This window comes from Ahaetulla prasina, chromosome 2 (genome assembly GCF_028640845.1).
Source record: "Ahaetulla prasina isolate Xishuangbanna chromosome 2, ASM2864084v1, whole genome shotgun sequence".
Classification (NCBI taxonomy): domain Eukaryota; kingdom Metazoa; phylum Chordata; class Lepidosauria; order Squamata; family Colubridae; genus Ahaetulla; species Ahaetulla prasina.
Genome location: NC_080540.1, coordinates 209,914,653 through 210,148,762, shown reverse-complemented (window position 1 = coordinate 210,148,762; position 234,110 = coordinate 209,914,653). Strand labels below are relative to the sequence as shown.

Genomic DNA, 234,110 nt, shown 5'->3' with positions numbered 1-234,110 from the left:
TGGCCAGAATTAATCAGCTGAAAAAATAAGTCTGAAGCTCCCCAAAAGAAAGTTGCAAATACTATTAGTTATTATGTGCATTCTTCCCGAGTCCCCCTAAGTGTTTAAACAACAAAATACCGTATCTTGATCTTTCAGTTCTGGACTATTTTTCCGATAGGGTCATTCTACCCAAGTGGCGGTCCTGATAAGAGTATCAGTTGACTTTACAAGGGAGTAGTTACTTTCAACTAGCAGCCAGAAAGAATATAGTATACTGGTTTCTTGTATGATTTCATACATTTCATTGTGGTATGATTTTTTTTTCTAGCGGGTACTGTAAACCCTTTTCTTGTTCAGATAGAGAATCACACTTCAAAAAAATATGTTAATATAGTCAGGGGCTTTTAAAGGTTTGGGGAGTATTTCTAGCCTCCTTATCCCTTTCTCCAGAAGGTGCAACTGATAATAGTATGATTTAGAGCAGAAAACAGCACACGCTGCCTGTGTGTTAAAAAACCACCTTTAATATAGTGTAGTTCTAATCCAATGAAAGGGAGCGAGGATTCTGATGTAACACAAACAATTTTGAAGCCTCTAATGTAATTTCCTGATGGGTCTCTTGTATTGCCTTTGGCAACATTTTCTCCCTTTACAAGCTGGAAACAGTTTTTGCATTTACTTTTTAAAATTAGTTCCTAAATATAGCTCATGTTGACAAGGAATACCCTTTACGTGTAAGAGATAGAGGCAACATTAGCCACACTAGGAAAATGAGAGCAGAAAATCAACTCCACAGTTAAGAGTAGAATTACAATTTATTGAGATAGGCTATAAAGTCAGACTTTTCCAGTTAACTGTGCTGTACTTCTCCTTCAGGAATTGGGGAGGGGGAGAAGTCGGAAGCATTTGCCTAAACCACTTCTGAATATTATTTTGTTTCCTATCTTTTTAAAAAAACACTTCAGCACCTGTGACTAGGTAACAGTTTGTATATATTTCTGTCAAGGTTACCTCCCTTATTCTTTACAGGTAGGTACCAGAGAAGTAGCTGCCAAAGAAGGATCTGCCTACAATCAATCTTTGCAGAGGCATGCTGTCACTTCCTGAATGGTGCAGTTAGGAGTTTGCTGAGTGTCAAAACCCAAAAATTCCCCAAATAACTCAACAAAGTGTGAGAATAGGGAGTTACAAATGGATTCCCCAATCTGGCATCACATATTAATATGTTTTAGTTAGGTGTCTATGGAGATTCTCAGTCATCCAGATTACGATTGGCCCAAAGGTGTTTTTTCAAGAAGCAACTAGACTTTCTTGTTTTTCTTTGAAGATGTTTTGCTTCTCACCCAAAAAGCTTCTTCAGCTCTGAATGGATGGTGAGGAAAGTTTTAGTCAGGTGGTCATCTGGAACAATGTTCCAGATAAATCTATACATTAAAGCTTGCTTTCTTGCTTAGATGCCGTCAAGTCAGTGCCAACTCTTAGTGAGTACATAGATTTTTCTCCCCAGCAGGATCTGTCCCCAACTTGATCCTTCAGGGGTTCCAATGGTGCACCTATTTCCATTGTAGCTGAGTCCATATGCTTTGCTTTTGGTAGCCCTCTCCTCTTTTCTTTCACCTTTCAGCTTATAGATTTTTCCAGAGAGTAAGGTCTTTTTATAGTGCGTTGGAGGAATGAGGTCTCTGAAGTATGATAGCTCTGGATTGATTTGTTCAACGATCTGTTTTCTTAGCTATCCATGGTATTTTCAGGCATGATCTCCTGAGCACCAAAGTCCATAAAGCACCAACCCACTTTCTATTCTCTCAAATGTCCAACTTTTGCTTTCACAGACTGTCACAGGGAACAGTATGGATTTCAGATTCTCATTTCACTTTGAGCTATTTTTTCTACACCCAAGTGCTATTCCACTGTGAGTTTTGGAGAGCATAACCAGATTCCCTTTTACTCCTGTAGTTCTGGTCATTGTTTTTTATTTGTTCTACATCATAAATACAGAAGTGGTTGTAACATACAGGATAGAGGAAGAAAAACTTTAGAAATGTGCTTAAAAATAAAAGCAATAAAATAATAGTGTGAAGAGGCTCTTAACAAAACCACTAGGTCCAAGGTCTAAAATTCTAAATGGAAGGGTTGTTTTCCATATTTGAGGAGGACCAGTTCACTGGGGGGGGGGGGGCTTAATCTTACTCAATTACAACTCAGCAGCTCCGCCAACCTGGCTATCATTAAGAGATGTTGAGTGTGACAGTTTAGGAAAATTAAGAGGTTCATGTAATGACAGGAAATGGCCATAAAACTGGTATTTGATGGTCGGAATCAGTTGTTATAAATTGGACACTATCCCCTCAAAAGTTTTTTTTGTTTTGCCTTTGGAAAAAACCTATTAATTCCAAATGCCGAAAACTAGCTAATGGCTTTTGCAGCCCCATCCTTGTGAAAAGTTCTAGAAGGGTTCCTTTCCACAGTACAGGTGGCAAAGAAGTGATATTTTGTCACTGGCAGGGAGTGGGTAGGAATGTTTTGCTTGACAGTGTTGTTTTTTTAAAAAAAGGGCTTTGGGATAATTGATCTAAGGCAACAGCAGTGCTTTCCAGTGAGCAATGGAAGTAAGGGTAGGGTTTGCTGTGGTGTTAGATGGCGAGAGAAAGATCTTTGCTTGAGAAGATGGCAGTGAGGAAAGTTAGGAGTCCCACTTTCCTTGCTCCTTGAGGCCTTGACATTTCTGACAGCAGGAAACCACCTTCCCACCAGGCTTGATGGCGTTATTTTGGAGATACAGGAAAAGGAGCAGTTTCCCCCATTTTCTTTTAGCATCTTTGCATATTCTATTTTCTTTTTATTTTTCTATCAACTAACATACACACACCCCGTTTCAGTAGAACATTCCATAAAGCCCTCATATCCTTCACCTATACTGTTAGAAATGAAACACAACCCTCTTGTATTGTGTCATGACATATTGCACTGGAGCAGAATTATTTTACTTTGCTAATGCTAACTCGGGCGTACCTGTATGTGTCAACAGAAATGCCTGGCTAGTGAAAGATTCAATCTAACCTTCCAGAGATACATGTTGAAATGTCCCTGTTGTGACCCAGGCCCAAGTAGGTAGTAGGAAACTCAGTCAGTGAAAAAACAAACTTTATTTGAACAGCTGAGAATTACTTCATTCTCAGCGTAGTACAACTAAATTAAATCAAATTCCTCCCAACACAAAATTCCTCAATCCTATTACAAACCTTGGTCTAATTAGGCAAACTCCAAAGGCCTTTCTTGGCAAATGTTCAGAAGACACTAATACAAAAATAAATGCAAGAAGACAGGGAATTGTCAACGCGTCTCTGATGGAGGGTGTCTTCCCCACCGCCTTAAAAGAGGCGGTGATGAGGCCCCTCCTCAAGAAGCCCTCCCTAGATCCAGCTGCTTTAAAGAATTATCGTCCAGCTGCTTTAGAGAATTATAATCCCGTCTCCAACCTTCGTTTTGTGGCGAAGGTTGTTGAGAGTGTGGTGGCGCAACAGCTCCCCCGGTACCTGGATGAAACTGTCTATCTTGACCCGTTCCAGTCCGGCTTTCGGCCTGGGTACAGCACGGAGACGGCTTTGGTCGCATTGGTAGATGATCTCTGGAGGGCCCGGGACAGGGGTTGTTCCTCTGCCCTGATCCCATTAGATCTTTCAGCGGCTTTTGATACCATCGACCATGGTATCTTGCTGCGACGGCTGGAGGGGTTGGGAGTGGGGGGGGCACCGTTTTTCGGTGGTTCTCCTCCTACCTTTCTGACCAGGGTCAGACGGTGTTGGCAGGGGGGCAGAGTTCGACTGCGAGGGGCCTCATGTGTGGGGTGCCACGGGTCGGTTATCTCGCCTCTCCTGTTCAACATCTACATGAAGCCGCTAGATGAGATCATCCGTGGTTTTGGGGTGCGATGTCATCTGTACGCTGATGATACACAGCTGCACATTTCCACCCCTAACCACCCCAACGAAGCCGTTGAAGTGATGTCCCGGTGTCTGGAGGCCGTGCGGGTCTGGATGGGGAAAAACAGGCTTCGACTCAACCCTTCCAAGACTGAGTGGCTGTGGATGCCGGCATCCCGGTACAGTCAGCTGACTCCATTGCTGACTGTTGGGGGCGAGTCATTGGCCCCCATGGAGAGGGTTCGCAATCTAGGCATCCTCCTGGATGTACGGCTGTCTTTAGAAGAGCATATGATGGCCGTCGCCAGGGGAGCTTTCTATCAGGTTCGCCTGATACGCCAGTTGCGCCCCTTCCTAGACCGGGATTCCTTATGCACGGTCACTCATGCCCTCGTCACTTCCCGCCTGGACAACTGCAATGCTCTCTACATGGGGCTCCCCTTGAAAAGCACCCGGAGGCTCCAACTGGTCCAGAATGCGGCTGCGCGGGTAGTAGAGGGAGCAACTCGAGGCTCCCATGTAACACCTCTCCTGCGCAAGCTACACTGGTCTTCTGGGTGCAATTCAACGTATTGGTTACCACCTTTAAAGCACTCCATGGCATAGGATCGGGTTATTTACAGGACCGCCTGCTGCTACCAATGGCCTCCCATTGACCAGTGCGCTCCCATAGGGAGGGTCTCCTCAGGGTGCCGTCGGTCAGACAATGTCGACTGGCGACCCCCAGGGGGAGGGCCTTCTCTGTGGGGGCTCCTGCCCTCTGGAACGAGCTGCCTCCAGGGTTACGGCAAATCCCTGACCTCCGGACCTTTCGCCGCGAGCTGAAGACACTTTTGTTTCATCGCGCAGGGCTGGCCTAATAGTTTTAATGGGGTTTTTTTATTAGAGTTTTAGTCTCTCTTAGCCAGATTGAATTTAGTTTTTTAAAATGTTTTTAATGTTTGTATTTTTGTTCTTACCTGGCTGTAAACCGCCCTAAGTCCTTCAGGAAAAGGGTGGTATATAAATCAAAGTAATAAATTAATAAATAAAAAGACGAAGCTACCAACGTTGTTTTCCGGCAAAGTCCAAATGCCGTTGCTGGTCTGTTTTAAACCTTATGGGAGGGCCCAATCATCTCTTGGCCCTACTCTCGAGTAGTCCTCTTTGTTTGAGCTACTCTTGCCTTCTGGCAGCTCTTCTCATGCGTGCATTAGTAACAGGCTCCTCCTGTTCCTCTGCCTCACTACTATCAGTCTCTGGAGGCTCTGGAGTCTCCACCTCATCCCCCGATGGCCCTGGCCCCACCTCAGTCTCTAACACAGAGCCCTCATCTGGGCCTTCCCCAGCCTCATTGCTTTCCGACTCCATTGCCAACTCCGCAGGCTGCTGGCGGACCATAACAGTCCCTGAGGGATCTTTGGTGCTCTCTGAACTTGGTTGTTTTCTTGCAGACCTTTCATTACCTAAACTAAGTAACATCATCAGAGTAGTAAGGAGTGGGGTTTGTTCTGAGTTTGCTCAGAGGTCCCTGTAATAAGTAAACACTGGTCATCTTTAAATCAGTCTTGGGCCGAAATATGCAGAAAACTTTTTATTCAAACATTATCACAGTCTCGACTTTAAAAGAATAATACAGTTTAACAATATCTCTTGTGCCCTTCTACATTTTATTTTCTTCCAAGTAAAAACAAACTTAACAAAACTAAAGGAAAAAGGCATAAATCTCTACACTGCAAGAAACCAAATAAATATTAAAGATGTGAACGGCTTGGGTAGCAGTTGCCTTTTTTAAAATATATATATATATTGTAATGCAATAAAAATTATTCTTCTCCAACTCAGATAAATGGAAGTGAGCCCAGAGCCTCAATGAATACAGATTACCTATTCACAATGGAACTTACATTTATTTTTATACGCTTTGCTGTCACTTGCTTCCTGCTGAAGGGCTGAGATGAGAACAACAGAGCATGATGGAGGACTGCCATTGTGCACATGAAATAGAGAGCAAATACTGTCCTTCTGGCTTGGTTGTAATCAGATTAATTAACAATTGCCTCCTGGTTTGCTGATTAGACAACCAGGCAAGCACAAGCAATAAAGTGTGCTGGAGCAGATAGAAATGAAAAAGTGTATGTGTGTGAGAGAGGGGGGGTTGGGGAGAGGAGGGGACGGAACTGCCTGGAGTCTTGGTTCCCATCAAAATGCTTCAGTGGTTATTGTGGTGCTTGAGCATTTTCCCTGTAATAACATTGACCGCAAAGGGAATACGGCACCCCTTATAATATGAAGCAACATCTCTCTTCCATGGACAAAGTTTATTGCTTAGCAGGCAGCTGTTGTTGAAATGGCCGTCAACTGAAACCAGCACACTACAGGAAAAAGGAGGCTATTGATGCTGCAGTATAGGAATATTATGCAAAGCCAGACACAACAGCAAAGCTATTAAGAACCTTATCTTGTAGCCTAAGATGGGGATATATGGCCAAAGTTAGCATCTAAACACTGGGATAGCTGGACATAGCATTCTATAAGCACATTTCAAATTTCCTCCTCTCTGTTTTCACCAGAGTTTTTCCTCTCTCTCCCAGAATCATTTTTTAAAATGATTGCAGGAACTGTAACTATAGAAACCTCTAATAGTCATTAGAAACGGTCATTTCCCTCAGTACTGTTATACATATCTACTATCTGTGGGACCCCAATGTCTGTTCTGAAGATTACTTACCTAAGCCTCAGAGTCTTTTAACTATCATTTTTTAAAAGATGTATTACATTTTAATATAGCTATATGCATCTGTACCGCAACTTACAACCATTTGTTTAGCAACCATTCAAAGTTACAACAACAGCAAAAAAAGTTACTTAAAACTGGTCCTTGCACTTCCCAGCCAGCTTCCAATAAGCAAAGTCAATGGAGGAAACCGAAAGTTCTTGCTCTTGCCCCCTAGGTCGCACATGCATCACATGGTCCAATCAGGTCGCAGTCCCAACTCCGGCTGGCTTTTGTCCATGCCCCTCCAACACTGGTAGAGCGTCCTTGGCTCCCACAGGAAAGAATGCTATTTTGGCTACACATCACCCAGCTCTCTATTGCCTCCCTCACGTTCCCACAGCTCTACCCAGCCTTGCTGTGGCAGCCCTGAAGATGTTCCAAAAATGGCTTCAGGCTGACACAGGACTTGAACTCATGGCCTCCTGCTTTCTAGCCTGGTGCCTTAACCACTGGACCAGTGATGGCTAACCTTTTTTTCCTTGAGTGCCAAAAGTGTGCGTGCATGCACGATAGTGCGCCCGTGCGTGCCCACACCCATAATGCATTGTCTTCCGCACGCCCCGCGCATGTGCACGCAACTCCCCCACGCTCCCCACCCCCTGTGCATGCGCGTGCAACCCCACCCCGTTTTGGCCCTAGCAGGCCACCCTGAAGCCTCTGGAGGCCGGAAACAGCCTTTTTCCAGACTTCTGGTAGGCCCGTTTTTCACCCTCCCAGAGCCTCTGCACGAGCCCTATACTTGCCTGGCATCTAAAACGGGCCCTGTGAAGACTCCTGGAAGGGGAGGGGTGGCATGGGCATGCACACGCATCTCCCACATGCGCGGCAGACTTGAAAATCAGCTGGCTGACGGGAGGCGCACGCGCATGCGCGGTGTTGACCTAGGGTGATGGCTCGCATGCCCGCAGAAATGGCTCCATGTGCCACCTGTGGCACGCGTGTCATAGGTTCGCCATCACGGCACTAGACCAAACTAGCTCTCAAGAGACCACTGCTACTCCAAGAGGCAATCGATCATACTAAATACAGAAATATCTCTTTTTAACATTCTCACAGATGATGCCTTGTCTCTCTAGAGGTTTTTCAAAATGATGTTGGGACAAAAGGCACATGTGTGCAAAAAGAAGAGAATTCATCAGTTTTATCTCCTGATATGCACTTTGTATATGTGTTGAAAGTGCCAAACTTGTATAATACCATATTTTTCAGACTATAAGACACACCGGTTTAGAGGCGCACCAAGATTTTGAAGAGGTACATAAGAAAAAAAAAAGGTTTTTGCCCTCTCCGGCCTCCAGGAGCACTCTGCAGGCCTCCCAAACCCTCTGTGTGCCCTGTTATTGTGAAAAACGGACCCATTTTTCCCAAAAATGGGACAAGCGGGGCAGGGCTTCAGGAGGCCAAAAATGGCTGTATTCAGTGTATAAGTTGCACCAACAATTCCACCCTCTTTTGGGGGGGGGATGTCTGAAAAATATGATAATTTATGAAGGCTTGATAAAGCTGAACTCAAACAGAAACCATGGTTTTGTCCTCTTCTCAAAAAAGTGTGCTATTGCAGAAGTCCCCAGTTCATTGTCTCCTCCCATTTTCTGCCACCCCAGCCAAGCTCGCTCAGAAAAGAGCCCCATTATTTAGAAAACACTGATGCATCTGAAATCCTCCAATTGACTACTAGACAACCTGTGACCTTTTGAGACATCATTTCAGAGGTATTTCCTTACCTAAACAGGAAAAAAAATGGAAAATGGATTTATTTTCTAATCATTATAAATATGTAATATATACCCATATGTGCCATTCCCATTCTGTCTGACACACACACACACACTTTGTTTTAAATCGTATCTATATTCAGCCGTTGAGTTTGGCTTGGTATGGTGTGTAGATAGCTCTCCTCTGGGGATGCCGTTGGGGGAGGGAGAATGGGAGAGAGGCAATGCTCAAATTGGTGGAGTGGGTGTTGTGGTGCGTGCTGGGAAAGAAAGTACATGGTGCTTGTGACCACAGGAAGATGGTGAAACCCTGCCAGCTTCCCCAGTGATTTTCCTTATGGAAATGTGACTGCAGCCAACAGGGTTTATGGATCCCAGATGTTTAGTTGTATTGTCTAAATTAGCCCATTTTAGGAACCTTTGATTCAAAAACTGTTGCCCTGTGACAAGGGTGTCAAAACTTAATTTCATTGAGGGCCGCATCAGGGTTATGTTTGACCTTGGGAGGCCAGGGTGGGCATAGCCAGGATGGGCATAGCCAGCTTGATGCCACTTGTGTCAGGGGCACCTGTAGTGGGGCAAGCGCTCTCTCAGCAAAAATGGGCTCTCGAGCTCCATTTTTGGCTGCGATGGCCTCCTGCAACCTTCCGCCAGCAAAAATGGAGCTTGGGAGTGCCGCCTGCGGTCCTCGCGAGCTCCATTTTTGCTTGCAATGGCCTCCTGCAACCCTCTGCCAGTGAAAATTGAGCTCAGGAGGGCCCTCTCAAGCTCCGTTTTCACTCCCAGTGGCCCCGGGGGCCAGTCCTTCACTGTTTCTAGGGTGGCCCCATGGGCCAGTTCTAATCACCCCATGGGCCAGATCCAGCCCCCAGGCCTTGAGTTTGACATCCCTGCCCTATGATAAACTGTTTTGCTCAATTTAAGGTTACAGGCAGAAGTTTTAGACCGTAGAAAGCCCAGGCTAAGCACCTCTTCCCTTAACTGTCCCTATAGGCATGTGGGTGGCTAAAGCTAGCATTATTACTCCAGAATTAGAGGGAGAATAGTGGATGCACTCAAACTGGATGATCCAATGTTGCAATTTAATCCCTACCCTCATTTTCATATAATATGCAGTATACCGTTGGAAGTTATTTAGGGACTTAATCAGAATGTTGACAAAAGGGAAACAGGTCTATTTTTTTCTCCTTTACATTTTGCAAAACTTCCACAGCTTTCCCACAAGTTAAAGGAGCCAGAACATACTGCAACTGCTTATGAAAGCAGGATGCAATCGTTACATCACTGCAGCTCTCACCAGGAACTCCTGTGCAGGATAATTACCGTATTGCCCCATCATGCTTCAGCTGTTGTTTCCCCCTCCATAACTTTTCTTAATGCATAGTTAACATCTGGAGTTCAAGAGCTGGGAATGAACATGCTTTGGCACAGCTCTGAATTTCCAGTCCTTGATATTTATATCACACCTTTCATCCTCTTCCAAAGAGCTCAGGATTATTTTATCACATTTTTGAACTCCCATCTCCTTCACAGGGATGCTGTAAAAAGCCCTTTCTGATGTCAGCCTCAGTCAACCTCTGAGGTAGAATGAGCAAAGACTCTCAACTGGATCACCTGGTAATTTCAGGATAGGATAGAATTTCAAGGATCAAGTTACAACTAGTGAATTAGGAAAGAAATAAAAGCACGGAAGCATTTGCAGCCAACGCTACTTTTAAATGGTGGTCAGGGTATGTGTGCAAGAGCTTGGAGGTAAAATAAAAATGTTGAGAAGAGAGATAATGGGATTGCTGGGGGACAAAAGAGAAACGGGACAGATGTGTCGCTGAATTTGCACGAGGATGTCACTCCATCTATGCCATCATTGCAGTCTCTTGTGACCACTGCTGGATAATGCAATGCCATTTGATAAATTCCTAGCTTGCTCATCACTGCTATCTGTTAACTGTTTTGCAAATGCTTTCATGACCTTTGGAATATTGATATAATAAATTAATCAGCTATTCTTGTGTGCTTTGCTGCTGTGGTCTAGCAGCAAATACAACACTATGACTTTGGTCTAGTGCAGGAGTGTCAAACTCACGGAGTCACGTGACGTATCGGGACTTTCCCCCCCCCCCTTCACTAACCAGGTGTGGGTGTGGCAGCGTGTGGCGCATCCGGCCTGCGAGTTTGACAGCCCTGATCTGGTGAAATGGCAAACCAATTTGGTGTCCAGAGAGAGACGCAAGATTATAAAATCATCTCTGTTGGGACTTAATCTAATGACAATGCAAAGAAAAGATTTGCTCTATTTTCCTTCAGCCACTCCCCCAAATGAAGCAGATTAGAATTAAAGAGTTGGCGATGGTATTCTGACTTGATGAAAGGAACAAGGACAAAACAGTTCAGAACATTTTCTACTGGTGGCAAAATGTTTCTCATGTTTGCTGGCTTGGGGTAGCAAGTGATAACTTGTAACTAATGAACTATGTGCTGTTATACTTTCTCTGCTAAGTCTATTAAGTAGGCTCCGATGGCCAGGCATGTGTGAACTAAACTGGATAACTATTTCTTCTAAGATTATTTGTCCCAGAACAAATTAAAACAAAACAGTACCTTATTTGTCTTACATTATATATTACTTTTTATAAGGTGGTTTCATGAAAACATGATTATCAAAGACTTGAGACAAAATCCAAAGAGAGCAAGTATAGAAGAAAGAAACACAAATAAAAGAGACAGACATTAGCTTAACAATTAAAAAGGGAAACCTAAAGTAATAGACAAGAACGCAGGAAAATTTGAGAGTACAGATGTCATGACATTTATTAAGAGGCATGCTACAACTAGAGTTTTAGAAAAAGAGTTAGGTAGATACTCAAGTAATAATCAGCAAGTACACAAAACTTAAAAGAAATGGAATAAAACGGCAGTGTACAGAAATTCAAATTAACCATGCACTACACAGTTAGAAAATAGGTTTCTTTAATATTTCAACTTCTTTGCATTTATAACATCAGGTCATCTCAACAACACGGAATCCTTTCTCCCTTCCAATGCCACAAGCTGCTTAACAAACAAAAGCTGGTACTGTTGCTTATCAAAATATACAAGACAATTGATGTTCTTTTTATTAATAATATAAAAACCATTTTATACTTGTTCCCAAAAACCTTTTTTTTTTGCCAGGTAAAAAAATGTTGTTACAAATATTTACAGCATTTTCTTGTGTTAGATGAATATTTTTACAAACTTAAAAAGGGATTTGTGAACACATGAAAAATTAGGGAATGTCTGGCTCCCGTAACTGTGTGCCTTTATTTGTCTGAATACAGTATTAAATATCCACTCACTCCCTTCCCTTAGACCATTTTATTTGGTTCACATTTTTAGAAAATCTTGTCTCTTGTTTCATTAATTAGTCTGTTCACTACCAACAATAGCATAAAAGGCCACTTTACATGGAGTCTCAAGAAAAATACCTCAAGGACAGAACTGGCAAGATGTTTCAGTAAAACCAGAGCAAGCAATCTTTGGTCATTGCAAATGAGGTGACAATCTAATAATGCAACATTTTGTTTGGTCAGCAACCATATCTTCAGAAAGTGGGAGGCTTGTTTGTCCAGAAACTGGAGAACGAATTGGGGAAGAAAAAATAACACATTTAAAGAGATGAATTAAAAGTATAACTGATTGGGTGTTTTCCTCCTATCTTCACTAATGATGCACATTATCCAAGAATGGGAATTTCTACAAGAGCTCACTATAAAAGAGGAAATATATATCCTTCTCAGTAATTTATTTTTTCCCCGGTTAAAACTTACTGTGAGAACCTTAAAGCCAGATGTCTTGAACTCCTGTATGGTACACCGTGAGTCATGTTACAATGGTAGACAGCAAAAGAGCTATAAACTGACTGAAACAGTAAGCAATCAACTGCACATAAGGACATTATGTGTTGATGGGTCATTTGGTATTTTAGTCTATATAAATACACATTTCCTTGAACATAAGAGTACTGATTTTATAGACTGAAAGATTTAGCAAAAATAATAATAATAATACAGAAATCTACTGAAGGCACATAAACTTTGGTCCCATTTTGTTTTCTTCTTTGTAAAACCCTGAAATTAAGATTTACGAAGCTTTCGTTTTTTAAAAAATAATTCCTAATTTTTAAGATTTGCTTTAAAAATTAAGAACAGTTTCATATACTACATACAGATTTTTGCAAAGACAATTAGGAGTTTGTTTGCTTCAAAATCATGTGTGCAAACTTCAACAGTTTTCAGCACAATTCAAATCTGGCAGTTGTAATTAAAGTTACCAGTCCACAAAAGTGTCAAGGCAAACAAAATGACTTTAATACAGTTATCTACTCAGGTCTGCTCCTTTGAAAATAGCTCTCTCTCTCTCTCTCTCTCTCTCTCTGTGTGTGTGTGTGACAGGATAAGACTGGAACAGCACAGCTCAGATTTGCTATTCCCAGAAGTACCACCATAGTCTCCCTCGGACATACTTAAATAGGCAGCAATGGATTAGGCTCACAAAATGCTAAACTTTAGAGTAAGTATCCATTGCAAGTGGAGCCTTTCAGTCTGGAAGAAGAGGTGATACACAGACAACTGAAGGCTACTTTTGAAAATATAGGCACACACAGCCTACAAGAACAGTTAAGAGTACAAACAAAAGGTGAGAAACGGGAAAGGCAACCAAGTTAGGGCAAGGCTTCAAATTAATGTTGCTTTGACATTCAGAAACCTGCAAATATGTTGGATAGAAACTAAAATTGTGGTGTAATACTTAAATTAAACCATATTAAAATTTGGGCATGTATATATACCAATTATTATTAAAGACAGAATGCATGGTATGAAGAGACTGTAAGAGATTGCAGCTCTGCCAGCATACATACTTCAGTTATCCTTCCCAAGCCAATTTTGGAAAAAAAAACAGTCTGTTTTTTTCCTAGTTTATAGTCAAATATAGCCAGTTTGCATTTTATTGTTAAACTATTATGGCTTTACCTCTAGTAATAAAAATCCTAAGGACTGTGAATAATTACTTGACTGAAAACTTGAGCCAACAATATTTCAAATTAGCCCCTTCACTGACCTGATGTTTGAACCTCGTCGTTTCTGAAGGCATTTTAGCTCTGATGCATTGCTATCAGATGAGGAATGTGCCACAATTCCTAACTTGGAAAAAGCATTTTATCACAAATGTTTATCTATGGAACTGCAAATCCCTCTTCATAAAAGGCGCTAATCAGTTTACTAAAAGAGCACCTTTGCTACTGCTGCTACGTATACTGTATTTTTTGGAGTATAAGACGCACCTTTCCCCCCCCAAAAAGAGGATGAAAACCTGGGTGCGTCATATACTCCGAATGTAGCCCACACAGCTTCTCAAACGGAGGTTTCAGAAAAAAAGCCCCCAAATAGAGCTTCAGAAAGGAAGTTCCCAAATGGAGCTTCAGAGGCTTTTTTTCTGAAGTTCTGTTTTGGAGGCTTTCAAAGGCATTTTTTTTTTTCTGAAACAGTTTCAGAGGCAGAAAAAAAAGCAAAAAAAAGCAAGGCACAAAGCTCACAACCAAGGAACCTGTTGCTAAAATTCACTTCTGGCAACAGCTGATTGGGGGTATTCCGGAAGGCCAATCTACCTGCCAATCAGCTTTTTTCTTATTTTCCTCCCCCAAAACTAAGGCGTGTCTTATACTCCGGTGCGTCTTATACCCTGAAAAATATGGTAAATATACCCTATACGTTGATTAAAAACCAATTACCTTCAATTCCTCAACCCAAATACTAGAGATCACAAAAATGCCTGACAAGGAAGATTGTTGCTTCAACTGCACTTCCAAAGGAACTGCAAGATCCACAGAACTTTACAGCTGAACAGAAAATAAAGAATACAAATAAAGGAACAAAAAGTGGTGAGAATGATCAAATAATTTCCTATACTAGGGTGCTTGATAAGGCAACAACTGCAAAAAATTATGTTACCCAATAACCATATCCTTAATTAAGCCACTTGCTATTCTACAGTAACATTATTTGTTGCTAATGTTCTGCAGCAAAGGAATAAAAGGACAAGAAAATGGTAGTATCTGTTTTTATCTTAATCCAAATTCAAGAGGTTGCCTTCTAAAACATTCCACGGAAGGAGAAAATTAAGCTAACTATTGCTATAAATGGAATTCCTGTTTTAAACGCAAAGTTTGTACTGCCATTTTTTATATTTGCAACTCATGGAAAAAACAAGCTTGCCAAGTAAAATCAAACTCAAAATGTTAAAAACACATACACTACAACCTTGATTTATACAGAATATAATGTAATTATGATGAGACCTTACTAAAAGAATATATCCAAAATAAAATCCAAAACATTTGCCAGCATGTAACTATAATTGTAGGTCTAAAAATTCAAGACTGGAAGTAGGAAATTTTATAGGAACTATGGTATTTTTTAAAATCTTAAATTGACCATTTCTCTTAACTCTACAAAATTGGTTTTTAAGATTAGTAAAATCAATAAATTAAATGCTTGCAATGTTTATCAGCATAAAACATAAGGTATTTCACATAATACACATGCGCGCACGCACACTCACACATAACACTCTTGATATTATACATGTTAATGCTCAGTCTCATTTTTTCCTGCTTCAGTTACATTCATCAAGTCCAACTACATCCCCCTCTGTAGCAGCATTAAACACATGGTGACCAAGCCTAAAAGTAATTTAGCAAGTTACAATACAAGGCAAATTTATTGGTTCTCTAATCCAAGAAGCTATTTAATGGCCTAAGGGGCTGTCATCCTGAATATACTTATTTTGAGCCATGGTCCACTAAAATTGATAGAATGAAAGGGAAACACTAAGGCTCATGTGCCATAATAGAATCAGGCACTCGTTTTAATCACTTTGCTAAACTAAGAAAATATGTTGCTACTCTAGAGTTGGCTTGTTTTAATAGACTTATTATTTTCAAACAGCTGCAAGTCATAGCTAAAATGGGATCAGATCTTACTGGACACTAATGTAGCTTTACATGAAGAAACATACATGTTGACAAAACAAAACAAACACATGCTAATCAAGTGTCCAGACTCTGATTATCAACAAACTACCGTATCTTCCACGCACAACTATATAAATTTAAGGCAGCCAGTGTCTCACTGCGTATCCTTTCATGCTACAGCAATGTTAGTAAGAAACTTGCATTTCAAAGGTAACTTATAATTTTGTCATTTTAAAGGAGTTTAGAAATTGATCTAAAGCTGTGAAATTCTTTTTGCCAAGCAAAAGCTGGTATTCACAGAACGACCTGATCTACTAAACATTCCAAAAACAATGAGCACACGTTATATTATCACGTTCCATTTTTTTTCTAAATCTTTGTCTCCATTTTCAAATTGATGTAAAGGATTTACTATCCTTACTGACGAGAGGAATATTTTATAAAACAATGCATTTTTTTTTCAGTAGACGTAACATCTTGAGACCCCTCTAAAAACATTGTATTACAATCATAGAAATAACTTGAGTATACCTATATTTCACAAAAAAATAGTTAAGATTGCATCTTTCTCTCCAAAAAGGAGTGAACATTCAGTCCTGAAGTTTTGACATTTGTGAATGCAAGCCCATCTGCACCGAGCACAAGCCCATTACTGTTGGGTGAAAAGAATCCTGAGGCAAAATATTCTCAGTCAATAACTCAACTGTTAGATATCAACCAGAAACTGAGAACATTCTCTAAAGCCCAACAAGGGCATCACTCAACTGCAACCCCTAAAATATTGTGAAGAGGCCTAGAAGCAGGAGCACTGAGTTATTATCTTCATTCCCAACCTACCCATCCCTATACCAAAGCACCAAAATCTGATTTAACTATTACTTATTAAAAACATATTTAAAATCACCAAATGTTTAAAAACTAAGACAAAGGGAAAAAATTTCACAAAGCCACAATACAGTTAAAGATACTTCAGATAAAACTCTAAACTATTGTATCATTATAAGCACATAATAAGGCACATAAGAAATTAAGTAAATACACAGTAATTTTGATTTAAGTATTAGAGATTATAGTGGTACAAAAAACCCTTGAGGTTTAATTTTATATGTTTAAACAAGACCTTACCAAAAAATAACCTTTCTAAAAATTTGTCAAACCATATGACAGACCTGATTTTGTTTTCCTTAGGAGTGTAAACAATTATTTTTCTGAAAGAAATGTACAAAACTTGAAATCAGGACATATTTCTTCTTTCATTTTCTCCAATATCTTATTATACTTCATCCATAGTAACAACAGTTATCTCTCACACTCTGATGTAATGCCTAGTTAGAACTGTCAACTTAGGACAATTTACCTGTGTGGGTTACAGAATTAATTGGATATCATTATATTACTCCAAGGAGAAATAAGGCACGGCCTTTCCTCCAATATTTTCAATAGAGAATGATTAAAACATTAATTGGTAAAAAAAAAAAAAAACACCTATTCCCACCAAAACTATTTTAAATGTAACTGATGTATAATTTGCCAAAATTATTTTTAAAACATTGCATCACTCACATTGTTTGACAAGGAACACAAATATTGTCTGGGAATAAAAGCTTGACCATGTTCCTGAAATCACCAAAAAGAAAAAGAAAAGATGGGTTCTACTAAAGAAGGTAGATTATTAACAGAAAATTTTTGTGGAGGACTATTTGCCATTACAGCAAAAGATAAACCCATGATTTGTTACAATGTCTAGAATTTACACATGAACCACACAAGTTTCATTGTTCAAGGATGCAACGTTGGTTTGGCCTATTACAATCTCTGCCTGAAAATTTTACTGGAACTATGGGCACACGCGTTGAACTCCAAAAGGTCCTCAATGCATCAGATTCAGATTGTAGATTTAGAAAAGGAAACTCTGAGGTGATGATTTTCTCCAAGATCATGATTATGAAGCTCAGTAAGGGCTTGGATTGCTTCTTCCACAGTGCCCAATTGGATAAGAGCCATTTTGCGGTCTTTTCTAGAAGCAAGAAGGTAACAGTTAAGTTCATGTATTCATAATGCACCATCCTCACTACCACAACTATTAAATTCTGCCTGTATGGTACTGATTTCGGAAAATCTTCAGAGGCTCTTCATTCTGCTTACATTGCAAAAAAAAAAGAAAGAAAGAAAGAATGCTAAAAATCTTGGTTGTTATTTAGGCCCTTTTCTGATTTTTTTTTCTTTTCTAGGTCAGTGTGCTAAAATCTGATACTGTGTTAAAGCAAACACTTTTCAGCTACAGCACCGGCGTCAGACTCGCCGCATCACGTTGCAGTCACATGACGTTTTGCAATGTTTTCCCCATTCATGGAATTGGAGTGGGTGTGGCCTGCACATAATGCATCTGGCCCGCAGGCTGCCAGTTTGACACCCCTTTTATGTACACTGAGAGCATATGCACCAAGACAAATTCCTTGTGTGTCCAATCACACTTGGCCAATAAAATTCTATTCTATTCTATTCTATTCTATTCTATTCTATTCTATTCTATTCTATTCTATTCTATTCTATTCTATTCTATTCTATTCTATTCTGAGCTACAGCTTCCAAGTTCTATGCTTTTAATTTCAGAAAAGGAAATTCAAAGATATAGTCAAGCTTTTAATTTTATGTAACCATTTCTTTTCCCCCCCAACAGATTATTATCTTTTCATATCCTTATGGATGACAAGAATGCATTCTTTAAACAAAGTGCAGAAACTTACGGAAAGAATTTGAAGGCTTTCACCATACACCCAGTACCAGCAAAAAGATTCTTCAGGTCGTCAACTGTGATAGAAGGCCTGTAACATGGAATTAATTAACCCAACATTAGCAAATATTTATGGAATCTAAAAAGAAAAATATTCTTCCCATTTATCTCAAAGGTGCTTTTTCAAGAGGCAACTGGACTTTCTAAAGAAGCTTCTTGGGTGAGAAGTGAAACGTCTTCAAAGAAAAACCAAAAAGTCCAGTTGCCTCTTGAAAAAAGCACCTTCGAAACAACCATGACCTGGATGACGGACAATCTCCACAGACATTCTTCCCATTTGCACTTAGCAATCACATAATCGTGTGCTGATGACACCCATCTCCCACTTTTCCTCAGGATATTCTTATTTCATTACATACATAGTCTCCCAGAAGCTGTGAATCCTGTGAAACCCAGCAAGACTGCTGCCAATCTTGCTGTTGCAGATTGGTGGATATTTTCCCTAATGGTTTGTGCAGTACTGAAAGGAGAATCATCTTGCCTGTAAGAATTGGCCTGCTCAAAGTTCAAAACACCCTCCAGCAATAACTCAGAAAAGTTCAGTATAGTGATAGGGATTGTCTAGGGCAGTGTCTAGCACACAAACCTTGGCAACTTCCAGACTTCAACTCTCAGAATTCTCATAAGTGTTGTGGAGTTGGAAGTCCATACATCTGGAAAATTCCATGTTTGGGCATTTTCTAATGCTGGTTTGGAGGACAGCATATGTTATATCAGTATTGTTTTGGGCCAGCTCAAAGATGAGTAGATAGCACTTTAATTCAGAGGTCCATTACAGAATCGGGTGCACCAAGTGATGCCAATCCATGACTGTTTATGACACAATAGATAGAGGGTTAGCATTAAAGTTGCCAAGAGGACTTTTTTGTTACTGCATCAAATGAATACATTTCCCTCTGAAAATAAAGCAATAATCTTTAGAGTATGAAGGCCAAGAATGGAAACAACTTAATTCCTGAAGAAATCAAATTATCTTGAACTAAGGCACTAAGTAATGTATCAGAATGATGTCTAATGTTCCCCATCCCATGCCAAATGTGCTTCTTTGGCCAGAACTGGGCTATATCTCTTGGTAGACCAGCATGAAAATGCAATGTAGACTAAAACTGATTTTCTGCTGTAGGTTCTCTGTTCAGTTAATCCTTGTAGGTACATTTGCCTCCCTGTGGCTTTACAGCCTCTCTTTACAGCCCTCTCTAAGCGGGTTACAGAGTCAGCATATTGCCAACATCTGGGTCCTCATTTTATCAACCTCGGACGGATGGAAAACTGAGTCAACCTTGAGCTGGTGAGACTTGAACTGCCAAACTGCTGGCAGCCAGCAGAAGTAGCCTGCAGTACTGCATTTTAATTTACAATAACAAGGCTTACCCTTTTGCCATTGCATGTATTGAGTAAGAGTAAGAGTATAAAAGGTATCACACACTCAGAACACAACTGGCCATATTGGAATGAGATCATTTAGACAATTTTCAATGTCTCATTGTGCTTCTCTTTATACCATAGGAGCACTTGACACTCCCAAGTTGATTTTTCCCTACTTACTAAATGTACAGGTTAGCCAGATATTGAAGTTGCACCTTTTCCTCATGGATCAATCTAGTGACATATCTCTATTCTCAAAACAAGTGCAATTGCTGTTAAAAGATGCTGGATTTGAATTATGCTCAAGCTTGGATGTTCTGGCTAAACATGTCTTGCACAGAAGACTGTCAACATTTATTATTGTCACTACATCTAATATGCTAATTTCTCATCTAGTTTTATTATCTAATACTATTTTACTGCTTTCCTTTTGGTCCTTGACTGTAAATTAATAAACAAATTCCTCTGAAGTTTTATTTATTGTCCCACAGATAATTAAGGCTTTTTATAGGCTTGTGGCATTATAAATACATTTTATGGTACAATACTGCAATGAGACAGTGCTGAGTTGTATTTAGAGCAAAAATAAAGAAAGGTTCTTGGGCTTAATGATGTCACTACTTTGATGTTTCTAATCTACTCTACACATTATTTAATTTATGCACACAAAACTACAACTTATAAACAGGCACAAGAATTCTGAAATTCAAATACCTGTAGTTTTCAAAAACAGCTTTCCTCTCATATAATGCAAACTGCTACTGGCAAAAAGAAAGTTCAAAAGACTCCATGTGGAAATTTATAAAGTCAGGGTTTTTTGCAATATTATCATGTTCTACCAATCAAATTCATATCCTGGTAATAAAATTGCAGGACAACAATACAATGGTCTCTGGATGCTCCAAATATAATGGTCTCTGGATGCTCCAAATACAGTAAGAAACACCTTTTTTTTAAAACCCTCTGTCGTGTCCCACTCCTCCGCTGACGGCCGGGTCAGGGAAAATCCGAATCAGGCTTGCCTCTGCAGCTCTGCCCAAAGTCCTAGCAAAGTCCTCAGAGCAGGCAGGAGACCAGAAAGTGACTTCATCAAGATAAGTTCGACTTTGCCTGACTCAGAGACTGCCAGAAAGCAGATCCTTTATATAGGCCATGGGGTGTGGCTCCATGACTCAGCACTCATTAAGGCCTGCCCCTCCCTTCCTTCTGTTGCCTCCGCCTATCCAGTCTTCTGATGCGAGGGTCACTCCAATCAGCAGCTGTTGGAAATAAACTTTCCTCAGGCTCACATGCTGTGGAGGAGGGGGAGGGGTCTAGCTGCTCCGTTTGCCTGGGCATGGAGCCAGGGCTGGGGCCGGGGGGTGCTCCCTCCTCTGCAGCCTGCTTGGGCATGGAGCCAGGGATGGGACCGGGAGGTGCCCCCTCCTCTTCAGCTTGTCTGGGCATGGAGCCAGGACTGGGGCCGGGAGGCATACATTCCTCCGTGTTCGGGAGCAGATAAGAAGGCCCCGGCTGTTGTGAGAGCGGGCAAGACACAACACCCTCTCTTAAAACTCAGAAGCATAAGTTTTTGTCACTATCGCAAACTCAGAAGCGTGTACCATTACCAACCTCTCAAATCAACTACTCATATCCTGAACTGGCCTACAATGCAGCAGATTCTCTCAACCATCTGATGAAGAAGGCAACAAATCACATGTTTAGGTTGAATGGAAAGGAGGGAGACACAACAGCTCTCTTGAGCAAGCCTTCTCTATATCTGGATGTACTTACGGAATGTTGGAGAGGTGAAGAGTGGCAGATGGAGGGAAGATATTTTGGAAGTTTTTGGAGCCAGGTTTCTTAAAGCGATGCAAAGGGCTATTGCCATAGTCCTTGGTTAGACCCTGGTCCTCTTGACCCTCACGAGGGAGCTGTACTGTTTGATGCTTTGAGAGTGTAATACGGAGCGCTTTCCCATATAGTTTTTGTCCATTTAAATGATTCATGGCTGAAGTATTTAAAACAATGAAGTTAAGATGGGGGGAAAATAAATAAAAAATATACTGTCCCAAGCAGTATTTTAAAAGATCTGTTCCAATAATCACTCAGTATGTTAGAGTCACCTTTTGCTAATTTTCAACTATGTTGCTTTCCATTATGCTATTTATAGCAGAAATAACAATAGCACTTAGACTTGTATACTGCTTTACAGCTCTAAGTGGTTTACAGAGTCAGCATATTGCCCCAACAATCTGGCTCCTCATTTTACTGACTTTGGAAGGGTGGAAGACTGAGTCAACCTGAGCCGGTCAGGACTGAATTCCTGGCAATGGGCAGAGACAGCCTGCAATACTGCTTTCTAGCCACTGCACCACCATGTCTGTTTCATTTTATGTTTTTGAATTAGGATCAGATATACTTTAATTATTATTTATGAGAGAAGCAGATCACTATGCACAATTAATAAAACACAGAAAATGAAACATGCATTAACTTCACATTAAAGAAACTTCAGTTGAAAACAGAAAATCAATATCCTGTTGCAGAGGAAAAAGCAGTAACATTTAGGTTCCATTCTTAGAGTTTTGCTGGTTTTTTAAAAAAAAGAAAAATTACAATAGATGTTTACTATAAAGTAAATGAAACGAGCAGTTTATACAATACAATCACACCATATTTGATTAGCACTTTTCATACCTAGTTGGGCTTGAGTTGCATCTGCCATTTGAACTAAGGCATTTTCCTTCTTATTAAACATGATTTTTACACGGTGGACATCACCATAAACACCTGCAGAAATAAAATGCATTTTGAATTCATTTTCTGCAGCAAGATCATTCCAGTTATATATACATGTGTTCTAATGCCAGGGAAAGCTTTATAAATAACATATATTAAGCACATCTGAGAACTGTGTAAGAACCAGGAGAACAGATATTAAAATCTACAAGTCGGATATATTTTAATTATTATTTACAAAAGAATCCAGTTCCTATACATACAACCAACAAATAAACAGATATCATCCAGTATTTTTAAAAACACAAACCAATTACAATTTGTATTTCAATGTGAAACATAAGCTTCTCAGACAATGTTATGTATTTTCTGTATATAGAAACTAAACTTACCAAACAAGATAAAAAGCCCATCTGGTGTGATTGCCTGCACAGAATATAACAACAATTTTGTAATGTATAATTTGTAAATCTGGAATTATCATAACCCACATCATTTAGCCATGTTTTTCATTGATAAGGCCATATGATTGTTTAGATTTTAACAAATAGTATAAATCTAATTAGAATAGTTGGTAATTCAATTAAGTTTGAAATGAGATATTGGGGGCTGCAAATATTGTTAAAATCAGCTTTGTTATGTATCTATCGCTGAATTTAAAGGCGTTGTTATTAGGAAAAGAGAATTGTTTGGGCACTAGAAAGTGTAACAGCTTCTTTTTATGTAACCTGCCATAACTATATCAGATAGTCAAGAGCATAAGGAAGTACAGAACAAGGAACTGGAATGCCTAGTATACCAATGTAATACTGTAAAGGCAATTCTGGCCACATGTCATATTATTGCACATTTACAATTAATTTAAAAATATTTTTGCGTGTCTTCCAAATTAGGTACACATCTTTTTAGGAAAAAAACTGACAAGTTCAGTTAATAAGTAGAGATGTGATGGTCAAAATGTGATGGGGGTTATTAACAATGAGGGCAGGTACTATAATATTCCCTTTTGAAAGTACGATTTTGTTCTGAGAGAAATCAGTGGTTTTTGAGGATGCTTACAGTTTTCTATCTGCCATTCAGAAAATAACAGGAAAACAATGGAAAATGTCACTGCATGCTTTTATACATACACACACACATCCCTCTACAGGATTGGAATGACTCATGTTTAGTGAATTATCCAATGGTATGAAGAGCTTACCTCTTTTTTTTGAGTGAACATTTCAGGAGTCAGACTCAGGAGGATTACTTACTATTTGGACTGTATATATCCGCTTCTATGTTTTATTACCCCCTTTCCTTGTTTTCAAATGCTCTGACAGATGTTAATTAAGGACATGAATGTCATATTAGCATATACATATAGGCATTGGTTTTTTTTTGTTTTTTTTTGTTTACAAATGTAAGATATACATTCTTTTTGGGGATTATGACTTTTTTTCTTTTGCAAAACAATACAAACAGTTAAAACAAAAGCTATGTTTGAGTTGTGGCATATGCACACATGTTAGCCTTACATCAGGATTGAGATTGCTAACAAGTAACACAGAATTTCCAGGTAATCCTGTAACTCCTGAGAAAGCCATCCGCCCAGTCATTGCAGAGGTGGAAATTGCAAGAGGACCAAGTGCACTAGGAACAGCCGAGATCGATAAACCTAGAACAACCAAAAGTTCCAAAAAGCATTTCAGTAAAAATAAAGATACTTTATTTTTATTTATCAAATTAAAAGTAAATCTAATCTGAAAATACACGTCAATCTATTTCTCCTCACTGGATTAAATATCATAACTCATGTCTCCATTCCATTTTGAAACAGTGACCTGAATCAAATCAAACTCTCATCCCAATCTTTGAAACTTCTCTCCATGTTTTATGGAGAAGGATTCCTTCAAAATGTCGTATTACCTAAGGCCTTGATTCTGGTGTTTCCTACTAACCCCACTAGTTAAATATGGATAAAACACTCTCTTATAATCTCCTGCCCAATTGTAGTCTAACGAGTAAGTAGCTTTGATTTTCTAACTGGAATTCAAAAAATCCAGAACGGAAAAATAGTCAAGCAATATTAAAAGCTTTGTTTATAGTGCTTTGTTAATGTGCTGTCAAATAAAACAATAACACATGACTCACACCATTAAAAAGCTGCCAACATATTTGTCAGCTTTTGGTTCCAGCACACATATAAATATTTAACAAACCTAAACAAAATATTAAAGGTAGAAAATTAGATCTTTACTAAACTAAAAAAGTCCTTACCTGCAGCTTGGGGGAAGCCAATGGCAGGAGCAAAGCCAGCTGCCCCTGCATATGGTGAGGAGATGATACTTGGAGTGCCTGAAGAAGGAAAACAAATTAGACCAGATTGCAGGTGGTTAATTTCCAGAGAGAATAAAAGGTTATTCAACCCCTAAAGGAAAGATTCTTGTCTTAGAGTTATTGCATGGGATGAATATATGTCCTGTTCCGTTTATGTGATTCTCTGCTCTGCTTCTTTTTGAATACTGTACTGGCAATTAAGTTATGAATAATAGCTGTACAATCTTTTCCCTCAGTATTGGTATAATTCCAATAGGCATTTTAGGATCTGTTTGTCTGACGGGACACTAAAGAACCAAAACCCAAGGGCAAATAGCATATACACATGTAACACTTTCTCTGTGGTTATTAACAAGGGCCCAGTGCTTCTTTTTATGTTAAATTATAATGCTATTTAATTTTTCTCCACCTTCAATGAGATAGCAGGAAAAATACAGAAGCTGATTCATGCTATCAATTGCTTAGTCTCTGAAGATTACTTAACAGATTGAAAGTACCCTTTTCAACTTTTGGGTAAAACTATGGCATTAAAAACAATTGCAGCAACTTGTACAAAATGTAGAATATGATGTGCAGAAATAAGCACTGTGCAAAGAAATCAAGTAGGCTCTATTTCATTAGGCCAATTCACATGCTACAGCTATGATGCTTGGAAACAGCAGGAAATTGCCATATTCAGGACTACAACCTTTACAACTCAATAGCTTCCTAAACCTCTTATCTTTAGTCACAATATGGCAGTTACACAAATACTGCAAAACACTATATATTTTATAGTTATAATGCAGCATGCATTGGTATTGTGACTTGTATTTGGCAATATAGGCATTCATCATTTAATTCACACTTCTGCTCTCCATTATAATTCATTATGCAAACAGCTAGCAACAAAGAGCTTATTCAGCCAGATAGGGCCTGCGTGAATACTGATATCAAATACATACAATACCCTGTATTTCTACCCAAGAATACTAAAGAGTTTTTGCATACAGCATGTAAACTCTTTGCAGTATTGTACAAATGGATACCATAACAAACTAATTAATTCACTTGATACTGGATCAACATATGGCTGCTTGAAAGAGAAAGTGAATATGTTTTCTCCTCTTAATACTGCCACTCACCTGTTCTTCTAATTTTTAAAGCTTAGACTCAGAATTTACTGAAGCTGTGTATTGTGTATTTAGATAATTACTCATAAAAAAAACTGAACAGGAAGAGAGGAATTTAACAAAATCCTGCATTCATCTATTGTGAACAAAAATGTCTGGGATCAGAGTGCACCTTGTTCACAAAAATACAAATGCAAGTTTTGGGAAATTCTTTCCAGGATAAATTTCTGCTTGAACACTGCTCATTTGGAGTAAATCTGTAGCAATAAGTTACCTGTCTGGTGAATGAATGAGAAAACTACAAAGCCTAGGTTAAATTTGAGATCAATATAATTCTCAATAGTCTGGTTCTGTTTTAGTTCTGAAAGCTAAATTCCTGAGCTCAATTTCTAATGGGCTGCCCCAAAGAATACCATGGCTAACCAGAAGAGAAAGTTTTCATATAAAAGAACTAAGAATACCTTTCTACAAGGGGAAATGGTTTCCATTGCACTTGTAGAAGAAAGCTTTTTCTATGCCTACTTTAGAAATACTCAGAATTTTTTAAAAAACGTTTTATTTTGAGCTATCTTGAGATCAATATGTTAAACTCCAATATATTGAATATAATAAAAAATACAGTATATTGATTATTTTCAAAAGTATCCTTTTGGGGCATGGCTGAGAGTGATTATTGCTTAACACTGAAAATGTATGGATAAGGATAAGTTTGACACAGTTCCAAAAGCTCATGAGTTCAATGCTGGACTCAAGACATTATTCCAACTGAAAATGGACAGGGACAGCAAGAACCAATCAGTACTTCTGTTTCAGATTCTACAATAATTTGCCTCTAGAATACAGTAACATCATTGTAAGATGATAGCCTTATCAGAGCCTTGCAAAGGGTCAGTGTTCCTTCATGTTTTATAAATAAAATTTCCCCTGAAATAAGAGGAAGCAAAATTTATCTTCGTTATTCTTCTGGGTTTGCTAAGGAAGAAAAGTTTGGTAGTGATTTCCAACAGATGCTGGCAAAAGGTTGTGCAAAAATGAACACAGCAAAATTATATTGCCAATTACTTCCAATACACAGGGAGGAATGTCCTTTTTAAATTTGACAAATTCTCTTTCATATCATCAGTGATGCATAGGACACAAAAGATAAAAAAAGAGAATCTCAACTTTGGATCTTAATAATTTCATAAGAGAGATGGCTTTCATAAGCAGTAGTGTTGCAATTAAAAAATAATAATTATTAATCTAACATTATAACATATATTAATAATAATATTTTTCAAAGCCACTTCTTCCAAATGATGGGCTATGCATTTTACTGCTATATAATGTCTCGTTGTGGAAAGAATATTCTCAGTAGCCCATGGTAAAAGGCAGGGGCAGTTTGTTCTATCTCCAACTACAAAGGAAGAGTTCTTACCAAAAGCAGCAGCCATAGTAGGGTCAAGTGAAGGCTGCCCATCCCCTGAAGGAAGGTCCAGACGCGTGAAGTCTCTGCTCTTATCATTGTTATATTTTACATTAAGGCTTGTTAGCTTGGAGAAATCAATACGAAGAGTGCAGCAAGCATTATAGATATTCTGACCATCCAGAGCCTATGGAGATGTAAAGAAGTTGAAGTTAATGAAATGCTTCCAGGATATTTTGTAATCTAGATCACATAAATACATGCAAAGCTGTAGTGTGGGCATATACTCTGGTTAAAGCAAAGGGGCAAATGAGTTCACATTTTCAATGTTGCCTGGGCCCATCGTTTTATCTGCTTTGTAAACAATGAAGAAATCATATTGCCACAATTTTGTAACTCTTGTTATACTTTACACCAAACATCATTTTGAAATTGCATTTCTTTGAGACTACACACCATTCTTATGCTGCATCACTCATGCTATCAAGTTAGTAAAACATAGCTACCAAATGGTTGTATTAGATGATTTGAAAGATTTGAATAATTAACCAAATAGCCTTGGTGGAGCACCTGTTAGAACTTGCAGAGCAGTTCTGAAAAGTTTTTACTATCACTTTTAAAGGCTTGCCAGGATAATCTTTCAAAACTGGAACAATCACATTAGCATCTGGCTTTTATTTACAGCAGTAGCAGAGTAAAGGGGGAAAAAAAATGGGAGAAAATTGTAGGCACCTCTGATAGATATGCCTTTTTGGAAAGCTGCATTCTGCACATTGCCCTACCAACATTTAAATGAAGCATGTTTATAATGTACAATTATGTCCCTTCATCACGCACACATTCTTATACAGTCTCTGAATTTCAAAGAAATATATGATACTGTAAAGTGAAGAAATAACTGTATAAAATGATTAATGCTCTGGTGTGGGCTGCAAACATTATCTCTGTACTGTAAAATTGCAGCATAATAATACTTGTTTAATATAGCACCAGAAAAATAAGGCATTTCATACGCAGTAAACTGTTATAATACAAGCATATCAGAAATCTATTCACAAAGTTACCATTTTGGCATACTGTGCATTCAAAGGGTCAGCATATTGAAGCAAGGCCTGAAATTGATTATTCTTTGTAAAAGTTATGATCTTCAGAACTGTTCCAAACTTGGAGAAGATCTAAATAAAAAGTTCAAACAGTCAATTCATGCATTTATACTTTATTGGGAGTTTGAGATATAATGATTTATTTCCAATGGTCTAAATGTACAGGCATGGGAATTTTTATTATAATTTGGAAGCGTAGCATTCTGAACATGGTATTAATGTTAAGAATGTTATACACTGGGGGTTATAACAAAATTCATAGGTGAAACAGTTCTCTCAATAAAAACAAAAATAATAAAGACTGATTTTTCTTCAATAAGTACAAATTATAATTAAACATAATTTAGTTAAACTGGCCAGTTGCATTACTGTTTTTGCTGCAAGGAAAGTATCACCTAAGCTTGAAAGGCTTTTTTCCCAATATTTAATGTAAATAAGGTAAATAATCACATTAAAGAAACAAAGACTAAAGAGTACCACAGTTCTGACATTATGTACAAATGACAAAACAAGGCTGCATAAAGCCTCTGAAAGGGATGCTTTGCAACACAAAACATAGCATCTCTCTTTGAATTGCTAAGGCAGCTGTGTCCTTTGCAAGGCTTATGCAGGTGTTTTGGATATTATTCCTAGCTGTTTCCATATGTATGTGTATGGATATCTGTTAGGCTTGGGGGTGGGGGAGTAGCTTTCCTTTTTGAAAAACAAACAAAACAAAACAGCTGCGTGTACACACACAGGCAGAGATAGCCAGAAATGACTTTCAAGGCAGCCATGCAACCCTTGCAAAAGACACAGCTGCTTTAATAATCCGAAGAGAGGTGTTATATTTGCAACCTTGGCCATTCAAAAGTTTTCCACCATCATAATAATCCACATTAATACAATATTGGGATTAAATGTAGCATAAAGCTATGATCTAACGAAATTTATTAATTCGTTTCTTCTTTCAATTCTACAGAATCAATTTATTATATGTTCATTGCGCTTCCTGATTTGAATTCATATTCATAAGCAAATAATTAAGATGGAGTATACAAGAAACAGAGAAGAAAATAGATACGCATGATCCTGTTGGCCGGATCATTATGCTGTTTGTGGTCCTGTTACAGCACGCAAGTTATCCTCTAATAAATAATTGGTTTTTATTACTTTTTCATTTGAATTAAGAGGAAGGACAATCATTCCAGGCTTAAGATATTTGGCAAAGGGAAAACAGAACTGATAGCCATATTTTAATGCTAAATATATCCAAATAAATAATTATAACAAGAACATTTGTTTATACCTGATATAGCACTTCTAGAGTAACAGGATAGAAGAGATTTTCCACAATAATTCGAAGAACCGAACTCTGTCCAGGAGGCAGCCCACTCTCAGTAATTGGAGCACCTGTGAGGGCCATGCCTCCAGACTGCACAGCATTCACTGCTTGCAATGCAGCTTGAGTTCTCTGAGAGGGAGATGAAATTTTGATGTATCTATCACATATGCTAAAAATATTACATACAGATTATGCTCAGAACAAAATCCTACAGGAATCAGTAAAACTCCAGGGGATAGTCTCATGCTTCTTTTTTTCTTTTTGCATCTACCTCAGCAATAGTGCAGATTACTAATTTTTCATTCTGCTGCATCTCAGGTTTTATAGAAACATCTCAAACATGTTCTAAGCTTTCGGAATAATTGAATAGCTACATAAGGTAAAGTAAATCTATTTCCAGATTGTTGTTTCTTTTGAAAATACTAACCAAACAAGATATGATTCATTCAAAGGTTTATTCAAGTGTGCCCCAACAGCACCATTCTCCTACATCAACCTCATCAGCAAAACACAAGGAAGTCATAAGAAAAATGGATAGAGATGATAGAGTTGCTGCTGTAGCCAAGAAATAAACTTGTCAGAGGCCTGCTAGACACACTGTTTCATTTCCATGTTGAATTCCAAGTGTCATCTTGAAGTTGCTATATTGGATGAATCTTTATGATCCATCATCTTCAAGTGGTTTCTTGCTAAAAACACTTCCTGCTATAAGACAATTACTCCAGCAGAACATGAATTTCAAGGCTATCTCAAACTAATCTCCACATTCCATTTTCTCTTGAATTGATGGGATACAAGTACAAGTAACAAAATTCCCTTCAGCAGAATAACTAACTATGCTTCATCATAGTTCCTGAAAATATGGAACTTCATTGTTCATTTTTTTCACCATAACCAAGGTACAAATTTTATCTAAAGTTTAAGAATAAATTGTTCCTGAACAGAAACATATGCAAAACTCCCTGCTGAAATTGGAAGTATGATGCCACATTTATTCTGTCATGGTTCCTCTTGGCAGTTCCCAATACCAATTATGCAATATTGTTGTTTCTCAGTCTAACATAACAGAGGGTTAATGGGTGTAATACACAGCTAGTCCTCAAAATAACCACCGTTGAGCCCAAGGCTTCTGTTGCTAAGTAAGGCAATTATGTGAGTTTTACCCCATTTTACAACTTTCTTCGCTGCAATTGTTAAGCGAATCACTGCAGTTGTTAAGTGAATCATATGGTCATTAAGTGAATCTGGTCTCCCCCACATTGACTTTGCTTGTCTGAAGCTGCCTGGGAAAGTTACAAATGGTGATCCCATGACTTTGGAACAATGGAACTCTCATAAATACATGCCAATTCCAAGTCCCCAAATTTTGATCACATGCCCATGGGGATGTTACAATGGTTGCAAGTGTAAGGCACATTTTTCAGTGCTGTTGTGACTTTGGTCACTAAACAAATGATTGTAAATCAAGGAGTACCTGTAGTTAAGGTGTTGGGGTGACTGTCAATGAGACCCACATCAAGTCTACACAGTTATAAAAGCTCACTGATTGGCCAGTCTAGCTCTCTCAGCCCAACCTAGTACCTCCTAGTAAAGTTGTTGTGGGAAATTAATAGGGGGGAGCACTTTACATGCCACCTTAAGCTCCAGAATGAAAAGTAGGATAGTATTCTAACAAACGAACAAAATATATACATAAAAGGTCTACAGAACAAAGAGGACAGAATTCTTACGAATACTATTAGGACCTTCACCCTTGAATTGAAAGAAAATTGTCTTCACTGCTTACTACTTTAAGTCTTTACAGTTTTGTCTGTTTGCTGTGTTGAATAGATATGTCCATGCAGCTTGCTTTTAATATGTATGTGGCTGAGGTAATTGGAGTACAGCTGTTTTGAGAGCAAAGATGATCATCATGTTGGATAACCATCTGACTGAGGTGGTGTAGGGTTTCCTGCCTGGGCAGGGGGTTGGACTAGAAGGCCTCGAAGGTCCCTTCCAACTCTGTTGTTATGTTATGTTATCTACATATAGGAACTGGATACTATGGTAGGTTCTGGATCACGTACATAAATTTCTTATAGGCATCTGATTAACATTTTATTCTCAGACCAGCTACAATGGAATAACATTTCTCCTGATGCAGGTATATTCCCAGATGCATTCTTCCTCAAAGATCTTCAGTTCCAGTATCAAATAGCTAAGTCTTTTCTCTTCAACTGTCATCTATCTGAGAGTGCAAAATATATTTCTCTTTTCAAATTATCTGCCATAATTTGGATTAAACAAAACTATATATATATTATATTAAACTATGTGGAATGGGAAACAAACATAATTGCAACACTGTTAGTGAACCATCAAGCAGTAAAATGATTTCCCAACTCCACAAGTAGTTGAAGCAATAGAATTACCACTTCTTGATAATAATTCATAACCTTTTTGGTAAGCTGAGATCCTACACATACACATCCCAAAAAGAAAAAAAGATGAAATGGCCATAATAATAATGTACCGTATATACTCGAGTATAAGCCGAGTTTTTCAGCACATTTTTTGTGCTGAAAAACGTCCCCTCGGCTTATACTCGGGTCTATACGGCTTATACTCGAGTTTTTTTTTTTTTAAGCCCCTCGGCTTATACTCGAGTATATACGGCTTATACTCGAGGTTTTTTTTTTTTCTTTTTTTCACATTTTACCGGACTGAAGCCCTGCCGGTGCAGTGAGAGGGCGGGGCGGGGGAGCCGCCAGCCTTCTTAGCTGAGGGAGGGAGGGTTTCCCCAACCGGTAGGTGCCTCATTTCCCACCCTCGGCTTATACTCGAGTCCCCAGTTTACCCCAGTTTTTGGGGTAAAATTGGGGACCTCGGCTTATACTCGGATCGGCTTATATTCGAGTATATACGGTAATAATAATAAAAAGTGAGTCATCATTAGTAATATAGAATTACAGGCATCGAGTAGAAATGATGTAACATGCATGACTTTATTATCACCCTAATGCCATGAATTATTACTTGCATCAGAAATTAGAATGCATGTATTCAATGGCAACGTTTGTATATTATATTTATATAATATATATTTTTGTCATTCCAACAGCACTGCAGTTTGCTGAGACATCACTGCATTTGAAGGTCGTATACTTTATTCAGAGGTCGCATACTTACAGCATGGTTGGGTAGATTGTCAGTCTTAAGTTCTCTATGATTGGAATACTGAATATAAACAGGCTGACTGCGAAGGTGAGGAGTAACAGGAGTGTAGTAGTTCACCATAGTAACAGCAGCTTCTTCTGAAGCCATTTCTAGAAAAGCCTGAAATTAATACAGAGAAATGTCTTGATTGGAAAACCACTACCCTAACTTGGCAAATATGTAATACATCTAGGTGCCATCTGCAGTACTGTCATATGTGATACTGTTTTGCTGTAAGGTACCAGAAATCAATACAAATTATAGCAGTTCATAAAACTTATAAAGTAGCAAAAACTGCACTAGTATTACTACCCTCTAAAAAAGTTATTTTTTCCTCATTTAAAATATAGTTGCCTAAAAGAAAGTTTTTTGGGGGGGAGGCTGGGAGCTGGGAGCCTGACTTTGAGTTAGTTTTGATTTCTAACAACTACCTGAACTAGTTCCTGCAGTTTTCAGAGGCAGTTTGCCATTGCCTCCTTTCTAGGGCTGGCAAATAGGGGCTGGCCCAAAGTCACACAGTTGGTTCATGCCTGAGGCAGAACCGGAATGTACAGTTTCCATGTTTCTAGCCTGATGCTTAATCACTACACCAACTGGCTCTCAGTTCTTTATTAGTCAGGTAAATGATAAAGCTGTAAAACCTGACCAAGCCAATATCTGATTATGCCAAGTACACATGTAGCAAACTGATGTGGCTACATAGCCTGCTTTTATGGAAATACACATTTATAAATATATAACTACCAGTAAATCCAGTCTGCGTTCACTCCTCAATCCTAAATCCATAATATTATGCTTCAAAAGGGCATTGCCAAAAACTAATGGAAGTTTTTTTTAATCAATTCTAAATGATAAAACAACAGCAGGAATGATTTTGCAAAACTTTTTAAATTTGCTTTTAAATTTTAAATACAACAAGAAACCTAGATTTCTTATAAGAAATAGTGAATTGATGGTGTCCATACTTTTCATCTACTGTAGACAGAAAGAAAAACAGATTAAAGAGTAAACCAATCAAATTTCATGTGACATCTAAATCAGGGGATCTGATATTTGTTCAACGCTAAGCTTTGGAGGGCATGAACTGTATGAAGCCACATTTTCTCATTTTGTATGAAATCTACCCAGTGCTTTGTACATTCTAATTAACATCTTTCGTAACCAGAAAACAAAATACATTTTGTAATTATTCCAGTAGAATGCTTCAAATCATGAATCATGGTATTTTTATTTTAGTTGAAACACTGAATATTTTAAATACAATTAAATAGTTCATGAAGTTGGTAGCTGCTAACTTTTAGTAACAAAAATTAGACTTAAAAAGCAGGTAATAGTTTTAATGGAACTATATTTCAGAAAAATAAACTTTGTAGGATTATTTGCAGCAGCTGCTAAATTCTGATCCCTTCTTAGGTTAGATTTTGGCCTAATTTGGAATTAGATTTAAAGTTCTCGTCATTTATTTGATTGGCTACAGCAGTGTTTCTCAACCTTGGCAACTTTAAAACATGTGAACTTCAGAATTTCCCCAACATGCCAGGGGGGAATTCTGAAAGTTGAAATCCATGCCTTACAAAGTTGAGAAACACTGGGCTAGAGTATATAACACTATTTTTAAATTAAATAATTATGCCAAAACTGACACCTTTTCACAAAATCGAAATGAATGTTTGGGTAAATCAGGATCCAGTCTCCTCCAAATAAATAAGGCAGTGTGAAGTATATGAAAGATTTGGTTCTCAAGGCATTGGTGAAGTTGCCCTTTTCAAACATTAAAGGAGCTAAATCTTCTAGCAGAATTGCACGGTTGTTTTATTGAGTTGCCTGAGACTACCATCAAATTGAAGCAGCTATGCACTCTACACAAACTGCATGTACTAAGAGCCAATGAGAAACTTTAAGGTACCACAGAGCTTTTCAAATAATGCAACTGCTTCAATGCTTTGAAAAAGGATCATTAATATGATCTGCAATGCATTTTTCATTGGCGAAGCACCTCCACCAACCCGGCACTATGTGCTCCACATAATGGCCTTACAGTTGCTTAATGTCTACAATGAGGAGAACCAAGATTGCAGTGATTCAGCAAAGCCGTCGCCTGGGTGCCTTGCTTAATTACCAAAACAAGTTGCAACCAAAATTCTGGCCTCAAGTATGGCTGTAAGTCAAGGACTACTTGAAGACAGGAACCAGAATACCTGAGGAATGGCTTCTCTCTGTTATTTCACCCTACCCAATCCAGTCTGGCAAAATGGGCATGCTCCAAATCCCATCAGCCAAAGAATGTAAGCTGGCAGGAACCAGGATGCATGCCTCTCTGCTGTGGTGCCTGCCCTCTGAAACATCCTCCATCTGGATATTAGGATGGCCCTGGCCCTTTTGGCCTTTCTGTAATGCCTTAAAAGCTGCTAATGTGTCCAGGTGGGGGTCCCAGGTATGTAAAGGGCCCTATTTCCTGGTTATGTTAACGTCTGAAGATTGTAATACTTTTCTTGGCTGCTGTGTGTAATTTAATTTTTAGTACTGTAGTTAAAATTTAGATTTTTATTTTATGATTGTTCATTGCCCGGAGTCATTTTTTTGAGATGAGTGTCTATACAAATTGAATAAAATAAAATAAAGTAAAAATAACTAAAATTTTAAAAAATTAAGTTTCATTTAGAAATAGAAATTATTTCCCCATTTCAGGTACGAATGTTTAACTTATACCTGAGCCAAAACCTATGTACCACTGCTGATATGATAGTGAAATCTAGTAATTCCAAAGGTGTCAGACAAATTCATCATATATTAAACACATTATTTTCTGTGGTTGATTATATGATGTAAAGCATGCACGTACCTGGCTTTTTCCTTTCAACATCAAGAGATTAGTTACTTTGCCAAAAGGTACACCTAGAGAAATTACTTCTGCTTCAGTGACATCATTTGGAATTTTACGAAGGTGAAGAACTCGAGAAGGGGAGCAGGGAGATCTGTCTCCTTTAAATTTCTTGTTGTCATTCCCATTAGCTAAAACATATACAAAGTGCTTCAGCATATAAAGTATACCTAGTACAAAGTGTGATTGCTGTGTGAACTCTAAATTTTAAAATTACTTCAAATTAACTAGAATCAGTAATAGTAACTTGTACTTTGTTTGTTTATTAATCTTCTGTTCACCTTTTTTTTTTTTTTGCTTTAGTAGAGGAAAAAAGTTAACACAAGAAATTTACAAATGTACAATTCTAGTTATGATCAGTTAAGCTGCACAGTATATTTCCCTGAACTTTTTTGTTTTGGCATGTTTGCAGAGACTGAACCAACAGTCAGAAGATGTATGAAAGTAGAATCAGCTACTAGTAGTCTTCTACAGAAATATTTACAAGTACAGGACATAGTGATTTGATTGTCTTCTGGGGACTTATACAAAGGCATAGGGAATGACAGTACTGGAAAAGATCAAAGATTTAGAGATTAAGAATGAGAAAACCAAAAATAATTAACTGTGATTAAACAATGTTATTTATGGCTATTTGCTAATATATATACAGTAGTATGACTATGCCAACAGACCAGGATGAGGTTTAGTGCATCTTGAAAAAGAATACAATAGCAAGCATTGTCCAGCTTTTGCCAGAAATGCATAATCCAGATCCCTTAGCAGGCACATGCACAGCAATCACAGGTTGCCTTTGCAGGAAATAGTTTGCCATTTCTAAGGTCTCCAATTTAAATGAAAATGTCTCCATTTGCTACTCAAACTGTCCAGGAAACTGTCTAGCAAATTATAGAGGAGAATATACAATAATTGGAAGTGGTTTATACGTGTGTCTGACAGTATCAGACTAATCTGTCCTGGGATCAAACTGGGATCTTTAGAAACCATTTTGTGTCAAATTTTAACATTCCAAATGGTTAACAGAGAGGATTCAAAATGTAATATTTGCTATATGTGAAGATACTTTTTGATGCTTAATTTTTTATTACATCAAGATTCAAGTGGATCAGACACTTTCCTTCCCTCTTCTTATTTAATTTGCATGGTTAAACATAGGTATTTTTCCCCAAACCAAGTGCCTTCAAAATTCTGACAACTTCACTTCAAAAAACTCTCAAAGCAACATTCCATCTATTGGTAATTTCAATTTAGGAAAAGAAGAAAACGAATCCTCATGTTGTGATTGTAGCCTGCACAAGCTGTGAGCACACAAACTCAAATGCATTTCCCTAGGCTCATATGTACAATAGACACTCCCTTGTGGGAGAGAGGCACACTCTGGGTCATGTATAGAGTCTGGCTACCTCTGCTTAAATTAGACTGGTCCTTTTACTAAACCAGCAGCAGAACTGAAGGAAAACACTTTGTCAGGAACCTGTGGACTGAGGTTGAATTTGAGGCGGGGTGTATCATCTCTTTCGCAGCTTCTGCTTAAACTGCTGCTTAAAAGCTGCAGTACATTCAAATAATGAAGCAAGATGAACCTTTTGCTTCAGCAAATTGCTATTTTGGCAATTTCAATTTGCCAAATTTCAATTAGATTCTTTTCTTTGTGATGTTAAGTCATGTTTGATGTTCATATATATCTATTTATATCTTCACCTCTTCCCATTTTCAGGGTGAGCATGAAGATCATTATTTTATTTATAATCTTTCTGTACTCTGTAAGATTAAACTGCAGTATCTTCTCTCTCAAGGGAAAACATGCCATTTGTATGCACCTATTGCTATCTGGGGGTCTGCTGAGAGCACTGTATTCACTGTTATAATTTTTCTTTCAAGCTGACAATTGAATCATTGGGATATATACAGCTATGTCATTTATATCTACCAATATTAGTTATTTGCATTTTCATATTTAAAGTTAAAATGGGGAGGTTACATTTTACTTTTTTTTAAAAAAAATCTCTATAGCTCTGTCTTCCTAGGAAAGAAATGTGAACTAAAGTTTCTAGGCAAATAGTATCTATGCGACAGATTACCCTATTGAAATAATATTGCTTTGTTTACCTTCTAATAGCCAGAAAGATACTAAAGGCTGTGGTAGCCCTCTGACTCATATACACTAAGGTTAGGGAGAGGATGCCAGATAAGTGTTTCCTGGAAAGCAGATGGGGAAAGTAGGAACTACTAAGCTGCTATCACAAACAGGAGACAGAAACAGGATGTGAACACTCAAGAGGGCTTCTGGGAGAGGATGCTTGAGACTTCAACTTCCACTATGGGATCAGCTGTCTGCTACTACTAGCCCAGCCAGTTCAATCCATGGTTAACATCTCATAAATTAACAAGCTCCAGTTACATATTTTGACTTACTTCAAGAAAACATGCCAGAGTTTTCGGTTCATATGATGGAATAAACAAACAATGGATACATGCAAACACAGGGAGCTGGGATCCCCTGTGAGCAGGCAGAGCCGAAACCAGCCGCTGAGAGAGGGTATGATCCAACAAAGATGTGGATTTAGCCCTGGCACTGAAAATGCTAAAGATCAGAAAGTCCAGAAATATAAATCCAGTAGAAGTCAGCAACCAGAAATATGGAGAGAGGAATAATCCGACACATGCATCCAGTCTGAAGGACTGAGTCAAAAGCTGGAAGCCCCTAGCAACAAGGGCGGGACTTAACAACTCTGACAGACTCAGTCCTTCAACTGAACAGATGAGTACAACCCATTCCTGGCTGCTGTCTCCACCACTATGGAGAACATTTATAGGAGCATATACAAAATGCATTCTTAATCATACCAGTAGCAGGAGTAGGATTGCTCATCGTAAGAGTCCCGTATGTGATACCAGAAGGAAGAAGCTCATCAGATCCACGCTGAAAAGAAAATTGCAAATATATTTGATCCTCATTTAGGCATGGACATTTTGTTGAAAATAGAATTTAAAAAGACATTAAAAGCAGTTTAACGTAAATGAAACATCTATTTTTATTCCGTTGTGTGTTGCATTATAAGACAATTAGGACACTGAGCTGAAAAAAATATAATACATTATATCAACAGTATATAAAACCAAATATTTCACGGTACTTGCTAAATAGGTTCCACATTAATATATTTTTCCTATTTATTGGTTCACAATAACTAACTGATCATAGCTTATATTTTCAAACAAGCTGGCTGCCCCATCTACACTTCTGATACCCTTTTCTCTTTTCATTGTTCAATTTGTTCAAACTTCTATACATGATTAAGTCAGTCAAAACATTCTAGAACCATTCTTCTAGCAGCATGTTATATTTCAAAACTATTTTCTAAATTACTGAGATCCTACTCTTTTTACCAATACATCTGATCAGGGATCTCAGACACCATTACAGACAAACTAATGGACAATACTTCCATTTTTTTAAAAAAACAAGATGTACAGAGGTATGGTACAATTCTGATTCAGTTGGTTTACTATTTCTGCAAGCAACTTTATCCAGTACAGTATATGCACTGCTAGCAGTAGATAACTTACAGGAACTGCATACCCTATATAACTGGATATTCCTTAGAAATAGGCATATCCACTTGATATAGCGAGACAAAACATTACTATGATGTACAAAATGTTGATCAATATCAAGTAGAGTCAGACATAACTATCATTTTATGACACAATTACATTTTCTGTAAGAAAACGTTCCTTCAATATCTCGATGCATCAAAATTCAAAGCAAAACTTCAGAATTTTTTAAAAAATATTTTATTTGCAACTCTTTAGGGAAACAGAAACACTATATCATGTAGCATGCCAAGTGGTGAATTATTATACAATAATAAAATCTAACTTCACATACTAAGAGAGAAAGGAAAATCAGCACAAGGGAATTACTTTTGTTTGTCAGTTCAGCTAGTGCTACAGCAATAGCAATAGCACTTAGACTTATATACCACTTTACAGTGCTTTACAGCCCTCTCTAACCAGTTTACAGAGTCAGCCTATTGCCCTCAACAATCTGGGTCCTCATTTTACTGACCTCAGAAAGATGGAAAGCTGAGTCAACCTTGAGCCTGGTGAGATTCGGTCTGCCAAACTGCTGGCAACTGGTGATCAGCAGAAGTAACCTGTAGTAAAGTACTCTAACCACTGCACCACTACAACTCATTATACCCACTTATGTCATTAGTCATTTTTAATTCTTACAGCTGTAAAATATTAATGAAATAGAAGACTAGTATTTCATTATTTTAAAGACCTTATAGGGCAGGGGTGTCAAACTCAAGGCTCAGGGACCAAATCTGGCCTGCAGTGTGCTTAGATCTGGAAACAGTGAAGGACCAGCCCCAGTGCCTTTGCCAGTGAAAACGGCCCTCCCGAGCTCCGTTTTCACTGGCAGAGGGTTGCAGGAGGTCGTCGCAGCCGAAAACTGAGCTCAGAAGCCCGTTTTCGCTGGCAGAGTGCTCGGGCTGCCACAGGTGCCGACATGAGTGAGTTGGCAGGCATGAGTCCATTAAATAATGATGCAACTGCTACACATCCATTTGGCTGGGAAACACAACAATTAAGAACAGTGGAAGGTCAAATGGTTGCCCACTGAAGTTAACTATTGCCTTACACAATGTAAGCCGCTCTGAGTCTTCGGAGAAGGGCGGGATATAAATTCAAATAATAAAAAAAACCAAAAAAGTTGAAGTTTTAAGAGAATTATTTTTTCCCACAGCAAAATAGAGTGGATTTAAATCTGCCTGAAAAAGTTGCTTTAAATGAGATTAACCCTAACTTTTCCATTGATACATTAAATATTTCCTTAATCTTCAGTCATCATGCACAAGTCAGCATTTTATTTTTTAAAAAAAAAATTCGAATTTTAATAATTTTAATTGGGGTATTTTATTTATGGGTCAAATTTGACGGTTTTAATTTTCGGCCATTTATAGAATAGGTTATTTTAACTGTGGTTTTAATTTGTATATTGTACTGTTTTAATCTGGCTGTACACCGCCCTGAGTCCTTCGGGAGAAGGGCGGTATAAAAATCTAAATAATAAATAAATAAATAAATAAATTTCAAAGAATTATAGTTTAGCATTATTTCCATACATAGCTATAGATACTTTCTTGGCCTAACAGAAATAATACAGCATTCTGCAAACATACTAGTTTTCTTTTGTTTTCCAATATTTGCCCCCCTTTGTTTAGTTCTATCTTGGTCCATCCTTCTTCTAACAAATATAGGCAAAACAAACAGAAGTGAATGAGCATCACTGCTGGTCTAAGTAAGGTATGAATTATTTAATGAATTATTTAAACTCATTAGTGTAGTTTTTTAAAAAAGTTTTTAAAAAAAGAGGCGGTGGTTTTTAAAAAAAGAGGCGGTGGTGAGACCTCTCCTTAAGAAGCCTTCCCTGGACCCAGCTATTTTGGGGAATTACCGTCCAATCTCCAACCTTCGCTTTGTGGCGAAGGTTGTAGAGAGTGTGGTTGCATGGCAGCTTCCCCGGCACCTGGAGGAAGCTGTCTATCTAGACCCGTTCCAGTCCGCCTTCCGACCCGGTTATAGCACGGAGACGGCTTTGGTCGCGTTGGTGGATGACCTCTGGAGGGCCAGGGATAGGGGTTGTTCCTCTGCCCTGGTCCTATTAGATCTCTCAGCGGCTTTTGATACCATCGACCATGGTATCCTGCTGCGCCGGTTGGAGGGATTGGGAGTGGGAGGCACCGTTTATCTGTGGTTCTCCTCCTATCTCTCTGACCAGTCGCAGACGGTGTTGACAGGGGGGCAGAGGTCGTCCGCGAGGCGCCTCACTTGTGGGGTGCCTCAGGGGTCGATTCTCTCTCCTACCCTGTTCAACATCTATATGAAGCCGCTGGGCGAGGTCATCAGTGGTTTCGGGGTGAGTTATCATCTGTACGCTGATGATACTCAGCTGTACTTTTATTTATTTATTTATTCAATTTTTATACCGCCCTTCTCCCGAAGGACTCAGGGCGGTGTACAGTTTTCCACCCTGGACCACCCCAACGAAGCGGTCGAAGTGCTGTTCCGGTGCCTGGAAGCCGTACGGGTCTGGATGGGGAGAAACAGACTCAGGCTCAATCCCTCCAAGACGGAGTGGCTGTGGATGCCGGCACCCCGGTACAGTCAGCTGCAGCTGCAGCTGACTGTTGGAGGCGAGTTAGTGGCCCCAAAGGAGGTGGTTCGCAACTTGGGTGTCCTCCTGGATGGACGACTGTCCTTTGATGAACATCTGGCGGCCGTCTCCAGGAGGGCTTTCTACCAAGTTCGCTTGGTTCGCCAGTTGCGTCCCTTCCTTGACCGGGATGCCTTATGCACAGTCACTCATGCTCTGGTCACGTCTTGGTTGGATTACTGCAATGCTCTCTACATGAGGCTGCCCTTGAGGTGCACCCGGAGGCTACAGTTAGTCCAGAATGCGGCTGCGCGAGTAGTAACGGGAGCCGCTCGCGGCTCCCATGTAACATCACTGCTGCGTAGTCTGCATTGGCTTCCTGTGATCTTTCGGGTGCGCTTCAAGATTTTGGTTACCACCTTCAAAGCGCTCCATGGCTTAGGACCCGGGTACTTACGAGACTGCCTGCTGTTACCCTATGCCTCCCACCGACCCGTACGCTCTCACAGAGAAGGTCTCCTCAGGGTGCCGTCCGCCAAACAGTGTCGGCTGGCGGCCCCCAGGAGTAGGGCCTTCTCTGTTGGAGCATCGACGCTCTGGAATGAACTTCCCCCTGGCTTACGTCAAGTGCCTGATCTTCGGACCTTCCGTCGTGAGCTAAAAACATATTTATTTATTCAAGCGGGACTGGCATAATGGTTTTAATAGTTTTAATCTTAAATTGGGGTTTTTTATTGGGTTTTTAAAATTTTTTATAATTTTAAATTTAAACTTTTAATTATCAGCCTTTTGTAATTTGCTAGGTTTTAATTGTTGGTTTTAATTGTATATGTATTGTGTTTTATCTTTGGCTGTACACCGCCCTGAGTCGTTCGGGAGAAGGGCAGTATAAAAATTTAATAAATAATAATAAATAATAATAAAAAAATGAGAGTTTGGAAGCCAATTAAGGATAGAGAAATTTCTGATCTACCATAAAAGCAGTCACTGACAATATGACTAATGGTAAAGAACACCAGGATTTATTATGTAATCGCAAGCCCATAGACTTAAAAACCCTCATAAAAATACTGCTATTTGAAGAACAATTGAGCTGGTCATAGAAAACCCTCCTATGATTAAATGTATTTAGTAAAAGCATTAATTTTACAGAGCATTAATTGTGAGGATAGTATACTAACATTTTCAGATTTAATAAAATACATATTGTTTGCCAAATGTTATTTTTAATTGAAAGAAATCCAATTTAAAATGAACTATTATTATTTGTTCCCAAAGAAAACAGTCTGTTACAAAGTTGCTAATAAATGATGGCTCCTATTTATATTTGAAGAAGCAGTTGACTTTAATACTCAAGCCCAAGTCCTTCTTAAGCAGCACCATAAAATCTACATGAGCTGAAATCTGTCACACACACATACATGATACTAGCTTGATATTAGCTTTACCAAACAATAATTTGTTTGATATTGAACAAACATAATGCTAGTGCGCATTGTTATTGCCTATTCTTCTTAAGATAAGCAAAAACAACCAAGGATTTGGCTTTAACATTCCTCTCCAGCTTGCCCTGGCAGATACAAATTAGAGTTCTGTGTACTATGTACACAGCAACCTCTAAGTAGCAATTCTATTAAGGAGCCAGATATTGAGGAGGATAAATACTAAGCAAAGTTGCAGCTTAACTTGCCATCCACACATAATCAATGACAAGGATTATGTTTTGCTAGTGTGGGCGGGGGATACGACCTACACCTAACCTTTTAGTATGGTATAGGCTATATGTCAAAATAGGACAAAGAATTAAGGCCTACAGTACCACCCAACTTCCCCATGTACATCAGAAACAGACTGAGAAAAAGACAAGATTCATAAGCAGATAAACCACATGGGTTATCAAACACTTTCCACCTTTGAGGATGCAGAATTATGCCAGACAACTACAACTACACAGTTCTGCACTGACTGTCTCTCCCCCCACATACACATACCCCAACTCCAAAGATAGAAAAGAAGGGTAGAGATTGTCTGGCTCCCCAATAAAAGCATCTGAAAAATATTAAATGTACAGAGTAAAACAGACAATTTCCTATCTGCTACGAAGAATTAGATATAAACTGCTACAAATATATTTGGTCTGCAGCTTGTACCATGCCATTTTGCTTGAGAAAATCTGGGGGAAGATCTAATCACTACAGTCTTTAGTTTTGTTGATCAATCCATTAAAAAGTTATCAATTCTTGTCATTGGCACTGATAAATGATAAAATGCAACGCCATCTCTTGAAGCTTACAAAGCATTATTTCTAAATAGTTATACTTAAAATCTTTAATCTGATGTGTTGTCACAAAGAAAATTCTTACAATCTCTTGGCAAGGGGTCAAATTCTTTCTAATTTTAGGAATTTTATATTCCAGAAAAATATATAAAAATGTAAGTCATTAGCTGAAGTTGTTTTTTTCCTTTTTTGCTCTAAATAATCTACATCCCATTAGCAGAGGTTACCTTAAGGTTTGCAATTGCTATTATTGTAGATTTGGTTAATGTGGTCAAATGCATAACTATTTCTTAATATTTAAACCAAACATAACTTATTGCTAATTAGGCCTCCAAAAATTACCACAGAATACTGCTATATCCTGATCTACAATAAGAGTCACCTGGACCACCACAAGGCATACATGCTTCTATATAACATATTTAATATTGTTAGCCAACAGAGTTCTAGGAGCAAACATACTTTGATTAAAAGAAAAAAAACATATGTAACCACAAAGAAATTGACCCAGTTTTATGGAATTATTTAAAGTAATATAGGCTAAAACAATCAGAATGTTCCAAGAATTACTCCGATAAAAAAATTTTGGAGAAGAATTTTGGAGAACAATTTAGTGAAAAATAATTTAGTTCCACATTATGTCCTTTAAAAAAAAAAAGTCTCTCTCAAAAATGTTATAGTCAAGAAATAAAATGCAGAAGAGATATGCAAAAACATTCCAAGTTTATTTACAGGGAATCCTTAAGTTATACCAATTCATTCAGGGACTGTTCGGTTATGAGAGCACTGAAAACATAGAATTAAGACTGGTTTTTGAAGTCCCAGCTGTTGCAGTAACACCCCCCCCACGTGATAAAATATTCAGAACCACCTGCACTTAGAACCATATCCCTGCCCAGCAATCCCCAGTTGACCATCATCTTATTCACTTGAGAAAAAGGGGATTTCAAGCAAGTGGGTGAGAGTTACAAGCAAGGTAGTAGCTGCTGCAGATGAATGCTACAGACCTCGGTATGGTGGGGGGAGGGGGGATCTGCTGCAGTGCTGGGACTTGTGGCTGGTCAGTGCTGCTGGGGCATGAAGCCTGCAAAAGGGGCTTAACTGCAGCACAGGGCTTGAGGTGACTTCTAGTCAGCACTGCCTTGAGGCAGCAGTCCAGGGCAGGAGTGGCAGGGTGAGATTGTTGAAGGCGGCCACCACTGAGGAATGCTGCCTCAATGCTGAGACAAGCCCTGTGCTCCTTTGTGCCTGCAACACTGTGCCCACCCCATTATTCTCTCCCACTGACCCGCTTTTCTGAGAATCCTGCCTCTTCCTAAACGATCATGTGAGGTCTTCATTTAATGACCTGCAAGGTCCTGGGTTGGTATTGCCAGGATTTCTGTTGTTAAGCTAATGTGGTTGTGTGACACTGCATTTTACATCTGTATCACTTAGTGGGGAAATCATGGTTCCAGCTGCCGACATAACCCATATGTCAGTTACATATAGTATGTAACTATATATATATACACCTGTATATATAGGCAGGAAGTAATTTTTTTATCTATGTAGAACTTTAAAAAATTATGAACATTTCAGTATTTCTCCTGGCACTACTTTTTCAATTTAAGAAAACTACCAGTATCATTTTTCATGATTCCTTAAAAAATCTGCCTCTGGAAAAGAAGAATCAGAACAATTCTAAAAGAACATTATAGTTCTCCTACAACTTGCAGTTTTGTTCCTCAGGAAATATGCTTAATGTTTATCATCTAAAAGTTTACAATTTATAAAACAATCATTATACTGCAGGAATATAGTGCCAAACAATGGATTATACAAAGTATCAAACGAGCTCCGTTCTCACTGTGTTCATTTATAGACGTCATCTGTCTGTCTTCCAATGTCAAGAAATATCCATTTTAGCAAGATTTGTTGTGTAATTGCTGGAACACTTGTACAGAATGCAAACAGCCAAATCTCCTTTTCAAAACTTCTGGAAGATGTTCCCAAGTTCCCTTTAAACACACACACACACACACACACACACACACACGTAATTAGAAAAGATTATAGGTAGCACCATATCCCACAAATCTATTTTTAATTACTTTATTTAAGGCAGAAAGGAGTGCTATGTATGCCATCTTGAGTTCCTGAAGAAAAGGCAGGGTACAAATCTAATAAATAAATATAGTTGGATTGAAAAATCCATCTTTACTAACCTTTGTACCATTTGAAGGACAACTGGAAACCCTTTCTAATGAAGTAATTTGACACATGTAAACAACTTCTAGTGTTACTTCCACAGATATGAACGTTTTATATAAACAAAATTTGGTTCAGCCACAAACTTCGCAAATCCATCGTAAAACCTATGTATGAGAATGCCTAACTGATTTTGTATTTATTGTTTTACTATTTTGTAAACTGCAGTGTCACTTTATCAGTGAGGAGGGATGGGGGGAGGGAGGGAGGGAGGAAGGAAGAAAGGAAGGAATAAAGAAAAATTAAGAAAGAAATGTTCTGAAGAAACAAAATTAAACTAACGTCAGTTTACAAGAAGGGCCAAATGGAAGCATAATCAAGTATTTATATAGATTCAATGAAAAGGAAAATAGTTTAGGATTACATCTGGCCTTGGTAACTGTATACAGAAAATGTTTAGAAACAAAATATTGTGGAAGAGCTAAACTTATGCAAAGAATGCAATTTCATTGCACCAAATCACTTAAATGAAATAGCAACAAGCCTCACAAACAACCCACAACCCATTTTACTATGGGTTCATTGAGTTGATCACTAATCACCCTAGAAACAAGGTTCTTAGTTTAAGACAGGGAGCGAGCAGCTGTTTCAATCTTGCTTTCTCACTGACACCATTTGCATGCGGCTAGTTCCATTGTCTAATGTATCAATTACTCAAGCTTCCTGCTTGATCAGTATCAGGATCTGGTATGTCTTAAACAGACACACACAGAAAATACGACAATCATCAAGGGAATGAATTCAGTATCCATATAATAAACTAGGAGGATGAACAAAATCAAGTACTTTATCCTCAAGAAATTCTTACCAGATGGTCAATCAAAATAGCTTAAAACATTCTTAATATTTCTTTTTATACCAAATTGTTATGATAAAGATAAGGTAGCCTAAATAAATATAGTTGTCTGTTGTACAGATTTGCATAGATTTTAAACACAATAGATGTTTGCAAGGCATCAAATAATCAATGCAAGGAGCTCAAATAATGATTTTTATATGTGTACAACTAGCATATTCCAAGGAATATTAAAGAGTATGTTATACAGTATTAGGAGTAAAACCTCTTTATTCAATATTCTATCAATTTGGTGTGGCAAAATCTATATTGTCTGTATATTAATAGATTTCTGCCAATTCATTTGAACTTTTAGTCCCAAATTATGGAATAAGGTGATAGTTACACTTCCAAATTTTCCACCAGTCACAGGAACTGAAAAGTAAAAGACATCCTGTAATTACTGTAATAAATCTAAATTACTTTTAATTTTCCATCTGAGGCACTAAGGTTATTCAACTTAAGGCTAGGATTTTATATTTATTTACCGCCTCCTTAAGAAAGTACTTTTAATAAGGTAAGTGAAAAAAAATATTCTACCTGCACTTTTTTCCCTACATTTTCTTTTACCTCTTCCCTTTTTAATTTCATGTTTATCTTTTATTTACGTGAAAATCCTTAATAAAAAAATTACACTAAAAGGTTAATGAAAATATACTCTCTTCAAATAATTATAGCTGTAAATAAATACTGAATAAAAAAATGTTTTAATCTCCAAACAAAAACAGAAAGTTCCATATCCAATGGAAACACCTTTTTTTTGCAAGAATAAGAAACGCTATGACAGGAACTGAACCTTTCCCAAATGGCTGCTCATGAACATACTATCAGCAACTTTCATTTAAAATTTGTTTTATTAACTATAAGAAAATTTATAAACATCCAGCACTATCACTTTCTAATTCTCTCTTAAGCCTGTCACATTATGGGACAAGTACAGTCAGAAGCAGTCATATGACATAAAAGCCTATTGCTAAGAATAAAACAATTAATAGAAGCCTTCTTATAATAGAGGGGGTATTATGGTTATTTTGAACAAACTTAGAACACTATGTGTGGGATAATATTTAAATTAATCTTATGTAAACTGCAGAAACACATGCTGCTATCTAAATGAAGTAACCAACTAGAAAGCCTGTTATATACTATGATGAATTCCTTCTGGTCATATTTTTGATTAACTTAAAATGAAAGCAAGTAGAACAATATTTACAATTCTTCTTGAACAAATAGCCCTAAGATCCCTGATTTCAAACTATTCCAGTATATATTAGAAATGTTTGGGTATGTTTTATCTCTGCTAAATGCATCTCCACATATCCCCAAATCGTAATGTGCCCTTTCAATCTCAATCACTACTTTGAACTACAATTTGCTGGAACCTCATTAAGGATGTCTTACAAAATGGGTTTTCAAACCATTTCAGGTTGTAGAACCTGTCAGTTAAAAAGATTCCTGGAAGCCCTGATCAAGAGATGCAGTTTGAGTGATTTTCTCCTCTTGGTCTCTCATGGAATACCATCACGTTCTTCCAGAAGTCTAGGTCTGCGAAACTCTGGAAAAATCCTGTTTTAGAGATTATAATGGTGACTTTTCCCCCCCCAAAATGTTGAAGATTTATCCATCAATGCATACTCATAATAGATTCATTGGGTACATTTGCACTTCTAACTATACATACAGTACTAAAGTCACACTGAGAGCTTTCAGCTAATTTACTCTGCCACCAGAAGAACCATGTGTTTTCCAAATGACTTTATATTACAAAAATAATAATCCCTTGCTACTGGTCATGCTATTTTGGCATGACAGAAGTTGAATTTTAAGAGCTCTCTGGAGTATCAGTTTACTTATTCCTCTTTTAGCAAGAGTTCCAAAATAATCCATGCCATCAAAGAATTATTTTGCAGATTAGGACACCATAATGCTAACAATACTGAACAGATCAATATTAAACAAGGTAATAACTTTGCCAACAGAATATAATGACTGCTTATGAAAATGCTAGTGCTAGAAAAGAACAAAGAGACTCTTTTAACATGTTCACTGTTTATATTAGTTAAGATTTGCACATTATAATAAATCTCTTCTACAAACAGGTAGAAATGATAAAGCAGATTACAAATGGATTGAAGAACAGCAGCAAATCTAGAATGAAAATGTATCTTTCATCAAATGAACAAAGTTCATGGTATCAAGAAAAAGAGAACCTTTAAAAAGATTTTAGACTAGATAAAATAAGCTTTTAGGATTGGGCATCTGACATTAGATCTAAAGATATTCAAATAAAATCTGTTTAACAAGAGAATAGTCTTTTTTTAAAAAAGCTATTGCATGTAATCTGTATAGCATTCCAATTGTTTATTTTTCTGAATTATTATATCCAAAAGTTGACTTTCGCCTAGTATGCCTAAATGAAAGGTCAAGTTACTTATTGGTGATAAATTATCATCATTTGAAAGGCAGTGCAGTCTACTTACAGAGACAAATAGTCATAATCATACAGTATTCTTTTTCTGCTGTGTATCCCTGACAATTCAGTATTCTCCATTCAGGCACAAAAATCCTCAAGCAAGGAGCACAGCAAAGAGACAGAAGGATCTTTTTTATCATGTTAAATAAAAAATTTTCGCGGACCTTATGGGCATTACGGAGACCTGGTTGGGCACGGAAGGGTGAGTTCCCCTCGTCGAAATGTGCCCACCGGGTTTCTGAGAATTCCATCAGCCGAGGGCCCAAGGTAGGGGTGGGGGGGTGGCGGTCGTTATTAAGGAGAGTCTAGAACCAAGGGAGACCACTGTCCCTCAGATAGCCGGTTGTGAATCCCTCTTTGTGAAGTGGGGTCATAGGGTTCAGGTGGGCATGTTGATCACGTACCTGGCTCCTTGCTGCATGACAACAGCCCTGCCCGAGCTGTTGGAGGTGCTTGCCGGGGTGGCGGTTGAGACCCCCAGACTCATAGTCATGGGGGATTTCAACTTGCCATCGACCGGCGTGTCATCAACGACGGCTCGGGAGTTCATGGCCTCCATGACGGCCTTGGACCTGACTCAAGTAGTTAATGGCCCTACTCACATCGGGGGAGGCACACTGGACCTGATTTTTATCTCGGGACAGTGGTTGAATGATCTGGATTTAGGAGATCTAGTCATTGAGCCTTTGTCATGGTCAGATCATTCTCTCCTTTGTCTGGACTTTCGGACCGCCACTCAACACCGCAGGGAGACGGGACCAATGCGTTGGTTCCGTCCCAGGTGCCTGATGGACCCGGAGAGGTTCCTAACGGAGCTTGGGCCATTCCCTGAGGATCTGGCCCACGGCACAGCCGAAGAACTAGTCGCAGCCTGTGAACAGGCTGCGGCTGGGGCTTTGGACCGTGTCGTGCCTTTGCGGCCTCTGACCCGGCGTAGGTCTCAACCAGCTCCTTGGTTCTCCGAGGAGCTGAGGGAGATGAAATGCCGGAAAAGACGCCTAGAGAGTGTCTGGAGATCCACCCGTTCGGAAGCTGACCGAACACTAGTTAGGTCATATATTCAGACCTACCTAGTGGCATTGAGGGAAGCTAAGCGTTCCTACGTATCCTCCCTCATTGCATCGGCAGATAACCGCCCAGCCGCCCTGTTTCGGGTGACCCGCTCTCTTTTTCAGCAGGAGGTGCGGGATGACCCCCTACAGGGGCGGGCCGAGGATTTCAGTATGTATCTGCATGATAAAATCGCTCAGCTTCGGGACGGCTTGGATCAAAATTGGGTAGATCCAGGTGAGACGTCAGAGACTCGTCTTGTTGAGACTATTTGGGACGGGTTTGATCCTGTGGCTCCTGAGGACATGGACAGGTTGCTGGGGAGACTGAATGCCACCACATGTTTATTGGACCCGTGCCCCTCCTGGCTGGTGCTGGCCACGCAGGAGGTGACACGAGGCTGGCTCCGGGGGATTATTAATGCTTCTTTGTTGGAGCATCTTTCCTGCCGCCTTGAAAGAGGTGGTAGTGAGACCCCTCCTTAAGAAGCCTTCCCTGGATCCAGCTGTTTTAGGAAATTATCATCCGGTCTCCAACCTTCATTTTGTGGCGAAGGTTGTAGAGAGTGTGGTGGCATGTCAGTTACCCCAGTACCTGGATGAAACTGTCTATCTAGACCCGTTCCAGTCTGGCTTTCGGCCTGGGTACAGCACGGAGACAGCTTTGGTCGCATTGGTCGATGGTCTCTGGAGGGCTCGGGACAGGGATTATTCCTCTGCCCTGGTCCTGTTAGACCTCTCAGCGGCTTTTGATACCATTGACCATGGTATCCTGCTGCGCCAGTTAGGGAGTTTGGGAGTGGGAGGCACCATTTATCGGTGGTTCTCCTCCTATCTCTCCGACCGGTCGCAGACAGTGTTGGCAGGAGGGCAGAGATCGACCGCGAGGCGCCTCACGTGTGGGGTGCCGCAGGAGTTGATCCTCTCGCCTCTCCTGTTCAACATCTATATGAAGCCGCTGGGTGAGATCATCAGTGGTTTTGGGGTGAGTTACCAACTGTACGCTGATGATACGCAGCTGTACTTTTCCACCCCAGGCCACCCCAACGAAGCTGTCGAAGTGCTGTCCCGGTGTCTGGAAGCTGTACGGGTCTGGATGGGGAGGAACAGGCTCAAGTTTAATCCCTCCAAGACGGAGTGGCTGTGGATGCCGGCACCCCGGTACAGTCAGCTGCATCCACGGCTGATTGTTGGGGGCGAGTCATTGGCCCTGATGGAGAGGGTGCGCAACTTAGGCGTTCTCCTGGATGGACGGTTGTCTTTTGAAGAACATTTGACGACCGTCTCCAGGAGAGCTTTTCATCAGGTACGCCTGATCCGCCAGTTGCGCCCCTTTCTTGACCAGGATGCCTTATGTACAGTCACTCATGCTCTTGTTACTTCTCGCTTGGACTACTGCAATGCTCTCTACATGGGGCTCCCCTTGAAGAGCACCCGAAGGCTCCAGTTGGTTCAGAATGCAACTGCGCGGGTGATAGAGGGAGCCACTCGTGGCTCCCATGTAACACCACTCCTGCGCAAGCTGCACTGGCTGCCTGTGGTCTTTCGGGTGCACTTCAAGGTGTTGGTTACCACCTTTAAAGCGCTCCATGGCTTAGGACCGGGTTACTTACGGGACCGCCTACTGCTACCGTTTGCCACCCGCTCTCACAGGTAGGGACTCCTCAGGGTGCTGTCAGCCAAGCAATGTCGGCTGGCGGCCCCCAGGGGAAGGGCCTTCTCTGTGGGGGCTCCTACCCTTTGGAACGAACTTCCCCCAGGACTCCGTCAACTTCCTGACCTGCGGACCTTTCGCCGCGAGCTGAAGACATATTTATTTATTCGCGCAGGATTGGCATACAATTTTAGTCGTTTTTATTTGGTTTTAAATTTTATTAGTGGGTTTTACTGTTTTAAATATATTTTAATTAAGGGCCATATTTAATAAGTTTTTTAATTACTGTTTTATCTTGTATTTATTCATTGTTATTTTATCTGGCTGTGAACTGCCCTGAGTCCTTCGGGAGAAGGGCGGTATAAAAATTTAATTAATTAATTAATTAATTAAATAAATAAATAAATAAATAAATAAGTTCAGAATGCATAATTTCTGAAAGTTCAAGTTCTCTAAGCCAATTTTTTTTGCAAAGAATCCCTTAACTTGTGAATCTCAGTTTAAAGTAGGGGTAAGCATTTATCCATTTCAATAACTTTCCATCAAACTCGGTAAACTTTCTTATAGAGTGGGTCCTTTTGTTTCCTAATGCTAAAATGTTTGCCACCAGACAATGTTTTCTGTCCCTGAAGTCTCTGCCACCTATATTGCTCAGTAAAATACTAAGAAACCACATATATTTATTTATTTATTTATTTATTTATTTATTTATTAATCACATTTATATACCGCCCTATCTCCCAAGGGACTCAGGGCGGTTCACAGGCAAGTAAAAAGCACATATAAATACAGACTAAAATAACAGTTAAAAAACTTATTCTACAAGGCCGAATTATTAAAAACCAATATAAATAATAAAACCCATTTAAAACCAATATAAATTTAAAATCTAATCCAGTCCTGCGCAGATGAATAAATGTGTTTTAAGCTCGCGATGGAAGGTTCGGAGGTCCGGAAGTTGACGAAGTCCTAGGGGGAGTTCGTTCCAGAGGGTGGGAGCCCCCACAGAGAAGGCCCTTCCCCTGGGTGTCACCAGACGACACTGCCTAGCTGATGGCACCCTGAGGAGTCCCTCTCTGTGAGAGCGCACGGGTCGGTGAGAGGTATTCGGTAGCAGTAGGCGGTCCCGTAAGTAATATATATATATATATATATGAAAACAGAAAGGAATCGTATGTATAAATTAATTGTGTAAATAATAACAACAACAATAAGAACAATCTTTATGTACATCATATATACAACAAAATTGGTTTAGCCTCTATTGGTGCAATTTATAACAGAAAATACAAGACAACATGAACAGTATAGAGAATAATGCTTATACAAGTAATTGGGGGGAAAAACGAATCATGTTTCCATATGTACACACAGTGATTGCGATTGTGTTTAGGAGAATATGTGTGTCAATATTGGCAGAGAGAGGCATTCTTGATTTCTGATATATCCTTTTCCAGGTGCTGATTGCTTTTGCTTGAGGAAATGAGACTTTGTGGGGAAAAAGAACTCTTACTCTTGATAGAAGGACCTTGAATTTTTTTGGGGGTGCGGGTGGGGAAGAGATGAAACCTAACTATGTGTTCCCTCCTAGCCTTTTTGCCTCTTGACCCAATGAAAGCTCTGATATTATACACATTATGTAACTTCATAGTGGTAGAATTTGGATGAGTAAAACCATGTACATGAAAGGCAGACTTTGACAGATTTCCTTGTTTGTTTTAATTACAGGCAGTCTTCAACTTACAACGGCAATTGGGACAGGAGACAGGAATTTTCCTCCCTATAGGATGTGGTTGTAAAGCATGACCACATTGCTTAGCAGCAACAATTCCTGCAGTCTGTGTTGCCATCATTAACTGAATCCCACAGTCATTAAGTGAGGCAACTTCCTGCCAAGTACTCACAATTGAGAAGTCAACTGGGGAAATTGCACATTCAAGGCCCACAGGCAGGTAAACAGCTGCTGGCAGTTGGGGGAATAAGGGAGGGTGCAAGGGGATGGTATGAAAGAGGTGTGGAGAGTATGCGCCAGGGAAGATTGGAGGGGTGTGTGTGAGGGTGCGGTGGGGAGGGGATGCATTCATACAGAGGCACTGCATGAATCAGGGAGGGCTAGGGAAAGTACCCAAGACTGCAAGGCAGGTACAGGAAGCAACAGGCAGGGTAATGAGCGTGTGTGAGAAGCACTGTGTGGATGAGGAAGAGTTGGGGAGGGTGTGTGAGAGGCATGATACATGCATGGGTGTGTGTGTAAGAGGCACTGTGCAGGTCAGGGAGGGACTGTGGGGGCTAAGTATGATGCAAGCATCTGGGGACGATGTGCAGGTGGGGGAGACTTACCTCAGAGAAGACGTCAGCAGGGAAGATGACAAATGGCAATCACATGATTACTGGGTGCTTGGCAACCAATTTCTAAGTGTGAATGCCAAACACTTAGATCACAAGCACATGACCATAGAAGAGCTGGGATAGCTGGAACTCTGAGGGCTGTTCGAAACTACCATTCAGCCTGTTGTAACTTTGAATGGTTGCTGATGCATAGTTGTAGGTCAATGGCTACCTGTCCATTGCCAGAAGTCCTTGCTTAATGACTGCCCTATCAGGAAACCATAGTAGTATCACAAATTTTCATGTATTTCCTCTGCTACCAATTTTTAGCAATAATATGAGAAGATCTACAGAACTTGCAGTTACATATCCCTGTGGTTAGCTGTAAAGCAGCGGTTCTCAACCTGTGGGTCGGGACCCCGTTGGGGGTCAAATGACGATTTGCCAGAGGTCGCCTAAGACCATCGGAAATATGGGAAGTATACTTGTGAGTTGAAGAATCGCGCTCCAATGGTTGACTCCACAAGCCAGCTGCAGGCTCTTCAAATCGCTAGCCGAATTCGGCTTCAGGCGCGATGAATTAAAAAAGAGAGAAATCTTTGCTCTGATGTCTCCCTCTCAAGCCAGCTGCAATCACTCCCAATCGCTAGCCTAATCTGGCTTCAGGCGCGATAAAATTAATAGGGGAGGAGTCTCCGCTTTAATGCCTGCGTCCTCAAGGCAATCGCAAGCAGTTCAGATCACTGGCCAATACGGCTTCAGGCGCGATAAATTCAAAATGAAAATAATTTTATGGTTGGGGTCGCCACATCGTGGGGAATTGTATTAAAAGGGTCACAGCACTATAAAGGTTGAGAACCACTGCTGTAAAGAATGGATGGCATCTGGATCATAATCAACACACATAGTAAAAAGATACATTTATAAGACACAAGAGGAATTGAAATGGTACTACAGTACTTGTCACGCTCCCTTTTATTTTAATATTTTACTAATATATTGATACCAAAAATAAAGAAACAGATGGACTTCTCTTCACATGAAGTTGCTTACTTGAAACCACTGCACACTTTTTTTAAAATTAAAGTCAAGCATATTTAGAAGAAAATTGTGTCTAAATATATGCTTCCTATTTATGTTATTCCACTTTTCAGCAACAATTCAAGTCGTTTTCAATTCTGGACACAGAAGGTTCTCATAAGGCTTCAGAACTATGCTCTCAGCATGATCTACAGCTTTTTTGTCAGGCACAAGCAATCAGAACTATTCGTGGATTGGTCCAAACAGATACTTCATTGTTGATCATCTATATTACGAGATTCTAACCAGACTTTCTCCTTCACCCGAGATATAACAAATATAGATCTATAGCTGTGATGGCGAACCTGTGGCATACGTAGCCATATTGATGGGCACGCAAGCTCAGCTCTGGTGTAGCTGATTTTCAGGCCTTCTGGGCCCACCAGAAGTAGGGAAACAAGCTGTTTTTCTGCCTCCGGAGGGCCTTAGGCGGTGGTGGGGAAGGCCCATTTTTTGCTCTCTCCAGCTGACAGAGCCTTTCTAGAAGCCTGGGGAAGGCCCACCTGCCTCTGGAGTCTCTCCGGAGGCTGGAAACGGCCCATTTGCCAACTTCCGGTCCCATCAGAAGTTGGCAAACAGGCCGTTTTCAGCTCCCCAGACTTCTAGAAATGCTCTGGAGGCTGGGGAGAACAAAAATAGGGCCTACCATGCCAGGAGCAGGGGGAGCTTGGGGGGGTAGCATGCGCGGGGGCAGGGCGCATAGAATTATGGGTATGGGCACACACGCACGCAACACACACACACACACCGCTCCTGGCACGCGATGGCAAAAACGTTACCCATCACTGACCTATAGGTTTGGTGCCAAATGTTTTCCCCCCCGTTTGGATTCTAAAGAAATTCTTTCTTTTCTTTTTTTTCTTCTTATATATATATGTGCTTATACTTCCTTATATTACCTCATATATATGTTTATATACTATATAATCTTTTTATGTGATGCTTATATATAATGTTGTGACAAAATAAATAAATAAATAAATAAATAAATAAATAAATAAATAAATAAACTGGTATGTTTCTTTACTCTCCCTTTTCTTCACCACATTTTTCCTCTCACTGATTATGCTAGAAAACTCAATGCTTGCTGTTTGCAATATTATTCCTTCCCCTCCACCCCAAAAAAATCAAATTAGAGATAGTAGTTGGTTAATAATGTTAACTGGAACTGGAATTTCCATCGTTAAAGTGATGCAGCTATAAAGCGTGATATCATGTGATTGCATTGTTTAATGATGGCAATTCCAGCAGTCCCCAGTTATCATCGCTAAGTGAGTACTGGGTTATTAAACAAGGGCTTCAAGTGTTTATGACTTGAAACTTCCTGCCAGCTTCCCCGTTGACTTTACTTATATGGGAAGCCAGCAGGGAAGTTTGTAAATCACGAACATGTGATCGCAAGGGCATTGCACCAGCCAGAACTTTGATGACCAGTCATATCCACCATTTGTTCAGCACCTTATAACTTAAAGCATTCAATGTAAAGATCCATTCAACCAAAAGAACCTAAATACTTCAGCTCTGCTTTTACACACTGTTAATCTCCTGGTGTGAATACACAACAAGGGAAAAATAAAAGGAAATAAGAGGGCTTTATCTCTATGTCTGTCAACGACATTGTCCTGTGTCTGTAGTCCAGACGCATACACATTCACCAAACCCTTTCTTGATAGCATGTACTGTCAGTATAAACTCCTGGAATTAAGGTAATTTTAGCATTACAAGGGTGTCATAATGATACATACATCCTAGAGAAGACCTATTTGTATGGCTGCTAATATCAATTGTGCATGCAGCTTTACTTTGACTATCTGCTAATATTTTAAAACATATATCCCTACACCACCTGAACATTTGTGCTTTCATTGGTGTGCAAATATATGCCATTTCCTCTAAATCTATCGTTGCAACACATAAAATATATGAATGATGCAATGTCTTTTTGACTTCAAACTGTAGTACATTACCACAATTTAGTTTTGTTTTTAAATCCAATGCTGTTAAATTAAATCAATGATATAACAAATTATATTTGTTTATGTACTAAATATTATCTTCCAAAAAAATGTTATAAACTTCTAATAAAAACATTTCTTTAGAATGCATACTTTCTTTTCATTCATCTCTTAAAAATGCTTTTGACAGTATTGTATTTCATTTTCCAAAGTTTAAGTTTAAAAATTGCTTCACTTTCTTAAATAGCTGAAACAAGATTCAGCATACATTTGGTCTAGGCCTTTATATTAATAGTAACATACATCTTATTTTTGTTTTTAAGGCCACAAATCTCTTTTATTCTCTTATCTGAGAATAGGCTTCAATTTTGTACTTATATTACCACTCATCTCCCTCACTAAATTCAACAAAATGTCTGAGTATGTGTACATTCATATGTTAGTGTTATTTAACTGAAATGCTCCAGTAAATTATATATAGAAATTTTCCTTGAAACATTTATCATTAGGATAGATAACAGGATGCAGCCATACCTTCAAGGTTACATACCCGCCATCCATTTGCATTGGCCATACTAATTTAAATAATGGTATTTTATCGTTCATTGGATTAATGAAACTCTTAATGATGCTTTTAATTTGTAGAAATTAATTAATAAAAACAGAATTAATTGAAAGGCAAGGTAATCCATTGAAAAAATATGTAAATAATAAAATAAATAATAAAATAAAATAAAATAAAAATATAAACAACTAAATATCTGGAGGGCACCAGTTGCCTATCCCTGCTTCATAACATTTAGCAGAGATTAGGATGAAAATAATCTTTGGGTAATTCAACACTAAAGCTCACAATATAATTTTCACAGTATATGGTGCTTAAATATTTCAATGCTATTGCAGCACTTCTAATGAGTGTAGTTGGAAAAATATTCATCAGTGTGGATCTGAAAAACATTTGAAAATGATACTTCACAAAAAGTGTTGGTAAAAGAAACCAACCATGTTTGAAATGTTAAAGCATCCTTAATTTTATTTTATTTTTTAATTTGTTTTCTATTGTGTGACTTCAATTATATTGCTTTAGAAATATTTATCTTTTAATGTTTTAATGCTGTAAGCCACCCAGAGTTGTTTCAATAAGAGATGGGTGGCAAATAAATTTAACCAATAAAGCTTTGCAAAGCTCAATCTCAGAATTTGAACCCTGTCTTCCCCTATTACCTTTGTATGCCAAAAACACTTCAGCTGGGACTACCACTAAAGTGAAGGGGCTGTGCACATGAACACATGTGAAGACAGCTAGAGACAATTTTCCAACAACCACATAAACATTGTAAAGGTCTTGGCTGCTTTAGTACTTTGAAAAGTAAGATTCTGGCTAATGTGCTCCACATGCATCTTTTTAATGCTTTGGACTACTCTATTCAGGAGTGAAATGGGTCACAGCTTTTTATGACTTACCTTTGAACTGCATTCCAAGCATAGGAATGAGGTGAAATGCACATATTTTACAGTTCGACTGAGACACAGCCTTCTAAGTTATTAATATCCTTAGCTGAGTTGGAAGAAACATAAATTATGAACTCTAAGAATTAAAGAGTTAAGATCCACTTCATGAAGAAAGAAATTGGATGGAAATAAAGCAATGCCACAAGAAAAAAGTAATAATGATGCACAAGTTTCAATGTGTTATCCAGAAATAATAAAAATGTGGATAACAAGTTTATATGAAAGGACAGAAAAAGATTCCTACCTTTAAACCGACTGCTATAAGATCTGTAACAACACTGTGTGAAAACAAATGGGAGAAAATGGAAAAGTTAGAAAAGCAGTTATTGTACAGGCAATGATAAATAAAGCTAAAGGAAGAAAAAATATCATAAGAATGAAATGAGTTATGGAGTGTTTTTGCAAAAGAAATGGAACAGTTTAGTAACACACAATATGAAAAAGAGAGGCTTAGATAAGAGTAATCAGATAAAACTTTGTACAACTATTGTTAAAGAGATTCCTTTTTTCAGACATACACAACACAAAAAGTCTTTCTAATTTACCTGCCAAGCATACCCACAGATAAAATATGCCATACTTTTTTTGGAAAAAGTCTCTACATTCACATATAAAGAATCAGAAGAACTAAACACTAGTAACCTAATGAACTATGAAAATAAGGCTTCACATTACAGCTTCAAGGATGGTCCCATTTACTAGATAGAAAAGTTATAACTGCTTTGTGTTATTTATATGTTGAACTATTATCAGAATATGTATCTTAAAAGCTATAGTAGATATAAACAATGGGAAAGAGGTAATAATACAGTAATACTCTTTTAGGGTGAATGTTTTCATAAAAATAACAGATTAAAATCAATGTCATACAATCTACTTCTACAAGGAGCAAGGCAGCCCCTAATATATCCACGCTCAATCTGAGAAATATATTTCAACAGAAATCAAAAACTATGTCAATGTGGCTGGGGTTGTTATTCCATTCCTCTTTTGGGAGTTGAGAAAAGATTGGATTATATTAAGATAAAGTATGTTAACTAACATTACAAGTGCAATTATTTCTGAAATAATTATGTCTAGTTTTCTTACATCCAGATATAACTAGCTTAAAAGAGAGGCAACAGGTTTAACAATATGCTTCTATAAATAAAATTAATTATAGTCAATATTAGTACTTTCAGACATACTTTATTTAGAATATCATTATCTGAAGCTGAAAGCCTAACACTTGAGTTGCTGTAATATGATCCAATATCAATCAACTAAATTCCTTCTATTAGTCATAGATAAAATATAAATCACCATAACAATGCAGTGCTACTACTGAGACTGCTAAGCAAGACATTTAAGAGGATTATTTGTTCCCAGTATGCATTACCTGGACAAATAATTTCAGTTAGGATTCCACAAATTTTTATGCAATCTCTTTCTTAATCACTGACAAAATAACTATGCTTTATTGGATAAAAATGAACTTTCCTGAACACGTATCATCAAACTGTGGTGGTCTCATGCTTCAATTATTTCTTTCATAATCCCTAGCTATTAGCCATTCTGTCGGAAACTCATGAGACCTTGTCAACAAAGGAATCAATTAAAAAAATATCCCATGGTCGACATAAATTGAAGCAAATTTAATACAGTATCTCAACAATACACTTATTAACTCAGGAGAGTCTGTACATAGCTTCCTAACAAGCTTAGATAAACCGTAACAAATGAATACCAAAAACTCTAGTTTATACAATATAGTAACAAAATTCAGGCTTGAATGGAAAGGAGGAATTAAAACATAAAAGTTGCTGTGCAAGAAGTATATTACATGTCGTTTCAACCTAATAATCAGAATTGAGCCAAATATTTCTGTTGCTAAGCAAGACGGTTATTAAGTGAAATTTGCCCCATTTTATGACCTTTCTTGCCACAGTTGTTAAGTAAATCATAGCAGTTCTTAGTGAATCTGGTTCCCCATTCATTTTGATTGTCAGAAGGTCTCAAAAATGATCATATGACCCCAGCACTGCAATGTCATAAATACATGCCGGTTGCTAAGCATCCAAATTTTGATCAATTGATCTTGGGGATGCTGCAATAGTTGTGTGTGTGAAAAATGGTCATAAGTCACTTTTTTCAGTGCCACTGTAGCTTCAAATGGTCATTAAATGAATGATTGTTAAGTCAAGGACATGAATTTCAATTTGCTCTTCCTACCCAAAATTAAAGGACTTAATAGACATACATCTATAAAGCAAGAAGTTAATATGAAAAGTACAAGCATTTCTATCATCAAAATTGGAGAAAAGATCATAGTTATACAAGCACTCAGAATGTTCTTTTTTATGTTATATAAAAAATCAAAATATAAGCAAGATCTTAATAATATAACACTGTATTTTAACTGAATCAGGAAATACAGATATTTAAACATGATAATGAAACTAAAATAATAGAAAATAAGAAATTAGAAAAGAATCCATGTAATATTAAATAAATATTTACTGTGTGACTATACTATCAGAAACATCTAAACATGCTGCAATAATTGTCATCAATAATTTGATCATTTCTCCAAGTCAGAACCAGAAATTAATGAATGTAAAGTATAACTGTATAAAAAGTATAAAGTATAACTACATGACTAACTATCAAATAAAATTTGGTTCTTCTGATATTGCTATTTAAGACTTGTACAAGGATAGAAGCAGCTAAATTTTCAAAGTTAAAGTATTCAATTGTCAGAAATTAAAGTATAACAAAAGCCAGATATTTAATTCTGAATCTCCATCACTTATATTTGAAAAGTTTTAAGTGTGGACTTTGGAGGAAGAATAGACGTTGTAGGAAGACAGCTGTTCAGTATACAATGGCAAAAAGGTTTCAAACCAGAACATGCCACTAAATTTCTCATCCATAGCCAGGCTCTATACTACAACAAAATTTGTTCTGACCCCCTTGACACAGATGTTTGACTGAATCAAAAGAGGCGTTCATAAGAGTGAGCCCATTCAATGAGATAAGTAGACAAATCAATAGAGCTATATCAATTTCAGGGACGACCTATTAAAAGACAGAGCACAGAAAAGTGAATCAAACGCCACTGCTTGTCACCTGCAGCTTCCAGCTGAAGCCACTCAAACATTATTAATAAGCTAAATCTCACACTATACAAATGACATTGCGCTTTCTCAGGTGGCACTAGGTGGCAGACTCATATTGAATACAGACAACTACTGAACTCCCAAGCAACAAAAAATACCAGGTCAATGGTGCTAATGAGGAAACCAGACCCTGCAATAAACCCAAATGCCTGCTTTGCTCCCACACTGATAAGTACCTTTGCATGCTCTTCCTCCAATATATACCATTATTTGCCAGTCATGCCGCTCTGAATTCTACATTGGACAAATCAGGAATTTTTGTGCAAAATAATTAATGGACATAAGTTGATATTGGGATTTAAAACAAGAACAAATATCAGAGTATTTCAACCTTTCAAAATACTGTATGGCAAACTTTGAAGAATCAGCTTTGGATATATGGAACTTTTAACATCAGCATGACGGGAAAATCGATGAACTTGTGTACCTAAACATATTTTAGGCAAACTCAGAAGGTCTTAAGAAAACTTTGGTTTTTTAAACACAATTTAACAACAGTTAATTGATAACGTATTTATAAACTGTCTCATGTGCATTTGCATAACCAACTTGTCTTTCTTTCTTTCCTCACCTCAATTCAAATCTGAAATCAGTCTAGCTATTCCATGCATCTGATGAAATGACTAACCATTCATGAAAACTCATACCTTTTAGTAAAGCCAGAAAAGACGCTGTAATTTTAAATTGTTGCTGGGTTAACAAAGTCATACAGTAAGCAGAACAAATAGAGAAATATATTCACCACTTTTGGTTATGCAAACTAAAGTGTTAAATTTTCCTAGGTTTTATTAATGTCAACGATTGTGGATTTCCAAAAGCATTCACTGAGTATAATTATATTTCTCAACAAATATTTACTATTTCACAGAAACCATATGGCATGTTTTGGCCATCAAGGTTTAAAGAAATAATTTTAAACATTTTCAGGAAACTTATAATTTTATAATTATAAATTATAAACTTATAATATATACTTATAAATACTTAGGAACTATTTGTAGTACAGAGTCATTTTAATGGCATATGCATTCATATTCATGCTATTATATTATTTATACATTATACATTTCCTAACCTGGCAACCATCTTGACATACACATGATGAACAGTTTCATCATGCCTAACTAATGGTCATATTAGTTGGAGGATTCCACATTATATTGGAGAAATGTAAATTTAAAGTACGACTATAGTGCAGACTTGTCAGAACTTGCTTACTTAGCGCCTCATTTTCACAAATTTTAAAAGCAGGTTACTCCTGTTCAGTAGACTTTCTTTAAAGATGGCTATAGCCATGGAATTAATTACCCATCATTGCCAAAAGGCTATTTTCATAATTTTTTAAAAAAAAATCATATTAGCCTTTTGAAACTCAGCTGGATTCATGCAGTTACATGCATGCAATAGGAATAGAAACTGCTACAAATTCTGCAGTATTAACTGCATCCTATACAAATTAGTAGCAGGAAAACAATCATATAAATTAATAGTTTATCCAATTATTCTGTCATGAAAGTTGTTACCAGTATGGTAGTGTGGACTTGCAGCTGCTAAGATGTATTTTGAAGCAAGTGTGCTATGTTATTTACAAAAATTGGGAATATTCTTTTCAACCATTCAAGCAATTACAAATAAGTAGAACTGCTAAACCAACAAAGGGAAATCTAAACATCATGTTTTTTAGACACTTCATTACATTGTCAATTCCAAGCTCACTCACACCGTAGCAGTTATAGTACAGTGTTGCTAAAGTCTTTATTAAAAGTTACCATAGATCAGAGGTGTCAAACTCACGGCGTCCTTGCGTGACATATCAGTACTTTTTTCCCCTTTGCTAAACCGGGCGTGGGCGTGTCCAGCACGTAATGCATCTAGCCTACAGGCCAGGAATTTGACAACCCTGCCTTAGATTATTGAAAAAATCGAACTGAGCACAAAAAATCAAGGTAAAATGTTTAGAAACAAATTGGATTTTTTTCCTGATGAATTATCTACAATCTCATTCGATTTTAATATCTGACTGCTTCAGTTACCATAAATCAGGGGGCTGAAGGCACCTATAATTACTGAACAAACCTTTACATGAAAGTTCAATCTTCCCCCACATTGACAACTTTCTGGATGCAAATGAAGACAGAGCTCTCCCAGATGGTTTGATTGTATTTATTGTTAAGATGGAACCATCTTGTGACTGTTTTCTTTTATGAGGAATCCAATTTTAAATTGTATGCTGTCTTTAACATGCCATTATATTTCATTGATTGTTTTATAGTTTTTTGTACACTACCGAGTCTCATAATTATAGCTCTCTAAAATTAAAGATATCTGAATATTACACATTAATGTGATCATATAAAAGCAAAATATAGTTGTGAAAAATGAAATACTTAAAGTATGTTGTCATATTTAACATGCCAATATATTCAGTGGAATTTACTTTCAACCTAGCTAGCAAAATTGAACTGATAACACATTAAATATTTTGCAACATGGTTAGATTTACAATCTTATAAGCAGCAGCTGCATCCTCAAGCGCTCATCTTTTCCACCTAGCTGCATCGGAGCAAGGCAAACTGCAAAACCTGTTTTTCCAGATCAGTTAGAATCAACTGACATTTTGGTTTTTCTTTTGCCAGAATGACCTTCACAGGAATAATGCACTGGACCACTATAAAACCAGTTTAAGAATTTTAAGAACTCGTACCTGGATTTGTTTGCTTTAGTATTTTTACTATTAAATTATAGGCTCAAAGCAAGGATTGTCTTATAAAAAAACACTGCATAATATTTGAAAATACACATAGTCCTCGACTTACAACAGTTCACTTAGTGACCATTGACAGTTAGAACAGCACTGAAAAAAGAGATTTATGACTGTTTTTCACACTTACGACCATTGCAGTATCCACATAGTCATGTGATGAAAAATCGGATGCTTAGCAACTCATATTTAGGACAGTTGCAGTGTCCTAATGTCATGAGTTCACTTTTTGTGACCATCTGACAAGCAAAATCAATGGGGAAGCCAGATTCACTTAACAACCATGTTACTAACTTAACAACTGCAGTGATTCACTTAACAACTATGGCACAAAAGTTTGTAAAATGTGGTAAAATTCACTTAACAAATGTTTCACTTAGCAACAAAAATTGTGGGATGAATTGTGATTGTAAGTTGAGGACTACCTGTACTGTACATTTTTACATGTTCTATGCATGAACTGGTCCATGCTCAGAATAGATGTTTTGGGGTGATCTGTGTCCAGACTAATGGCCACTTATGTCCATTAGTATTTGGAAGAACAGGGTCAAAGAAGAACCAGGGGAAAAACACACTGGCGACAGCATTGTCATTGTCCTTGAGGTAGAGAAAAGGAGGCATTAAAATGATTGGTGTGGGGGCAGTCTGGTTGTTCTTGAAATCAAGGACATTGGTATCAGCTAAGGAACAGTGGTGAAAGGAAACTGCTTGAAGATCAATTAGTAGAACAGTATACAGGCCAGGCAGAAAACCCAGAATGGTATAAAATTGGTACAAATCATTGGCATAAGTTTCAAATAGAAATACACTTTGGATTTATGAAAGGGATAAAGAGAAGAATAGAAAATGAAATATAAAGTATACATTTGCCTGTAGTGCAAAAGAAATGTGTAGCCTTGAAGTTAGCTTTCTATTGATTAAAACCAAATCGAGAAAAGAGATCACTTTTAGGAAATTTTAATAAATATGTTGCTTGTGTGGTAACACAGGGAACTGCACAAAAAAAGCAAATAATGGAGCAATGAAATAGTAGGACTGGATGCTTGAATGAAATACCTTAATCCAAAAATGTTGAACAGTATCAAGGATTCAGCTTACTAAACATCTTACATCATCTTATTTTTAAGGAGTATCTTTTCTGGCTGTAATTTCTGTATTGGTTTCTCAAGGTACTAAGTGGAATTCTCATCTGGAAAAAAAACCCCATTATTTTGTTTAAATCAAACAAACAGAAACAAGAATTTTACTATTTCATTTTGATCCATATATGTACTTTTTAATACTGAAAAAGCAGATCCCTAGTTACATTGCTTTCTTTTGTTTGGATGAGTCTCTATATGAAATTATCTTGATTATCCCCACACTACTTTCAATATTAATCTATTTTTATTAGGGCTGCATTCCCCTCTAAACTTGCCGCTAAAGGTCTTTGGAGGTTCAGCATGGCTTCTCTGAAACCACATTCACCTTGTGAGCATACATGTGCATGAAAATCTTTCTACTGGAACTGCTGCTTCAGTGAAGTGGAGCTTGTCTTCTATTTCAAAGTCATCTGATAGCAGTGTTCCAGCTACATCACCTATGTCGGATGATGCAGTTTATCCTTCCATCTGCAAACAAAGTCCATCCTACAGAAGCAAGTATGAATAACTTTGTAATAAAATTGCAGCATGAACTGTAATTTATAAAAACTGCTTAGTGTGATTATATACCAATTCTCCAGATAGGAGATTGCAGATTTCATTGATTTCATCATTGCAGATGAATTTGCAGATTTCATCGATAGAGTTTGGTCATTTATCATCAGGATTCAGTTCACCCAACAGAGTATATATTGCAGAATAATCATTGGATAAATGTAAGGAAGAAATTAAAGAAGTCAAATATCTAGTGGATAATAGCTAACCTGTATCTGGATTGCTAGAGCAATATCCATTGCGACGTATCTTTGTCTATCGAAGAATCAGTTTCTTCCTTACTGAAACCATCAGGAAATGCACGTTGCTGAATATTTACAGACAAGATTATCACAAACTCTCAAAATAATTTTAAAAACCTAATACAAAGTTTGCTATGGAGTATACTGCCAATGTACAAAAGATCAAAAGAAATTTAGCATTAGGAAACTAATATTCAGGCTAATACATGAGGTTATAGGTCATTTAAAAGGGAAAATTACATTCCAGAAGTACTGCCCATCCAGTATTATTCAGCCATGGCAAAGAAATGAAATCCAAATGTTTCGATTGTTCCAGGTTTTGGGCAAAATCCAGATGGCTCCGAGTGTTTTTATGGAATGGGTAAAACAAGGCTATACACTGCACACACACCTTCCTCTTCTGTCCAACGATTTCCAAGCCTCTTCCTTTCCTGCCTCTCCTCAAACACCACTGATGTCCCATGCATTACCTATCAAATCTACCCAGTGCCTTCCCTTCCTTCTCTGCTACTAATCTATTGTTGCTACCAATCTCCACACATATGATTACCAAAGAAACCCCTCAAGCCTTGCCTTTTTCCTGCTCCCCCCATCCAAAACAAACTCTTCTGCCTGCATCAATTGCATTTTGATCTGCTTCCAGGAAAAAAAAATACAACACTATTTTATTCCTCATAATTGAAGCACACTTAAAATGGTTGGGCCACAAAGCACCCAAAAGCAGTTGTTCTGTCTACAGAAAAATTCATGCACATAATGTTTTGTGCATCCTAGTTGCTTATATAAGACACCTCCTATACCTCAAGTGATATACCTCCTACACCTCAATGCTCTAGAAATAAAAGACAATGTGGCATACATTGAAAAAAACTTTCACAATAATCATTTTGCAGCAGCTGTTCAGAAGAAAGCACAGAGAATTTATTTTCCCAGAAGATGCCCAATAGGACACATTAGTGGATTGCTTGAAATGCTATTATCAAAAACTAGCCTAATGTAATGAAAATTTGTAAATGAATGTGTTGAATAACTGAAAATAAGAGGAGCAAAATTCTTAATACAATTCAAATCAATTGAATATTTGATAACAATACCAAAACCTATTTCTATAGCGTTGAATAGTACAAAGAAAAATATGCTTTATTTCAGAAGGTGTCAAAGATATGTAACTTTGAAAATAAAAAAAGGAAAACAACAGTTTGTAACTTGCATTACCATCATTAAAACAATCCATGAAGTATTCCATGTGCGGACTAATCTATTCTGGCGAAAGTATTTTGGAGGAAGTGAAAACGCTAACAATGACAACTAAGTGGTGAAAAGCTAATGGCCAAGCCACCACATAGGATGTGCAAAAGAGAAAGTGTCAAGTTACCAATAGTTAAAAGAAGGTAGGGAAAGGAAGGCACTGAGAATATCAGCAAAAGGGCACAGGCCATGGCAGGGAGGAGGGGCAAGGTACACTAATCTTATTCTATTCACTCTATAAGATGCAAGATTTTGTATGGCCTAAAACAAAAAGCATCAAAACATTCTAGGTTTCACTTTCACAAAACCCAAGCTTCCTCAAGAACTTCTAAAACACAGTGTGTTTACCTGAGATTTGAAATAAAACATATTTTTAAGTGAAAAAATTGAATTCAAGTTACATCAAGCACAAAGATTTTATAATTAATTGATTTAATTTGAATGTAATGTGAATTACATCATGGACTAGCTTGAACGTAGTTTTAAATTGGGGTTTTTAAATCAGGGGTTTAAATGGGTTTTAAATTTGTATTTAAAAGTTTTAAGGCATCAACTGAATTTAATTGTCTATTCTTTTTGCTGTTTTATATGTATTATATGTTTTCTGTTGTTTTATTGGCTGTGAACCGCCCTGAGTCCTTCGGGAGATGGGCGGTATACAAATATAATAAATAATAATAATAATAATAATAATTCCTTGACAAGGAATTGCAAAGTCCATGAGTAGCCACTAAAAATCTTGTGTCTTGTACATCCACCAAAGTGTCCCAAATTATAGAAATAAAAGAACCTCCTCATAAAATCTTAAAACACATTCATCAAAGGAAAAGATTTAAAATCTATCTGTTCCGTCATATAGTTGATGCTTTTGTACTTATTTAGGATTTTCAGGAAATATTGGGACACAGTCTCAAATAGACTGTCAAGGTACTACCATTACTAAAATAAATATATATATTCTTAACAAATCATGTGTAATCATCATTATCAAAAAGTTCTATGTAGTCACATTGTTATTCCCCATTTTAGAATGAGCCATCTAAGCAAAACTAGTACCATTTTAGGCATTTCCTGCTTCTGGCCAATTCCTCTTTGCATGGACCACAGTGTATCTATATATAAAGGCAGAAGCAACATATTCTAACCCATTTGACAACCCCTCCCCAAGATAAAGCACTATACACGCAGTTCCTGAGTATCCCAGCTTCCTTTGCTTTAAATATATTATTTATTAGATTTAATATAATTTCCCTGTCAAGTAGCCTCTGGGTGGCTCACAGAGCATAATAATTAAAACATGCATGGTATTATTTTTTGCCATATTACATTTATGGCCCAAAAAAATGCAAGAAAGATAGAGGAAAAAAGCAAGGAAAGAAGTGTGGGCTAATCATATTGGTGTTTTCTATTTTCTAAAGGAAATGTTTGCATTAATACCAAACCCAGCTGACAAAGGGAAATGCCACATTGCAAAAAAATGTTTGGAATCCTTTTAGAAATGAAATTCCACATGATCTAATCATATAATTGATATATCATCTTAAAATTTCCAAGAGGGTATGTTATATGTTCAGCTTCTCATAACAGAATAGGAAATACTATGTTTTTACAATACAATGTTCAATTTGCTCAATTAAAAGAAATTAACATGCAACAAACGTAACCCAGGAATTTCAAGCTGCCGCTGAATTTCTATATAAGAATTATAGATCAAGAACCTGAATTTCATTAGTTATACTATTTAATGTATAATAAAATTATATACCTATCTCCTCAGAAATCTCATATTACATAATTATTTCCTCAAGTAAATTGTTATAGCAATGCAGTCTTAAACAAAAAAGTAGTAATACCATTTGCAATATTCCTATATTCTGTAAAACTTGAAAATAAATTTTCACATTTGTTTTGCTAATGGTCACTACCAATAAATTAAATTCACAATTCATTATACTTAAGATACTTCCTTGCTTAGATAAAATGTGAAGAGAAATTGTAGTATTATTATATCAGAACAGAACATGGGCACAAATGTTTCTAATCCTATTTTCTTACCAAAACTGTGACACCTGAGGCGAACAACGTTCAACTCAAATATTAGCGTGAAATATTAGGTTCAGAATAATAGAAATCCTATCTCGGAAAAAAGTACCTAATTATATCGCTTCGCAAAAACCACAGAATTTAAAATACATACTTCAATGAATGTTAAAAACAGTCAACAGAGCAGAAGCTATTTTTTGGATGTTTTTATTGTTGTATAGTCTTAGCTATTTTATAGTTTTAGAACTGTCAGCCACCTGAGTCGCTTGGCTGAGACGAGGAGCTTTAGAAATGGAATTACTAAAGCACTGGAGTGTCAAGACCAAGATATGAGCATCTATCTTTCAGCCATTGCGGTATTTAAACATTTTATCAGCCCAAACTAAGGGGGGGAAAAAGGTCTAACTTTCATAGCGGTGAAAGAGGAGAGTTCCAATCAATTAGTTAACAGACTTCATCGGCTCAAAATCAAGCTCCCACTTGCAAGCTTTGTCAGCCGTCATTGCCGGCATTTCCATATACTATGGAAAGCGGCTGCTCGACAAACCAAAAAAAACAATACCACACACAAAAAAAGGGGGGGACAACCACACACAATTGAGAAGATTGGAGTTTTTGCAGTCTTTTCTCGGGCCTGTCTGCCACCTTTTAACTTTAAGGCGGCGCTCTCGATTTCCTGGTTGTGTTCCTCTCCGGTGGTTGGAAAGGCGTGACGCGCTTCGACAACAACTCTCCTCACTCTCGGTGGGGAACCTCCCATCCTCGAGACCACGTTCGTCTGCTTCGCAAACTCTTCTTTTACACAAACACACACACACACACCCCTCATTTGTTTGCACCTCTGGGGCCAAGCGCACAACTCCGAAAACGATCCAAGCGGCGGCAACTCCTATAGCAGAACTCTTATAAAAGTCGTAAAAGCCACACCTGACAAACGCGGGTGAGGGGTGGGGAAGGAAAGAAGGAAAAAGCCAGAGGACTCCTTCGCCCTTTTATTGTCGCAGACGAAGAGGAAAAGAAAACGGGGCGGGAAGGAAAAGAGAGAAAGAGAGAGAGAGAGAGAGAGAGAGAGAGAGAGAGAGAGATCGATCGCCTGCTTTTCATTTCATTTCATTTCATTTTTATTATTATTATTTCTTCTTCCCCCACTGGTTTTTCTTCTACGGAGACAAAAGGCCACCGAGGGACCCAATTCCAAATTGCGCGAGAAGTTTAAGGGCTGGGTTATGGGCGCCGGCCAGCCACACCTGAGGAAAGTTAAGATCGCGTCTTGATTTTCGCCTCACCCTCATCAAAGGAGGGGAGAACCCACCACAGTTTAAACCCGGTTCCTTTCTTCCTCGTCTTCCCACGCCTACCGGGAAGCGAGGTTAAAAAAAAAACAAAAAACTCAGGGGATCGCTCGCTACCCGGGTTCCGAGGAAGGAAGGCGGAAGAAAACAAGGAAGGGCGGTGGGACTCGCTTCTCAACGACTCCTCTAAGAGTCCTATTCCGGGTGAGGACTTCCAAGACCACAGCTTCCGTCACCCGCGCCTTTGCGGGAGTGGACGATGAGCATGGTAGTCCAAGGGCAAGGGGAACGACACCCCCGCCCCACTCCCACTGGTTTCACTTCCTCGCCTAATAGTCGGACCGAGGTCTCATTTGCTCCCTCGGCGCCTTACTCCGCCTGCCCCGCCGCCTCGTAGCCCGCTCAAACTGTGCATCTCCGGAGCCTCGATAGCCGCCACCGAATGCGGGACGGCCACGCGAAACTGAAGGGGGAGGAGGGGGAGTCCTTTCGCTTCCTCTTCTTCTTCCTCCTCCTCCTCCTCAGCGAGCGGCGGGGAGAATCCGCAAGGGCCGGGGCGAGGCAGGTACTCACCCATCCATGGCAAGACAGGAGGAAGGAAGCGGCGAGGGACGGGACAGGGTGAGGGGGAAGGGAAGGGAAAGGGAGCCGAACAACCGCTCTCTCAGGAAGAAAACGAGAAAAAGGAGGGGCGGACGGGGGGGCGGGGTTGCCGGCCAAGCGCATGCGTGACAAGATGTTCAACGCCCTGCTTCGCCTCCGCCTCTTCTTTCCCCGCCCCTCTGCCGGGACTTTCGGGATCTGCGCGAGAGCGTCGGGCACAGGGGAGGGGAGGGGGAAGAGGGGGAAATGGGGAAGCACGCAAGAGAGGTGCGCGCAGCTGGCTTTGCCCCGGACGTTGGAGACTTGGTCGAACAGCGTTTGTGCCCTGCGAGCGTGCCCTGGGCGCGTGACTGAACGTGCCTGAGAATGTGGGGTGGGGGTGGGGGAAATGCAAGAAGATGCGCGCGGCTGCCTGGGAGGTCGCTTCGCCTGAACGCTTCGGAGGCAGCAACAACAGGCGGCAACCGAGTGCGATCTAAGGGCATTGCTCTTTTTTTCTCTGGGAGATGGATAGATAGATAGATAAACGGCAAAAAAAAAAAATCCTCACTAAGGAGGACAGAATTGTACACTACGGGGTAGCACATTCTTCGGAGTACACGGTTTAAGTTGTATCGCAACATTTATCTTGAAAGTTTTTCCACTGTTTTGTTGCACTTATTTCCTGACTAATTTTTTAAAAAAACACTTAAAATACGTGTAAGCAATTTTCTCATTTTTGTATGCTGCCAAATCTTCACCTCACAATAAAACTACACATTGGAATATGTTAGAAATACAGTGTATAGTTTGAATTGTTGTTTTGGGTTGTGAAGTCGTGTCCGACCCATCACAACCTTATGGACAACGTTCCTCCAGGCCTTCCTCTCCTCTACCATCCCCTGGAGTCCATTTAAGCTCACACCCACTGCTTTAGTGACTCCATCCAGTCACCTCATTTTTTTTTGTCCCATTCTTCTTTGGGCCTCAGTTGTTCCCAGCATTGGGCTCTTCTCCAGTGAGTCCTTCCTTCTCATTAGGTGGCCAAAGTATTTGAGTTTCATCTTCAGGATCTGTTCTTCTAAAGAGCAGTCAGGGTGGATCTCCTCTAGGACTGACTGGTTTGATCGTCTTGCAGTCCAAGGGACTTGCAGTCCAAGGGACTTGAAGGAGTCTTCTCCAGCATCATAGTTCAAAGTTCCATACTTTGGCGCTCAGCCTTTCTTATGGTCCAACTTTCACAGCCATATATTGCAACTGGGAAAACCATAGTCTTGACTATACACACTTTTGTTGGCAGAGTGATGTCTCTGCTATAGTTTGAATAGTAAAATGCAACAGAATATTTTGTACAGCATGGAATGCAACAGAACCTTAAAATAAAAATTCAGTACAGTACTTTCTCATAATTATAGTACATAATGACCACTATTTAAAAGACATCCAATTCTAATTCTTGTAAAGCTGTCTGCAAAAGCTGGATCTTTAGAGATTTCTGGTGGGCTATTGGAGAGGGATCCCATTATTCCTGGAAAGCAGCTGCAATATCTTTTGCAAGTAACATAATATACTTACACTAGTCAACAAGAAGCAGTTTGAACCAATTGCAATTTCCAAATGGTCTACAGAGGCAACCCATCCAAAGCACACAACACAAGTTTAATCAAGTAATGACACAGACATGAGTCACTAGCCAGATCCTGCTGCTCCAGGATTGGCTGCTGCTGGCACATCAAAGCTAGGCAAAATCACTTCTGATCATGGACTTAATCTGCCCATCTAGCAGTAGATGTGCGTCTAGGAGAATTTACTAATCTAGGAGTTGCTATGTTATGATCACTGAAATATTATGATCTTCTAAAAGCTATCAGAATTTTAATTTTTACATTTCAGATAAAATATATTAAATACATACAAATAAATGATAACACAATAAAGATGTGATAAAATGACAAGATACTAAAATGAGAGCCCAGTTAAGTGTAATAGTTAAGGATCTGGCCTAGTCTCCTGTCTAGGAACTTTAACCAGATCCTGCCTTGAGATGAAAAGCAGCTTGGTGACTGGTTGAGCCAGTTTTTCTCCCTCAGCCCAGCTCACCCTGTAGAATTGTTCTTGTTGGGGAAAATAGAAGTAGTAGTCTTAGTATGTTCATTACCATGAGTTCTATATGAAAAAAGGCAGGATAAAAATCTGGGGGGAAAAACAGTCATTCTCAAATTACGGTCAAGAGTTTAAATTTATGTATTGTATTTCAATGGGCAAGAGATGACATTATGTATACAGTATGACTATACAGTTTGATAGTGTAGTCTAATATTTAGCAGGGAAATAGCTATACTGAAAAGAAGGATTAGGGGTGACATGATAGCAGTGTTCCAATATTTATGGGGCTGCCACAAAGAAGAGGGAGTCAACCTATTTTCCAAAGCACCAGAAGACAAGTCAAGCAACAATGGATAGAAACTAATCAAGGAGAGAAACAACCTAGAGCTAAGGAGAAATTTCCTAACAGAACAATTAACTAGTGAAATGACTTGTCTTCAGAAGTTGTGGGTGCTCCATCACTGAAGCTTTTAAGAAGAGATTGGACAACCCCTTGTCTGAAATGATATAAAGCCATGATGGTGAACCTATGGCACATGTGCCAGAGGTAGCATGCAGAGCCCTGTCTGTGGGGACCTGCGCCATCGCCCCAGCTTGGCCAGCTGGTTATCAGGTGTCTGAGGCATGCCATCTAGCTGGTCGTCGGTTTGCCGATGCTCTGGCGGTTTGAGCACTCTGTGCCTAAATGGTTCGCCATCACTGATATAGAGTCTCCTGCTTGAGAAGAAGGCTGAAGACCTCCAAGGTCCCTTCCAACTCTGTTATTCTATTAAAACATTTGCGTCTGTATGGCTACATTGACTGGAAATTCTAGAAGAATAATAGCAAGACATTTCAGCTGTGTTCCTTCGATGCTTTGATAAGATATAATATCAATGGTTTGCAAACCATCCTTGTCTGGTTTATACAACATAGGTTTTTTTATTAGCTTATGATTTTTTTGTACCACCTTAATCTCATTGGACACTTATATGTAAACAAGTGCATATCTTAGTCTTTGAGTTATGAACAGCCACTTAATAACTCTTCAAAGTTATGATGGACTCCCCCCCAAAAGATACTTATGACCTGATTGGAAGTTCTAATGGCTGCCATCCACCCCAAATTCGAACCTTTGATGGCTGCCAGTTCCCTCCTCTCCAAATGTGATTGAAGTTATGGCCATTTGAGCATCCTGTAGTCACATGACCAAGGTTTATGAGACCTTTTTTTTGGTCTTTACTTCCTGTTTCTGTCAAAAACAGCCCATTGCAGACAATGGGTTCATGTTTGCTTAACAGCTATGTTTAATGACTACCACAAAAATGTTGTAAAATTGAAGTTTTTATGATGACCCACTTAATGATTGGCATTTTTTATCATAATTCTGGTTGTAAGTTGAAGATTATTTGTAAACTATAATTTCCTATATTGTGAGAACCTAACCAATGAAGGCATTATGTTTGAAAGCCTGCTAAAAATTCTTCAAGATTTGTACAAGTATGCTGTTTAATAAAAAAGATTCAAAATGGACTAGACACTGAGATTAATTGAGAAGTTTCCAAATTGTCATACAATACTGTCTATTTTTGCTTGCCTGATCTCCATGAGATCACTCTGCTTGCTTTTCACATGCATGGGAAGAGAATGCATAAAAATTTGTGTAACCACATGTGAAAGAGTTGTGCTAGGCTGAAAGAAATGAACACAAAGACAAAAGGGAGCATCAGGGGTTTTAAATATTTTTTTAAAAATATTCTTCTAAGGATTTAGTTGCAGTTCTATACTTGCCTTGGCTATGGGCCAAACAGTAAATTTTGATTGGTTGATTAGTTGATTGATCATGTTTGCATTTTTCATGTTTGAATACTACTCCAATAAAAAATTAAAGTGATATGATGGTCATCTCATGAGTTACATACTTGTGACTGATATAGGGATGTAAATATTAAAAGCAATTTTACATTGTGATGTCGCTGTGTGTGCATTGTCACTTTTGTACAATTGTGGCTAGATGCTAAGTCTATGCTCTTGGCATTTACACAGACTTTTAGAATGGATTCACACACTGAACTCAATTGTGACACTGTTTATGAGAATCCAGGCATTGCCAGTTATAATGCATACTGTAGTTTATGTTTTAGGAATCCATTCTTGGAGTATGCAAAAAAAAAATCACAATTAAACCTAGAAAACAGAAGGAAATAGGAGCTTCAGCCTAAAACTGTTTTAGTTGTTGAAGCTACCGTTTGTTTGTTTTGATAAGAGATGCCTAAGCTTTTATGTAAGAGAGGAAGAATGGGGCCTTGAATTTCTTCCATCCCAAAATATATTAGTATAGAATGTTTCCCACCAGATTGTTTAGTTCTCAGTATTGCCAGCCTTTTTAGGGTTTTAAAAGCTGAATCACATTTTTTACTTTTCTGTTTTAATTGCAGTCATGCTTTACTACTCAGAATATTTGCTGGCATAGTTCTTTTTTATACCAATGAGTGATAAATGTCCAACAAAGCAATCATTACTGTGGTTCATTCATCTTGCTTAACCAGGATTTATTTTAAATAGTGATTTGTTAAACAATCAATACATGAGCCAAAGTAGGCTTGATTATAAAGTATATACATAGTTATAACAATAGCTATAAATATATGGCAATCATTTTAAAATTGTTTTTTACTTACACTTGTGGAGTAGGAAGAATGCAAAGCAAGGCATAAATTCATGTGCACAAACAAACAAACCAGATATTCTTTAAATCTAATCAGACTGAAGGTTTTAGCATTGTCAGATGAGCAATATTCATAATCTTTTCAAACTATGGCACATAAAGACATTCTGAACAACAATCAGACTCAAGCTACTGTAAGGTAGGGTATGCTGGTATCTACCTTCTTTTTCTCATATTTAAAACCATAAACAAACCTGGAATAAATTCATGTGCACAAACAAACAAACCAGATATTCTTTAAATCTAATCAGACTGAAGGTTTTAGCATTGTCAGATGAGCAATATTCATAATCTTTTCAAACTATGGCACATAAAGACATTCTGAACAACAATCAGACTCAAGCTACTGTAAGCTGGGTATGCCGGTATCTACCTTCTTTTTCTCATATTTAAAACCATAAACAAACCTGGAATAAAACATGGAAGCAGAGTTGCTTACTGGTAATATTTCTTGACAAAAAATTATTTATGCTTTTTCAAATAGGACTAGTTCAATAGTAACAGTCATGTAGAGAAAAACATAACACATTTTAGAAATTAAAAACACTAATCCTTAAACCATTAATCAAGGAACACAATTTTAATTGGACCACACCAATTACAATTGGGGTGGGCACCGAAGGGGGGGTCCCCCTAGTGGAGATGTGCCCACCAGGTTTCCGAGCATTCCATCAGCCGAGGGCCCAGGGTAGGGGTGGCGGGGTGGCGGTTATTATTAAGGAGAGTCTCGAGCCGAGGGAAACCACTGTGCCTCAGATAGCTGGGTGTGAATCCCTCTACGTGAAGTGGGGTCGTAGGACTCAGGTGGGCTTGTTGATCATGTACCTGGCTCCTTGCTGCATGACAACAGCCCTGCCTGAGCTGTTGGAGTTGCTGGCCGGGTTGGCAGTTGAAACCCCTAGACTGTTGGTCATGGGGGATTTCAATTTGCCATCAGCCGGCGTAGCGTCCTCGGCAGCTCAGGAGTTCATGGCTTCCATGACGGCCATGGACCTGATTCAATTAATTGACGGCCCTACCCACGTCGGGGGAGGCACCCTAGACTTGATCTTTATCTCTGGCCAGCGGTCTAATGATCTGGTTTTAAATGATTTAGTTGTCGAACCTTTGTCATGGTCAGATCATTTTCTCCTTTGTCTAGACTTTCTGACCGCTACCCACCACCGCAGGGAGACGGAACCAATGCGTTGGTTCCATCCCAGGCGCCTGATGGACCCGGAGAGGTTCCTGACGGAGCTTGGGCCGTTTCCCGAGCACCTGGCCCACGACTCGACTGAAGAACTAGTTGCGGCCAAAGCTGGAGCTTTGGACCGTGTCGTGCCTTTGCGGCCTCTGACCCGGCGTCGGTCTCAACCAGCTCCTTGGTTTTCCGAGGAGCTGAGGGAGATGAAGCGCCGGAGAAGACGCCTAGAGAGTGTCTGGAGATCCAGCCATTCTGAGGCTGACCGGACACTAGTTAGGTCCTATAGTAGGACCTACCTAGTGGCAATGAGGGTTGCGAAGCGTTCCTACGTTTCCTCCCTCATTGCGTCGGCAGATAACTGCCCGGCCGCCCTGTTTCGGGTGACCCGCTCGCTCCTTCAACAGGAGGGGCGGGAGGACCCCCTACAAGGGCGTGCCGAGGAGTTTAACGGTTATCTATACGACAAAATCGTTCAGCTTCGGGAAGGATTGGATCAAAATTGGGTAGATCCAGGCGAGGGTTCCAAGACCCGTCTTGTTGAGGTGGTTTGGGATGACTTTGATCCTGTGACTCCCGAGGACATGGACAGGTTGCTGGGTAGGCTGAACGCCACCACATGTTTACTGGATCCGTGCCCCTCCTGGTTAGTACTGGCTACTCAGGAGGTGACACGAGGCTGGCTCCAGGGGATTACAAATGCTTCTTTGCGGGAGGGGGTCTTTCCTGCGGCCTTGAAAGAGGCGGTGGTGAGACCCCTCCTCAAGAAGCCTTCCCTGGACCCAGCTGTTTTAGGGAACTACCGGCGAGTCTCCAATCTTCGCTTCACGGCGAAGGTTGTAGAGAGTGTGGTGGCATGTCAGCTACCCCAGTACCTGGATGAAGCTGTCTATCTAGACCCGTTCCAGTCCGGCTTCTGGCCCGGATACAGTACAGAGACAGCTTTGGTCGCACTGGTGGATGATCTCTGGAGGGCCAGGGATAGGGGTTACTCCTCTGCCCTGGTCCTATTAGACCTCTCAGCGGCTTTTGATACCATCGACCATGGTATCCTGCTGCGCCGGTTGGAGGGGTTGGGAGTGGGAGGCACCGTTTATCAGTGGTTCTCCTCCTACCTCTCTGACCGGACGCAGACGGTGTTGACAGGGGGGCAGAGATCGACTCCAAGGTGCCTCATGTGTGGGGCGCCGCAGGGGTCGATTCTCTCACCCCTCCTGTTCAACATCTATATGAAGCCGCTGGGTGAGATCATCAGTGGCTTTGGAGTGAGATACCAACTGTACACTGATGATACTCATCTGTACTTTTCCACCCCGGGCCACCCCAGTGAAGCTGTTGAAGTGCTGTCCCGGTGTTTGGAAGCCATACGGGTCTGGATGGGGAGGAACAGCCTCAAACTTAATCCCTCCAAGACGGAGTGGCTGTGGATGCCGGCACCTCGGTACAGTCAGCTGCAGATGCGGCTGTCTGTCGAGGGTGAGTCATTGGCCCCGATGGAGAAGGTACGCAACTTGGGCGTGCTCCTGGATGGTCGGTTGTCCTTTGAAGATCATTTGGCGACCGTCTCCAGGAGAGCTTTTTATCAGGTTCGCCTGATCCGCCAGTTGTGTCCCTTCCTGGACGGGGATGCCTTATGCACAGTCACTCATGCTCTCGTTACCTCTCGCCTGGACTACTGCAATGCTCTCTACATGGGGCTCCCCTTGAAGAGCACCCGGAGACTTCAGCTAGTTCAGAACGCGGCTGCACGGGTTATTGAGGGAGCAGTTCGGATCTCCCACATAACACCTATCCTGCGCAGACTGCACTGGCTACCTGTTGTTTTCCGGGTGCGCTTCAAGGTATTGGTTACCACCTTTAAAGCGCTCCATGGCTTAGGACCGGGCTATCTACGGGACTGTCTACTGCCGGCCTCTATCTCCCATCGTCCGGTGCGCTCCCACAGAGAGAGACTCCTCAGGGTGCCGTCAGCCAAACAGTGTTGACTGGCGGCCCCCAGGGGGAGGGCCTTCTCTGTGGGGGCTCCGACCCTGTGGAACGAACTTCCCCTCGGACTTCGACAATTACCTGACCTTAGGACCTTTCGCCGTGAACTTAAAACTTATTTATTTCGTATGGCTGGACTAGCTTGATTTTTACCTTTGAATTTTAATTGAATTTGATGGGTTTTTAAAGTTTTGTAATTTTATGGGGGAGTGTGTTATTTTAACATTTGGGCAAATTTAAATTAGTTTTTTAAGGGATGTTTTTAACTATTGTGTGTATCTGTATTTTATCTGTCTGTTCACCGCCCTGAGTCCTTCGGGAGAAGGGCGGTATACAAATTAAAATATTCATTCATTCATATTCATTCACACCAGTCTTTAAATGGAGTATCAGGCATTGCACTGCAAAAGGAAGCATATTTTTAAAATGGGGAAAATAAGATAATTTTTTTGGTCAAACTCAACTGCAGTGAATATATGAATATATTTGGCTTTTGTCTTCTCTAAATATTTTTAATTTGGTTATTATTATTATTATTATTATTATTATTATTATTATTATTATTATTTACTTTATTCATTAAACATGAAACTCAGTCAACTGAACATTTAAAAATGTATCACAAATATTATTAACTGGCACTGATGGTTGATATGGGTTGCTGCCAGCATCCTAGGTATCGACCAAGTATTTTCTTGAAATATACAATGTTCCGAGTAGTGCAGTATTTTGCAGTTCTACTGGTGTTATTGCAGGAACTGCAATTTCATGATGTACTGTGTAAAATTCTTGGACATGGTGCCAAGGGTCCCGATGACAATGGGTATCACTGTCTGTCACATATTTCATCCATAATTGGGGAGTTTCGATGGCCAGGTCGCGATATTTCATTATTTTTTCTAGTTCTTTTTCTTCGACTCTGGCGTCTCCTGGTACAGCGAGATAAATAAATTATATGCATTGGTTTTTGATGACTGTGATATCTGGTGTGTTGTGTTCTAAATAACCATTCGTCTGTATTCAAAGGTCCCACAAGATCTTCATGTTCTCGACAACTTTTTGCACTTTGTGTTCCCATGACTTTTTGGATATAGGTAAGTCGTATTTTTTACATAATGCCCAGTGGATTAGTTTAGCAACTCAGTCATGTCTAGCTATTATTATTATTATTATTATTATTATTATTATTATTATTATTATTATTATTATTATTATTATTATTATTATTATTATTATCATTATCTTAATTTGAAGCCCTGAGATTCTTTGGCTGTTTCCCATCCAACCACTAATCATGTTCAACACTTCCTTAGCTTTTTCAGATCAATAAAAAATGAGTGGGGAGTACAAAATTAATAACTACTGTATTATAAATTAATTAGACTATTAAATATTAACATACTGATTTTTTTATCATATTCACACTCGGCATTTTTATCACAGTTTTCCAAAAGCAGATAAATAAAAACTGGGAATGAAAACATACTCAATATCAGAACAAAATGAGGGTTGTATAGAAATAGAAACAAAATTAAGCACCCTATGGTAGGCGAATTTGATTTATTTCATTTTATAATTAATGAATATTTGTAAATACATGGCTGCCACTTTGCATCTTCTGTTACAATACTTATGTGAGTATTCTGCAGTCTTCTGTGTTGCACATATGCCCGTACAACCCAACTTTATACATATTAAAAGAGGTTTATTTCTTTTCTTTTTTAAAAACACATAAGATTAAAGATAAGATTAACAGGGTATTAGCAAACAAACATTTTCTTTCTTTTCCTGGAAAGGGATGGTCTAGAAAAGCAAAAAAAGTAACTAAGCTGGTAGAACTATCTAACTAATTATCTGGGTCAATTATCAGGCTATAAGTTCCAAATCAGAGCTTCAGAATTATTAGTACATAGAATTAAACTGCTATGATGGACTGTAGCATAATTTCCCTTTAGACATTTTCTCAAGAATGTATAAATCTGCATTTATATTTCCCAATCTAAAGGCTTTGATGTCACTATGAGCATTCCAAGAAAACTCATGGTAGAGAGAGGTGAGGTAATAATTGATATTGTTTTGTTTTTGCCCTTCAGGAGGCCCCTTCTTATAAAAAAAATAAGCTTTTGACACTAGCACACAAGAAAAAGCAATGTAAAAGCAATCTCTGTATCTTTAAAAATATCTCCCTTAGAAGTTTAGCAAATAGACCACAGATAATTTTTTTAAACCAGGGCACATATGTTTTTTATTAAGGCTAAATTTAAAATCTGACTTAAAATAATATGGAGAATATTTCTATATTTGGTATACAAAAAGAAGTTGTCAATGCTCTCCAGCAAAGAAGCCAGATTAACTGTTATTTCCTTTTGGTACTTACTGTATAGCTATAGCTATAAGAAAGTACTTACTACGAACTATAGCTATGGCTATTGAGAAATATGCCCCATGAATTCAGTGGAGTTTTCTGTCAGATAACTAAGCTGACAGATTTGTTGAAATCATTTGGAAATAGGCAAAGAGAGAAAAGCTAGGAAATAATTGACCAAGGATGAAGTAGATGGGCAGGAAGCTCAAATTTGCATAAAGTTCTGATATTTCAGAATGCAAATAGGATAATGCTATCATTATTCAGAGAGAAGCAGGGGATTTATTTATTTTCCTTTATTATAATTTGCAATTTGGCAGTTTCACACTGCAGTTTGCCCCTTTAAGTATCTGTGCTTAAAAGCAGGGGAAAATGGATAAATGAATACAGGTAGTCCCCGTTTTACAAAAATTTATTTAGTGATCATTCAAAGTTACAATGGCACTGAAAAATGTGACTTATGATCATTTTTCATGGTTACAAACTTTGCAACATCCTCATAATCATGTGATCAAAATTCAGATGCTTGGCAATTAGTTCATATTTATGACCGTTGCTGTTTCCCAAGGTCATATAATCACCTTTCGTGACCTTCTCAGAAGCAGAGTCAATGCGGAAGCCAGATTCACTTAACAACCAGGTTACTAACTAATCAACTGCAGTGATTCACTTAACAACTATGGCAAAAAAGGTGGTAAAATGGGACAAATTTCACTTAACAATTGTCTCACTTACCAACAGAAATTTTGGGCTCAATTTTGGGGCGTAAGTTGAGAATGACCTGTACATTATCCACATTTTTGTGTAGCCCACTCAGAGCCAAAATAATTCAAGAGTTTTAAAATGCAAATTATGAATATTTTTGATGATTAGTAATTATGCATATGTACAATTATACATATTTTATACTGGCTTCAGTCCTATCAAAAATGCTAACTGCAGTCCAAGCTTTTGGAAGATTCGTCGAACTATCATTTGGGAAAAATTAGATGGAAAAAGCCAGGCATTTTTCTCTCTGGAACAAAGCAATATGGATGGGAGCATTTCAAGAACAAATCTGATATTGGAAGTTGAAGCAAATTATTATAGTTTGTCACACAGTCAGCCAGATGCCCAGGCTTGATTTGACATTTTTATCCATCAATTCTTTTAAATGAACCTGGGATGGGCAGCTACTGCCTTTTGCAGTTGACTGATAGCGATTTTATCAATGCCAAGTGATTCTCCAACTGTTCTGATCGCATCAGTGGTGGGTTGCTCCCAGTTTGCCCCGAATCAGGTGAACCAGTAGCGGCGGTGGTGGGAGGCTTCGCCCACCCACCCGACATCTCTGTGCATACGCAGAAGCTTTTGTACATGTGCAGAAGTGTTGCACATGTACAGAAGCGTTGCACACATGCATGCTCACAAGCAAACCTGTAGCGGCCGAAATTGAAATCCACTACTGGATTGCATCCAAGGTGCCTATTACTATTGGTACTAACCTTATTTTCTACTACAAAAGTAGTACCAATAGGCACCTTGGATGCAATCCCAAAACAGCTGGGGCATCACTTGATCTAGTTCTAGTTCTATTTGCAGTCCAAGTCACTGGACAGTCACTTGTCTGCAACTGTAGGTTCTCCTGCTTGAGCAGAGGGTTAGATTAGAACAGAGTTCTCCAATCTTTTCAACTTTGTGGACAAGCAGGGGGAGGAGAGGGGATGGTTCCATATGTACGACAGGTAAGCACGCACATATGTGCAGCTCCATTTGTGTGAGCAACAGGCACGCATGCCACTACTTGCGCAAATAGAGCATGCATGCATGCACTCAGCCGCTGCTCATATGAGTGGGGATGCTCTTGCCTACCACTTCCACGGCCCAGTTCCGAAAGGCTCAAGGCCTGGTATTGGGCTGCAGCCTGGGGATTGGGTACCCCTGGACTAGGATAGACTTCTGCTGTCTCCAGGTTACTGCCACATCCACTATCTAGACTATTTTGTCTTCCTTACTGACAGTTGTTCCAACATATTATTTATCAGAAAACACTATTATATTTTCCTCAGTGGGTGTAAACAATTTAGCATGGTGCTTAATTTCTGCAGTGCAAGAGAATGAACATAGAGCCAATACAATATTGTTTAGCTTTATAGCCCTGTACATGAGAATATTTGATTGTCCTTGTCAGATGCTTCTGATTTACATTATGTATGTTAATCTGCTAAAATATGGCAAGTATATGCAATATGTGTGCTTACAACGAAGGAGGATACGTTAAACTGTAATTCGCAATGCTAATTTAAGAGTTATCTTCATTAAGCTGACATAGAGCAGCTGGTCTAGAATATTTAAATGAAGCATAGAAAGAAAGAAATCCTGAGTTCCTGCTGTACAGAATTATAGTATTTAACAGCAAAAAAACCCAAAAAAGCATCCCTAACCCAAAATTATCTGTACAAATGGTTAATTTCCAACTGTTTTAGTCATTTACAATTAACTGTAAGAGGGTAGGCTAATGTGAAATGTTGCATTAAATAAATAATTTATGCAAGGTTTTGCCACTTAGATACGAGTACTTGACACTTTTAAAAATGCATGTTGCCAGCCTCACATTTGGTATGGAAGAATTGGTATGAAAAAATTAGCATGCAAACTAGTAAGTGAGCAAGCAATAGAGGTTGCTTAGCCTACCGTCTATTTTCCCACCCATTTTTCTTGTTAGCCTTCTATGTTTATTTTACAACTTACTCAATTTATCTCATAGAAAGTATAGGAGTTGCAAAACTCTTGAGTTATTTTTCTGATCATGGAAGGGTTTGTAAGATAAAGTGAAAGTAATATAATAATTTGATTTTAAAGCTGACCTAACTGAAGGTGTTTTTTAGTAAGCCACTAAATGCCTTGAGCTGCAGAAGAAAATTATATGCAAGCATTCAAAACAGGATCTATCAGTGGAAGGAGAGATTTTTTTTACACTCACTATTCTCCAACTATTAAATAAAACCATGTGTCCTTTAAACATTTATTCACTATTTAAAACAATTTCAAATTTTATTAAGATGAAAACTATCTAGTTTTACTGTCATGTTTTCCAGTTCCTATAGAGCCATGATGGCAAACCTATGGCACGTGTGTCAGAAGTGGCACGCACAGCCATCTCTCTGGCCACACCAGTTGTCGCCCATTGCTCTTCTGGGCCAGCTGGTCTTCGCATGCGCGGGAGCATCGGAAACTGGAAGAGCAGTTTCCTGGTGTGCATGTGCACGTGGGGAAGCTGAGCTTCCAGTTTCTGGTATGTGCACTGGCCAGCTGGTCTTTGTGTGCACATGCGTGCCAGAAACCGGAAACTCAGCTTCCCTGCACACACATAGTGCTGAAAAGGTTTGCCAATACTGCCATAGAGTCTACAGGTCTAAATTAGCAATCAGATTACATATTGTAAAACAAAGCCTGTGCCATTATTTGTTTCTTAATTCATGAAGCTTCTCTGTAAGCCAAAAATATTTCAGCACCTAATTCATTAAAGCCTGTCTGTAATCTACATGAGTTCCATCCTTCAACTTCATACAAATGAAACTTTAATAATTTGAAAGCCACTTTTTTTACCTCTCTCCATGCTTGATTTATAATTCTGAGACCAGGAAAACTCAAAAGCTCACTCTATATTTTATGAACTTTAGTTAGCCAAATAAAGAGATTTGTCTATATGGATTCCTAATATTTAAATCCATGTGCAGAACATTTTCCAATTTTCCCATCAATTTGTCCATTGCATCCACAGAAAAATAGTTAAAACGCTATATATACAGTAGCTTGATTCTATTCTCTTTTAATATGGATCATTTGCTTTATTCATAAAATTTCCTGAAAGAACAATATACCAAAAGTTCAATACAGGTAGTCCTCAATTTACAACCAAAACTGAGCCCAAAAGTTCTGTTGCTCAAGTTCTGTTGTTAAGTGAGTTTTGCCCCATTTTACAACTTGTCTTGCCACAGTTGTTAAGTGAACCACTGCAGTTGTTAAGTTAGTAATGCAATTGTTGAGTCTGGCTTCCCTATTAATTTTGCTTGTCAGAAAGTGACCACATGACCCCTGGACACTTCAACTGTCATGAATATGAATCAACTGCCAAACATTCAAATTTCAATCATTGACCATGGGGATGCTGCAACCATCATAAATGTGAAAAACAGTCATAAGTCACTTGTTTTAGTGCTGTTGTAACTTTGAACAGTCACTTAATAAACTGTTGTAAGTCAAGGGATACCTGTACACAGCTATCTAAACATATCCTAGGTAATCTAATTAATAAAGGGAAGCAGTGAATCTATGTCCCTCCATATATTATTGGACTATAACTTTCATCTTTCTCAACTATTGCCCATGCTTGCTTGGGAACAATAGCATGTGGAGTAATATACAGCAGCATTAGGATGCTCCCCAGGTGTTCCATAAATATAGCATAAGGACTAATCTGTAAACCTGCGTGTGGCATAGTAAACCCTAGCAGAGGATGTTTTCTTAGATTGTACAGGCACACTCTTCAAATTCTTCTTCATAGAACTGAATGTTTATCAGGATTCTGCCATATATCTAATTAGCTAGGAACCCATTATTATTATATATTTCAGAGTAGTGAAAGTAATGGTCCCCTGTTGACATTTATCAATGATTAAGAAGTCCATGTCTTTTAGCATATTTTTTACACATTTTACATTCATTCATTTCAAAAATCTTCATTAGATGAGCAGCAATTTCCTTCAATTCTTATTACCTGAACTGAATTTAAAAGTTCCCTACATCCCTAATGCCTTCAAGTAACATTAATTATTAGTTCACCAAAGGCCTGCAGTAAGATAAATGTAGATTAGGAACTGATGGAAAACTCAGCTTATTTCTACTAGACTGGTTCAGGCCCCACGCCCTTTTGCAAATTGGCTTGAGGTGCCACGATTTCTTCAGCTGCATTTCTTCTTCATTCTTCTGTATAATCCTGTCAACAGGCCGTAACCTTCCTGAGAGGAAAAAAATAACCTGCAGTTGATCATTTTAATATTATGGAACTCTATATGTATATTTTTATCTTCTGAGATAATTATGGTTTACATTAATACTTTCGGAACATGCCCATTTTACTAAATATTTTGAAAAATATTTACTTTCTGTTATGAATATGGTATCTGCACTTTTTCCCCCAAAAGGTCAATGTGATTGACTAAAACTTAGATTTGATAGTTCATTTTTTTTCTTTAAAAAACAAACAAATCGAAACAATGCCCAAGAAGTCGAATAGACTCTAAACGGAATTAAATAAAATGTAAAGAAAGATGTTATAAGATGAGGTATCGCTGGTATCTAACATCAGATAAGTTATCTAAAATGTATAAATGTGTAAAATGTATAAATGAATGCTGAAAGTGTGAAAGTAAAGAAGGGACTTTTTATCATTTATTGTGGACATGTAATAAAACAAAGAAATTTCGGATAAGATTCATATTTTAATAAAGAAAATAAAGAAAAATCTTAAAATGAAGATAAAGATGAAACCAGAAATTTTTCTTTTGGGTTTAATGGAAAAAGACTTGGATAAAAAATTTGGAACTTTGATCTTATATATGTTGACAGCAACAAGACTACTGTATACACAAAAATGGAAGGACACTTCGATTCCCACGATTGACGAATGGCTGCAGAAGCTGATGGAGTTGGCAGAAATGGCTAAATTGACCATTTTGATTAAATTAAATAAAAGAATATAAGTACCTTTGTTTCCATATGGAGACCACTTTTGAACTTTGTGCTTGAGGTAGAAAAAAATGAAACTTTGAATTTGGATTTTACCAATTAGATTGATAGATGCTTATAGAAATGGCTAGTTTATATTACTATGACAAAAACAAAAAGTTGTGGTTTGATGTTAATGCTTTATTTTACTGCAACATAGGGAGTCAGAAGTCAACGCTTTTTTTCCTTTTCCCAGCCCTTCCTCACTTCTCTTCCCCCTTTCCCCCTGCCTTCCTGTTTACTTTTGTATTTTGTATCTTATCTTATAACCTAAAATGTTTTTTTTAAGAAAATAAACTGAATTAAATAAAAGAAAAGAAGCTAATAACAAATCATAAGATTCCTGAAGCTACAAGAGTTTAAAATCAAAGCAAAAGGTTGTTTAGCATTGGTTTAAGTTATTTGCTTTTTATTTACAAAGTTTCAATTTTCCATTGAGGGAATACTAATCCCTAACCAAACTAACCTTATCTAAAATTTATGGTGTGAAGGTTGCATGCTCAACATTTTTTTGCTATTTTTACTTGCAACAGAAAGTATGAATCAGCACATTTTATTCTCTGTGCATACAGTCTACTCCCCTATCCTACCAATAGGATGGTGAGATCGTCTTCTTCACAGACCCTAAAAAATGAAACATCCCTATCATTGCGTTACTATCCTCTCAGTGAATCAGAGCCTTAGAATTTCTCATTTCACAGTTCAAAATTCCTATGAAAAACCTTACTAAAATCTATTAAGCCCAGTTCCTCTTTTCTGTAAACTAGAATCCAATGATCATTGCTTCAGTAATGTGATCTTCCTCCTCTGAATTGCACTCCATTTTTGCGCAAACTGCTATGCAAACAGTGGTTTTGTCCATTTGTTTATTTAAACTGAGAGACAAACAAGATCTTAGAAAGTGAGCAACATTTCAGTTTCACACAACTGTTCCTTCTTTTTCTTAAAAGAAGCTCCCATTCTCAGAGCCCAAGATACGTGATGTGGAATATGTGAATAAATAAAGATCTCGGAGGTCCCTTCCAACACTATTATTCTATATTCTACAGGATTAGATATCAAACCAAATAAAATGAGATTACAGTACAAATGCAATAGACTACAAAATAAACAAAAGCAGTATCACAATATTGCAGATCTGAACTTTAGCTGTTTACGCTCTAAAACTTTCCAGAACAGTTTGGCCTTAACCATTATCTATAAACTCATAAAGAGGGGAGGTAATTGTTGCCTTGAATCATAATTAGTTTCAAAAGATGGGACCAGCCAAGAATATCTGACTCCATGCCCCTCTCATTTATCTTCCAGAGATACTTCTTAATAGGAGGGGACATTCAGCTGCTCTCGAGTCACCCAGGATGGAGAGGCAGAATATCCTTGGGACAGGCAAAGATATATTATCTATCTAGAGATAAAAGGATAACTAAGATATCCAGGAATTGGGTCATATAAGGCTTTCAAGATGTTGCCAATTACGTTTGTTTGCTTTTGTCCTATTCTGATAACTCTAGCAGCTATTTCTAAGGTTATTGATGGTGATGCAACCAGCGTTCTACTGGAGCATTTTCTTCTTGCAGTTGGCACAAACAGCCACAGCAATAGCCCTTAGACCAGTGGTTCTCAACCTTTATAGTGCTGCGACCCCTTTAATAAAATTCCCCATGATGTGGCGACCCCAACCGCAGAAGGGGGAAAAAAGTGGCAAACTATTTTTTTGAATTTATCATGCCTGAAGCCATATTGGCTAGCGATCTGAATTGCTTGCGATTGTCTTGAGGACGGAGGCATTAAAGCGGAGACTCTTCCCCTATTAAGTTTATCGCGCCTGAAGCCAGATTAGGCTAGTGATTGGGAGTGATTGCAGTTGGCTTGAGAGGGAGACATCAGAGCAAAGATTTCTCTCTTTTTTAATTCATCGTGCCTGAAGCCGAATTCGGCTAGTGATTTGAAGAGCCTGCAGCTGGCTTGTGGAGTCAACCATTGGAGCGCGATTCTTCGACTCACAAGTATACTTCCCATATTTCCGATGGTCTTAGGCGACCCCTGGCAAATCGTCATTCGACCCCCAATGGGGTCGCGACCCACAGGTTGAGAACCGCTGCCTTAGACTTATATACCAGTCCATAGTGCTTTACAGCCCTTTCTGAGCTGTTTACAATGTCAGCACATTGCCCCCAATAGTCTCTCATTTTATGGACCTCAGAAGGATGAAAGGCTGAGTCAACCTCGAGCCCGTCAGGGTCGAACTTCAGACTGTGGACAGAGTTACCCTGAAATACTGCATTCTGGCCACTGTGTCACCAGGGTTCTAATGACTATTGCTGAATATTCCAGTTCCAGCTCTGAGGGTGACTGACTGACCTGGGGCTGCTAATTATTCATTAGAATTTACTTACATTCAGAATAGTTTGAGATGCCCTAAAAATCTAACATGGCTACAAATTTTAAAAGAGCCTTTGCTGACAAACAATAAGGCATCTCTGAGTTGCAGTTAGGGGGACATGCAGTGAAATAAAGACAGAGTTCCCAAATTGCATAATCATGCAACAACACCAGAACTACCCAATCAGACTGCTGTGCCCCAGTTAATATTTTTCTACTGTATGGTGAAGGGGTAAAGCAAAGCTAGAAGGAAAGATCAATAATCTCATCTCTGTGATCAGAACACCCACAAATCAGGACAATATGATCCATAAGGGAGACAAGAAAGCAGTTGATCATGCAGACAAGGGAGGCGTGCGGTGCTTAACTCAATACTGGAGAACAGGTTTTAATTTTCTTCCTTTATTTATAGCAGTAGCAATAGCAATAGCACTTAGACTTACATACCGCTTTACAGTGGCTTACAGCCGTCTCTAAGCAGTTTAGTCAGCATATTGCCCCCAACAATTTGGGTTCTCATTTTACCCATCTCGGAAGGATGGAAGGCTGAGTCAACAATTTATCTCCTCTTTCTCCTTGTGGCTTAATTTGCAAGCCTGATAGCTGGGTCTTCTCTCTTTGTTAATGATATAAAAGCTTCAGAATATGTCTTAGAAGTTGAATAAAATTATAATCATTAAGTTGATGAAAATATTATTTGTAAGTGTAAATGATATGCAAACTAAAAATGTTTTATATAATGTTATGTATAAAAGAAGGGATGCGGTGGCTCAGAGGCTAGGATGTTGAGCTTGTTGATTGAAAGGTTGGCAGCTCAGCGGTTCGAATCCCTAGTGCTGCCGTGTAACGGGGTGAGCTCCCATTACTTGTCCCAGCTTCTGCCAACCTAGCAATTTCGAAAGCATGTAAAAATGCAAGTAGAAAAAATAGGGACCACCTTTCATGGGAAGGTAACAGCGTTCCGTGTGCCTTTGGCGTTGAGTCATGCTGGCCACATGACCACGGAGACGTCTTCGGACAGCACTGGCTCTTCAGCTTTGAAACGGAGATGAGCACCGCCCCCTAGAGTCGGCAACAACTAGCACATATGTGCGAGGGGAGCCTTTACCTTTACCTTTATGTATAAAAGAACCAACTCAAGAAATAAAGGATTGTTTATTTATGAAGAACGGTTGCAGAATTTGGGTTTGGCTAGTGACTAGTCTAAAGAAAAGAAGGACTGGAGGATATGATAGCAGTATTCCAGTATTTGAATAGGGTGGGGGGGGATGTGTGTCAAATTATTCTACAAAGCACTAGAGGGCAGTACAAGAAACAATGAGTGGAAACTAACCAAGGAAAGAAGCAACCTGGAATTGTGGAGAAACTTCCTAACAGTGAGGACAATTAAACAGTGGAACAGCTTGCCTTCAGATGTTGGAGGTGTTTCATCACTGGAGGTTTTTAAGAAGAGACTGGATAGCCACTTGTCTGAAATGGTATAGGATCTCCTGCTTGAGCAGGGGGCTGGACTAGAAGACCTCTAAGGTCCCTTCCAGCTGTATTCTGATTCTAGTTCTTATTGTATTGTGAACATGCTCTGGTTTCTTCCTAGTACCTTTGAAAGTCAAGTAGCTCCGTCATCCTAATCTTCAGCAAACCATTTCTTGCCAAGTAGAATGTTGTGGTTAAGATATTGGACTAGAATGTGGATCTTCTTCAGCCATGGGAGCTTGGTGGAAGGGTGACTTTTGTCTATCGATGTTGTGAGAAGAACAAAACAAAGCAATCATTTACTAAATAAGCCACACCTGGTTGTGTTTTCATACTATGAAGAAACCCATAAGTCATGAATTACAAAGTCCAATAGCTAAGATTACAAGTTTAAGGCAAAACTTGAGAAGGTGATTTTCCCCCTCCCCCAGTTTAGCTATTAAGTTTTTCACCTGTCATTGTGAAAGGTGTTTTTTTTTTACTAGTAACTAGTTAAGTGTTTGACGTTTTGGTCTTTTTCTTTCAAACGAGAGGCCAAATTCATACTCTTGGCAAATCCAATCATAAGGAGTTTAGGTCGGTATTTATTTATAGCAGAGGTCTCCAACCTTGGCAACTTTAAGACTTGTGGACTTCAACTCCCAGAGTTCCTCAGCCAGCAAAGCTAGCTGAGGAATTCTGGAAGTTGAAGTCCACAAGTCTTAAAAGTTGCCAAGTTTGGAGACCCCTGATTTAGAGGACTGCCACCCGCGATAAGACGCATTGCCTTTAAGAATAAAGTTACTAAACGACCCGTGGCTTCAAATTCTTGGTTCCACAAGCGTTTTACACAATGTCTTGATGAGATTCGGTCTTGGTGAAAAAACAGCAATAGATCTAAAAAAATCCAGCCGCGTACGAAGAAAAATCTTCCCGGCCGTTCTTTGGACGACCGTCTCAACCCAACCATTAAAGACGAAAAGAAAACACCCTCGCATTTCCCCCCAATCGCTTCACTGAATCACGTGACTCGGGCAGGCGGCGTTCCGGAGCGTTGGTGTGAGTTGAGTGAGTGGTTGCTAAGGACGCGCAGAATGAGGGGCTGAGCCAATGACGCAAGAGCGGGTTCCGGTGGGCGGGGTCAGACTTAGTGAAGCCTGGCGAGGGGCGGAGCTGAAGACGAGGCTTCTCTTTCCCGCGTGGCAAGCGAGAGGGGCGGGGTTTGAGGGATCGATTTCGATTGTTGCGCCCTTTTGCTCTGGTTGAAGGTTCTAAATCTAAGCAAGTGTAGGAATCTGAGCGGCCTTGCGAGGCACCAAGGCGCTGTCCCGTCCCACCCGGGCCTGAAATCTGCCCGGCGGTCCCCGCTTTAACTTTCGTCGGACCTGGCCATGCTGCCCAATACGGGGTAAGTTAGAGATCACGGATCGGGGGTGGGGGTCTTTCTTCTTCCTTGGGAACTTGCTTTGCCCGAGAGGTGATCCTCGGGGTTTCCGATGATCTGGCTAAAAGTGGTTTCACGGGGCTTGGATTGTAAAGGATGACAATTGGCCAACCTGATCTACTTTTTTGTTACTGACAACAGCTTGATTTTGCGGAAATTCTCTAGGGACATTTCTCGCAACAGTATCGCTGGAACCAACAAAATATGTGTGACACTTCACATTCTCCCGCACAGGTGGATCCGTGAAAGCTGATGTGATTTGGTTGAAAAGAAATCCAAGAGTTTTGGTTTTGATGCAATAGCCTAGTGTGTTACTCTTTATCTGGAAACCCTTAACGAGGGTAGGAAACAAACCCCATCCTCCCAAATGCAAAAAGTTCCAAATCGTGAAACTTGTATATTGTACTGAGCTACTCAGAATCAAGCAAGATATGGAGAGATATGAATTCTGTGGCTGGAAAAGCTTAAGGCACAGCTGAGTTGGGTCAAGGCTGTTTAGACCTTTAGGATAACAACTTCTGTTCATTCAAAAACAGTATATCTTGGACTATTGGCCGGCTAGTTATGTTGGAAACCTGTTACCATTGTAGAGGAACTTTTAATCTGAGCTAGAACTACTGTCATATTCTAATGCACACAAAGGTTTTTTGATTCCAAAAAAACCCAATAACTTAAAGCAAACAGTTAAAATTGTTTGCATAGAGGAATACAGTGAGACCTTACGGTTAGTAAGAAAGCCCCCTGACATGGCTGATTTGCATGGATTAGTCAGGAACATTTTAATTGGGATTGTTATGATATTAGTCAGAATGTAGAATGGAGATCTGTAATTGTGTTTGCCCAAATAAGTTTTCTGGGCTTCACAAGGCATTTTAAAGGGTGGCTTTGTGAAATGGATTTATTGAAGCAAAGCAATCTTTGATATGTTAAAGCCTTTCTAATTTCGGGAAAGCTCAGAAGGGGGATAGTTCGAAGTCTTTCTTCAGTTGTTTCCACATATGTGGATATTCCACATCCCAACTGCTTTGTTTCACTAGTGATCCCAGTGAATAGGTGGCTTTCAAAGCAGCCATGTCATCCCTTCTGAAATGCCTTCCTCAAATATTTTGTACAACATTAATGATCTTTCTTCAGATCTTTCTGTTCAGTGTTTAAAAGATGAGGATGGATTTGAGCAGGGTGCACAGTTCTTGAGTCTTTCAGAAGCTGAATGCCTGCATAAGAGTTCTATTAGTATGAAAATATAGCTTTATTGTTGGCTCTTTACTCCTTGCCAAAAGTCTTTAGTAACTTGGGGGAGGACTCTAAGATAAAGTAGGCCAACCTTTATGAGCTAAGTGCTTATGAATTGTGAGGACATGTTGTGGGCATTCCACATTATATGGAGACCAAAGATTTCACAAATGGCCACTTTACCAGAAAGCAGACAGATGAGGTTTCTGTCCTCATGAGCTCTAGTCTTTCAAATATGTTCTTTATTACTTCAGTTTACTTTCCTTTTGGGGAGCTGATAGTATTAAACTTCAGCCAGCCACCTAAGAATCCTTCAGAGGCATTCTTGGGAGTAGAGAGAGGTAGGAGGGCATTTTGCATAGCAGCATGCTAGCTTCTGTTCAATTTTTAAAAATTAATCTTTAAGGAATTAAAATGTGATGTGGAATGAAGTTTCTTGAACAACAAGGAAGATGTATGTAAATACTTTGACCTAGGACACCTCTAAAACCGAAATACTGTAGGAGAACAGGTTTTTTTAAAAAATTCTTATATGGCAGACATCATGCTGGCACTTGCAAATTTCCTGGAACACTTCTGGAATATCCATTTAAAGGAAGCTTCAGATATTATCCTTCTGTTGTGAATGAAATATGTGAAAGGTAAAAGCAATAACTGCTTTCCGACTGTTTCTGTCATTTTATCTCTCTCTTGTAGCCTATCTAAGCTATAATCTCTTAGATGTACATTGGAAAAGTACCAAACAGAGTTGGTTCTTTTTAATTAAGAGCATAACCATCTTCTCTTGGGAAATAGCTTCCTTGAAACATGTTGCAGGAGCAGCTGCCCTTGATATATTTTCTCCTCCCACTCCTTGCTGTAATTGAACTCTACTCTAATTGTGAGTTTTCAGTATTTCTAAACATTGTACAAAGTTCATTGTAGCCGGGTTGAACACAAAATAAATTGGATCCAACTGTTTCAGCTCTTACAGTAATTATCTCACGGTTTTATTACAATGCAGAGACGTGTGTCAAAGGGCTGCCACTGATCTGACTGCATGCCTTATAGCCATCTTGTCAATTTCATCTGCCACTTTAGACCTGGATAGATCAGCATTGAAATATTCCTGCCCTTGCTATTTGTGGAGCTGGCAGTAAGAAGTTAGAATAGAATAGAATAGAATAGAATAGAATAGAATAGAATTTTTTATTGGCCAAGTGTGATTGGACACACAAGGAATTTGTCTTGGTGCATATGTTCTCAGTGTACATAAAAGAAACGATATATTCATCAAGAATTCTAAGGTAGAACACTTAATGATAGTAATAGGGTGCAAATAAGCAATCAGGAAACAATATCAATATAAATTGTAAGGATACAAGCAACAAAGTTACAGACATACAGTCATAAGTGGAAGGAGACGAGTGATGGGAACGATGAAAAGATTAATAGTGCAGATTTAGTAAATGGTTTGACAGTATTGAGGGAATTATTTGTTTAGGAGAATGATGGCATTCAGGAAGAAGCTGTTTTTGTGTCTAGTTGTTCTGGTGTGCAGTGCTCTGTAGTGTCGTTTTGAGGGTAGGAGTTGAAACAGTTTTTGTCCAGGATGTGAGGGGTCTGTAAATATTTTCACAGCCCTCTTTTTGACTTGTGCAGTATACAGGTCCTCAGTGGAAGGCAGGTTGGTAGCAATTGTTTTTTCTGCAGTTCTAATTATCCTCTGAAGTCTGTGTCTGCCTTGTTGGATTGCAGAACCCAACCAGACAGTTATAGAGGTGCAGATGACGGACTCAATAATTCCTCTGTAGAACTGAATCAGCAGCTCCTTGGACAGTTTGAGCTTTCTCAGTTGGCGCGGAAAGAACATTCTTTGTTGTGCTTTTTTGATGATGTTTTTGATGTTAGGGTAAATCAATCATGTAAACTAGGAATGTGTTAAATAAATATTCTATATTTAGCAAAAACATTTTTAGCTTTGCACTTAGCTTTACATTTATTTATTTTATTTATTTATTATTCATATTTATATACCGCCCTATCTCCCAAAGGACTCAGGGCGGTTTACAGGCATTTAAAAAACAGATAAATACAGTCTAAAAACAATTAAAAAACTTATTCTAAAAGCCTAATAATTAAAAATATAAGAATAAAACCCAATTTAAAACCCGTAAATTAAAATCTAGCTCAGTCCTGCGCAATTAAATAAGTATGTTTTAAGCTCACGGCGGAAGGTCCGAAGGTCCGGAAGCTGACGAAGTCCTGGGGGCAGTTCGTTCCAGAGGGTGGGAGCCCCCACAGAGAAGGCCCTTCCCCTGGGCGCCGCCAGACGACATTGCCTCGCTGACGGCACCCTGAGGAGTCCCTCTCTATGAGAGCGCACGGGTCGGTGAGAGGTATTCGGTAGCAGTAGGCGGTCCCGTAGATAACCCGGCCCTATGCCATGGAGCGCTTTAAAGGTGGTCACCAAAACCTTGAAGCGCACCCGGAAGGCCACAGGTAGCCAGTGCAGTCTGCGCAGGATGGGTGTTATCACGGGAGCCACGAGGGCTCCTCTATCACCCGCAGCCGCATTCTGGACTAACTGTAGCCTCCGGATGCCCTTCAAGGGGAGCCCCATGTAGAGAGCATTGCAGTAATCCAGGCGAGACGTCACGAGTGCGTGAGTGACCGTGCATAGGGCATCCCGGTCCAGAAAGGGGCGCAACTGGCGCACCAGGCGAACCTGGTAGAACGCTCTCCTGGAGACGGCCGTCAAATGATCTTCTAGAGACAGCCGTCCACCCAGGAGGACGCCTAAGTTGCCCCCCCCCTCCATCGGGGCCAATGACTCGCCACCGATGGTCAGCCGCGGATTTAGCTGACTGTACCGGGATGCCGGCATCCACAGCCACTCTGTCTTGGAGGGATTGAGCTTGAGCCTGTTTCTCCCCATCCAGACCCGTACGGCCTCCAGACACCGGGGCAGCACTTCGATAGCTTCGTTGGGGGGGGCCGGTGTGGGAAAGTACAGCTGGGTGTCATCCGCATACAGCTGGTACCTCACGCCGAAACCACTGATGATCTCACCCAGCGGCTTCATGTAGATGTTGAACAGAAGGGGCGAGAGGATCGACCCCTGCGGCACCCCACAAGTGAGGCGCCTCGGGGCCGACCTCTGCCCCCCTGTCAACACCGACTGCGACCGGTCGGAGAGATAGGAGGAGAACCACCGATAAACGGTGCCTCCCACTCCCAATCCCTCCAGCCGGCGCAGCAGGATACCATGGTCGATGGTATCGAAAGCCGCTGAGAGGTCTAATAGGACCAGGGCAGAGGAACAACCCCTATCCCTGGCCCTCCAGAGATCATCCACCAACGCGACCAAAGCCGTCTCCGTGCTGTAGCCGGGCCGAAAACCGGACTGGAACGGGTCTAGATAGACGGTTTCATCCAGGTGTAGGGGAAACTGATATGCCACCATACTCTCTACAACCTTCGCCGCGAAGTGAAGGTTGGAGACTGGACGATAATTACCTAAAACAGCCGGGTCCAGGGAAGGCTTCTTAAGGAGGGGCCTCACCACCGCCTCTTTCAAGGCGGCCGGAAAGACACCCTCCACCAAAGAAGCGATCGTAATCGCCTGGAGCCAGCCTCGTGTCACCTCCTGAGTGGCCAGCACCAGCCAGGAGGGGCACGGGTCCAGTAAACACATGGTGGCATTCAGCCTACCCAACAACCTGTCCATGTCCTCGGGAGCCACAGGGTCAAACTCATCCCAGACAATGTCACCAAGACCACCCTCGGGCGCCTCACCTGAGTCACCGCAATTTTGGTCCAACCTGTCCTGAAGCTGAACGATTTTATCGTATAGATAACCGTTAAACTCCTCAGCACGTCCCTGCAGCGGGTCATCCCGCTCCCCCTGGTGAAGGAGGGAACGAGTCACCCGAAACAGGGCGGCTGGGCGGTTATCTGCCGACGCAATGAGGGAGGAGGCGTAGCAACGCCTCGCTTCCCTCAATGCCACTAGGTAAGTCCTAGTATAGGACTTCACTAGTGTCCGATCAGCCTCTGAACGGCTAGACCTCCAAGAGCTCTCTAGGCGTCTTCTCCGGCGCTTCATCCCCCTCAGCTCCTCGGAGAACCAAGGAGCCGGTTGGGACCTGCGCCGGGTCAGAGGCCGCAAAGGCACGACACGATCTAAGGCCCCCGCCGCGGCCCGTTCCCAGGCCGCAACAAGTTCCTCAGACGTGCCGTGAGCCAGACCCTCAGGAAATGGCCCAAGCTCCGTCCGGAACCTCTCTGGGTCCATCAGGCCAGAACCAACGCATCGGCTCCGTCTCCCTGCGGTGTTGGATGGCGGTCAGAAAGTCCAGGCGAAGGAGAGAGTGATCTGACCATGACAAAGGTTCGATGACTATTTCCTTTAAGTCCAGATCTCTCGACCACTGACCAGAGACAAAAATCAGATCGAGTGTACCACCCCCAGTGTGGGTAGGGCCATCAACTACTTGAGTCAGGTCCAAGGCCATCATGGAAGCCATGAACTCCCGAGCTGCTGTCGATGACGAGCCGGAAGATGGCAAGTTAAAGTCCCCCATGACTAGAAGTCTGGGGGTCTCAACTGCCACCCCAGCAAGCACCTCCAGGAGCTCGGGCAGGGCAGCTGTCACGTAGCAAGGAGCCTGGTACGCGACCAGCAAGCCCATCTGACATCTATGGCCCCACTTCACAAGGAGGGATTCACACCCGGCAATCTGAGGTACAGTGGTCTCCCTCGGCTCCAGACTCTCTCTAATCACAACATTTACATCCTTATGCCTTAAAAACAACAACAACTGAGGATTCATTCTTCCTAGAGATAATCTGATGCATTTTATACTTTTACCAATACCCTGGATAAGTGTTGTGACCCAGACCCAAGTAGATAGTAATAAATTTAGTCCGTGGAAAAACAAACTTTATTTGAACAGCTGGGAATTACTTCATTCCCAGCATCGTTCAACTCAAAGTAAAACAAATGCCTCCCAACACAAATTCCTCAGTTATCTCACAAACCTTAGTCCAATTAGGCAAAGGGCCAAAGGCCCTTCCTGGCAAATGTCCAGTAGCCACAAAAACAAAGACGTATACGAAGCAGAAGATGAAACAGAAGACGCAGCTACAACGTTGTTTCTGGCAAAGCTGAAACGCCGGTGCTGGTCTGTTTTAAGCCTTATGGGAGGGGCCAATCATCTCTTGGTCCTACTCCCAAGTTATCCTCTCTGCTTGAGCTGCTCTTGCCTTCTGGCAGCTCTTCCCATGCATGCATTAGGAACAGGCTCCTCCTGTTCCTCTGCCTCACTACTATCAATCCCTGGAGGCTCTGGAGTCCACACCTCACTTCCCAATGGCCCTGGCCTCACCTCAGCCTCATTGCTGTCCGACTCCGTTGCCAGCTCCGTAGGCTGCTGACGGACCACAACACCCTGGGCTGGCAATATATCCATTGTTATCCAATATATCCAAGAACCTGGTAGCTTCTAGGGGTGCTGCTCAGCAGGTAGCTTGGTAGTGAAGACCCTATTGTGAAGTTTTGGCTGCAGGGCTTAGAAAGGACTGTTGCTCATGTACCAGCCTTCCTGCTATATGGTAACCTCCCTACCTGAGCTGCTAAGGTTTGTAGAGGAGTTTCCCCTGTTTATGGTTTTGGGGGACTTTAATCTGCTGTTCCTGGGTGCAGACTTGGAGGCTGCTCAGGAGGTGATGGCAAACATGGACAGGAGTCAGGCTGTCTTTAGCCAGATTCTGGCTAGGGAAAGCAGGAGGGGTATGTGTGTTGCCACACACATAATGGGTCAACTCGCCACGGCCAACTTGCTGCAGGGCAATTCAACAATTCAATTCAATTTAAAATAATTAAAATTATAATTTTTAATTTTGGTCATTCACATTTCATTTTGTTCCTCCTTTGGCATTCTTTCTTTATTGATTCCATATGACCACGTCTTCGATATTAGTGTAACTCTTGTTCCGCAGCAAATTATCCTGTGGAGAGGTGGCCACGGTGAGTTGTCCTAGACCTGCCACACATTGGACTTGAATTTTATCTTGGAATAGTGGCTGGATTTGGAGGATATTATTTATCCCTTGTGAAAATATTGCTTCCCATTGGGCTTGGAGTTTTCTGGGATTGTATGCCTCTGCAGAGAAGCGTCCCTATTTGATTTGTCCATGCCAGACATGCTACAGGGTTCCAGAAGAAGCTTAGGGTTATTCCTGGGACGATTGAGGCCTTATTCACCACTTGGGTTGTATTGCACTTTAAGGATTCTGTGCACATTCATGCTCACCGGGGGAAAACAAACAGCAAAGATAAGAGTCTTTCTTAGGCAACAAGGGTACCTGTAGATAACTAGTCTGTGATTCTGGTCAAAGTGATCCAGTCACTCCTGGGAAGTGAAAGCTTTGGGGAGAATTTAGGGGCCATCATAAGGATTATTCTAGACGTTCTCGGATAAAATCACTTGGATTTGTACAGAGTTTGACTGAAGTGCCTGAAATGAGGTCTTGCCAGGTATCTGGGAGGAGTTTGAATAAGTTGGTCCCAGGGATGAATTGCTACCAGTTTGCACCGGTTCGGACAAACCAGTAATAATAAAAGCTACCTGTTTGGGTGAACTGATAGTAAAAAAAAAAAGCTACCGGTTCATCTGAACCGGTATTTCCAACGATCAGTTATGCTGCGCGATTTATATTTGCTAGAAAGCAGGAAATCCTGCAAATATAAATCACACGGCCCAGCTGTTCCGTTCCCCCTCGCTGTTCTACTAATCTTCAAAAGGCTCCTTTTTCTAGGCGCATGCACAGGCAGCGAACCAGTGGCAACCCGTGGAGTATTTCACCACTGGTTGGTCCTGATGAAATGGACACCAGGGTAGTCGTGAGTTTGGCTACTAGTGTTTTAGATCCTTGTCTTTCTTCTTATTTAAAGCCTGATGTAATGGATTGTGAAACTAGCCTTAAGGGACAGGAGGAAGAGTTGCAATAGTAGGGCAATGGTCAGATAAGCGCTCCATGGCATAGGGCCGGGCTACTTACGGGACCACCTACTGCTACCGAATACCTCTCACCGACCCGTGCGCTCTCACAGAGAAGGACTCCTCAGGGTGCCGTCAGCTAGGCAGTGCCGTCTGGAGACACCCAGGGGAAGGGCCTTCTCTGTGGGGGCTCCCACCCTCTGGAACGAACTCCCCCCAGGACTTCGTCAACTTCCGGACCTCCGAACCTTCCGTCGCGAGCTTAAAACGCATTTATTCATCTGCGCAGGACTGGATTAGATTTTAAATTTATACTGGTTTTTAATGGGTTTTATTATTTATATTGCTTTTTAATAATTCGGCCATGTAGAATAAGTTTTTTAACTGTTATTTTAGTCTGTATTTATATGTGCTTTTTTACCTGCCTGTGAACCGCCCTGAGTCCCTTGGGAGATAGGGCGGTATATAAATGTGATAAAATAAATAAATAAATAAATAATAAAAGAAATGTAAGCCCGAAGCAGAAGTGTAATTTGGAAAAAACCTTCAGATTTGACCTATCCTAGTTCAATAGAAAGAGGAGACAGATTCAGACTTGGCTTGTTGGATAAAACATTATAAACAAAGGGGGGGGGAGAATCTTTTTTAAGTTTTAAAGAAGAAGATATTGCTTCTGATATGACTTCAGTAACAGAGTGGTCAATGCCTGGAATGCACTACCTGACTCTATGGTTTCTTCCCCAAACCCCCAAAACTTTAAGCTTAAACTGTCTACTGTTAATGTCACCCCATTCCTAAGAGGTCTGTAAGGGGCGTGCATTAGTACACCTGCGTACCTACTGTCCCTGTCCTAATATTCTTTTTTACTTACTCTTTTCATATATCCAAATTATGTTTATACTTTTACCTGTTATCTCATATATGATTGACAAATAAATAAAATAAATCAATAAATTCATATCATGCTTTCATCAGGTTGCTGGTATGACTTTCAGGTAGTGAAAGTATCGGCAAGAAAATGAGTTGGTGATAGTGGTTTTTTTGGTTGTGTTTGAAATTTGTCATTTTTTCTTTTTCTTTTCAAGGTATGACTATATTTCTTATGAACTTTGTAGTAGCAATAATAAAAGAGCTGTTTCCCTTTATTTTGCTCTGGAGCACTGAAAATGAAGTTCCAGAAGCCACTATGGTTTTATATATTTTGGCTGTTTTTGCCTATATTTTGCTTTTTCTGTTGATGTTTTTATTGTTGGAACCTGCACAGAGTCATAGATGTGAGACATATAACTGCACAATTGACACAATAAATAAACATACGTACACTCTGGCAGTGACAACTTCATATATTCCCTCAAATAAACACATCTACTATATTATTGGTTTTAAAATGCTATATGTGCATGTGTGTACATGTGCATACCTTCAGGTCAGTCTTGATTTTGCCAACCGCCTGGATTATCTCCTTATCTAGTTCTAAAATTCTTCTCATCTTAGATACAGAGGATAGAGTCACATAGACTAGTCAGCATTTAGAATTAATTAACGTTTTTACAGCTTTTAAAACTGCTACGTTTTTAATAATGCATCACTTTTATCGGTTGTTTCAGTAAGGGAAATCCTTCCTTCTGTGGGATCATTAGGGATATTTTTCCAACCATAAAACTCAGGCAAACAACTTCTTTGGACATTTTGCACGACAGTGTTTAAATTACTTTCTTATCTGTTTTATCATTGGCCCCTAATAGATGTTTTTGTAGATGGATTGTGTTCTGCTGAAATAAGTAATCCGTTTCAATGAAGAAAGGAGGGTTGGTTGCAGAAGCAAATTCTACATTATTTTCATTGATAATCTGTTGCTCTAATCTGCTATTTTTAATGAAAACCTATTTATGCCTGTTCATTGGTAATACAGAGAGTAAAGGTTTGATGAGGCGAGGGAGAGTGTCTTATAGTATCTTTTTTTGGCAGCTTTGATGTTTTTCAAACAGCAAAGATGACATTGTACATAGACAGTCATCAAAATCCTACATGCCTTCTCCTTCATAAAAGAAGTAGGGTAATTAATCTCTACTGCTCTTTATTATCACTTGTGGTTGAATGCCTTGAGCAAAAATGAAACTATAAAAGAAACATTTTAAAAAAATCTTATTTATCTTGTTTTATTTTATTGCAATTTTACTGCAAAAGCACTAAAATAAAATTACTTGTTAAGTGTTGTTAAAAAGTCTCTAACAAGTCTTATTAAATAAAGAAACTGTTCAAATAGTTGAGAGAAACCCTTCTGAAATCTAGGGACAGACAAAATAGACCCTTTGAAAAACAAAGTGTTATATGGTAAAAATAGTTACTGTTCTGGAAAAATCCTGTGTAATGCACACATGGTCTCTCCAGTATTTTCAAAGATGTGTAGTTCGTACATGCTGTTTCAGGGAGTCAGTCAAGCTTTGCATTTCTTTGCGTTTGTTGGAAGAAATGTCCATCTGGGTTCAATTCCAAGTGGGGAGAAAGACACTGGAAACATGGAAACTGCTTGAAAAGATGGTTTAATGGTGGACAGGACCACATGGGTTTGAGGTCCTGGGCAAAAAGGCACATGGGAGAGAGAAAGAAAGAGAGCGAGAGAGAGGGAGAGACCCTCTGTTGGGCTTTGAATTTGAGCTTGTATTCTGATTGGTTGTCAGACTTCCATGGGGCCATGCAGGGGTAACTTTGTAGGTTGTCCCAAGCTTGGTTGAATCTTGCTGGGTGATGAGCAAGATCACCCAGCAAGTGATCTTGGTGAGTTCTATTGCTGAGTTCTGGTGGATTTTGTTGCTAGATGAGTAGAGGGCTAATCCTATCATAGGTGAAGGCATTTGTTTTTGAATAGACCTAGCTATCTCTTAAGTGCTGACATCTGCTGTGGGCTATTGAGCGTGTGGGGGCTATTAAGACTGAGTTTGCTTCTTGCCTAAAAAAACATTTCTCTATTTCTCATCCATGGAAGTATAAATCCTGGGATTAGAAAATTTAGAACTCCGCCGACTTCAACATGACCTGTGTTTAACACGCAAAATCATCTATTGCAATATCCTTCCTGTAAAAAACTACTTCAGCTTCAATCGCAATAATACAAGAGCAAACAATAGATTCAAACTTAATGTCAACCGCTTCAAACTTGATTGCAGAAAATATGACTTCAGAAACAGAGTTATTAATGCTTGGAACACACTACCAGACTCTGTGGTATCTACTCAAAATCCCCAAAGCTTTAACCAAAAACTGTCTACTGTTGACCTCACCCCACTCCTAAGAGGTCTTTAAGGGGCGTGCATAAGAGCACAAAAGTGCCTACCGTTCCTGTCCTATTGTTCCCTTCATTATATCAAATTAACATAGCTGTTGCATACTCTTACTTATATATATATATATATTTCTTTTATGATGTGTTGTGTTTTTTTATGTCGATGTTTGTGTATACTGTTGTGACAAAATGAAATAAATAAAAAATAATAATATTCTTCCTTTGTAATATTTCCTGTAATATTCCATTCTTCTATGAGAGGGGTGGGTGCTAACTTCCTATACATTCATAACTGCAGGTTCAGGAGCTTTAACAAATTGATCCCAAGCTACAGCTTATTCTCATAGCCCTCCAATAATTTTATCCTTTGTTTATGAGATTTAATGGAGAACACTGAGATAACATTCCTTTTGAACACCATGAATGTCTTCTGCGCACGTTCTGTTTCAGTTTATGCTCATCTCTTTCTTCCATTGATAGGGACTACTTAGGACTGGGCTATTTACGAGACCGCCTTCTGCCACTGATAGCCTCCCAACAACCTGTGCGCTCCCACAGAGCGGGCCTGCTCCGGGTGCCATCAGCCAAACAGTGCCGGCTGGTGACCCCCAGGGGGAGAGCCTTCTCTGTGGCAGCACCGACCCTATGGAATGAGTTACCTCCAGGGTTACGCCAACTTCCCGACCTCCGTACCTTCAAGCGGGGACTGAAGACTCTGCCATTCAATCTGGCGGGACTAGCCTAAATATTATTTTAATTTAATATTTTAGTCTAACTTAATTTTAATTGAATTTTAATTGTATTAATCTATTTATAATTTTATATTTTAGGGTTTTATATCGGTCATTGACCGTTTTAGTTTTAAATTGGCCGGTTAAATATTTCATTTTAAATGTATTTTAAATTTGGGATTTGTATTGTGTATCTATGTATTTTAATTAAGGCTGTACAGCGCCCTGAGTCCTTCGGGAGAAGGGCGGTCTAGAAATCTAATAAATAAATAAATAAATACTTAGTTTCAGTTAAAGTTACAGAGTTAGGTTATTTTTAAGAACTTATTCTTAAGAGTTAGGGTTGCTCTTAATGATGGTTACTTTGAGCTTTACTCTTCAACGCATTGCAATAGCAGCAACACTTAGACTTATATATCACTTCCCAGTGTTTTACAGCCTTCTCTAAGTGGCTTACAGAGTCAGCATATTACCCCCAACCGTCTGGATCCTCATTTTACAGACTTCGGAAGGATGGAAGGCTGAGCCAACCTTGAGCCAGTCAGGATTGAACTCCTAGCTGTGGGAATGCAGAGTTAGCCTGCAATACTGCATTCTAACCACTGCGCCACCATGGTTTGTGGTGTCAAGTCGGTGTCAACTTTTAATGACCGCTCAGATAGTTTTTCTCCATGCTTTTATAGAAAACTATATTTTAATTTGCAGTATCTTAAATGGATCCTGTAGTGCTGGGATAGTCTTTATTTTTTAAGGAATAAAACGGTTATTATCATCCATACTATCCATACCATCCATCTGGCTAACCCTGGGCGAAAATTAACTCGGGACTTAAAGGCAGAACCTATCTTCGAATAAACAAAGTGTAAGGTTTGAAGAGAGCACAGCCGTAATATCTACCTGATATCTGCCTGTCCAGAAGGTTTCAAGCATCCTATTTACCTTAATCAGTAGAAAGTTAGAAGATTCCCCCCCCCAAAAAACAACAACAGATAACTGTGAGCTACTGGTGCTTTTGAGTGGGAGGAGCAGAGATGAAAACTAGGCCTACATTTGGTGAAAATAGAAGATACTGGGTGGAGGTGCAAATGAGAAGCAGATTCAGTGGTGGGATTCAGCCAGTTCGCACCACTTCGGGAGAACCAGTTGTTAACTTTCTGAGCAGTTTGGCAAACTGATTGTTGGAAGAAATCATTAGGGCAGAGAACTGGTTGTTAAATTACTTGAATACCACCATTGAGCAGATTCATATGAAGATTAATTTTCAATCCTAGAGCTTGTGGCTATTTGGCTTCTTGCAGTGCATATGTGCACTCATGCCCATTATTCTTGGTACTATTTCTAAGACCTCAAACAGTTTCTATGTTTCTTGGGTTTAGGATTGAACAAAAGGTCTCCTTAAGTCCAGTGGTGGGTTTCAAATTTTTTTACTATCGGTTCTGTGGGTGTGGCTTGATGGGTGTGGCACGGCTTGGTGGGCATGGCAGGGGAAAGATACTGTAAAATCTCCATTCCCTCCCCAATCCAGGGGAAAGTTACTGCAAAATCCTTATTTCCTCATCAGCTGGGACTCGGGAGGCAGAAAATAGATTGGGGCGGAACCAGTCAGAATTTTTACTACCAGTTCTCTGAACTACTCAAAATTTTCACTACTGGTTCTCCAGAACCTGCTGAAACCCACCTCTGCTTAAGTCTAAGAAGCTGACCATATATTCTGCATGCAAAAGGTCCCAGATTTTGAATATTGCTAAGTAGGATTGGGAAAAGCCCTATGGAAAAACTAGGAGAGCGGATATCAGTCAGAGTACACAGAACTGAATTAGATGGTCCAGTGACAAAACTATAAGGCAGCTCTAGTTGCTTAAGTATTGCATTGATAATAACTTTTTAAAATCTATTCGGATGAGTTTGAATGAGCAGGATAAGCAATCATTGGTGATCTTCCTGTGTTGAAATTAGTGTATTGTCCTGGAAATGTTACTGGAAATTACACTGTTAGTTTTCTTTGCTATGCGGTTAATGATAAAATCTAAGAAAATATGCATATTTACCCAGTACATGCCATACATGCGTTTATTGGCTGGATGCCCTTCCTGACACCTATGCGGAATTCGTAGACATACAATACAACATTATTTTTCTAAAATATTCCCAGTTATTGGATTTGAATCTAGTTGCAAAATTTAAATTTACAGATATGTATCAACTTGAAATGATTGTGATTTAAGATTCTTTATTTTTCTAGTGCATCCTTCTTTCATTCCTGATTTTCTAATTTTCTTTCTTTCATTTTTTTAGGAAGTTGGCTGGATGCACTCTCTTTATAACAGGTGCAAGCCGTGGCATTGGAAAAGCAATTGCCTTGAAAGCAGCAAAGGATGGGGCAAATGTTGTTATAGCTGCTAAGACGGGAGTACCACAACGCACACTCCCAGGAACAATCTATACTGCTGCAGAAGAAAGTAGGTCTTGAGAATTAGACATGGGTGATCTGAGTTCTGCTACTTGCTATAACCTCTAAATCATTTGGGAACTTCATCCTTCAACTGAATTGACTGTTAGACAGATGTGGCCAGTTTATTTCAATTCTGTTGCTGGGGTCATTTTCACTTTTACTCTTCTGCTTAAATCAACCCAGAGCTGAATGCTTTGATATAACTCAAAGCCATTCTTCCCTCCACTCTATTCTCCTCCATCCTTCCTGCCTAAAATATTCTTAAATTTTAATCGTGCACTAAGTTTTATTGATGTACAACAAAGAACAAAGGGTAGATTTATGCTTATAGTGTTGTACTGGGAGTTCTCAGGTGACCAAAGGATGATCTTGAGATTATCTCTATTGGAATTTAATTTTTTTCCTGCTAACTACCATAACTCCCAGTTTAGGAAATAGATGAAAATGCTAAATACATTTGATGAACATCGATACATTTAACAAGATAAGCATACAAACAATACAGGTCACTTTATTAAAACTATTAACAGTATAGAAAAGTATACAGTAAGAATTTATGCTAGGTATAGAATACTGAAATCTCTTTATCACAAGTTATAGACAAAAGGCATACAGTACAATGCACATTGCAACAACTCATTCAGGCAGGACTAGGGATAATAAACCCCGAATAAGTTACAAAGAGATGCTTACACAATATCTAGAAAGCATCCCCTACACATAAACGTAAAGGTTCACCTCGCACATATGTGCTAGTCATTCCCGACTCTAGGGGGCGGTGCTTATCTCCGTTTCAAAGCCAAAAAGCCAGCACTCTCCGAAGACGTTTCCTTGGTCATGTGGCTGGCATGACTAAATGCCAAAGGCACATGGAACTCTGTTACCTTCCCACCAGAAGTGGTCCCTATTTTTCTACTTGCATTTTTTACATGCTTTTGAACTGCTAGGTTGGCAGAGGCTGGGACAAGTAACGGGAGCTCACTCCGTTACGCAGCACTAGGAATTTGAACTGCTGAACTGCCGACTTTTCGATAGACAAGCTCAGCGTCTTAGTCACTGAGACACCCCTACACATAACTGCAGCCTATAACTTCCCACAGTTTGGCCATATGATGATTTATAAGTAAGTTTGTGATTAATTTTAAAGTAATCAACATTATTAATGTTGAATACATACAGGAAAAGTGATTCCTTTTCTGCTGAATACAATTTCTGTGGGAAAATTCGGATGAAATGTGTTTATATACGTGAGAGGCACACAGGAAGGCAGGAAAGGAAGGAAGGAAAGGAAGGAAGGAAGGAAGGAAGGAAGGAAGGAAGGAAGGAAGGAAGGAAGGAAGGAAAAGAAAAAATAAATAACAAGAACCAGAATACCCTGGGGGTGATAGAAGTACCATTGCTAAATTACAATGGCATTAGGAAGGGGTACGAGAAGCTGGAGAACTAACAGAGCCTGAAGAAGAAACTCAAGAGGATGTGTAAAGTCAAGGATAAAGTGATCCCAGTGAGGCTAGGAGCACCCAGGGCTATGACCTCTACGCTGGGAGAGTGGCTCCCACAAATGCCATCAGAGCTCCCTGTCTAGAGAAGTGCAGTACTATGAATAGCTAAGATACTAACACAGCATCCTCAAACTCCTAGGCTTCTGGTAGAGGAGTTTGGGGAAGAGACATAACACCCATAGCAGTGAGAAGCATTTTTTCTTCTAATAAAGAATGAACCGAGATACTGAATATATCGGACATTAATACAATTGAGCGAGTCCAGAGATATTTCACGAGAAGAGTCCCTTCACTCCTCTGCTCGCAGCAAAATACTTTATGCCACCAGGCTTGAAATTCTGGGTTTAGAAAATTTAGAACTACGCCGCCTTCGGTATGACCTGAGCATAGCTCATAAAATCATCTGCTACAATGTCCTACCTGTCAATGACTACTTCAGCTTCAACCACAACAATACACGAGCACACAATAGATACAAACTTAAAGTGAACCGCTCCAAACTTGATTGCAGGAAATATGACTTCAGTAATAGAGTTGTTAATGCCTGGAATTCACTACCAGATTCTGTGGTCTCATCCCCAAACCCCCAAGACTTTAACCTAAGACTGTCTATTGTTGACCTCACCCCATTCCTAAGAGGTCTTTAAGGGGCGTGCATAAGAGCACCAGCATGCCTACCATCCCCGTCCTAATGTTGCCTTTAATTGTATTCACTTTATGTATTCAATTCATATATTATCTAATATATATATTATCTAATATGTACTCGACAAAATAAATAAAATAAAAAATAAAATAAAATAAATGCTAATTAAAGAACTCTTTTGCTGAGTATAAGATAACCTAGCATGCATATCTGATAAAATCCAAACAAAATTGGAAGCCTATGTTTAACCTACAGAGTCTGTAAAGAATGATATCCTAGTCAAGCAAAATGAGAAGTTGCTTCACGGAGGAGCTTTTAACACCAGGTCACAAAACTTATGTACCTTCTCTGTTAGGCTTAAGAGCTGAAAAGTACAAGGAATAAGGGAAACCAATGGGCATCCACAGATCCCCAAATCCGAATCAAAATGAACTAAAGGGATCAGAGAAAGCAAACATAAGCCAAGCCACAAGAAACAAGAGATCACTAATACTTATGAGGAAAATTTATGGTGTAGGGTTTCCTGCCTGGGCAGGGGGTTGGACTAGAAGACCTCCAAGGTCCCTTCCAACTCTATTATTATTATTATTATTATTATTATTATTATTATTATTATTATTATTATTATTATTATTATTATTATTATTATTATAAAAATGATAAAGAGCTCATGCTTTACAAATAAAGGAAGCAGTTAGCAAAGATAGAAGCTTTTAAGATAAGGTAAGAAACTAAACACAAAGCAAGGTCACTGAGCAGCAATAAGACCAACTTGAGATTATGGTGTTGTCGGGAAGAAGGCAAACGGTGATGTTCATCAATAAGTGGATCATCGCTCAGATTTCAAAAATCAGGAATTCCCAATTTCAGTACTGTAATTTCAGCTGACCTCAGAGGAGTGTTTTGTGAGGAAACTGTCCATGTGAGTTCCCAGAGGAAAAATCAACTAAATATATAATATCGTCATATTCCTGCATACAAATCCTTTAGTCTAAAAATAAAAATAAAGCATTAGTCCTGTAGGCCAGGGATCCCCAACCTGTGGGCCATGTGGAGACTGTAACTGGGCTGGGGAAACGGCCGGCGAGGGTGCACACCTGCTGCTCACTTTCATGAGCAGCAGGCAAGCATGTACACTCCAACTGTGCGAGCGGCAGGCACGGGTGCACATCACTTGTGCAAATGGAGGTCCGTGTGCTTTTGCTGGCTGTGTGTGCATGCGAAACCATCCCTCTACCCCACCCCCACCCCTGCCGGTACACAAAGCCAGAAACGTTGGGGAACTCTGTTATAGGCCAAATATAAAACGAAATGTGTTTTCAGGAAATATTGTGTTTAGCTACATCTAAGGTGACTGAAATCTCTAAACTTGGGCCATTTCCTGAGGGTCTGGCTCACGGCTCGACTGAGGAACTTGTTGCGGCCTGGGAACAGGCCGCGACGGGGGCCTTGGACCGTGTCGTGCCTTTGCGGCCTCTGACCCGGCGCAGGTCCCAACCGGCTCCTTGGTTCTCCGAGGAGCTGAGAGGGATGAAGCGCCGGAGAAGACGCCTGGAGAGTCTTTGGAGGTCTAGCCGTTCGGAAGCTGATCGGACACTAGTGAAGTCCTATACTAGGACTTACCTAGTGGCATTGAGGGAAGCGAGGCGTAGCTACGCCTCCTCCCTCATTGCATCGGCAGATAACCGCCCAGCCGCCCTGTTTCGGGTGACCCGCTCCCTCTTACACCAGGGGGAGCGGGATGACCCGTTGCAGGGACGTGCTGAGGAGTTTAACGGTTATCTATACGATAAAATCGTTCAGCTTCGGGATGGTCTGGACCAAGATTGCAGTGATACGGGCGAGATGCGTGAGGCGGTCTTGGTGACATTGTGGGATGAGTTTGACCCTGTGGCTCCGAGGACATGGACAGGTTGTTGGGTAGGTTGAATGCCACCACGTGTTTCCTGGACCCTTCCCCCTCTTGGCTGGTGCCGGCCCCCGGAGAGGTGACACGAGGCTGGCTCCAGGCGATTACGACCGCTTCTTTGGTGGAGGGTGTCTTCCCGGCCGCCTTGAAAGAGGCGGTGGTGAGGCCCCTCCTTAAGAAGCCGTCCTTGGACCCGGCTGTTTTAGGTAATTATCGTCCGGTCTCCAACCTTCGCTTCACGGCGAAGGTTGTAGAGAGTATGGTGGCATATCAATTTCCCTTGCACCTGGATGAAACTGTCTATCTAGACCCGTTCCAGTCCGGTTTTCGGCCCGGTTACAGCACGGAGACGGCTTTGGTCGCGTTGGTGGATGATCTCTGGAGGGCCAGGGACAGGGGTTGCTCCTCTGCCCTGGTCCTATTAGACCTCTCAGCGGCTTTCGATACCATCGACCATGGTATCCTGCTGCGCCGGTTGGAGGGATTGGGAGTGGGAGGCACCGCTTATCGGTGGTTCTCCTCCTATCTCTCCGACCGGTCGCAGTCGGTGTTGACGGGGGCAGAGGTCGGCCCCGAGGCGCCTCACTTGTGGGTGCCGCAGGGGTCGATCCTCTCGCCTTCTGTTTAACATCTACATGAAGCCGCTGGGTGAGATCATCAGTGGTTTCGTGTGAAGTACCAGCTGTATGCGGATGACACCCAGCTGTACTTTTCTACACCGGACCACCCCAACGGTTATCAAGTGCTGTCCCGGTGCCTGGAGGCCGACGGGTCTGGATGGGGAGAAATAGGCTCAAGCTCAATCCTCCAAGACAGAGTGGCTGTGGATGCCGGCATCCCGATACAGTCAGCTAAATCCGCGGCTGACCATCGGTGGCGAGTCATTGGCCCCGATGGAAAGGGTCCGCAACTTAGGCGCCTCCTGGATGAACGGCTGTCTCTAGAAGACCATTTGACGGCCGTCTCCAGGAGAGCGTTCTACCAGGTTCGCCTGGTACGCCAGTTGCGCCTTTCTGGACCGGGATGCCCTATGCACGGTCACCACGCACTCGTGACGCCTCGCCTGGATTACTGCAATGCTCTCTACATGGGGCTCCCTTGAAGGGCATCCGGAGGCTACAGTTAGTCCAGAATGCGGCTGCGCTGGTGATAGATGGAGCCCTCGTGGCTCCCGTATAACACCCATCCCGCGAGGCTGCACTGGCTACCTGTGGCTTTCGGGTGCGCTTCAAGGTTTTGGTAACCACCTTTAAAGCGCCCATGGCATTGGGCCGGGCTACTACGGGACCGCCTACTGCTACCGAATATCTCTCACCGACCCGTGCGCTCTCACAGAGAGGGTCTCTCAGGGTGCCGTCGGTAGCGGCAATGTCGTCTGGCGGCGCCCAGGAAGGGCCTTCTGTGGGCCCCCACCCTCTGGAATGAACTACCCCCCGGACTTCGTCAGCTTTCCGACCTCCGGACCTTCCGCCGCGGGCTTAAAACGTATTTATTTAATTGTGCAGGGCTGAGCTAGATTTTAAATTATTGGTTTTAAATTGGGTTTTATTTGATATTTTAATTCTAAATTTACGGGCTTGTTAGAATCAGTTTTTTAATTGTTTTATATTGTATTTATATGTCTTTTAAATGCCTGTACACCGCCCTGAGTCCTTCGGGAGATAGGGCGGTATATAAATTTGAATAAATAAATAAATAAATAAATAAACTATTAGCAGTACAGATTAGAGTAAGAAGTAAGAAGTTTTGATGTTTAAACTCTTGCCTATGTTTTTAACTATTTAGTCCCAGGAAAGTTTAAGTATTTTCATTTTTAAGCTTAAATTTGTATTGAGACTGTCATCTGCACCTCTATAACTGTCTGGTTGGGTTCTGCAACCCAACGAGACAGACACAGACTTCAGAGGATAATAGAACTGCAGAAAAAACAATTACTACCAACCTGCCTTCCATTGAGGACCTGTATACTGCACGAGTCAAAAAGAGGGCTGTGAAAATATTTACAGACCCCTCACATCCTGGGCTTAAACTGTTTCAATTCCTACCCTCAAAACGACACTACAGAGCACTGCACGCCAGAACAACTAGACCCAAGAACAGTTTCTTCCCGAACGCCATCACTCTGCTAAACAATTAATTTCCTCAACACTGTCAAACTATTTACTAAATCTGCACTATTATCTTCTCATCGTTCCCATCACCAATCTCCTTCCACTTACAACTGTATGACTGTAACTTTGCTGCTTGTATCCTTATGATTTATATTATATTATATTATATTGTATCCTTACGATTTATATTGATTGTTTCCTGATTGCTTATTTGTACCCTACAACTATCATTAAGTGTTGTACCTTAGAATTCTTGATGAATTCTATCTTTTCTTTTATGTACACTGAGAGCATATGCTCCAAGACAAATTTCTTGTGTGTCCAATCACACTTGGCCAATAAAAAATTCTATTCTATTCTATTCTATTCTATTCTATTCTATTCTATTCTATTCTATTCTATTCTATTCTATTCTATTCTTTATTGTGAAGCAGAGACCCTATTCTCTATTCAGATTGATGCCAATTCTGAGAAACCTATATGCTTTCATTAGTGACAAAAATAGGTATTAATTTGACAATTTGACAATTGTATACCATCACTGGGCTTTAACACATCAAGGCCCACAAGCAGAGCTTTGGGTTTGAAAATTCCCACTTCATCCAGTGAATCTGTAAATAGATTGGAGGTTACTCCCTTCTTCTATTGCCTCCCACCTTTTGTCTTGGATTTATTTTATTCATTATATTTTTAATTTTCCAAAGAAACGGAGTTCTCTGGATAGATTAACAAATAATTTTAAACAGGCAAATATCAGTACATCAATCAATTTCACAAGAGAAAAGCATAATGATACATATAAGTCTAGATAAGTTGCAGTTCCTGGACTTGTTTCCTGTCGTTGTATATAAAGTTAACTACTGTTTAATATTTGGAACTTGCATTAAACTCTGGATAACCTAAAAAGGAGGAAGTAAAGGGGAAAACACTGAAATCATGATTTAAGACTGTGACAGTTGAATCTTTTAAGGATTCTGTATTCCCAAAGTTGTATTTTGAATGGTTTCAAATTTGGGGTGTAACATTAAACTCTGGAGAGCTTGAAGACTTTCTTTCAAAATGCAATTAAATTAGCATTTTTTTACAGCGGACTTTTTAAAAAGAAAGTTGACTGACTATATATATATATATATATTGATTTTCTTATCAGTTGAAGCAGCTGGAGGAAAGGCTTTACCGTGTATTGTTAATGTAAGGGAAGAAGATCAAATTGCAGATGCTGTGGTCCTGGCTGTTCAGAAATTTGGAGGTAATGGCTTGTGTTCAATCCTGAAGTATATACTAAATCAGTGGTAGTCAACCTGGTCCCTACCACCCACTAGTGGGCGTTCCAGCTTTCATGGTGGGCGGTAGGGGTTTTGTCCGATACTGAAGCACTTTCCTTTTTTTTTAATTTAATTGACTTTTTAACATTATTTAAAAAACATTTTCATTAGGTTTTCATAAAATTCCCCGTGACAATTTAAATTTCTGAAAAGATACTATTTGTATCGCCCATGCATAAGTTTAGTTCACGTTACGTAAGTGAAACTAAATGGCGCTATAGTGCAACCGCAAACAAGAGCCTTGTCCCAGAATAGCTCGCGCATCTCCCCCCACACCACCCAGCTGTAACAGACAAGCAGAGCTGGTAGCCAGCGCGCCCCCCCCCCAAAAACCCAATCCACGATGCGTGAGAGGCATGCACAGATGACGATACATGGCACATTATTGTGGAACCAGTGAGCGGTTAGAAAATTTTACTACTAACAGAGATACAAAAGTGGGCGGTGGGTATAAAAAGGTTGACTACCCCTGTACTAAATGTACACGTTTATTAAAAGCTATTTAAACAATAACACCCTCCCCCCCCAGACAAATTGCTAGATTGGAAAATGAATTTTCAGAAATTAACAAGACTTGTTTTTAAAACTAGGAATTGATGTCCTTGTGAACAACGCAAGTGCTATTTCTTTAACGGGCACGCTGGAGACACCTACGAAAAAAGTGGACCTTATGATGAGTGCTAACACAAGGGGAACTTACCTTACGTAAGTGATTGCGGACGATGCATCTTTTGAAATATTGAGATTGATGTACCCATCTTTTTTTTAAAAAAAAATCCCCTGCATTTAAATGAGAGACATTACAGATGAAACATGTTTCTGGTTGACTCAGTTGCTCCCTAGAGTCTATTTCACTTTTTGGTTAGAAAGAATCTAAATTTAATAAATGGATTGAGAAACTAGAAAGGGCTAGGAAGACAAGACAGGTAGTCCTCGACTTCAACAGTTCATTTAGTGACCGTTCAAAGTTACAGCGGCACTGAAAAAAGTGACTTATGACCATTTTTCACACTTACAACCATTGAAGCATCTCTATAGTCACCTACTCAAAATTCAGATGGCTGGCAACTGGTTCATATTTATGACCGTTGCATTGTCCTGGAGTCATGCAATCACCTTTTGTGACTTCCTGACTAGCAAAGTCAATGGAGAAGCCAGATTCACTTAAATATGTTACTTAACAACCACAGTGATTCACTTAACGACAATCGCAAGAAAAGGGGCAAAATTCACTTAACACTGTCTTACTTAGTAACAGAAATTTTGGGCTCAATTGTGGTCGTAAGTCGAGGACTTCCTGTCACAAAATAGCCTTCAAACCATCTTCCAACAGGCAAAGTCAATGGGGAAGTTAGCTGGAATTTGCAAGTCATGTGACATTAGTCATAATGACCTGTGGTGATTCACTTATTGACCAGAGTGGAACTCGCACATCAGACATGCTTCACTTAATGACCGCATTGCTTTGAGACAGAATTGCCAGTCCCAATTGCTATTATTAAGTGAAGCTTTGGAATTGGAAGAAATGTCTCTTCTTCCATGTATTTCTATCCGAGCTTTAGAATCTTTAGAGTCCTTATTCCAAATCTCACTGAGGAGCACCAAGTGACTATATAGAGGTAGGGATTTTTCAGTGATTTCTCTCCAACTTTACAGTAATCTTTCCCAGAGACATTGATTTAATATTGCCTTTATTTTGCCTTTTAGAGGCCAGGCGGAGATCTTTTCTTGCTGGGAGCCTTTTATTTTTAATTTTCTGCAATATGGCCTGTTAATCAACTCTCTTATTTCTGGTTAACAGCTGTCAAATTATTGCTTTAATTCATTGTTGGTGTTTCTGTATGTATTTTTAGCTAATTTTTGTTCATCACTCTTTGCACTGCGGCTGTGAGATGACTAATATATTTTGGCAGCAAATAAATGAAAACACATTTTGGAGAAACTCTTTCCAAACTTCCTTGCTCTACCCCCAGACATGAAATTTAGGCAATTTACAAGTGAAATGGAGGGTTAGAAGAATTGTAGAATTGTAGAATTGTATTGGACCCATCCATGTAGTTTTCTTGGCAATAGTCCAAAAGTTGTTGTCATTTTTTTAGGATGTTTTTCAGTTTCCAGTTTGGTTTAAAGCCGTGCTATTTCCTGGTAATTTCCCATTTAAATGCTAAGTAGGACCCACCCTTAGCTTTCTTCCTCTTCGGAATGGGACAATTTGCCGCAGCCAACTTGCTGCGGCCACCTCACCACGGCCAATTCTCCACGGGCAACTTGCGGTGGGACACTTTGCCACAGGACAATTTAACAATTCAATTTAATTATTTAAAACATTATTTTAATTTTTGTCATTCACCTTTCATTTCCCCCGTCCTTTTGCATCCTTTCTTTAATGATTCTACTCCACGATTTCTTTGTAACTTGCCTGCAGCGAGTTGGCCATGATGAGTTGGCCATGGGCAAGTTGGTTGCAGCAAATTGTCAGAGCGCCCTTCTCTTTCTCCTTCCTAGTTCTGTCCAGATTTCTAGAAAAGTTATCTCTGCTGATTTTCCCCTTCTGTTGCTGCCCATCACCACACCACCACTGTCCAAAGTGTTTAGTGCATCTCTTAACTCTTTGGAGTAGATTTTCAGAGAGGAATAAGGGAAGAAAGTATTACAAAACTCGCCAATGTAACTGCTGTTGGAAGCATTTCACAAGCAAGAATAGGAATCTCTTGTTCATATAAGGAAGACCTTGGTTTCTGAATGGTATCTTAAGATATCATTGTTACCTACGTTTCTAAAAATACTTTCCCTTTAATGTATTGATGTTTGTGCTCTTTTGTAGCTTAATACATTCAAAATGTACAAGGCATATTTTCACAATTCTTAAAGGAAGTAGTTTCTTTAGAAAAAAGTGTTGCACATCTGATAATAATGTTGTACAAAAGAAATATAAATCATTGTTAATTGGCCTATCAGTGAGGAAAATAGTGGCTTTACCATGTTGACTACATGTTTCTCAGAATAAATTATTTTGGAAATAAAATAACTTTCCTGTATGAAAAGATTTCAGTTGATACTTTGTTCACACTTCTTGGTATTTCTGTGTGGGAGGCATTTGTGTGTGTGTGCTAGTGATACATTCTCCTTGTGGTTGTGTTCAACCACAAAAAACGCGTCACTAGTAAAAAAAAAAAATCAGCATGGATAATTTTATTGCGGAATCTTGGATATTAATTTTATGTTAGTTTTGCAATATATTAAGTGGGGAAGGGACCTTTTTCCTGTTATTGCAGTATGAAAACAGCAAAGAGGAGGGAGACTGTGTCAATATAACTATACAATCCACTAAAATATTCTCAAGCATCTTTAGCACTTTTGCACAATTTTACTCAGATTCCTTTCAGCAATGCAGTTCAGGTAACATGGATGTTCAGGTGCATCTCTTTATTTGGACGGTTTTTTTTGAAAAAAATCTGAAATTGTGTTGGGCTGTTATTTCTGTTCCCTTGATAAAAGTTTGCAGTATGCTTGCTTGCTTTTCATAGATTTATGGTTTATGCATTGCACTGTTAGTGCAATGTTAGGTCATGTTAGGCCATGCTTTTATATAACAGTTAGGCCAGTTAGGCCATGCTTTTATTTAACAGTTAGGCCATGCTTTTATTTAATGCTATTATTTCTGCCCCAATGATAGTTCTTGTTTTGTTTTGTTTTGTTTTGTTTAATTTATTTTAATTTAATTTGTTTGTCATGGCCTCCAAAAATATATGGTTGAAACCAGAGGTGAAATGCTCCTGGTTCGGACCAGATCCCCCAATCCGGTAGCGATGGTGAGGAGTGATTCGGAGAACCAGTAGCAAAAATTCCTCCCCCACCCCCTCATGCCCAGCTGAGCCACATGATCATCAGAGGAGTTTTTTTTCTTTTAAAAGCATTTTTTCTTTGGCCTAAAAAATGCTTTTAAAAGTAAAAAAAAAAGCCCCTGATGATTGTGCGGCTCAGCTGGGATCGTCAGCCTTTTAAAAGCATTTGTTCTACAACCTCTTCGGCTGAAGAGGCTGTAAAAAAATGCTTTTAAAAGGCTCTGACAATCCCAGCTGAGTTGCCTGCTCGTCAGAGGCTTGGCTTTTCTTTTAAAGGCAATTATGGGCAGAGATATTGGGGCAAGTCAAACATTAGGCCCATGCCAAATACGTTTCCACATTTTTATTGTGAAAGAATAGAAAGAAGTTTACTTAAAATAACACCCCACATCCATATAATATTGAAATTCCCTCCTTATCTAGAAGAGAGATCTCTTACTTAAGATGTTACTGGTGTTCTTTCTGCTTACACCTGGAGCCTAGAGGACATTTTGGAAAGAAGGAAACGAGAAACTCTACTGCTATTAAGATATCACAAAAGGATAAGGATACTCTCTTTTTTTTCATTCTGCTCTCAAATATTTGTTGTCTGTGGTATTTATTTATTTTCGTGCCTAGAAAGAACTCTTAAAATAATGTTTTTTTATGATTATTTCCTAATTATTAAACTAGAACAGTTATCATGAATCTGCTTGTTTTATTTTTTAAAAAAAAATAAATTTAAACTCATCCTTCTCCAACCTGGAACAAGAGTAGTAGCAGTACTAGAAAGGTAAATCTGGTAAAATCTGACTAGAGTTCCAAATCTTTCTTGTGTTTGTTCATATCCTCAGATCTAAACTGTGCCTTCCTTATTTGAGAAAGAGTAAGATCGGTCATATCCTTAATATCAGCCCACCCATCAATTTAAATCCTATCTGGTTCAAAAATCATTGTGGTAAGTAAATTTTTATTGCTCACTGATAGTATTTTTTTTCCTATAAGAAGGAAGCAGCTGTATACATGGGTATGAGGTGACAAAGACTTCAAGAAGGCAGCTGTGATTGCATAATTGAAGCTCTTTGTACATATGTTCCCAGAGTTCCCTAGCGAACAAAATCATTGCTGAGAATCTAGAAATTGCTGTAAGAAAAGTAATGGTAGAACCAGGGAGAGAAGTAAAAAAGGGATCAGTTTAGAGTCATTATATAACCACAAATGTACTAAGTCCAATCCCCCTTGAGTGCTGTTGACCCTTATCTAACCAAGTACTGACTGTTAGTTGGGAAGATTCCTCTGCATAGATTTTTAGCAGAGCCCTGGTGGTGCAGTGGTTAGAACACAGTATTGCAGGTTGACTCTACTCACTGTCAGAAGTTCGATCCTGACCAGTTCAAGGTTGACTCAGCTTTCTATCCTTCTGAGGTAGGTAAAATGAGGACCCAGATTGTTGGGGGCAATAGGCTGACTCTTTAAACCACTTAGAGAGTGCTGTAAACCAGGGGTCTCCAACCTTGGTCCCTTTAAGACTTGTGGACTTCAATTCCCAGGGTCTGGGGGTTGAAGTCCACAAGTCTTAAAGGAACCAAGGTTGGAGACTCCTGCTGTAAACCACTATGAAATGCTATACAAGTCTAAGTGCTATTGCTATTGCTATCAGTAAATCAGTTCAATTGAACCTTCCGGTATGGCTTTGGTTTTTCACACCCAATAATTGCTAAGGTTGAAAGGCAATTGGTACAAATCCTTCTTGGTTGCTGTACTTTGTGTTCACATAACAGCTCCTCCATTTAATCTCAGTTTCAGAACATAAAGTAGAAGGTAGATGGATTTTTCCCTTTTACTTTTTCTTCGCTGTTGAAGCTCTTATTTTACTATTTTGCATTATATTCATAGTTGGCTTATAGGGGAGAGATGGCATGCAAACCCCTTTTTAGGTTCACCCATTTCATACGCAGTTCTTCTGCAGGTTTTTCTTGACAGTGAATGTGTTACATCTTCAGAAGCCTCATCCACGAAGGCTCTCAGGGGCAAACTTTTTTCAATTTCAGAACTTGAACGACATCAGAAACAGCTGCTATTAGTTCATGACATTCATCTGCCTCTTGGGACTCCATTTCATGTTGGAACTTGACCTGTTTCAGAAAGGAATTTCATTTTGTTGGCCTTAACTGAGGAAGTTGTTCTAGCTGCTGTAATTCCAGGTTTTGCCTGAACTTTCGTAACTAGGTTTTTCCCTCCTGTATCTCAAGTGACAAGGCTGGGTAAGGAGGCAGTCACACCACTGTTGTATTATGACAGTTTCTTGTTACCTGTTCAGGTGAACTACCCTCTCTGCAAGAATTTATAGCCAGTGCAGTTTGTTTATTTGTTTATTATAGTTAAAATATACTGTATTCGAGATTTTTGCTAAATGAACTTTTCAAAGCAGCTTGTAACATTTCAAATATATCATAATATTGCAATATAAAATATATAACTTGAATCTCTCTGTCTCTTATTTACAATCCTTTGTTATCTAACCACACATATATACAATAATACTTTTCTGGACTCTTACATTATCTCTTATATGTGGGATATTGTTTGCAGAGACTATAAAGTCGCCAGTGAGATTTAATTTCCTAATCAAAAAGGTTTTTTTCCCCCTGGATGGAATGGCTTGACCATGTACCGTGGCATTGCAATTTAGTTCTTATGCTTTTGAGAGAAATACCCAAAGCAATCCAATTAATGATCTAGGAGGGAGCTCCAGCTGCCTTCCTTTCACTGATAGGATTGGTTAAGCTGTCATGTTAATGTCATTTTCAAAGATAAATGGCAAACCACTTTTAAAGCTGGATTACTTGCTGATGTAATTGCATCAGCAGCAGGCAGCATTATGATACGTGTTTACTGAGTTTTCAGAAAGATTACACTAACTAGAATGATATCTAGGCAAGATATGTATCTAGGAGATGTGGATATGTTTCAGCTTGTACTGATTCCTGGCTACTGCCTGGACAAGTCCCTGAAGTTTTCTTGGCAAGGGTTTTTGGCAATTGTTTGCCACTGTGTTGTTCCTAGGGCTGAGAGAGAGCGATTGGCTCAAGGTCACCCAGAAGGGATTTGTGCCTCCTGATCTCATGTTTTCTAGCGCAAATGGAGCACGCAGAAGGGATGTGGTTTTGTGTGCCACCTGCATCCCACGGATGGGGCCTCGCTTGTTTGCGTGGCCCAGTTTCTGACATGCTGCAGACCGATGCGGGTCTATTTGGCTTAGTGACTGTAATTCTGGTCCTAGTTTCCATATTAACCAAAGACGACCTGCAGACAAAGGAAGGGTAAATGGGTGGAAAGAAAGAGGAAGTCAGTGAAATTCACCAAGCAAGAGACGATCAAAAGGAAATGCACGAAGTAGTGTATAGACACGTTGAAAGCAGAATGTTTTGCAATGAGAGAAAAGAATAGAATGTGGTAGCAAATGGTGTGGTGTAAATTAGGTTTAGGTTTTTTCCTTTTTTTTTTTCCTTATCCAATATGTTCATTTTGGTGGCTTATTGTTTCTTACTTGTTTATTGTACTTTTCATAATGCTGCTTATCCCAAAAAGGAATTGTGAGTATGTGTGTTTGTGCTGAGTGATACATTTGCTCCCTAATCCCCTTGGGTTTAGTCCCTTTTATTTCCCTATGTGACATGCAGTCAACTAGCCACCATTTTTAGCTTCTAGCTAGTACAGGCAGTCCTCAATTTGTGACCATAATTGAGCCCAAAATTATGAAAATAAGCCTTAAGCAAGTCATTGCACGTGTCCAATTTTGCCATCTTTTTTGTGGCAGTTAAGCAAAAAGAGTGGTTATTAAGTGAACCCATTGTTCAATGTGGGGGGTTTATTAGAAACCAGAAGTAAGGGCCAGTTTCTGGCCAAAATGTTGTAAACCACATTTATGTGATGGGGATGCTGCTGCAAACCGCCATAAATGTGGTCCAGTTGTCAAATGCCCCAAAATGCAATCGTGTGTGTGGGGGCCCCCAGCTGTTGGGACTTTGAATTCTGATCGTAAGTAGCTTTCCAGTATCCACTGTAACTTAGAATGGTTGCTAAGCGACCGGTCATAAGTTGAGGACTACCTGAAACTGCAGTTACAAAATTGGGTTCCGGTGTCAAGAGTTAAGTTCTCTTCATAGGCTAGTCGGTAATTTTTTTAAGACTTGCATATCAAGGAACATCCATTGAGGATCCAGATTGTTGAGGGCCATGTGCTGTCACCGTAAATTGCTTAGAGAGGGCTGTACAGTACTGTAAAGCGGTATGTAAGTCTAAGAGCTATTGGTATTGCTATTTATGGCAGGGGTCCCCAACCTCTGGACTGCAGGCCACTAGTGGGCCGTGAACTGTTTGCAATCGGGCCATGGAAACAGCGGGCTTGTGCATGCACACACGCATCCCCACTTATGCGAGTACTATTGTGACCAAGGCCCAAGTAGTGATTACTAAACACAATTCAGTCCTCAACAAACTTATTTTATTAAAACAGCTGAGAATTAATTCATTCTCAGCTTAGTCCAAAACAAAATTCTTAATAACCAGTCCGTAGGCCTTATCTCCAACCTTTGATGTCTTTGGCAACCTGCCAAAGGCTTTTCTTGGCAAAACCACCACAAAGTTCAAGAGACGCTGACAAGAAGCACGGAAATCAACATTGCTTTTCTATAAAGAACCCAATGGCTTGTTGCTGCTCTTTTAAGCCTTACGGCCAATCATCTGCTGGCCTTACTCCCGAGTTGTCCTTTTTCCTTCAGCTGCTCTTGCCTTCTGGCAGCTCTTTGCATGTGTGTACTAGGAACAGGCTCCTCCTGTTCCTCTGCCTCTCTGCTGTCTGTTTCTGGAGGCTCCGGAGTCCGCTCATCGCTCTCAAATGGCCCTGGCCCCATCTCTGCCTCCGATGCAGAGCCCTCGTCCAGGTCTTCCCCTGACTCCAGGACTGGCCCATTGTCCTCCTCAGCCTCCTCACTGTCTGACTCCATTGCTAGGTCCACGGGCTGCTGGTGGACTACAACAAGTACGTGCATGCACACTCCATTTGTGTGAGCGGTGGGCACGTATGCATTCTGCTTGCAGAAATGGAGCTGCTCATGCGTGTGCCAGCCACTCACGCAGAACCATCCCCTCCCCCTCGCAGGTCGCCAAGCCGGAAAGGTTGGGGAACTTGTGATTTATGGGATAACATTCTGTTTACAGTATTCTAATAAAGTGAAAAAGAAAGCAGTGCAGATAGGATGATCCTTGGTGGATCATATCAGAAGCGTGTCTGAGCCAGCTTTTTATTTCCCATAACAGTATAGCAGATGTCTCTGCTTCACTTTCTACCTTTCCCTCCCCTCAGGATTTTTTAAAAAAATAAAACGCAGCACGCTAAGCCTGTGTATAAAGGAAATTAAACTTTCAACTGTTCTAAAGGACTGAATCTTTGTGTTCTGTTTTAGCCTATACTATTTCTAAATACGGGATGTCCATGTGTGTGCTGGGAATGGCAGAAGAATTTAGAGGAGAAGTTGCTGTTAATGCTTTATGGCCTCAAACAGGTATGAGCCTTTTTAAAATTATTATTATTATGGAAAGATTAACTAATCTGTTTCTGATTTTTAATGTGCTAAGTTTGGATTAGAATCTCATTCCTTCAGTCATTCAGTTGCATTTGACTGATAATGACCCAATGGATGAAGACCCATGATGGTTAGAATGCAGTATTCCAAGATAACTCTGCCCACAGTCTGGGGTTTGATCCTGACCGGCTCAAGGTTGACTCAGCCTTCCATCCTTCCGAGGTTGGTAAAATGAGGATCCAGATTGTTAGGGGCAATATGCTGACTCTGGAAACCGCGTAGAGCTGTAAAGTGGTACTACGAAGTGTAAGATACTAAGTGATACTATAAGTCTAAATGCTATTCCTATTGCTATTGGATATTATTTCTCCAGTCAGTAACTTCGTCTTTGAGTCCTTGTAAGCTCCTATTTGTGTCATCTATGATTGTATCCGGCCAGTTTATCTTCCATCTGTCTCTTTTTTGATTGCCCTCCATTTTTGCAAATATCAGGAGTTACACTCCAAGTTTGGTCCAGTTGTTTTTGTTTTCAGAGTGTTATCCTGCCAGTGGATGGATAGCATCCTGAACGTCTTTACTACATAGTTTCTTTCCAATTGCTGATGGAGTGGAAAGAATAATCATGATAAAATGGAGGTGCCCAAAATAAGCTGTTCTTCTAGTGCAACCCCCTGCTCTGGCAGGAAACCCTATACCATTTCAGATAAATGGTTGTCCAATCTCTTCTTAAAAATCTCCAGTGTTGGAGCATTCACAATTTCTGGAGGCAAGTCGTTCCACTGATTAATTGGTCTGTCAGGAAATTTCTCCTTAGTTCTAGGTTGCTTCTCTCCTTGATTGGTTTCCATACATTGCTTCTTGTCCTGCCTTCAGGTGCTTTGGAGAATAGCTTGACCTCCTCTTCTTTGTGGCAGCCCCTTAGATATTGGAACACTGCTATCATGTCACCCCTACTCCCTCTTTTCATCAAACTAGACATACCCAGTTCCAGCAACCATTCTTGATATGTTTTAGCCTCCAGTCCCCTAATCATCTTTGTTGGTCTTCTCTGCACTTTTTTAAAAATCTCAACATCTTTTTTACATTGTGGTATCCAAAACTTGATGCAGTAGTCCAAGTGTGGTCTTACAAGGCATTATAAAGTGATATTAACACTTAATGTGAACTTGATTCTAACCCTCTGTTAATACAGCCTCACTGTATTGGCTTTTTTGGCAGCTGCAAAACCTTGCTGGCTCATATTTAAGTGGTTGTCCACTAGAACTTCAAGATCCCTCTCACAGTTACTACTATTGAGCCAGGTACCACCTATACTATCAAAAAATCATTATTAATCAATCCCTTCATTCTTCTGTGTTTTAGCTATATACACCTCTGCAATGGATATGCTGGGAGGAGCTGGTGTGGAAAAACAATGCAGGAAAACAGACATTTTAGCAGATGCTGCCTATTGTATTTTATCAAAGCCAAAAAGTTTCACCGGGAACTTCATTATTGATGAGGTTTTATTGAGAGAAGAAGGAATTAAGAACTTTGATGTATATGCGGTCGCTCCAGGTAATGTGGATGTAATTTTTGACACATTGAATTGTGTACTACACCAAAATTACTACAAATTATATGTCAGACCCCCTAATTGACACATAATTGCTAACATAAATCACACTGATTTCAGTTGTTCTACTTTTATGTGTTACTAAGTCTGTACCCAGCCCAATATATTTCTAGTTGTGTTACCTTGATTAAATCAATATTTTCAATTTACCAAAAAAAAAAAAAAAAAGACTTTTAATTATAGGTGGTCCTTGACTTACACCCATTTGCTTAGTAACCGTTCAAAGTTACAACAATATTGAAAAAAGTGACTTATGACCAATTTTCACACTGCATGGTTCTGCATGGTCACATGATCAAAATTCAGACGCTTGCAACCAGCTCATATTTATGACGGTCACAGTGTCCCAGGTTCATGTGATCACGTTTTGTGATCTTCTGTCATGCAGAGTCAATGGGGAAACCAGATTCACTTTACAACCGTGTTACTAATTTAACAACCACAGTGATTCACTTAACAGCTGTGGCAGGAAAGGTCGTAAAATGGGGCAAAACTCACTTAACTGTCTCATTCAGCAACAGAAATTTTGGGCTCAGTAGTGGGTCGTACATTGAGGACTACCTGTATTTCAGCAATTCCTATGACATCTAGTCATTTTACTTTGGGAAAAATGGGAAAACACTTTGGGAAAAGTGTTTTATGTATGGGTGTGTCTGTATATAAAATCACAAACAAGGCCATATCTTCCTCTACAGATAGCTTGTAACCCCGGGTTACAAGCATTCCGTTAGCAAATGTTTGAAATTATGTGATAAGCGCCCCCTAGAGTTTACGAACAAGCCCCAAAGCTACGAATCTTGCAGCACCACAGCAGTTGTTCGCCCTGACAAACAACCGAGAGGCTCTACAACATTTGTCCTGCATGTTGCAGGTCAAAATGGAGCTTCTGAGGGGTAGATCCGCCCTTCCGATGCTCCTGGCTTCCGTGGGCCTCCCTTGGCATGTTGCAGGCCAAAATGGAGCTTCCGAGGTACGAAATTCACTCCCATGAATCCTCAGGGCAGGCTCCATCCTGGGCAGGCTCCATTACATTTGTAACTCCTGGACTACTAACTGAACATTCTTCATTCCAAAGGCCTTGAAAGAAAAGACAGTTTATGCCCCTTGTTAAATGCCAGAAAGGGTGGAGATCAGGGGTGAAATGCTCCCGGTTCGGATTGATCGCCCTATCCGGTAGCGATGGTTGCGGGTGGTTCAGAGAACCGGTAGCAAAAATCCCTGCCCCACCCCCCATGCCCAGCTGAGCCACGCGATCATCAGAGGTTTGGTTTTTTTTTCTTTTAAAAGCATTTTTTCTTTGGCTGAAAAAATGCTTTTAAAAGTAAAAAAAAAATCCTCTGATGATTGCGCGGCCGAAGAGGTTGTAGAAAAAATGCTTTTAAAAGGCTCTGGCGATCCCAGTTGAGTTGCCTGATCATCAGAGTCTTTTTTTTTCTTTTAAAGGCAAAAAAAAAAATGATTTTAAAAGAAAAGAAAAGCCTCTGATAATCAGACAACTCAGCTGGGATTGTCAGAGCCTTTTAAAAGCATTTCTTTACAACCTCTTCGGCCGAAGAGGTTGTAGGAAAAATGCTTTTAGTAAAAAAAAAAAAAAGTTGGCCACGCCTACCCAGTTACATTACTCCCCCACCAAGCCACGCCCACAGAACCGGTAGTAACAAATTTTACATTTCACCACGGGTAGGGATCATCCTAACCCAGGGGGAAGACTACTCAATAGTTGAGGATACTGTGACTAAGAAGGTAAATTTATATAATCCTGCTGCCTTGATCTACTTGCATTGCTCCATCCTGGCTACATCACGTTGGCTGGCAAGATTCTGCCTTGTGAGATGGTTGGAAAAGTAATTAGACCCCAAGCCATTTGGAATTTATTGGGGATCATTAATATCTTGAATTGTGTCTGGAAGACTACTAACCACCAATGAAGTAAGATAAGTGTCATTCTGCTATACTAGTTAGTACCAATTACTGAACCACCATGTTCTATATCAGCTGTGGCTTTTAGAACAGGGGTCTCCAACCTTGGTCCCTTTAAGACTTGTGGACTTCAACTCCCAGAGTTCCTCAGCTAGCTTTGCTGGCTGAAGGACTCTGGGACTTGAAGTCCACAAGTCTTAAAGGGACCAAGGTTGGAGACCCCTGTTTTAGAATATCAGAGCAACCTGATGTAGAGCAGAGTGCACTCGTCTAATTGCGATGTGGCAAGGGCATGAGTCACTGACCTCAGTGCCTCTTAATCCAGGAAAGGTTGCAACAGGTGGTGGAGCTGGTTCAAGGTTCTCCTAGGCTGCTGTACACAGGAGCGAAGTCCAAGAGACCCTGCACCCTGTAAACCTGTTTGGGATGAGCGTTTTGTGAGGTCTCATGATTTGATGGAAGTCAAATTTGAAAATGCATTCTTGATGCATTTGAAATTGCTCTACTAACACAAGCAATAGAAAATTCTGGTATCAATTATATTCTTCAGCAAGGGTTAGCGAGATTACTTACACTAGGTATGCCGTGTTTGGAATCTCCTGTTCTGTCCGTTTTCATTGATAACCAGCAGGAAACGAATGAAGTACACCATGAGATTTAAAATCCGTTGAAAAAAAGTGTGTTTTCTTCTATTGAATGTCATGCAACTTTCATGCTCTTTAATGCCATAGATATCCCACGGTATGATATTGGTTGAATGTATTGGTACACTGCTATATTTCCGAAACCCAACTGGAATGGGTTCTGATAATCCACTTGATCCAAGATGTGTTTGCTCCAAAATTCTCTCCCCAAGCACTTTCTCAACAGTGTTCTTCCAAAAGGGAAAGTAGAGATAGGACATTAACTGTCCAGGATTGAAGTGTCCATCCACAACTTCTTGAGAAGCTTTCAGGGCTGAAGAACCACCCCCTCAAAGAAATATTGCATGGATCCATCCTATCTCCTGAGCACCTTAATAACCCAGGAGGGAACTGGACCTCACAGACAGATAGTTGAACTTTATAGTGCCAAAGACCTTGTTTAAGACATATGACCATAATGGTGCATGCCTGTATGGAGTTATGATGGTTGTAAGTCATGTGATGGACTTAATTTTACAATCTTTTTTGCGGTGGTCATTAACAATGGTGAGTTTCAAAAATTTTTACTACCGGTTCTGTGGATGTGGCTTGGTGGGTGTGGCTTGGTGGGCGTGGCAGGGGAAGGATACTGTAAAATCTCTATTCCCACCTCACTCCAGGGGAAGGTTACTGCAAAATCCTCATTTCCTCCCAATCAGCTGTGACTTGGGAGGCAGAGAATAGATGGAAGGGGGGCAGTCAGAATTTTTACTACCGGTTCTCTGAACTACTCAAAAATTTCGCTACCGGTTCTCCAGAACTGGTCAGAACCTGCTGAAACCCACCTCTGGTCCTTAAGCGAATGACACAGTCAATTAAACCCATGCCAGCCGTCCCCAACCTTTGCAGCTTGGCAGCCCAGCTAGGGGGGAGAGGGGAACCAGGCTGCGTGAAGGGTGGGCAGGCACCCACGTCCATGTGCACGCAGCTTGACTGCAAGTGGAGCTGCACACACACGCATGAGCACTGGCCTGCCGCTTGTGCAAATAAGCTCGTGTGCTGGCATGCTGCTCGGGTAGCCTGGTTCCGAATAGACTATGGCCTGGTAGTGGGCCTGGTAGTTAGAGACCCTTGCGCTATGGCACAGTTTTGCTGAAAAACAAAAGTGCCAATTTTCAGCATGTGACTGTAGGATGCTGAAAATGGCTGTAAATACAGTTGTATTGGTAACACCTAGCAAGTTTTCCCCAAACTATTCCATCTCTCCCATGAAATTCTGTGTCCTTGACCAGGGGTCTGCAAACTTGGCTCTTTTAAGACTTGTGGACTTCAATTCTCAGAGTTCCTCTGAACTTTGCTGGCTGAGGAACTCTGGGAGTTGAAGTCCACAAGTTTTAAAAGAGCCAAGTTTGCAGACTCCTGTCCTAGACAATTGGTTCAAAAAATAATGCTTATGCACTAGTGAGTTCCATGGTCTGAATGCATGTTTGCATTTGGAAATCATAGCCCATTCTGGTTTCTGAAGTGGATCTTTGTAAATATTTAAATATGTGTATACATGTATGATTGTATTTTGTGTGTTTGCTTTAAATAATACCAATACTTGCCACAGTGGATATAAATTAATAGTTTAATATTATCATATGAAGGGTAAATCTTTTTTAAAAAAAAACATTATTTCTATTTGCATTTTAGGTTATCCTTTGATACCAGATTTTTTTTTAGATGTGGATCCTGATACAATAGCAATGAAAATGGAAGCACAAGGTAAAGAAACTACTTTGTCTCTTTCACTTGCTAGCCAAGGATTGAAGAACAGGAAGCGGGTGGGTGGGGGTGCTCCTGCTCTCCCTCATCATTTCCATTCTTCTCCAGATCAATTCTGGAAAGAATTCTGGAATTATGCAAAACATGTAAAATCTGCAAGACTGGGAAAAATGGATTGTTTCTATCAAGACTTTGGTTATTGGGCAAACTCATTTGGATAAAAGCAAATGGCTAGATTCACAAATCACAATAAACCATAATATAGTTTGTTTGGTTTTTATATTAGGATATTGTGCTAGTCTGGTTTGTAGAATATGATGTAGGACAAGAGGCGTGGTGGTGCAGTGGTTAGAATGCAATACTGCAGGCTAATTCTGCTGACTCCCAATTGCCAGCAGTTCAGTAGTTCAAATCTCACCGGCTCAAGGTTAACTCAGCCTTCCATCCTTCCAAGGTCAGTAAAATGAGGACCCAAATTGTTGGAGGTAAACTGCTTAGAGGAGGCTGTAAAGCACTATGAAGTGCTATATAAGTCTAAGTGCTGTTGCTAATAATGCCACTGGAGATGATCTTTGCTCCAGCAGTTTGAGTCCTAGCGGTTAGTGGCATGGTGAGCTCCTGTCATTTGTCTCAGCTTCTGCCCAGAACTCACAGTTCTATGCGAGTAGATAAGTAGGTACCATTTTGATGGGGAGATGGACTGGCACTTCGTGCAGATGGTTAGATTCCTGCTGGCAACCTTCCCGGTTGCGATGCCTGTTTATGAGGTGGCTTTGGGAAAGGGCCTTAGATGACACTGCAGGAAAGCCATTCGTCTTTCTTTCTGGTGCAGAGCTAGCTCACCACCCTGTGGCACACCTTGGAAAACGTGCGGGTGTGAATCAAGCAAGGCTAGCAGTCAGCCAAACTATTTATTTTTATTTTATTTATTTATTTTTGTCACACAGTATATATAAGCATAAGTATGAAATAACTATACAATATATAAGCATATATATGAGTATGAGTATGTATAACAAAAGGAAACAATAGGGACAGGAATGGTAGACACGTTTGTGCTCTTATGCACACCCTTATGGATAACTATTAGTGTGAATTAACCTTGTAGTCTCCCGGCTAATATAACATCGCCATACGCTAAATGAATAAATTAATGATTTTAGGACAAAGCATTTTTTGTGGCTCATTCAGTTGGTTGGTTAAGTAAAACTGGCATAACTTCATATCTGTTTATTTTAATTGTAAATAAACATGTGCATTCATTGTTATCAAGCTATGTTGTGTCACCAGACTTTAATTTAATTTAGTTTAATTTAGTTTGTTCTGGTGGGATAGTTTTTTACGATTGCTGATCTTTTTTTCTTTTGAGTAGAAATTCTAATAACACTCTTGAAACTGAGGAGAAAATCTTGGTCCATGGTAGAATCTGACCAAATTAAGAATAGGTCTCTCTAGAGATTTTAAACCATCCTTTACTAAAACACAAACGCTAATTTTGCTTCTTGCTGATGGCCCTTTATAGGAGCTTCTCCAACCTTCAAAGAAGGAAAAAAACAAGATATTGTGAAAAATGAAGGTCCTGATAAAACAAAAGCCGAAGGACCTGACAGAGACAAACTACATGTACACTTCGCTGCAGATAAACCAGCAGGGCCCGTAGCAGAAACATTTAAACTTATAAAAGGAATGATAAATGAAGATATTGTAAAGGCAACTCAAGGAGTTTATCAGTTTGAATTATCCGGTAAGGATTTGATACACATTTTAAGACATTGCTGTACTAGATGGCCTCATGGTCTCTGCCAGAAAGCCATTTAAAGGGGTGAGAAGCATTTGAAATGTGGATTTACAGGCAGCTGTTACGTATAAGTTGGGTTGACAAAATCAGAAATGAGGAGGTGATAAGCCACCTGGGAAAGCCAAAACCATAAAAAAAGCAAAAGTTAGAATATTTTGGACATGTGATGCGATACCCAGAAAAATACGGCATACTTCACTTAATCCTCCAAGGAAAGATTGAAGGCAAATGAGGTCTAGAAGAACATCATGGCTTCAAAATCTAAAGGACTGGTTTGGATAAAACTCAACAGCACTTTTTCGTGCAGCTGTTGAAAAAAATAGGATCACCAAAATGGTCACCAACATCCGATGACGGATGTGGCACAAAAAGAAGAAGATGGCCTCATGTAACTAAGAGTTTAGGAATCCACTAGACAATCTGTGTCCTGTTGGGTCATTTCACAGATATTTCCTTAATTGAACAGGGAAACAGAAAGACCACATGTAGGCAAAATGCTGTGGGAGCTGGCACGACTTCTGACTTCCTGCCAGTTTCCCCATTTATTTTGCTTGTGGTAAGCTAACAAGGAGAAAGTCGTGGGGAAGCCAGCAGGAAGCTGCAGGTTCAAGGCCAAGAGGCAAGTAGATAGCCACCAGGTGGGGAAGGGAGCGTGGTGGGGTGTAGGTCAGGAATTGGGGGGTAATGGGGGTAAACGAGAGGTGCGCAGGTTTGGAAGGGTGTATGGGTGTGTGCAAGAGGTGCTGTGTAGGTTGTTAGGTTGTGTGGGGAAGTGGTGCTGTTCATGATGGTCATGGGGCTGTGTGAGGGACGCCCTGTGATTTCAGAGGGTGCAGCTAGGGAAGGGTGCTTAGAGGTGCTTAAGAGTATATGAGAGGTACCAGCAAGTCAGGGACATTGTATTGTGGGAGGGAGCAGCGTTGGTTGGGAAGGGTACATGGATGGTCATGGGGCTGTGTGAGAGATGCCCCATAGTTTCAGAGGGTGCAGCTAGGGAAGGATGCTTAAGAGTATATGAGAGGTACTGAGCAAGTTGGGGACATTGTATGTGGGTGTGTGTGTGTACAGCAGTGTTGGTTGGAAAGGGTACATGGGAAGGATAAAGGTATAACTTGGGTCAGGGAAGGCATATTCAGGACAGCGTGGATGGGAAAGAATGTGGGGGGGGGAGTTGTGCAAGAGAACCATGTGGTTTCGGTAGAGAGTGCAGGAGAGAGGTGCAGATCAAGAAGGATGCATGGGGGGTTGTAGCAGTTGCTAAACGAAGCGGTTGCTAAATAAGTACTACCTGTATGGTGATTTACGACTGACTTAGATCCCACTGATGTGTGCGCACCTGCCCTGCATGACTGAATTTGGATCAAAGTTTATATGACATCAGCTCTTTTAAATAATACTGTTGCTAAGTAGCTGAAAAGCTTATATAACACACCCTGAAACTGAGAGGAAAAGCAGGATACAAACCTAAATTGCATGGGGAAATCAAAAGATGGAGTTGAAAGTGATTTAAAAGCTATTAAAATTATTACCAACAGAAGTAGGATCACATACATTTGGCTTTTAGCTGTGTTCTCTCTCTCTCTCTCTCTCTCTCTTTTTTACAGGTATTTCAGTGAAAATTGCAGTTCGAATGTTATAATGAAGTTGTTTAGCTTGTAAATGAAAGAAACATGCCACTTATTTATCTCCTATACACGGATTATTATTCTTGTTTTAGGTGAAGAAGGAGGAACATGGTACATTGACCTTAGGAACAAAGGCGGCAGTGCAGGAATTGGTGAGGCACCTGGAAAGGTTGATGTGATTATGAACATGTCTGGTAGTGACTTTGTAAAAATGTTTTCAGGTAAGTAGCTTGAAAATGTTTACCCTTGTTTAATCAGATTTCCCCACACACAATCCTTCATTTGGGTTATTGCTTTTTGAAATGGTTGCTATTTTTAAGAAACAGCCAGCTATACAGTGGGGATGGTATTGAATTTTGTGTTCAATTGATGGAGGTAATCTGAAGTTGTACTGGGTGGTACTAAACTCAACGTTTAGTTTCATTCAAAACCGATGCTAACATTTCACAATTAATGATGTGCAGGCATTCAAATTGAGAATTAATGTGGGGGGGAATACCCACTTCAAAACACAATGCTGCTTTAGTTACTCAAAAGTGACACCAACTTCATTTTTTACCGACTTTTGTACCCATCATCCTCTGGGTTACAGACAGGACGTAAGGTTTTAAAAAAGTTACAAAGAAGGTAAATTGTTTGAAACCAACAGATCATAGTTGATCCTTAACAAGAAAGCAGTCTTCAGTCTCTGAAAAAGTTTCCTAGGGGAGAGAAGTAGGCCTTCAGGCTTGACATGCTCAGATTTCCTATCTCGAGGGCCTTAACTTGATGACTGAAACTATCTTCTTAAGGCACTCTGCCATCACAAAAATCTACTTCTTACCACACACACCCCACCACACGCTTCAAAGATGGTGCAGGAGACAAATATAGAGAAAAAATGAGCAAGGTTCTAAAACTCTTCATCTAGAGGTGCCCGTTACCAAGCCAATCGCAACTTCAGAGATCCTCTTTCTCTTATTAGCAATGAAACTCTTCCCTACCTAAGATCTAATTCTAATTCATTGGTTTTTGACAGCACCATATGACTGCACTGTAACATTCTAATCTGGAATATTGTGTTTCTGATGACACTAATCTCAGCATGGAGGGTAAAAGAACTTTCTGTGGAAAATGTTTTGTGTATCTTCCATCAAGGCAGGGTAACCTAAGAATGGATCCTTGCCTGGATCTGAAGATGAGTTCAAGCTGTCAAAGATCATAAGTGATTGGATTACTGGATTGTAATTGGATTATTGGATTTTTGGATTTGTGCTCAGTTTTGGCACAGGTTTTGGGTAGTTAACACCATTGTGCTAAGTAGCAAGGTGGTGTATTTAATTTTGATCTAGCTGTGGCAAACTCAGCAAAGTGTAAGTGTTTACAGATAAACTCTGATTTAACAAAATATTCAAATCAGGTTACTGTATTTTCCTTCATTAAATATGGTTGAAGTTTTGTTTAATTGAAAACACAAAGTGTTTGTTTCAGAGCACTTTCTTTGAAAAAAATAGAAGAATAGTTATAGTGTATAATTTCTGTGTCCTCTCCATGTGCTATTTGCCTGAGATGTTAAGGAAACAATGATTTTAATAAAAACAATTATAGCCATGTTGATCCCTACAGGGAGGTAGAGAAAATCAATCCACACTTTAGTGGTAGCTTTGTTAAAAGCAACCAAAATTGCATAGCAGGATTGACTTTTCAAGCTTTCAAGGATTTTTGGAGATCATCTTTAGGCAACATGTTCCCATAAATACAAGAAAGGGAAGAAAGAAGAAACTTTAAAAATTAAACAGAAGTTTAACTTCGACCAGCAGGCTTAATGTCCTGATATTTAGAGTTTCATGCTTTTTGCCTTTTTTTTGGTGACATTAGAATTCTTCTGGAGAACTTGAAAGACAATATATCCTTTTAGGTCATTTTGGTAGTATCATAGAGATATGGATTTTGTCCATTTTTTAAATGAAATTAGTAAAGAAAAAAAATATAGAATCTCATATTACACCACTGCTGTTTAAAGTAAGGAGATGTATTTACTGAAAAACCACCCAGGTGCTATTATTAAATTCAATTCAGGGAGGGAGATATTTCAAATGTTTATAATGGCTTAATGTAGTTTATCCTTTCTTTCCCTCCCAGGCAAATTAAAGCCAACGATGGCTTTCATGTCTGGAAAGCTGACAATCAGGGGAGATGTTGCCTTAGCAATCAGGTTGGAAAAACTGATGGCTCAATTCAATGCCAAACTTTGAAAATAAATGGGGGAAATTGGTATCACACTGAACTTTCAATAAATATGTAATGCTTTGCTGTTGAAGATAATGTCTCTTATTTAGCATATTTTGATTTAATATGTAATTTTCTAGATGGGTAATATTTGCATAATAACTGGACCGTTCCTAACCTGTTTTGCTTAGAATTAAAGATTAGTATTGATTAAAGCAAATATTTGCTGTAATCGCAGCACACCTGACAAAGAGTTAACAGATCATCAACTGACATTAAAAACACTGATTTATTTTAATTAGACCATTAGTATTTCTATTTTATTCTATTTAATTTAGAAAACATCACCATTTCCCCCCCTCAGATTTCTATGTATTTCTAAATTGAAGATGCTATAAGCAATAAGTTTAATACCATGCAGGAAGACTCAGTTGTTCTGTTAATATTTTTTAAAAGTTTACATCAGTGCAATTTTTAAATAAATAACAGTATTATCTCTGGTGAGGGTTTTTTTGGTGTTACATTATTAATGCTTGGAAGCACAGATGCCTTTTAGATTTTTTTCATACATTTCAATAATTAAATGTAAGATTTTTGTGGTGCAAAATATAATAACCAAAAGATGACAAAGGAAAGTTAATGTTTTCTGTTTCTATCTCTCTCCTTCCACTTATCTAGATTTTTTGCAGCCCAGCTTGGTATCTCTACAATAATAGAATCAGGTATTTTGTTAAGGAGTTTTTACCTCTCTGGAAATGCTTATAGATTAACAATCAAAAGATTTCTAGATCCTGGTAAGATCCTGGCCTCAGATATGGTAGTATTTTAAAATAATAACTTTTAAAAAAATACTGACTGCTGTGCATACTTGATTTCTGTCAAACTGTAACTACAGAAATTGGAAATAAAACATGTTCATGTGTGTATGTGTGGTTAAATACATGGTTCGTATACGATGGTTATGTTTTTTAAACATGAGAGCCAGTTTTGTGTGGTGATTAAGGCATCACACCAGAAACTGGGAGTTCTGGTCCCTCCTTAGGCATAAAGCCAACTGGGTGACTTTAGGCCAGTCACTTCCTCTCAGCTGTAGGAAGGAGGCAATGGCAAACCACTTTTGAAAAAGCTTGCCAAAAAAACCTGCAGGGTCTTCTTTTCCAGGCAGTCCTGAAGAATAGACACAAGTGAATGGGGGGCGGGGGGGAAACATTTGTAAGCATTTCACTAAAACTGAGGCTGCAGAATGAGGAAGTGATATTGAAACACTCTAGGATATTTTTTCCCTCAATATAACTGAAATATCTTATATTGTTATTTATAGCCTAAAGTTAGAACATATAAGAAACCTAATTTCTGCTGGTGTGGAAAAGAAGATATATGCAGTAGATAAATGTTTTATTCTGGCACAATCCTTGTATTATTCTCTCTTCATGAATAAAATCAGATATAATTGAGTAACGGAAATCAATTGTACCCCAGCATTTTGAATATTTATTCAATGAAATTTATTCATTTGGATCAAAATTTAGCAGAACGTTGGTTAGGAAATGTTTCTCCTCTTCTACATTCAAATGTTTTCGTCAGCAGCCAACCCCAAACTGCAAAGTCTTGTGGGCCAGAAATTCTCCTCTGCTTGATAGAGCAAAGTGATTGTGCTTGGCCTTTGAAATGCCATGACATTCCACTGCTTGTAATGTTGGAGTCTGACAGAACTGGAAAAGAGGTAATGCTGGGGTTTTTTTCTTCCAAAGTTCAGTTTATTTGAAAAGCTAATAACAGAAAGCATAAATGGGGCCATAATTAACTGTGGAAATACAAATTGAGATTGGGTGTATAAATACATTTACAAAGTGCTGGCTGGTTTAATATAGATTCCTGAATAAGCATTTGTAGATTTACAAGGTTAGGGCTTAGACTGTATGTCAGGTTGTGTAATTTCCCCATGTTCGTAAGTGTATGTTAGTGTTCCTCTGGATTACGGTTCCCAATCAAAGTCAGCAGTTGGAGGCACATTTACACCTAGTCCTCGACTTACAACCATTTGTTTAGTGACTGTTTGAAGTTACAACCACATAAAAAAAGTGACTTACGACCGTTTTTGACATTTATGACTTGCAACATCCCCATGATCATGTGATCAAAATTTGGATACTTGGCTCATATTTATGATGGTTGTACTGTCCCAGCATCATGTGATTAAATTTTTGGTGAACTTCTGACAAGCAAAGTCTATGAGGAAGCCAGATTTCACTTTCACAACCAGGTTACTAACTTAACAAACCAAAATCATTCGCTTAACAACTGTGGCAAAAAGATTGCAAAATGGGGCAGGACTTACTTAACAACATAGCAATGTAAATTTTGGGCTCAATTGAGGTTGCAAATTGAGGCCTACCTATAAATCTCTTCACGCTACTGATTTTCAGTTCTCAACTGGAGGACCCTCTTAAAGATGAAAAACTAGAAAACGGTATTTTGTTCCTTTGCCCCCCCACCCTCCCTGCCAAATATTCAACTTCTACATTATTGAAGGGAGCAAACTTTAAATGTTGGGTCAGCAATCCAAGTGATTGATGCTTTGTTTCATTTAAGCAATGAGTTCCCTGATGCACTAAATCAGCGGCAAAGCCCTTTTCTTTCAGATTGTAGGTGGAAATTCTTCTCTGTATAAGAAACAAAAACCCTATAAGAGAAACTGAGGTATATTCTAGAAAATTAATGAAGGAATTACCACTTGTATAGATTCCCTTGGTTTCTAAAAAGAGAGAAAAAGAAAGAAAGAAAGAGAGAGAAAAGAAAAGAATTCCAATTCCTGTGATGAAAAGATTGCTTCAGTATATACATTCAGACTATTCGGAATTCAATAATTTGGTGATTTTTCATACGCATCTCCCCATCAAATTCTATCTGAGCCAAAAGCAGCCTGCAACCCCCTTTTTTTTTGTCTTTGGCAGTGCAAAATCAAACCCAGTCTAGTCCAAGAGTTATTTGCAAAGAGGTGTTTTTGCATGACTCAGTTCAGGCTGCTTTTAGGATTTTTTTTTATTTTTTTTTGCCATCATAAAGCCAGTACTGATTCAATCAAGAGTATGGTGCAAAGGAATGCTTTTGGTGCAAAAAGCAACCCCTGAGCCGCAGCTCAACACAAAGCCCAGCCCCCAATCTGGATGGCAGCCAGGCTGGGCATGCCTTGTCAGCAGCAGGAGCAAGAAGGTAGTGAAGGCCAGTTCTGTGTGGTGGGCTTTGGTGGTTTCCCGGACGGTGACAAGCAGCCATAGAGCCGTGCAGTTCTGGGCTGCTTGCTGCCCAGAAGGTAGGTTGGAATGCGGCCAAATAGACAGAGAAATTGGCGGGTGGTGGGGGGAGAGAGACGGGTGGAAAAAGTTACTGGGATTCAGGGCTGAGAGGGACCAAGCCCAGAATGGCTTGGATTGTGCTGAGATTCTGCTAACAAGTGGTAAAATTCACTTAATGACCTAAGGGATTGCTGGGATTGTTAAGTTATCTGGTCATATGACATCTTGCTTTTATGATTGCATCACCTAGCAATTGAAATGCCAGTCCCAATTGTGGTTGTATCTCAAGGACTGCCTGAATTTCTGTCTCAATGTCTTCATCCCGACTACAAAAAAATAATATTCATCTGTATTTTGGATTTATTGTTCACCATGAACGTAGCATACAGGTTGTCCTCGACTTAACAATAGTTCATTTAGTGACAATGGCACTGAAAAAAGTGACTTATGACCATTTTTTACACTAACAACCATTGCCGCAACCCTATGGTTCTGTAATCAAAATTTGGATGCTTGGCAAGTGGTTCATATTTATGACGGTTGCATAGTTATGTCCTGGGGTCACGCAAACAGCTTTTGCAACCTTCTGACCAGCAAAATCAACGGGGAAGCCAGATTTACTTAACAACTGTGCTACTAATGTAACAACTGCAATGGTCTCCTTAACAGCTGTGGCAAGAAAGGTCATAAAATGGGGCAAAACTCACTTAACAAATGTCTCACTTAACAACATAAATTATAAGCTCAATTGTGGTCGTAAATTGAAGACTACCTGTATTCTGAAATTTGAAAGTCCTTACCAAAAATCAGCAATTTTAAAAGGGTGGAATAAGAAAGATAGGTAGTTCTCTGAAAGAGACTTTGTTTCTCCGTGATTTCTCCTTTTGTAGAACTACTTTCCCAAAACTTTGATCTGGAAGTTATAAAAGATGAAGGGTAAGAGATGTTTGATACATACTTTAAGTTAATTTCTCTAAGGCTTCAGTGAACTGTAGCCATCTAGAACAGGGGTCTCCAACCTTGGCAACTAAGCCTGGCGGACTTCAACTTGAATTCTGAGAGTTGAAGTTCTCCAGGCTTAAAGTTGCCAAGGTTGGAGACCCCAGATCTAGAATACGCTCCATATTTTTTTTTTTCAACATGGAAGAAATTATTTAATCACATTTATTTAGCTCCACATCTATGTACAGTACCTAGAGTTGTTATAGTAACTCTGGGTACCATACATAATAAAATCCAAACACATAAACACCATTCAAAAACAACCAATTTAAATATAAAAGGCTCTTTAAAAAGTTAATAAAACAAGATCAAAGAGAAAATGATAGAAAAGCACATATGTAGAGGAAAAGTAAGAGAGAAAGCAATGCTTGTTCTTACATTTAGTCTTCTTTTTATATATGTCAGTTATATTGTCCCTGTCACTCATCATACTCTGCAAAAGACGACAAAATAAACAAGTAATTCTCCACTGAAGAATTATCTCAAAATAGTAGCAGTGTGCCATGAACATGCTTTTTTTTTAAAGTTTGTGCATGTGTTGTTTTATGTAGTAAAAATGCTTGTTTACCAGACTGCCAGTCATTTATTTAAAGAGACACATTTGGAATGTATGTATTTACAATTCCCTCCCTCCGGGTTTTCCTTTACAATCCTTTTGGAATCTATTAGCTTCTGTGATATTGCAACATAAAGTACAACCTGTATGTGAGGTTGTATATATTTTGTTCTCAGCTGGATTTATCTGGTTCAACTCCTACCATCTCCCTGCTTAATTCTGCACTTGGAAACAAAAACGAACAATTCATACCAGTGTGAATTTAGAGGCAGTGGTAAACAGCAGGGAAAGAAAAAGGAAGAGAAATAATTAACGCCTATAAAAATATAATGAGTTTTCCCTTTATTGTCTCCAATTAAATATATAGATGTTCAGAGCTTCTATTAGGGGGAACTTTTAGATCTTAACCTCCGTTCCTCTCTGTTTTCTTCACAACTGAATATTAGACTATGTTATTTATGGGGGTAAAAGTTCTAGCTGTCAACAATGAAGAAAATTAGCCTATGGGAATTCAGGGGCTGGAGTGCTAGAAAATGATTGAAAAATCATCAAAAATACAAGAAAAAGCAAGAGCTGTGAGATAACAATAGCTAAGTGAATGTGAGCCAGTCACTCTAGCACAGCCCTAAGAAGGAGGCAATGGTAAGCTATTTCCAAAAATCTTGCTAAGAAAATTGCAGAGACTACTTCACCCAGTCACCAGGAGTCAATGCTCAAAAGCTCACTCACTCATTCACTCACTCACTCACTCACTCACTCACTCACTCAATTTATCTATCTACCTCTATATCTATCTATCTATCTGTCTGTTTGTCTGTCTGTCTGTCTATCTATCCATCTATCTACCTCTCTACCTTTATATATACAGGTAGAATAGAATTTTTATAGAATAGAATTTTATTGGCCAAGTGTGATTGGACACACAAGGAATTTGTCTTGGTGCATATGCTCTCAGTGTACATAAAAGAAAAGATACCTTCATCAAGGTACAACATTTACAACACAATTGATGGTCAATATATCAATATAAATCATAAGGATTGCCAGCAACAAGTTATAGTCATACAGTCATAAGTGGAAAGAGATTGGTGATGGGAACTATGAGACGATTAATAGTAGTGCAGATTCAGTACATAGTTTGACAGTGTTGATGGAATTATTTGTTTAGCAGAGTGATGGCCTTCGGGAAAAAACTGTTCTTGTGTCTAGTTCTGGTGTGCAGTGCTCTATAGCGTCGTTTTGAGGGTAGGAGTTGAAACAGTTTATGTCCAGGATGCGAGGGATCTGCAAATATTTTCACGGCCCTCTTCTTGATTCGTGCAGTATACAGGTCCTCAATGGAAGGCAGGTTGGTAACAATTGGTTTTTCTGCAGTTCTAATTATCCTCTGAAGTCTGTGTTTTTCTTGTTGGGTTGCAGAACCGAACCAGACAGTTATAGAGGTGCAAATGACAGACTCAATAATTCCTCTGTAGAACTGAATATATATATCATCTATCTATCTATCATCTATCTATCATAGGACGGGACAGAACAGGACAGGACAGGACAGAACAGAACAGAATAGAATAGAACTGGAAGGGACCTTGGAGGTCTTCTAGTCCAGCTCCCTGCTCAAGCAGGAGAACCTATACTATTTCAGACAAGTGACTGTCCAGTCTCTCCTTAAAAACCTCCAGTGATGGAGCGACCACGATTTCTGAAGGCAAGCTGTTCCCCTGGTTAATTGTCCTCACTGTTAGGAAGTTTCTCCTTAATTCCAGGTTACTTCTCTCTTTGATTAGTTTCCAACCATTATTTTTTGTCCTGCCCTCTGGCGCATTGGAGAATAATTTGACTCCCTTTTCTTTATGACAGCCTCTCGTGTCACCCCTAATTCTTCTTTCCTTTAGACTAGCCAGCCCCAAAACCTGCAGCCGTTCTTCATATGGTCTAGTCTCCAGGCCTTTGATCATCTTAGTTGCTCTTCTCTGAACTTTTTCCAAAGCCTCAACATCTTTTTTGTAGTATGGTGACCAAAATTTGTTGCCGTATTCCAGCTGTGGTCTTACTAGGGTTTTGTAAAGTGGCACTAATCCTTCACGTGACCTTGATTTTGTGTGTGTGTGTGTGTGTGTGTGTGTGTGTGTGTCTGTCTGTCTGTCTGTCTGTCTGAAAAAGCTGCAGTAAGTTCTACATTGTATCTTGGTCAGCTACTGTGCTATTTTTATTTAGTGTAAAGAAAATAAGTTTCTCCATTCTCGGACTTGCAACAAAATCAAAAGAAATAATAATAAAGCTTTGTTGGGATTGCACCCCTTCAAATTTTTTCACTGTTTGGCAAAATCAAAATAAGACAGAAAGAACAAGTTCCACTGGATAAAACTCTGCAAAGTAGCTGATGGAAGGTGAATTTAAGGATTGTAAAGCAGCCTTCAGCTGTCTTTTGAACTTAAAGCTACACTATGTTTCCCTAGGCAATTACCAATCTTCTCTTTGTGGAAAGGGCTGGGGAAAATATCTTTTTCTTTCTATCTATGAACGATCAATAGATGAGAATGGACTCTCAGAAGCCTCGGTATTGCAAAAAAACTTTTTTTTTATTTTTAATGGTGAGGTTCTGGATCAGCCTAGAGTTGTGCAAGAAATCATGACAGAAAACAGCCTGTGTTTTGATGCTTGACATATCATGAATTGTAGATACAATAATTGTTAAGCAGAGGTTCCCTGAGAGTTGAAATTTACTTTTGAGGGTGAAAAGTTTGAGAAAGGCTGATCTAGACGAAAGCAGAGCTCCGTAAGCTAAGCTAACTAAATTAATTAAGAGTATTACATCAACTTTGCATCTATCAATATTGTTTACTTGAGAATTTAAAAAAAATATTCTGTGGATGTTTTTATGATAGATAATCCCAATCAGACCCTCTTTGGATGGCTTGAACCACGGTCCCACCTGAACTTAACCCTTTGAAGTTACCTGAACCTGATTTTCATTGCTGTGCTTTGTGGCCAGTGGCTGGGGTGGTGAGGGGGGAACATTTGGCAGGAAAGTAATGCTTTTTCTTTCTCACAGTTGTTTTATTTGTTAACTTGCTCGTTGAAGCACTAGAGAAACTGCATGAATTAGTTTTCTACGACGAAACAGAAATAGATTTCAGAGTTCTGATCCTGCACAAATAAACTTGTGACTGTTCAAATAAGAGAACATCACTCATTTTCTTGGAAGAGAAAGACAATTGAGGATATCATCATCAAAGCAGTATCCCTTTGGTTTTTGTATTTTTTTTAAGTTTTAAGAAAAATGTATTTTGAGATGTGGACAATATTATAACTTTTATTTTTCTTCTTACCAACTACCTATAATAAAGTGGATAAACATTTACTATTCAGTTTAATGCTTGTGAATTTTTCAGCATTTTATTCTCTCTAGTTGCTTCCCATCAGCCGTCAGAAGAAATAATGCATTCCCTTGGAGAGATCGCTGCATAAGCCTATTGCTAACACCAGATGTCACTGCTAACTCATTCCAGCTATTTGTTAATTTTGACCATTGAAAAAAGTTGTCATTTAATATCACAGGGAACTAATCAGTGAGAAGAATTCTGAAATGTTAGACATATTTATTTATTTATTCAAATAAATAAATAAATAAATAAATAAATATTAAATTGTGGGAAAATGGAATATACATATTTCCATTTTTCCATTAATTAATTTAAACCAGAAGATACCTTTTCTCCCATCTCCTACAGAGAAGTGGTTAATCCTATAAAGTAAAATATTGGAGGTTTTTAAGACTTCTACCCAGACGTCCTCTGAATTTTAACATCTGGTCCTCTTCTCTGCTTCAGGGTTACTGCTTTGAAGCCTAATAATTCCTTCTGCCTCCACCTATCTTCCAAGTAACACATCATTTGGCATTTTTTTCCTTAATTCTGGTCTATGAAAAAGATGACTGGTGCTTCACAAGTAGAAAATGTAAGCGAAATGAAGTAATTGGTAGAATAATGGAATATCTTGGCAATGTAACTTAAAAGGTGCACAGTTAGAAGTTTTTGCCTTTCCTTGAAAGATCAGACCAATCACATAAGGAATACCGTATATACTCGAATATAAGCCGATCCGAGTATAAGCCGAGGTCCCCAATTTTACCCCAAAAACGGGGGTAAACTGGGGACTCGAGTATAAGCCGAGGGTGGGAAATGAGGCACCTACCGGTTGGGGAAACCCTCCCTCCCTCAGCTGAGAAGGCTGGCGGCTCCCCCGCCCCGCCCTCTCACTGCACCGGCAGGGCTTCCCCGCGCCGTCCGGTAAAATGTGAAAAAAAAAACAAAAACTCGAGTATAAGCCGTATATACTCGAGTATAAGCCGAGGGGCTTTAAAAAAAAAACAAACTCGAGTATAAGCCGTATAGACCCGAGTATAAGCCGAGGGGACGTTTTTCAGCACAAAAAACGTGCTGAAAAACTCGGCTTATACTCGAGTATATACGGTAAACCAAATCCATGTTTAGGTTTTTAAAAAAAAATAAATAAGGTAGATGAAAATAATTTTACTTTAAAAGAAATTTAAAGAAGTACATAGCATGTTCTCTTACCCAACACAGAATGGTTTGCTTCAAATAAGAATTTATCCAGCATAATTCTGAAAAACATCCTGCAGGGAGTTCAACTTATTACAGCTGATAAGTTTATAAATAAAATAATGTCGTTATGCTCAACTCAAAGAATAGATTGCAAGGATGACGAGACATCTGCAGTTTTTCTAATATTGTACAGCACAGTAAGAAAAAGTATAATGAATTTTCTAGCTAGACCTTTTGCTCTCTATATAGAAAATCTAAAGCAAGAATTCGTGTACTTCATTTTCCTGGACTTTCTTCAGATTTATGGGGCAGCTCCTGATTACTCAGGCTGCTAAGAAGATGGAAAGCTGGAAGCCCAGGTTTGAGACCCAAGTGTTACGCAATGGGAAGAGCTCCTGTTCCTGCTCCAGCTAATGCCCACCTAGCAGTTTAAAACATGCAACTCAGAAGTAGGTTTCAGCAGGTTCTGACCAGTTCTGGAGAACCAGTAGCGGGAATTTTGAGTAGTTAAGAGAACCGGTAATAAAAATTCTGACTGGCCCCGCCCATATCTGTTCTCTGCCTCTGGAGTCCCAGTTGATTGGGAGAAAATGGGGCTTTTGCAGTAACCTTCCCCTGGAGTGGGGTGGGAATGGAGATTTTACAGTATCTTTTCTCTGCCACGCCCACCAAGCCATGCCACGCCCACCAAGCCACACCCACAGAACCGATAGTAAAAAAATTTGAAACCCACCACTGATGCAACTGTGAGTAAATTAATAAGTAGCACTTCGGTGGGAAGGTAACAGCATTCCATGCACCTTTGGCGTATAGCCATGCTGGCCACATGACCATGGAAAATGTCTTCACACTCAACGCTGGCTCCCTTGGCCAAGAAACAGAGATGAGTACAACACCCTAGCACGGCCCTAGGACAGACACCACTGGACAGGGAAACCTTTACCTGATAAGAAGATGAACTCCCAATTTTGCCTAGGCTTTTCCCAAGTTCACTCATGCTTTGTTCTTAAAAAACTAAACCCTTTGTACAGTATCTCTGACAAAGGGAAGCACTTGGATATGTGTGAATTTGTCAACAGGCATATGGGATACAGTCACAATACCGCTGTTTAATCTTTAGAATAACTTGGAAAACAGGCTACGCTGAGACTTGGATTAGCCCAAGATTTTCTTTTTGCACTTCAGTTGAATGGGGAGTCAACTTGAGTATGACTTTACAGTTAAATATTATACCTTGTCAAATGAGCGGAATTGAAATCTTGCAAAATAATTCCTTATTGACATATTGAACTTACCAAGGAGGCTATAATAGTTAGCTCCTCCTGTCGTGGTTCACTTTTCAGGAAATGGGAAACTCCAAAATCAGGGTATGTCAAACTCCAAAATTGGAACATTTCAAAGAGGAGAAAGTCAAATGTGCAGCTGCATTCTGGAAATAGTAGTCGATAGATTTAGTAGCTTTTCATAGCACACCCACAAGAAATAATATCTTTCTCTCTCTACAGTAATTATAGATATATGTTCTTGGCAGAGCACTAATAGGCCTTAGTGGAGATATACAGCATGTATTTAAAAAATAATAATATAAACAATGTGGATAAATATAAAACTGTTAAAAGTTTGTGTGATTTTCCTACTATATCTTTGAGATAGAAATTGAAATTGATACTGATATGCATATAACAGCAATCTTACCACTCTTTATATCCTTCAGCAGAGGGAGGGGATCAAAAACAATTATACAGATGATAACATTTGATTAGGAAAGATATATTATGCAAATCTGATGTTGAATTCCTGCATCTCCCTTGTCCAAACTGTATCTACCCAACATTCACAATCCAACTTTACCTGATTGATTTTTTTTCTCTAAGAAATGCCTTTCAAAACCACCAGCAGAAATAAACTAGGAAGGCAGCAAAAGTTGTGAATTAAAAAAAGAACACAATAGCAAATTTCTTCCCATTAGATATGCAAAGCATGTGCAATAAATACCACCAAAGTGCCTCTCTTTCTCTCCTCTCTCCCATCTTTTTCCTTCCTTCCCACTTTTACCTTGAACATAATGTTAAGTATTTAACATTCAGTTTGAGAAGACTGTGACCTGATATGAAATATATTCACCTTGCGGAGATCCCCCGCCCTCCGCCTCTTAACATAAAATGCCACCCTTCTGAGAGAGAGAGAGAGAGAGAGAGAAGCCATTATATGGCCTCTGAAAGGATGTGGTTTTCTTCACAGCAACCTTCCCCAAATGTGTTGAGTTATAACCCCAATCAATTCCAGCTTGCAGAATAATTGCTATGATGTGTATTAGAGTTGTGTGAGCGAGTAGGCAGCTATATAAATTTTATTTTTAAAAAAACAAACTAACAAATTCCATCATAATTAAGGACCACAGGTTGAAGGAGATTCATCTAAGGGAGGGACTGGCAACATGATTTCTGCAATCACAATTCCCCTTTTTCATGATTTCCAGATCACAGCTCATAACAATTAACAATGGCTTCTTGCCACTGAGTCAAAAATTGTAGCCCAAATCCTAAAATAATTTTAAATAGCTTCCCAGTCCTCAGAAAATCCTGATGGAACTGTTTTACACTCTTCTTCCTGCTTTGACACCTGATCACCTAAAAGATTCTAAGTGTATAGCTTGCCACTAATCTAAAATTTTCTCCCACAATCAGTCATTGGCTGCTATGACACTTTTTGGGGCAAAGATTTGTTACTTCCATGACTTCTTCCCTCCCCCTAAAAAATCCTATATTTGATTCTGGCAATGTGGACCTAAGGGAAAATTTCTGTGGAAGATGGGTAAGTTATTTTGTTTTTTTAATCATCAATTTGCTTCACATAGTATACCTCAGTATGATAACAGAATATTCTATTATAGTTGTGAACTGTTCCCCACAGTGGAATAAAAATCCAAAGATATGGATGGATAATAGATTTGGGTTAAAACTGAATGAAAAAGATTTATGGAGAGGGCTATTGTCTCACTGTAGGGAAGGCTATTCAAAAGGAATGAACAGATGTTGCTGAGTTACAGCTGTATGTTGAAAAATGCAGTAAGAGTTAATCAGTACAAACAAATGTTGCATAGTTTGAAACATCTCTACATATTTAATACAGTATTCTCAATCCATTAATAATGCTCTCCTGTACATATTTAATAACTTCATTCAACCATCTACTTGTCATCAGATCACCAGCTTAGCGAAAAATGTAATTTCAGGTGGGTTTCTTGTTCTTCATGATAATTATTACTAAGCACTCTTATCTCCCCTTGACATATTCTTAGGTAACTACTTTCAACCGAAGGTTTTATCAGAGAGATTAATGAGAGTCATCTTGCGTGATGGTGAAGAGATTCACTTTCCAAGCTGCTTTCCCAGAAAACATTTCCACCCAGGCAATTTTTCCAGAAGCTTCTAAGTTTCTTTCTTTACCATGTTATCAGTTTCTTTCCAGGTTACACGTAATACCTGCTAATTCTTAGAGTCAGCCATCTTCTGCCTGACGCTAAAAACATAATGATGTTCTTTGTTCTGTCCACCTGTAGAAATCAGTTGGAATAGAATACGACTTTCAGTCATCTCTGATAATGGAATAATGGTCTCTAAATAATGGGTTTTTTAAAAATCAAGTTTTATTGATTTTTTTTCTTTCACACCCACCCACATATTTTATAAACAGAGTATTGACCATATCATCTTATACCACTTATCATATCTATACAATTTCTGCCAAAATGTTCTTTTTTCATATTTTTTAATCTTGATACTTCTATGCTTATTATATCAACAACATCTCCTTCCGCTCTCAAATTTTAATATCTCCATTCATATATTCATATATATTCTCTTTTAACTTTCATAGTAATTCATTCTTCATCCTGATAAGTTTAAACATGTTTGGAGTTGCCTTTCTTCCATTTCATCTTTTTTATTTTACAGCAATCCTCCTTCTCCCTCTCTTCTCTTTCCCCTTTTTCCCTTCTTTTATCCTTCCTATTTTCTTCATTCCTCCTCTCCTACTCCTTCCCTACTTCCTCTTCCTTTCTTCCCATCCTCCTTTCTTCCTCCCTCTCTAACCTTCTCTCCTACTCTTATTTCCCCTCCCTTTCTTCCTTTCCTTTTCCCTTTCTTCTGTTCCTCTCTCTCCTTCCTCTCTTTTCCCTTCCTTCCATCTCCCTATTCCTTTTTCCGTTCTCTCTATTGCTGTATTCATTTTCAGTTCAATATTTTCTGCTATGGTGTCCAGGCATCCCCGATTTTTTCTCCATTTATTGAATATATTTCTTAGAATCCCCATCACATTTTTTAATTATTAACAGTGTATTTCAACTTATTCCATTTTTACCTTAAAACCTTATAACTAAATTAACCTTCCACCACTTCTTTTCTTTCCTAATTTCTTATTCCCACATCAATTAATTGTTTTTCTCATTTACTAGCATTTCAATTTTATATCTCAGTTTCAATTATTTTCACATTTAAACCATTCTATCTTCACATTGCATCTGCTGATCCATTTTTACATTACATTTCATCCTTACATACATTATTTACTAACATTTCAGTTTTGTATCTTAATTATTCCATTTTAGAGTAATCTGTATACTTTGTCTAATTTACTTCTTACATACATTTTCTACTACTAATACCATTCCCTTAAATCAACAAATGATTTCCTTTCTACTATCCACTATTTTCCCCATTTAAGTTCATATATATGTAAGCCTAAGTATATTTTTGTTGTTATTTTTTATCATGGATGACAAGAAACTTCAATTGTGTCTTCCTTTCCCCTCCATTGGCCCTCCTTTTCAATACTCAGTACCTTCCTTGACTGTTGACCTAACTGGTAACCCTCTTCTTGCTGGTCTCTAGAACCAGGTCTGTGGATGCTTCCGTCTATCTAAGGACAGGGCCAACCAGTTTGATCTAGTAGCACCAGGCTAGAAAGTGAGTTCAAGTCCTGCCTTAACTATGAAAGCCAGCTCGGTGACCTTGGGTCAGTCACTCTCTCTCAATCCAATCCACCTCATAGGGTTGTCATTATGGAGAAAATAGGAAGAGGAAGGAGTACTGTGTATATTCACCACCTTGAGTTATTTATAAAAATAATAAATAATATCGGATAATAAACAAAGAAATAAATATTATGTAGTAGGTTATTTTATTTCTCCACTTAGAATAATTCTATAAACATATTAACTTCATTTAAGATAAAAAAAAATGGGATTTACTTACAAATTCTTACCAAGATTTTTCTCAGGGCCATGACAAAGGAAAGCTGGGATTTTTTTGTCCATGCCTGCTGTGATCCCATAGTTGTTAAATGCTGCTTGGTCCACCCTGTGATGGGATGTCTTTGCCTGAAGGAGTTTTTGTAGAGGAGAAGATTTGAGAGAAAGGAAGTATTTTGTAGATCTAGAAGACTAACAGAATAGAGCTTATTATCCAATCTGTAGATCACTTAAAATGAACTCTGTGTGTGTGTGTAAAAGACCTTTGTCCTTTCCTTAAGAACAGAAAATAGCCTCTAGACAAGTAATCTTACAGTTATAGCCAGAATAGTGATTACATGTCCTATTCTTTGCTTCCAAGGATAGAAATAACTTGAACATACAAGGCTTCTCTTATACAATTGCACTGCTTTATTTCCAGCATTTTAGGTGAAATCCACATGATGCCAAGAAAGTCCAGTTGCCTCTTGAAAAAAAAAAGCCTCTTTGAGACAATCATGACCTGGATGACTGAGAATCTCCATAGACATATGATATCAACTTCCATTTCTAATTCTTTCTGCCTTCCCCCCCCCATCTCTTACATCTCTGCTCTTTCCAAAGAAAACAAAGAAAAAGAGAAATATCTCTGCAATATCTTTTGGTTAATAATACTGTACTTCAAGGCCTCCACCTGGAAGTATCCAAGGAAGCTGGGCTTTGGGATTTCAGCGGTGGTGTTGTGTTAAGGACTCACAATACAACCTTCTTCAGACAGCAAGGGAGAATTGTTTAAATCCAACAAGAATTGCTTTTCAGTGTTGCATCTTCTAAAACAATTTATGTTGGGAATGAAAACTAATCCTAATGGATTCATGAAGATGGAGAAAATATTTAGTGTCTATTTGAATAAGGGAAAAGGCCACTAGCAGCCTGCGGAGCTGGCAACTGAGCCGGACAGTGATGACGCTGAGGAAGAACATGGGCCAGTCCTGGAAGCTGGGGAAGGCCTGGATGAGGGCTCTGCATTGGAGGCAGAGGCAGAGGCTAGGGCTATCTGGGAGTGATGTGTGGATTCCGTAGCCTCCAGAGGCTGACAGTAGTGAGGCAGAGGAACAGGAGGAGCCTGTTCCTAATGCACGCATGAGAAGAGCTGCCAGAAGGCAAGAGCAGCTAAAGCAAAGAGGATGACTCGGGAGTAGGGCCAAGAGATGATTGGCCCCTCCCATAAGGCTTAAAACAGACCAGCAACGACATTTGAGCTCTTTGCCAGAAAACGTTGATAGCCTTGCTCCTTGTCTTGCTGCATTTATTTCTTGTCGGCGTCTTCTGCTTTTGAACTTTTGCCAAGAAAAGCCTTTGGCAGTTTGCCTAATTAGACCAAGGTTGGTGATAAGACTGAAGAATTGTGTTATGAAGAATTTGCTTTGATTTAGTTTGGACTATGCTGAGAATTAGTTAATTCTCAGCTGTTCTAATAAAGTCTGTTTGTTTTTGAACTGATTGCATCTACTACTACCTACTTGGGCCTGGGTCACAACAGGCTTTGCTTTCAGTCTTCTCAAAATTTAAGTAATGGGAAAGATTTCCAGATGTTTCTAACTTTTCAAATTTTGGTACTAGCATAACTAAACACTATATTTGAGACAGCCCATGAATTTGAACTACATTTGTAATCCTCATTGAACAAATTAGCCAGCCTACTGACCCACAAGGAGGCTTTCTTGAGCTTTGATTACAAATCAAAGTATTCACAAAGAAATGTAATACTAGGACAGGTGTAAAGTGGTGAACATTTGGAGTCTAGGACAAGGGTATTTTCCTGCCTGCAAATGAACAATAAATGATATTCCCATTTAGTCCAGGCCAAGTAGCTAAAGTTTGGTATTTTGATACATGAAAAAATTCACAAGCACCTTTCTTCATCTAGTAAAAAAAACACAACGGGGTAAATAATCGCCTCTCAGGGTAGCCTTATTGCCCATTTTTAATGATAAAACTTGGATTTATTTTTTAAAAAAGTAAAAAATTACTTTCAAAGAAGTGACATATTCATAGTATTTTTATTTCCTTATTAAATGGGATATTTAAAGAAAATGGGTTTCGAAATCAAATTACCTCAAATGTCTCTTGACATCCTGAAATTTGGCTTGATTGCATACATTTTATATTTTCTTTCCTTACCAAAAATAACCGCTTGAGTGGATGATCTCTGAAGTGGCCTTAATATAGCCTTAAGTATGCCATGGTTAAAATAGGGATTTTTTTCCCTAAGTCCAACTCTTCCAAAGACATCCTCAGTGTGTAAAATCCGTTCAACTTTGTCATCTTTGCCTTGGAGGGAACTCAGGTGACTGAAGAGCACCGAAACAAAGGTAAGCAAAGCAGATGATGGATCATCAACAGGGGAAGCAAATTTTTGGGAAGAAGGGCTGATAATTAAACAGAACCAGGAAAAAGGAAAGAAGACATTTATAGTCTAGTTAGCTACATAGTAAACTGAGAAAGTAACTGAGGTAACAATAACAGGGTTGGAAGGTACTTTTAGAGGTCTTCTAGTCCAGGGGTCTCCAACCTTGGCAACTTTAAGCCTGGTGGACTTCAACTCCCAGGCTTAAAGTTACCAAGGTTGGAGAACCCTGTTCTAGTCTAACCCCCTGCAGGTTTCCTTATACCAGGGATAGTCAACCTTTTTATACCTACTGCCCACTTTTGTATCTCTGTTAGTAGTAAAATTTTCTAACCACCCACCAGTTCCACAGTAATGCGCCGTGTATCATCGTCTGTGCATGCCTCTTGTGCATCGTGGACTGGGTTTTGGGGGGGGGGCGGGTACCAGCTCTGCTTGTCTGTTACAGCTGGGTGGTGTGGGAGGAGATGCACGAGCTATTCTGGGACGAGGTTCTTTTGTTTGCGGTCGCACTATAGCACCATTTAATTTCCCTTACATAATGTGAACTAAACTTATGCGCGGGCGATACAATAGTATATTTTCAGAAATTTAAATTGTCACAGGGAATTTTATGAAAACCTAATGAAAATGTTTTTAAATAATGCTATGAATTTTTTTAAAAAAGTCAATTAAATTAAAAAAAAAAGGAAAGTGCTTCAGTATTGGACAAAACCCCTACCGCCCACCATGAAAGCTGGAACACCCACTAGTGGGACCAGGTTGACTACCACTGCCTTATACCATTCCAGATAAATAGCTATCCAATCTCTTCTTAAAAACCTCCAGGGATGGAGCAGCCACAACTTCTGAAGACTTATTGTTTAGTGGCAACCATTATTACATACACGTCCTGTATTGCTCTCAAAATTATCTCTCTCTAGAAAACCATGAATCCATGTCCTTTTTTCTTTTTTCTCTGGTATCAACCCAGCAGCTGCAAATTTTGTCAGAAATGCCTGTCGTCTTTTGTCCTTCCCCTTTTGGGTGACCTAGATCCTATTTTTACTTTTCAGTCCAGGCGTCAAACTGTACTTTTCTTTCCAAGTGGCACCTTAACATGTGTATGAGCGAAAGAGATATATTCTTCTGCAATTGCTATTCACTCCAACAAGCAGCAGCAGTAGTCCCTCTCCTGATGATCTACACACTACAAATAACTAAGCAAAGAGGAAACTGCCCCAGGTTCCCCCCCCCTTCCCTCTGTCCCACTTTTCTAGTTTTCAAACCTGAAAAATAAAATAAAATAAAAATATCTTGTGACCAGAGAAGGCTATACATACTGTTTAGAAATATCCCCCTTTTGCTACTCCTGGATACAGATGGTATTTCCAACAAGGGGTTGGAAAGCTTTCAGCTGCTCTTCCACAGGCGGACATTTGCTTGGCATTGTATTTAATGAGCTGCTGTTATTGCCTCGCTGTTGAATAAGAGACTCCCATCCTCCCTCCGACTCCTCCATCTTTCTCGCCCCCCCCCCTTTCTGCGTTTTCTTGCTGGGCTGGAAAAGCAGGAGAAAAAGCGGCAGAGTCCGTTCGCCAGAAAACAATAGGAAGGGCAGCCCCGTGACCGTTATTAATTTTATTTTATTTTTTTTAGCTCCAACCCGACGCCAACTGGAGACCCGTGACCGCAGCGCACAGCTGAAATGATATTTCGCTTGGTTATGAATTATCTTTGGGAAAACGAGAAAGCAGCAAAAGAAAAGAAAAGAAAAGAATAATAATAATAATAAAGGCGCCCCATAGGAAACAAATGTCGACGAATGCAAACGGAGAGAGACGCGGGGGAGGGGGAACTATCTGAAGCAGACAGTCGGATCCCGGGTTTGATTGAGGTCGCGAACAAAACGCTCAGAAAGGCGCACACGTACACGTTTGCCCGTGAAAGTGATGCTTATTAAAATGACATTGAGGGCATCTCGTTATATTATGCGCTGCTTGCAGAGGGAGGCGACTGTTTTGAGAGTTTCTCTTTTTTCCGATGTAGCGTGAACAATTTAAATACCTTTCTCTGCATCTTTACCTGGGACCTCAATAGCCGTCTGGATGAAGACACTCTTACCGCCGAAATCTTCAAGGTGTCTAAAGAAGAACTCCAGTTGTGGGCGCTTGTAATGGGCTTTTAGTCTCACACTTTCCAGCACTTTTTCCTCCTGTGAATTTCTTTAAAAGCTTTGAAATACCCTCCCTCCCTGCCTTCCTATCCAAGACTTTTCTTTTCTTTTCTTTCTTTCTTTTTCTTTTTTCTTTCTTTCTTTCTGTTTCTTTCTTTTCTTTTCTTTCTTTCTTTTTCCTTTCTGTTTCTTTCTTTCCTTTCATTTTTCTTTTTCTCTTTCCTTCCTTCCTTCCTTCCTTTCTTTTTCTCTTTCTTTCTTTCTCCTTCCTTCCTTCCTTCCTTCCTTCCTTCCTTCCTTCCTTCCTTCCTTCCTTCCTTCCTTCCTTCCTTCCTTTCCTTTCCCTTCCCTTCCCTTCCCTTCCTTTCGAGTCATATTGCCGGCTATACCTTTACAGGGGGATATCTCTATTACACACCGTTCTTAAGTTATCGGGCATTATCTGACGCGTTCGCACCTCTGCTCTTCCATTGGACTACTACTACTATTGCCTTAACGTGAATTCGGCACTGGCCCGCCAGGACCATCTCATAGTGGCGAGGGAGCCTTTTTCGTGTCTTAATCGCGGGGCGTGTGTGCGTGTGTGTATCTGCGGATCGAGGAGGCGAGACCACACCGAAGTGTGCGTGTGTGTTGGGGCGATGGGAGGTGGCGGCAAAGACTGGCTTAAGCAAGTAACAATGGGGGGTGGAGGGGTGGGAGAGATGTGTGAGTGCGTGTGGTACTTCCTGTGGTATATTTATGGCCAGGGCTTCGATTTCCGGTAGCTGATACGGGCTCTCTCCCCGGTGTCTCACCCAACGTTTAATAATATCGCCGAGAAAGGAGGCGGGGAGCTGTCGGCGAACAGGCATACAAACACACGGGGTGGGGTGGGGGGAGAGTGAGGAGGAGGAGGAAGAAGAAGGCGGGGAGCTGCCAATGAGCGGGAATGAAATCCGCGCTCCCCTCGCCCAGACACAACACTCTCTTTCCTCCCAGCCTAAACAACCTCCGGTTTATAAGAAGCTGCCCATCCAATATCGCCAATAGACCCCGGTTCTCTTCTTTCCTCCTCCTCCCCCGTCCCTCCCTCAAATATCACGCGGGGACACACACCACATTCCTATGGACAGGCACGTGCAGGTAAGGTGGATCTCAGCCCTGTGGGGAGCCGGAGGTCGGGGTGGCGAATGTCTCGGGGAACCCCCGGGTGGGAGACGGGGGAGCAGCTTCTGGGAGCTTAGGACACCTGGCTGGGGATAAGAAAGCAAGTCTGGCTCTCGTGGGGTGGGGGTGCGTGAGTGGGTGGGAAGGCAGCTCTTGCAAGACGGGATGAAATCGCTTGCGAGTGGAGGCAACTGCTTGTCCCCATCCTTTGGGGGCGAGGAAAGGAAGAGAAATAGGGCAGTTATAGAATGGATGGAGGAAACATAGGTAAGAAGCTTCCCCCCATTTTTGGGGGTGGTGGTGGTGTTAAAAGAAGCCCCAACACTTTCTCCTACAGAAGGACCAGTGGAAGAAGCTTTCAGAGCTGCCCACCGGACTTAGTGAATACTTTAAAAAAAAAATCAGAGTTTGTTTTGCTTGTGTGTGTCTCTCTGGTGTGCTTGCGTATGTAAGTTTATTAGAGCATGAAAGGAATGAGCTGCAGCCCTTTCCCCCCCACCTCTTCTCCCATCCTTCCTTCTCTGACTGGATTGGAAGACAGCTGATTGAAGAAAGGGAGGCATCTTTTGTGGTGGGGTTGATTCAAAGGCATGCGAGTTGGTGCCTGTTGAAGAAGAGGGTAGGGCTGAATTTGGACCTGCCCGTCTGCTTGTGGGTGAGGAAACAGAAGGAAGGGTGTTTGGGGTCATGAAAAAAAAGTATGACTTGGTTGAATGGAAGGGTTGGTATATGTCCAAGAAGGAAGCATACAATAGTTCATCTGAGAAGTCAGAAAGAGGCTTAGGATGTCTAGGAACAGGTGTATCTGTAACAAGGTGTATATACAACTAATATAGCGAATAGTGTGTGTCTGCAGCCAAGACACAGACATACTATATATGGAGTGGCAGGGCAGGCATTTTAACATTAGTTCCAAAGAGCCCCATCCCACCAACAGTGGCCCACAGAGAGTCCCATTGAGTATACTGAAACTCTTACCCAGGTAAATGATCCTAGGGCTAAATTTTCTGGATGCCTTTCAGGGCAGATGGAAAAATATGGTATTGTATGCTGGGACAATAAGCGGGAAGATAGTTGGATAGACCTTTCCCTCCTTTCTTTCTATGACAGTTTTTGCAATGAAACACGAGACCCTGTGTCTGATTCCTGGAATTTTACTCAACAAAAAGTTTTTCTTTAGTTTGACTTTAAAAAGAAAGACAATGAGAGGAAGAAAAAGAATTGGGATGGGGGGGGGGAGTTACAAGGAAAAGCTTTCTGCTTTGTTAAGTGAAGGATCTGAGTTGTCAGACTTTAGAAAGGAAGGTAAATTCCTCTAGCTATTTGGGAATTCTTATAGAAGTTCAGCAATTATTGTTTTTAACCATAGAAAAGGAAAAAAAAGGAGAAGGGGGAAGTATTTATTGTCTGGTAATCTTGTGCACAGGAACTAATGTCTGGTAGCATATTTATTCATTACAGCCCTCCAAATTGTTTAAACTGTATTCTATTCATGCTTACTTCAACCCAATTGATTGTATGGAATTCAGTGCCTTTATTTCTGGCAATTCGTATATAGACAGAGACCCAGAAACTTGAAAAGAAGTTAAATCTTTTGCCAGCTTTTCTGGCAACAAAAAGGAAAGGTGCACAGTAGCAGTATTTGTATTCATCCCTCAATTATGCAGAAATGCTAATTGTTTTTTCAGAATGAATTAAAGGTGAAATTCAAGTCACGGTAAGCATGGAAACCTCTGTTACAGAGGCGTGACTCCAAAATAGGATTCTTTATCCCAAAATTCTTGTTCTTTTTTTTCTTCTACTGTTAATAAAGACTTGCAGAACAGCAGTTTGTATAATGGCAATTCATTGTCTTCAGCAGGATAGTTTAGATTCTCATACCGTTTATTAAGAGAGCCTATGAGCAGAATTTTCATTATTTCATATTGAGGATCTGCATATTCCAGTCACATTCATTAACTCTGAAGTCATCTTTTTTCTCCCACACTGCATTGAGCATCCATCATCCAGTCTATTAAGTGAAGCTATTATTGTGTTGATGAATTAATTATAATAAGGTGTGCCAGCTAATGTTTCCATGTTTCTATTGATATTTGTATAAATTATGGTATTATCTGGGTTAAATATTGCTATAAATATTGTACCTTATTAAAAAGTAAAAAAAACCTTCTTATTTACATCTTGGTGGTAGTTCTGTTGAGTCTATTGGATTACAATCCTATGTGCTATTTAATGCATGTTCATAGGTTTCACATAAACATATTAATATAAGATTCATGCTGAATCAAACCAAATATGTCATCCACATACCTACAATAAATCATCCACATTCCTAAGATAAAGCCCAAAAGCTGGACAAGAGTTCAGTTACAACTTCCAGCCCAAACAAATAGTCCTTGACTTACAAGCTCAATTGAGCCCAAATGTATGTTACTAAGTGAAACAGTAGTTAAGTGAATTTTGCCCCATTTTATGCTTTTTGTGCCACATTTGTTAAGTGAATCACTTTCAGTTATTAAGGTAGTAACACAATCTGGCTTCCCCATTGGCTTTGCTTGTCAGAAAGTTGCAAAAGGTGATCACGTGACCCCAAGACACTTGAAATATCATAAATATGAACCAGTTGCCAAGGATCCAAATCTTAATCACTTGATCATGGGGATGCTGCAATGGTCATAAGTGTGAAAAATGGTGATAAGTCACTTTTTTCAGTGACACTGTAACTTAGAACGGTCACTAAATGAACTGTTGTAAATTGAGGATTACCTGTATTCCTCAACAACTGAGAGTCCCCAAGAGGCATATTAAATATAGCTTTTGTGCATAGCAGTCTTCAATAGCCCATGAATCAATCTATTTTCCAGTCTATGTATGGCCATTAGCAAATACTTTGATCTGAATTTCACATTCAGCTTTACCAGGTGAGTCCAGATGTTCATATTATAGAAATAGCCTATTTACTTTCTTCCATACCATATTTAATTTGTAGACATCTTTTCACTCCTATATATTATGTATTTGTGATAACCACTCAATAAATATTTCATTTTTTCTTACAGAACATTGTATTATCATTGTATTTTAGGGTTATCAATTTTCTATCCACTTTTTTTCAGGTCTTCAGTATTCTCATTTGAGCTATAACTGGACTTGTATACAGTATTTTGTGTGTGGCCATATTTAGCTTATACCCTATCTATTCATAGGGTACTTACATTACATTCATTTGCCATTTTAATGGTTTTTTTCTAATATGGCATAGTTGAAGTAAAGGTCTTGTTATAGTTTTTATTTCATCTACTCTAAAGAATTTGGTGTCATCCGCACATGTGGATCTGTCAATATTCATCAGTTATTTCAGATCATTTGAGAAGACTTTTCCTGATACAGGTCTTTGGGAGATACCATTGTTTATGACCTTTCAATGAAACAGTTTATCGGGGGTTTTTTAAATGGATCCCTGCTTCCTGTTCTAAAACTCAGCAGTAACATGACTTTTTCTCTTATCCAAAGACTGCTAACTTTGCTGAAAAAGTTTTGGTAAGGGAGTTTCTCAAAATCATCTAAAAGTTTGTATGTCAACCACGCTTGTTTGTTGACACCCTGAAATACTATCTTAGATGTTTTACACCTTGCTTTTCATTGACTGACAAAAGAAAATACCAAAAGCAATATAAAAAGTTAAAAAACATTTATTAGAATTAATTATCAAACTAATAGTTAAAAGTCAACTAAATGCCTATGTGCAGATTTTATAAATAATAAGACCACAGAGGCTAAAAAATGAGTTCCAGTAAGGTCAATTGCGTAGTCTGGAAGCAACGTGCAGGATAAGACTTTCTTCCATATGCCAGAAAGACAAGGTTTTGAAAGCAATGGACACCATGAAAAGGATCTTGCATCTAAATACTAATAGTTTCATTCAGAAAAGACAATATCCTAGATCAGTGTTGGTGAACCTTTTCGGCACCAAGTGCTGAAATGGGAGCGCGTGTACGTGTGCGTGCCTGAAACCAGAAGAGCAGGCACCTGAGCGCATGTATGTGCCTGGAAGATGATCTCCGGTTTCCAGCACATGCATGCACACCGTCCAGCTGGTCTTCATGTGCATCAGAAACCGTAAGACCATGTGGCCAGTGCGCATGCATGTGCCAGAAACCGGAAGAATACCAGGCGGCTGCTCTTCTGGTTTCCGGCACTCCTGGGCGCATGACGACTAGCTAGCTGGCACCCTGGAACCTGAAAGAGCAATGGTTCAGGTGCCTGGAGAGATGATTCTGTATGCCACTTCTGGCACATGTGCCCTAGGTTTGCCATCATGGTCCTAGATAGATAAACTCTACATCATTCGAGTTTTTAAAAATCTGTACCAACAGCTTAAATTATGGCTAGTAATCAATTAGCAACGCAGTGAAGATCTGAAGATTGGGTTCGCGAATTTCAGTAAATGATTTGTTTTAACTATGTTACACGATTTAAATCTAGAAGCTTTTAGAAACTTTCCACAGAAGCAATTCTTAACATAACCCAGATCTTGCTCTGACAATGGTAAGACTGCTGGCATCAATGTTACTGTTCAAATTCTCTTTACTATTTTATGACTAGCTAATGTTTCTCAGCATGGATAACAGAAGGATAAAATTGCATGAATTATGGCCTGGAACAAAGCCAAGAAGATGGGGACAAGGAGTAAATTGTCAGGCCCTTCTAGTGACACTAAAAAACAAATAAACCTGAATAAGCCTCCAGGTAAAAGGAAGTTAGTCTTAATGAATCCGTTGGCTCTTTTTCAGTAAGATCTGTCCTTTTTGTTTAATGATGTTATCTTTTATATTGCTTTATAATGACTTATCCAGAAGAGATGCTAAACTAACTGGTCTGTTAAGTTCCTGAATCCCTCTGCATCTTTATTGGCCAGTTTCCAAGTCTTTAATACAGAGGTGTGTCTTAATAAAATCTGCAATACTATTCCTCATTGAATGTTAGATTACAGCAAAAAGGCCTATGTTCCAATTTTCATAAAATTAATTGGATGATCTTGGACAGTTATTATATCTCAGATTTACCAACCTTAGACAATTTTCTGTGTTAAACGTGGTCTTCTATTGATGCATGGTGGCACAGTGGTTAGAATGCAGTATTACAGGCTAACTCTGCCCACAGCCAGGAGTTTGATCCTGACCGGCTCAAGGTTGATTCAGCCTTCCATCCTTCCGAGGTTGGTAAAATGAGGACCCAGATTGTTGGGGCAATATGCTGACTCTATAAACCACTTAGAGAGGGCTGTAAAGCACTATGAAGCGGTATATAAGTCTAAGTGATATTGCTATTGCTATTGAACTTCATATAGGAAAGACAGAACAATAGTATAAAACTACTTGAAAATGTTCTTCATGTTCATGCAGTATGAGATTGGAAGAATTGGGGGCAGCTATTCTAATGCTGATAATATCTCAGTGAGATTATATGCACCAGACATACATTCTATTTGTATATTTTCTATTTGAAACCCTAGTTATTACACTATAGTTCTACCCTATCAACAGGCTTATTTCCCAGACATATGTAGGATATAAGATACTGATTTTGATTATATCATTGACCAGTACAAAGATTTGCAGAGCTTTTCATTTCACAAAACTTTTCCTCAATCAAAAGAAGTTAGATTAGTTCTTGAGTTATATTGAATAGTTTATGAAACTTTCACATTTAAGATTTAAAAATCAGTAAAAAGTGCATTAATTCTCACTTAATTTGGGGTAGCTGTCTTACATCCTTTAAATTACTATTCAGGTTTTTGTCATAAGTGCATATTTGCTTGTAAAAGCACTTTGGGTCATTTTAACATCATTATGTGTACAACATTGCTTTTAAATACATTGCCATGTGTTACTGAAAGGATTATTTGGCTTCGTTTCCATTTTATTTGTGGTTACGATCAAACATACTTTGTTAAGGTTTGCTATAAAATTCCTCTTGATGTTACTTTAATTGGATTCTTCAAAGGAGTAATGCAATGAATCTTAATTAAGTGATAGAAATCTGATGCTTTAGCATATCCTTTTTAACCATAGTAGTCTAAGACAGGATACAGTTTTTGACAGTTGTTTTATTCATCACACAGCAATAAAACTGAATTTATTACATGAAGTCTCTCCTATTATGTGGCTAAATCTGTCCTACTTTCCTCCCTGAAGTGTGCCTGTAGTAACTGTGTTTGCAAATTTGCATCGACATACATTCAGTTTTATTTGTTCAGTATTCTGCAAAAATAGTAGGCATAATGGTACCGTTACGGTGGTGGCCTAGTGATTAGAATGCAGCATTGCAGGCTAACGCTGCCCACTGCCAGCAGTTTGATTCTGATCAGCTCAAGGTTGACTCAGTCTTCCGTCCTTCCAAGGTCAGTAAAATGAGGACACTGATTGTTGGGGGCAATATGCTTTCTCTGTAAACTGCTTAGAGAGGACTGTAAAGCACTGTGAAGCAGTATATAAATCTAAGTGCAATTGCTATTGCTAGATGGGATCCCATTTCTGCTACAAATATTTTTTATTTTGAAGTTTGCAATAGTTTAGCTTAGGGGTGAAATGCTACCGGTTTGGACTGTTGCAGCTGAACTGGTAGTGATAGCGGCGTGTGGTTTGGAAGTAAGCTGTTTTATACCCTCTGCACATGCGCAGAAGGCTTTGCGCATGTGCAGAGGGTCCAAGTGTGCACGTGATGTGTGCGTGCGCGTGGCGCGTGCACTTTCAAACTGGTAGGGAAGATAAGTAGATTTCACCCCTGCAGATAACTGGGGCCCATCTACAGTGTATCGCCTATGTTCCTTGTTTACATGTTGAAAGGTTGCCTAGTTATCTCCACTGATATTAGCCCTATTAATGTTAGCGCTACCACTATTTGTCTAATGCCTATTCCTTTAAAACCATTACCTACATTAACTATTATTTCAACAAGTGAGTTGCAGGGACAGATTAAAGGGGCAAAGTAGTATCACTAAGTTTTCTAGATTTATTATTGTTATTAAATACATGCAGAGATCCCAAAGGTGCTTTTTCAAAAGGCAACTGGACTTTCTGGTTTTTCTTTGAAGACATTTCGCTGCTTATCCAAGAAGCTTCTTCAGTTCTGACTGGGTGGTGGGTAATGAAAGGATAGAATAGAATAGAATAGAATAGAATAGAATAGAATAGAATAGAATAGAATAGAATAGAATAGAATAGAATTTTATTGGCCAAGTGTGATTGGACACACAAGGAATTTGTCTTGGTGCATATGCTCTCTGTGTACATAAAAGAAAGGATTTATACTCCTTGCAGACAGCTGGTCATTTGCATTCTTTTAGCGTCCAGTTGCCTCTTGAAAAAGCACCTTTGGGACAACCATTACCTGGATGACTGGAAATGTCCATGAGATACAGAGATATGTATTTAAGGGAGATAAATTGGTTGTAGCATCTTTCAATACTGTTTGAATTTATTAAATATACAAGCACACAAACTCAAGCAAAATAGTCATAGGATTCAGTATACAGTAGTTGTTCCCTTCCCTTTGCAAACTCTTACTGAATTGACACTAAAGATCTGGGACAGGGCTTTCCAAAGGACAGTGCCAAATATACAAAAATTATAAATTCACCTCAACCAAAGTTAAACTCTTTAACCAGTCTTTTAGTTTAATCCAGTGGTGGGATTCAGCCAGTTCGCACCACTTCGGGAGAACCGGTTGTTAACTTTCTGAGCAGTTTGGTGAACTGGTTGTTGGAAGAAATCATTAGGGCAGAGAACCGGTTGTTAAATTATTTGAATCCCACCACTGGTTTAATCACAAAAAGCTAACATTATTATATTAATCCATGGGAAGAATATTTTTAAAAATGGTATGCTACCTTAAAGAGAGATTCTGTAAATTGTTTTAATAATACAATAAAATCTTTAAAAAAATAAAATAGTGATCTGAAATGTATAGTATATCAACAAGAGACACACCAGTATAAGTTTTAAATAACATTGCATAACTTTATGAGTAACTAATGATATATTGAAAAACTGTAATTTCAATGACATTTCAGATCCTGTGCTTACCTACTTGCAAGTACTTAATTATTTTTTACTCTTTTATTCTTTAAAAAATTATTTTCAAAATAGTTAATAGCTTAAATTCACAGCAGAATAATTATTAAGCAAAATGTCTCACTATGAGAGCTGCAGTTCAGTTATTCCCAAGATCTGTGCTAACCTTTGGATCATTTTGCTCCTTCTCTTTTGTTTTTTTTGAAATATATTGCCTAATGTATATAATTCAGTTTAGTCTTCTGGTGAAGGCACCAAACTAGAAAGTGGGAGACCTTGTGTTCAACTCCCGCCTTAGCCATGAAAGCCCGCTGGATGACTTTGAGCCAGTCATTCTCTCTCAGCCCAATTCACCTCACAAGGTTGTTGTTGGGGGGAAATTTGTTGGAGGGAGCTATATTGGATATGTTTGCCTCCTTGAGTTATTTGTAAAAATAATAATGGGATACAAATAAATAAATAAAATAAAAATAAATAAAAATTGCCTTTGAACTATATTGCCTATTTTCAGAGAAAATCTGAACGTTTTTACACTTTTAGTTAGGCCTAATAGATATCGTGTATAGGTGGCTATTGATATCAGTGGGACTTAAAGGGGCTTAATTTTACTGAACTGGGTCTACTGAGTTTACATTAAATGGAAACTTCTCCAAAACTGATGACTGTAACCATCCAATTTGTTGTATAAGTTCCTTGTCTGAGAATTGTAGTCCTAACATATCTGTAAGATATCAGGTTAGTAAAGCTGCTAATTAGGTAGACTACACTCAGTTGTTTCTTTAAAATATTTTTTAGTGTCAATTAAAAAAAACAACTTTGGAGCAACAACTACTTATAATTGCCTTGATCTTTTTTTTTAAAGTGCATCTGTGTAGGAGGCTAGTATATGAAAATCAGCATCACTTAATAAACTCATTTGTATGTCAACAATCATACTGTATTTGTTACCTTGGTAACGTATATACTACACAGACTCCTTAATAAGATTCTTAATCTGCTAGCAACTTTGTATATTGTCTTGCTTAATAATTGTATCTTGAACTGCATATTAGGTCTGGCTATATGACTGTTCATCCATATGCTGTTAAAGATAAATCAAAGAGAAATTATTTTTGAAAAATTGGAACCTTTCACAGATGAAAATACTTGGATACTGAGGGGCACATTGAATGAGAGTATTGTATGGAATACTCCTCACTGAAAGGCAGCAGCCCCATATCCTTCTTTACTTCCAGAAGGCATTAAAGAGTTGTCTGTTCCTCTAAGCATTGGCTAAAGTGAGACTGGAACCTTGTCAATGTAAAAGTTCATGTGCAGGGAAGTCTTGTTTTGAATTGCTAAGAACTGTTTTAATGTTATGTTTTATTGTCCCTCACCCAGGCTTTTTGTATATTAGAGAGGTAACCATATAACTCCTTTGAAATGAAAAAAAAATTAAAGTAAAGTAATATAAAATGTACAATCTATTTTAGTATCGGTAGATGAGTGGGTTGAGCTGGAAGGTGAGGTTAAATGTGTCATAAGTTTGGAGCCATGCAGCCGCAGGATACCCAATTCTAGCCGCTTGTGAATTTCATTGACCCCAAGCTTTGATCGCTAGTTGACCAAATTCTTGTCAAGAGATTATTATCACAATTATCTTATGATAATAAACACTTCTGTGCTTTGAACTCAAAAATGCTTCTGGTCATTTGCAGCTGACAATATTTCATATAAAGGGACAAACATATACACTACATTTTGTCCATTCACGTAGTTTAATTCTATGCTACTCGATCTAAACACCATAGCGCCTTAGCTGCTGCATGCACATAGCTGCTGCATGTGGTATCCCAGTGTGTCATAGACATTAGGAACCTTATTATAACTTGAACTATTCTTCTGGAAAGTAAAACATAAAATGGAAATAATGAAATAATATCCATTATTCAAAGGCATTTGAAATATGGTTTCAATATTCCCTCTTCCTTTTGGAAGAGAAATCAATCTCTTAAGAAATAAATAAAATCAAATTTTAATAAACGGAAATACATAGTTTTGTTAGACTGTATGATGGTGGTGGATCTGCTATAATTAGTGAACATATTAATTTATTAAGGATGTTAAAAAATGAATTATTTTGGCAAGCCCATATCATCTGCCTAAGTAACCAGTCCTTTTACATAATGTTGACAGCCAAATTAATAAAAAAATTTCTGAGCTGTCCAATAAACATGAAAATATATTTTGTTAAATCAATGTTATTTTAAAATAATAAGAATATTTATGAACCTTAACCATTGATTTATTAGTATCAGATATGATAGCTGTAATTTGATTAAAGAAAACATAGTTGATTGTCCTTGTTGTAAACATTTCCTTAATTACTTATCAATAAATAATGGACAATTTCAGAGTCAGGAGTAAAACTCTTCTAAATGAAAATCAGTGAAGTAGAAAAACTCTGGATTAAGTAAAAAAAAAAAAGCAAATGGGGAAATCTACCAACTTCAGAAAGAATCCAAAAGCTACATTCTTGTTGGGCTTCACTCTGGCAACCTTTTCTCTGTTAAGCAAATACACTTTTTGTTAGCTTTTTGCTGTTTGTTTATAAAAATAATTTAATAAATAAATTATTGCTATTGGGGGAGATAATAATTCTTTTAAAATGCTGGTTGTATCTCCATTTTCATGCTTTTACTTTGTAAATAACTTTTACTATTTGTATATATATTTGAATATGTGTGTGTATGTATGTATATTGTCAAGCGTTCGGAAAATCAGGAGATTCAGGCAGTTCAAATGAGTATAAAGACATATTGCAAGCTTAAGCGCTCCACAAGAATCTGAACTACTAATAGTCAAGGGAAAATAGCGGGAGATAAGAGTAGAAGGAATTCAAGGTGGACTGGACTTAGATCTTTTGCATCCAAGGACTCATGACTGATGATGCCTTTGGAGCTCAGCCTGGTCATTTCCTACATCTATATGTGTATATATGTATCAGGAGTGGGTTCTACTTACCTTTAATACCGGTTCGAAACGGGACCGCACGCGTGCGCTTCTGCGCATGCACAGAAACTTCCTGATGACGTCTGGGTCAGTGGGCGGAGCCTCCCACCGGTTTTACTACCAGTTCTTGTGAACCAGTCCAAACCAGGGGCAATCCACCACTGATATGTATGTATGCAAGTGCATATATATCTGTGTATGTAGGTCTAGAAAGACTTATCCATAGGAAGAAAAATGACTGGTAGTACAGAAAGATAAAGGGCACAGCAGCAAAGAAATCGTCCAATAGGAAGTTGTGATAGCTTGTACTTCAGACTGAGTAGACAGTTTAAAATACTTAAACGGAATCTGCATAGGCATTTCTCTCAATCTATTGTCTCTCTTGCAATATTCATTTTTAACCACATTGATTGCTCTCCACAAATTTAAGGATAGTTTTGCCTTGGTAAAATAATATAATGGAAGTGTTCTTATTGAATAGTCAGGATATTTTCCTCATGGTAATAATTTCTAGGAATTAATAAGCTTTGAACAATAAAAATCCCTAAATTTTTATTTACTTCATTTGGATCCCTGTTACTAATAGCTATAATATTAGAGCTATTCCAAAGTATTGTTTACCAAGAGTGTTTCTTTAAAACTCTACAATTTCTACAAATTTGCTAGAGATCTTTGATAGTAACTGAAGAATTCAAAAGTGTTGCTTTTGTACAGCATCAATTTATATTCAAATTCATCTGCATATGGCAACACTGACCATCCATTCCTTAAAGACTGTTGGAAGAAATGTCCATCTGGGTTCAGTTCCAAGTGGGGAAAAAAACACTGGAAACATGGAGACTGCTTGGAAAGATGGTTTAATGGTGACAGGGTTACATGGTTAAGTTCCTGAACAGAAAAAGAGCCAAGATGCTGAACGTTCCTTGGTTTTATGCCCTCTCTGAGCTTTGAACTTCCCGGGGCACAGGAAAAATACTCTTATTGGTTGTCAGATTCCCAGGGGGTGTGTTTCTTAGCTAGCATTGCTGGTTGATGTAATCTTTCCTGGTGCCCTGTGTGAGTTTCTGTTGCTAGATAGGTCCTATTGTGTTGCAGATGATGGTTCATTGGCAAAGGTGGGGTGGGGGGATTGGGTTTCTGCCTCTGGCCCATTGACAAAGGTAGGGGGAGGCAGGAAAGTGGGAGCTGCTCAGTCTCCAAAACACGTTTCTCCATTTCTCGTCCAGGGAAACACTCTCCTTTTCAATATTTCCAAAAATATTTCATTCTTCTAGGAGAGGGGTGGGTGCTAACTTCCTACAGACTCTCCAGAGCATCCCTGTATTTAACAATTTCTGGAAAGCCAAAAATGAGTGGGTTGATCTGATCCAAACAGAGAGGGTTTTCCACAACATGGGGGCTACAACAGAAAAACGTTGCTTGTGATGCTCAACAGTTCTGTAGTTTTCTGTATCTTCCCTATCTCCCTTTTTGAAGATAGGGATGATGACATCTGTTCTCCTCTAGCCTATTAGGAGTTTAGTCCTCCAGAGTTGTGGGGTCCTTGTTGCCCTCTGAGCGTGGTCATTTTCTTACACATGTTTCATTACCAAACTAGGTAACATCATCAGTGCACTGATGATGTTACCTAGTTTGGGAATGAAACGTCTGCAAGAAAATGATGAAGCTCAGAAGGCACCAAGGAGCCCACAATTCAACCCTGAGTTACAAATATTCTCTTCCACCTCCAGGGGTTCTCAAAGATTACTGAGAGCAGTTCAACAACAATCTATGCTAGTTGGGATGAACGCCACCTGACTCTGAATTAACTAAGTTCTCTCTTACCTTCCCCTTGTGTATCTCGAGGGCTCTTCAGAGAGAGAACCAAGCAAAATAGAAGTTTGGAAATTCTGTGTTTCTGTTGTCACTCATAATTGCTTCACTACTTTCTCCTTACTCCTCACCTACTCTAGCTTTCCTTTTATTTCTAATGTACCTAAAGAACAGTTTTTCTTTGTTTTTGGTAGCTCACAAACTTAATTCATTCCGAGCTATAGCCTCTTTGTCACAGTTCTTACTATTTCTGACGATTACCTTTAATAATTCTTCTTTCATCATGTTCTCTGTCTTTTGTTTTCTGTGCGTATCCCTTCTTCTCTTCAGTACTCTAGATTTCTCACATTTTTCCTTGTGGTGGGGTTGTTTGAGACTGTGCCTTCAGTATCTCATTGTATAGGATTTCCTCAGATATTTTTCTCCTTTGGGTCTGATCTCTCTTTCTCTCAATCAAAATTAGCTCCAGTGTGCAGGATTAATTCTTCGGTGTTGCTGCTCCACTCTATGCCATGGATTCAATTATTACATGATCAGTTACTTTCAATTCTGCAACTGATTATTCTCTGTGGTGAGGTTAGAGCCTAAATTACAGGCCCCCTTGTTTTGTTCCCCCCTCCCACCTTCTGACAAATGAAGTTGTCAGTGACAGCAGAGAAGGATTTGTTGGACCTTTGACTTTTGGCAGAGTTAGATTCCCAGCAGATGTCAGGATAATTGAAATCTCCTATTATCACTATTGCATGCCTGTTTGAAAGACTAATGCAGAAAGGCCCCATCTGTATCTTTGGCTGTCCAAGTGATCTATAATAAATGCTGACAACTGTATATCCCTTCTGTCTTTCTTCTTTTATTCTTAAACACATATTTTCAACAGGATTTCCACGTTTTGATTACTGAATTTCTGTACAAATGTGGGTTTTTCTTTACATACAGTGCAAGCTCCCTCTCCCTCCATTTGTAAATAAATTGTAACCTTCCAGTGCTATATGGCAGTCAATTCATAGTTTTAGTTCTATCATATTTGTCTCTTAATCCAGGACAGTTTCAGTTGTCCTTCCATAATTACTTATTGGTTAGCAGCAATATTTTTTCTGTCTACTAATTATGAACTTAAAATATTTCAAGGAAGGTCTGCCACTCCCAAAATCATTGGTCTATCAACAGGGTCTCTTTCCATTTAACCCATCATAGTTAATGATAATAAAACCACATATGCGCTTTTCTATTTTACCCTTTTCTTGGCTCTTTTTAAAATTTATTTTGGTTTTCCATAATTTGCTAGCTTCCAGAAATATCAGCCAGTCTTTAAGTGTCCTTTTTGCCACAAATGTAATAGGCTACTTCTGCATTATTTTGCTTATGAATGTGTTCTGAACTTTCTGTGTTTTAATAAAAAAAGAGAGGATCTTTTTCCTTTGTTTTACACGGCTCTTTCAAATCAAACTGAATAGTAATCCTTTTTTTATTTCAGATATGAAAAGTATTAACTACCTTATTATAGAATTACTTTGAGGTAACATGGACAGCCTATCAATTTTATAAAATAAAATAAATAATATAAATATTTCATTATAGTGCTTATTAAGTATCCCAACTGCTCTCATTTCTTTGTCTACCTCTCTGTTTTTTGTTTTTTGTTTATTTTTATCTTTAGAGTAGAGAGTAATTGAAAATGAAATTGATCCAAATGTATTGTTTTTACTGTCTTATATAAACTATGTTAATGGCCCCATCTAAGCATTTTTTTGAATAGTTTTACTGGGTAAAAAATGACTTTCTTGGTTTGGAATACAAAGACCTAACCATTTTCCAGAACAATAAATTGCCCCACTTAAAAACCTTTATGTACTGTTCACCTAAAAACATTGTATAAAACAGTGGCCCAGTGTTTCTCAGCTGTGGCAACTTTAAGATGTCTGGACTTCAACTCACAGAATTCCCCAGCCAGCCATGGGGAAATGGCTGAAACAGCCTATTCTTCAGAAAGATCATCATAGATCTCACAAGATCTATTTTCATTCAGTTTGCAATGATTTCATGAACAACTGTTCTCTCAATTTCCAATTGTTTCAAAAATTGATACAAAAAGTGTGTTAAGCTTTCTCAGGGATATAGGTGGTAAAAGTCCTGGCAATAGTTATGCAAACTTTAAAACCAAAGCATTTTCTTTTTATGCTGATCTTGAATAAATTCAGTTCCAGTCTGTCTGAAACTGTATCTGTTTTTCGTCAGTCTCCTGAGCCTACGTTGTCTCCTTTGAAATCTGTAAATATTCAATATTTGGCTGATGTTGGTGTTTCATTTTTGTTTGTGGGTGTTTCTTCTTTAGGAATGCTTGTTTAATCAATAATAGCTTCTCAATTTACTTTCTTTCTAATGAATACAGGTAGTCCTCTAGTTACGACCACAATTGAGCCCAAAGTTTATGTTGCTAAGTGAAACATTTGTTAAGTGAATTTGTCCCATTTTATGACTTTTCTTGCCATAGTTGTTAAGCGAATCCCTGCAGTTGTTAAGTTAGTCATATGGTTGTTAAGTGAATCTGGCTTCCCTATTGACTTTGCTTGTCAGAAGGTCGCAGAAGGTGATCACGTGACCCTGGGACACAGCAACCGTCATATATACAAGTCAGTTGCCAAGTGTCTGAATTTTGATCACGTGACCATGGGGATGTTGCAACGGTTGTAAGTGTGAAAAATGGTCATAAGTCACTTTTTTGCCATTTTAACTTTGAAAGCTCACTAAATGAACGGTTATAAGTCGAAGACTACCTGTACTCTGTCCTTCACATTCCATTATTAAGGTAGACTTGTTTAAAGTTCAGAATCTAGCAGCCATTTCTGTTTATATCGTGGTGTCCAAACTTGGCAACTTTAAGACTTGTGGACTTCTACTCCCAGAATTCCTCAGCCAGCTTGAAGTCCACAAGTCTTAAAGTTGCCAAGCTTGGACACCCCTGGTTTATATCAATACTTTTTTTAAAAAGCTACTTGTCTTCTAAATACTTCCTCTGCTCTTTTTAAGTTTCTCTAGACCTTGTAAAAGGAAAGATCTCCTCTAACTTTCTTAGTGTTTCTAAATTGTGCTTTGTTTTTCTTTTAGTTTGCCAGTCAAGAAAATTCTTATTTCTTGAAATCATAGTCTACCACTCTACTATTTTTTATAAATCAGAATTCATGTGGTCAAAAGTGTCCCAATTTTGTCTTTGATTTATTTTGGGAATAAATATACTTTAAAATCTCACCATCTCTGCCCCAAGGTAATAAATTTTCTTCAATGTTAAATTAAAATACTACGCACCCGTATTTGAGCAGACAGACTACACCAGAGTGAAATTTCCTGCTTCTCTTAATATTCTCGATTTTTCCCTATTTCATCTATTCCAAGCCACTCCTAAATGGGGTTTTCCTGCTAATTTGTGTACACACAAGAAGCAAAATGAATACTGTGTCCCCCCCCAAAGATTGGAGGGGGGAAATTGTCAACATAATGCAGCCATAGGATTGGGGCGGGTTTGGCTGCAAAAGTCTTTCTCCCATTATTAGACTCTTTCTTCTATCCCTCAATCTGTCATAACTTGAGCTATATCAAGTTTTTTCTCCCACTCAAATTGAGTGAACAAGTCGCAAGCAGTACTTTAAGGTAGGGCTTCTTTCCTTCTTTTGTTTTTTATAGCAACAATTGTTGATTCCCAGATTCCTCTTGTTCTGTTTGGAGGGCAGAAGCTATTTCAGCCTAGGTTAAATTGTTAACAACTGCAAAATTAAAGCACTCACAGCAGTGGTGGGTTTCAAATTTTTTTACTACTGGTTCTGTGGGTGTGGCTTGGTGGGTGTGGCATGGCTTGGTGGGTGTGGCTTGGTGGGCATGGCAGGAGAAAATTACTGTAAAATTTCCATTCCCTCCCCACTCCAGGGGAAGGTTACTGCAAAATCCCCATTTCCTCCTGATCAGCTGGGACTTGGGAGGCAGAGAATAGATGGGGGTGAGGCTAGTCAGAATTTTTACTACCGGTTCTCTGAACTACTCAAAATTTCCACTGCCGGTTCTCCAGAACTGGTCAGAACCTGCTGAAACCCACCTCTGACTTACAATATGGTGGGGAGAGCAATCTAATGCTATCATGCAATTCTGATATGTTATAGCGATTCAATAGAGATCGGTAGTAATCAGAGTTGAAGTGGTTGAGAGTCCTCCAGATTCAGTCTGGTCCCCCTCCCTCTATATATCCACTGCTCTTTCAAGGAGCTAAACCAGTGGTTCTCAACCTTTATAGTACTGCGACCCCTTTAATACAATTCTCCACGATGTGGCATCCCCAACCGTAAAATTATTTTTGTTTTGAATTTATCGCGCCTGAAGCCGTATTGGCTAGCGATCTGAACTGCTTGCGATTGCCTTGAGGACGGAGGCATTAAAGCGGAGACTCCTCCCCTATTAAGTTTATCACGCCTGAAGCCAGATTAGGCTAGCGATTGGGAGTGATTGCAGCTGGCTTGAGAGGTAGACATCAGAGCAAAGATTTCTCTCTTTTTTAATTCATCGCGCCTGAAGTCGAATTCGGCTAGCGATTTGAAGAGCCTGCAGCTGGCTTGTGGAGTCAACCATAGGAGCGCGATTCTTCGACTCGCAAGTATACTTCCCATATTTCCGATGGTCTTAGGCGACCCCTGGCAAATCGTCATTCGACCCCCAACGGGGTCACGACCCACAGGTTAAGAACCGCTGAGCTAAACTCTTCCAGGTCTTGCATGATAGCTAAGCAGGGTCAGGAAGATGTATGTTTGAGTTAAGGAGACATTGTGGAGATCTGCAAAATGTGGTTTGCTTGAAGCTTAGCATATTTTGCAAACCGAAGATCAATCAAATCCAGCCTAACTGTGGCTTATTCATATAATAAATTATATAATATGTGTAAACCATAACATAATGTGATGCTTCAGCTCATCAGGTTCAGTAATGGAAGTAGCAAAATCTCTGGATTGTTTCCAGTTCCAAACACTTTCTACAAACATTTAATATTTATTATATTCTAAAATACTTGGCAAAGGTAATATGTATTGTTGCAGATTTATGCACTGTCACATTTTGTACAGTGTAGTATGGACTGACTTGGTTCTGAACTGGACATTGTATGGAATTGGGTTCACCAAATGCCTTCCAATATCCAGGCAGCATTCACACATGCTAGATCTACAACTTGTCCTGAATCAAATTGGATAACAAATATCCTGTTTGCCAAGAGTTAACTCTATAGTTTTTAGGAAATGAAGTTGGTGGAAATCATATTTGTTCATGTATCCATACCGATTCAGAAAAAGTGTGGCTTCTGAACACCAATACACTTGGTTCCTTCTTCAAACTAGAAATATAATTTATTGTATCTTGTGCATGAAGCATGTGCATGTTTCTAATTTTAAGCTGATTAAAAGCTGTCCATGAGTCATGTTGCATTTCCTTCCTGTCAAAAATCTGTAAGCAATTTCCAACTCATCCAAATATTTTGCAGCCGAGTATCTTATTAAGTAAGCAATTGAAGCATCCTAATATGCTAATCTGCTGAAAATTAAGATTGGCCACCTTCTGGATATAATCAGAAAGAACTATCTGGCATAGAAGTATATGAAAATGAGATTCCACTGGCATGAAAAATACTCCATTTATGCCAAATGTGAGGTTTTTGAATTACTTACCGGTATGTATGGAAGAAGTACAATGTTATCATGCACAGAAATAGATAATTTATAGACAAGGTTGTTATTAAACATAACCTTAATTTACACGAAATGTGTTACTCTTTAATTGGTCCTTTTAAGCAAGCTGCACCTGCTTTAATAAGTACATCATGTTGTTTACAAGTATTGTACATAGTTTTTTTTAAAAGAATGCTTAAAATCTGTTTTCTTTGGTTTCTGATTAAAACAAACAGAAATTTCATATAATCACATATTGTGTTATAGCTTCTGTGTGATTATCCTTTATTAAGCAGATTGCTTGTTTAAGAAGTCAGTAATAGTTGGTATTGTTCTCTGATTGGTAATGTAATGTCTTGGGCCGTGATGGGGAACCTATGGCGGAAGTGGCACCAAAGTGGTGTCTGCCGGAAGTGGCACCAGAGCGGTCGCCCGTTGCTGTTCCGGGTTCCGGCGAAGTCCAGCTGGCCGGTGTTAGCCTGTCTACTCCTATTAACTGAAAAATCTAACTTTGTATTGTCCGGTGAAAAAAAACCCTAGGCCAGTGTTGGCGAACCTTTTCAGCACCGAGTGCCGAAATGGGAGCATGCACACGCGCATGCCAGAGACCAGAAGAGCAGTTCTGCTCTTCCGGTTTCCAGCATGTGCATGCACACCGGCCAGCTAGTCTTTGCGTCTGCATGTGCACCAGAAATCAGAAAACAGGCGGCCAGTGCGCATGCATGAAAAGTTAGACTTTTCAGTTAATGGGAGTAGACAGGCAAATAAGCTTATTAAAACCATTCTGAAATCCGTGTTCTTTTTCTTTTTTAATGACAGAACCCTTCCATTCCCAAACATTCTTAACCCACTAAATCCATTAAGATTTGCTTACCGGTCGCTTTGACAACATGTAGACACACTAATTGGGTTAAAAGTTACTATTTGGAAAATGTGGAGTCCTTGCTCAGAAAGTGCCTAATTTGGGGGCTAGAATAATGGTGAGCTCCCCTAGGGGCTGAGTGAGATAGAAGATAGAAGAAGATTAAAAGAAGAAAAAGAGACAGTTTTGTCTAGTGGTCAAGGCACCAGACTAGAAAATGGGAGACCATGAGTTCAAGATCTGCCTTAGCCATGAAAGCCAGCTGGAAACCTTGGGCCAATCACTCTCCCTCCCTCCCTCTCTCTCTCTCTCTCTCCCCCCCCTCTCTCAGCCTAACCCATCTCACAGGGTTGTTGCTATGGGGAAAATAGGAGGAGAAAGATACGTTGGATATGTTCACCACCATGATTTATTTGTGAAAATAATAAAGGCAGGATAAAAATAAAGAAGAAATGGCAGAAAAAACCATAGCAAACTTTTGGACATCATTTTTTTGTCATTCAGGGTCCTGCAGCCCTGAACTTCCTTAGATAGAAAGGAGACAAAGGCAAAGGATTGGACAGCTATTTGTCCTAGATGCAGTGGGGTCTCCTGTCTTGGGCAGAGGGTTGGATTAGATTAGAAGACCTGCAAGGTCTCTTCCAGCCCTGTGATTCTAAAAATTTGTATCTCCAGCTAGCCGGCAGCCACTCACTGAAAATGTTTACTTGGGTTACTAACTCATTTTGGATTGAGGAATTTGGTGAAGACTTTCTCCATTCGCTGTAACTTTTATTGTGCAATGATAATTTCTCTCAGGGGTGCAATCTCAACCGGTTTGCTCCGGTTCGCTGGCTGCACATGTGTGCTGCACACCAAGCGTGTGCTGCGTGCATGCATTCGCACCAAACATGTGCTGCATGCGCATGTGAAGTGCGCACCGAACATGCACTGTGCGTTTAAAATGCTACCGGTTTTTAACGCATGCGCATGGTAGTATGCGCCAAAAGGAGGCTTGGGAAGGTAAATAGAACAGCGAGGGGGGGATCAGCTGTGGCGCGCAGTTTAGCTTCACTAGAAAGCAGGAAATCTTGCTTTCTAGCAAAGCTAAACCGTGCTGCACCAGGTGATCGTCGGATCATAACTTTTTTAAACTACGGGTTCGACTGAACCGGTAGTTTTTATCGCTACAGGTTCACCCGAACCAGAGCGAACCGGTAGCATTTCACTCCTGGTTTCTGTTTGCTGGAGTTTAGAATCGGCTTTTAAATTCAGCTTTGACTATGGCAGTCTTGAATTTCTTGCTAATAGCTTCAAGTCGGTTTGAAGTGATGTAGGGTTACAATTTCTAGCCAGCACGGCTATTGTCAAAAACATCAACCTGGTAAGACTAGTTTGTGTGTGTGTGTGTGTGTTTATGTGTGTTTGTGTGTTTCTTTCCATCATTTTATATTCTTCCTTATTGCTAAAATGAGAGATTCAGAAATTTTAATGTTCCCGTAATTTGGGGCAAAATATCTCCTTTGGAACTCAGACTTAAAATGTGAACAACTGAGTTTTTAGATTGCTCATATTTGTTTCCACATTTCTCCTACAGGTGGTCCTTGATTTTTGACCATTCATTTAACAACGGTTCATAGTTACAATGGTGGTGAAAACTGGCAACTGATGATTGCAGCACCTTGCAGTCAAATGATCGCAATTTGTGACTTTCCCAGCTGGCTTTCAACATGGGAAATTAATGGGGAAATCCAGATTTGCTTAAGAGTCATGTGATTCATTTAATGACTGTGGAAAAATTGGTCATAAAATTGGATCTGGTCACATGACAACTCACTTCACAACTGAATTGCTTAGCAACTGAAATTCTGATCCAAATTGTGGTTGTAATTGAAAGACCCTCAGGACATATTTTGGGCTTTTAGCATACCTAATTAGAAGAAGCTTGATTTTTTTGTCAATTTATGCTCTAAAGTAAATACAGGTAGTCCTCAACTTATGACCACAATTGAGCCCAAAATTTATGTTGCTAAGCGAGACATTTATTAAGTTTTGCCCCATTTTACAACTTTTCTTGTCACATTTGTTAAGTGAATCACTGCAGTTGTTAAATTAGTAACGCAGTTGTTAAGTGAATCTGGTTTCCCCATTGACTTTCTTTGTCAGAAGGTCGCAAAAGGGGTATCATGTGACCCCGGGACACTGCCATTGTCATAAACGTGAATCAGTTGTCAAGCATCTGAATGTAAATCACATGACCACGAGGATGCTGCAATGGTCATAAGGGTGAAAAATGGTCATAAGTCACTTTTTTCAGTAATGTAACTTTGAATGGTCACTAAGTGAACAGTTGTAAGTTGAGGACTACCTGTACATGGGAGCCTCTTTTGAAAAAAGGCTACCAAATGGAAAATATGGAAATTTAAATTTAAATTCTGTAGCATCTTCTGTTCTAAAAAGACTCCTCCTCGACCTCATGTTTTACCTCTATGTGCGTATCTGTTGCAGTGGTGAAATTCAATTTTTTTTACTACTGGTTCTATGGGTGTGGCTTGGTGGGTGTGGCAGGGGAAGGATATAGCAAAATCTCCATTCCCATCCCACTCCAGGGGAAGGATATTGCAGAATCTCCATTCCCAGTCCACTCTGGGCCAGCCAGAGGTGGTATTTGCTGGTTCTCTGAACTACTCAAAATTTCCGCTACTGGTTCTCTGAACTGCTCAACATTTCAGCTACCGATTCTCCAGAATCTGTCAGAACCTGCTGGATTTCACCCCTGATCTGTTGGCATTCCTGGAAGGATTTTCTTCTTCCTTTTTAGAGCACTTAATTTGGGAAATGATGCTGCTAGGGAAACTCTTCTTATGTACAATGACTTTACTTCACCAGAATAAAGTGGGAATCACCCCTAAAATGATATACCATTTGCCTTTAGTTTGGAAAAAAAAGAGATGATTGGTAGAAGGGAATAAAAGGCATGTATGTAGTTTATGTATCATGGAAGAAACATACATAAAAAAGCTTTTATTACCTCTGTTTTAATACTGGAATTGAGATCATATAACGAAGGTAAATGGGAGATTGATAGAAAAATGCATTATGCATAATTCAGCTATGGAATTCCCTGCCAGAAGACATAATAGCTTCTAATTTACAAGGCTTTAAAAGGAAATTAGCTGAACTTTGGAAATATATACTATTCCCCAGAATTTAAAGCAGCGTGTCTTTGAATACTAATTGCTGGAAACAACCGCAGACGAGAGTTACTGCCATTATGTCTTATTTGTGAGACTCCGTTTGGTTTCTGTTGGAAATAATCTCAGGGAAGAAAGGAATTGTAATCCAACACATCTCAGCAAGCCTCTTCTTATGTCCATGTAATGTACTGATTGTAAGATTTAAATGCTAGTTTAACAGGCTTTATGCTTGAATAATTGAACTTACATTTTCAAACTGTTCTGAATGATCATTAACACAATATTCAACTTGTTCCAGAAATAGGATGAGCGTTACCTTGTCGTGTGGCATTTTATTCAAGTGTGGCTTTACTCTGTCCTTAATTATGCATTCAAGCCGTGAAAGTGTACAGTAAATTCTGAAAGCGATTGCAACAATATCATTTCCTCCACACTCATAATTGCACTGCATAGAGTTTCATATGGTGTCAAAGCAGCATAAATCCCGCTATGATATATATTAATAGAGAAATAGGCTTTAGGTAGGATTTTCAGCAGATTTGAAAAGACTGGGCTAATTTCCATATACAGTTGTCTGATCCAACCCCCTTGTTTACTGGAAGATATTTGAATAGATGCCATATTCTGTTGCTTTTACATTGTCCAGACATTTAGGGGAAAGGAAACTGAAAAGGCTCTTCCAGATAAGTAGTCATCACATTTAATTGCATTACTCCTGAGAAATTTAATTCACTCTTCAGTTATGTTTGGGTAAATCAGTTGCATGCACGTCAAGTACAGTGTTACATGTGCTTTAAGCCTCAAGTAAATAGCTATAGAAATGGCTATTTTCATAGATTGGCTATCTATTATTTATTATATTGTTGTATCTATGGTATCCTGTAACACTATGATTTGCATGCAACCAGATTGTTAGTTTTGGAAGGCAATTTTCTTTTTTGCTTCTTAACTGCCACATACTTTAGCTGTTGAAGTTGGGAGGGGGTTGTTGTTGGAGCGGTAGAAAGTTAGTCATAACAACATTCCGTACTTAAGGACATCCTGTGTCTGATGGATACTGCCTGAAGATTGTATCCAACTGAGTGTGAAGAGTTGATTGGACAATGTGATGAACTTATGGGTGTGGGGCAGGGCTGTGAACTGTCAACTGGATGTGGAAAACCTGGAAGCTTTCAGTTTCGGGTTTTCCCAGCTGTGCCAACATGACATCTCTAATAAATTGGAACTTTGAGGAACCTCAAGCCTCAGAGCTTTATTTCGTTGGGAGTTTTCTTGGAACCCTGACACAGATATTCTCTATCTTGATGCCGGAAGCAGAAAAGATGTAACAGGGAGTCCTCTCAATCTCAATTGTGAGCAGCCAGCCTAAGCAGTGTGGTTGTTAAGTGAAATGTCACATGATTGTGCTGGACTTACAAAATAATTCTGCTTCAGTCATTAAGCAAATACCTGTTGGTCGTTAAGTGCAACATTATATGACCATGGCTTTCCATTGATGTTGCTTGTTGGAAGCCAGTTGTGACAGTGATCACATGACTGTGGGATTCTGTGGCCATCGTAAATGCACACCGGTTTTGAAACATCCAAATCATGATTTGGTGACTGAGGAAATGCTGCGATAGCCACAAGTTCAAGGAGCCTACTTTTTCAGCACTGTTGCAGCTCTGAATGGTTGCTGAGTAAGGCAATGGGTAAGAGAGGCAATGGGTAAGTGAGGAGTACCTGTTTTCTAAATTGTATACCAGATCTGTACAGCTTGTTGAGGAGAAAAGGTCATATTGATAAATATTTTTTTGTGTGGGCTGCAATTATGAGAAGTGCCAATGTGGATTCTGGAGTGGTGGAAGCAGTGGCAATTCTGTCTCTAAGTTTACTACTTTTTTAAAAATGGTGGGCCATACAAAGCTGCTTGGAAGTCCATGTGTTGTGCAGATCTGTTCTATATAAAGGCAGAATTTAAGCTCCTATTGCTTTATTCTATTTCTTAAACCTGAATGGATCATTCTGGATACAATTAAACTTCTCAGTCAATCCATCAAAATTTATTAAGTGCTGGCTGGGGAATTCTAGAAGTTGAAGTCCATGAGTCTTAAGTTGCCAAGGTTGGACATCCCTGGTTTAATATCAAACAAAAGAAAAAGGGCAGTAATTCAATAATTATAAAAAGGAATCTAAAAAATATGAGAAACTTATAAATAATTTTATGACTAACTCTAATATCAGGGAGGAGCCAGAAAGCTTCTAATAGTTATAATTATTAATTTTTTAAAAACCTTTGTAACCTTCTTAGAGGTTTCTGAGGAGTGATTATCCAGAAGAGCTGTAATAACTTCCTGGTCACAATGACAATTAAGAGTGATTAACAGCTGGAAGTATCATATTTGATTGGCATTGGGTGTACAGCGGACATTAATAGTATAGGTGAGATACATCTCCAAGTCTGAAAAAAAATTTAATTACACACACAATTGCTTTTGGTGTACTGTCCATGGGGTTTTCATGGCAAAGATACTGGAGTGGGTTGCCATTTCCTTCTCCAGTGGATCACATTTTGTCAGGGCTCTCTGCTATGAACTGTCCATCTTGGGTGGCCCTACATGGCATAGCTCATAGCTTCATTGGGCTATGAAAGCCCCTTCACCACAACAAAGCAGTAATCCATGAAGGAGTAATCACAACAAATTGTGGCAAGTTCTTAAAAAGTTGGGAGTACCATCTTATTTGTCTCTTAAGAAACCTATATGTAGGTCAAGAAGTAACAGTGAGAACTGGACACGGAACCACTGATTGGTTCAAAATTGGGAAAGGAATCCGGCAAGGCTGTATACTGTCGCCCCTCTGCCTATTTAACTTATAGGCAGAGCACATCATGAGAAAGGTGGGGTTAGGTGAATCATAAGTTGGAATTAAACTTGCCAGGAGAAATATCAACAACCTCAGATATGTAGATGATACCACTTTAATGGCAGAAAGTGAAGAGGAACTAAAGAGCCTCTTGATGCTGGTGAAGGAGAGTGCAAAAGTTGGCCTGAAACTCAACATCAAGAAAACTAAGATCATGGCATCCAGCCCTCTCAATTCCTGGCAAATAGATGGGGAAGAAATGGACGTAGTTACAGATTTTATTTTCCTGGGCTCCAAGATTACCGCAGATGGGGACCGCAGCCAAGAAATTAAAAGATGCTTGCTCCTGGGGAAGAAAGCTATGCAAATCTAGACAACATACTAAAAAGTAGAGACATCACCCTGCCAACAAAAGTGCGTATAGTCAAAGCTATGGTTTTCCCAGTTGCAGTGTATGGCTGTGAAAGTTGGACCATAAGAAAGGCTGAGCGCCAAAGAATTGAGGCCTTTGAACTATGGTGCTGGAGAAGACTCCTGTGAGTCCCTTGGACTGCAAGGCGATCAAACCGGTCAGTCCTACAGGAGATCAACCCTGACTGCTCTTTAGAAGGCCATATCCTGAAGATGAAATTCAAATACTTTGGCCACCTAATGTGAAGGAAGGACTCACTGGAGAAGAGCCTAATGCTGGGAAAGACTGAGGGTAAAAGAAGAATGCTGCGTGACAGCCGCCCTGCCCGAGCTTCTGGAGATGCTGGCTGGGGTGGCAGTTGAGACCCCCAGACTTTTAGTCATGGGGGACTTTAACTTGCCATCTTCCGGCTCGTCATCGACGGCAGCTCGGGAGTTCATGGCTTCCATGACGGCCTTGGACCTGACTCAAGTAGTTGATGGCCCTACTCACATTGGGGGTGGCACTCTGGATTTGATTTTTCTCTCTAGTCAGTGGTTGAGAGATCTGGACTTAAAGGAAATAGTCATTGAACCTTTGTCATGGTCAGATCACTCTCTTCTTCGCCTGGACTTTCTGACCGCCATTCACCACCGCAGGGAGGCGGAGCCGATACGTTGGTTCCGCCCCAGGCGCCTGATGGACCCGGATGGGTTCCGGACGGAGCTTGGGCCATTTCCTGAGGGTCTGGCTCACGGCTCGGCTGAGGAACTTGTTGCGGCCTGGGAACGGGCCGCGGCGGGGGCCTTAGACCGTGTCGTGCCTTTGCAGCCTCTGACCCGGCGCAAGTCCCAACCGGCTCCTTGGTCCCCCGAGGAGCGGAGAGGGATGAAACGGCGGAGAAGACGCCTAGAGAGTTCCTGGAGGTCTAGCCGTTCGGAAGCTGATCGGACACTAGTGAAGTCCTATACTAGGACTTACCTAGTGGCATTGAGGGAAGCGAGGCGTAGCTACGCCTCCTCCCTCATTGCATCGGCAGATAACCGCCCAGCCGCCCTGTTTCGGGTGACTCGCTCCCTCCTACACCAGGGGGAGCGGGACGACCCGTTGCAGGGACGGGCTGAGGAGTTTAACGGTTATCTATACGATAAAATCGTTCAGCTTCGGGATGGTCTGGACCAAGATTGCGGTGATGCGGGTGAGATGCTCGAGGCGCGTCTTGGTGACATTGTTTGGGATGAGTTTGACCCTGTGGCTCCCGAGGACATGGACAGGTTGTTGGGTAGGTTGAATGCCACCACGTGTTTACTGGACCCGTGCCCCTCTTGGCTGGTGCTGGCCACTCGAGAGGTGACACGAGGCTGGCTCCAGGCGATTACGACCGCTTCTTTGGTGGAGGGTGTCTTCCCGCCTGCCTTGAAAGAGGCGGTGGTGAGGCCCCTCCTTAAGAAGCCGTCCCTGGACCCGGCTGTTTTAGGTAATTATCGTCCGGTCTCCAACCTTCGCTTCGCGGCGAAGGTTGTAGAGAGTATGGTGGCATATCAATTTCCCTTGCACCTGGATGAAACTGTCTATCTAGACCCGTTCCAGTCCGGTTTTCGGCCCGGCTACAGCATGGAGACGGCTTTGGTCGCGTTGGTGGATGATCTCTGGAGGGCCAGGGATAGGGGTTGTTCCTCTGCCCTGGTCCTATTAGACCTCTCAGCGGCTTTCGATACCATCGACCATGGTATCCTGCTGCGCCGGTTGGAGGGATTGGGAGTGGGAGGCACCGTTTATCGGTGGTTCTCCTCCTATCTCTCCGACCGTCGCAGTCGGTGTTGACGGGGCAGAGGTCGGCCCCAGGCGCCTCACTTGTGGGGTGCCGCAGGGTCGATCCTCTCGCCTCCTGTTCAACATCTACATGAAGCCGCTGGGTGAGATCATCAGTGGTTTCGGTGTGAAGTACCAGCTGTATGCGGATGACACCCAGCTGTACTTTTCACACCGGACCACCCCAACGGCTTTCAAGTGCTGTCCCGGTGCCTGGAGGCCGTGCGGGTCTGGATGGGGAGAAATAGGCTCAAGCTCAATCCTCCAAGACAGAGTGGCTGTGGATGCGGCATCCCGGTACAGTCAGCTAAATCCGCGGCTGACCATCGGTGGCGAGTCATTGGCCCCGATGGAAAGGGTCCGCAACTTAGGCGTCCTCCTGGATGAACGGCTGTCTCTAGAAGATCATTTGACGGCCGTCTCCAGGGGAGCGTTCTACCAGGTTCGCCTGGTACGCCAGTTGCGCCCCTTTCTGGACCGGGATGCCCTATGCACGGTCACTCACGCACTCGTGACGTCGCGCCTGGATTACTGCAATGCTCTCTACATGGGGCTCCCCTTGAAGGGCATCCGGAGGCTGCAGTTAGTCCAGAATGCGGCTGCGCTGGTGATAGATGGAGCCCCGTGGCTCGCGTATAACACCCATCCTGCGCAGGCTGCACTGGCTACCTGTGGCTTTCCGGGTGCGCTTCAAGGTGCTGGTGACCACCTTTAAAGCGCTCCATGGCATTGGGCCGGGTTACCTACGGGACCGCCTACTGCTACCGAATATCTCTCACCGACCCGTGCGCTCTCACAGAGAGGGTCTCCTCAGGGTGCCGTCAGCGCGGCAATGTCGTCTGGCGACGCCCAGGGGAAGGGCCTTCTCTGTGGGGGCCCCCACCCTCTGGAATGAACTACCCCCCGGTCTTCGTCAGCTCTCGGACCTCCGGACCTTCCGCCGCGGGCTTAAAACACATTTATTTAATTGTGCAGGGCTGAGCTAAATTTTAAATTTTAAATTACTGGTTTTTAAATTGGCTTTTATTTTATATTTTTAATTTTAAATTAATAGGCGTTTAGAATAAGTTTTTTAACTGTTTTTATATTTCTTACATTGTATTTATGTGTTTTAAATGCCTGTACACCGCCCTGAGTCCTTCGGGAGATAGGGCGGTATATAAATTTGATAAATAAATAAATAAATAAATAAAAGAATGGGACGACAGAGAATGAGGTGGCTGGATGAAGTAACTGAAGCAGTAGGCGTGAGCTTAAATTGACTCAAGGGGATGGTAGAGGACAGGAAGGCCTGGAGGAACGTTGTCCATGGAGTCGCAATGGGTCGGACACGACTTCGCAACTAACAACACGCTTTAATTGAAAAAAAGTAAATAGTTGTTGTTGTTTTTGCCAAGGATAGAAAAATAAACAGCATTTGCGAAGTCTATACATATATGATCAGAAATAAGTTCCCCTAGATTTGTTCCCACAGTGCACTTGAATCTTAAAATAGAAGGTTAGTCTGTTGTAGAAACACAAAAAACAAATTAGTTAATAGTAAGTTTAATTTTAGCTCAAAGCTAAAAAATTTGGAATATTAAGTTTAGCTCAAGGCAGACCGAGTCACACACTAGACTAAAGAAAACCCATTCAGCCATTTTTTGGTTACGTGTTACTAAGCTATTCCCAATAACAAAAAAGTGGGAGGTTTTGACTCAGTTAGTGTAACCGTATGTGTAGCCAGAAATATTGCTAAGGAGATTTTACTCAGTTGGTGGCTGATAGGGACAGATGTTCCAGAAGCAGAACTATTGAATCTGCAGCCTTAATTTTCTTGTAGCCTGTTTAAAAGGAGGAAATATCATATTATACACTCATTTTATTGTTACACTCTAGGTAGGATCTGTAGATAACTGTATAATTATTGGAAACTTGCAAAACCTGTCTTACTGAAAGAAAACTGGAATGAGAGAAGTGAATGCAATGAATGAAGTTTCTTTGAAAGCAGTGCCAATCTCAGATTATTTTCAAGTATTTAATTTAGCCAGGCCTATAAAAAACTGTTATTTTGGTCAACCTTTTTGCATTCTCTTAATATCATATACACAACCATACTACATTCAATTGCAGATGTAATCTGTGTGGCTAAAGTACCATTCTGTTCAGGTTCTACAAGTGGACAAGTTCCCAAGATTTTTCTACCATATACTATTACCAGTGTGAGATTTAAAACCCAAATTTGATACTCACAACTCCAAGACAAGTCTGATTAACAAAATCAAAGATTTATTGTAAAAAAAATATGAAAATAAAATAAAATAAAAAAGCGGTTGCAAGCGCGGCCTCTTAGACTCTTCCCAATTGGATTGAGTTCAAAGAGCGCAAGAAGCAGTTTTCAAGCTACACATTTTATACTCCTACACAATGCACGCCACGCCTAAAAAATTCCCCCCTTACCCACTTTGTCCTTTTAGTTGTTTTACACCTTTAAGGGTCATCTTGGCAATTTCCGTCCATTCTCTGATATCTTTTCTTATTTACTTATAATTTTCACCTTGGGCCGATGTTCCTGTCTCCTGATAGGATTTTTGGCTCAGGCGTAAGTTTCTGTCTCTGGGGAGCTCTTATCAAGTCATAATATATTGTCTCCAGAATTGATTACATTACCAATTGTAGTCACTTTGCATAGTCAGAAAACAGCAAACAGATAGTCTCACACTTTGGTATTATATTTGTTACAATTTATAAAAGAATAACCTTTATTTATTTCCTTTACCAGTGAGTGATGGCCTCTCTTGCCAGTATGTTTCCCTTCCCCTTTTTTTTGACTTTTTGTTCTGTTTCATAGAAGTTAAAAGCATGTACTTGAACTTTAGTTTTAATTTTGACCCCCAACCACTGAAGTACAGAGACATCACCTTGCTGACTCTGAATAGTCAAAGTTATAGTTTTCCCAGGAGTAATGTATGGGCTGTGAGAGAGTGGCACGGTAGCCCAGAGGTGAAGACACTGACTTCCCACTCGGAAGGTTGAAAGTTCAAATCTAGGCAGAGGCAGATGTTTCTCTATCAGGGCATAAACAAAATTTCTGCTGTGAACTCCATGTAGGGGTCAGGAAAGGCCAATAAACATTCAGTTCCATTCAGTCGCCCAGACTCCATCCCTAATAAAAGAATTAAAGGGTCGTAAAAAGAAAAAAACCATATGGCAGTGAGAGTTGAACTGTAAGGAACGCTGAGCACCAAAGAAATGATGCCTTCAATTTGTGATGTTAGAGACACTTGACAGTCTCTTGGATGGCGAGGAGATCAAATCAGTTAGTCCTAAAGGAAATCAACCTTGATTGTTCTTTGGAAGGAGAGATACTGAACTTGAAGCTGAAATACTTTGGCCACCAAATGAGAAGAGAGGACTCTTTGGAAAAACCCTTGATGTTGGAAAGGTAGAAAGCAAAAGGAGAATAGGATGGCAAAGAATGAGATGGTTTGATAGTGTCATTGATACAATGAACATGAATTAGGGCAAACTCCGTGAGATGGGGTAGGACACCATCTGTGGTCCATGGGGTCATGAAGTCAGACACAATTTAGTGACTGAACAACAACTGAAGCATGGTCTATGGCTTGCCATGTTAAGGCCAACTATGTCCCTTAGCCTGAAAAATTTATATACTCCAGTCTTGATATGCTAAGACAGAGTTCCCCAACCTTTCCAGGTTGGTGGTCCAGAGTGGGAGGGAGGGGGGAAAGAGTGGATGGTTTTGTGAGAGGGACAGGTGTGTGTCCGTGCCCGTGTGCATGTGTGAATTAGGCCGAGAGCTTGCGACACTCCATGCAAGTCGGGCTGTGAGCTCCTGCAATACTCACGCGAGTGTGGCCTTGAGCACCCTCAACACTCATGGGAGTGGGGATGGACATAGGTGCACCAGCCAGCCACTCACGCAGTCCCTTTTTAAATAGGCTGTGGGCCAATAGTTTTCCATGGCCCACAGGTTGGGGATCCCTGTGCTAAAAGATATGAACAAAAAAATGTAAGTCAAGACCATGCAGATATTCTTGGGGCTTCATCAGTATGAATTGAATGTTTTGCTGCTTCTAGATTGCAAAGAATCAAATTTCTGATCTGATTCATTACTATCATTAAAAGCTTTAGTGACCTCTGTTGTCTTTTATCAGGTTCAACTAATATATTAGTAGCTTATTCGTTTGGATGGAGTCACCTGGTTGAAATTACGGACACTCTGATAATATTTCATTTAGATTATTATAATCACATGTTTGCATACTACTCTAATATCAGTTTGCTATTTATTCAAACTATGGCCAACAGGTTACAAATGTTGGTTCCCTGTGTGTAATTGAGCCCAACTTAAAATGTTGGTTTTTAATCTTAAAAGTCCTAAATTGCTTAGCACTAGTTTGTCTGAAAGCTGTCTACATTTCTATATTTTTTTATTTATTGTGTTTACTGCCTGATTCGATTAGAAAAGTTTCCTGGAAGTTTTAGTATAAAAATAGTAAAATATATAAAGACCAATAAATAAAGATCCAGATTATAATAGTGCCAATTCATATCTATCTATGGGCATTTTTCCAGAGGCCTCACCTCATGATTATTATTCAATGAAATTACACAAGGGGGGGGGGGCTTTTTCATTAATTGTACTCATGGAACAGCCTACTCAGTCTACTCAGCAAGATATCTCAAATGTGATCCCTGGGCAGCAGGAAACGTTCACCCAGACTTTTTAAATAAATTAAATAATTCACTTGAGATCTCTCAGTTTTCAAGTTATTCTGCGGTTGCTGTGAGTTTTTATTTTTGTTGCATTAATCTTGTTTTTGATTCCGCATAGCCTTTTGTGTTAAATTGGTTTTCTGTTTACTTGTTGTAATCTTTCCCCAAAGCTTCATCTTACATGGTGCTATACAAATGTCATAAATATTTAAAATAAATAACGTTTGGACAATCTTTTCTTCCTTTCCCTTTTGTAAATATTTTTTCTTCAAATTAAAAATGCTAGTGATAAGAATGGTAACTTTTAAGAATTAGTAATTGCGCTTTGAACTTTGAGTGTAAACCTTCCCACAGGGAGTAGATTAGCACTGAGAACCTTTTGAGCTAAAGAAACGAATAAAAATATGTTAAATAAATAAATACCGCATGGGTTAATGCCATTACCCCAAGGCACTTTTTAACTGTTACTGAATAAACCATTGATTGGTTCATACAATACACTGTCATAAATCATGGTTTACAAATTACATTGGCTATGTTTGTACAATGTCCTAAACTAAAAATAAACTGCATTGTGATTAATATGATATATGATCTTAGCAGTAGCTGTGTTTGCACAATGCACTTAGTTATATGCCATCAAGTAGAACTTGTCTCTTGATGACTGCATGAGTAAATGCTTGACAGTTTGACATATTCCAAGAAACAACCCTGCCTCTTCTTTGAATTCATCATCCATCTCATCCATTGTCACCCCTTAATTTTCTTTCCTTAGCTTTGCCAAAAATCGTTTTTCTTTTCCAGTCTCTCAACTTTTCATATCACGTGCCCAAAGGATTGTGCTTGACTGTTCATCACCTCAGTCAGTTCTTTTAATCTGGGACTGATTAATTGGGTTCTTGAAGTCCATGACCTTTTAGTGACCGTCTCCAAATTTGTAATTTGAAGGAGCCTATCTTGTTCGCCATGTTCTTTTTAAATGTCTGGGTTTTAGAGCCATACATTATTACGTCATTACTTTCAATATTGTTATAAAAATATCTCCTTTTTAAAATAAAATAAGTTTGTCATAGATTCATTCCCTAGGATTAATCTGTTTGCTCATGTAGTATTATTTTCCTGTTTAGCTATTCAAAGGGGGAAACCACCTTCAGTTTTTCACTTTCAGGCATAAATTTACTATGCATTTTACTTAATTCTGTCTTTGCTTTTAATCTGACATGTGTTTTCTTTCTACTTCACCCAATAACCAACCTGCTACACCATATTTATGTAAAGCATTTCATAATTCAAATGTATTTACTTTGTCATGTACTATGTAATAACTTTTCTTTATCATATTTCATATACTTCTTAATGATCTAAAATGGGAGGAGGGGGGAAATGGTCTATATACCCAACATAAAATCACAACATCCCCAAATCTGGCTTGTTGTTATTGATACTTTAATATGTTTGCAACTATCTTTTTTTTCCCTATATGCGCTGCAGAATGTCTTTTGTGTTTTAAATTAGTGTTAATGTAACTAAACAAAAATGACAGATCTCTTCCAAAAATAATATCAAAATAAAGAACAATTCATGTAGAATTAGAATAGAATAGAATAGAATAGAATAGAATTTTTATTGGCCAAGTATATTGATGGTCAATATATCAATATAAATTATAAGGATTGCCAGCAACAAAGTTACAATCATACAGTCATAAGTGGAAAGAGATTGGTGATGGGAACGATGAGAAGATTAATAGTAGTGCAGATTTAGTAAATAGTTTGACAGTGTTGAGGGAATTATTTGTTTAGCAGAGTGATGGCCTTCAGGGAAAAAACTGTTCTTGTGTCTAGTTGTTCTGGTGTGCAGTGCTCTATAGCATTGTTTTGAGGATAGGAGTTGAAACAGTTTATGTCCTGGATGTGAGGCAGTGGTGGGATTCAGCCACTTCGCACCACTTCGGGAAAACCGGTTGTTAACTTTCTGAGCAGTTTGGTGAACTGGTTGTTGGAAGAAATTATTAGGGCAGAGAACCGGTTGTTAAATTATTTGAATCCCGCCACTGATGTGAGGGATCTGTAAATATTTTCACGGCCCTCTTCTTGATTCGTGCAGTATACAGGTCCTAAATGGAAATAGCAATTATTTTTTCTGCAGTTCTAATTATCCTCTGAAGTGTGTGTCTTTCTTTCTGGGTTGCAGAACCGAACCAGACAGTTATAGAGGTGCAAATGACAGACTCAATAATTCCTCTGTATAACTTAAAGACTTATAGGCACTTTATTAAAATTGAAGGGGTTGGAGTTTACTGTAAACAAGCAATGGCCTAAGACAGTGGTGAAATCCAGCAGGTTCTGACAGGTTCTGGAAAACCAGTAGCGGAAATTTTGGGTAGTTCAGAGAACTGGCAAATGCCAACTCTGGCTAGTCCCAGAGTGGGTTGGGAATGGAGATTTTGCAATATCCTTCCCCCAGGAGTGGGGAGGGAATGGGGATTTTGCAGTATCTTTCCCTTGCAATGCTCTCCAAGCCACCCCCACCAAGCCACACCATGCCCACCAAGCCACACCCACAGTAAAATAATTTGAATTTCATCACTGGCCTAAGAGAATTCTAAACATTTGTGGCTATAAATGTCCTTGATTTCCTGATAGTGCAAGCAAGAATTGCTATCAGTGAGTAATAATGTTTGAATTAGCATCTCTAAAAAAACCTAGTGACCTAATGATTAAGGCACCAGCTAGAAATCAGGAGACTGTGAGTTCTAGGCCTCCCTTAGGCATGAAAGCTGGTTGGGAGACTTTGGGCCACTCACACACTCTCGGCCATACTCACCTCACTGGTGGTTTTTGTGGAGAAAATAAAAGAAATAAGGAGTATTAGGTGTATTTGCCACCTTTACTTACTTATAAAAAATATTAAAGGCAGAGTAAAAAAATCCTTTCTGATTGTGCATATAAATAGAAACTATTTTACCAAGCAATGCAGCAAACAACACTTTTTGGCCTATATGTTCAAAAATAGATTTTTCACAACCAATAGATAGCAAAATGTATGTGGGATTAATAATCTTATAGCATTTCTTTTATTCCTTTTTTCTTTAGACAGATAAATGGCTGGCCTTGTGGGTAAAACTCTTGTTTATGCCTGATCACGTCCAAGTTCAGACCCCCAATCAACTTTAGCTTCTCTGCCTATATTTTGGTAAGTTTTTTCCTTGTGCATCTTTGCAACTTCACAGTACATCTTTTAAAATAATGTTTACCTTTAAAAATTTAACATTTTGTTCTCTTTCCTGGTACTACATTTGACTGTCTAGATGCACAGTTTGAACTAGAAAAATTATTCTTGTGATTAGTGTGGTAGTGGTAATATTAAAGGAATGGGCAAGCAATAGATAGTTCATACTTATTTCCCCTTCTCCTAATGTTCAGTAATACAGAGCTTTAGCTGTGAAAAATTTCAATTATTGTATATGTATTACTATCTACTACTATCACAGTTCCACAACTGAAATCTTAGGAGTATTTATTTAGGAAATAAATACCATGCCATCTGAATCCAGAGTACTATAGAATTATAGCACTAGCAATAGCACTTAGACTTATATACTGCTTCACAGTGATTTTTCAGCCCTCTCTAAGCGTTTTACAGAGTCAGCATATTGCCCCCAACAATTTGGCTTCTCATTTTACCCACCTTGGAAAGATGGAAGGCTGAGTCAACCTTGAGCCTCGCGAGATTTGGTCTGCCAAATTGCAGGCAGCTAGCAATCAGCAGAAGTAGCCTGCAGTCCTCCATTCTAACCACTGCGCATCGCGACTCATAGAATTATGATAATGTTTTGGGCTCATACAGAAGATAATGTGAAATGGTGCTTTTCATATCTTAATGTAAGGAATCATTTGGCCAAAAACGTGGATATAGCCATGGATAATTGCACACAGGTCCAGCGTCTGGCAGAGCTTAGGGTACATGGCCTGAACTGCAGTGGAGCTCTTCTGGGGATAAGGGCAGTCAGGAGACATGGCTTTTATCAATTTTGATCAATCCAGTAGTTCCATATTTTTACCAGTTTATCTAAGAGATGTTGGTATGTATAGGTAGTCCTCGATTTACAACAGTTTATTTAGTGACCATTCAAAGTTACAATGGCACTGAAAAAAGTGATTTATGACAATTTTTCACAGTTATGACATTTGCATCCTCCTCCTGGTCACATGATAAAAATTCAGATGCTTGGCAACGGCTTCATTTGTATGATCATTGCTGTGCCCTGGGGTCATGTGATCATCTTTTGCAAACTTCTGACAAGCAGAGTCAATGGGGAAGCCAGATTCACTTAAAAATCATGTTACTAACTTAACAGCTGCAGAGATTCACTTAACAACTGTGCCCAAAAAGGTCATAAAACGGGGCAAAGCTAACTTAACAAATGTCTCACTTAACAACAGAAATTTTGGACTCAATTGTGATCGTAAGTCAAAGACTATCTGTACCAAAGTTCTTCACTTGAAAGGAATTTTAAGGTTTGAGCATTATACATTCTCCTTCGTTAGACCCTGAGAATAAAAATAGTCATAGGCTAGGATAGAATTACTTGGAGAAATTCCTAAAATACTGGATTTTTAATTTTAACATAAATATGAACCAGTTGCCATGCATCTAAAATACTAGGTAAATCATTGTGATATCTTTGTGAAGGATAAGGTAAAAGTGGAGGCATTCATAAAAGAAATCTAGTTGAGTTTCTGCACAATTGTCATGGATATTTATGGTTTGTCTACTTTGCTTCTTTTGCTGAGGAAGAATAGTTTAGTATGGTAGTAGCAGTCATTCCATCTGAAATATATTTTTGTTCACTGCATTTCTCATGAAAAGCGTACGCAACTAATTTTTAATCACATTAGATACTACTTATATATAGTTTTTAATGTACTAATATTGTGATATCATAGTGCCTTTCATTGCTTTAGTTAAGTATCTAAGTATATTCTTCCCAACTTAATGGGCAATGTATATGAAGCCAGAATGAACTCAATCCAGAAAGGTTCAACAATAACGAACCTCTGCAGTTTAAAGTTACAAGTTTTTGTTATGCTTACATTGTTTCTAATTAGATATAAATTTTTAAGTTATAGATAGTCCTTGATTATGACTGGTCGCTTAGTGACCGTTTGAAGTTAGCACAGGCCTCCTTTGGGGTTATTTGCAAAATGGTTTTGAAGTTACAACACATGTGGAGCAAGTTACAATGCCTCATATGCTCCATGACCACATGTTTGGGCACTTGGCAACCGGCCTGCATTTACAGCTATTTGTAGTATCTCACAATCAGGTGGTTACATTTTATTATAGGTCTGCTGAAAACCAGCATTTATTGTCAGTTGTCAGCAAAACTGGCCCATAGTGAACCATTGTTTCACTCAACAACTGCAACATTTGCTTAATGAGTGCCGCAGAAAAGATAAAATCAAGTCAGTAATGCGGGTGACCAGATTTACTATCCTCACGACTTATGACCATGTTGGGCTGGTTCCATTAGAGTTATAAATCAAAGACGACCTGTGCCAACTACTTTCTGTGAGTATTCCATGCTTAAAAATGTATCTGCTGACTAGTCCTAGTGTAACCTAATTCTGCATTTGTATAAATGGCTTCTTTTACTTGTTAGTTAGTTAGTAAAAGACTCTTAAAAATATGTGGTCTATCATTTTCACACTTAGAGACAAATGTGACTGCAATACAGATGGTTGTGATATAGGGTAGCAGCCTCCAACCTTTTGGGCGCTAGGGACCAGTTCTGTGGAAAGAGGTTTTTCCGTGGACCAGAGGGGAGTTTAGTTTTGTATGCTGCCTGCATCCCGTGTGTCATGCCCCTGTCGGAGTCTGAATCCGAAGGGGAAGAGGAAGGCTGACAGAGAGTGAGAGAGTGGATCCATTGACTGTGGGGAAAAACTGGGGAAGAGCAAAGTCAGGCTGGGGAGAGGTAGAACAAGGGAGAGGGGCTTCAGATGAAGACCAAGACCCACCCCGTCCTTATCCTAGGCAGCACAGGGAGGAACAGAGAAGATAGCAATGTGGGTTGCGTGGCTTACGAGGGAGGAAAGGGACCCTATCCTCTTTACAAGGCACAGGTGTTGATGGAGTTTAAAAGGAAAGGCCAATGGGAGATAGGAACAAACGCTGAGTTTATCTGGTGTTACTTTGAATCCTGGCATCCTCCCAACTGGCTTGATTTATTGCCATGCTACTTTATTTTTGTAATTCCGTATTTTGCTTGCCCTGCCGGATTAATTACTTTGTCTTGCCTTCGGATTTTTTGTTAGAAGTTTTCTGCTTACAACCTTTGGGACTGAAATATTGCCAGCCAAAGACTATTAAAGGTTGGTGGAAGAGCTCTCTCCAAGCTGGAGAATTGAAAGGGACATTGGAGGCACAGTTGGTGATAATAAAGGGACTCATATCGGTTCTCTGGCTGTGTTGCCTTCGTGTCACACCCTGGGTCATCATACCATGGATGGGACTTCACTTGTTTGCATGGCCTGATTTCTGGCAAGCCGCAGACCAGTGTTGGTCCATGGACCAGGGGTTGGGGATCCCTGATATAGGGGACTTCATGATGTGTTGGCTTGTCCTTTCTGCTTGATTCAAGAAATTCTTCAGTCAGTCCATTAAATCATGGGACTGAATCCTAGGAGATAAAAGAATGCAATTTGTTTTGTTTTTCAGTTCAGCCATTAGCTAACACATTTATTTTACTGCAAGATTGTTAATATGCACCAACAGCGGATCTGACTGAGTATGTGGGAGATGGTCCTAGCAGAGAATTATAAAGCATCTGTATTTGTATCTATCCATGGTCCAGTACTGAACTAATACACTTTCAGGGAAAATGTGTTTTGTGTTGCCCCAGATAGTGGAAGGCATTTAATCAGCCAATCTGTTTGCAGTCTGTTCAGCACCTGTTCTGCAGGCAGTCATAGCTGAAGTATGCCATTTCATACTTGGCAAAGCAGACTTCTCCTGAACATTTGCCAGCTGTAGCAGAATAATGGTAGAAAAAAATGTGGCACCATGCTAGGGATTAAGCAAATGAAAACTCCAGGCCTTAATTAAAATAATAGTCAAGAAAGGAAACATTGTTCACTATTTATTAGATTAACTGCTGGGGAAACTATATTCCTAAAGAATTTCTTAATAAGAGTCCTAGAAATAGAAAGTTTCTTTCTGAGAATGCAATTTCAATTCAGTTCAGTTCAGTTCAAATCTTTATTGTCAGTGCACAACATGTGCAATGAGATTGGTTGAGCTCCCTCAGTGCACCCCCCCAACACAATACAACTCATAGTGAAGACAAAAAATTCCCAACCCAATAAATCATATTAACAATACACCCAGTCCTATTGCATCAGTAGAATGCATTTTAACGCAACTTAAACAGTCATTGTTTTTTAAAACACTAATCTACAATGAGACTTGGGTTGTACAGGTAGTCTTCGATTTACAGCAGTTCATTTAGTGTCCATTCAAAGTTACAACGGTGACTTATGACTGTTTTTCATACTTATGATTGTTTCGGCATTCCCATGGTCATGTGGTCAACTAACTATGGCAACTGACTCATAATTATGACAGTTGGAGTGTCCCAGGGTCATGTGATCAGCTTTTGCGACCTTCTGGCAAGCAAAGTCAATGAGGAAGCCAGATTCACTTAACAACCGTGTTACTAACTGAACAACTGCAGTGATTCACTTAATAACTGTGGCGAGAAAGGCTGTAAAATGGGGCAAAATTCAGTTAACAAATGTTTCTTTTAGCCACAGATATTTTATGCTCAATTATGGTCATAAGTCGAGGACTACCTGCATAAATACAAACAAAGCAGTTAGGGGTAAAGCAAATAGTTCTTACTCTGTATACCAATATTCAGTATAGATGAACAGGAAGAGGAATAAATTTTCACAGGAGCAGAGTATATTAAATAATATGTAGCCAGGAGTCTGGCAAATGGAAAAAGGGAGCTTCAAAAGAGACTATTTCAGCAAGCTAATAATGATAAATGTCTGAAGCTGCATTATAATAAATCGGATTATTAGTCCATCTAGCTCAGTATATGAATAATGACCGGTAGAAATAGCTCTTAGCAGTTTTTCATTAGGAGTTACAAGAGATCGATCCCACAGACTTCTAGACACTGTTGTGCTAATGGACTATGACATTCCTACAAACCAAAGTGATTATCTTTTTTTTAATGAGCTTATTTTATTATGATGGGTGTATGTGAAAAAAGGAGTGAAGATTCCTGTGGAGGTCACAGGGTTCGCTCTACAGCCATCTGGGAAATTGCTTTCAGTTGAGGTTGGATGGTTCAGTCTTTGGGACATGTTTTATATAACTTATTGCTAACAATAAGTTAAAACAATCTAAAGCAAACATACTGAAATGCAAAAAAATATTTTTTAAAGGAGTATACCTTATAAGTAATGAGACTCACTGAGATAAAACATCTGATAAGATCTACATCTCTTGCGGGAAGAATGATTTCCTCTATAACAGCGGTCCTCAACCATGGACCGGCAGCAGCAGCAGCGTAAGGATGGGGGGAGAGGGGATGGTTTCTAACTTGTGACATAATCCCGTGCATACACAAATAAAGGTTTGCATCTTCTCCCACCACTTGCGTGGCCAGGTTCCCACCAGGCCACGGACTGGGACCGCTCTGTGGCCTAGGCATTGGGGACTTCTGCCCTATAAGATGTACAATATGCACACTTCCTGTTTCAGCTGCTCCTGTCCTATGCTTATCTTGCCTTGAATGTTTGTCAAAATACTGTCTGGATTGAGACATTTTGATAGAGACGGCTTTGTGTGTGTGAGAGAGAAGGGGGAGGAGGGGGGAGAGCGAGAGCGAGAGCATGTGGGTATGCGTAGACTGGTAATTCTTTCTGTTAAACATTATCAGCCCAAGTTAATCCACTGCAAGGTAAAGGCTCTTCATTAAAATATGCAGGTTTAGCAAAATTTTGTTTCTTTCCTTTACTTTTTGGAACTAGTTTAGCTGTGAGTACTATAATAGCACAAACGTTAAAACTGCTGCCATATTAAATAGGAGCTTTTGGCAATGGAGTTCCTCAGGCCTCCCTTTGCTTGATCCTAAGTTGTAAGGGGTTCAGGAGTTCGTGACCACCATGGCAAACATTTTAGGTTCCTGGAGGCCCAAATTACCTGTGGGAGGTGGAGCAGGGGAGAGGTGACACGCTAGATCTGGTTTTGTCTTGAAGCCGTGGTTAATATGATTTGAAGTTGGGGGATGTTGTCCTCAACCCATTGCCATGGATAGATGGTCCCCTGCTTTGGAGTTTTCCAGAGCTGCCCTCCAATGCAAAGAAGGGGATTTATTGGAATGGTCTAGCCCAAGCACGTGAAGAACCCAGTGGGATCCGCAGGAAACCTAGGCAGTTGCTGAAGTTTTAGTGCATAGTTTGACTGAGTCCTTAATCGTTGCTTGGAATAATAAGCAATGATGGCTTTAGATTAGTTTGTACTTGTGTGGATTCTCTATGCATGTAGGTTTTAGGAGGTCCCTTGGTTTTCAGAGAAACACCAGGAAATGAAGTAGCTTAAGAAACACCTAAAGGAGGAAGATGAAGAGCAAGTCTAACTGACACAGGTAAGAGGACTTCCTTTTGGTGATAAGGGTGGTAAAATGTACATATTTCTCTGCCCTTTTTGCATCCATGAACAGGTAAGGAGAAATTGGATGAATAATTGCAGTCACTGTGAGAATTTTGTTGAATATCTGTTAGATAAAATCTTTTGGATTCCTTCAGAGTTGACTTTAACAGTGCTGATCCACTGTAGGTGATTGAGGCCCAGTTTTGCCAATTGTGTTCAATCTGGTGATTCCCAAGCAAGTTGACAGAGTCCTTGGGACTTTGACTTCTACCATCTGTTTGTTAGGTTTATGTCCATTCCATTGGTCAGGTCCTCCTAGGAAATGATGTGTAACTGGATTCAAGAAGTGATGTATGGTGTTTTAGCCTGCCTTGAAGGAATTGATCATTTCCCTCTCCTCAGCTGATCATCCATTAACTCAACACTACTGGACAATTTATATACTTTTATGTACATAAATTATGGACAAATTATGGACAATTCTTGAACTTGCTGAGGTTAAGATTATTGAGAAGGTGGTAGGTTTGCAGCTTTAATGGGTTCCAGAGGAAGTCGATAGCGGGGGTTATTGCAGTCAGGTTTCAGTCTAGAATATAGTACCCACATGGCACTGATCATGCTTATGGATTAACTCTTTAGTCTCCATTTCTATTGTGGTTCTCCTTGATCTCTTGGGAATCTTTCAATATAATCAGTCATGATATCCTTCTGGCTCCGCTGAGGGTATTGGAATTGGGAGGAAGCATGGTTCCTTAATAATTCTTCTTTTCCTTCCAGGGTCAGGTCCAGGCAGTATTGATGGGGGGGGAGAGGTCTAGCTCTAGACCCCAGAGTTCACCTTTTTTTCTGATCCTCTTTAACATCTAAATGAAACTACTGGACAAGGGCATCTGGCAGGATGGGTTTACATATCCCCAGTATACTGATGATATTTAGGTATTCATTTGTCCCCAAGGCTGCCCTAGTGATGCCATCAAAGTGTTTTTTCCAGTGCTTGGAGGCTGTGGGTCTGGGTAGGGCTTAGCTCTGAAAGGACTCAGTAGTTCCAGGTTTTAGGGCCCCTACCAGGCTAAGCCCAAGAATGACATCCAGAGTTCAGTTCTTCATTTGTTTATCCTTAGCAGACAGAATCTTGCCAGGATAAACCCTTATTCTTCCCAGCCTACTTAATATACTCTGGAAGATTCTAGCTATTCTTGCTCTTTTCTTCTGTCTCCTATCCCGATCCAGGCTATGCTGCCTTGTGTCCCTTCTCTTTTCTGGAATTTGCTCCCTCCTTCCTGGGAATCTGTCTTTTCACTGTAGTTTACCACCCCAACTTCCCTTCTATAGGCACATCTCTCACATCCTCTGAATCTAGTGATTTTACATTATTAACTCTGGATGGAGTAACTCTCTCCCAGGCACTATTATTGTGCAGTCTTGAAGTCCTTCTGTACTGATGGCTCCTGCTCAAGAAGCAGGTGGAAGCTGTAGCCGTGAAGATCTTCTCACAACTAAATCTTGTACAATAATTGCATTCATTCCAATATCAGGAGAAACTGCTTACAACTATTCATGCCTCACCTCCTGACCAAACTGTTACTAATGTGCAATGTGCCTGCTTAGCAGAGCATTTAGAAGCTTTATTTGATCCAGAAAATAATAGCATGTGCATTATTAGATGTTTTAGTTCAGAGGTGAGGAGCTATACCCCAGGGGTGAAATTCAGCAGGTTCTGACAGGTTCTGGAGAACCGGTAGCGTAAATTTTGAGTAATTCGGAGAACCAGCAAATACCACCTCTGGCTGGCCCCAGAGTGGGGTGGGAATGGAGATTTTGCAATATCCTTCCCCGAGGAGTAGGGAAGGAATGGGGATTTTGCAGTATCCTTTCCCTGGAGTGGGGTGGGAATGGAGATTTTGCAGTATCCTTCTCCTGGAGTGGGATGGGGATAGAGATTTTGCAGTATCCTTCCCCTGCCATGCCCACCAAGCCACACGACACCCACCAAGCCATGCCCATAGAACTGGTAGTAAAAAAATTTGAATTTCACCACTGCTATATCCCCTTTATGACTTGTGGACTTCAGATCCCAGAATTCTTGAGCCAGTGTGGCTGGGTCAGGTATTCTGGGAGTTGAAGTCCACCGCTCATAAAAGGGCCATAATTCCCCACCCTTGCTTTACTGTATGCCCACATGATATCGCTGTTATGTGAATTGAACTGGCTCTTGGTAGGTTCTAAGTGAAATTCAAAGTACCGATTCTCATTTTTAAAGCCCTGCAAACCATGGGATTGGTTACTTGTGAGGTAGGTCACCTTTCACCAATGGTTTCTGAATGTCACACCAGATTAGGTGGAATGAGTGTGCCCTTGGCTCTATTGGCCCTAAGAAAAATGCCTTATCTGTCATGACATTTGCCTTGTAGAAGAGTCTTTCCCTGAGATTACCCGACAGCTCTTTTTGGCTTTCCAGAAGGCCATGAAGATCTGGTTATTCCTCCATGCTTTGGGGCCGGTATGTTAATGGAGCTCTGACATGAGTGTGCATGTGTTCGACTGGTTGCTATTCTGATTTGGTTATATGTTTTCTTTTAGTTGTTGGTGAATTAGGTTTTTCTTCTTCTCTTCTTTGCTCTTCTTTGCTCATCTTTGCTTCTTTGTTTTTCTCTTCTTTGCTCATCAGAGCTTGTTTGATAAACAACTAATTTGTTTAATATTAATATTAAACCTGACATGGTAGAGATTCATTCCTAGCAAACAAATAGCCCTTATGTTTATTTGGGACCTGGGAAAAGATTTAATAGTGCGCTACTGGACTTATTTTTTTAAAGCCCAGAGAACATTTGGAACTCTAGAAAGAAAAATAATAACTAGAATCATAAAAAAAATCTGCTAGGTTTTGAACTAGTAACCTTTTGGTTTTTAGGGCAAGAAGGATAACCTTTTTGCTGTTACAACATCTGGGATGAGAATAGCTCTGAAATAGTAAACATTTACTCAGTTGAAAGAGCATTTCTATTTCTTTAAAATTTCCAATGATCTGCCGGGCTTTGCTTTCAAGATACTAAAACAGGCCATCTGAAATAGATCAGAACGCTTAGGGAGACATAAAATAGAAACATGGACGTGGAGCAGAAAAACATTTCCTGAAGTTACTGAGAATGAGACTTCATGTGAAATTAATTTCTTTCCTCCAGAAACAGTTGCTAGTCAGTTACAGTGCAGATAAGCTCTAGGAAATTCTTTAAACTGTCAGAGAAACCTCTGGCTTACTGTCCTAAATCAGAATGCCCAACAATTGAGGTGCAGCTATAAAGAATACCTTGTCTCCATCAATTAGATCTCCATCTCAGTTATGGCATGAAAAAGGACTAGTCTGGCAGATATTTGGGTGCTTTTTCTACATTCTCCCTCCATATAAGTAAGTATTATTTTGATTCTTCATTCTTTCTGTTCTTTTCAGTCATGCAAAAACAAAAAGAAGCTAAGTTCCTAGACAGACAATAGTTTCCCCCACCCCTTCAAAAGAACTAATGACAGCATTCTTTTGTTTTGTTTTTTGTCTTTTAATGACCCTGTAATCCCTTGTATCAAGGTTGCGGCAACTGGAGTTGAGTGTTTACTGGCCGGATGCCCTTCCTGTCACCAATGCAGAGTTCACTGCATTGTGCAGAGTTTTCTCATTGTGCCCAGAGAGAGAAATATTTGCCACTACCTAGGATCGAACTCACAGCCTCCTGATTGTGAGGTGAGAGCTCCACCTCTAGGCCACTGCACCACTCCAATGATAGCATTCTTATGTGACAAAAATTAAGAAGATTATATATTTGTTACTTCAAAATGTTCTATAGTCTAAAAGAGGCCAAAATTTCTTTTGCTAAGTGAAAAATTTGTTAAGTGAGTTTTGCCCCATTTTACGACCTTTCTTGGCACAGTTGTTAACTGAATCACTACAGTTGTTAAGATAGTAACATGATTGTTAAGTGAATCTAGCTTCCCCAGTGACTTTGCTTGTCAGAAGATGACAAAAGGTGATCGCGTGACCCTGCGACACTGCAACCGTCATAAATATGAGTCAGTTGCCAAGTGCCTGGATTTTGATCATATGACTATGGGGAGGGTGCAATGATCATAAGTTTGAAAAATGGTCATAAGTCACTTTTTCAGTTCCATTGTAATTTCGAACTTACAATGAACTGTTGTAAGTCAAGGACTACTCGTATTTTATGAAATATGTATTCTAGTTCAGTGGTCACCAACCGGTGGTCCGCAGACCACTGGTGGTCCGTGAGAAAATTTTGGTGGTCCGCAGAGAAATCTTTCCATTTCTCTTGAGGAACCCAGCCAAGGTTTCCTGCACCGCTCGTGCTTCAGCGCTTTGATTCCCAGAGACAGGATGGGGTCCTTCAGGCAGTTAGCTTGGCCGCCTGTTAGCAGAGAGAAGCAGCTGGAGTCATCCCTGGCTTTGCTGTCCATTGCAGATGCTAGATCGCCTCCCCCTGAAAACTCTGATCTCTCAAGGAGTGCTCGCTGAAGCGGCATGGGAAACTCTGGTCAGGCTCCTTGAGAGATGAGAGTTTGCAGGTGGCCGATCTACCGACTGCAATGGACAGCAAAGCCAGGGTTGACTCTGGCTGCTTCTCTCTGCTGTAGTGCTTCCTGAACGTGGTTTACCGCTCCGAGCCCCAAGCGCCCCCTCATCAGTCCCCCGCAGCAGCTCCCCTCCAGCCAGCAGGTCGAGCCCAGCGCCGGCTGTCATATGCCAAGCCGAGCCCTTTGTCTACTTCAAGCCATCCTCCATCAGGGAGACCCACAAAGCCCTCGCCACCCCTTCCCTTCTTCTGCCCCCAACCAACCTTTTGGATGAGATGGAAATACTGGATCTTCAGAGGTTTTGGGTGGCTACGGCCAGGAAGAAAAGGAAGAAGAGCAGCAGTGGTTCCAAGAAGAGGAGGAGGAAACCTGGTAGTAGGGTATCTTTGCCCGACTTTTCCACACAAAGGCTTGTCTCCCACCTGGCTCTTTCCCCTTCTTTCCCTGCGGCTCTTTCTGGGGGAAAAAAAAGACCCTTCCTCTTTTTGTACCCAGCTGGCACTTTCCAAAGTTCACTTTTCCAGCATTAGCTGCTCAAATCCCCTTTGATTGTGATTTTAAAAAAATATTATTTACATCGGCCATCCCTTTCTGACATCCCTCGTTTTCTCATTGATTTTTTCCCTCAACCATTATTTTCCCAAGTCCTCCATTTGCTTCCAACCTGCTTTTTTTTTTTTGCCTGTGCGATTTAAAAACAAAGATTTAGAAACACCAGGCTTTAAAGACTTTTCTTTGATTGGATTGATGGATAAATCCCAGGTATGAATATGCTTATGCATTTAATATGGGAATGAGTATAAATTCTTAAAAGAAACTTAGCATGAAGCAGGGGAACTGAGATTTGTTAGCTTTGCTTTCTTTGCTGCATTGCCTTGGTTATGTTGTGCAAAAAATAATAATGGTGCAGCTGTTAAAGGCGGCTGAGCCTCCCCCACCCCAATGGTCCGTGGGATTTAAAATTATGAACTTGGTGGTCCCTGAGGTCCAAAAGGTTGGGGACCCCTGTTCTAGTTCAAGTACAGACTTTGGTTCTAATGCATTTTTTTTTCTTTTTTCTTTTCAAGGAACAAAGTTATTGAGTGATGCACCATGGAAGACTGCCTCCACACATCTTCCGAAAACCTTTCCAAGCTGGTCAGTTGGGCCCACAGTCATGGTACCATTTGCAGCCTCATTCCAAATTTAAAACACCTACTTTCAGAGGGTTCCCATGGCAACCTGACAGCTATGTGGGGCTGTAGTGCAGGCCATGCCTATCACTGGCCACTGACAGCTACTTGTAGGGCTGGCTCACAGGAAAGAGTTTGTTTCCAGGATAACAGAAGTTTCAACTCCGATAGCCCCAGCCTAATCGGCATGCCTTCAGACCCCCAAGCCAGCCCGGTGGAACGCTATCCAGGGAGGTCAGGAAAAGCAAAGTTGGACTGTAACAGAACCAGAGATTCCTGCGATTTCTCCTACTGCAGTGAGCCTTCCGAATTGGACGAAACAGTGGAGGAATACGAAGATGAATCTAATCTTTTTGACATGGTCTGTGAGTCCTCGGTGACGGACGAAGATAGCGATTTTGAATCTCATCGTCAAAGATCTCAGATAAATTCCCTTAAAAGGCCTGGCCCATCTTCTTCACTACATTTGGACTCTCAGTCTCAGGTCATTGATGGAAGCAGCAGTGATGTTTTAGCCAAAAAAATAAAGCAAGAACTGCCCGAGGATTATTATATTGTGGCGAATGCCGAAATCACTGGTGGCATTGATGGCCCTGCATTGTCCTTGACGCACATGTCAAAACCTAAAGGTGGAGCCTCCTACCCTGTGGCATCTAAGCTAACTTCTCACTCATCTCCTTCCCTCAGTGCTGACTTTGATTTACAGAATGTTTCAGCCTCTTCACAAGTTACATCAAGGCCAGTGACCCAGAAACCTCCCAAACTCAATATGCCTTCCTCAAGCAGAAGGCCTGGTAACATCCCAATCGTAAATCCTCAGGTGGCCCTCCAGGTGCCTGCCAGTACTTCTAATTCTGGCAAACCTATCAGCATTCCTTTATCAGCCTTGCAGCTCCCTGGGCAAGAAGAGCTGTTGTCAGCCTCAGAAGATCTCCTCCAGCCTGGCCCAAATCAAGTTTCCAATGATGTAGCATTGTCTCCTTCTGTTAGCACGGAGCCGGAGGTTAGCTCTAGCCAGCAGCAGCCAAGCACTGTTCCCAGCACAGTCACTGAGCCTGTGGCACAGACAATAGCAGGTATCTACATTTCGAATGTTTCTAATGATTATTTGCTTGATGTGCTCATGGTATTTTTTCTAGAAGTTATTTTTTTTTTAATTCAATGTGTACAAACATGAACTGGTTACTGGTTGTGATGGTAGTAGTAGTAGGAATACCTTTCCTATTGCAAACTTGAGACCATAAGGAAGCAATAACTTACCAAGAATCAGTGTGATTTGGAGCCAAGATAAGTAGTACATAGCAATAGCACGTAGACTTGTAGACTACTTCATAGTGCTTTACAGCCCTCTCTAAGCTGTTTACAGAGCCAGCATATTGCCCCCAGTAATCTGGGTCCTCATTTTATTGACCTTGGAAGGATAGAAGGCTGAGTCAACTTTGAGCCGGTTAGGATTGAACTCCTGGCAGTGGGCAGAATCAGCCTGCAATACTGCATTCTAACCACAGCACCACATGGTTCCTGATACTAGGATAATAAAGTATGAATAACAGATTTATTGGCCAGGACGGTAACCCACCATCCTAATCACAGTTTCTAACACTGTTATAAAAAAGGAATTACATCTAACACTGTATACAAATTATATTGGACCTTTATGCATATCATTTGTGCATTTCTAAAGTCTGGGGAATGTATTCATGGTTCCTAGAAGACCTTCAGGTAGATCATATATCAGGGTTGCACTCCCCCTGTGCAAAAGCACAACATGGCTTAGCAGAAATAATTTCATTTGATTTCCCAAGGAAAGGGTAAAAGTTGGATATCTGTGCCTACTTTGTGAAAAAAGCTCCTTTTTGTATTGCCAGAACTCATATCAGCTTCAGTCTGTTTCTCTTGCTAGTGTTCCTGACATTCTGGTTAAATTTAGACAATTTGAATTCAAGCAAGGAAAATGTGAAATATGAGCATCAGGGTTCTGAATGCCGTTAAACAGAGTTTTTTTAAAAAAAGCTATTCCACTTTATCCTTTAAAATAGTTGTGAATATAGAATAAAACACAAAAGCAGGGGAAATGGGAGGATTACCAAAAAAAAACCTCCGACCATTTTTGTCATAAAATTCTGTCAATGAAATTCTGTCAATGACAGTTTGTCAATGAATGATACTACATCTCACCTGGTAGCATAACACATTTCTTCTTTCTTGGAAGTTAAAAACAAGAATGCTAATGGGAAGTTTTCCCCCAGCAGAGAAGGGTAAGCATACTACTTAACATACCCTACTTTCCACAGGGTAGTGTTCTGCCTGAAGAGGTCCTGTAATTAAAATTCTGGGTAGTTTGAGTTTGATCCATTGATAAGAACCACACAAAAGGAGAAAAAAAGAGTTGTTGATCACCAGTCATGAGGTGCAAAATGAGCAAGGAAAATATTCGATGGATCATTGTCTTTCTCACTAAGAAACAGTGGCATTTCTGTTTAAGATACAGCAGCCGTTTTTGATTTGTATCATCCAAAATATGCAAGTTATCCAAGTTAAAATGTAATTTTGGTGGAGGCTTTTTAGGGTTTTTTTTTTTTTGGAAGGGGAGTTGATTTAGATGTGATTAGCCTGCCCTGCTCCCTTACTTTTTAAACCTTGCATTGCCTGTTCTAGAGCAGCTTGGCCTGAGCAAAATACCTTGTACAAATTTAACTTACTTTGAAGTTTAGATAACAAATTCCTATTCTAATAACTAATTTAGGGGTCTTTAAGTTAGAAAAAATATCACATAAACATTTTATTTTATTTTATTTTATCCCACCTTTATTTTATTTTTTTAATGAATAATTCAAGGCAGCAAATCTACTCCTTTCTCTTCTATTTTCCCCACAACCACTACCCTGGGACATGGGTCAGGCAGAGACAGAGTAACTGACCCAAAGTTGGCTTTCATGACTAAGGCAGGACTTGAACTCACAGTCCCCTGCTTCCTTACCCGGTGCTTTAACCATTAGGCCAAACTGGCTCTTACTATTCAAGAGGTGATAAGCCTCTTCTGACAGGATGAAAAATAAATGGTGACTGAAAGCCAAACAGATGATAGAATGATAATGAAATGGTAGCAGGGGGCAGGGAGTGAGGGAAGTGAGAAGGTTATATGAGCAAATGAATATGTATGCTTGAATGGATAAAGTAGCTATACATGTGAAATCATTCTGATTCTCCTTCTATCTTTTGGGGAATGTTTACGAGGAAAAGAAGTAGCCTGGTATCATAAATATGACAAAAAGGGCATATTCAGTGCCTTCAGAGAAGGGCATTCTTCAATTATTCTGCAGTTCTATATAAGAAACCCTTTGTTGAAAGCAAAATCTATGAAAGAAGCAGTGGGGAAAGAAGTTACGCGTGGAAAGCAACACGGAACTCTCTGGAAAGTCCCAGCAAAGAGAGCAAATTAAATGGCGGGAGTTTTACATGCATTCCAGAAAGTCTGCTGTAATTGCATTGGATAAGGATCTTCTCCAAGTTATAGCAAATATAGCTAAAAGAGGGGTAGTTCCACTGTTCTGAAAGAACCAGTGCTCCACTCCTTCCTCATCTAGTCCTTGCCCCTATTTATGCTGTCCTGCCCCCCCCCCTCTCTCACACACACAAAACTATAGTTAGTGGATTTATTGCTATTCCCCCACAACTCCCTTCATCACAAACCCAGAACTATCCCAATTAAGGCCAGCCACAAGCAGACAATTGCTAGTCCACAGAGCACCTGCAAGTTTCCCAATCAAAATAAACACACCAGGCAAAATTAAATCCACAGTACAAGAGAGACAGGCAAGAAAAGTCCAGAGTTCACAAGGGCACAATCCAAGTCAAGGCACGGTGTCAATCCAAAACAAGGCAAAAATCACAACGAACAGAAAATAACACAGCTAGAAAACGTTGTTCCCAGCATCACCTCCGTCTTTCTGCTGTTCTAAATAGCCAGCTTCTGGTGCAGCCCATCAAGAAGGGTGAGGCTTTGTCCTCAGGAATAATCTGGCTGACCTTCTCTGCTCCTGCCTTTTCTCTGCCCTACGTGTTCTTGGATCAGGTGCAGAAGCCAGTTCCTCTTCATCATCATCCACTGGCTGCACCTGAAGCCTCATGTCGTGTCCCACTCCTCCGCTGACGGCCGGGTCAGGGAAATCCGAATCAGGCGTGCCTCTGCAGCTATGCCAAAGTCCTAGCAAAGTTCTCAAGGCAGGCAGGAGACCAGAAAGTGACTTCAGCAAGATAAGGTAGACTTTGCCTGACTAAGAGAATGCCAGAAAGCAGATCCTTTATATAGGCCATGGGGTGTGGCTCCATGACTCAGCACTTATCCAGGCCTGCCCCTCCCTTCCTTCTGTTGACGCCGCCTGAAGCGAGGGTCACTCCAGTCTGCAGCTGTTGGTAATTGACCTTCCTCAGGCTCACATGCTGTGAGGGAGGGGGAGGGGTCTAGTTGCTCCATTTGCCTGGGCATGGAGCCAGGGCTGGGGCCGGGAAGCACTTCTTCCTCTTCGGCCTGTCTGGGCATGGAGCCAGGGCTGGGGCTGGGAGGCATGCTAGGACATTCCTCAGCGTTCGGAAGCAGATAAGACGGGCCCGGCTGCGGGGAAAGCGGACGAGGCACAACACCTCAGGGCTCTCCTGCTGCAACTGTGTTTGAACCAAATCCCTCTCAGTGGGCTGCTTGGAGCCATTGACCAACTTCCCTCCAGACATGCCTGGAAGTGGTTCATCTTCCTCTGAGCTGACATCAGGAGATGTTGGGAGTGAGTGACCTGGTCTGAGACCTTTGCTTTGCCTTAGGACTCCAGTTTCTTCCTTCTTTTTCATATCTTCATAAAGCCATTGGGAGAAGTTATCTGTCAGCACAAGGTGTAGTATCAATAGTAGAATACTATTAATGCTTTGTGATAATCTGTAATGAATTTCTTTTTCCTAGATTCTTATTTTGATTTTATTCTGAGGGTCAGGGAGTAGAAATTGGTGGAGGTTTTTATTTTAGCTTTGCAATCTAATTCATTTGAATTTTTAATAGTTTAATATTTCTTTTAAATTGGTATATTTAAAAACTGAATCTTATATGTGGGGACCTTGTCACATAGAAACCATTAGTTGCAAAATGTAAAATGCCTTTGGACTATAACTGTTTTAATTATTTATAAAACAGAATCTTCACATAAAGTTTTTGCTTTGGATACCTCCAAGTCAAACATTGAGAAACTATTGAAGAAAATGTGATCCATTGAAAACATTGAATGTTTACTTTTTATGTAGCATTTGGAATCCTTCAGTGGCACAAGAAAATTTGTCTAAAATAAAAGTTCAGGTAGCCAACATCCATTAGAAACCTTTTAATGCTGGAAATAAAAAAATCACTATCAGTTTTATAACTTTGATTATCTCAGAAGACATAAAAATACACATAAAATATCTATTAAATTTCAATATATATTTAAAATTTGTTTCTAGTGGTTTTTTTTATAAATGTCAAGGAAATAAATACGCTTCTAGTCTTTGAGCTTTATGTTTTTATTATCCAGAGGGCGTGAATAGAAATCGGTATCTTTCAAAAGGCTTGTCTCTTAGATGTATTAAGTTAATTTATGAAGAAAGCTATGTCTGCAAAAACAATTATTATATACAATTTTACCCTTTGTATATAGGTCTGGTTTTTTAAAAATATCCCATATAATAAACATAACTGGTGAATTAACCAGAGACTTAGGTAATTCTAAGTTCTACCAATTCTTAGGTAACTTTAAACTCAATTGAAATTTATTTATTTATTTTTTTTTTATTTTTTTTTTTATTTTTTTTTTGTTTACATTTATACCCCGCCCTTCTCCGAAGACTCAGGGCGGCTTACAATGTATTTATTTATTTATTTATTTATTTATTTATTTATTTATTTATTTATTTATTTATTTTGTCACAACAATATATGTAGGTATCATCCAAAAAGATTATATAGCATATAAACACATATATGAGTAAATATTAGGAGGTATAAGCATATATATATAAATTTAGAGATAGAAATGTGTATTACTTAAATGGGTTATTTTGAAGGAATTCTTTCAATGGTAAAATGCAATAGTTCAATATATCTTTAGCAAACCATGCCGTGTTACTCTGAGAGAGTCTTCTGTCATCAGATTTTATCCTGTTTGTATGTATATTCGTTTTGCCATATTAGGAATATTTGTAGGTGTGATTGCACAAGAATAAAAGTTACATCTACTGACACTTTTCTATTCTATACATGAATAAAAGTGCAAGAGCTTTGTTTTCTACTGCATACAAATCATCTGTTTGCATCAGGCAAAGTACAAGTGGTCCTCATTTAGTAATCACAGTCAGGACCAGCAACTCAGTCATTAAGTGATGGGGTCACTAAGTGAAACTGCAACGGTGCTTCCAATCTTACTTCAGGTTTACAGACCTGTAACATTCATAAATGTGAAATCGGTTGTAAAGTTACCTTTTCATCATGGTTGCAATGGAACAATTGCTGTCTGAGGTAGTTGCAAAATGACGACTACCTGTATTTAGGTTTATAATTCAGGTATTACTGAATTGCTCTTTCTGACATTTCTCACAATTGGTTATCTGACTAGAGCTGCTTTGAGGTGGCCATATCTTGAGACCCACAGATTCCTCACACATACGCTGTTAAAACAGGTCCACTTATAAATCATACATATTATGAAGGGTTGCTTCATTCTTTTGGGTATCGGTAATTTATTTATTTATTTGAAATAAAAAGTGGATTATTGATCTGGAGCACTTGGGAAAAGGACAGGCTATAAATCTTAAATTAAGTAGCACAGAAGTCCCTCCCCCAAATATAATATTTAATGTTGTAAGCTGCCCAAAATTGTCTGTGACGAGATAGGCGGCAAACAAATTTAATAAATAAATTTAATAACTAACTAAATAAATAAATAATCTAAATTATTCTGGCTGTAATTATGCAGGTTCATCCAACATGTAAGAGTTATTTTACCTTATATAAGATTGTCTGGAAACTCTTTCTTTAAAAAAGAAAAGAAAATCCTTAGTTCTTTGCTAAACCAGGTTTTGGAGGGATCCCCAATGTCAGTGTCCCCAGAAAGATGTGTTCAAATGAACAATTAAACTGTTGTGAATGAATCACGTTTGCACTGAGTCTCTCTTGTGTATGTAATAACAAGTTTAGAGAACTGGCAGACATTAAGCTTAGCTCTGCTGGTGAGCCAAATTTAATATGATTATACACTTCGGAATGGAGAGGAGAGATTGATTTCTTTTCTTTTCTTTTTCTTTTTGGTAATAAAGAGAAAATTAGTGCTCAGGCAAATAACAAGAAATAATGAGAAAAAAAATCAAATTAAACCTTTATTTGAAATGGACTCTAGGCTGACAGAAAAGATTAGGCTGCCTGTATAGTGTTACAAGTTGCAGTACAATAAAACCTGAAATATATTATAGCCTGTTCTCCTAATCTGTGTTACAGAATATTTGGCAGCCAACAGTTCCTATTTCTTGTAGGTTGCATCAGACTGAAAAGTATATTTCCAAGAAGCCAAACCATGGAGTAGATTAGAGAGCAAATACATCATGTTGTTGTATTGTGTCCAACAAAGTTCTTTCTTTCTCTTTGCTATCTCTCACTCTTCATTCAGTGCTTGCAGATTTCCTCCACCTTCCAAGGCTGAATACTCAAGTCCTGTAAGAATAGCTAGAAATATATCCATTTTCCTAAAAATCATGCTTGTTGACAGATCAATGCTAAAACATAACTGTAGCTTTTCAAAAGGAAAAAAAAATTGATCCCAGAGTCATTTTGTGATAAAGGAACATCTGTATGACCTGCTGCAGGGTGAGGAGGTACCCTGCAGAATATATGAAATGTTTCATTATTCCTCCCCATCCAGAGCAATAAAATTCGTAGCCATCAAAAGATTGCTATACACCTACTGGAAGTACCAGTGGTCGACTCAATTCTGAGATGCGATGATATTCTCGGAGATCAATAGACCTCTGTTTCAAATATGGGAATTTTAACACAGTACTTCTGTAAACCAGATAGCAGGGGCTTAATTAGCATATTGACTTCTGTTGCAATGTATCCAATTGCCCAGGAAATCAATATTCCCAATAGAAAACCAAACAAAATCAGGAGAGGGCTTGGAAGCCAGATGTTTATTCTCTTGGGCAGCCAAGTCAAAATGGCAACAGTCACATTGTCCAGCAACCAGATGGGAGAAAGAATAGAATAGAATAGAATAGAATAGAATAGAATTTTTTATTGGCCAAGTGTGATTGGACACACAAGGAATTTGTCTTGGTGCATATGCTCTCCGTGTATATAAAAGAAAAGATACGTTCATCAGGAATTCTAAGGTACAACACTTAATGATAGTCATAGGGTACAAATAAGCAATCAGGAAACAATCAACATCAATATAAATCGTAAGGATACAAGCAACAAAGTTACAGTCATACAGTCAGAAGTGGAAGGAGATGGGAGATGGGAACAATGAGAAGATTAATAATAGTGCAGATTTAGTAATGGTTTGACAGTGTTGAGTGAATTATTTGTTTAGCAGAGTGATGGCCTTCGGGAAAAAACTGTTCTTGTGTCTAGTTGTTCTGGTGTGTAGTGCTCTGTAGCATTGTTTTGAGGGTAGAAGTTGAAACAGTTTATGTCCAGGATGCAAAGGGTCTGTAAATATTTTCACGGCCCTCTTCTTGATTCGTGCAGTATACAGGTCCTCAATGGAAGGCAGGTTGGTAACAATTGTTTTTTCTGCAGTTCTAATTATCCTCTGACGTCTGTGTCTGTCTTGTTGGGTTGCAGAACCAAATCAGACAGTTATAGAATGCAGATGACAGACTCAATAATTCCTCTGTAGAACTGTATCAGCAGCTCCTTGGGCAGTTTGAGCTTTCTGAGTTGACGCATTTTGAGTTGGCATTGAATGTGCCCCTAACAGACTTAGGTGATCAGTAGCACTTTGGCAGTTCACTGTCCCTGTCAGCATCATCCTTGGATGGGTCATTGAAATTTAGTAGCGTGTTCATACCATAAAACATGCGTTAAGAGAAGAGGCAAAATATAATTTAGAACTCTGAACACCTGCTGCAGGTTATATCAGCAATGAATTGGGGATGAGAGATAGGTGATATCCCTTAAAAAAGATTCACAAGACAATAAGCAAATCTTGAAGATGAATCTTTGATACAGTGGAAGAGTCAAGCTTCTCATGCTTCTAAAGTGTACAGTATTGTCCCAATTATTCCATAAATTAATTCTGAATGCTTCTGCACATTTCTAAAAGTGAACTGTTAATAATTAATTAACATCCCAAATAACAGTGGTTGTTACCTAATTTGACTCCTTGGCATGGGATGGGCTACAGTATAGATCTAGTTAATCGATAATGATTTCCTAAGTTACAGTCAAGAGTTACAAATAATAAAGCTATTTGCAAGATAGTAGTTACAGGGACGCTTTTTTATGAGATTATAATGACTGGCATTAAAGGATACACTTTGGATACGAAAATAGTGAAATTCTCTTTACAGAACAGATAGAAGCAGTTTTTGCAGTTGTGTACCAGGTTACATATTGTTGGGTGTTTTTTTCTTTTTGCATTAAATAGTATTTCTCACATTCCCACTTTGAAAAACAATAAAAAGTCCATTCAATCTTAGCTTTATGTTCAATCAGATATTGTCTCCTGTTTCTCCTCCATTCCCCACTGTGTACTTATTTATGTCGCTGTTAGTAAACCCTGAGTAACAACCTAAGTGAAAGTATGTGCTGGGATTTCCATATTGTACATCAGGGGTGTCAAACACAAGGTGCAGGGCCTGGATGCGGCCCACAGGGTGCTTAGATCTGGCCCACGGCCCTGCCCTCAAAACAACGAAGGACCGGCCCGCGGTGCCTCTGACAGCAAAAATGGAGCCATGGTGGGCCGCACGCAGCCTCCCCAAGCTCCATTTTTGCTAGCAGAGGGCTGTAGGAGGCTGTTGCAGCCAAAAATGGACCCTTGATGAGTGACATAGAGCTGGCCACGCCCCCCCAAGTCAAACACAACCCAGATCCGGCCCTCAATGAAATCAAGTTTGACACCCCTGTTGTACATGGATAAATATATGTTCTGTCTTTTAAAGTTGTGTAAATTACCTTAAGTTCCTCACAAAGTAGAAACAGAGGCAGAGCACTTTATTGATATTGTTTATCAAATATGTAAATTAAATTCTTCCCTTGTCCCATAGTTTGGGATATTGTTGTTAGATATGTTTCTCTTCAAATGACTCTGGAGATTCTCAATCATCCAGATCATGGCTGTCCCAAAAGTGATTTTCCAAAAGACAACTGGAATTCCTTTGTTTTTTTCCCCGTGAAAACATTTCGCTTCACTTCTCATCCAAATCCAATCTTCAGTTGGGTTTCTGTGCAAACTTTCTATTTCCTTTTGCTCCTGTAATGCAAATAATCATCCTGCTTCCTAACCTTCTTTTTCTCCGTGGGATTTGTCCTGTATAACTCACTTAATTTGATTGGAGCTTTGGGGAAATGCATTAAGAGTTCCAGTTTTGCTCTTTAAAATATGAATGTGCATCACTTTGTATCAAAAGATGGCAAATCATAGGCAAACCGGACTACTTATAGAATAAGGTTTTAATTTATTTTCTTCAGTTCAAAGAAATACGTGGAAAATATCAGCAGGATTTTGTTGTTGTAGCAGTCCTAGAACTAATAGCTTAGCACTTCAGTTAGAGAGCTCTTTAAATAGATGCTTTTTCTTCTGCACAGATTACACTCCGTAGTGGCAGCATTCAATTGAAGAGTCAGAAATTAACCCAATGGTTAACTTTATCTCTATGCATGCACTTTATGATTTTGGTTGTGAGCTGTCTTGAGGCGTTAGAAAGCAAGGCAAGAAATAAAAGATTTGCATAAATAAAGGAAGAATATGCTGGATTGATCTGCAGCAGTGTTTCTCAACCTTGGCAACTTGAAGACATGTGGACTTCAACTCCCAGAATTCTGAGAGTCGCAGTCCACATGGCTTCAAGTTGCCAAGGTTGAGAAACACTGGTCTATATTCTTTTATGATCCAACGTTCTGTCCAACATTTGAGAAGCTTATCAGTGCAGCATGAATGGAATGTAATCATTCCTCATCTGGAATGATTCTCAATTTTTTCTCAGAATCCATTTCAGTTCCAATAGTTTATTTTAGAGCATTGGCACCCAATCTTTTGGGCACCAGGGACCAATTCCATGGAGAAAAGTTTTTCCGTAGATCGGAGGGGCTGTGGTTTTTCATGCTGCCTGCATCCCATGGATGGGACTTCCCTTGTTTGTGTGGCCTGGTTGCTGGCATGCTGCAGACCTGTGCCGGTCCATGGACTCCATGGAGTCCCCTGGATTGGGGACTCCTGTTTTAGAGGATCAGGGACCACATTCTTTAATAGAACACTCTTGGTTATAATTTTTCTGTTCCTACTGCACTTTCTAACCCTTAAATAATCTTAGATCATTGTGTTGAAGAGAAAGGCAATGGATTTAAAAGCCAGTGATTTGATCTGATAAAATAGCATAAACGGGGAGGGGGGGAACACAAATTCAGTAATAGCAATGTTTTGTAGCTTTTATCTTCTCTAAGAGGTGAGAATTGAAGTTCCCTGGGAAGTTCATGCGGCATTCTGTGCACTGTAAAAAGCTGGCAGCAATAGCTCACTGCACATTATATATTTATATTCCTGTGGATATAAGAGATAAATTAGAAAAGGGCATCTGTGATTTATTGCATTTGGCAATACAATCTTTTTTTTAAAAAAAAAGTATTTACAGTCTAAGGACTGTATATGTCTTTCTTAATAAGTAATATATCAGCTGAGTCCTGTCAAGTTCCATAGAAAACTCCAGAATGTGATTTACTGGGTTAATTACTGCCTTGCAGCTTCATGCTGCTAAGCCTGAAATTACAATTGCATTCTAAAGTTGATTTAAGAATATTCACCGGTTAGACTACAGCACAGCTTATTATGATTAATGTAATAAAATATTTATTGCATATGATGTTTCATTCCTTTGTTTTTCTGTTTGCCTCCAATCACAACGTGCAAAAGGCGAGATGTTTTAATTGGAACCAAACTAGATGTGTTAGTTCAGGGGTGTCAAACTCAAGGCCCGCAGGGCTCATCTGGCCCGTGAGGTGCTTAGATTTGGCCCACGGGGCCACCCTGGAAACAGCGAAGGACTGGCCCATGGTACCTCTGCCAGTGAAAACGGCACTTGGGAGGGACACGGGTCGTTTTCACTGACAGTGGGTTGCAGGAGGCCATCACAGCCAAAAACAGAACTCGGGAGCCAGTTTTTGCTGGGAGAGCTCTCGGGCCACAACAGGCACCCCCAATATGAGTGATGTTGAGCTGTCCACTCTGGTCACGCCCACTCCGGCCCCCCAAGGTCAAACTCAATCCTGATGCGGCCCTCAGTGAAATTGAGTTTGACACCCCTGTGATAGTTGTAGCATGTCCATCTCCATACCAGAGGTCAATGCTCGCATACACCTCTGTTTACAATACAGGTACTCCTTGACTTAAGAAACAATCCCTTCAGTGACTGTTCGAAGTTCCAATAGCACTGAAAAAGTGATTTATGACCATTTTTCACACTTACGACCATTGCAGCATCCCCATGGTCACATGATTTATATTTGGATGCTTGACAAATGACAGTTGCAGTGTCCTGAGGTCATGTAATCACCTTTTGCAACCTTCTGAGAAGCAAAGTCAATAGGAAAGACAGATTCATTTAACAACCATGTTACTAACTTATCAACTACAGTGATTCAGTTAACAAATATGGCCAGAAAAGTCATAAAATGGAGCAAAACTCACTTAACAAATTTCTCACTTAGCAACACAAATTTTGGACTCAATTGTGATCATAAGTCAAGGATTGCCTGTACATGGTTGAAGGAATTAGATATAATCCATTTTTCAGTTGTAATTTTGCCTTAATCCTGTTTCTGATTATCGATTTATTTAGAAATCTTTATTTTGGGTTCTATTTCTATTTTTCATTCTATTCTATTCTTAAAAAATATTCTATTGTATTATCTTTTCATCTTCTCATCTTTCCTACTACCTTCTTTTATTGGTATCTTATGATTTATCACTTGTTTGTATCTTATGATTTATGATTGTAACTCATGATTTATAATCTATGATTTATCACTTTGTTGTTTATATGTACACTGAGAGCTTATGCACCAGAGATAAATTCCTTGTGTGTCCGATCACATTTGGCCAATAAAGAATATTCTATTCCATTTATGTCAGGGTTCTTACAATAAACCAGAATTACCATATTTCCCACAAAATAAGAGTAGGTCTTAGATTAATATTTGCTCCAAAAGATGCATTAGGTCTTACTTTCAAAGAAATACAGTACTAAATGTGTTCATCTAGCTGACAATCTTAACTGGGGCTTATTTTTGGGGTAGAGCTTATATTATGAGCATTCTGAAAAATCATTCATAGGGCTTAAGTTAGATCTATTTAACCACGTAGACTCACAATATTACAAAATAAAACAATTAAAATCCATTAAAATAAAACAAAAGGGGTCAGATAAAATTTAATTGCTTTATAAAACAGCAGATATGTATAAGGAAGGATCCTCTGAGGTAAAATGATATTTATTATATGGCAAAGTTCAGCTGAATAGTTGTAATCTGTATAGTCACTGGGAACGTCTGCCCTTTTTGTAGACTGTATAGGAGAAGTTGACCCAAGTTGAATCCTGATGAAATCTTCAAGAAATTGGGACATTTTTATCTGACATAAGCAATTATTCTTCGTAGCTTTTTTATCCAGCTACAATGCCTCTTGAGAAAAATCCTGCACTCCCATGACAGACACAGAGCTTGGCCTTATGAGACGGTTTGTATGATTCAGCTTTGCCAATTTCAGTAATTTTTTAAAATCAATTATTTAGATCAAGAAAAGAAAATCAGCCCTGTCACAAATTTATAAATTTACTAACTAAAATAATTACTCTTTCCAATGTCTTCATGAAACTTTTAATATGAGAGTAGAAGGGGATCTTGGTATTCTTCTACTCAACCAAGTTCCTCCTCAAGAGTCTTTCAGATCCTAGATGTGTTTGCAGAGTAGCCATATAATCTCAATTATCCATGGTAATTCAACATTACCATCTCAGTGTTGAAGACCAAGATAATGCTTCATTTATCTGCCTATGGAGAATCTCCGTCATCCAGGTCATAGTTGTCCCAAAGGTGCTTTTTTCAAAAGGCAACTCAACTTTCTTTATTTTTCCCTGAAGATATTTTGCTTCTCATCCAAGAAGCTTCTTCAGCTTCTTCAGTTCACTTCAGAACTGAAGAAGCTTCTTGGATGAGAAGGGAAACGTCTTCAAGGAAAGCAAAGTCCAACTGTCTTTTGAAAAAGCACATTTGGGTTTCATTTATCTGATTTATTCCTGTTCTGTTTCCCTCCCCCCAATACTCCCAGCAAAGAGTCAGTCAGAGGCCTTCTTTTCTCCTTTTATTTACATAGATATATGTCCTGGCCACGTCTACCCACGGGCCTGCCAAGTTTCTGGAGATAACGAGGAAATTATAGATAAGGCCAGAATTACTCACGAATATATTCTTCCCTCCATTGAGACAGTTAGCCCGCGCCAATTCATTGCTTTGTCCAAGACAAAAAACCAGGAAGTCCCGCCTCCTATTTATAGTCTCTGCAGATGTCACTGCATGACAATTATGACTTGGCTTTCCCCCAACCCTTCCGCTGCTGCGTACGCCGATCACGTCTGCGCAGTCTTGCATCACTCCAAAACTGTTCTTGGGGCGTTGCCAAATCAGAAGAATGCTCCAGGGAATCAGGTCTTGCCGGCCCCTCCTCCTCCCTTTGAGTGGGTGCCAGGGAGGGAAAGGGCTCAAGAGAAACAGGGCTTGCCAGGTCTTCTCCCTCACTTTCTGAATCATCCGAGTCCAGGAGTCTGGGTCCAGGAACCTGGGTCACAACAATTCCTTTGTTCCTGGTGAGTATTTTCCCATTCACAGCAGATAGGTCATTATATACGGAGACCAACTAGAACTGTAACTTTTTCTCGATGGTCATCTATGCATTCATAAAAATTCCCATATATTTTCTTAAGATGTCTACCTGGGTAAGTATTTCTGAGTTTTGTAAGATTGGAAGAGTTTTGAAGTAGGAAACTAAAAAAAGAAAAATCTTAGAAGCATGAGTTACTTGACTAAAAATTGGTCTTAACTCTTAAAGATTTAAAAATGTGTCTTTATGCAGGTTGCATTACCTGAAGAACTGAAGTTCCTGATAAACAACCTGGATTTTTTGCAAGAAGATTCAATGGTTTCCTAGTTACTAGAGATCTTTAATTCATAAAAGATATAATATCCTCACTGCAGATGCGTCATTCATCTTTACTAAACAAGAATAAGAAGCTATAGCATTTGATTTATGTTGTGACAAGCCCTTCTATAAAGATGTGATGACTGCTTAGCACATTTCACGCTGATGTCTAAACAGGACCCTGTTTGGAATGGTACATTGTCAGTCAAAATTCTGATGATGTGAACAGCTACAAAATAATTGCTGGATGTGTATAAAATACTCTGATGTACTGTCATTCTGGAGGCATAGGTACTGAAGCACAAAATTATAGTCACTCAAATGATACAGTGCAATTATGTTTGTATTGACCAAATATGTAGACTTTGCTTCTTTGTGTGAGCAAATGTTTCCTTAAAATTAAAACATATTGATTTTGCAAATGATTACATACTACTGTATATCGGACAATTTTGGGTATGCTATGGTATGCCCACATAACACTACTGGCTACACTGGCTTTTGGTGAGCTTCCAAATACAATTTATGGTGCTGTTTATTAGCTAGAAAGCCCTTCTTGACACAGGACCTGGCTACATACAGGACAGTCTCTCTGAATTGTTTTTCACAGGGTGGACATGCTTTATTTTATCCATTTCAAATAAAATTTATATACCTCCCATATCCTGTTCAGACAGCTCTAGGGAGCTTACAAAATGATAAAAGAATAAATATAAAAACAATTAACATTAATAAGAATTAAGTAGAAACTAAAAACCAAGAGGACGAACAATATGGGAGTAGAATCTAGATTTAGGCTCCTTTTTAAGAAGCAGTCTTATCTAGTGGAAACCAAAAGTCAGCCATCTCTGTTATGGTGCCCACCATATATGAGGAACATTCCACCTGTGACTTACATAGCCCCAATCCTGTTGGCCTTTGGTAAAAGCTTTGGCTGTTCATCCAAGCCTAAGTCCAGAATGTGTAATAAGCTTGATTTATATGACGGTTTGTATATTTTCAGGTTCTGAGTCAATCCTTGGCATAGCATTGAATTCATAATTTTTGTTATTTCATTTATTTGTGTGAATGTTCTTGTTTAAAATTGTTGCTAGATGCCTAGAATCATTTGCTGAAATTGGTGGCTATATACTCTAAGACAGTAGACTAAGTAAACAAACTCATGTTAGTATCAACCCATATGAGGTTTTTCAATATGTTTAAGTCATATTTGCAAATGATCAAGAACAACTCATTGTACATGATAATAATTTTAATTTAATTTTATTTATTTTTTATTTTTGTCAAGCATGTATTTTATGACAGATATAAGTATAAACATAATTATAAATACATGAAAAGAATACGAATAAAAGAAAACATTAGGACAGGGACGGTAGGCATGCTGGTGCGCTTATGCCCCTTACAGACCTCTTAGGAATGGGGTGAGGTCTAGAGTAGATAGTCTAAGATTAAAGTTTTGAGGATTTGGGGAAGAAACCACAGAGTCAGGTAGTGCATTCCAGGTGTTGACAACTCTGTTACTGAAGTTGTATTTTCTGCAGTCCAGTTTGTAGCGGTGAGTACCATGAGTTTGTACCTATTGTGTACTCTTATATTGTTTTGGTTCAAGCTGAAGTATTCATTGGCTGGTAAGACATTGTAGCAGATGACTTTGCAGACATTGTAGCAGATGATTTTATGTACTGTGCTTAGGTCAGACCGAAGACAGAGAAGATCTAAGTTGTCTAAGCCCAAAATTTTGAGTCTGGTGGCATAAGGTATTTTGTTGCGAGCAGAGGAGTGGAATATTCTTGTGAAATATCTCTGGACTCGTTCAATTGTATTAATGTCCGATATGCAATGCGGGTTCCAGGCAGATGAGCTGTATTCAAGAATTGGTCTGGCAAAAGTTTTGTATGCCCTAGTTTACAGTTCAATATTACCGGAGAAGAAGCTATGCAAGATTAGGTTAACAACTCTTAATGCTTTTTTAGCAATGCTGTTATGTTAGCAAATCATGGTGCTAACATAAATAGTTCTCCATTTCTTATGCAGCAAGAATGATAATATTAGCAGAAGAAACTAATAAATATACAAATAGGATGAAGACTATTGCTAACATAATGTAAGCCGCCCTGAGTCTTCGGAGAAGGGTGGGATATAAATGCAAAAAAACCCAAAAACGTGTAATACTATGGACATATCTCAGGAGTTAGTTCAATAGGACTTACATCTTTATGTAAGTATATAGTATTGCAACATAATGTGCATCGCTAGTTAGCTATTATTCCTTAATGAAGTATAGGGAAAGGTGCTTTTAATTAGCAGGCCTGTTATTTTCTGTATTAATTTATTTTGTGTGTGTGTGTGTGTGTGTGTGTGTGTGTGTGTGTGTGTTTGTGTGTAGGTTTTGGCATTTTTGGGTCTTTTTCCGTGTAAGGTTGAGAGTATCTTGGCGACGTTTCAACGAAGTCTCACTCATCATCTTCAGGCTGATGTCTTCGGCTTTGTGCTTCTCATATATATATATGATTGTAATCATATATATATGATTGTAATCACAGAGCTTATCCCTATGGAAGTGTTATTGGAAATACAAGGGATAAAAATCTACATATATGAGTCTAGATTGCACTTTTCATAACATATAATATGATGTACATATACCAGTAATATAAAGAAAGTGGGAAACCCATTGATAGCCATTGGTAAACCATACACTATTTCAATGTGTATGCCAATACAATGTTGTTTTTGTTCCAACGTACAGTGCACATAGTCTTCAATTTACAACCATTTGGTTAGTGACTGTTTGAAATTACTGCAGCACTGCTTTTCACACTTACGACCATTGCACCATCCCCATAGCCTCATGATCAAAATTCAGACACTTGGCAACTGATTTGTATTTTTGATGGTTGCAGTATCCCAGGGTTCAGCTGATCACCATCTGACAAGCAAAGAATCACTTTCCAACTGTGTTACTAACTTAAACTGTAGCGATTCGCTTAACTAGTGTGGCAAGAAGGGTTTCGTAAAATGGGCCAAAACTCACTTAACGACTGTCTCGCTTGGCAAGAGAAATTGTGGGCTTCATTGTGGTCATAAATCAAGGACTACCTGTATTCAGACTATAATAGGACTCCTTTGTAAGTAAACATATAGTAATTTTCTCTATGTTTGCACTAAACCCTGTAGCTCTGTGTACATCTCCACCAGTGGTGGGTTTCAAATTTTTTTACTTCTGGTTCTGTGGGTGTGGCTTGGTGAGTGTGGCAGGGGAAGGATACTGTAAAATCTCCATTCCCACCCCACTCCAGGGGAAGGTTACTGCAAAATCCCCATTTACTCCCGATCAGCTGGAACTCGGGAGGCAGAGAATAGATGGGGGCGGGGCCAGTCAGAATTTTTACTCCCGGTTCTCTGAACTACTCAAAATTTCCGCTACGGTTCTCCAGAACTGGTCAGAACCTGCTGAAACCCACCTCTGATCTCCACCCAAACTCAGAGAAGATGCATTCTCACGGAGGATACTATTTCGAACACAGACGTGGCTTAAGAAAAGTCAGCGTGTAAAACCGGAACCCATAATGATACCAAGAGCTTGTTTTAGAGTGAATATAGGACAAACTCTGAAATCTATTTTAGTCATACCCCCGGATAAAAATGCATTGCGCTGGCTGACTTTAGTTGAGAAAACATTTAATCCTTGTCACAGCGATCAACGTTACATCTGATGTCTAGTCAAAACAGATGACATGTAAATTGCACCCCTGTCAACATTTCACAAAGAGAAGGAAGTTAACTGCAATGGAGCAGAGAAAAGAACTTTTTTTCTCCCTTTTGACCTACTTGTCTTGCATTCCACAATTTTATGTGTATCGCTCATCTTCCTGCTGTCAGTGAAGTGAGAGAATCAGACTGCCAGAAGAGATCACTGCAATGGCTCTGCCTAGTTTCGAATGCAATAACTGGATTTGCAACGCATATGCAGGAACATTAATGTGCTTAGTTTAATAGTGGTTTGGGATATAGCCCAACCCCAGGAAAGAAACCAATATCTAATCTGATTATAAATCACAGGCATACATGTAAAACTTGCTTAGGAATCCTGGCTTGTTTTTAATCCTGGCTTGCTGTTATCTGGAATTTCATATGCTATGTCATAATGTACATCACATTATGACATATACATATACATGTACATGTACAAACAAGCCATTATCATGTACATGTATGACATGTACAAACAAGCCATTATCATGTATAAATCAGGTTTCGAATTGTGTCAGCTTAATGGCTGTGGCTATCCAAATGGCAAGATTAAAACCAAGACTTGGCAGGATGTATAAAGCAATTCATAATGTTTTCACTCTTTGCCTTGAGACTGGTAGAAGCATTGGTGAAAACAAACCAGAAAAATAACAGGAAAAAAAAGCTTAGGTGAAAGACCACAATTAAAATAAATAATGAGTTCTTTGAGGTTAGGTTTAGGTTAGGTTTAGGTTTAGGTTTATTAGATTTCTATACCGCCCTTCTCCCGAAGGACTCAGGGCGGTTCACAGCCAGCATAAAAACAGAATTCACAATAGTCATAAATAAATTAAAAACAATATAAAAATCTAATTAAATTTTGCCTAACAATTAAGAATCTTTAAAATCAAATAATAAAACCCCAATTAAAAAACAACACATTACACATTAGGCCAGCCCTGCGCGATGAAACAATAGGGTCTTGAACTTCCGTCGGAAGGTCCGGAGGTTGGGGAGTGATAGTAACCCCAGAGGAAGCTCGTTCCAGAGGGTAGGAGCCCCCACAGAGAAAGCTCTCCCCTTGGGGGTTGCCAGCTGACATTGTTTGGCTGACAGCACCCTGAGGAGACCCTCCCTGTGGGAGCACACAGGTCGATGGGAGGCTACCGGTGGCAGCAGGCGGTCCTGTAAGTACCCTGGTCCTAAGCCATGGAGCGCTTTAAAGGTGGTTACCAACACCTTGACTTGCACCCGGAAGACCACCGACAACCAGTGCAGCCTGCACAGGAAAGGTGTTATATGGGAGCCACGAGTGGCTCCCTCTATCACCCGCGCAGCCGCATTCTGGACCAGTTGGAGTCTCCGGGTGCCCTTCAAGGGAAGCCCCATGTAGAGAGCGTTACAGTAGTCCAGGCGGGAAGTGACGAGGGCATGAGTGACCATGCACAGGGCATCCCGGTCTATGAAGGGGCGCAACTGGCGAATCAGGCATACCTGATAAAAGGCCCTCCTGGCGACGGCTGTCATGTGGTCTTCTAACGACAGCCAAGCATCCAGGAGAACACCCAAGTTGCGAACCCTCTCCATAGGGGCCAATGACTCGGCACCAACAGCCAGCAATGGAACCAGCTGACTGTACCGGGACACCGGTATCCACAGCCACTCAGTCTTGGAGGGATTGAGTCGAAGCCCTTCCTCCCCATCTAGACCCGCACGGCCTCCAAACACCGGGACATCACGTTGACGGCTTCATTGGGGTGGTCCGGGGTGGAAACGTACAGCTGAGTATCATCAGCATACTGATGATACTGCACCCTAAAACCACAGATGATCTCCCCCAGCGGCTTCATATAGACGTTGAACAGGAGAGGCGAGAGAACTGACCCCTGCGGCACCCCAGAAGTGAGGTACCTTGCAGTTGACCTCTGCCCCCCTGCCAACACCGTCTGCGACCGATCAGAGAGATAGGAGGAGAACCACCGATAAACGGTGCCCCCCACTCCCAATCCCTCTAATCGTTGTAGCAGGATACCATGGTCGATGGTATCGAAAGCCGCTGAAAGGTCTAATAATTTGAAATGCTTCTGTGGTTATATATCAGTGCTGTTGTTATTGCCAGAATAGCACATGCTGATTAATTTTTAATGGGGGAGAAATTGACTGATTATTGGGGGGAAAAAAGAAAAATGAATTCATTATTTATTTGGCAGCAGCAATGAACTAGCGTTTGCTCCTATCTAATTCTCATCAGGATTTTCACAGCCCAGATATGGAAGCTTAAGAAAAGAAATAAAAAAAGAGAAGGAGAAATTAGTTTAAGAAAAACAAACTTAGAACTAGAAGTAGTTTATATATTTTCATAAATAGTTTAAAAACAAGTTTTGAAGCTGATTTATAAGCCAGTTGCATTAATTGTTAATACATTGTTACTATATGAATTGTTCATTAATTAATGGTTAATTAATGTTAGTTAGTAGAGCCAGTTTAGGCTAGTGGTTAAGGCAACAGGCTATGGTGGTGTTCAAGTCCTGCCTTAGACATGAAAGCCAGCTGGGTGATTTCTGGCCAGTCATTCTCGCTCAGCTCAGCTCAGCTCAGCTCAGCTCACCGGGTTTTTGTTGTGTGGAAAATAAGAGGAGGAAAGTGTGTTGCATATGTTCACTGCCTTGAATTATTTGTAAAAATAGTAAAGGTGGAATACAAATAAATAAATATAAATATAAAAAGCTGTGTTAACTATAATTTTATTTTTCTTCATCCAGTTTATCACTGATATCACACACAGTTTTAAGACTTGAATAATTTCTAGGTCTATCCTTTTGAAAAGGGGAAAATGTTAATATTCCAGGTTTTTAAAGTCAGGCTGTCCATCTTGGGAAAGCTGTTATTTAGGAAAAATACTAGAAATAAATAGTTCAGTTATCTGATATTGCCACCCTTTTGAAAATTAAATGAAGAACAACTCAATAAATCTGAGTCCCAGAAAAAGCACTTACAGTCCTAAGATTATTGATCCAGTTTAGATCCAAATATACTTATCTGTGTGAGATGTGAATACAAAGACATTCCAATAGTATCTCAAAGCCAGCTCTCCCTGGCCTAGCATTGTTTAGATAAATTGTTCTAACAGTGCCTGGAATTCCCCTCCATAAAATATTGGTTAAAATAGGGCATAAATCATCTGATTACATGGAAGAGAGGGGAAAAAAGGACACCTTTATGGGGATACAATGACTGTTCCAGGGGTGAACTGTAAAATTTGTTACTACTGGTTCTGTGGGCGTGGCTTAGTGGGGGCTGTAATGTGACTGGGTGGGCGTGGCCAACTTTTTTTTTTACTTTTAAAAGCATTAGGCCGAAGAGGTTGTTAAAAATGCTTTTGAAAGCCTCTGATGATCAGGCAACTCAGCTGGGATCACCAGAGGAGCCTTTTAAAAGCATTTTTTACAACCTCTTTGGCTCAGCTGGGCATGGGGGGGACAGGGATTTTTGCTACCGGTTCTCCAAACCACCCACCACCATCACTACCGGATTGGGCGATCCAGTCCGAACAGGGAGCATTTCACCCCTGGACTGTTCCTCTTTTAAATTTTAAAAAGAACTGAATTATCTGGCAGATGAGGAAAGAAGCTACCTTCTACATTCTGAAATTGGCAATAGTATTCATTGAGATTTCTATCTATAAACTAATAGCTTGTCAGTCCTTCAAGAGAACCAAGGTCAAGAAACTGAAGCAGCAGAGATTGTAAGAACGCCCCCTTTTTGTTGTTGCAAAATAAAAAAAAATTGGATCTAAAAAGCCTGGCAGAATTTCTCTCTGTCCCATCTTATAGCTAAATTAAATCAGGATTATTTTGAGTTTCTTTCTTATGTATTCCACTTTCTGAATCATCCTTTTTTTCCTCATTTAATGTTTCATTGCTCCCTTCCTCCTTTTCAAGGCTAGGTATGCATTTTTTCACATGGTAACTTTCAGGAAGCAAATGGGAAACAAATGGAAAGAAGAAGAATAGAATCATAGGGCTGGAAGGGACCTTGGAGGTCTTCTAGTCCAACCCCTGTCCAGGGTTGGAGTCCTTATTCCATCAACACCCACAACTCCAGGAGGCAAGCTGTTCACTTCTCCTCCTCCTCTGTTGGTACATCTTGATCTCTGCCCATATCTGTAGGCATAGAACTATTTAATTTTGTTTAATTGTACACCTATAATTAATGTATCTGGCAATAGGCACAGAAACTCTATAAATCAGTTGGCTGATGAAGAAATGCTTAACTAAACAGGAGAAGTTAAGAGTGCATTTTTAAAAATTATGATAAATAGGTCTGCTTATTTGTTTTGATATTGACATTGATTAATTGATTGCTATTTTATCTTAAACCAATGAAAGGTAGAATGGAATATGAATGAATAACTGATAAGCCTCTAGTTTCCCTGAAAATTGATTCCTTAACTTGCTAACAGGAGCCATATGTGATAGTGTACTTAACTAGTATTTGGAGAGTCCATATATCCCATTTAAGCATATTAAAATCAATAGATGAAAACATCTTTTCTCACAGAGATGAATATGGTCAATTACTCTGAACTAGTAAATGCTCTGGGATCTTTTGCAGTGTTTATTAGAAAATGAATGCAAATCTGATCTATGTGGGCAGCCTTTAGACAGTTTTTCTAGGACTCTAAATAGAAAGATATCACATCTTTTTAAATTTTCAGGCTTCAAAGCAACTTCTTACTTGTAAATTGTTTGTTATCAGACAGAAAGCTTTTCTCAGTAGATCATTAGTCAAGAGCACCCAACATGGCAACTCAATCTCTGATGAATCGCTTACCGTTTTGTTCTTTGTAGAAACTCTGCACTGTCCTAGACTTACTTAAAGAATGTGAGTTGTTTGTAAATTAGCACATTACATTAATATGTTTTAATACCCAAACGATCAGCTTATTTAGCATGTTATAAAGTGCTTTGCTTATAAATATATAATAATTATAAAAGTATATAAACATGGAACCAGTACAACCTCTGATTTCACAAATGAAATTGTTCAGTATTGTTTTCTTAATTGGGCCTTTCCATTCAACAGTGGAATCGATGTAAAATATTTCCTATTTTCTAGATTCTTCCAAAATGTAAACCAACCTAAAGCTCAGCTTTTTCTCCCTACAAATCTCTGTAAATTAAATGTGTGCCAGTGAGTTGAAGAATATATATATTAAGCTTTTTTTCATATCTTTAGTAACATCATTTGTGAAACAGAAGTTGGCTGTCCGTGCTTGGCAGGTATGTAATGAATAACACCTTTGTGATCTTTGTGAATATTAATTGATTTTCATTTTGTTTTAAGGAAAAACATTATTTGAGAAACATTATGCATCCCATGAGCTTGTTCTCACATATCACTTCTTTTGCTTCTCCCAGACCAAGATGAGAGAGCTGCTGAACTTAGAGAGCAAAATGAGAAAACTATTCGCAGTACCCAGACAGCTCTCCGAAACTTCAGAGATTTTCTCATCTCTAAATATCCTTCAGAAACCAGGGAGATCTACATTATTCCTTGCAAAGAACTAGATGCTTACCTAGCATCCTTTTTTGTCGATGCTCGGCAGAAGGATGGTTCAGAATATGAGCCAAATAGCTTGGCCAACTACCAATGTGGGCTGGAGCGGTATCTCAAAGAGCATCGATATGGATACAGCATCACCCGAGACAAGGAATTCAAGAGGTCCCAAGAAGCACTGAAGCAGAAGCAGATGGAACTGAGGTGTAAAGGCAAAGGCAACAAGCCCCACAAATCAATGAAGCTTACTTTTGCCGATGAGCTGATTCTCCGCAAAAGAGGCCTGCTAAGCCGATATAATCCTGAGGGGTTGCTAAACCTTGTCTGGCTCAACAACACAAAGGCCTTTGGCCATTGTACTGGCTTCCATGGGTCGACTCTCAAATGGGGGGACATTAGACTTCGGGTGACAGAGACCGGCTTAGAATACTTGGAATGGATGGGCCAAGATGGCAGTGATGGGAATGCCAAGATTAAGAGGACAGGCACAGATTCCAGAGTGTATGCAACTCAGCACGCTCCACAGACTTGCCCCGTGCAAGATTATAAAGAATATGCGCAAAGGCGCCCCCCCGCGATGCGGTACGAGGATGCCCCTTTCTACTTATCCATTAAACCGGTTGTTAATCTAGCTGCATTACACTGGTACAATTGTCAGGCCTTAGGTAAGAACAAACTAGCCAAGATGGTCAAGACTATGTGTGAGAAAGGGAATATTCCTGGAAGGAAGACCAACTTCAGTGTGTACCAGAGCTGCAGCACCCTCTCGGAAGCCCAGAGTAACCAGCTGGTGCTAATCTGCAACAACCTAAGCCAACAGGCTGCTCAGTCTGTAGCAAGCCATTCTAGCACTGGCAACTTCATAGTGTCTGCATCTTATGACTCTTCTTCCGATACAGCTTGAAAGGACGCTCAGCGTGACCATGAGGTGCTTGAAGCTTTGGTGTCCAGTAACATGCATTGTCTGTAATTCTACAGTTCTCATCGGACTCGCCTTTCTCCAGTGTCAAATCCCATTATCAAAGCATTTATATATACATACCACATATATAAATATATATATATTTCTTTTTATGAATATGTGAATAGAAATAGCTTAGCCTAATTTATATAGTATTTCTTAATGCTGATGGTGAATAAAGAAGCATATTTATGGGGTGCTAATTTAATGGCTGATTATAAAACTGGAAAATAATTTTCAGGCCATCCCTAATTTTAGCATTACCCACATTTTAAACTTTAGTCTGTGTGAAATTTGATTAACTGTCACTTCTTTCCGAAGCAAGATGCAATTTATAATGTAAGACAATATTGACCATTCTTTATTAAAAGCCCCAATAAACCCTCCATATGACCGAATAGATATGGAGACAATTTAAATGTTGATACATTTTGTGAAGTTCTTTGAAGGCATCATGAATAAGGGCAAATTTTTGGAATTGCCTCTATACCAATCAGCAATGCTTTCTGGCATTTGCTTTCATTGCCTTTGAAAAGCACCCCAGCTTCATTTTTAAAAGTAGAATCATCCTCAAATTCTCAAGCCTTTTAAAAGTGTGGCATGAATTTGGTTTGTGAGAGAATGAAAGCAGGAATATTTTTCTACTTTATTTAGTTCTTTTTGTAGTTCAGCTAGATTTTTTAAAAAAGTTTTTTATGTTGATGAGGCAATAGAGAAGGAAAAGAATTAAAAAAGGGCTGCTATTTATTGCAGTGTTTTCTGTTTACGATTTAGGTCCCAGAATGTCAGTTATGCCAGCTAAGAAAAAAAAAAGAAATGCTAACAAAATAGCAGTTGTTTAAAAATAAAAGTACTATTAATTAATATGCAAAAGAAATATCATGGCAAATAGGAAGACTGTTAATTTTGGAAGGTTTGTCTTTTAGTACTTTCTGTCTAGCAGCTTCATTTTGTGGGGGTTTGAAACATGCTTTTGAACATTGAATTACATTTTAATCTGCTGCATTGAATATCTACAATCCAAAATAGTTTAACTCTGGTTGATTTAAGATTGCTTAACTCTACTGGATTGTGACCCCTCCACAATGGTGGAGCCCCACAATTGGGATAACTCCAAAATTAATTAGCAACAACTGCAACATCCATACTTCATGTGTACATTGTGGATCGGATGGCAAGGTAGCTGTGCAGACGAATAGGTAAGAAATTGCAGATCAGCTGTTTCAAGGCTCTAACTCAAGGGAAGGAAAAATCTGGAAGATCAGTAGTTGCACTAATGGATGTGGACCAGTGGTGGGTTTCAAAATTTTTTACTACCGGTTCTGTGGGTGTTGCTTGATGGGCATGGCAGGGGAAGGATACTGTAAAATATCCATTCCCACCCCAATCCAGGGGAAGGTTACTGCAAAATCCCCATTTCCTCCCGATCATCTGGGACTTGAGAGGCAGATAATAGATGGGGGCGGGGCCAGTCAGAATTTTTACTACCAATTCTATGAACTACTCAAAATTTCTGCTACCGGTTCTCCAGAACTGGTCAGAACCTGCTGAAACCCACCTCTGCCGTGGACTGCAAAAATCCAGATGATTATTAGATAGCAGCAAAAAGAAAGATTAGAATCAATGAAACTTTGATGCAAAAGAAAAGAAACAGCTTGTCTAGTCTTTGCCTTTTTTTCAAAAAGAGGGCTATAGAAATACCGCCACATTGACAGGGTTCCACAGTGGGTCCCCATGAAACATTTCTTGATGGAGGCAAGAGAAAAGCATCTACTGATTTGTTTATAAAAATATGGACTTTTAATATAATCGTATCACAGAGAATTGGGGCAATACTTTAAAGCCAGGGAACAGGTAAAACTCTTGTAGATTTCCTCCCACCCATCCATTTTAGGCATTAAAGTAGAAGAAGATTTGTGGATATAAAAACTCTTGATTAGTGGGTTGCAGGGAACTGGCATTTGCTGCCCATTTTATGCAATAAAATATGTTAAACCGGTCCTGGGGACAAGTGAATGTCATCTGTGCACTCTTCATAAGAGAATAATGTAGTTAAATTCAGTGTTGCTTTCGCTTATACAAACGGGGAGGATGTGTCTTGTTCTGTCTATGAATCCTCTTTCACGATGATAAACAAATCTTATTTCAAATTATGCATTCCTAATTTCTGCTACCATTTATCTGACAAGAAATGAATCTTCCTGTAGCAGCTCCTTCCTTGCACACTAACCTTCCCTTTCCTCTCCTGTAAAGTAATTACTTATTCACAGCAATTTATACTTGTCTTCGGCCAGAAAGGCATCTAAAGTGACTTACGTATTATTAATTTTAAAAAGGCATCATCCCCATTAAATTATATACATCAGACAAAAGCGATGGGAATGAAAGAAAAGAAGCTAACTCTAGCTACGCAGTGGTGGGATTCAGCCAGTTCGCACCACTTCGGGAGAACCGGTTGTTAACTTTCTGAGCAGTTTGCCAAACTGGTTGTTGGAAGAAATCATTAGGGCAGAGAACCGGTTGCTAAATTACTTGAATCCCACCACTGTATCTACGGATCTCCAGTTAGCTGGAGAAGATGGAGCCATTCCAGCAGCTGTGCCACAAGTCTGATTCCGTCAGGTTTTTCTTCTCCCTGAATTATTTTCATTCCTGTTGACCATTTTAGTTTAATGGTCATGCTTGCTGATGATCGAATAACTAGCTGGAATGAAAAGTACGGGGAAGGAAGAGAAAGCTGATGGAAGTGGCCTGGAAGGGTGCCGATAGAATGGCTCTTTAAATAATTTAGGAACCAATTTGATAAATGCTAGAATAACGACTTCATGAAGTTGGTAGTGTCATGGTTTAAAGATGCTTTATCTGTCTCAGTACCCGGATGACTCAGCATTATTGAAGGAAGCATGAATTCTGCTTTCGATCACTGAAAAATATACCATAAGTCTATCTCTCCATCGTCTGAAGCACATCAACATCTTCCAGTAAGATAACAATCCTAAACATATCAGCAGGTCTACAAGAGAATGGATGAAGAAAAAAAAAATCAGCACTTTGGAAAGAGCCCCAGAGTGAGGCAGGTTTAAACCATCTTTTGCTACATTGCAGTTAATCTTCGCTTCTATTCCAACAAAGTCCAAGGAGAATTTAGCTGAATAACATAGGCTGGGTTGTGCTTGCTTTACTTTGGAAGGAAGTCAGATGACTATGACTGGAAACAGATGCAACTGGACCTGCAAATTTTGTATCAGTAGTTGTTGTTGTTTTTCTTTTTTTTAACAAGATGGCTGGGTAGCACTTCAACTCAGCAATGGAGAAAGAACCTGTGATTGTACGTTTTGGTCAATTATCCTTTAAAACGTGAGTTTCATATTTCTTAATGATCCTCTATTCGTAAGGTGAAAGCGAAACTTTTCTACCACTGGTTCTATGGGCATGGCTTGGTGGGTGTGGTGTGCCTTGGTGGGTGTGGCAGGGGAAGGATACTGCAAAATCTCCATTCCCTCCCCACTCCTGGGGGAAGGATATTG

At 39.6% G+C, this 234,110-nt stretch overlaps 3 protein-coding genes and 1 long non-coding RNA gene across 9 annotated transcripts; 2 read left to right on the top strand and 2 right to left on the bottom strand.

The window, feature by feature from the left end:
• Positions 1 to 11,160: 11,160 nt before the first annotated feature.
• PTBP3 (polypyrimidine tract binding protein 3) lies at positions 11,161 to 72,315 on the bottom strand. 5 transcript variants are annotated; one of them, XM_058171082.1, is made up of 15 exons: positions 72,201 to 72,315; positions 59,431 to 59,464; positions 38,454 to 38,529; positions 35,568 to 35,737; positions 32,699 to 32,845; positions 29,495 to 29,659; positions 28,168 to 28,278; positions 27,116 to 27,290; positions 24,527 to 24,604; positions 23,785 to 23,924; positions 22,660 to 22,693; positions 22,226 to 22,318; positions 21,320 to 21,536; positions 18,135 to 18,212; positions 11,161 to 17,404 (listed from the first exon to the last, which is right to left on the bottom strand). In XM_058171082.1, exons 1-15 carry the CDS (start codon positions 72,206 to 72,208, stop codon positions 17,272 to 17,274), a joined length of 1,659 nt encoding a protein of 552 aa, XP_058027065.1. In that variant the 5' UTR covers positions 72,209 to 72,315; the 3' UTR covers positions 11,161 to 17,271. The 5 variants fall into 5 exon arrangements, with proteins under 5 accessions (XP_058027065.1, XP_058027067.1, XP_058027066.1 ...); XM_058171084.1 differs by lacking the exon at positions 72,201 to 72,315 and adding an exon at positions 66,162 to 66,288; XM_058171083.1 differs by lacking the exon at positions 59,431 to 59,464 and having other exon boundaries at positions 72,201 to 72,313.
• Positions 72,316 to 93,363: 21,048 nt separating this feature from the next.
• HSDL2 (hydroxysteroid dehydrogenase like 2) lies at positions 93,364 to 137,667 on the top strand. 2 transcript variants are annotated; one of them, XM_058171087.1, is made up of 12 exons: positions 93,364 to 93,564; positions 108,126 to 108,289; positions 115,601 to 115,699; positions 116,366 to 116,480; positions 120,454 to 120,557; positions 125,068 to 125,166; positions 126,550 to 126,744; positions 131,041 to 131,112; positions 132,635 to 132,856; positions 134,628 to 134,756; positions 136,657 to 136,729; positions 137,422 to 137,667. In XM_058171087.1, the coding sequence occupies exons 1-12, from the start codon at positions 93,548 to 93,550 to the stop codon at positions 137,570 to 137,572; spliced, it is 1,440 nt and encodes a 479-aa protein (XP_058027070.1). In that variant the 5' UTR covers positions 93,364 to 93,547; the 3' UTR covers positions 137,573 to 137,667. The 2 variants fall into 2 exon arrangements, with proteins under 2 accessions (XP_058027070.1, XP_058027071.1); XM_058171088.1 differs by having other exon boundaries at positions 93,366 to 93,564; positions 136,657 to 137,562.
• Positions 137,668 to 139,709: 2,042 nt separating this feature from the next.
• LOC131192178 (uncharacterized) lies at positions 139,710 to 156,610 on the bottom strand. Its single transcript, XR_009153657.1, has 3 exons — positions 155,125 to 156,610; positions 151,418 to 151,542; positions 139,710 to 149,718 (listed from the first exon to the last, which is right to left on the bottom strand). It is a non-coding gene; the product is annotated as an uncharacterized LOC131192178 (long non-coding RNA).
• A 35,993-nt stretch (positions 156,611 to 192,603) lies between these two features.
• On the top strand, positions 192,604 to 233,896 carry KIAA1958 (KIAA1958 ortholog). The gene is made up of 3 exons (XM_058173472.1): positions 192,604 to 192,679; positions 204,799 to 205,979; positions 229,484 to 233,896. Exons 2-3 carry the CDS (start codon positions 204,824 to 204,826, stop codon positions 230,524 to 230,526), a joined length of 2,199 nt encoding a protein of 732 aa, XP_058029455.1. The 5' UTR covers positions 192,604 to 192,679; positions 204,799 to 204,823; the 3' UTR covers positions 230,527 to 233,896.
• The last annotated feature ends 214 nt before the right edge of the window (positions 233,897 to 234,110 follow it).

Bases quoted from the DNA above. Each gene is read 5' to 3' on its own strand.
- PTBP3 (XM_058171082.1), bottom strand. The intron at 38,530-59,430 runs GTAGGAATCTTT...TTTTCTTTTCAG, and splicing joins TTATAGCAGTCGGTTTAAAG to CGTGGATCTGATGAGCTTCT. The intron at 24,605-27,115 runs GTAAGAACTCTT...TTCCTTCTTCAG, and splicing joins TACTATGGCTGCTGCTTTTG to GCACTCCAAGTATCATCTCC.
- HSDL2 (XM_058171087.1), top strand. The intron at 108,290-115,600 runs GTAGGTCTTGAG...TTTTCTTATCAG, and splicing joins CTATACTGCTGCAGAAGAAA to TTGAAGCAGCTGGAGGAAAG. The intron at 131,113-132,634 runs GTAAAGAAACTA...GGCCCTTTATAG, and splicing joins AATGAAAATGGAAGCACAAG to GAGCTTCTCCAACCTTCAAA.
- KIAA1958 (XM_058173472.1), top strand. From the start codon at position 204,824: ATGGAAGACTGCCTCCACACATCTTCCGAAAACCTTTCCAAGCTGGTC. The intron at 205,980-229,483 runs GTATCTACATTT...TGCTTCTCCCAG, and splicing joins TGTGGCACAGACAATAGCAG to ACCAAGATGAGAGAGCTGCT.